The sequence below is a fragment of the Panthera leo genome, chromosome D4 (genome assembly GCF_018350215.1).
Source record: "Panthera leo isolate Ple1 chromosome D4, P.leo_Ple1_pat1.1, whole genome shotgun sequence".
NCBI classification, from domain to species: Eukaryota; Metazoa; Chordata; class Mammalia; order Carnivora; family Felidae; genus Panthera; species Panthera leo.
In genome coordinates, this window is record NC_056691.1 from 80,193,090 (window position 1) to 80,478,429 (window position 285,340).

The 285,340-nt window shown below is 47.0% G+C and overlaps 5 protein-coding genes and 1 long non-coding RNA gene across 23 annotated transcripts; 2 read left to right on the forward strand and 4 right to left on the reverse strand.

Annotated features, from left to right (window-relative positions):
• Positions 1-1,329: 1,329 nt before the first annotated feature.
• GSN (gelsolin) lies at positions 1,330-55,248 on the forward strand. 3 transcript variants are annotated; one of them, XM_042912238.1, is made up of 18 exons: positions 1,330-1,430; positions 12,064-12,158; positions 29,325-29,529; positions 30,243-30,397; positions 36,147-36,308; positions 37,824-37,973; positions 39,150-39,239; positions 41,889-42,021; positions 43,291-43,379; positions 43,567-43,782; positions 45,517-45,650; positions 48,531-48,621; positions 49,876-50,046; positions 50,668-50,842; positions 51,912-52,036; positions 52,247-52,324; positions 54,225-54,285; positions 54,872-55,248. In XM_042912238.1, exons 3-18 carry the CDS (start codon positions 29,334-29,336, stop codon positions 55,039-55,041), a joined length of 2,196 nt encoding a protein of 731 aa, XP_042768172.1. In that variant the 5' UTR covers positions 1,330-1,430; positions 12,064-12,158; positions 29,325-29,333; the 3' UTR covers positions 55,042-55,248. The 3 variants fall into 3 exon arrangements, with proteins under 3 accessions (XP_042768172.1, XP_042768171.1, XP_042768170.1); XM_042912237.1 differs by lacking the exons at positions 1,330-1,430; positions 12,064-12,158 and adding an exon at positions 16,040-16,148; XM_042912236.1 differs by lacking the exons at positions 1,330-1,430; positions 12,064-12,158 and adding an exon at positions 27,632-27,862.
• A 4,637-nt stretch (positions 55,249-59,885) lies between these two features.
• On the reverse strand, positions 59,886-90,790 carry STOM (stomatin). Its single transcript, XM_042912255.1, has 7 exons — positions 90,642-90,790; positions 77,558-77,661; positions 75,688-75,760; positions 74,551-74,633; positions 70,076-70,279; positions 68,953-69,087; positions 59,886-61,979 (listed from the first exon to the last, which is right to left on the reverse strand). Exons 1-7 carry the CDS (start codon positions 90,700-90,702, stop codon positions 61,785-61,787), a joined length of 855 nt encoding a protein of 284 aa, XP_042768189.1. The 5' UTR covers positions 90,703-90,790; the 3' UTR covers positions 59,886-61,784.
• A 356-nt stretch (positions 90,791-91,146) lies between these two features.
• On the forward strand, positions 91,147-171,949 carry LOC122204682. Of its 3 annotated transcripts, XR_006195737.1 has the most exons (10): positions 91,147-91,267; positions 93,674-93,767; positions 94,107-94,247; positions 95,133-95,217; positions 113,563-113,662; positions 115,856-115,974; positions 121,172-121,260; positions 169,751-169,873; positions 171,417-171,533; positions 171,860-171,949. It is a non-coding gene; the product is annotated as an uncharacterized LOC122204682 (long non-coding RNA). The 3 variants fall into 3 exon arrangements; XR_006195736.1 differs by having other exon boundaries at positions 93,661-93,767; positions 94,107-95,217; XR_006195735.1 differs by having other exon boundaries at positions 94,107-95,217.
• Positions 116,800-152,558, reverse strand: LOC122204680 (glycosyltransferase 6 domain-containing protein 1-like). 11 transcript variants are annotated; one of them, XM_042912247.1, is made up of 7 exons: positions 146,084-146,232; positions 144,971-145,050; positions 143,771-143,806; positions 140,260-140,304; positions 130,861-130,903; positions 130,127-130,264; positions 128,834-129,694 (listed from the first exon to the last, which is right to left on the reverse strand). In XM_042912247.1, exons 4-7 carry the CDS (start codon positions 140,297-140,299, stop codon positions 129,028-129,030), a joined length of 888 nt encoding a protein of 295 aa, XP_042768181.1. In that variant the 5' UTR covers positions 140,300-140,304; positions 143,771-143,806; positions 144,971-145,050; positions 146,084-146,232; the 3' UTR covers positions 128,834-129,027. The 11 variants fall into 11 exon arrangements, with proteins under 11 accessions (XP_042768186.1, XP_042768187.1, XP_042768188.1 ...); XM_042912248.1 differs by having other exon boundaries at positions 144,891-145,050; XM_042912252.1 differs by lacking the exons at positions 128,834-129,694; positions 130,861-130,903 and adding an exon at positions 116,800-116,989.
• LOC122204679 (N-acetyllactosaminide alpha-1,3-galactosyltransferase-like) lies at positions 156,633-171,927 on the reverse strand. The gene is made up of 6 exons (XM_042912243.1): positions 171,844-171,927; positions 171,049-171,134; positions 169,944-169,976; positions 167,261-167,314; positions 160,117-160,251; positions 156,633-157,641 (listed from the first exon to the last, which is right to left on the reverse strand). The coding sequence occupies exons 1-6, from the start codon at positions 171,862-171,864 to the stop codon at positions 156,948-156,950; spliced, it is 1,023 nt and encodes a 340-aa protein (XP_042768177.1). The 5' UTR covers positions 171,865-171,927; the 3' UTR covers positions 156,633-156,947.
• Positions 171,950-183,403: 11,454 nt separating the features above from the next.
• GGTA1 (glycoprotein alpha-galactosyltransferase 1 (inactive)) lies at positions 183,404-240,690 on the reverse strand. Of its 4 annotated transcripts, none has more exons than XM_042912242.1 (8): positions 240,608-240,690; positions 211,708-211,824; positions 205,154-205,242; positions 200,516-200,551; positions 197,977-198,042; positions 197,337-197,435; positions 190,661-190,798; positions 183,404-186,750 (listed from the first exon to the last, which is right to left on the reverse strand). In XM_042912242.1, the coding sequence occupies exons 3-8, from the start codon at positions 205,231-205,233 to the stop codon at positions 186,057-186,059; spliced, it is 1,113 nt and encodes a 370-aa protein (XP_042768176.1). In that variant the 5' UTR covers positions 205,234-205,242; positions 211,708-211,824; positions 240,608-240,690; the 3' UTR covers positions 183,404-186,056. The 4 variants fall into 4 exon arrangements, with proteins under 4 accessions (XP_042768176.1, XP_042768173.1, XP_042768175.1 ...); XM_042912239.1 differs by lacking the exon at positions 240,608-240,690 and adding an exon at positions 239,588-239,730; XM_042912241.1 differs by lacking the exon at positions 240,608-240,690 and adding an exon at positions 234,280-234,379.
• Positions 240,691-285,340: the final 44,650 nt, after the last annotated feature.

Genomic DNA, 285,340 nt, shown 5'->3' on the forward strand with positions numbered 1-285,340 from the left:
TGGCTTCCCTGGCTGCCACTCCATGGAAAAACCAGAAAAAAAAAAAAAACAAAAAACCAGGAAGTGAGTATGGTGTTCTTGCCTTCTCTGCTACTTAAACACCAGCTCTTCCTGCTCTGATCCCCAGAACCTGGCAGGTACTGACTTGGTACATTTTCCCTTGTGTCAGAGGGAGGTTTGACCCAGCCGAACATGGGGCCGCCCCCAGCCCCTAGGCTGGCAATGGACATCTTGAGTCGTCTGGTCCGGTTTCCTGGTGTGGGAGTCCTCCCACTTGGAGGCACAGGGCAACTCAGGCAAGAGGCCTGAGAACCCACGTTCGCAGCGGGCCTGTTGGAAGGGAAGGCCGCCCTGTGCCCTGTGCCATCACACACGTCTGTCTCTCAAATCCACGTGAGAAGCTGCTGAGGTGAAGAAAACATTAACATTTGTTCAAAAGTGACCTCGCACTCATCTTTTTGACAACGAGGATGTTCTCGATCACGGAAAAGAATGTCTGCCCTCACACTGATAAGAACGACCATTTGTGGAGAAGCCACAGTACCTGCCCTTGTGCTCAGTCTTTCTTTCCCTGTGTCTTCCTAACAGCCCCACGCGGAGGCAATCTTTATATCCATTTCACAAGGGACGAAGTGACACTTCAATAATGTTGCTGTCACTTGCCCAAAGTTACAGGCCTGCTGAGTGTCGGCAGTTCCAAACAAGGCCTTATGATTCCAAAGACCCTCAAGATTCTTTTTGAAGGTTCTGTTTGAAGGACAGGGATGCACTTGGCATTTCTTGTTCTTTCATTCTGAATGAAGTTGGGAAACGTTCTCCTTTCTTTCAGTGGGTCTAGCAGCTGCTTGCACACCTCCCTGCTTTTGCTGGTGGCCCATCTCAGGCTCTCCTGCAGGGGGCTTTGCCTCCTGAAGTCGGCACTCCCAGAAGCTGAAATCTGCCTGGTTGATCCCAGCTGAGCAAGGCGCGCCGCCCATCCCAGCCGAGCTCTTTGGCCCCAGCCCAGCCCAGGAGCTACTACTCTGGGTCTCTTCCCCCCGGCCCCCGACGACCCCCAACCTCCTGGAGATCTCCCCGCGGTGCCCCGAAACTCCGTTTATTCCCGGGAAGGCGGGGTGCGGTTGTCTTCCTCGCGCGGATGTAGCGAGGGGGTTTGGCAAAGTAGTGCAGACCGCCCGGGACGAATGCAAGTCTGCAGTCGGAGTCGCCGTCCGCCCAGCTGCCTGCGTGGGGGGGCCGGCGCTCCTCCCCCACTCCCACCCCCCACCCCCCCCCACCCCGCCCCGGCCCCGCCGCCCCGCCCAGAGGGCGGCTCCCGCCCGCGCCCTGCCCACCGCGTCCGAACTGGCGCACAGCCCCCGCTCCGCCGCCCGGAACCAGCTGAGCACAGCTGGACCCTGCAGCCGTCGTCGCCAGCGCCTCCGCAGCAGGTAAGGGAGGGGGGCGGCCACGGCCCCGGACGTCTTGGGGATCCCGGGCATCTGGGTCCTTCTCGCTCCCCTCTCGGTCGGAGCTCGTCCCGGCAGCGGGGCATCGCTGGAGAAGGGCTTCCTCCCTCACCCTGCTGGTCTTCCAGGGAACCAAGAAGGGTTGGATTAGGGGGGCTAGGGCCGGGGAGGAGGGGGGCCGGGCCTCCACCTACAGGCCCCGCTGTGCTGCAAGCACCTGAGCTAACCTTGACCCCGCCCCCGCGGGTGAGGGACCTGGGCTCGGGGTCACCCGGGCGCTCGGGCACTCCGTGTATCCGACCCGGGCTTGCAGGTGGCCGCGCGTCTGCGGTTTGGGCGGTGGCTCCGCCGGAGAGTGTGCTCGGCGGAACCTCGACTCCAAGGTAATAATGCCTTCGCCTGCTCTCCGCGGGCGACGAGGAGCTCTCCGCCTCCTTCCTCTTTTTGGGCCCAGGTCTGTTAGAAACTTCTTCCTTGTACTCGCCGTCTGAAATCTGCTTGCAGTTGTTAACCTGACGGTGCCTTGTCCTCCTCGGCCCTGCAATGTACGCTGGTTTCTCTGACTCACACGGAAAACTTCGTTCAGAGTTGAAGACAGTGATTGGAGTCTCCCTTTCTCCCTGGGTCCCCATCTCTTCTGGGGGCTGATCACCACCCAGAATCTGGTCACAGCAGTGTCCCCCTGGCCCAGTGCAGGCCGGCTGCTCTGGGCGGTTGTCAAGGGCAAGTTTTTGGAAGGCAGGGGGGAGACTTTGGGTGGGGAGGGGCCATTGGCTTCCTTTGTGGCCCTCTAAGTGCCTAGGCATACACTATCCCGCCTTTATACCTTCCACAGAGCAGAGAGGGCATCTTTAAAACAGCCAGAACTCCAAAGAGCCAAAGGCAGTCAAGGGCTGTTCTGGGGGTGACTCCGGCTTTGTGGAAGTGGGGCCCTGGGGAGGAGCGTGTGGTTTTGTTTGGCTCCTGGAGACTTTTCAAACACTTAATCCTGTAGGTCCTGTTCTCCCAGGACCACATTTCTGACCAGGGCACCGGGACCTCTTGCTGCACCCCTTTGCAGTGACCATAGCTTGCTGGAGTGTCGCCTCAACCCCATTCCGCAGCTGAGACAACCGCAGGGCCCAGAAAGTTTGTGATGGGCTCACAGTCACACGGTGACAAAAGGGCAGGGCTAGGACCCAGTTCCAGTTGGCCTTTAAGCTGAGTCCTTCTAGCTGGTGGAGCTTTTCACTCTTTCTTGAGTGTTCCATTCATTAAGACATCCTCTCCCCTCCCCATCCCCACACTTGGGGGTGCTGGTTGGTGTTTCTAGGGGATGTTAAGGGGAAGAGGCTTGGGCCTCTGAGAGAAGGAAGGGTGGGATGGTGGGACAGGCAGCATCCAGCTCCCTTGAAATTCCACTTTCCTTTCTGAGGCCTTGCTATTTATAAATGCCAGGAAAATTGTAAACAGCCGGGGAGCTTGGGTTGGCACCCGGGGGCAGTTACACAGCAGCAAAGAAGGTTTCCGTGTGAATCAGGGAAGGGAACTTTACTCCAGAATTTTCCATAGTTTTTTTTTTTATTACGAACTAACACGGAAAGCAGGCAGCTCCCGGGAGCTGGTGGCGGGGGGGGGGGGGGGGGGGGGGTTGGTTTGCCTCTCATGGCATTTCCTTCCTGCCCTCCTTCCTCAATTCAACACTTTTCTGGGCCTGTGTCCTATGCCTTGCCCTGTGAAGGCCCAAGACCCTCGAGGAGGACAAAGCTCTCTGTCCTCAAGATACTTCTCATCCATAGTGGTTGACACAATCACGTGATACCGAGAGTTATTTCAGTCCATAAAGGGGCGACTAAGAATGTTTGGGCGACCCAGGCCCCGGAAATCAGTAACAGGTTCCCAGGAGTTAAAGGAGTCGAGGGAAAAGACATTCTAAGAAACAGGAATAGCTTGTGCAAAGGTACTGAGGTTTCTTGAGCCATCCATGGCTAGACTAGCACTGAAGGAAGGGTGTAGCTGTGGGGGTTGAGACTGTAAATAAAGATTGTAAACTAAGGCTTTGGACTTTATCCTGAAGGCAATGAGGAGCTGAGAAAGGTTTTCGACCACAGCAATTGATAAAAACTCTCACTGATTTGGTCGTTGATGTAGGGGATGCACTGGAAGGGACAAACTGGAGGCAGGGGGAGCCTGAAGAGGCTGTTGCATGGTCCAGGTTAAAGACAGTGCAGGTCTGAACCAGAGCAGTGGCCACCATGACAGATCAGAGTTGCAGATTCTGGAAACCCAGCTGAAGGTCTTGGAACCCTCTCTAAATTTCATCTGAAAGCAGACGATAGGCTGATAGCTACCGGACGAGGCTGCTAAATTATTATTTTTTTGCAGTGTTGTTTCTCTTCTATTTTATTATTTTTAAAGCAGAAAAAAATAGCACTGAAGATTCAAACATAGAGAAGAGTATAGTGTAAGCTTCATCCCTCCAGCCCCCGTTCTTTCCCCAGAGGCAGCCACATGTGCACTTTGCCAAGCTATTATGAGCAAGAGCTGTTGACCGGATGCCTTTACACTTCTCAGCCATCCGGTGCGCGTAGGTCACTTCTCCCTACTCCTGTGTGTAGTTTGGGTCTTTCTTGAGAAGTTGCCAGGTAGGTCCCTGAGATGATGTCTGCATGATCTGTATTCCTTTGCTGAGGCACTGATCTCTGGTTTTCTTCAAGCAGACTTTACAGTCTGTAACTACAGCCTCTGAGTGTGTATATTTGCTTATTAGAAACCGAGAGAAGTCAGAAGCATTGACTTGGGAGTGGAGCTGCAGCCTTGTTTCTTTGGAGTGACCTGTGGCAACGCCTGGCTCTTTGGACCTCAGTTTCCTCATCTGTAAAATGGGGGGGGGGGGCGGAGGTGGCGTTGGTTGGCATGATAATAATAATACACATTTTAGTGTACCAGCCGCTGGAACATTAATTACTTCCTTGATTCCTCGCAACTGTTCCTCTTAGGTACTACTGTTTTCCCCTTTTACAGATGAGGTACCCGAGCCTAAAAAATGTGTCTCGAGTTTCGTTGTTAAAGATAATGGGCGCCAGGATTCTGGAGTTCTGACTACAGGGCTCTTAATCCCTGCACTCATTGTTATCCTGAAGTTTCCTTGTAGTCCTGACATTATGAGCACTGCTGGGGGCTTCACTGTGGCTGTGACAAGGGATCTGGGTCAGTGCACACAGCTTGGGGCTCTCAGCCCTGCAGCATAGAGGCCTGAAGAACCTCCCGGTACTGTTTGGAAATTCATCCTTTTCTGTACTATCAACAGGACTCCAGAGCATAGGTCAGTCTCCCTTCCGTTTCAGGGAATCAAGGCTCTGAGAGAACACAAGATCACTTGTCCTAGGTCACTCGGTGAGTTGGGGTCCCAGCCAGGGCCATCTCCCCTTTGGGAGAAGCGAGCAGGGAAAAGCAGATCCCAGGAATTATGCATTTTGGCGGGGAGGGAAAGGGAGAGACCAGCGTTTAGGCAGCTGGGGTATGTTAAACAAAAATACCTCCTCCCTTTCAACTCAGTGAGCTTGTGTCATATTTCAGCCTGATGTGGTTTGTGAATTTGTAGACCACAGGCAGGCTGGGTTCCTGCTGCTCTCTGGCTTCCCCTTCCCTGTCCCCTTCCCCCACTCATGCTCCCCTACCATAGGCCTGCTGTCCCCTGTCCTGCCCGGGACCACATCAGCAATTTGAGGGCAGGGCAGAGAAAACCAGCAGGCGTGGTGAGCGAGGCTGGGCAGCAGAAGGCCCGGACTTGGGTCCTGGTTTTGTCACTGGCAAAGTACTGAGTGACTTGTGCCCCCGTGTCCACCTTGTGCTAGAGGGGTGGGCAGGATAACATCAAGCTTTCCTGGCTCTGAGGGGCTCTGAGCCAGAAGGCTTTGTGCTCAGTGCACAAACGTGCACCTCCAAGTGAGTCCATAGCCTGTTATGTTTGACCTACTCCAGTGCTAGCTGGGGATCCAGCTGTTCATGAATTTGGTCTTCGCGGACTGAATTGGTTGCCCCATATTGCAGATAAGGAAGTTGAGGCCTAAGATTCATTTAAGTATCTTATTCCCTGTTCTACAAGCAATAAGAATCATGGCCACCGTATGGAGCATGCTTGCTGTGTTCACTGTCTTGTTTAATCTTTTAACAGCCCTATTGTGGAGGAGATACTGACTCCATTTCACAGATGAGGAAACCGAGGCTCAGCCTAGAGAGATGAAATGATTTACCTTCTTTTCTTTGAGCCTCACAATAGCCCTGGGGTTGTCATGATGGGCTCCACTTTGTAGATAAGGAAAGTGAAGTGTGGAGACGTGAGCTCCCAGGGGCCACGTGGCCATCTAGCCTCCTTCCCGGCCTCCCCATCCTCGTCCCTCCTGTCCTGCCTCAGAGAGACCCTCTGCACCTCTTTCACCCAATGCTTAGATTAAGGGATAACAGCATCCCAGATGCTGGCTCTTCCGCAGGGGGCTCCAGAAGTGGTTTCAGTCATAGATTGTCTCCGGGAACTTCGCTGAAGGGGCCACGCCAGTGGGGGTGGATTTATTTATTCTGCTAAATTCACTTAAGCAAATAGTGCTATTGCTTTCCCGCCTCTACAAGGATAACATCTGGGTCTGGCTTATTTACCAGGCATGGGAGAGACGGTATATGTGAGCCTTCCGGGTGGGGTCCGACCCTTACTGTAAGCGCTATGGCGAGGCTGGGCCCTCAATGGACACAGTAAACACTAGTTAACTTTTTGGGAGTGGCGAAGTGGGATGGGCGGGATACCCATAGGAAACGGGGTGTTTCTTCCAAGGACTTCCCCTCCCTTCTTTTTCTAATTATAATGAATACTTATGATAGGAAATTTAGAAAATAAAATAAAAAAAAAAAGAACTGTCCATAATTCTGCCAATGTGAGATAATCACTGCTAACGTTTGGGGGCATTTCCTTCCCGATATTTTCAGCACTTTTTTTTTTTTACCCCTACGTAATGGTGGTCATACCACATTTATAATTTTTCTATTCTGACTTCTTTTTTTTTTCTTCAGCATTGCGACAGACATATTTTCCCATGTTATTAAGGACTGTAAATTTAATTGGTAAAAGAGTTTGACAAGTAGTCTCTACCTAAGTAGAGAAACACGTGTTTATTTAAAATCTTTTATTCCAATAGTCTGGGGGATTGAAGAAATGAAATAATGTATTTGATTTGTAAAAAAAAAAAAAAAAAAAAAAAGTTTTAATTATTATTATTTTTTTCATGTTTATTTATTTATTTTGAGAGAGAGAGAGAGAGAGAGAGAGAGAGAGACAGTGCGTGTGTGCAAGCAGGGGAGGGGCAGAGAGAGAGGGAGAGAGAGAGAGAATCCCAAGCAGGGTCTGCACTGTCAGCCCAGAGTGGGGCTTGTTTTCACCAATGGTGACATCATGACCTGAGCCGAAATCAAGAGTCAGACCCTTAACCGACTGAGCCACCCATGCACCCCAGAGACAGAAATTGATTGTCGTAAAGCACACAGCCAAAATGAGTTCAGTTGTTTAACCCAATGCCTGGGAAGATTAAACAACCTGACCATGGCCAGACCCCTAGTTTTCCTTGGCAGTGTCTTCTTGGGAAAGTCATTTCCCTCTGTGACTGGTCTCCCCCCAGTGGGAAATGGAGAATGGCACCTTCTCCGGTTCTCCTGGTTCTACTTTTCTGCCAGTTGAAGGTTTGATTTCATGACCCAATGGCAGGTCTTGGTCTGTCGATTGTGCTTCCCAAATAGGGTGCTTTTTGAGCTCCCTGGTGCAGAGGGTAGGTCAGAGACTTAATCCTCTGACATGAAGAGAGATGTCTTTAAACCCTTTCTTTCGGGGCGCCTGGGTGGCTCAGTCGGTTAAGCGCCGACTTCAGCTCAGGTCATGGTCTCGCGGTCAGTGAGTTCGAGCCCCGCGTCGGGCTCTGTGCTGACAGCTCAGAGCCTGGAGCCTGTTTCGGATTCTGTGTCTCCCTCTCTCTGACCCTCCCCCATTCATGCTCTGTTTCTCTCTGTCTCAAAAATAAATAAACATTAAAAAAATAAATAAATAAACCCTTTCTTTCCTCAAGGAAAGGGTTGTATTAACAATAATGTATGTGGACACGAAAGATGTTCTAGCAGATCTCAAGCTTATTGTGAACACGAATCACCTGGGGATTTTGTGAAAATGCAGTTTCTGGTTGTTAGGTCTGGGGTGGGGCCTGAGGCTCTGCGTTTCTCCTAGGATCCCAGGTAGTGCAGAAGTTGCTACAGAGTTAACACTTTGCCGAGTAAGATTCTAAATCCCTTATTAAGAGCCCAGACTAGAGCCTAGATCTTTGAGATTCTTCCTACCCATAGTATTTGCCTCCCTCTTCTGTTCCCAACATGGAACCAGACGGTTTAGTCCACAGCTATGAGTTTCTAGAATCTGAACAGTCCTTGAAATATTTTGCTGCCTAATTGCAGAGCGAGGTAGGGGCCTTCTTTAGGAAAGAGCGACTCAGCAGGAAGCCATCTGAACCAGGAGAAACACAGCTGAAGGACCTAGCATTTGTCTTAAACATTTCCAGCAGAAGTTTTTATACTTAAGATTATAGACATTCTTCTCTTCGTGTCTGTAGGCTGCAAACCACAGCCTCTGGGAGGCCCCAGCCTGTTTTTGTATGTCTCTGAGCTAAGAATGGTTTTTACATTGTAAAAGTTTGTTAAAAAAAAAAAAAAAAAAGACACCCTGAAAACCCAAACAAAACAAAACAAAACTCAAACCTAAAACCAAACAAGGAAGAATATGCAACAGACAAGGTATGTGGCCTGCAAAGCGGAACATATTTACTAACATATTTACAGTAAAAATTTGCTAACCCCGATCTAGAGTAACCAAAGCTTTATGTTTTGTTTTTTTTTTTTTTCTTGTATGCATGAGGCCAAGCCTTAATGCTTGAAATTTAGCAAGACCAAGATGCCTGGAGGCAGCCTGACTTTGTGGGAACTGCACAGACATCTTGTGTGACCCTCAGCCCATGGTTTCACCTCTCTGAGCTTGTATCCTTCCTTCACAAAATAGGAACCATGATACCTGCCTGGCCGAGTATCATGGGGATGAGATATGAATGTATGTAAAGAGTCTGATACTTGGTAGCTGCTCGGAAAATAACTGTTGTCATTGGGGTGGCCATTTGAACCCTTCTGGGATTACTAGACAGATATCATGTTTCTCCCACCAAATCTGAAACAGTCCTCCCAATATGCCGGGAGCAGTCTTTTAGGAGAAAAACACCTCTGGCTTCAGCTCCCCCCTGCCCCCCCCCCCAAACCCCACCCCCAGGGCCGAAAGCTCCTCTTTAGCCACCTTAGACAAATGGGCTTCCTGGTGACTTACAATTTCACTAATAGTGAACTGTCTACACGAAGGTCAGCCTTTCCTGGGGTGGGCAGCTCTAACCTTCTGTGCCTTCTCCCTCTCTGAGATATAATCGAGCACAGGCGCCCCCAGGGCCCCAGGCTGGGATGGTGAGTGCTGGAAAGAAACATCTCTCTTTATGGCTCCCTCTGGAGCATGTGGGCGGTGGACTAGAGTCAGTGGTTTGTGGACCTTGTTTTTAAGTTGCTGCAGCCTTAAGGTCCAGAACGGAAAATAGGCTAACTTGGAGCTCGCTGGAGTTAATTCTAAACCCAGCCAAATTTGCAACCCTGGGGCTCCCAGTGTCCCCGGCCTGGGAAAGAGTGTAATGCTCTTTTTGCCCATAGATGGCAGCACCTGTACTCTCAGCATCTGTGAACGTGTGCATGTGCATGAGTATATGTCTACGCACGTGTGCACACGTGTGTATATGCACATAGCTTCTTCCTTCGGTGACTCTTGAGCTATGGTGGCCTCGGCCTTAGGCTAGGTACTCGGATCCATGGGAGCAGATCTTAGTCTAACGGGGAAGGCTGACTTGGAAAGGGACCGTAAGTAATGCAGTGTGACAAGGAAGAGTAGAGGCCTGTGGAGTTCCAAGGAGCTCACCCTCACGGGGGTGGGGAGGTTACAGCAGACTTCCTGGAGGAAAGCTGGGCTTGATCATGAGCGGAAGGAGAAGTGACGAACAGGGATGGAAGAGGGTTCTAGAACAGAGGAGACTCTGTGTGAAGATTACAAGAGGACTCGGGGCAGGGGCGCCTGGGTGGCGCAGTCGGTTAAGCGTCCGACTTCAGCCAGGTCACGATCTCGCGGTCCGTGAGTTCGAGCCCCGCGTCAGGCTCTGGGCTGATGGCTCGGAGCCTGGAGCCTGTTTCCGATTCTGTGTCTCCCTCTCTCTCTGCCCCTCCCCCGTTCATGCTCTGTCTCTCTCTGTCCCAAAAATAAATAAAAAAAAAAAAAAACAAACAACAACAAAAAAAAAACGTTGAAAAAAAAATTAAAAAAAAAAAAAAAAAAAAGAGGACTCGGGGCAGAGTGCGGCTTCGCCTGGCTGGAGCTTGGAGGGGTGTGGGTGGAAGACAGGAACTAAAGAGGCTGAAGCTCAGGGGACTGACAGCGACAGATCATGAAGGGCGTTGAAAAGTTCGCTGAGGATCTTGGACTTGATCTGGGTGGGGGGGGGGGGGCTCTAAGAGAACCATGGAAGAGTCTGAGCAGAGGAGTGGCGCGGTCTGGGCTTGCACCGTAGGGGAGAGAGGAGGTGTGGGGACCGGTCGGGAAGCAAGCACTGTAGTCACCCAGATGAGAGAGTGGTGGTGGCGCCTGGACCAGGATGTTGGCGGTGGGGGTGGGGACAAGACGATGCATCTGAGTAGAGCCGGCAGGACAGGGCCGGGCGAGGTGGTGCGGGAGGCATGAGTGCCAGAGCAGGGGAGGTTGAGGAGGGTGCTGCCCTGGGGTCTGGCCTGGCCCAGCATGTGGATGGCGGATGGTGGTGCTGTTGCTGACATGGGGAGCACCAGGGGGAGGAGCAAGTTACATTCAGGAACAAACGTAGCACCACCAGTGAGGGTGAGGGTGTGATCTGCAGGTGTGTAGAAGAAAAGGGGGAGCGGATTTCGAAGGCTTATCCTCACACAGAATGAACAGGAAGTGAGAGGCCAGTAGTCATTTGCAGGAACACAACCCAACCCAACTCTGCTTTGATCGATCCACGTGGAACTCTCTGAGGAAGGCCACAGAGGTGGCACTGTGGGGCCCAGAGAAGCACCCAGCCTCTTTTTCAGATGCCCTGCCTTGCTTATGTCTGCCACTCACAATGCAGAAATACACCAGGAATGCCTGGGCCGTTGACCGTCAGCTGAGAACAGGGCTCATTTGTGTCTTAATCCCTGGAGCCTGTAGGGCGCCCCACTGCATTTGGGATCTTGGACTCTGTCCTTGGCTTGGAGCAGCTGGTTTGGGCAGAGAAATTTTCCAGGGCAGGCGGGAGCCAGGTTGCTTAGCTGCCCCCCTGAATGTAGATGCCTGGGGCTCTGGGGCGTTGGGGAAGGGTGAAGATCCAGTTTGTCCCTGAAAGGCGGGGGCCCAAAGGGCTGGGCTGCACCATCCACTGTGGGGCCAATCTTGGCTGGTCCTTTGTTCAGTCTTCTAGCACATATACCCACTGCTTTTGCTGTTTGCCAGCTCATGTGCGGGGCTTCAAAGACCAAGCTGTCTGGCAGGGCTCACAGCCTGGTAGGAGAGAAAGACCTATTGCCAGATAATGATAATATGGTCTTACAATAGTGGACCACGTAAACAGCTTGGGTTCCCGAGTTGCACAAGTACAGAATGAGAAAAATATAATTTCTAAAAAAAGGCTTAGGGATTTAATTGTCAGTAAACCTATGTACCGTACAAAGCCCTTGACGTATTCTATCTCATTTAATCCTTATGCTAGCCTATGGAATAAGTTCTGACCTAATCCTTCTTTTTACAGAGAAGAAATCTGAGACTCAGGGTGAAGTAACCTGATCAAGTTACACAGTTAGTTAAATGAGGGGTCATTTTGTCTAACTCCAGAATCCTGAACCACAGCTCTGACATTGACCCTAAGCAGAATTCAGACATGCCCTGGGGTTTGCCTACATGCAGATGGCATTTTAGGTTGGATTAACAGAGGCATGATATCTGGAATGATGGTGGTGAGAGTTCCGCTTGCCCTGCCCTGGAGAGAGCTTGCCTGAATGTCAAATTCTGGGTCTTGTGCTGGCAGTAGGCACAAGGTTCATTTGGAGCTGACTGGGGAAGGTGAGGAGAGAGGGAACCAGACACCTCATCTCAGGAAAAGCTGGAGGAAAGGGGGTATACAACTTGTATAAGACCTGGGGGGCCCAAGATCACTGTCTTTGTCTCTAAGGAGCCATTGGGAAACAGGGTGACAGACCTCTTCTGGGTAATCCGAGCGGATAGAGCTCGGACCAGCAGGTCAAAGCCATAGGGAGAGAGACTTTAGCTCATCCTAACAACAGTTCTTTTAACCAGCCAAACTCTTCAACAGATGGTCTTACGGCCTTGGCAGGAAGTGAGTTCCCCGTTGCTTGAGCTGTGCAAGTAGGGGCTGTGTGATGGTGGGTGGGGGGTTCTGGGGATGAGTAGAAGTATCAGATGTGGATTTGACCAGATGACCTGGAGCACCTGACCTTGAGATTCTTGGCCCCTTGTTTACAGGTCGTGCTGATAACCCCCCTTGTACATCAGTGCTTCTGCCGTGGTCCCAGCACCTCTGTCGGGAGCAGCCGTCTTCCCCCTCACAGCCCTGCAAGGTAGGTACAACAGTGCACACACCCCTGAGTCCTCCTAAGCCCAGCTCTGGCTGCCCAGGGGAGTCTGGAGGGGACAGTGGAAGCAGCCGCTGCTCACCACAGTGGATTCAAAGGGAGTCCCCGAGGTTTCTCTGGTAAAGCTCGGAGCACATTTCTGCCCATTGCCTCATTTGCTCCTCACCGGCGAGGGCGGGATCCTGTGGGGAAGAGACAAGGAAGGGCTGGGCTGGGCGCCGGGGCGCCTGGGCCCTATCCCGGCTGTGCTACTTCTCACAGTGTGGCTGGAGGAAAGTCGCTTTCCCTCTCAGGGCCTCTGTCAGCTCTTCCGTAAGAGGGTGGATTCCCTGGAGGTACAGGAATTCTCCCCGGAGGCTTTGGAGAGGTGAGAACATGCGGGGGCTTGGCTGCCAAGCCTCCAGCTTGTTGACCGTAAGAGGCGGACTCAAGCTGTGTGAGTCACAGGGCAGGTGGATGAGTCATCCCCACCTGGGACAGCTGGCAGGGTGGGGCCCACCTGACTATCAGATTCACTGACCCCCCCCCCCCCCCCCCCCCCCCCCCCCCCCCCCCCCCCCGCCCCAGGAGGCTGCCATGCAGAGTTCTGGGCTGGAAGCAAGAGACCCACTTCATGACCCAGCTTGGGCCTCCGTTTCTCCCCCCATAAAATGGGTGTATTGGTCTCCCACCCACCCACCTAACAAGGTTGTCATGAGGACTGTAGAAGCTTATAGATGCTAACGAGCTTTGTGAACTGTGAAATGGGAAGGATCACGACTAGGGGGAAAGCCCAGCTTCCAATGCGGCAGCAAAGGCGAATTTCCAATAGCAACCGTCTGGAGAGCCTGGAAAACACCCCTCCAGCTCATGACATCACCCTTGGTGGCCAAAAGGAGAAGGGGCTGAATGACTCCAGGGTTTACTCATCTGCTGTGACCCAGCTGGCTTTGTGGGGTGGGGGTGGGGGGGGCAGGGACAGTTGTCACTGCTGTTCCTCTTTCCCAGAGCTTAGATACAGTTGCCTTTTGATGGTCTCCTGAATGCTTTGTCCACGAAGCCTGGGATTGCTTGAAGGCCCGCTAGGCCCAGAGATGGGACTTGGCTCACTTCAGCTGCACCTTAAGGGTTCTGCAGACGAAGGGCCAGCCCTGAGGCTGCCCAGAAAGGAGGCTGTCTTGGTTCTGATGCTTCCGCTTTTGAAACTGAGGCCTGACAGCTGCCAAAACTGAATTGCCCCAAGTGTTCTGTCACCAAAAAGAGTGTTAGGCCATGCCAGTGCCTTTGGCAACAGTGACAGAGGGACCTGTCTCCTGCTCTCCCCACTTCTGCAGACCGTGCAGGGCCAGACCGGCTCAGGCCCAGCTGCGTACCTGTTAACTAAGAGCTTTGCTACCCTGCCCCCTTCACTGCTGTCCCCTGGCAGTGTGCCCCCGCCTCATGCCCCCTCCGCTGAACTCTGGTTCAGCCAGGGTGGCCCCAGTGACCTCCTACTTGTCAAAATCCGGTGGCACTTCTTCAGGTCTCCCCGTACCACCTCTCTGGTTACCTTCTTCTGGAAGCACTCTCTCCTTGTTGCTCCTGGGAGGCTGCCCCGCTCAGTTTATCTCCCTACTTCTCTGATCTTCTTAGTCGGGGCCCAGTTTTCCTGCATCCAATGTTCACCCGGATTCTAACCACCTTCTGGTCTTGAGTTACGCATATAGGTTCATTTGTTCATTCACTCATTCATTCAACCGTGTGTGCGTCGACAGATGCTTGGCCCGGAACTGGTGTTGGAGAATCAGCAAAGAACAAGATTTTCCCATCCCTCATGGGCCGTACCGTCTTGGGTCTGATAATCAGCCGTTATACACGTAACAGACCCAGCCTTTCTTCAGCTGAGGAGGAAGTGACAGGGGTTATGAGAGCGCATGGAGTTGGTGGGCGTGGTGGCATTTTGTCGGGACACATGACTGAGGCCTCCCCGAGAAAGCCCAGACCTGGACAGGGGGCCGCAGGTGGCTGCGTGAGCAGGGGAGGGAGCCCCCAGGCAGAGGGAACAGTGTTTGCATGTGGAGTCGTTGAGGAACTGGAAGAAAGCCTGGCTGCAGAAGGAACTGGAGGCGAGGCAGCATCTGGGCATGCAGGCCCTCAAGGGCCAGAGTTTGGACTTTATCCTAAACCGCTGGGGCGCCACTGAAAGTTTTAAAGCAGGAGAGAGGACCTGCCCAGATTGCATGATTAGAAGGAGCCCTCGAAAGAGCTGGCTCCAGTTCCCACTCTGATGCGTCCTGAGGGTGTAATTCTTGTCTCTTCCACAGCGTGGTGTCCTGACCCTGTGCCTCAGTCAAGGCTTTGAGGCTTGTCAAAGCCTTGTGTCGGTCTGTCCTGGGAAATGTGCCCTTTTCAGCATTCTCTCTGCTCTTTGCAACTTTTCATTTACCCAGCCAACCCTTGCTGAGCTTCTGTGCTGCAGAGGGGAGGTGAATCGGACCCCACCCTGCACTTGGAGACCCAGATTTGCGGCGGCTGAGGCCCGGAGTGCACTGGGAGAAATGCCAGGGCCTCCAGGAGCCAGAGAGGGCTTCTCCTACTCTGTGCCAGGCACCGGGCTGAGGGGGCACTTGGACATTCTGGGCAAGGGAGTCGCGTGGGCAACGGCCACCTGGAGCCACTGTGCCTAGGGACTAGTGAGCCGTGTAGCTGAAGCAGGAATGTGGGGCTGAGGTGGGGAGTGGCCGGAGGTGCAGGGTCTCCGTCCTCTGGATGCCAGGGAGACGTGGGCAGGTTTTGAGCTGAGGAGTGATTTGAACATTGGGATTTGAGAGCAGGTGAGAGGAGGGGAGGAGGGCAGACGGGAGGGGCAATGTCGTAAACTGGTCGGAGACAATGAGTGTCACTGGGCAAAGCCTTGTCACTCCCACGGTAAAACGCTCTTCCCCTCTTTGTCCCCTGCCTTTGTTGGGTTATGTCCCTGTTGGTCGGCACTCCTGAGCCGCCGGCACCCATCTCACTGCAGCACCGAGTGTGGTTACATCCTGGGCTCCAGAGGTAACGGGTCTGAGCCTGAAAAATCACTCTGGCCCCGACTTGCTAGTCACATCTCTTAATCCCTCAGCCTCAGTTTACTTATCTGTGAGATGGGGAAAGGGGGTTGTTGAGGATTAACTGAGTGGGGAGTAAAGTTCGAAGCAAATGCCTGGTGCACGCTGATAACCTTGGTTATCTTTACTTCCCTGTGGTTTGATAACAGCCCCATCCATGTTGTAATCTGCCCCTTGGGGGTCCTGTGTGGCCACAAATCTGTAATCATCTCACCAGCATCTTTATCTTATGGCTGAGGAATTTGGGGCCCAGAGAGAGATAGTGACTCATCTAAGGTCACCCAGCCTTTCAGTGACAGGGCAAAGACCTGTTCATTTCTCCCTTTTGCAATTCTCATTTTTTTTTAATGCTGATAATTTAAAAAAAATTCCCAAGTCAACTGGAGAAGAGGCAACAATGGGATGGGCATTTGGGTGGGTAGGGGGTCTCCCAGATATTTCCAGGGAGTATCCTGACTAGAAGGGCCCTAAGAAAATCATCCAACCACCCTAGTTACGTTTGGAGAAATTGAGGCCCAGAGAGAGGTAGTGGCTTGCTCAGGGCCCCCAGAGTAGGGAGCAGAGAAGGGGTCACAAGGGCCACTGCCAGTAATCAGCAGGAGTTGGGTGGGCTCTTCTCCCTAACCCACTGCCTCTTGTTTAAGAAAGTGAATTAAAGCATGAAACAATGGTTTCCTGAGGAAGTTTTGGGTTTTAATGTGCCAATGTGTCAAGGACCATTTCCGGAACTGCGTGTGCCCATGTGATGCCTGTGGAGTTGGGCCTGGCACAGCTATTTCAGACTAAGCCACGGGGTCCTATTTATAGGCCTGCGCGATTAGGTCGATGTGGTCGGGAGAGGCTCGCCTACCCTCTGCCCGGCCCGGCGATGGCCGAGGAAGAGGCCTTTGGGGGAGACTCTGACCCATGGGTGAGTGGCAAGGGATCTGGGGTGGTCCCCGAAGCCTGCTCAGAGGAGGGGCTCCAGGTAGGCCTCAGGGGAAGTCCTACTCCTGACCCCCGTGTCAGCGGCCAGCCAGGCCCTCTGCAGAGATGACACCAGCTCTGATCCTGTTCTCCCTCCTGCCTGGGAGCAGGCCAGGACTCCTGGCACTCGGGCCCTTTCCCCAGCCATGCCCCTCGAATGTTTGCCTTGCTCTGTGTGGGTCACACCTCCCAGCCTTTGCCTTTGCTGTTCCCTCCTCCTGACTTGCCTGGTGGTTCCCAGCTCCCAAAGACAAACCTCCCTTCGTTCTTCAAGGCTCTGCACAAACGTTCCTCCTCCTTGTCTGGTTAGGCCCTGGGTGCTCCCTGCCTTGTGCTCCCACTGCCCAGAGCCATTTAAGTGACTACCCAATTTCCTGTGTGCTCCCCACGGGGCCGGGAGGTCCTGAAACAAGGCCTGACACAGAAAGGAGAGACACGTTTGTAGCTGAGAACCTACCATGGCCTTTCACCTTATTTTTGTTGAGATGTGAACTGCATGCCAACACATGCAGGAGGTATGCTTTACAGGGGTGTAGGAGTGAGAGCAAGACTTCAGAGTTAGATAGCCCTAGATCCAGACCCTGCCCTGTACTTCCTAACTATGTGACCTGGGATTGAACCCCTCTGAGCCTTAGTTTCCCTGCCTGTAAAATGGGCATGATGCTAGCCATGGGTTTTGGGGAAGCATTACGTAAGAAAAAGCTTACAAAAACTTATCATGTTGTGGGGTCCATAATAAGCTTCTACGTGCAGTAGTAGGTGCTATTTGCAGGTGGGGAAACTGAGGCTCAGAGCAGGGAAGTGCCTTCTGTAGGGTCCCACACAAATCAGTGGCCAGTAGGAGAGACCAAGTCTTTGTGGGGTCCTGGTCTCTACCTCCACCCTGTGTTCTTCTCCCCTCCCTCTCTTAGCCTCCTGGGCTTATTCTGTTCCGCAGATCAGGGGAGGCTTTGTTTGGGGATTGTTTTTCCTAAGAAGTTTCCTCTGTGGTGCCACAGGATGACTCAGACCCCTGAGTCACCAGGAGGCTGAGGGCCAGGGAGGAGGAGGGAAACAGAGAAAGGACAGGGAAGGGGGCCCCAATTTCAGCCCTGGCTTCCCCACTGCTTGATTGACTGGGTCTGACAAGTCCCCTCTCCCGCCTGTGAAAGAAGATGCTGGGCTTTGATGAGTGGCTCCCAGTCCAGGCTAAGTCTCAGAATCCCAGGTGCCTGGGCCCCACCCTGACCTACACACCCAGAGGCTGGGCGTGGGGCCTGGGAATCCACGGGTTCTGGAGCTCCCTAAGGGATTCTGCTGCACACCTGGGCTGCAGAGGTGTTTGGGAACCTCCCCGTTCAAGGCTGTTCCCGGCTGGGCCTCAGAGAGGTTGCTTAGCCTCTGTGACCATCTGTACTCACTTTTTTGCTGCACGTTTTGGCAGAATGGTGCATAGGAAGTGCATGAGCTTTAAAAAGAACAACAACAACAGCAGCAGCAGCTTTTTGGAAGTATAATTCCTGCAAGTTGTCAAAGTAATTTACGTACACATAACCCACCTGTTCTAATGAATTCAGTGAGTTGTAGTAAATTTACAGAGCTCTGTCACCGTCACCACAATGCAGTTGGACAGTATTTTCATCACCCCTGATCATCCCTAAGTGATGCCTGTCTCCACACCCACCCCACTAGCCCACCACTGATCTCCTTTCTGTCCCTTTGAGTGCCCAGACATGTGTGCCCCTCCAGGTTCACTCTTTCTAGCTGTGTGACCTCATGCAGATTACTGCCCCTCTCTGAGCCTTGGATTTCTCCTCCATAGGAGAGGGGATAATCCTATCCTTCTTGTAGCTTATTGTTTGAATTTTGCTAATGTGGTGGAATGTCTGATGCACGTGTGAGCCAGGCATGTGGGAGCCTGGCACGCAGTATACAGGGGACAGTACAGGTACCTGGGTGTGCTTATAACAATGTTCACAAACATTGTATTGACTCACTTTGTGCCACGTGCTGGGCTTAGCATTTTTAATGCATGATCTCTTTTCATGCCCGCCACAACTCTTCCTAGGTGAGCGTTCGTATCATTTTTATTTCATAGCCAAAGTTACTGAGGCACCGACTATGGAGGTAACTTCTCTCAGTCGAATAGGCAACAGTCAGAAGGGCTGGGAGTCTGGCCTCCTTAATCATTACCCTAGAGACGGGAATCGCGGAGTGGGGGACACCATTCACGGACTTAGCGCAAGGTTTGGGGCACACACTTTCAAGGGACAGGACCTGGTGTTTCGAAAGCTGGTATGTAGAGCAGAGGGCATCAGACAACTGTGTGACCTGGTGTATGGAGCATGATGTAAGTAAGTGACATGGGACACAGCGCATGGAACGCGCATCAGGGGGCGCACGCAGGACAAGGTATGAGGACCACAGGTCTGGTATGGGGCACAGAGAACACGGTGTACAGGGTGCTGGGACATAGGGCTTGGGACGTAGCAATGGAGCAGGCTCCTGGGTCACGGAGGGACCCTTTCCGTGTCAGTGCCTGGGGCTCCAGCACGAAGCAGCAGGGGCCAATTGTGTCTTCTCACAAAGGCCTGTCTGTTTTTTGCCTCCTCCTTCCTGTCTCTTTGGATGCCAGAGAGTGGGAGTGTCCGGGAGGAGTGGGGCCCAGGGTACCCCCTACCACCCTGTGAGCTCAGACAGGGGTCAAGGCTTGGGACCAAGTCCCTGGCTCAGAAAGAGCCTGCCGGGCCCCCGCTTCTTTCAGAGGCAGCTGTGAGCACCAACGTTGGCTGGGCCAGACCCCAGTGATTTTCCTCTAAGCCACCCTCCCTCCTGCTTCCCCCTCTGGCTGCCGCTGCTGGCTGCAAGCACGTCTGCATTCCCGGGACTTAGGAGAGAGCACGCACAGCTGCTGGGGCTGAGAAGCAGATAGCCACCAGCTGCTATGGGAGGGCAAGGAGAGGCTGCAGGTGCCTGGACGGCGGCTCCAGGCTAGCACTTCCTGAGCCCCCTGGCGCCTGGCGCTCACCGCCTTATCTTGTCTGGTCTGCACAGGAGCCCCAAAAGCCCGATGAGGAGCCCGAGGCTCCGAGAGGCAAGGTCACACCGAGGCAGAGGCAGAGCTGAGGCTAGACCCCAGCTCTTCTAGAGGCCGGAAATTGGCATCTAGAGGCACGTTTAGGTGGCCCAGAGAGTGTTGCTGGAGGAGTCAGTGGGTGACGAGGCTGAAAGAGCATGGAGGGCCTGAGATGCCACGCTTGGGGGTCCTGACTTCCAGTCCGCGCTGGGGGCCATGGAAGGGTCTTGAGTAAGCAGTGATGCAATCTCTATGGATAATGGCAGCGAGGAATCTGGTGCAGTGGTTCCCGAGGACAGATGGAGACCCTGACCTAGCACAGTCCTGGGATGTGAGGTTGGGAAGTAGGGTGTGGGGTTGTGAGGCACAGAGTGTGTAGGGTGGAGCACGTCAGCTCTGGCTTCAGCCCTCCTGTCGTGTCTTGGTGGGATGACTGTGGTTAGGCCACAGTGTCACCGAGGGTTCCCGGAGCCCCCGGAGGGACAGATGCCTGCAGGGTGATGCTGGTCACTGGGCAGGTGCCTGGATGCAGGTGAAGCCCGGAGAGAAGACAGCACCCATTCCGGAGCCCGACTGTGCCGGCCATCGGGTAGTATGTGCTGAATCTTGTTTCATTCTTCCAGCTGGTTGTGATTATTTTCTGGGCCGGAAAAGGAACAAAAGCATTCCACTATTATACCTCTGCTTATGTTTAAGAGGGGAAAGTATTTAAAAAAAAAAAAAAAACCCACAAAACTATTACAATTAAAAGGATTAGTAGCAATAAAAAATATCTTTGCATCTCTGGAAGTTCTATGGTAGGTAAAAGTTTGAGCTAAATTGCAAAGAATCTCTCATCATGCTATGGGCTTAGGAATTTTTCCATAACTGACTTTGACTAGGATCAGGTTTTGGCAAGCCTGTGAGATCATCTGACCACTCTGTACTCAAGGACATAGGCTCAGAGAGGTTGAGTCACTTGCTCAGGGTCACCAGATAATGAGTGATAGGACTGGGATCAGATGGTGACTCCAGAGCCCTTGTTCTTTCTGGTGAGCGCAGACCAGAAAAGAGGGCAGGGTGTCATGAGGAGAGATTCATGGCGGCTGGAAGGCAAGGTGGGCTCTTTAGGTGCTTGCTGGAGGCCCTCTCCTGAGATGCCTCCCCATCCCTGGCATCAGCAACCATTCTGGGTCTCTGGGCCTTGGCTGGGCCCCCCAGCCCTCTCCTGTTTTGCATGGAAGGACACAGAGGTAGAGGTCAAGGGTGGATATGCGGCCAGTGAGCTGTGTGTATACAGGGCCTGGACATAGGCCGGGAGTTTGTCTTTGGATGTTATGGTTATTGAACACCTGCTGCATGCCAAGCCTGGTGCCAGGGGCTCCTTCAATCCTCCCAGACACCCTACAGGGTAGGAATCATCACCCCATTTTATAGAGGAGGAAACTGAAGCACTGAAGAAAGGCCACGTTCCCAAGTGCCCTTGTGGTGGGGATCTGGGCTGTTCAGACTCACACTGGGCATTGCCCTGTGCTCTGTTCAATACGAGTTTGTACAGTCTTCACCCTGCTGGTCATTCTTCGTGTCCTGAGCTCATGAGGGCTTGGCCTCCGCTCACGGACTCTGTCATCTCTCCTCTGCCCCACACCTGCCGCATTTGTGTTTCTTGAGAGTTCTGCCTGCAGGATGTAGACTGATACCCAGGTGGATAGGCTCGTGCTTCTTGCCTGAGCCCAGCGCGCGGAAGTCTTGGCCGTGGCTGGCTGTGCGAGGCTCAGGCACAAAGAAGGGCTTCGTTTGGAGCCTGCAGCAGAAGGGACATGTCACTATCTTCTGATGTCCTGTTGTTATTGTTCCCAGCATGATTATTAGCCTAGGGAGCTTCTAAGGTTCCTGGTGGATCGTGGTGAAAGATCAACTTGACCCGCAGACTTGGCCAAATGCACAAACATTATTTGCCTTTGCCGTTTCTTTCAGAATCCTAGATCCCAGGGCCCGAAGGGTCCTTAGAGATGAGTTGGTTCATTTGTCACCTGAGTCCCCTTGGCTGGGTCACCACCGGGCGGCTCGTTACTTCTCCAGAAGAGGAGGAAAGAAAGTGGCGTTTTTGAACATGAGTTTTATGCTGGGCATGGTCTTAGAATCTTCCACATTTATGCTCGCATTCAGTCCCCTCCACTTGCCTTTGGGAAAGGTATTTTTACCCCAATTTTATATATAAGGAACTTCAGTCTCAGAGAGACACCTACCCATGCCACCAGCACACAATGACCAAAGCGTTTTTTAATAGCTGCCTACTGTATGCCCAACACTTCGCTCAGCCTCGAGTGTATCTTACCTTACTGAATTCTCACAGCAACCCTAGGAAGGAGGTATTATAATCCCCATTTTACAGATGAGGAAATTGAGGCCCAGAGAGCAGAAGCTACTCGCTCAAAGGCACACAGCTAGGAAGTGCTAGGTCAGGGATTCAAACCCAGATTTTCCTGGCAGGTGCTCTTTCCACAATCATGCACATGGTTTTTCTCCCTCTTGGGAAGCCCTTCCTCTGTGGAGCAGGGGGCTGCCTCCCATGGCTTCTGCTCATTCTGGCTCTGGTTTGGGGCTCACAGGCCCTGCCTCCCCAGAGGTTTGCAGATGGAGACCGTGTCTGTGTCTTCTACTGGGCCCCATGGCTACAATGCCTGCAGTCGGGCCCTCTTTGTGCTGCTGCACATTTGTGTCTGTGCCCGGGTCTCCCCTATTGGTGGGCTGTGGAGTGCCAAAGGGGCTGGGATACAGTTTTTGTCACTGTTTACAACCCCAGCCGCTGGCCTGCCAAGCCTCCCAGGGCCAGCTCCTCCCCTGGGGAAGGGGAGACAGACTGAGAAGTGGACCCTGGCAGGAAGGGTGCTGGGCCACGGCCGTGGCCAAATCTGGCTGCTTCCAGGGCATGGGGTCAGGAAGTGGTGCGGCCAGGCCCCCTCTAAATGTCCCGTCTTGGTTCTCAGCACTAGGTGGGGTTACCTCCGGAAGCTGGAAAAGGGCCAGTGGCTTCAGTCCCTGAGATCGTTGGTCTCTTGGAGGTGGCGTCAGCCAAGCCCTACTGGCCGTCTCCCCAACAGCTGTCCACACCCGTGGTAGACTGGGCCAAGGCAGAGGTTCAGTTGGTTCTTCCAGGGAGCTCTATCCTGTCACGGGCTCAGGCTTCAGCCCTGGACCTGGGAGTCGAGAGCTGGGTTCTAGGTCTGCCCTGCCAAGTACTTGCTGTGTGACTCTGAGAAGTGACAGTCTTGTCCTTGGAGTCATTGTCTACGAAGAGGATGGACTAATGAACATGGCTGCTCACGAGTCCTTCTCTGTGTAACTCACGCCAGCATTCTGGCTCCAGAGCTCCCAACCATTCTGAACCGGGCCTCCCTATCCCTATTTACAGACCCAAGGCTCAGAGGGAAAGTAACCTTTCCCAGGTCACACAGCTCAGCTCAAGAGGCTGTCGAACCTGTAAGCTTTCTCCTGCACCGCACCCCCACACTGCTCGCACATGATGTCTCCATGCTGAACAGAGGCCTCTGTGCAAAGAAACCAGGCAGTTCAGGGAGAAGGATGCTGACTTTGCGGGGGGCTCTTCCTGTGTGTCAGGCCTCTGGGCTTCCTCGATTCTCTGTGAGCCGGGTGTTATCCTCCCATTTTATAGATAAGGAAGCTGAGGCCCTAATCACAGGAGCTGAGTTTCCCAGGTTCTGAAACGCGTGTTCTTTCAAGGCCACAGGCTCCCCACACCTCACGGAGGCCCTGCTCAGTTTCACTGGGTTTTATAACTGGCCTCTCTGTTTACTGACTATTGTCCCAATTAGCAAAATCCTGGGCCAGAGGGGTGGGTGTTCCCAGGAGGACCCAGAGAACAGCAGTGAGCCAGAAAGCAAACAAGCTCCAAGTGAGGGCTTCCCAGGAGTGGCCGGCTGCCTGAGAAATCAAGCACAACAGTGTTTGGGGTGAAGAGAAAAGAACAGGGTGGCGTCTTCCAGGACCGGCCAAGGCCTTTTGTACACAGTGGCCGGGGGCGGAGGGCGAGGCCGCCTCCTCCAGTCTCTGGTAGCTGCCCTGGGAGGCCCAGAGAGACAGGAAGACCAGCTTGAGGTCACACAGGGAGCAGGGCCAAGCTAGTTGAGGGGGGTCTAGCGACAGGGGAGGGACATGGTTGTATAACTCCTTCCTGCGGAAGACACTGAAAAGCTGCCTACTGTGTGCGCGGCTCTGGGCAGGAACCAGGAACACCCAAGATCAAAGGTCAAAGGGACGTGTGAGTTCCAGAGGAGAGCAGGGACTAGGACATGTGCTCTCCGGACAAGTGGTGGCAGAGCCAGGCTACCTCCCGAGTCAGAGAAACCAGGCCCGACCCCAGTGTCTGTGGGTGGCAGAGTCCGTCTGCTCAGTGGCCACAGCCCGGGGGTCTTCCTAGGACATGCCTTTGTCCTGGGTACTCATACAGGTGTGCGGGGGGCCTAGCAGGTTTTCCTGCGACCCCCTGCCCCAGCCTGGGAGGTGTGTGGGGAAGGGGGTGAGGTTGACTGCCTCAGAGATTGCTGGCTGTCGGGGCTGGCCTGGCCTTGATTGGCTTAGCTACTGCGGGGGTCACTGCCGCTCCCTGCCTAGGCTGGATGACGCCTGGAGGGTTCTGCCTCGTTTCCCCAGACAGCCCTTGGGGATTAGAGCCAGCCCAACGTGTGTTTGAGTCTTAGCGGTGCCTCTCTCCAGCTGAGTGGCCCTGAGCAAGTGACTGAAACTCGCGGAGTCTGTTTCCCCATCTGTGACATGGGAACTTCAATGCCTGTTTTCTCTGGTTGCTGTAAGGAGACTCCATATTGGACCCCGCCTGCCTTTCCTCCCTCTCTTCTCCCAGAGATGTCTGGACCCAGAGGTGAGATGGCATGCTGCCATCGGTGATGGTGGTGCCTCCTTCTGCAGCTTAGGGGCCCTGGACCGTCTGAATGAGAGGGTCCTATGGAGGTGAGCTGGTCCAATGCCCCCATTTTACAGATGGGAACACTGAGGCTCACAGATGTGTAGGTTCGGGATATGGTTGCACAGACAGTTTCCGGGAATGCTGCCGCCAGGAAGGCATCTTAGAGCATGCTGCCCCAGTGCATAGGGCATATGGAGACTTGAGGCCCAGACAGGGACAGCGACTTATGCAAAGTCATCCAAGAAGTCAGTGGCAGAAGCAGGTCTAGCACTTGGGCCTCTTCATTTTTACCTAGGGGTCTTTCTTTTGCACTGAGATCCCCCACTGTCCTGAACTCATACATCGTCTTCCAGGCGGGGAGCAGTGTGAGACCATATTGCCCCATCACAGCCCACACACATCACTGCCCTGTAGCAAGAGTTTCCAGGCTGCCGGCTCCCCAGAGGCTGGGGCCAGGGTCTCTTCACCAGGTCTCCAGTGCTGAGGACCCAGGCTCCAGAGCTGTAGGGCCTTGGTAATCAGTAACCTGGGGGCCAGGGACCCTGGGCTGGTAGTCGGTGACCCCCCTGGGGCCAAGGCCAAGCCACAGCAGCCCTCTGTGAATCACCAACTGGCCAGGTCAGGGCCACTCTTCCAGAAGGGACCGCTCAGCTGGGCCAGCTGCCAACTCACTTTCACTCTGGGGGCTGGGATGATGAGATTTCTTCTCCCTACTCTTTTGTCTTTAATGAACTGTCCAATGAGTGGGCATTACTTTAAGTATATTTTTAGTGGTATTATTTCTTTTTTAAAAGAAACAAAAACTATCATGGATACATACCTGGAAATAGTTTTAAACCCTACAGCTAGTTTTATTTTCAGGTGAGTAGATTGAGGTGTAACTTCTATACGGTAACAATTTACCCATTGTGAGTGTTTAGGAGTCCGATTTTTAGTAGATTTTTCTGTTGTGTGATCATCACCATTATCTAGGGTTGGAATGTTTTCATCACCCTTAGGTGTCCTCCCAGGCTGACTGCAGTGACCCCAGCCTCAGGCAGGCACAGTAGGATTTGCAAGTGAAAGTCTCCCCCTTGGTCTGTCCCCTTTCAAGCACACTGCCTTGACAGTTTAGTGTTTACCCTCCTTGACTTTTGAAGGATGCATGCAAAAACCACCACCCTTATAAAAAAAGAGGCGAGGAGTCATACGATAGTCCTCGTACAATTTGCTTCTTTTTGTGCTTAGAGGTCTCTCTCTGCTTACTGTGTGCCTACTGTGTGCCAGGCACAATCAGAGCTAGCTCATTCTTTTTTCACAGCTGCAGAGTGGTCTATTGTATGGCGGCTCCATAATTTATTTAACCAGGACATTTGGGTCCTTTCCAGTTTTCTTCGAACAATGCTTCAGTGAACATCCTTGCACGTATATTTTGGTGTTTCTCTGTAAGGAATACTGAAGGAAGTGGGACTTCTGTGGCCTTGGGTCTTTCGAATTCACAGAGCTAAATTGCTATGCAGAGAGGTGAAACCGGTTTATGCTTACATCGAGAGCATCTGGGAACTGGGGGAGGTTTATAATCCTCCAAATCCCCAGGGAGAGGGAAGAGCCCTGAATTCAGCCTCTGCAGGCCAGGGCCTGGGCACACAGCCCTGAGCCCTCGGGCATCTCTCCGTGGCTCCCTGGGAGCCACACTGGGATAAGTTGCAGACTCTTGTGGGGCTCCAGGGCCCCTGTGACCCTTGCCAGCCTCTCATCTCCTCTTGTTCCCTGTGTCTCAGACTGGACCCCTACTTACTCACTGGATGTGGCCTGTGTTTGCTTGTCCTTTGCCCAGCCTGTCCCCTCCCCTAGAATGTCTTTTATTCTCAATCTGCCTCCTCCTTGCTCTTTGAGGCCTGGGGCACAAGTCCTTTTTTTTTCATGAAGTCTTCTAGCAATCCCTACAGTCTGAATTGCCTTCTCTCTGTGTGTTCCCTTAGCTCTTTATCTGACCTACAGACCCCCTTAAGTGGGAGGAAGTTGTGGGTGGTACAGGGTAAACTTTAGCCTGATTCAATAGAAACTGGGCTCCATTAGGAGCTGGGATAGGTGACCATAGCTTTGCGGAAATGGGGACAGGAGCTCCCGTTTACCTAGTTGCAGGCCAGGCCCTTTTCATACACACAGACTGATTTAATCCTCAGTAACTACTGTACCCATTTAGTAGATGAGGAGACTGAGGCATGAAGTACTTTACACACAGTAGAGGCGGGGATCAAACCCAGGTCTCCAGCTCCCCAGTTCTCTTCCTCTCGTTGCACTAGGCTATTAGGAGAGAGGAAGGGAAGAGAATCTGGAAACAGAGAAGTGGGTCCAGCAGAGTTGGGGGAGGGAAGAGAGAGGGGTTGGTGGAGGTGGGAAGCAGGCCTGCGTGAGTCAGAATAGTACTTGTCTGAACCCACTGACTGGGTGCCTCTAGCGGGACAGTGAAGGGGTGGGAAGGGAGCCTGGGAGTGGGGAAGAGACTTGAATCCTTGCCTTCCCTCCCCCCCCCCCCCCAGGGAGCCAATAGATAAGACCTTAAAGTGAAAAAAGAACCCTCTGGGCCCCCTCCCCAAAACCCAACAACGACAAGAACCAATAAGGGCTTGTTATTTAAGACGTGAAGGTGAGCCCTGCAAGCATCAGCCAGCCCAGAGGGGGTAGATAGAAGTGGTTGTTTCTGGGGGGCAGTGAGTGGGGTTGACGGGGAACAACTTTGTACAAATAGGTGACTGTAGGTTGTGATAAAAAGAAACACTTTTTAAAAGAAGGAAAGAAGGGCAGTCTCAAGTAGAGTAGCGTGTGCAATCTCAGGACTGGAGAGCTCTACCCAGCCCCCCGGGAGTCTTGCTTGCTCCCCGGTGCAGTGAAGGCAAGCCCCCTGCCCTCCTGCCCCCAGCTAGGCGCAGCTGCAGGCGGCCTAGGTGGGCCTCTCCCCCAGACTGCCTGGGTTCAAATCTGGGCTGTACTTTTTCCTAGTTGTGCACAAGTTGCTTGACCACCCTGCACTCGGTTTTCCCCTCTGTAAAGTGGGGCTGTTCATAGGACCTGCTCTGTAAAGGATGTTGTGAGGTGCTGGCCTTCATATGTGTGGAAAGCGTTCACAAAATAAAAGTTCCTGTCATCGTTTTACTGGAGATGTTAGGGGCAGAGAGGGGAGGGGGCTCGTGTGGGGCACACAGGAGGCCGAGCTGGGTTCCCCACCTTTGGTGCCTGCACGCACCCATGTAGTGTGCATTGCGTGGGCGCCTGCTGAATTCCCTGGGCCGGTTGCTTCGTTGCCGCCCGGGAGCAGGAGTGAAGGGGCAGCCACGCCCGGTTGGGTCGGTCCGGGTTGAATCCCTCATGTCTCCAACCGCCCGGCCAAATCCCCGCCCCTCCGGGGCCCCGCGCCCTCCCTGAGGGGCGGTCCCGGCTTGAGTGGGAAGGGCAGGCGGCTATAAAGGGTCGGTGACCGGGGGATCGCGGCTGCGGGCTGGGGTCTTCTGCCGCCGTCGCTGCCATGGCGCCGCACCACTCCGTACCTGCGCTGCTCTGCGCGCTGGTCCTGGCGCTGTGCGCGCTGTCGCCGCTGGCTCGCACGGCCACCGCGTCGCGGGGGGCGTCCCAGGCAAGGGCGTCCCAGGCAAGGGCGTCCCAGGCAAGGGCGTCCCAGGGGCGGGTGCCCGAGGCGCGGGTGAGTGCCCCGGGGGGCCCGGGGCTCCCGGAGTAACTCTCTATTGTAAGTTCTTGCAGATACAGCGCTAGGAAAAGGGGAGTAATTCAGGTCTAGAATGGAAAAACTGTTTTGTTGCTTTGTAAGTATCTCTTGCTGCTTCCGGGGCTCCGGTGGAAGGGGGTGGGAGCCTCAGGGGGCCTGGCTGTTTCCCTCCCTAGAGGCTAACCTCACCTTGGCCGGATTTCTTGTTCCCCTCCTGATTGCTCTTTTTCCTGGTCTAATTTCTCTTTCTGTCTGCCTGATTTCTCTCCCCTCTTCTGATTTCTGATTTCATTTCAGATACCTCTTTCTTGTCTGATTTCTCTCTCCCTGTCCAGGATTTCCCCCCCTCTTTCTTGTATGATCTCACTTCTGCCTGCTTATGCTCATTCCTATTATTTATTCTGCCTTCTCTGTTGTCTCTTCTGTCCTGTCTGGTTTCTCCTCCTCTCTCCTGTTTTCCCTTCGTGTTTCTCCACCCCTCTGCCTGAGTTCCCCCCATCTGGTTTCTCTTAGATCCGTCCTCCGGCCCGAGGTGACCTGTGCCTGCTGATTTCTGCGCTCCAGCTCCAGGCTAACCATCCTGCCTCTGCCCCATCTCTAGCCCCTGTGCATGTCTGATGTCCTTCCCCCGATCCTTGACCGCCTCCTCTCCAACAGGCTCCTGCAGACCCCGGCTGCGTCCTCTCCACCTTTTCCAAGAAATGGAATTTGGGGGTGGGACGTTGGGGGGGCAGGAGGGAGGAGGCAGACAGCGCAGGAGGCCACTTGGGCTCAGTCATCTAGGCCCTTCTTGGGAGGGTGATGGGGACATGGATGGGGTATGGGAAATCTTCCAAAGAGCAAAAGCAAAAGGCTGTGTGACCGTGGGCCGCTACCCTCCCCCATTGGGGCCTCAATTTCCCTATCTGCAGAATGGGGTTGCATAATGAGCTCCCTGAGGACCCTTCTAGTTCTAGGAGCCACTGAGGTGTTGGAAGGGAACCCACTGAACCCCTGGGGACCCCCAGATTTACCCTTGCCATGTGAGGGGGTCTCCCTTTCGTTCCAGAGCTTATGCTCTTGGGGCTTACAGCAGTTCCCTGTGCCGCTTCCTAGCTGGGGGTCCTTGGCAGAGTCACTTCACCTCTCCGTGTCTCAGCTGTCCCATCCAATTGGCACTAAGAAGGGAGGGGAGAAGAGAGGTAGAGCCCTCTGTCCCTGCATCACCTGTGAGCTGAGTAGGCGAGACAGACTCTGGTCAAGGACAGGGTTTGGAGCCTAAACTCCGCCCTGTTTGCTCGCTGGCTCGCAGAGATGGGGGTAGACTCGCCTCAGGGGTGGGGAGATTCAGAGGCTCAAGTGAGATGCTCTTGGGGCTGGAAACCACCCTCCCTCGTGCCCCGGGGTCTCTCCCCACCGAGGCTCCTGCCCCCGCTCAGGCCATGCCTGTCTCTTGCAGCCCAGCAGCATGGTGGTGGAGCACCCCGAGTTCCTCAAGGCAGGGAAGGAGCCCGGCCTGCAGATCTGGCGTGTGGAGAAGTTCGACCTGGTGCCCGTGCCCCCCAACCTTTATGGAGACTTCTTCACGGGCGACGCCTATGTCATCCTGAAGACGGTGCAGCTGAGGAATGGCAACTTGCAGTATGACCTCCACTACTGGCTGGGTGAGGCCACCCCTTCCCCGTAAAGCACAGACCTTGAGGCACAGTCCCCCAGGAGGACTTAGTGACTGCTGAGCATCAGCGTGTGCCTTCCCCTTGGCTAGACATTGCGGGTCTGGAAACTCTAGAGCCCGCCTGCCCCCGTTCAGACCCCAGCTCTGCCCTTTGGTGGGCCACTCAGTGCCTCTGGAAAGGGCACACCCTACCTCCCGGGAGTGTCTTGAGGGTTAGACAGGTTACCGTGGCACTCAGAGCTGGGCTGACCTGGGGCCCCCGGACCCCCTCCACACTTCCCTGGTCCAGCTCCAGCCACACCCCGGTTTGCCCTGCAGAGTCAGGAGCCTGGAGCCCCTGCTCTGCTCCAGGACTCGGTAAGTTCCCCCCCATCTCCGCACCTCACTTTGTTAATCTGTGAACTGAGCCACTGCTCCCAGGCCTGACTTCATGTCTAGAGGTCTGAGAGGGAGTGCAGGGGAATGAGTGAGAGGTGAGTGTAGGAGGATGTGTCAGAGCTGAGAGGGCTCTTGGAGACTCGTGGAGTCCGGCCTCCTGCCATCCCCTTATACAGATGGGTTAACTGAGGCCCAAAGAAGGTAGGGGCTTGCCCAGCTTCTACAGCCAGGCCTGGACAGTGCTGGAGGCTCAGGACTCCTCCTCCTTGGGAGGCTGGGTCCACTTTCGGGAAGCCAGGCTCATGCTGCTCTGACGCCCCCTAGGCAATGAGTGCAGCCAGGACGAGAGCGGGGCAGCCGCCATCTTCACCGTGCAGCTGGACGACTACCTGAATGGTCGAGCCGTGCAGCACCGTGAGGTCCAGGGCTTCGAGTCAGCCACTTTCCTGGGCTACTTCAAGTCTGGCCTCAAGTACAAGGTAGGTCTGGGTGCCAGGGATGGATGCACCAATGGCAGAGCTTGCTCAGGCCCATCCATCTTTCAGCCTTGCAGGTTGGGGTGGCAGACAGGTCAGAGCTCGGCTTTTGGAGTTGGCTAGCCCTGGGTTTGAATCCTGGGCCTTCCTAGCTGTGTGACCTTAGACAAATTACACTCCCTCTCTGAGCTTCTGATTTCTTATCTTAAAATGGAGAGAAGAAAATGTGTCACTTCACAGGATTGTCTTCCTAGCCCCAGCAGTGAGGGGTGGGCCATGGGTGGACATCCAGCCGCTTGCTTCCCCAGGGCAAGGCCCAGTCCTGCTCCTGCACCTCTCAGTTCGTAGGTCCTGCCAACAGAAGGCCCCATATTGGGTATCTGAAAGGGCAGCCTTGACTTCATTCCTCATTGTGTTCATTAGAATCCTCTTTGACCTTGAACTCTGAGGAGTCTGAACCCACACAGCCCTTACCCCCAATCCTTGGCCAGGTGGGGCTGAGCAAAACCAAGCTAGGAGCCCTGAGAGGCTCTGCCCTACTGTGCTGTGTGACAAGCAAGCCACTTGGCCTCTCCGAGCCTCCTTTCCTCTCTGGATGCATGAGAGCCAGTGGTACCTGCCCTTCAGGCCTGGAGACAGGATTTGGTGAAGGGTGGCTGGGAAATACCGTGCGCAGGGCTGGCACCTTGGAAGCGCTCAGGGAAAGGTATGGTTTTACAAAGCCGGGGTTGTCTTCGGTCAGGATAGGGAGGGGATCACGAGCTTTGGTAGCCAGACGGGCCTTAATGTCAGAGTGCAAAAATCTTATTTTAAGGTAGGGAGGGAAACTGAGGCACAGAGCGGTTAAGCAACTGGCCCAGGGTCAACCAGCAAGTCAGTCCTAGAGGCAGGACCAGAGCCAAGATCTTCTGACTCCCAGCATTCTTTCCACTACACCAACCTGCCTCTCGTGAGCCAGGGTCTGTCATAGGGGTGAAGCCCTGTCTGTGCTGTTGATGTGCTGTGTGACCTTCGAGAAGTCATTGCCCCTGTCAGGGCCTTAGGGTCCTCTGTGCCAACTGGGTGGTATTTGGGGGTCTGAGCAGGAGTCTGCTCAGGTGAGGCGCAGGGGACTGGACAATGGGAAAGCACGCTGCGACGGAGATAGCAAAGAGTAGGGTGGGTTCTGGGAACAGGGACTCAGGCCCGGGCTGGGTGGAGCTAGGCTGGATGCCCCGGTGCCTATCCAGCGCCCCCTGTTGGCCAGTTTCTCTGTACCCACAGCTCCTCCTACTTAGCTGACCTGCTCCCCCTTCTTCCTATAGCCCTTTAGGAGGCTTTGGTACCTTAAAAAAGAGGTGAGAAGCTTGGGACCCAGACCCCAGAGCTGGAGAAGAACCAGGCCTTTTTGTAGTTCTTGGAACAGGAAGTGGAAAGAGCACTTGACCAGGAGTCAGGGAGATTGAGGTTCAGGCCCCAAGGCTACCCCCTCTAACTGCTGTGAGGCTTTGGGCCGGTCGCGTGCCTCTGGGTGTATGCTCTCGCACATTTATCAAGCCCTTGTAACAGCAGTGCCTGCTTGTTGTTGCTGTTGTGTGGACACAGCAGCTTAACTTCTGGGCAAGGTTAGCAGCTTCCGCAGCTGGTAGGCGACAGAGCTGGGATTCAGTGTAAAGCGCCCAGCACAGAACTGGCTCACAGTGGACGTTCTGGACTCCCTGGTCCCTGATCTTAGTGCAGACGGGGCCTAGGAATCTGCACGTGTGGCAAGCATCCGCTACCCTCTGGTGCGTCTTCCAGGATGTTCTTGGACCATATTCTGCCGAATGCTCTGTAGGGTGAGTTCCTGGCCCGGCCCTGGATTTGGAACTTCAGTCCTGAAAGGCCCAGGCTCCTCCTGGTGGAAATGGGAGGTCCAAGGCCAGTCCTATTTGCTGCCTTCTGCAAGTCCTCCAGCTGCCCCCGCACTTGGCAGGCCCAAGCTTCCTGGCCTGGAGCCCTCATCAATTATAGATCCCTAAGGAGCAGACTTTGTTACGCAAGACTTGTTTCTGTGAAAGCCTGCTCCTCAGAACCAGTTCTGTCCTCGGGGTGTGAGAAGGGGCACGGAGGGGACAGGAGGGCCTAGAAAGGGCTGTCATATGTCATAGGCCCTGGCCCCTCTGGTTCTGCAACCCACCTACCCTGAAAAGTATTGCAATTTTCAGAATCTGGAGATCCCCCCTCCTCCTCCTCTGCCTCTCAGACAGAACCCTAGAGACCCCTCATGGCTGGGTGATTTGAAACCGTTTGTTCAAACAAAACCTGGGCTGGGCTGAGTCATAGAAGCCCCTGGCCCCACAGAATCAGTTGAGTCCTTCCTGGACTCCCTCCCATTTCTTAGATAAGTAACCTAGAGTTCAAGAGAGGGAGGGGACCAGCCCCAATCAGTACATTTTTCTTTGTCTTATAAACAGGTTGACATTAAAAAAAAATGTAAATCTGTATAGCTTTTTTTTTCTTCTTCTGACTATAAGAGTAATACAAGCTTATTGAAAAATGTCAAACATTATAGAAAAGCAGGTTTTAGAAAGTATAAGTCCCGTGTGATTTTACTTTTAGAGATATACACCAAATGATGGATAATACTTTGCACTCTATGTGTGAATGAATAACCGTGTAGATTCATGTATACATAGGGAACTCTGTCTATCTATCTATCATCTATATAGCATCACTTTAACTTGGAAAGTGACTTTTAGGACCATTTATCCTGTTGAATTTTGTTCAAATAATGTGATGCCAATCTCTGCCCCACCGAATGACTAGGCCATAGAAAGCAATAATCACTTCTAAAGAGTATAGTGAAAATTTCCATCCCCTGCAGTTGTAGACCCACTAATGCCTTCCAAGATCTTGCTTTGATCTTTTTGTTAACGTTTCCAAGTCTAATTTCCTAGGATGGTAAGGTTAGAGGAGTTAATTAATCAGGAGATTCGTGTCCACAATCATGAGACATCAAGCATTCTTTTCCTTTATAAATTCACAGAGAGTTTATTTATTGTTTTTAAAATGTTTATTTTTGAGAGAGAGAGAGGAAGAGAGAACGTGAATGGGGGAGGGGCAGAGAGAGAGGATCCCAAGTGGGCTCTCCACTGACAGCAGAGAGCCCGATGCAGGCCTCGAACTCACAAACCGTGAGATAATGACCTGAGCCAAAGTTGGATGCTTTAACTGACCGAGCCAGCCAGGTGCCCCCAAAGAGTTTATTGAAACCAAAATTTATGGCCTAAAACAGCCCTTTTCCTTTTTATTTTATTATTTTTTTAACATTTATTTATTTTTGGGAGAGAGAGAGAGAGAGAGAGAGAGAGAGTAGGGGAAGGGTAGAGAAACAGGGAGACAGAGAATCCCGAGCAGGCTCCATGCCACCAGTGCAGAACCTACTGTGGGGCTCGAACCCACAGACTGTGAGTTCATGACCTGAGCCAAAATCAGAGTCTGGACTCGCCACGCCACAGTCCTTTTCCTTTCTTAAAAAAAATGTTTCTGTAAGTAAAAGGCACACTTGAACAAGTGAAATAGTTTGGAAACATAAAAAAGAATTAAGGGCCTTTCTCTTCCTCCGCGTCCCCATTTTCTTGTCTCTGAGGAATCCGTGGTAAAGGTTGGTGTGTCCTTTTAACACTTTCTGGAGAAGTTGTTTAGATCCACTGTCTCTGTGCCTCCAGCCGTACCAAGTCCTTGGGTCAGGGCTGTCCACGGACACTCAGGCGTTCCTGGGCTGGCAGACGGGCGAGGCTGGGTCCCTGGAGGACGAACTTGGGAGTAAAACCAGCACTGCCACTCACTAGCTGAGACCCTGGGCGCAGAGTTGAACCTCTTTGTGCCTCAGTTTTCTTGTCTCACCTTCTTGAAGTGGGGTAACGAGAGCCCCTGCCTCAAGGGCTTATTGTGAGGATTGAATTGCATGTCTGTAAAGCAGGTGCCTCAGCCCCCCTGACATGGGCGGAGTGGCAGCCTCTGCGGTCATTACCGCGTGAATGCCAGGTTTGCATCTTTATCCTCAGCTGCCCTTCCTCACCTGCTCCCCAGCAAGAGGACCCTTGAAGCAGAGGAAGGAAAGGCTCTGTGAATCCCTCCCTGGTAGCCCTGTTCAGCCCAAGGGGATCCTCTTGAGAGGCCTCATGCTGGAACCAAGAAAGGACACCAGAGGGCGCTTCACTCACAACAACAAAACCCAGCTTGCTTCTTGAAGGCCTGTGCTCTGAGCAGTGGCTTGTTTCGGCCTCCGGTCCTGGGTGACCGTAGTTACCTTTGCTCTAAGAAAACCTGATTTGGGGTCAATAATGTTGGTATTTTAGACGTAGTCACACCTGGGTTTGAATCCCAGTTCTGACATTAACTAGCTGTGAGCTCTTGGGCAAGTCCCTTCACTTCTAGACTCTACTTTCCTCATCTGTAAGATGGGGTTGACTGACACCTTCCTCACGGAAGATGCAGGCAAGATGCCCAGCACAGGGGGCATGGCATTGTGATTTCAGACACACTTTTGATATTGCTTGCTGTGTGTAGTAGACACAGTAAGAGCCCAGTTGAAACTCGCTCGCTTTGTCCACCTGCCCTCATGGAGTCTGTGCAGCAAGTCAGACCTCAAAGTGTCAAATCAGACACCTCAAAGGGAGGTGGTGGAGAGGGGCCACATTTCTGGCCTTAGTGGGAGCCCTTCTCACTCCACCCCGTGACACGTGCAGCCAGGCTGGGAACAGGAGGCGGAGTTTCAAGCCTTAGCGTTGCCACACATGAGCTGACTGCCCTTGAGTCAGTCGCTTCACAGCTTTGGGCTTCAGTTTACCGCGAGTAAAATAGGAAGCCCTCTTCAGGACCTTCTGGACTCTGACTTGTCATCCTGGGGGTAGGGACTGCTCACGAGAAAGCCAGCGATTTTCCTTGGCATTTCCTGAGCCGAGGGCTGTTTTGACCGCTGTAGGGCAGCCTTCCTGAAGGCCCCTTCCCTGGGACTTGGTGACGACCGCAGAGGGTGGCAGAATAGGGACTTACATCCTCATTTCAGAAAGGAGAGGACTGAGGCTCAGAGAGGGATAGAGACTTACCCAGAGTCACCCAGCACTGTTGTGGCAGGGCAAGGACTTGACCCTGAGGTTGTACTTTACCCACAACTGTCTCTGAAGGCATAGCCGGGGGTTCCTTCTGTAGATGGAGGGAGAACTGGGTGTGGGTCGGGAGCCATCTTCCTGGAGAGCCTTGAAGGATGGGAAAGCTTGGGATTAGCATTTCTCAAAATGTTTTGCAGAACACTTGAGCTGTAGGCAGGATGTGGTAGAGAAGGCAGTTCTTGATTCCATAAGGTAGGAAACGCCATATAAAGCAAAAGGGAAACCTATTTATTTACCCTGGGACTTCTCAGAGCCTTTATTATGCTGATGTGCATTGTGTAAGGCAGTAAGAAGCATTCCCTGAACCCTTTCCTTGCAGAATAACCTGGAAGACCAAAGTTCCTTAGAACATCCCTTAGGAAATGCAGTTCCTCAGTGTTTTGAGAAAGGAGTGTCTGTAGCTTTTTGGTCCAGGCAAGTGACCCCCGGGGTCTTTGTTAGCAGAGTGAGTATGAGATTCAGAGGGGTGGCAGTAAGCAGAATCTGACCAGGGAATCTGCTGGAAGGCTACTGGTCGATAGGCCAGAATCTCCTTCATTTCACCCCTCTCCCCTGCCCCCATATCTGCTTCCCTGGACCCTTTGCCCTGGACTGACACTGTCTCCTTGACCCAACAGAAAGGAGGCGTGGCATCAGGATTCAAACACGTGGTGCCCAATGAGGTGGTGGTGCAGAGACTCTTCCAGGTCAAAGGGCGGCGTGTGGTCCGTGCCACCGAGGTGCCTGTGTCCTGGGAGAGCTTCAACAATGGCGACTGCTTCATCTTGGACCTGGGCAACGTGAGTCCTGCCCTGCCCTTTCCCAGGGGCCACTGAGATGCTTCTGGCCTGGCCAGGCCTGACTCTGGGGAGGTGGACGCACTGATGCGAACGCGGACAAAGACGTGGGAAGGGCAGTCCCCAGGGACATCAGCTCCTGCGTTCACATGTGTTCTGTGCGCGAGTCAGACACACCTGCAGGGACTCGAGTACGGATGTGCCCAGCACGCATAGACTCGCGTGTGTAGACCCAAGCCCACCACACACAGGCACACAGACCTCGTGCACAGCATCCTCTAGCTTCTATTGACATGCAGGTTCCCTGACGTCTTGCGTTCCCACGCCCATTTCACGTACCTCTTGACATATGGTCACTTACAAATGCAGGCACGTGCAAAAACTGTCGGCTCTTGCCCACCAGGCCTGGGCACGCCCCGTGATGAGTGCCTACACACATCGACTTGGGTGTGTGTCACACGTGTAGTTGTACACGCACACCTGCATATGGCCACGTGTGCGGGATGCACTTACCCCAGCCCGGTTTGCAGATGTGGGATGCTGTGTACACGTTCCTGACACCCGTGTGCAGTCAGACCTGCAAGTGGGCGTGGCCAGACATTCTACCCCAACCTCCTAGGTACACGTGCTGTAATGTCCATGCAAGTGTTGGGAGATACGTTTTGTGTAAGCTTTTTATTAGAGCCTAATAGGTACACAAAAGTGTGTGCGAGTCCTGAGTGCACAGCTCAGTGGGTGTCTCGAAGTGAATACACCGTGTAACCGACACCCAGATTAAGAAACAGAACATCATCAACCCATAGAAGGGCCCTCCTGTGCTCTTCCGGTCCCTTCAATCCCGTGGGTAGCCATCATCCTGAACTCTCTGGAATTACGTGGTTCCAGTAGTTTCTGAACTTTGCGTGCATGGAATCATTCTTTCTTGTGTCCGCTGCCTTTTGATCAACATTCCATTTCTGAGATCTGTCCATATGGCATTTGGTTATAGATGGTTCATTCTCCTTGCTGTGTAAGATTTCACTGGGCTGATGTGCCCCAATAACGCTTTTATTGTTTATGTTTCTGGTCGTTTCTGGTTTGAGGCTCCTGCAGGTTGTGCTCCCCAGAGTGTTCTCGCACAGGCCGTTCGGTGCACACGCAAATGCCCTTCTGTTGGGTGTACCTCTGGGAAAGGTACTGCGGGGTCACGGGATAGCAGTCTGCGGAGCTTTGGTAGCCAAAGCCAAAGGGTTTTCCAAGGCGGTTGTGCCGATTTCCGCTCCCACTGGCAGGCAGACGGGTTTATACACGTTGTAGGTGTCGTTGAACCTGTGAGAAAGCACATATTCCAAGCTGCACACTCACATATCCTGGTGCACACGGATCGCGCCCAGTGTGCCCGGCCGTGCTCCAGCGGCTGCATCGGGGCACGCAGAGAACGAGGTGAGCTTACACACGCCCCGCAGTCTCCTCCCTGTCATTGGGCCGGGCTTAAGTGAAGGCTGGGGCACTGCCTGACACAGGGTCCCCGTCTCACAGGACATCTACCAGTGGTGTGGCTCCAACAGCAACCGATTCGAGAGGCTGAAGGCCACGCAGGTGTCCAAGGGCATCCGGGACAACGAGCGGAGTGGCCGGGCCCGAGTGCATGTGTCGGAGGAGGGCGCTGAGCCCGAGGCGATGCTCCAGGTACCCGTGGCCACATCCCAGGGGTGCGGGGTGGGGCCGAGCATAGAGGCGGGATGCTCATTCTTTCCCCTCCATTGGTTAGGCAGTTGTGAGGTGAATTTGTTTTTCCACTGAGCTGGAACTCGTCGGGAGGTGAGGAAGAGCAACTTCCCTGACAAATCCCAGACTCCCCTGAGAGGTGGGGCTGGAATCCCAGGGCCTGGTGCATGCTGGGGTTGTGAGCCACACCCTCTCGCTGGGAGGGCCAGGTCTTTCCAGGGAGCTGAGGAGGAGGGTGGTGGCGGTGAGAACAATCCCCGTGCTGGAGCCTGATCAGAAAGAGACAACTGACCCAAGCCCCTCTCTCCTCTTCTGATCATTCCTAGTGATTTATGGTCCATTTAGGCAACTGCAGGATGGCTTTGCCAGCCATCGTGCTTTGAGGACGTGTCAATGGAGGCAGAGTTGACCAGGATGAGGAGGAGACCATGAGCTCTCTTCCATGCCTTTTGCTTCCTACTTGTCTGGGGGCATTTGAGTTCCAGTTTTTGGGAAGAGTAGAAGATGATTATCATGGGGAGGAGCCTGGATACCAGCTATGGCTTGGAAGGGGCTGTAGCTGGGGCTGCTGAGTCTGGTGGTGTAGCCCAGACGGAGGAGTAAAAATAGACTGAGAAGTCACAGGGATACAGGTTCAAATTCTGAATTAGCTACCTCATAGCTGTGCGTACAAGTTACCCCATCTCTCTGGACTTCAGCTCCCTCTTCTATAAAATGAGAGCGATAATCTGTGCCTCCTAGCATGGGTGTGGGGATGAAGTGGGATCATTTGAAGGCATGTGGTGGAAGGTGTTTGCCATTCTTAAAGAGCCGGGGAGGAAATGGTAGAATACATTTCTGAAGGACTGTCCTGAGGCGGAGAAGTGGGGTGTTCTCACGGAGCTCCTGCAGACAGGGCAACAGGGAGGGAAGGACTTGCCGGGCAGGTCTGGGTGAGATCCGCACACCAGAGACATAGGAAGAGATACAGGACGTCCTCAGAGGAGGCTCTACCCTAAGTGAAGGGTCCCTGTGGATGCCCGAGTGGTCCTTGCCGGCCGGGAGAGGGAGCTCTCTCAGGAACCCAAGCCCCTCGCTGCGGGAGGGGGCTGCCAGGAGCTCACGGCCACCCTTTATTCCGTGCCTCATCTCCTACAGGTGCTGGGCCCTAAGCCGACCCTGCCTGCAGGTACAGAGGACACAGCCAAGGAGGATGCAGCCAACCGCAGGCTGGCCAAGCTCTACAAGGTGAGTCTCAGCTGCTCTGTTCCCTGCGTGTGGGGTCAGGACGGGGAAGCAGCTCCTGGCCATGGGACCCTGAGCAAAGCGCCCTCCGTCAGGGGCTCGGCTTCCGCACGTCTCCGGTGGGTGCCCATCTATTCCCTTTGCCTTCCGGCACCAAGAATAAGAGAATTTGATCAACCGTGGACACACTTACGTCCTGCTCTTCTGTGGGGTCTTGGGCAACACATATCCCTTCTCTGGGTCTCAGTTTCCTCATCTGTCAGGTAGGGAGAAGGGCGGTAAGGTCAACTTTGCAGGATTTCTAGGGAGTCCACAGAGAAAACTGGGGGGAAAATGTTTTAGGAAAATACTTGGGAAAATACTATAGAAATGGCCGCACATGCGTGTGTAGTTATTTCATTTAGAATTTGTTTCTTGTGATTTTTTTTTTATATGTATGTATTTTTTATTTTAGAGAAAGAGAGAGAGTTCACATGAGTCGGGGAGAGGGGCAGAGGGAGAGAGAGAGAGAATCCTAAGCAGGCTGCATGCTCAGCACAGAGCTCGACGCAGGGCTCGATCCCACCACCCTGGGATCATGACCTGAACCCAAACCAAGAGTCGGACGCTCCACTGACTGAACCACCCAGGCCCCCCTGTATTTTGTGATTTTTAAAACTCAGGCTGATCTTGAGCTAAGGAACTCTGGCTTCAGGGCAAGAGCTCTGGGGGAAAGCCCAGCCTACACCATGATGCTCATGTGGTGCCCTCAGCTTATTTTGGTAAAAGAACAACAAAATGGGGTGCAGATTCCTATCACCTTCGAAGAATAACCACACTGAGTTTTACTCTGATTATAAAGTAATGTATGTTCATTGAAAAAAGTAGCAATACTCCAGAACATAAAAAGAAATGCAATTCCACTGGTTTAAGATAAGTACCATTTTTAAAATGTTTTAATTATAAAAGTAACAATACTCAAGTTTTTTTTTTTATTAAAATTTTTTTTAACGTTTATTTATTTTTGAGACAGAGAGAGACAGAGCATGAACAGGGGAGGGGCAGAGAGAGAGGGAGACACAGAATCTGAAACAGGCTCCAGGCTCTGAGCTGTCAGCACAGAGCCCGACGAGGGGCTCGAACTCACGGACCGTGAGATCGTGACCTGAGCCGAAGTCGGACACTTAACCGACCGAGCCACCCAGGCGCCCCTATAATACTCAAGTTTTAAAAAAATCAGCCTCTCCTGCACCCTTTTTAAGGTTACCATGGTTACACGGTGACCGTTTTAGTGAAAGAAAGTCCAGATTACATCTTTTTGTATCTAATTACACACTTTCCCATCTCTATTTGATATAAATGGATCCAAATTATTCACGCTTTCCTGTGACCTTCTTCTTCCCTCTCAGCATGGTCAGGAATATCTTTCTACAACCGAAATCTAGATGCCACTAGATGCCCTAGTGGCTCTGTTGTGTGCTATTTTATGAAGGTTAAGAATTTCAACAGACCCCCTAAGTGATGGATGTTAGGACGTGTCCACCTTTCCTGATTGCAGACGGTCCCTCTTTGTACACTTGTACTGAGAATGGCCTTAGAACAGATTCCCAGACGTGGATTATTGGGTCAAAGCCTGAAGACGAAGTCAGTGATTGAAAATACCAGTTCCAGAGTCAGATCGCCTGGCTTTGAATCCCGGGTCTGCCTTCTAGCTGTGTAGTCACTTAGCCTCCCTGTGTCCTGGTGTCCTTGTGAATAAAATGGGGATATTAGTAGAGGTTTCACAGGGCTGTTAGAAGGATTAAAGGAGTTCTAAAATGACATAATTTATTAAATTATACAAATTGTTCAGAGCAGTGCCTGGCGGGTAGGAAGCACTCAGTAAGGATAGAACATTTGTTCCTTAAGGTTCTGAATAGCATATTACTAAACAGCACTCTGGAAGGGCTCCCGAATTACCCTCACCACGAGTCCGAAAGTACCTGCTTGCCCAGAACTTTGTCAACACGGGGTATTGCCAGTTTTGTCTTTGAGTTTTGGCTAGTGTGGTACACTTTTATGAATTTAGTGAAAAATTTTTATTTTGAAATAAATTTAGGATGTACAGAAGAATTGCAAAGAAAGGATAGAGGGTTCCCACATTCCCTTTAACCAGCGTCTCCTTAACATCTTAACATAACCGGAGACGTTTGTCAAAACTAAGAAATTCACACTGGTTCGGTCCCGTTAACTAAACCATAGACTTTCTTCAGGTTTCCCCCATTTCTCATTCCCGATTCCAATCCGGGATACCGCATTTCATCCGCATCCACATCTTTTATTTCCTTTTGGGTTTGCTTGTTTTCTACTAATGAGATTGACTGTCTCCTCGGCCAGTTATACAATTCTTCTCCCATGCCACCTGCGCGCCTGCGTTTTACATCCCCCCCCCCTTCCCTTCCGTGTGCAGTTTCTATGTTACACGTGGGTGTAGGTTACAGATGTGGTTGTGGCAAAGCAGGATGTGCCTCAGATCTTGGGGACACAAGTCCAGGTGTTACTCTGGGGTGTCATGGGGGGGAGGGGGCAGTTGGGATGTAGACCGACCAGTGTGTCACTGGGGGGCGCCACCTGGGAAGGCCCAAGCGGTGGGAGTCGCTCACGTTCCGGACCTCCTGTCCCTGGTCCCCTCAGGTCTCCAATGGCGCGGGCACCATGTCGGTCTCCCTTGTGGCTGATGAGAACCCCTTCGCCCAGGGGGCTTTGAGGTCAGAGGACTGCTTCATCCTGGACCATGGCAGAGATGGGAAAATCTTTGTCTGGAAAGGTACGGAGGACAGGAAAAGGTTGCTAACCAACTCCCAGCCCCTTGGGTGGGAGGTCCCGTAGCCCTGGCAGGGCAGGGTCTGTGGTGCAGGCACCCTGGGGCATGGTAGGCTCCTGAATGGAAAATGCATCTTGTTCTGAAGCCCTGGCTTTGCGACTGACTTGCTCTGTGATCTTGGGCACTTCACTCACCCTCTCTGGGCCTCCGATTTCCCGTTTGGGCTAAAACCAGTGTTTCTCGCACATGTTATAAAACCAGTTCTCTCAGAGGTTAATTGGCATCATGTAAAAAAAAAAAAAAAGTACAGGTCTGTGGTCAGATAAGTTTATGGGCAACACTGGGTTAAATAATGTCACCAGGCTTGTTTACTGCAGGACTTTCAAGAGCCTTTAACCTGCTAATGTATGTTGGTTGGGGCTTTTCATGAAGGTGATCTGGCTTCTGTTTAGGAAACGCTGTGCTAGGGGACTGATGGTGAGAGGCTCTTGGAAAACATTGGCCCAGATGCTTCTGAGAGGACCCCTCGGCATCTTCCTCCAGTGTTCCGTTAGTCCAGAGGAAGAGGGCAGAAGGGGGAGGGAGGCAATAGGTACACAGAGAAGGGCAGAGAGGGAGAGAGAGACTGAGCACTCAGGGCTGTCGTCATCGTCATTATCATCTGGGCCCCTCAGCCTTGCCAATAAGAAGGCTGGGAACTGTGGGCTGGCATGTGCTGGCCAGGAGCCGTGCAGGCATGGGGAGGCTCTCCGGGTTGGGGCAGACTTCAGATGGTGGGGAGGGAGGGGGCCCCCGTGGTGGACACGTGGCCTAGGGGAGAGAAGGGGGCTCGAGGGTATGGGGCGTAGGCTACAGAGTTGAAGGGGCAGAGTCTGAGTCGTGGCTTTCCCACTTGCTGTGTGGCCTTGGTCAAGTCACCTGACCTCTCTAAGACCCCGGTTTCCTTATATATAAGTGGGGCATGATAATAATGACCTTTATCACAAACGGCCGTTGTGTGGATTAAACGAACGCAGCTGTGTACATTTCGGAGCACAAAATACACACTCAGTAAATGGACCAAAACGGTTGTTACCGTGACTGTTGTCAGCCAGGACCCCCAGCTGGAATCCCAGGAGTTCTAGGAGCGGTCATCTCTGGGGGTCTCTGGCCTTGGCTGCCCACAGCCCAAGAGGAATAGGGAGGGAGGTTCACCTGCTGCTTCCCCTGGACTATTGGACATTAGGGCACAGCACTCACCCTGGGCCCCTCACCCCCTCCATCTGCTGACAGGCAAGCAGGCCAACACGGAGGAGAGGAAGGCCGCCCTCAAAACGGCCTCCGACTTCATCTCCAAGATGGACTACCCCAGGCAGACCCAGGTGAGCTAGAGCCAGACAGCACAGTGAGGATGGGTCCATTTTGGGTGGGGAAGGGCCGGGGTGGGGTAGGTGTCCCACCCCAGTGTGCACTGGGTGTCTGAGTCTCCCCTGAGGACCTCTGTTGGGCGGCCCCTGTCCTCCGGGCACCTGAGCCCAGCCACAGCCTGCTCTTCCTTCCCCTCTCCAGGTGTCTGTCCTTCCCGAGGGTGGTGAGACCCCGCTGTTCAAGCAGTTCTTCAAGAACTGGCGGGACCCAGACCAGACGGACGGCCCAGGCTTGACCTACCTCTCCAGCCACATTGCCAACGTGGAGCGCGTGCCCTTCGATGCTGCCACCCTGCACACTTCCACTGCCATGGCGGCCCAGCACGGCATGGATGACGATGGCAGGGGCCAGAAACAGGTGACTGGGGGCGGGGTGTGGGGGAGGGCGTCCAGGCCCCTTCCGTGCTCCCTCCTGGGCACTTCTAGCTCACGCGTTACCTCCTGCTCTCCCGAGGACGTTTCTCTGTGAGGTTTGGACCCTGGTTTTGGTGGATGGGATTCTTTTGCCTTGGTTCATTTTCATAGCCAACATACCCTAAGCACCTGCCGTTTGCCCATGGTATGGTTTGACACGTACCACGTGTCTCGTACCTTACCCTGCCAGCGAGGAGTGCCTGGTCTAAGCACAGCCATAGCTAATTGTGGAAGATTGGAAGCCAGCACACAGATTATAGGAACAGAGGAAGGACAAGGGGGGCAGGGTGGTTGCAGAGAAGGGGACCCTTCGGTTGGGCCTCAGAGGATAAGTAGAAGTTTGCTGCCAGAGGGGAAGAATGGTGGGTATTCCAGGCAGGAAACTGCCCCCAAGAGCCCGGGGCTTGACTGCTTTCTCGAGGAGGGGCCTTGAATGCCAGGTCCAAGGCTGTGGACTTGATCCTGTAACCAGTGGGTGCTAGTGAGGGTTTTTTCTTTTTTTTGCTTCGAAAGCAGAAATGCGACAAGCTCAGTTCTGTGCTTTTGAAACTTGCTGTGAAAATAGATTCGAGGTGGGAAAAATGAAGGTTGAGACGCCATGAGGAGACTGTTGTAATAGTTTAGGTGAGAGAAGACAGCCTTGACCCCAGGAAGGTCACAGTGAAAAGATGGAGAGGTGGGGGCTGGAGTCCTGAGATGTTTATGAAGTAGAGTCTGCTGCAGGCAACTGTTGTTCTGCATGATAGAAACAGCAGAAGTGTTCATTTTCACTCATTATCGTTTTTGTCATTGGTATTATTATTACTTGTTCATTCATTCATTCCTCCAGTGAGGAAGGAAAGACACAGTGGACATGTTCAGGGTGGGCAGTATGGAAACAGCTCCAGCAGCCTGGCTGTGTGACCTCAGATGAGTCACTTAACCTCTTTGAGCCTGACTTTCCTTGCCTGTAAAATGGGACTTAATCCCACTCCTTCGCCTAGAATTTTCAAGGTCAGGAGGTTCTTCTTGGTCTTGGAGGGCTCAGTGTCTCTGCAACACCACCAGGTGGCGCTGCAGGGCCTCATGCCGGCTTGGAAAAACTGTCACTGGAGCTCTGCTAAGAGATCATTCAGAGGTCACCCAGGGATGGCCCTGCTTCTGGAGTGATCTGTAAAATCCAGATGACTCAATAATCGTACAGTGAACGGTATTATTAGCAATGACAACGATAACAGTTCTGATAATAAGAGTGGCTGCCGTCTGCACGGCCATCACCCTGTGCCGGGCACTGTGCAAGATTTTCATGAATAAACTCACCTGATCCTTGCGACACCTCCAGGCAGGCACTCGCAGTGTTAAGCTCACTAAAAGCACATTCTGAATACCACCATGCAGCTACCGGTCCCTGTGCTGATGGCTCTGGTTGGTCGGGGGGTGGGGGGGGGGGGAGAGAGAACTGCAGGGTCAGGTGGCGGTATGGTATAGGGATCCAGGGCAAGAGACCTGGGGGTTTGAATCCTAGCGGGTCAGGGATTGGGGCAAATTATTTAACTTTCAGTCTGAGCCCAAGTGGATCCACGTATAAAAAGCTCATCCCGTAGTGTAACCGTGACCTGTCACACCACGGTTTCCCCACTGGCCTGAGTTGGGGGGTGGGGATGCCACACCGTGTCTGAGCCCAGCCTTGCCTTGGCAGATCTGGAGAATTGAAGGCTCCAACAAAGTGCCTGTGGACCCCGCCACGTACGGGCAGTTCTACGGTGGGGACAGCTACATCATTCTGTACAACTACCGTCATGGTGGCCGGCAGGGACAGATCATCTACAACTGGTGAGGCTGTGGGCCATTGCTATGGGCAGAGTGTGGGGGTCACTGACTGGGCCCTGGACACAGCGTGGGGCTGAGAGGGCTGAGGGAAGCCTGAGCCTGTGTGGGCCACGCTGTTAGGAGAGGCTCTCTGTAGGGCAACACCACTTGTCTTATTTCTTGAAACAGCTTTTAAACTATTGTTCCAGAAATACTACATGTTCATTGTAGGAAATGCAGTGAATATGGAGAAAATCTCTCCCACAATTCCACATTAAGTACTGTAATGTATTTTCTAATTAAAAATTATTTTAATTCCTTTAAAATGGGTAACACATTCACATAATTCAAAATCAAGACAGAATAACGAGGTATCTATTGAGAAATCTTGTTCCCACCCCCCTTCACCCCATTCTCCAACCTCTGCCCCTCCATGAGTAACTGTTTCCATTAGTTTCTTATATATTCTTCCAGTAATTGTTCATGCAAATATGACTGTATTCTTAGTTTCCTCCCTTCCTCACTCAAAGGATAGCATACTGTGTATATGGTCCTGCAGTTTGCTTTTTTTGTTTAATACTTCCTGGGGATCAATCTATGTCGGCACATAGAATGCTTCCTTGCCTTTTTTTTTTCTACAGCTGCATAATATTCCACTGTGTGGCTACACTGTAGCCTGTTTAACAAATTCCCTGCTAATGCACACTTGGATTGCTTCCGGTCTTTTGCTATTCCCAGTATTGCTGTGATTAGTGACCTTAAACAAACATCATTTTAAATGTGTAGGGAGGGGCGCCTGGGTGGCTCAGTCAGTTGGGCGTCCGACCTCAGCTCAGGTCATGATCTCACGGCTTGTGAGTTCAAGCCCTGCATCGGGCTCTGTGGTGATGGCTCAGAGCCTGGAGCCTGCTTCGGATTCTGTGACTCGCTTTCTCGGCCCCTCCCCCATCTGTGCATGCCCTCTCTCTCTCTGTCTCTGTCTTTGTCTTTCTCTTTCTCTCTCAAAAATAAACATTAAAAAAACAAATAAATATGTAGAGAAATGTCTGTAGGGTAGGCTCCCAGAAGTGGGATTGCTGGATCAAAGAGTAAATGTGCTCGTCATTGTGATACGTGGTGCCCATTTTCCCTAGATGGGCTTTGTAGCATTTTGTGTTCCTAACAGCAACGAGCAAGACAGCCTCACTGATGGACTGTGTTCTCAAACTTTTGGGTGTTTATCTCCCTTATCGTTTACAAAATGGTATCTCAGTAGATTTAAAACAAATTTTTTTAAGTTTTTTAAAAAAAATGTTTATTTTTGGGAGAGAGAGCGTGAGCAGTGCAGGGACAGAAAGAGAGGGGGACAGAGGATCCGAAGCGGGCTCTGTGCTGACAGCAGTGAGCCTGATGTGGGGCTCAAACCCACGAACCATGAGATAGTGACGTGAGCCAAAGCTGGACACTCAACCGACTGAGCCACCCAGCTGCCCCATCAGTATATTTTTAACTTGTATTTCTCTTACTGTACGGTCTCAAAACTTCTTGGTGATTGTTGGATTTCTTCCTCTTTAAGCTTTTTGTTTTGAAATAATTTTGGGTTTCCCAAAATGTTGCAAATATGGTACAGACAGTTCCATGAACCTATTACACATGTCCCTCGATTACTTAGCCATAGCACAATGATCCAAACTAGGAAATTAACATTGGTACATTTCTATTTACCAATCTGTAGACCTTATTTTGATTTCACCAGTTGCCCCACCAACGTCCGTTTTCTGGTCTAGGATCTAACTCAGGATCCCACCTGGCACTTAGCCATCGTGACTTGTTCGTGGCATTTAATCACCATGTCTCAATCTGTGACAGCTCCTCAGTCTTCACTTCTCTTTCATAACCTTAACTGCTTTGGGAGAGTGCCGGTCAGTTATTTTGCAGAATGCCTCTCAATTCGACAACTTCAGACTTTTAAAAGCAGCTTAAAGGAGGGGCGCCTGGGTGGCTCAGTCGAGTAAGTGGTCTGACTCTTGATTTCGGCTCAGGTCATGATCTCAGGGTCGTGAGATTGAGCCCCGAGTTGGGCTCTGGGCGTGGAGTCTGTTTAAGATTCTCTCTCTCTTTCTCTCCCTGCATCTCTCCTCCTCAATCACATGTGCACTCTCTCTCTAAAAACAAAACAAAACAAGGCAGCTTAAAGAAAAATTTTTTTTTGACTAGGTAACACATACACATGGTACAAAATTCAGAAGGCATTTTTTGAAAATGATGGCTGCGTCACACATTGATTTATCATATTTTGCTTGCTTATACAGATAACACATGTCAGTTGCAGGAAATTGGGACAGTATAGGAAGAGATGGGTCAGAAAACCAAAGCCGCCTTCCCTAATCTCCCTTCGGGACAGTATAGGAAGAGATGGGTCAGAAAACCAAAGCCGCCTTCCCTAATCTCCCTTCTCAGGGCAATCACCACGGGCCTTTTGGAGGACATCTGCACAGACCTCTCTGTGCAGATTCACATGAGGCTAAGTACCGATGTCTTTTCCTGCAAATGGGCTCGTGTTGCACTCTGACCTGCCTCTCCCCCCATGAGAATTGTCCCGGCCGCCTTTCTACATCTTGGCCTCTCAGAGCACCTTCTCTTGTGGCTGCCCAGCCCGGGATGAACCAGCCGGTCCCCGTGGGGCACATTTAGGATAAGAAAGACCATTGCCTTTGCTCAGGTCTCAGAAGAAGGCAAAGTGCTGAGCTGGGGGGCGTGGCACGTTGGTTTGGTTCCTGGCACTGGTTGCTCGTGAGAAAATCCCTTTCCCTCTCAGTTCCATTACCTGTAATGTGGAGATTTGTGGGTTTCTCAGGCCCAGGGCAAAGGAGACACTCTGGGTTCTGTGCAAACCTCGGTGCCGAGCATCACTTCCTCTTCCAGGCAGGGCGCCCAGTCCACGCAGGATGAGGTCGCTGCGTCTGCCATCCTGACCGCCCAGCTGGATGAGGAGCTAGGAGGGACCCCTGTCCAGGTGAGGCCAGCCCAGTGTCCCACTGGGCCACACCCTGCATCTTGTCCATCTGGTCACTCCTCTCTCTGACTGTCCATCCTCCCATCCCGCAAACATTTACGTGGGGCTCCCCGTGTGCCCGACAGCGTCCGCAGCCGTGAACACGCAGGTCCCGCCCCTCTGCTGATGCAGTTTATGGTCTTGGGGGGAGAAAGATGCTCGGCAGACATTCAGGCAAATGCGACATGGAGACGGTAGCGGTCGAGACAGTGTGGCAGCACAGTCGGAGGGGGGATGTAGAGCCGGCCTTGAATCCTGTCTCACCTCTGGGCGACCATGGACAGGTTGCTCAGCCTCTCTATGCCTGTGTATTCTCTGAGTATCCTCTCTCTGCCACAGGATTGCCGTGTGTACGAGGAGTTCGTGTTAGTAAAGCATTTAGAGCCATGCCTGGCCCATAATAGCCCCCTTACACGTATATGTTAAGTGTAAGAACGTAGAGATCCCAGGCAGGATCTAACTGGATTAGACAAGGACCGCCTTCGGAAGATACTTTTCTGTTGGGACCTGACGGGCGAGAAAGATTTGGGCAGGCACATTTCAGGCAGAGGGAAGGATATATGCAAAGGCCCTGAGGTGGGAGGGAGCATTGAGTGTTAGAACAAAGGACGGAGTGCCATGATAGAAATCTGGAGAGGTGCTCGGAGGGGCCAGACCACCGGAAGCCATAGTGAGGAATTTGACCTTAACCCTGGAAACAAAGGGATATGGCTACATAATAAATGTGATATGAAGGGATTTATGGGTTTAAAAGGTTGCTCTGGCTATGCAAGAGGGGTCTCTCCGTATCTAGAAGGCTCTATTCTCATCACTCTGCCGTCTTTCCTGCCCTGGACTGACGTCACCATTCTGGAAGAATGTCCACGAACAACCCATGTGCTTCCATTTAAGGGAACATTTGCAAACATGGGTTCTCTTGGTTCTTGGACTAGAGTCAGGGTCAGCAAGGCAGGTCCTCATGGGAGGGGAGAGCAGCTGAGGCAGTGCCCGGGGGACCTGCGGCCATGGGGCCGTCTCCAGCTTTCCTGGAGCTCCCGTTTCTCTGCCCAGACCCTGTGTGCTGCAGGGCCATGCTTCATCCCACAGCAGACACCAGCGTGATGGCCTTGTCTGGGGCAGGGGCCCAGGCCAGGGTGGCTGGGGTAGGGGTTGAACACAGAAGCACTGTCGCCCCCACCCTCCTTTCTTGACTTTGCTCTCGTATCTCGCTGCCAGAGCCGCGTGGTCCAAGGCAAGGAGACCGCCCACCTCATGAGCCTGTTTGGCGGAAAGCCCATGATCATCTACAAGGGCGGCACCTCCCGTGAGGGTGGGCAGACGGCCCCTGCCAGTACCCGCCTCTTCCAGGTCCGGGCCAGCAGCTCTGGAGCCACAAGAGCCGTTGAGGTAATGCCCTGGCCCTGGACCTCCGGAAGGTTTCGCCTACTTGAAACCCCCCGGACTCGATGGGCAGATCTCCGGGCACAGGACTGGGTGGGGTGGGGGCAGGAGTTAAGAGGCATCTTATTGCACCTTCCCTGCCCTGGGAAGCAGAATTGTATGTCTCAGACTTCCTCTTGTTTCAAGGATGCCCGGAGCCCCTTGCATACCTGCCATAATGGGAAGCTCACTACCTAACAGTCCATTCTTCACCATCTGGACACTTCCTGATTGTATTCCAGATGGCTCCTATCCCTTTTATGATGGAAGGTGCAGACCTGAAGGTGCAGGATGGTCTGAACAGCCTAGAGGAGAATGGGGCTATCTCACCTCCTTTGTGCGGGGCACTCAACTTCTGTTAATGTGGCCCAGAATTCTGGAATTACCTTGACGAGCCACAGTGCATTAGTGAATCATGGGAGTGAATCAACTAAGCCCCTCCTTGTCCAATGCGCCCTCAGTTGTGATGGGTATATTCTTCCAAGGGTCCACCTAAGAGCTGGTCCTGCTGCAGGGTCTCCTGGGAAGTAAGGAGGGGACTGAGGACTTTTTGTCTGGTTTCTGATTAATCGGACTCTGCCTTCCCAGATAATTCCTAAAGCTGGTGCACTGAACTCCAATGATGCCTTTGTCCTGAAAACCCCCTCGGCCGCCTACCTGTGGGTGGGGGCAGGAGCCAGCGACGCAGAGAAGACAGGAGCCCAGGAGCTGCTCAGGGTACTTCGGGCCCAACCTGTGCAGGTGGCAGAAGGCAGCGAGCCAGGTAGGAGCTGGGGGCATCGGGGCCTGTTGCTTGCTGAGGACTGTGGCTGTTAGATCTCCCTCCCTTCTTTCTGCTTTTGGGGGGGGGGGGGGCTCCTTACTCCTGCCTTTCTCCATACCTGTCCCCTTTTGTGTGTTCAACAAAAGCAGGTTGGCTTAAAGTGAGGGCTATGGTCAGTGAGAGGGAGGCCCTCCAGGAGTTAAGGGAAAGCAGAGCTCAGTCTGGGCTGGGACATTCGGGGAAGGCTGCTGGAGGAGGTGGTCACTTGCGAGGAGGCCTTGAAAAACAGGCAGAGTAACAGCCTCATGGGGGCAGAGTCTCTCCTAACCTTTAGAATTTCTGTGGACAGAAATGCCAAAGCCTGCTCTGTTTTTCAGAATACAGGTAGGAACATCTTTATGCCAGCCCTCACTCAGTCTTTCTGCTATGCCTTTGAGTCTATGCCTTCCCGCCTGATGCTTAGTAGAAATGGGGAAGAGTAGCTGTGCTTTCCAAGATGATGGACATATTCATACCCGCCATGTCCAATTTGGTGGCCACTAGTCACATGTGGCTAATGAGCACTTGAAATACGAATGCTGGGAATTAATGAGACCGAGGAACTGAATGCTTAATTGTTTTGCATTTTAGTGAACTTAAATAGCCACATGTGGACAAAGCAGGTGTCGTGGAAAGAATAGGGGGATTAGAGTCAGATAAGATTTGTATCCTGCCTTTACTCCTTGTTAGCTCTGTGATGTTGGGTGAGTTGCTTAACCTCTCTGAGCCGCAGTTACTTGTTTGTGGAGTGGGAATAATTATCCCCATCCTGCAGTGCTGTCGTCATTCCTGGCTGTGTGTCGTGCCAAGTGTGCCCTCTCTGGGCCCCTGTTTCATCACCTTGAAATTCCCTCAGGCCCCTTCCCTGTTGCCCCCCCCCCCACCCCCCGTCCCCACTGGGATTTGAAGGCAGAGGGTGGATTGAGAGCAGTCAGCCGTGCTAGGGCAGGGTTTACCGTGGGGTCTGATGAGGAGGGCTGGCGGGAGGCGGTATCTGTTGGCAACTGGCGCGGCCTCCCCCCCCTCACAGACAGCTTCTGGGAGGCGCTGGGCGGGAAGGCCGCCTACCGCACGTCCCCGCGACTGAAGGACAAGAAGATGGACGCCCACCCTCCTCGCCTCTTTGCCTGCTCCAACAAGATCGGCCGTTTTGTGGTGAGCCCCGGCGGAGGTCTCTGCCTCTGCTTACCCACTGGGAGGCGGGCTTGCAAGGCGTGTGGCGTCAGCAGCAGGGAAGGGAGAAGCCCTTGACGCAGGGCAGGGAGGAAGGATCCCCTGCCGGCTGGAGCACAGTGAGCCCGCCCAGGGGAAGGAAGACCTCTGGATCACCGGTGTGCTTTCGTTAACCCTTCTGTTCCTTCCCAGATCGAAGAGGTTCCTGGCGAGCTTATGCAGGAAGACCTGGCCACAGATGACGTCATGCTCCTGGACACCTGGGACCAGGTGGGTGGAGGACAGAAGGCGTAGGCTGTTTGGGATGAGGGAGGTGCTAGACTGCAGCTCTTAGATCAGCTGCCAGAAGGGCTTAAAAGAGCCAGATGTTGCTGGAAAGGTCCCTGAGGTGTTGCGAGGCACTTTCCCTTTCTGGGCCTCCATTTCCCCATCTGCAAAATGGGAGTGATGGGACCTACCTTGCCTAATTCTACGAGGTGAGGTGTAGATAAGATCACCTTGCACACTGTGAAGCACCATATAGATGCAAATCGGATGGCCAGCGTTCTCTCCCGGGCCTTAGGGCAGTGTGAACTCCTCCCTTAAATCTATTGGTAGAGAAACTTGAACTTAGCATATCATATGCGGGCATAAACGGTCTACAGAGGGTCACCTGGGCGTTTCGAAGGGCATCTCCTTCTGTTTTAGAGGGCTCTGAGCTCTCTCTGCTTCACCTCCTGGGGAAGGCTGTTGTGTAGGACTGGTAGCAATGGTGGTGCCATTCCTTCAGTCGACCAGTATTAACTGAGCACCTGCTTTGTGCCAGACACTGCTCTAGATGCTAGGAACAGAGCAGTAAATAAAGTAGACATTCCCCTGCCCTCACAGGGCTTCACATTCTCTCGGGGGATGGCAGTCGATAACCCTTCCTGTCAGAGTTATCAAAATTACAGATGGCAGCCACAAAGACATAAGGCTCCCCTCTGTCTCTTCTTCTTGGGATGCCCAGTTGGAAGATCAGTACCAGAATGTTTGCAGCTTGAGCCGTCCAGCTGCTGTCGTCGATTGCTCCTCTGGCCACCTAATCTATTCGTTCATCCATTTCTTCATTCACTCAGCCCACATTTACTACACACCAGTGTCTTCCAGGAAAAATGCTGGAATCCTACGATGAGCAAAGTAGACACAGTACCTGCCGTGAAGGGGCTTCTAGTTTAGCAGGGAACACGTTTGTAAATAAGTAAGAGAAAGACTGGTATTTTATTATCTGGTATCATCTTATCAATGACAGGGGCTCTTTAAAATATTAAAAAAAAATTTTTTTTAACAGTTACTCATTTTCAAGAGAGGGACAGAGTGCAAGCAGGGGAGGGGCAGAGAGAGAGGGAGACATAGAATCGGAAGCAGCCTCCAGGCCCTGAGCTGTCAGCACAGAGCCTGATGTGGGACTCAAACCCATGAACCATGAGATCGTGACCTGAGCTGAAGTCGACGCTTAACCGGCTGAGCCACCCGGCGCCCCTTTAAGATATCTTAGATACACCTAAAAATTGTCGTATTACACAACTTGTATTAAGGCTCACAACGGTGGTAGTGGTGGTAACTTGTTTTTATTCCAAGCTTTAGACCCGTGCGGCCCAGAGCACACTCAGTGCCTGTTTGGTATGAGCATATGTTTGGCTGCTCATTGGTTGAGCAAACAAATGCCAGAGAGGGATAATTCATGAACTTCTAGAGAAGGATCTCAAACTCATTGGTTGAGCAATGTTAGCGAGTGAGGGGGCTGGGGTGGGGGGACACGGCGTGGCGGGTCCTGAGGCAAACTGGAAATGCCGGTCTAAATCGGCGGTGGGGGCGGGGGTGCTGCCACTCAGCCTCATCCACATGAGCGTGAAGGCCCGTGGTCGCCAGATCCTCCAAGTTTTCAAGAGAACGCAGGATTCTAGATTTTAACGTAAGCTGGTAACTAAACTTGGCTACACGGGCATTATAGACCAAGCTGTGGTGGTGGGTGGGTCAAGAAAGCGTGTATGAAGGTCACCAGTTTGCAAGCTCTGTTCCAAGTCCTTCCAGTCCTGGTCTGTGGGCCGTGTCCGGTCCCGGCTGGGGCCCAGGAGCCTCCCCATTCTTCTCCAGCGGTGCGTGTGGGCAGCGCCCTCATGTACACTTTTCGTTTCACGCCTCACTCCAGGTCTTTGTCTGGGTTGGAAAGGATTCTCAAGAAGAGGAAAAGACAGAAGCCCTGAGCTCTGGTGAGGACCACGTGTGCCTGTGGGGCTCTTTCCTGCGGTGCAGTGGCAACAGCTTCCCGCATGGGTCTGGGAGTTCGTGACAGCGGGGTGGCACTTCCTCATCCGTGGTCAGCCCCTCGGGAGCCCTGCCTGGGGCACTGGAAGAGCAGATCAGCTCCTACAGAAAGCTTCAGGTCATGCCAGGGAAAGGCTACGTTAAGTTTGCCCAAGGACCAAACTTGTCAGGGTTTGGATGTCGGAAAGCAGATCTCTGGTAGCTGACCAGATCTGACTTGGGACGCAGAACCCTCAAGCTGGTTTGTTAATATCTTCCAATAGGGGAGAGCAAGAGAGCAAAGTGATACAAACTTTGTGAAGCAGGGAGTTAAACCATGACCCCGGGCCCTTCCTGCGTTCCTGGGCAGGGTGGTCGGGGAGCCATGTGCGGTCATTGCTAAGGGATGCTAGCGTCTAGTGCAGGGACTGGCCATCAGAGACACTAGGACCAAAAGCCATCGTAGGCAGCTTCTGCCCTGAATCACCTCTCTCTGGTGAAGGATGCACGAAGCATTCCTGGGGTTTTCTTTTCCTGCATGTGTGTCTGCAGCTAAGCGGTATATTGAGACGGACCCAGCTAATCGCGACAGGAGGACCCCCATCACCGTCGTGAAGCAAGGCTTTGAACCTCCCTCCTTCGTGGGCTGGTTCCTCGGCTGGGATGACAGCTACTGGTCTGTGGATCCCTTGGACAGGGCCATGGCTGAGCTGGCTGCCTGAGGACAGGCAGGCCCCACCCCTGTCACTGGTCAGTGCCTTTTTATAACAGTCCATCCTTCAGAGACCTTACAGAGAGCAGGGCCACTCTGGTGTGTGTTTTTTTACAGTAGCCAAAAACAGCCATGCAGAAATTCAGGGTCCTTGCACAATTGTCTCAAGTATCTGTCCTTTTGGAAATTGAATCCAATAAAACCTTTTTGAAGTGTGTTAGCCTGTCGTGGCTCAATATGTCTCGGTAATTATTCTGGGAATTCCCAGGGAGGGGCCTGGCATGTGCCTGTGAGCCGGTGGCTAAGCTTCCTTCACTCTCTGTGAATCCTGGACCACCGAGAAGCAGGTGCCAGGATGAGGTGGGATGCACCCAGGTGGCCCCAGGGGAACTGCCTGTGTGAAAGGAAATCGGGAGGGAACCGGGGAACTGAGGGAGCTGCTGGACTGAGGTGCACGTCTGACCCCAAGTGAAGGAGAAGAGGGAGAAGGTTGGGCGGAAGCCGTCCCAGATGGCCGTGCCGTCCAGGAAAGTTTGGCAAAGCTTTCAGGGAATGCTTGAACCAAAGTAAAAAAAATAAAAAATGAAAATAAAAAAACTCTTTCTTAATGGTATGTGGTATGGTCCCAGTTTTCTTATTTTGTTATTTTTTAAATTATATGTATATATTTTAATTTACATCCAAGTTAGTATATAGTGCAACAATGATTTCAGGCATAGATTCCTTAGTGCCCCTTACCCACTTAGCCCATCCCCCCCTCCCACAACCCCTCCAGTAACCCTCGGTTTGTTCTCCATATTTATGAGTCACGTAATATATATGTCTCCCTCCCTGTTTTTGTATTATTTTTGTTTCCCTTCCCTTATGTTCATCTGTTCTGTGTCTTAAAGTCCTCATAGGAGCGAAGTCATATGATATTTGTCTTTCTTTGACTCATTCCGCTGAGCATAATACCCTCCAGTTCCATCCACGTAGTTGCAAATGGCAAGGTTTCATTCTTTTTGATTGCTGAGTAATACTCCATTGTATATATGCCACATCCTCTTTATTCATCCATCGATGGACATTTGGGCTCTTTCCATACTTTGGCTATTGTTGATAGTGCTGCTATAAACATGGGGGTGCATGTGTCCCTTTGAAAGAGCACACCAGTATCCCTTGGATAAATGCCTAGTAGTGCAATTGCTGGGTCGTAGGGTAGTTCTATTTTTAATTTTTTGAGGAACCTCCATAGTGTTTTCCAGAGTGGCTGCACCAGTTTGCATTCCCACCAACAATGCAAAAGAGATCCCCTTTCTCCGCATCCTCGCCAGCATCTGTTGTTGCCTGAGTTGTTAATGTTAGCCATTCTGACAGATGTGAGGTGGTATCTCATTGTGGTTTTGATGTGTATTTCCCTGATGATGAGTGATGTGAAGCATTTTTTCACGTGTCAGTTGGCCATCTGGATGTCTTCTTTGGAGAAGTGTCTATTCATGTCTTTTGCCCATTTCTTCACTGGATTATTTGGTTTTTGGGTGTTGAGTTTGATAGTTCTTTATAGATTTTGGATACTAATCCTTTATCTGATACGTCATCTGCAGATATCTTCTCCCATTCTGTCGGTTGCCTTTTAGTTTTGCCGATTGTTTCTTTTGCTGTGCGGAAGCTTTTTATCTTGACGAGGTCCTAATAGTTCATTTTTGCTTTGGTTTCCCTTGCCTCCAGAGACGTGTTGAGTAAGAAGTTGCTGTGGCCAAGGTCACAGAGGTTTTTGCCTGCTTTCTCCTTGAGGATTTTGATGGCTTCCTGTCTTACATTGAGGTCTTTCATCCATTTTGAGTTTATTTTGGGGTATGGTGTAAGAAAGTGGTCCAGGTTCATTCTTCTGCATGTTGCTGTTGAGTTTTCCCAGCACCACTTGCTGAAGAGACTGTCTTTATTCCATTGGATATTCTTTCCTGCTTTGTCAAAGATTAGCTGGCCATCCATTTGTGGGTCCATTTCTGGGTTCGCTATTCTGTTCCATTGATCTGAGTGTCTGTGTTTGTGCGAGTACCATACTGTCTTAATGATTACAGCTTTGTAACACAGCTTGAAGTCTGGGATTGTGATGCCTCCAGCTTTGGTTTTCTTTTTCAAGATTTCTTTGGCTATTCGGGGTCTTTTCTGGTTCCATACAAATTTTAGGATTGTTTGTTCTAGCTCTGTGAAGAATGCTGGTGTTACTTTGATAGGGATTGCGTTGAATACGTAGATTGCTTTGGGTAGTATCGACATTTTAACAATATTTGTTCTTCCTCTCCAGGAGCATGGAATCTTTTTCCATTTCTTTGTGTCTTCTTCAATTTCTTTCATAAACTTTCTATAGTTTTCAGTGTATGGGTTTTTCACCTCTTTGGTTAGATTTATTCCTAGGTATTTTCTGGTTTTTGGTGTATTTTTTATCATGGTAAACGATGCATAATAATCATTTTGACTATTTCTAAGCGGCATGCAGTGTCATTACATACATTTACAGTGTTGTGGAGTCAGCACCATTTATTCATTTTGAGAGAGAGAGAGTGCCAGCAGGGGAGGGGCAGAGAGACAAAGAGGGAGAGAACCCCAAGCAGGCTCAGCGCTGTCAGCGCAGAGCCCAGTGGGAGCTCGAACTCATGAACCGTGAGATCATGACCTGAGCCGAAAGCAAGAGACGGACGCCTAACCGACTGAGCCACCCGGGGCCCCTTTGCTCCTTGTAACCTTTATTTGACTTTCTGTCTCTATGGATTTGCCTTTTCTCATACAGTATTTGTCCTCTGTGTCGGGCTTATTTCACTTAGCATAATGTTTTCTCAAGACTCATACATTTTATAGCAAATATCAAAATTTCCTTTTTGTGGCCGAATAATACTCCATCGTGCGTATACACATTTTGCTTAACCATTCATCCAGCGGCGGGCACTCAGGTCATTTCCACCTTTTGGCTATTGTGAACCAGGCTGCTGTGAACACTGGGGCGCAAACAGCTCTTTGATTCAAAGAGTTTTTGAGCCACAGTCCAATCAGCCAGTGAAGGCACTGTGTGCCTCCCAGGAGCAGGTACAGCGTGTCTTGTCTCCCCACTGCATTCAGTTGTCGGGAGGTGTGGCTTTGGTGCACCTGTGGGGACCAGCACTCAAACCCAGCAGCTGGGGCCCCTAGTCATTTATAGTCCCCTGCAGTAGAAGTCTGGGCAAGGCACGTCCTCACAGCTGCCATACCCTGTAACTAATCTGCCCACACCTCCCTGGCTTCCCCTGTATTCCGTTGAGTCATTCTGCTGCCCCGAACTCTTTGCAGAAATCTGCTCCTGCAGTTACCGTCACGAGAGGTGCCCCTGAATGTTCCCAAAGTTGTGGGAGAGGAACTTCCTCTGTGCCCCGCTTTGTGCCCCCGGCACCCTGAATCTCTGTTCATACTCAGGGCGTCACAAAGTCCCTCTTAGCCTTTCCCGCGAACTTCTCCTAAACCTTTTCTCCATGGATGTACCAACCGGAGCAAGGAACTGCTGCGGGACAGACCCCCTTTCCTCCCCTCTCGTCTTCTGGTCTTTTCTCATGTTGCCCCTGCTTTTGTTCTGCACCACCTCCCCCAACCCGATCTCCAACCGTAAGAGACTCCCGTGCATAGGACTGTAGAACAGAAGCCAGTGTGAAGGTGTAGATGCTGGGAAGGGTGTGCATGTCTGTTTACACTGCTATTTCCAAAGCTGCTGATCACTCGGATTGCCCAGGGAGCTTTTTATGCCCCAGGGGCCCTACGTCTAGAGATTGTGATTCATTGCAGAGGTGATGAGGGGAGAGGAGAAGGAATTTTCCAGGTGAGACATGGGGGCCGGAGGGGCAGGGAGTCATCTCAGAGTGTGCAGCAAGTACAGAGGGGGTCGTGGGGGAGCAGGTGGGGAGTGCTAGGCCTCACATCGTGAGAGGTAGGCCGGGCCCACCTCAACTGCCACGCTGAGAGATTTGGACGGGATCTTGTAACTCCCACCTCACTTACCCCAAAGGGTTACTTGCAGTCAAAGCAATCACTTTGACAGATGCAAAGTCCTGGGACAAAAGCAGCATTTACAGCCTAGAGCTTCCAAGGGCCTTCCCTCAAGGCAGACGGAGTCCTGTCTGGACAAGCCAGCTCCCCTCCTGCAAACCTGTGGGAGGTCAAATTGCAGGGGACCTACCCCTGAATTCTTCATTTCTTCTACTGGCACGCAAGGTGGTTTATTAGCCAATTTCAGTTCATTGGTGGCTGTGGCCTCATAACTCTACAGTGCTCCGAAAAAGTTAGTTGCCCGGGGCAAGAGTTGCTCGGACTTCATATTTTTCTCTCAAAGTTCAACCACGTAGTTTCTCCTAACAACTTTTTCCCCCCCCAAAACATGACCTTGGATTTTGTCGTCTACCATATAGAAGTCATCGTGAGGCGCCATGACAGGCGACGAAAAGGCCGGCCTGGGCTTGGATCCTGTGTCTGACTTTGGGCTGGTCAATAGGTACCTGTTGTGTGCCTTGGGCCAGGCAGCCTGCAAGGCATTGGAGCTGTAACAGACCACGGGGTGACAGAAGTGAGTTCCTGTCCTGCTTGGATTCGGGCAAAGGGTGATTAAACTAGCAAAGGATTCAGGGTGTCCATGGATCTCGAACTCCCCAGGGAAAATATATGGGCAGGTGCTCCAGAAGGGGCCCAGGCGGCAGTTGGGCAACTTTAACCTCTCCGCATTTTTTGGCCCACATAAAGCACACCGAGAAGCCAATGCAGCCAGCCCGGGACCGGAGGATCACATGTGCCATTTCTGAAAAATGAAATCCACAGACACTAAATCCAGGCAGAAACAGACCCTCACCCAAAGAAAACGAGTAAAAGTGCACACTTTATTATGTACAGCATTGGAAAGGGAGGCCACGTGGAGAACACTCTTGCACCAGCGCTCATCCTGGACCCCTTTCATGCTTCCTCCCTCTCAAGCAATCTAATCCCAACCTATTGGGCTATGAATCCACAAGGCAGAGAGGCGAAGACTGGTATCTGGACATAGGGACACTCAAAGGAGCAGAAAGCACTGTTACTCTAAGCCTGAGAAGAGGTTTTCAGCCAGGATATGGGGCTGTTTCCTGGTCCTCACTGGTCGAGGGTGAGTCACCACACGAAAGAGAGAAAATCATTAGTTAAAAAATTATAAATAGAAACGTAACTTGAGTTCCAAGTCAAAATGCTCCATATACATTTATTAAACGCAGCTGAGAACATGGATGCACGGTTCAAGGTTTTCTAAAATAAGCTTGGAAATGGGCGATCGGGGAGGGGACATTCATAGTCTGGGACAGACAGAGGGATGCAGCTAAGGACCAATATGAAGGGTGGCTCTGGGTAAGGAAGCTGCCATTCCCAAGACCTCTCTAGGTGAACTCAGAGCCACGAGGAGAAAGTGGTTTAAGTGTCACCAGCCAGGTTGTCGGACCAACAGGAAGAATGCCAGGTTGCTCAGATTCACGGGCATTTGCAAAATTCACAGGCGTTTGCAAAAGGCTTCCTACCATTGTGGAACAAGGAACTGGGTAGGAGGGGCCGCCCACTTCCTCTCTGGGCACTGACCACACGTGATAGAAAAGGAGGACTCGGCAAACTAAAAAAAAAACCAAAAAAACCCTCCATCTATATATCTTAAGTCTGACAGTGTCTTCCCAAGCTCATTGGTTATTATGTGCCCAATATATTGTGAATTCCTCATAATATTTAATGAATGGGCCTGGTAACCAAGATATTTCACAGTGTACGATAGTTAATAGCATGCAGACAATAAAAGAGAATTGCTTTACCTATTTTTTAAAAAAAGGATTAGTCCTTAAGCCATTCAAATGGGTATACAAAGAATTGTGTATAGAACTTAGAGAACATTTTATTTAAAAATCAGAACTATTTAGAACCTGATATATGAAAATAGGCAAAAGTGAGGAAAAAGCACTTTTGTGACAAGTATTTAGCTGGTTTGAAAGACCACAGAGGAATCACTGAGTCATAAAGAGGCTAAAAGAAGTTTAAAAGAAAGGGAGAACTATTCTTATTATTCTTAAAGGATCTTTGTGATAGTAGATTTAGAAGTCTTTCAAGGGTTAAGATCATCTTTTTCACTGACCTTGACCATTTCCTCCAGTGTTGACAGGTATAGGCACGAAAATGCCAACTCTCAAGTGAGGATTATTTTGAAACGTGGTCTGGGCTTAGAAAGTAAACGGATGTTAGGAACATTTCCTTAAGATTCCCCGGAGGTAAGGCACATATGGCCCAGAGAAGCTGGTTGTAGCCTAAGGTCACTGCTTTCTGCAAAGCATTTGTCCAGCCAGGGTGCCGAGTGGTGGTTATAACCTGTTTTCTTGCCTTTGGTCTGGCTGCAGAACGACCCAGGGAAAGTCAAAAGAAGGGGGATTTAGCCTATTACCTAATGATCTAAACATATGAACTTTAAATATTTTAAAAGAGTTAAGAAATGATCAAAATGATCTTACAGATCACCAATCGCCAACCCCCTCCCCACACCCCTTCTCTTTCTCAGTATTTACAAGCTAACAATCCTCATCTGTATCTGTTGCTAGGATCACTACACATTCTAAGCACCTCGCAGTCAACGTACGGAAAAGGAAAGGAAGGAGGAATAGTCAAGGTCCCGCCCTACTCTCTCCTTACAGGTTAAAGGCTGATTTGGTCCCCACTCTACCCTGGAAGGGAAGGGCGCGTCTCTGCGTTGGCCTCTGTGGCTCACTTCTTTGCCCCCACGATGCCTTGCAACATGTCTATGGGCAGGGGGAAGACGATCGTGGAGTTTTTCTCAGCAGCAATGGTGGTCAGTGTCTGGAGGTACCGCAGCTGAAGGGCCGCGGGAGACTCAGTGATGACCATGGAGGCTTCTTTCAGAGCCCTGGATGCGTTCATTTCTCCCTCGGCTGCAATGACCTAAGGAACAGGAGGAGGGAATGGTCAGACTGGAGAAAATACAGGTGTCAAGGGGCAGTCTTCAAACCAGGGTGTGCACACAAAGCCTTCTCCAGGAATGCGCCAGAATAGTTTTAAGGAAATCCATTTCCGGTTACCCCATTTCCCTATGTCCTTTTTCCTATGTCTGATTTGCCTGACTATGTGCCTGAGATCGAGACATCGTCTTTTACTGTGGCTTTTCTTGCATGCTTCAGGGGACCGAACAGAGGGGCAACTCAAAATAGGGGTTGAGAAAGTGACTAGTGAATGGACACAAATCCTTTTGCAAGTCACATGAATTTCCAGTTATTTATTTAGATAGAGAGAGAGACAGAGAGAGAGAGAGACAGAGACAGAGAGAGAGAATCTTCAGCAGGCTCTACACCCAGCCCAGTGCCCAACACGGGGCTTGATCTCAACACTGTGAGCTCATGACCTGAGCCAAAATCAAGAATCAGACGCTCAACCGACTGAGCCACCCAGGCGTTCAATTTCCAGTTGTTTGATTTTAAAGAAAGGACAGAGGACCTTATGGAACTGAAAGCTGATGACCATTAAACATATTTTTAAATGAAAGATCACTGTACGATTTGTAGCACGTAATTCAGACACAGTATGAAGGACTGCATGGCATGACTTTAAACACAACTTTGATCTCCACCTACTTATTTATGTAAACAAAAGTTCTCAGTCCTTAGAGGTACAACAATGAAAAGTTAACACTAGAACTGATGGTTAATCTTGTCTCATTCTGGCAATACGTGAGGGCCAGCTGCAAACACAGGAATTCTTTATCTTGTTAAGATAAGCATTTCTTCTTTCTTTCTTTCTTTCTTTCTTTCTTTCTTTCTTTCTTTCTTTCTTTCTTTCTTCTTTCTTTCTATCTTCTTTCTTTCTTTCTTTCTTTCTTTCTTTCTTTCTTTCTTTCTTTCTTTCTTTCTTTCTTTCTTTCTTTCTTTCCAGCTTACCATAAATAAATAAATAGATAAATAAATAAAAGATAAGCATTTCTAGTTAAAGAAAAAAATTATTTGGGAGAAATTCTGCAACATTTAAATGCCTTATTTGTAGTCACAGGAAATGTTTAAAATATTAATTTTAACTTCAGTACTAGGGATGCCTGGGTGGCTCAGTCAGTTAAGCGTCCGACTCTTGATTTCGGCTCAGGTCATGATCTCACGGTTGGTGGGCTTGAGCCCCATCAAGGGCTTTGTGATGACGGCAAGGGGCCTGCTGGGGATTCTCTCTCTCCCTCTCTACCCCTCCCCTGAACGTGCTCACTCTCTCTCTCTCTCAAAATAAATAAACTTAAAAAAAAAAAAACCCACTTCAATGCTAAATGTGTTGCGGTAGGAGTAATAAAGTAATTCATGACAAAATATATTGTATTAGGAAAAGACTCCATGAGGAGGCAGAGTGGAAATACAAGTTCAAGGAGAAAAGAAAAGGGACAATGAAACATGCCTATTGAAAGAGCTTATTTACGTATTTTAAACAGATGATGGAATCATTATGTTGTTTGAATTTCACTGGATACACTGAAATGAGTGATGTGAAGTTTTAATTAATTAATTTTTTTAAAGTTTATTTATTTTTTTAGTAATCTCTGTACCCAACCTGGGGCTCAAACTCATGACCCCAAGATCAGGAGTTGTGTGTTCCTCCAACCGAGCCAGCCAGGTGCCCCAGTCGGTTAAGCATCTGACTCTGGATTTCGGCTCAGGTCACGATCTCACAATTCGTGAGTTTGAGCCCCACGTTGGGCTCCTTGCTGACAGCGCAGAGCCTGCTTGGGATTCTCTCTCTCTCTCTCTCTCTCTCTCTCTCTCTCTCTCCCCCCCCTCTCTCTCTGCCCCTCCCCTGCTCACTCTCTCTCTCTCAAAAATAAACACTTAAAATAAAATGTCAATATTTAAAACATGTCAGATTATACGCTTAGCCAAGTATATAAATTCAAATGAAAATTTTCACATGTCTACTTAAAATGTGTGATGGGACATATAGTTTGTCTAAATTCCTCTTGAGGTTACATGGGCATAAAAGTGTGAACATCACTGGGGTCGGGGAGAAAAGCAGGGGCTTTAGAGTGGGACAGGCTTGTACTCAAATTCCAAACCTAACCCTCACCAGCTGAGTGTCCTCAGAGAGGTTATTTAACATTCTGAGCTCTGGTTTCTTACTCTTAAAACGGGATAGTATCTGTCTTTTAGGGCCATTGTGAGGAAGACAGAAAGGTACATTAAGTGTGAAATGTATAAACGGAGGCTATCGTATAGGAAAGGCATGTGGGAAGTTAAGACCTGGTTTTTGAATCCAGCTATGCCTTAATGTATAAAGGATTCAGAAGCCAATCAAGGCGGTGAGTCACTCTTACTCCATAATCCTAGAAGAGGGCGTGAAGATACCATGCTCACTAAGCTTAACGGCGCAGTTCCAACTGGGTTGTTTTCACAGGGATCTCAAAATATTCATGGTTCAGAATACTCCCATGAATATCCGAGTTGAACACGATAGTCTCCCGACCAGTGGAGTTTCATTCACTTCTAGAGTAAATGCTGGGAGCCGCCTAGGGGTCGAGCCCTGTGCAGTAGCTAGGGAAGAGAGTGGACCCCCTTGCCTCCTTTGGCTCCCGGTCAAGCAGGGGAGATAGACATGGGAACGGATCACTTCATTCCAGTGTGAGAAATGTAGACGGACAGGTACAAGGCACAGGGCCAGCACTCAGCAAAGCAGGCTTTGCAGAACACGAGCTGATGAGATTATGGAAGTTGAATAGGACAGGATGAAAGCTTTGTCGTTTGGCCACAGATGAAGAAGAATACTTCAGGCAGCACACACATCAAGGTACCAAGGTTTTAAAAAGCTGGTGTATTCCAGAAAAGTCTAAGTGGCCGAATGCAGTGTGAGGCAGAGGAGAGGCTGGGGTGTTTCGTCTGCAGTCTGGAGGCAGAGGGAAGCTGCTGAACAGTTTTGAGCAAGGAACCTCATCAGATCCAGTGGGAGAAAACACACAGACAGACGTCAGAGGATGGATGAGAAGAGGAGACACTGAGAGCTGCTAACAGGACGGCCTCAGAGTGACTGGTGCGACTGGCTGGTAATGGGGATGTGGGGTTGGAGGGGGAAACGGGCCGGGGGCGGTGCTTTTCAGGAGAGTCAGCAGTTTGGAGGCTGGCTGGGTATGGGGAGGAAGAGGAACAGAGGCTGAGCCGTGGGTTTCTAGGTTTCGGTTGCCTGGGGGGTGCCATTAGGTGAGACGGGTGATACAGGATATGGTGTCACTGAGAGAAGGCACTCAGTTTAGAGGATAAAAACTTTAGTTTGTCAAGATACCCAGAATGTCCTACCTAGGTCTGTGAGAGGGGGCACTCCAGGTGCCCTCAAAAAGATGCACGTAACCGTGTGCTCCAAGGCAAACCCTGTACGTACGGAATGCAAAACAAGCTCCTGCCCGAGAACGGCAGGCTCTGGCTTTTTCCACGTCATCTCAGAGGTCCAATTAGGCACTTTGTTTTTGGTCTGGCGATGGACCGGCTGCAGAGATATCTAATCTCCCACTACTGTCAATATACGAGCTCTTGGCCGAGAAGCCAGACCCACCAGACGAGGCACACGGGCTGTTAACAGGAAAGCTGGTCTGAGGACGCTGCCCAAGATGTGAAGGCAGTAACCACCGGCTCGGTCTGAACACAGGCCACGTAGATGCCATGAATCGGCCCTCAGAAGGCAAAGCAAGATGCCTGTGGCGGTGTGGGGCTTCTGCCAATGCCCGGCAACCCCATGTTGATCCCCACTTCCATGTTTACAGACCGTCCCTTGACAACCAGCCATTTTCAGGTCTGTGAGGTTGGTACTGTTGTCTCCTTCTGTAGCCCAGGCGGGCTGGCCTGCGAAGGGCAGAGAAAGGGGATCTGCATCCCTCTACTCCACCTTCTCAATGAATAGAGGATGAGACCCAGGAATGTGCACCCGAAAGCACGTGGCAGGCATTTTTCTGAGAGTTCTGAGCGAGGAAATCAGGATGGACGCAAGTGTAAAAGGTATCACATTTCAAGTCATTAAGAGCTGGTCTAAAACATTGAAAAGGAGGTCCGACTAACACACGGTCAAGCTTGTGGGAGAATCTTTTGTGCTCCTTTCTCTCAAGCCATGTTTGCCAGCACTTTCATGTTCATTCTCTTCGGGGCATGGTGTTCCTTCATGTGAACAAAGCACACTTTATGCATTCAACCACAAGGGACCTGTGGGCAGTTTCCAGGTTGAGGTAATACAAAGTGCTGCTGTGAACATTCTAGTACACGCCTTGTGTGTTTTGGTAAACACACAAGTGCATTTCTGTTGGATACACACTGCCAGACAGTTTTCCAAAATGGTGGTACCAAATCTGTGGTCTCACTAACAAAACAGGAGTATGAGTTCTTCCCTCGTCCACACTTGGCTCTTTTCTTTTTAGCCATCCTGGTAGATGTCTAGTGTGGCGTCTGCTTGTGATTTGAATTTGCATTTCCCTGATGGCTATGTAACGGAAATTCCTTGAGAGGAATTTCTCTCTGAAGGCTCTTAATCGATAGGCTCTCTTACCCTTTTCTTTCACAATTTATTTGTTGAAGAAATGGACTCCCTACTTTCCACGAGAACCTGACTGTACCATTTTGAATATATAAGCCTTATGGTTGTTGCAGGGTTACTGTGTTTTACAGAAAGGATAGACTCCTTGTGATTCGATGTGTTCACCCTAATCTTAAAGACAGATACTGCCCAGGTCCACGAGACTGTTCCAGACGATCCCTACAGTCTCATCCAGGTGGAGCACAGTCATTCAGAATTCTAACCGGCTTCCTTCATCTCTTCCCATTGTTATAAGGACTTCTCTTTCCTAACTGGTGAAAGCACTTGCCCAAGGGGCTTAGTCCGTCATGGAAAGTCCAGAGGAGCCAGAGGGGCATTCTGATTTCCACTGCCACTAATCGACTGTGTGACCTTGAGGAAAATCACATGAATTTTCTGGGCTCAATCTTTTCATCTGACTAGTGGGATGGCAAATAAGTTTCATTTTTAGGGCCAAGGCCAAGCAGTTGAGGACTGTTACCTGAAGGGCAACAGAAGGGTTCTGAGGTCAAGCCTAAGCTCAGCGGAAAACAGTGCTGTGCTTGCTTCCCGGCAGGGGAACAGGAAGGCTTGCTTCCCGGCAGCCTCTGGACCAGGTTATCTGTCAGCTTCAGAAGATAATCTCTAAGGACCCTTCAGGCCCTGACATTCTAAGTAGTCTCTTCAGTATGGCTTGGAATGGGGCTGTTGGTTAATGACGTAATCTAGATAAAAGCGATTCCTGTTTTTCAAAATACCAGTTCGATTATAGTAGGGCGTATTTAATGTTACCAGAAATACCACTGAGTCTTCTCAATGTGATGGCAGTACTGGAGGTTCCACAGAATTACCAGGTTGCCCTCATGAGCATCAATTATCACATTAGGAAAAGCTAACAATTCTGGTTAGTAGAAAATTCTGGGTATAGTGTCAAAGGAGCTGCTGTTGTATTTGATGCTGGCTAAGAAATTATAGTCCCCAATGTGTGGCTTAAAGGGCATCCTACTAGAAGGGCAGGGCTCTGTGCTTAGTCAATTATCACCAGCTACTACTATTTTCTTTCTTAAAAAAAAAATTTTTTTTAATGTTTATTTATTTTTGAGGCGGGGGGAGGGGCAGAGAGAGAGGGAGCCACAGAATCCAAAGCAGACTCCAGGCTCTGAGCTTTCAGCACGGGGCCCCACGTGGGGCTCAAACTCATGAACTGTAAGATCGTGACCTGAGCTGAAGTTGGGACAGTTAACCAACTGAGCCCCCCAGGTGCCCTTATTACTATTTCCTAACAACAAATTACTATTTCCCTTTGGTCTTGACCACACTGCAGTCCCTGGCTCCATTTCTGATGGGACTTGACTCTACTTCCCATCCTTGGGTTTGGCGAGATATCCCTGTGTCCTTATGAATTAGCTCCAGAGACCCTCTTTCCTAGGTTAGATTAATAGATATTTCCTCAACACTTCTCCTATGGGGCACGCACCCATGTGGGCTCAAGAAGCAGGCAGGGATGGTGATGACAAGAAGGAGGGGGAAAAGCAGACATGAGAGGAGTGAAAAAAAGAAGAGGACAGAGAGGAAGAGGGAACAGTAAGAAGGAAGAAGGTCCTGAGAAAAGACAGAATGAAAGAGAAGACAAAAATAGGCAAGGATTAGCTCAGGCCACGATCTCACGGTTCGTGAGTTCAAGCCCTGCGTTGGGTTCCACGCTGCTTGGGATTCTCTCTCTCTCCCTCTCTCTCTACCCCTATCCCGCATGCACTGTCACTCTCTCTCTCAAAATAAATAAACTTCAAAAACGAAGACAGGGAAGGAACAAATGGTAGGCACATGGACCGGACTGTCCACTTGCTCTAAGCCAGAACTGTTCCTTTGTCCTTAGTGGGGGACTCGGAGCATGAAGTATGAGACATGGCAGGGCGGGGGGGGGGGGGGGGGGGCGGGACACGCAGTCACAGAAGAATGACATGGCTCTGTACACACTGATGGGCTCACAGGATGATGTTAAGTGAAAGGATCAAGGAACAGAACGATACGTGGGTGTGACCATGCTTACGCAAAATAAGCCGGCAATCTAACACCCTAGTCAAATAAAACCCGGGTGTATATGCTAAGCTGTCATGAGCGGTGGCCCCTTGGGGGGGGCTTGTGGCTTGAAGTGATAGGGAGGCTTTCAACTTGGCTAAACCCGTTAAGATTATTTCCATTTTTATAACAACCATGCTTTCCTTAAAAAGAAAACTCCACAGGCAAAGCAAACTGAAAGAAAAAAAGAGAAAGAAAGAAAAGAAAAGAGAAAAACAAAGGAAAAGAAAAAAAGAGAAAAGAAAAGAGAAGAGAAGAAAAGGAAAGAAAAGGAAAGGGCGGTTACCTTGGCTCGGGCCTCCCGAGATGCCTCCGCCTCTGCAGCCATCGCCCTCTGGAGCTGCACAGGCAGCTTCACGTCCTTAATTTCCACGCGCTCCACCTTTATTCCCCAGTCGTCCGTGGCGTCATCCAGGGTACACTGTCAGGAAGAGAGAAGGCAAGCCAGGAATGCTCAGCCCAGCCCAGAGGCCTACGGTAGAGCACTGGGGTCTAGAGCAGACACGGCGCTGGGGGAGAGCCGGGAGAGAGCTTACTTCTCCTGCGCTGGATGGAAGGCTGAGCCAGGGGCTGGGTCCCAGGGAGCTGATCCTGATTCTATGCCTAAGAAGCTCATGCAGAGGTTGGCGAACTTTTCCTACCAGGGCCAGACAGTGATCGTTTACTTTCAGTGTCTGTTGCAACTGTGAACTGTGCCGATGTAGGTCAAAAACAGTTGTGGACAATACCTAAGCCAATGGGAGTGGCTGTATCCCAATAAAACTTTACTGATAGAAACAGGTGGCCAGCTGGCTCCTGATCTAATAGGACTCCACGTAAGCCACATTACTTCCTCCTGCTTCAACTTGGTCCCTTTACCATGGGTGGAATGAAATCCTACTTCCTGTCTCATATGGTGGCTGTGGACATCAGGTAAGGTCACAGATTTTACACACCATGACACTGATACAAGTGACAAGATCTCAGGTTAGAGTGCTTTATCTTTGTTGAGCAAGTCAGGTTTAATTTGTAATCTATTACCCAAGTAAGACTGGAAAGCACAGGAGTTCCAAGGGAAGTCATGGGACCCACACACGAGAATTTAACAATACCCGCACTGTCTTGCAGAACGGCCTCTGGATTATTATGCTCAAGACAAAGGTTAAAGACTAATTCTCGGGAAACAAAACAAAACTACACTGAAGGGAATAAAAAAAAACGATGCATGCATCTGAGCTATTAACCCATGAGCTTTCTGTGTGAAAAATATTCCCTTCCACCAAATCAAGTTTGAGAAAACCTTTCTACGAAGGGAGGAAGGCAGGCCAGTGATCCCCCAGTTGGAATGAGTAAAAAGCTGTCAAACAACCAATGACCCTTTGCTTCATCTTTTGATTTCTGGTGGGTATCAGCCCCGGCACACGCCTCACCTGCATGTTGTGTGCAATTTCTTCCCTGTCAGACAGGATCTGAGAGAGGTTCTTGGTGCCCAGAACGTTCCTCAGAGTCGTTTGTGCCAAAAGACGGGTTGCGGAGTCGGCGTTGGTGATATTTGCCACGGCCAGAGTTGCGTTCTGAACACGGTAATAGACCACGCCATCCACACTAATGGTCACGGAATCCTTAGTGAGGATCTGTAACAGAAAGGGAGCGGTTGCACACCGGCCGACCAACTCCTTCTTTAAGATGACTGCAAGGAATGTTGTTCTATGGAACATCTTGAACACTGGCCGATTTTCTTTAGTAAGCCCTATCGACTCAATGTCTGTGTTCCCTCATCATTCAGACGCGGAGGCCCCAGCCCCAACATGATGGCATTAGGAGGCGGGGCCTTCGGGACGCCCATCAGGTCACGAGGGTTGAACCCTCACGGCCATCTAGGATCTAGGAAGTGGACACTCCTCAGCCCCCGAGTCCAGCCTCCAGGACTGTGAGTAAGAAATCCTGCTGCTCCTGAGCCACCAATCTGTGGGGTTTGGTTGGAGCAGCCCGGATAGACTAAGACAACAGAGCGTCAGGAAGTGGAGTGTGTATTTAGAATTTTAATAAAATACATTCACTTATTCCTTAATTCCATTAATTCATTCAGTTAGTCAACAAATACTGAGATACCGCTCAGCAGCAGGCACTGTTCCTTCAAAGCGGACGGGGAATGAAGGGAGACTTTATGGGACAAAGGAAGGACACTTGTAGGTGGCCGGGGTGGTGTGTGAGCTGTGTCTTCAAGGAAGAAATAACATTTTTTTTTTAAATTTTTAAATTAGAAAAATTTTTTTATTTTATAAAATTGTTTTAATGTTTATTTATTTTTGAGAGAGAGACAGAATGTGAGCAGGCGAGGGGCAGAGAGAGAGGGAGACGCAGAATCTGAAGCGGGCTCCAGGGTCCGAGCTGTCGGCACAGAGCCCGATGTGGGGCTCGAACTCACGAACCGTGAGATCATGACCTGAGCCGAAGTTGGATGCTTAACCGACTGAGCCACCGAGGCACCCTTTACATTTTTTATTTCAGAGAGAGAGAGAGAGAGAGAGAGAGAGAGAGAGAGAGTGTATGAGCAGGGGAGAGGAGTGGAGAGCAGGGGGAGGGAGAGAGAAAGGGGGGGGAAGAGAGAGAGAGAGAGAGAGAGAGAGAGAGAGAGAGAGAGAATCCCAAGCAGGCCCCACACTCAGTGCCGATGCAGGGCTCGATCTCACGACCCTGGAATCGAGCCAAAATCATGAGACGGACGCTCAACTAACTGAGCCACCCAGGCAACCTGAAATAACAATTTTCTGAGGGTGGCATGAGAGCATCCAAGGCAGAGACAATAATGCATGAAACGGCACAGAGCCATGGCACAGCCTAGTTTGCTGAGCTATATATATATAAGTAGCACAGCATTGCTAGAACAAAAAGTGAATGGGGGACGTTGTTACAGGGGGAGATCAGGGTACAGACTCACTTTGTAGCACGCTCCATGAAGATGCTTACAAGCACAGAATTTGCCAATGCTCCTTCCTACCACCTTCAGGGCAGCACCTTAGTTTGGTGTAGGCGTCCTCTGACTGCTGGCCCTTTGGCCTCACTCCGTCCCACGCCCCCCTGCACACCCTACACAGGACAAGGTGTGCGTCCCACATGCGCCACGTTGCATGTCCCAGGGCCTTCGTGCAGGTGTCCCCTCTGCTTGGATGTCCTCTCCCCTCTCTCTCTCCCGCATGCCATGAGACTGGCACATTGTTACTCATCACTCAAGACACAGCTCAAGTGTCTTCTCCTCTGTGAACCTTGCCAGACGGGGCAGACTTAAACACTTTCCCCTTTGCGCTTTGCAAAGCGCTTTGCAAATACTGCCCCTTTGCAGCGGCCAGTATTGCTGACCTACATCACGGCTTCTCTGCTGGACTAGGCGTTTCTTAAGAGTAGTCTGTCTTTGTATCGCAAGCACTGGCAGAGGGATGGATCCACGGCAGGGGGTGAATAAATGCGAGATGACCTGAAACGTGATCCTGGGAATTTAGTGATTGGTGCCGGGGCTCTACCCCGCTTTGCTTTGTGACCCTAGTGAGGCTCTTAAACTGCTTGACCTAGAGATTCCTCATTTGTGAGATGGGGCTAATTACACTGCCCAATTCTGTGCAAGTTTCTTTGAAGAGCTGGTAAGATGTTTGTGAATGAAGCTCTTTGGAAAGTGTAAAGGGGGGAGTCTGCGTACCTCTGTCTGTTAAGCTCCCGATTCGATTCTGGCTCAGGTCATGATCTCAAGGTTCAGGAGTCCGGGCCCCGCCTCGGTCTCTGGGCTGACAGCTCTGGAGTCTGCTTGGAATTCTCTCTCTCTCTCCCCCCCGCCCCCACCCCTCTCTCTCTCTGCCCCTCCCCTGCTCTCTCTCTCTATCAAAAATAAATACATAAACTTACAAAAAAAAAGTGCAAAGAGCTATGTAAACGGCAAGTGATAACAACTAACGGTATTATATAGCTGTTTAGTCCCTGCTAGGCAGGAAAGCGGTAATCCTTTTTCTGATAATCTAAAAATACTTCTAATAGTATATTACCATCTTGCATGAAAATTAATCAGTTCCCATGATGTGATGGGAAAATGTGTATCATTTCTAAACCATTTCTTGCCCTCGTGACTCTGCCACAGCCAGAGCTTTCTAAAGCTGCCGCCTCTCTTCCTACTGTTTATTGTAGGCAGAGTATTTATCTTCCTTCACATGAAGTTCACAGGGGATCGGAAAAAGGACTGCTCGCCAAGTTCCAATCTGCTCTGCATTCAGCAGCTCGCAAGAGAGAAGACAGCAGCTGGAAGGCAGAGGCTTACAGCAAGCCGGCCAGCTGCCCGTGATGTTTACAGAGGAAAATGCCAGGACTCCCAGCTACCCTGAAAGGGGCTCCTTCTGAGAGCCGATCCTCCCTGAGACATGGGAATCCGTGCAGAGAATACAGCACAGCTCCCAGCCTTGTTCTGGTGGGTAAAAGCGATTCCTGGTGTTCCTACGTACGTGTGGATTACAAAGTCTGACCTCACCCACTACTTGGATCAGTACCAGCAAGGAGGTTCCTGGGCTGGTCTCTGGATTTGGGAAAAAGAGAAAGCAATGAGGCCGGGCTCCACCGCCCTGCTGAGTAGCTGGCCTTTGGCCAGGAGACACTTGACATATTCTTCTATCCCTCCCTTCATCCTACTTTCAGGCTTTCTGTCTGCAAAGGTTAGGATGCCTCCCTGGACATGTGGACCAGGCTGGCTATCACTAGGTCACGGGCCAGGATGGAGCTAATGTGGATTGCATTTAGCATGCAGCGGTGGGAGAAGCATGAGGCGAGGACCCCAAAAAGCTAGATATTGGTCTGGCTCTGCCACTGTGGCCTGGAGGGATCCCTTTGCCCCACGGCAGCTACAAGCTTTCCAGGGATTCTGCTGTGAGTTTCAACAGTGATATTACTTGCGAAACAGTTTGAAATAGCATGAAGTAGTTACTATTCTAAAACATTATAGGCTTTATCTAAAATGCCGAATGAGCAGTTCCTAATTTCGGGGCTTCTAACCAATTAATCTAGAGTATAATCAAGAACCATAAGAAGAAAAAGGTTAGAGAGGGAGGGAGCCAAACCATAAGAGACTCTTAAAAACTGAGAACTGAGGGTTGATGGGGGGTGGGAGGGAGGGGTGGGTGGGTGATAGGTATTGAGGAGGGCACCTGTTGGGATGAGCACTGGGTGATGTATGGAAACCAATTTGACAATAAATTTCATAAAAAAAAAAAAAACCTTAAGAAGAATATTATACCAAGCTGGATTTTCTTTTTTTTTTTAAATGTCTTATTTTTGAGAGACAGAGTGTATGCGAGTAGGGGAGGGGAAGAGAGAGAGAGGGAGACACGGAATCCGAAGCAGGCTCCAGGCTCTGAGCTGTCAGCACAGAGCCCGACATGGGGCTCGAACCCGTGACCTGTGAGATCATGACCTGAGCCGAAGTCAGTTGCTTACCCGACTGAGCCACTCAGGTGCCCCCTAAGCTGGATTTTCTATCAGAAGCCAGCAGCAGAGAAATGTGGTAGTAAAAGTGATGACAAGTATGAAAAGCTAACATTACACTTGAGTTAACATTGTGTTACACTTCGTAGTAAGAAGCAGTTACATAGCACTTACTAACTTAGCCCCTGTTCTAAGCACTCTACACATAACATCTCACGTAGTCCCCACGAGAACGTTATAAAGTAGGTCCTACTGTCACAACCTCTGTTTCACAGCTGAGGAAACTAAGGCACAGAGAAGTTGAGGAACTTGCTCAAAGTCACACAGCTGGAAAACGGTGACGGCCGACAGGCTCTCCACCTGTGCTCTCGCCGCTCTCCTCTGCCTCTCTCATTGCTAAGTACTTTCACATGTGACATCTGTTACTCATGGCAAAAGACAACCTTACCTCCTGAGGGGGGATGTCAAATGAAATCGTTCTCATGTCCACTTTGATGAAGCTGTCCGTGCACGGCAGAATAAAAAATAAACCTGCAACAAAGAAACACAGAATGTTACGGAGAGACGCCAGTGCCGAATCCGTTCACCGTCAGAGAATCCACTTAGGCAACTGAAAGAAGCCAGTTCGTCTCAGTGCCTGAGCCAGACGCCAGGAATGCTATCCTCTTGCTTACTTCCCCCACCAAACTGTTGCCAATGAGGCCCGTGATTTCATTTCCTTACTCCGCTGTCACTGGCCGTCTTATTTTCACTTAGACCAATGCAATCCTTCCCCAAGTCTTTCTGTATCTTTCGGTTTCTCTCCTATGGCCCGTTTTCTCAGCCACGAGCACAAGTCTTTCCTGAACTGCAAAGCCCTGAACCCGTCACACGAGGTCCAGCCCAACCTGCCCAGGCCCCTCTGCAGCCCTTCTCCTGTCCTCGTGCTCTATGCTCTTGCTGGGCTGTTCCCTGCAGTTCCCTGGGTCTAACGTGCTCCCTTCTACATCGCTCCGCGCCTGTTGCCGTTTCTGCGGGGAACACCTCCCCTCTGGCTAACACCTCTCCAGGCCTCAAGACTCAGCCGAGATGTCACCTTCAGCCCAGATGGTCTCCTCCTACTAATTCGGGTCAGTGACTTGTCTCTGGGTTTCCACAGCTATCTGCAATTACTTGATCCTAATACTTATCACACGGGGTTGTAACTGTTTTCCTTTTTGGTGTCCATTAGACAGCAAGATCCTTGAGGGCACAAACCATATTTTAGTCTCCCTTGAATTCCCAGAGCCTGGAATGCAGTAGGGGCTTAAGTGAAGTTTGCCAAAAGCGATGACTGAAAGCCTTTAGCGTAATAGGAATTCTCATGCTCAGACTTCCATGGCTGCCGCTATTCTTGGCCTAAAATAATGTTATCAGCTTGGATGGGAAGGGGAGGGGAGCTAAGGGAAGGAAAGGGTGATTGTGGCAAGACTGGCTCGTGCCACTGCTATTGTTACACATGCACTCTTTTCTAAGCCAACAGAGAAAGGGCCCTTGGAAGGGAATTCACATCAACAGGAGGAAGAATTCCAGTCTCCAGACAACCACCCAGAACCCTTATACTGACCAGGTCCTTTGGCTCCTCCTTGTAAAATGCGACCCAATCTAAAGATGATGGCTCTTTCATATTCTTTTATGATCTAGGTTAAAAACACAAATAATAATAATTTAACATGAGGAGTGCAAATATTTATATCCACTATTTATTTTATACACAGCTTCTTTTTTTTTAAGTTTGTTTATTTTGAGAGAGAACGAGCACAAGTAGGAGAGGGGTAGAGACAGGGAGAGAGAAAATCCTAAGCAGGCTCTGCACCAACAACTTGGAGCCTGATGCGGGGCTTGAATTCACGAACTGTGAGATCACGACCTGAGCTAAAACCAGCAGGTGGATGCTTATCTGACAGATCTACCTAGGTGCCCCAACATAAACAGCTTCTCAAATATGTATTTCTGCCCTAAACAGATTCGATGCCTCTATTTTGTTTTTTTCTCTAAAATCCAGATAGTATCAGGGTGCCTGGATGGCTCAGTTGGAAGGGCATGGGACCCTTAATCTTGAGGTCATGAGTTTGAGCCCCACGTCGGGTGTAGAGGTTACTTAAATACATAAAACTTAAATAAATAAATACATAAATACATAAATGGACTTCCTGGGTGGCTCAGTTGGTTAAACATCTGACTCTCGATTTTGGCTCAGGTCATGATCTCACGGTGCATGGGTTTGAGCCCCATGTCGGGCTCTGTGCTGGGATACTCTCTCTCTCCCTCTCTCTCAAAAATAAATACACATTAAAAAAAACAATTAAAAATAAATAAATAAAATCCAAACAGTATCTATAAATCACATGTCCAATATTTTATTACCCCCACCAAGCATGATATGTATTTACTATTTTTTTAAGTTATTATAAAAGTAATACATATTCATGGTATAAAATTTGGGAAGTATAGAATAGTATACAGGAGCAAATCCATAACTTCACTCCTCAGCTGTTAACATCATCATTCAGTTACTCATGCATTGTGAATACAGAAAAAAAAAGAAAAGAAAGAAAGAAAAAAACTAAATTCCCCATAGTTTGTCTCCTGATATCTTAAATCGTAACAATAAACTTATCTGAAAATTATAGAGCATATTTTATCTCTTTAGGAATATGTAAATGATAGTCATTTGTCACAGTATTAATAACTTCATGGAAAAAATAACCAGCATTTAGGGGGCATTTACCATGTGCCAGGCATTGGGATACACATGTTTAGATACATTATTTTAATCCTCACATTGGCCCTAGGAAGTGGGTGTTGTTACTTCCTCCCATTTCACAGGAAGGAAACATGGCAAAGGTCACATGGTGAACAATGGAGCCAGCAACCAAACCTCGGCCTCCTGAATCTGGACAGGAGCGTCCCACATCCCGAACTTCGATGGTGAGCCTTACTTTTGTTTTGGCGGTGGGAGAGCTTGAACATACCCACGTGTTTTGAGGAGGTTTTTTTGAGAGAGAGAGAGTGAGCTGGAAAGGGGCAGAGAGAGAGGAGGACAGAGAACCTGAAGAGGGCTCTGTGCTGACAGGATGACAGCAGCAAAGACCGATGTGGGGGTCGAACTCCCGGACCTTGAGATCATGACCTGAGCTGAAGCTGGACGCTCAACCGACTGAGCCACCCAGGCACCCCAATGGTGATCCTTACTATAGGTATTTCTTACCTGTAAGAAAGACCGCCTGAAAAGAAGTTCTAAAGTTCCATCACAATAGACTAGAGTGAATCTTCTAAAGGAGCCATGAAGGAAAAAGAACTACAGGCCAGCAGGTGTCTGTCTCTTTTACACACACACACACACACATACACACACACACACACACACACACACAAAGGGGGTTTATGTAGTTAGGGCTTGACCCCTTTCCAGACGCAAGTGAAATATTCTTTACCTTTATGCACATCCATACCGATATTGGGAAGGTTATAACTGTGAACAAGAACGAGACAGCCACCAAAATCCAGCCACAAGGTCCAAGGCCCGTATTAGGGCTATCTGTGAAAACAAAAAATATGCAACTCTTATCATGGTGATTAGCACACTCTGACCATCTTCAGCCTCTGTTCACTGAACACACTTATGCTTGGAGTCTGGAGCTGGTTTACATGGATTTTCCCATGCAATCCTTACAACAACGCTGAAGTGCAGGGTGCTACTTTTTTCTTTTTTTTAAGTTTATTTATTTTGAGAGAGAGAGAGAATCAGAGCCCACGAGTTGGGGAGGGGCAGAGAGAGAGGGAGAGAGAAAATCCTAAGTAGGCTCCGTGCTGCCAGTGCAGAGCCTGATGTGGGGCTCGAACTCACGAACCACACGATCTTGACCTGAGCCCAGATCCAGAGTTAGATGCTTACCTGATTACCTGACTGAGCCACCCACATGCCCCGGTGCTACTTTTTCTAATCTCCTTAACATGACAAAGGCTGTCTATGTTATTTTCTATCCTGCAGATATTTATTAGGCACCTAATATTTATTAGGGTTCGTGCTTTGCACTGAAGGGGTAAAAGGGAGTAAGACCCAATCCCGGCTATCAGGCAAGTTCAGCGGGCAGGACAGACAAACAGATCGTTAGAACACTGGGTGGTGAGTGCAGACATAGAGCACTCTGTTCAGAACATTTTGAAAACACGGAATAGGGGTAACTCACACCGGTGGGACAGAGTGGGGCTCGGATGGGTGGACAGTTTTCCTCCCACTTTTCTAATTGTTTCCTTTCCTGTAACACGAAATAGCTTTTCGTCTTGTTATAAAGGTAATACACGCCCTGCTGCAAGAAATTCAGAAAAGTATGGAAAAGAAGGGGAAACGTACTCAATCCACACATGGTGAGTATGTTTCCAAACCTTTCTCTTGTACACCTGCATTTTATGAGTAAATAAAATGTGTAACCTATTTTTCTCCCTTCTATTATTCTCACCTCCTTTTTCAGCCTTTGTTGCTATGCACCTGTGCTTTTTCTAAATTTTTTTTTAGCAGCTATACTTGCACAAAGTTTAAAAAGTCCAAAAGTTCTAGAAGACTACTACAAAAAGAGAGCGGTCCCCTGCTTACCTCTTTCAGCGTTTCTTTCCTCAAAGGCAGCTGCTCTGTTGGCGGAGTATTTTGGTATACACTCCATGTTTCTAAATAACATGCTGATTTTGTTCCTTGTGGCTCTCTTCGTTTTGAGCATTCCTTATTGACTTTCCACTGTGGAAGGGGATTTAGCTTTTCCTCCGCCCATAAATATACCCATCCTTCTAATTACATCGTACTTTTTGTGTGGTCATTATAGCATTTTATATTTCATGTATACGTCAATGCGATTCAAAGCTAAGCCACGCAGGGACGTCTAATTCATTTTTCTGTACCACACAACTTTTTGGTTTTTTTCACTGTCTTGCTTTTTCCCTTTGCTTAGGTTTTCTTTTTTTTTTTTTTAAGTTTATTTTATTTATTTATTTTGAGAGGGAGAGAGCAGGAGAGGGGCAGAGAGAGAGAAAGAATCCCAAGCAGGCTCTGCATTGTCAGCACGGAGCCCGATGCGGGGCTCGAACTCACGAACCATGAGATCAGGACCAGAGCTGAAATCAAGTCGGACACTTACCCGACGGAGACACCCAGGCCACCCCTCACCTTTGCTTAGTTTTTAATGTACTCACTGATTCAGCCTCAAACCGCTCATCAATGATCTCAATCTCCTCTCTCAAGGTCAGGTACTCTACCAGTTTCATCCTCCAAGAGAGTCTTTCTTGGAGCCATGTCTGGACTTGCTCTCTTGGGTGTTGTGAACAGCTGTCCCAGTGACTGGCTTTCACTACCATCCTGGGAAACCCCTTTCACTTCCTGGCTTGTGTTTTTCCACTTTCTGTATCCAGAGTCTTCCTCATTTTTAGTTTGTTTTTCCTCTTTGTGGAGGGCAGAGGGACTTTGAAGGCCAAGGGATACTATCACTTTTCTTATCAACCACTGAAAGCGTCTGTTCTATTTCTAGGAGCTGTTTTAATAATGAGAGGGAGACTGGCAACAGGGCAAGAGGCAGACCAGGGACCTGTTACGGCTCAGAAGGGCAAAGATGACAGTGAGACGGGCCTTTGAACAAATGGTGGGCCAAGAAATAAGCAGAGTTCAGGCTGAGACCTTAGGAGAGAAGAGACACAAGACGGCATCCAGGTCAAGTGCTCTGAAACACAGAATGAAAGACCAGGAATAGACATTATATATTCTTTGTAGTTTTCTGATTCTGTGTCACAGTGGGAGATAAACAAACGTCCTATGCATACTTGAATAAAAGTGCTCTAAGTTAATCTCCTGGAAGTTTCTAAGTTAAAATTTGTGGGGTCGTAGACATATTCACTGAGAGGATACGCCAAGCAAGGCCACAATGCTGCCTGTGCAGAAGGCTTCATCAGGCATTATCACAACTGTCAATAATCAGAGTGGCCATTTTTAGGTGGTTTGTTATAGGCACCATATTCAATTACTTTAGATGTGTATCTCATTGTACTCTTTCCAAGCCCTGTGAAGTTATATATTTTTAATGTTTTATTTATTGTTTTTGAGAGAGACAGACACAGGGTGCAAGTGGGGGAGGGGCGGAGAGAGGGGGAGACACAGAATCTGAAGCTGGCTCCAGGCTCTGAGCTGTCAGCACAGAGCCCGACACGGGGTTCAAACCCACAAACTGCGAGATCATGACCTGAGCCGGTCAGTTGTGCAACCGACTAAGCCAGCCAGGTGCCCCTAAGATATTGTTTAATGTATGTTTGTTTGTTTGTTTATTTTGAGAGAGAGAGAGAGAGAGAGCTCAAGCAGGGGAGGGACAGAGTGAGAGACAGAGTCCCAAGCAGGCTCTGAGCTGTCAGCACAGAGCCCAACGTGGGTCTGGAACTCACCAACCACAAGATCATGACCTGAGCTGGAATCAAGAGTTGGACGCTCAACCGATTGAACCACCCAGGCGCCCCTGAAGTTAAGTATTTTTAATTTCATTTTACAAAGGAGGTAACTGAAACAACAAAGCTTTCCCAAGGTCACATGAGGGAGGAAGATCTGGGATTCAAACATAGGACATCTTGCTCCAGAGCTCCTGTTCTAAGTCCATTCACTCCTTTGGTCCTTTGACTCTGAATTAAAAAAAAAAAAAAAAAAATCAAAAAGAATTCTGGGGTGCCTGGGTGGCTCAGTTGGTTAAGCGGCCGGCTTCGGCTCAGGTCATGATCTCACAGTTTGTGAGTTCGAGCCCCGCATCGGGCTGTGCTGACAGCTCAGAGCCTGGAACCTGCTTCGGATTCTGTGTCTCCCTCTCTCTGACCCTCCCCACTTGCACTCTGTGTCTCTCTGTCTCAGAAATAAACATTAAAAAAAATTTTTTTAAATAATAAAAAAAACTCTCATCAAAGACATTTTTGTGTCTGGAGCACTTTCTCAAGAGAGTATGCAAACTTGGAAAGCATGGTAGGAGTTCTGAGAATGAAATCTGATGTCCCTACAGAGGAAGGCCTCTTAATTCCAGCTGTGCCTATTTATAGTGAAATGGTCTCAAGGTTCTCTGCCAGGCTCAGGTCTAGGTTTCCAAAGTGAAATGGATTGCAAATAAGGAACACACTGGCCAAATACTTCTCTGACAGCATCTGGTGCTTTCTAAAATACTGCCCCAAACCTCCTATCTCCAGGCAAAGTACAAACCTCTGCATCCTGAATATATAAGACTAGAAACTTTTGGAAGGATGGGATGTTTATTCTTATTCTCGCCCAGTCTTTTTGTATGGACGTGTGTGCATGCACTCTGTTTCTGTCGTGACATTATTCTTGAAATCCTCAAATGAATATACGAGATTACAGACCAAGAGCAGTAAGAAATGAAGTGCGTAGCTGGAAAACTGGACTTGGACTTTCACATTTCAAAGGCTCAGCTAGAAGCAATTCACGTAGGGGCACCTGGGTGGCTCCGTTGGCTAAGTGCCTGACTCTTGATCCCAGCTCCCGTCATGATCTCACTGTTCGTGAGTTCGAGCCCCGTGTGGGGCTCTAAGCTGGCAGTGCAGGAGCCTGCTTGGGATTCTCTCTCTCCCTCTCTGCCCCTCCCCTGCTCACTCTCACTCAAAATAAATAAACTTTAAAAAACCAATAAAAAATAATCTCTTTATACGCTGGGGAAATGGCACCATTTCAGATTATTCTGGTGCCTCTAGAACTATCTCATTCTCAACCCTTGAAATTCTTCCTTATCTGGTTATAGCTCATAAAGGTACATAGTCACATTCCTCAGAGAGGTGAGGCTTATCCTTCACCAAGGTACTAATGAGTTCTTAGTCATCTACCATTCACGGGCCAAAGAGGAATAGAAATTCTCAGTTACTCCCCCAAATTTCATGAAATTCATTTCCTTCAAGTCCCTCATTCATTAGCTTGAAGACTGAATACCTCCCAGCTGTAGGAGGTAAAAGATAAATGATGAGCAGTCAGTATTCCTGAGATATTTTGGTTGATATACTTGTTGGTACTTGGCTGGGTGGGAATATTCGTAAAGATTGGTGACCCCATGACACTCGGTTGTAAATACTACTTGGCCATAGTTTTTATCTTTTCTTTTACTACAAAACTCTTCTGAAAACTGCATTAAAGTAATTTTTGTAATCTTTATTTATTTTTGAGAGGGGGGAGGGGCAAAGAGAAAGGGGGACTGAGGATCCGAAGCAGGCTCCGTGCCAACCGCAGCGAGCCCGATGTGGGGCTCGAACCCACAACCCACATGAACCCAACGGTGAGATCACGACCTGAGCTGAAGTTGGATGCTCAACTGACTGAGCCACCCAGGTGCCCCAAAATAAAATTTTAACTAATCAAAGCAAGGTTTTGAAAATGGATATAAGTTTATACATCAACACTGTTTAACTGAATATTCAAATGGGGCTTATCTCCAGGGGACTAACATGAATTTTTAAAAACATCATTTTTTTTTCTCTTATTTTAAAAGAAAAATTATCTATACCTTCATTTTCTCTAGATGGCGATTATTTTCTACCTTGCTATTTGTCTTTTAAACCTTTCCTATCTGCTTTTTTAAAAAAATAAAATAAAATAAAATAAAATAAAATAAAATAATGGTATACATAATTATTTTAAACCTGCTTTCCCCCCAATTGTGAGTATCTTTTCATGTCAGTACATATTCTTTATTATTAAAGGTTGAATAATATTCCATTGTTCCATCTAATGAACAATTAGGTTCCAATTTTCTCAAATAGAAACTTGCTGCAATGCATATATGCTTAGCAAAACTTCCACGCATCTTCCCTGTGTAAACGAATTTTGTTGAAAAGATAAAATCACACAATTCTTAAATTTTTCTCATTCTGGAGGTATATTTTATAATTAATAATAATAACCATTTGTTGAATGTTTATCACATGTCGGCCACAAGCAGGTTCCTCACATACCTTCTTTCTAACATTTACAAAAATTTCTAAAGTAGGTATGAAATACTCCTCCTGGACTCCCAAAGAAATAAAAGCAAAAGACTTTCTGGGAAGAGACAGAAGGAAACAAACAAAATCACGAAACAAACAAACAAAAGTTGCACAGTAATTTTTGTTGGGTTGGCTCCCAAAAAAGCAGTAAAATAAGCTTTTCAAGAGCATGACGCAGGCATAATTTCAGAGCACTCCATGTTGTTAATGATACTGTATCCACTGATTCACTTTAAGATCTACTGAACTTGGCATTGCTGGAGATCGTGTGGATTAATAATAAATTCCATTTATCTTTGATATTTTATTCTAAAGTTCAAAAGATTAGATGTCCTCTTCAGGGAAAGGCCAGAAAAGTCTTCCACAATATCTGAAAATCTAACTCAGGGTCATTTGTATCATTATACACAAAAAAGAAAAGAACCAGCCCAAGGATTGTTGCAATGCCTGAAAAGCAGCATTTCAAGGACAATCTTTTCCTTCCCCTTTCCCGGAATGAAAGAGAAACACTTCACTTCGTGTTGTCAAATGCCAAGAACAGTGCAGTTTGGGTGGGGAGAGATAAGAGGGCTAGGCGGTTGGCCTCAAAAACACACACTAACAGCATGGTCTTAACAGCACTTTTTTAAGGGGCAACAGTTGGTGGAAGTGAAAGGTCTGGGCAATTTTTCATTTTTCTTAAAAGCATAAATATTCAGGATATAAGTGTTCTTTTTGGCCACCACTAACCCCCACCAGAGATTCTACATCAGGATTTGCCACACTTTTCTGTAAAGGACCAGAAACGTTAGGCTTTGTAGGCCATAAGGTCTGTTGCAATTACTGTGCACCCCAGAAGCAGTCACAGGCAACATGCCCATGGGTGGGCAGGCTGTGCTCAAGTGAAACTCATGGATATGGAAATCTGAATCTCATATAATTTTCATGGATAACAAAATATTCTCCTTTTTTTTTTAAAAAAAAGTTTATTTATTTTAAGAGAGAGAGAGCGTGTGCACGCATGCAGGGGAGCGGCAGAGAGAGGGAGAGACAGAATCCCCGAGCAGGCTCCGTACTGTTAATGCAGGCTTGATCTCTAGAACTGTGAGATCATGACCTGAGCCGAGAGCAAGAATCAGATGCTCAACTGACTGCACCACTAGGGTGCCCCAATATTCTTTTTTGAAAAGACCACCTATAAATTTTTTTTTTAATGTTCATTTATTTTTGAGAGAGACAGAGACAGAATGCGAGTGGGTTGGGGCAGAGAGAGGGGGAGGCACAGAATCCGAAGCAGGCTCCAGGCTCTGAGCTGTCAGCACAGAGCCTGACGCGGGGCTTGAACTCACAAGCTGTGAGATCATGACCTGAGCTGAAGTCGGACGCTCAACCGACTGACGCTCAACCGACTGAGCCACCCAGGCACCCCTGAAAAAACCACTTAAAAATATAAAAACTATTCTTAGCTTGTGGGCTATGGCCCACAGGCAATAGCCAGGCAATCAGCCTGGCAATCAAAAACAGGCAATCAGCCAGATCTGGTCCACAGGCTATATGGCCCATCCCTGGTCCAAGTCCTACAGCTATGTATTTGAGGAGAACATCATGAGTTAAATAATCTATTTGATCTTTCAGGTTTTCAAGTAAGGCTACAGTTTTCATTCAGATCCTGTTTCTCTCTCCTTTGTTTTGAAACAAGGGCTTTAAAAGACGTGATGAAGTAAAAATTCAAGGTAGGCCAAATAGGCCAAAGGGCAGGGAAATATGCAAATGTCAATATAAGACATATTTCATTAATGATGACATATACCAATTAATCAAAATTTTACTACGACTGAGTTTTTCAAATGCCTGGAATTTACAAAGAAAGACAAAGAAGGGAAGGAAACCACAGAAGAAAAGGACAAGAAGAGAAATGGAGGAAAATAAAGTGAAGAAAAAACAAAAATGAAGGCAGGACTCTACAGAGAGAAACATTACACCAGGTGGGGTGGGAGAGGGGCAGAGCTTAGCACATAATAGGGGCTCAATAAATTCATGTTAAAGAAACAATGGTATTTAGTTGGAGGCTTTCAAAGCAAAGGAGTGCACACACTGTAACCCGCCTTTCAAATGATTATTTTAATTACAGTTCTTCGAATGCCCTAATCCTGAAGCCTCTAGGGAAGAAATTATTCTCTGGGCCGGAGTGGCTACAGGCCAGATGATATCAAGTTAAGAGCCATGACTGGAGATCCTACTTTTTCTTCCTTATTATAAACCATCCATGGCTACAAATACTGGATGAAAAGAACCGACACGGGGGCGCCTGTGTGGCTCAGTCAGTTAAGTGTCCTACTCTTCGCTTCGGTTCAGGTCATGATTTCACGGTCTGTGGGATGGAGCCCTGCTTTGGGCTGCATGCATACAGAGCAGAGCCTTCTTGGGATCCTCTCTTCCTGTCTCTCTCAAAATAAATAAATAAACATAAAAAAAGAAAAACAAAACAAAAAAGAACCAATACTGGTGAACCATTATGGGATCTGAATCACAAATCTTAAACTGTATTTACCATGAGATATTAGAAAAAGGGAATGGACAATTCCTTTTAAGAAAGATTTCCAGTACAAGTTGAAATAAAGGGAGTCTTTTGCTTCGCTCAAAAAAGAGTAAGGAACTTAAATATGTGTAAATATTTTATTTCCCAAGCATCTTGGGGATTTTCTGTAGCTTTCCTTCATTTGACTATTTCCAGCCATAAAGCAGGAGGAAAAAGAGGTTGAGTGTCATGAATAATTTTAAATTTGAACCTTCTGAGTCTTAAATAGGGCCCCCCCTCTCCTAATTGCCTATTACACTTCACCCTCTCTAAAAAGGTGAGAGCGCCTGGCTGGCTCAGTAGGGTAGAGCGTGTGACTCTTGATCCCAGGGTCATGAGTCCAAGCTCCACATTGGATGTGGCGCCTATTTAAAAAAAAAAAAAAAAAATCACATTTATAATTATTCTTTTCAAGGTCCATCTTCTTCACAGATTTTGGTCTTCTTAAAACAGTAGAGCATGATGGCTTCAAAGCTGGCTTTGCCAGTTATTAGCTGTGTGATTTTGTGAAAGTATCTGACTTCTCTGCACTTCAGTCTACTTGCTTAAAAATAGAGCTAATAAGAGTACCTCCTCAGAGGGTTATCGTGAAGAGTAAATGAGCTAATACAATAGACATCTAGAGCATAACAGGTACTCAAAAAACATTTGTCAAGTAAATAATTGCTGAATGCGCTAAGGGATTCCGCTGTTTCTTCGGGGGAAAGGAAAGCCTTTACATGAGACAAACTTGATCTACATGTCAGCAGACAAGACCCAAGAATACAGTGCAGACCATCCTCTGTCCCAAAGCAGTTGTCAGAATGAATACGTGTGACCTGAATATGGCCCACAGCTGGCAAGATAAAAACAGCCATTTCCAGAAAAACTGGAGAGAAAAACAATTTCATAATGGTATTAAGTTAATTACATTTAGACTAGTCCTGAGATCCATTAAGAGAACAAAATGCTCCTACTTCTGCTGTTGTTTTGTTTTTCCCAGCTCCTTTTCTTGGACATCTTAAAAGCATCTAGAATTAAGTTTTTCCCATAAAAGTCTTTGGAGGGCAACATCATTTTAACTACAGAGTGAGAAACCAGGGGCTCCTGGCTCGCTCAGTCAGCAGAACATTGAAACTCTTGATCTTGGGGTCATGAATTCAAGCTCCACACTGGGCATAGAGCTTACGTTAAAAACAAAATGGGGAACGGTTGCATAAGGAAACTAAATCATAAGGTTCCCCATTCTCAACTGAGGTCAAAAAGCTAAGCAGCGGCTAAGAGTTCAGGATTTGGGTGTCAGATTCCAATTCTACCACTCACTTTTCTCACCAGAAAAAGGAGGGAAAAGAACACTCATCCCATATAAAAACAAACATAAAGAGCTTGACACTCAGGCAGTACTCACTAAATAGCAGCTGTTACTTTTATCACAACTTTAAGATCACACTGATACAGCTTACAGGAATAAACTTTTTAGTAAGTGAATTGCCTTCTGGGACCTGCACACCCCAAAGAAAATACCAAGGCTAACAATCTGCCTGGGGACTCTGTCTCTGGAGGAGAAACAGACCACATTTGGGCAGGTAAATCAGAGCTCTAAGCTTTCTTGGACCATCTTTCATAAACACTCTTTGCCCATAAATTTTAGTTTCCTGCATAATGACCAGGTTTTCTGAACAGTCACTGTTAAATTTTCTCATTTGATTCTTGAAACCTTGGGCGACAGTTACTGTGGTAAGATTATGCCCAAGACAGAGATGAGGAATTGACTCCGGAGGCTGAGATTTGCCCAAGGTGACCCAGGTAGTAAGGGATGGTATTGAGAGCTCAGTTCCGATCCTTGAATTCTGAATTCCACTCCCATTTCACTACACTATGCCATCGTACCATAAGTGCATTCACAACTGGGCAAGGTTGGTATAATTTTTATTGTGTGATATTTTGCAACAGATACTTTACCGCTCACATCTTCAAAGGCTAATCTACGGAAATGGCAGGCCAAATGCTTGGGGTTTAAGTTTCTTTACTAGCCCCGGAAGACAGACAACGATTCAGAAAGAATGGGGGAAGAAGAATTGACACATACTTCCTTTTTGCTATTGACTAGAGTTTCTACCTTTTCTCTTTCCACACTTCACAATCTACTATCACGGCAACCCAATATACATACATGTATATACACACACACGCCGGCTTTAGTAGACTTGGTCACTGGTTTGAGTTAATTTATGACCATTGATGGTTTAACTCGGCTTAATTATTAAAGAAGTTACAAAGTTCTCCCCAATCTGATCAGCTGTAACAACTGAAATAAACAAATAAGTCCCTTGATTCTGCTTATTTTCAGGCATTCTCCCAAAGGGATATGTTCTGTTGACATGTCTCTTAATTATAATAATACATTTCTTTGTGATCCACCTGCATTATTCCATTACAAAGTGAATGCACTGGCTTTAAGAAAAAGTAATTTTGCCCTGGGTTTGGTCATATTTACATTCCTAAGACTAATTGTCAGCAAAATCATAACAGGATAGAGTTTGGGCTTTTATATTCCACTGTTTCCTTCAGAAGCAGCCTTCTGGGGATGTCTTATTCAAGAGGTCTGTATTGAAGCTAGGTTCTTCTGGGCTTTCTTTGTTCTCCCTCACCTTTAGTGAAGTACTGGTGTTTGACAAGGTCCTCTGTTCAGGTACACATTTAAAATTTTTTTAATGTTTATTTTTGGAGAGAGAGAGAGCAAGTGGAGGAGGGGCAGAGAGAGAGGGAGACGCAGAATGCAAAGCAGGCTCCAGGCTCTGAGCTGTCAGCACAGAGTCCGACGTGTGGCTTGAACTCACAGCCATGAGATCATGACCTTAGCTGAAGTGGGACACTTAACCCGACTGAGCCACCCAGGTGCTCCTGTTTGGGTACACATTTTGGAGGTAGCTCTAGGATAGGGAAAATGGTTTGGAGAAATCGCAGAGCCCAGGTTTGAAACCTAGCTCTGAATCACACACATGTGTGATTTTCCTACTCTGAGCCCCGGTTTTCTTGCTGTAAAATGGTGGATAATGTCTTCCTTGTGGAGCCGTTAAGAGGATTGCAATTAGATAATGTTTGTAAAGCACTTAGGCTGTGTTTGACACATGGCAAGCACTCAATCAAATCTATTTAATAAATTCTAGTAATGGCTTTTGTACCTGTGTTTACACACACACACACAGACACACGCACATATATATTTATATTTACATATATATATATATATTAAAAAGGCAACCTAGACTATGCAAAATTTTTTTGGTATGTATAATTTTCTGAGGAGTTTTCGTTAGATTCCGAAAAACATGTCTTAAAAAAAAAAAAAAAGTTAATCATAGAACCAAGAAAAAGAAATTAGAAATGGAAACTAGTCTGTGACGATGAAAAACAACTAAAAAAGGGGGATATGAAGTATAAATAAAAATCACGTGTATTCCCAAAGAACCTCTATAAACAGATATCTCGCTGCAGTTTCACCAAACTGCTAAAGCTGTGCTCACAGTCCTTCTGTCTCCCACCAGAAGGTCAGGGCACAGAGGAAGGGATCCCACCCACCTTCCTATCTAGGAAAAGACAACCAGCTATGAAAGAGGTGGACAGCAGGTTGTAGAGTCAAACTCAGATTTAAAATACGGCTCCATTACTTATCAACTATGTGACTCTGAAGTAACAACCTCTTTGAGTATCAGTTTCTTCAAATACAGCCTTCCTGTTACACTACTGATTTGGGAAGATAATTCTCCGAGGTGCTTAGCAGAGGAAAGTGAGGGATAATTCTGTTGATGCTCCTGGGAAGGATCACTGGGCAGAGGAAATGGGACTTAAATTAGATGGGTGGACAAGGCTGGCTTTACAAATAATCAGAATAAGTTAAGTCCATTACAGGGTTCTCTGTGGGGTGCTGGAAAAGCCCACCCAGCCCCCTAAACTGTCTTTCACCATGTCATCCTGCCTGAAATTCCATCCTTAGAAATAATTCCTTCGGATTGCTATGAGCCAGCTCCAGGGAGGGAACCAGCACCCCTGGAGGTTTGTCACCTCTGTTGGAACCCCCACCCCCAAGGAGTTAGCCAATAAAGGTTCAAGGTGACACCCCTCTCAAGAGTATTAGTTCCTTCACAGGGGAACAAGATTGAGCCACTCAAGACAGGGAAGGCCCCAGTAGGGTGGGGGTACTTATGAGTTCCTTGTGAGAAACAAAAGCCGCAAAGGCAAGGCCCCCAGGACAACTGGAGTAAAGAGGGGGCAAGATAGGGCAGAAAGTGAAGCTAGAAAGAGAGGGGAAGAATGTCAAAAAGAGACTTTCTTTTCTTCACAAATATAGCAAATATATGTGAGGGGTTAGGGGAAAATCTCACAGGTGGGTCTTGCTTCTTGATATGAAATTGGCCAGGGGTGGGGCTGGGGGAGCAGGAGTTCCTTCCAGCTCCGGAGAAGGGGGGCTCACTCATGGGGTTAGCCGAAGGCTAGCTGGAGGAGATGACCTCCGAGGGGTGGGAAGGAAAGGGGAGTCGGGAGACAGGAGACGCGGGATCCTGAGTGTGGGGTGCAGATTTGCGCCCCGGCTTCACCACTCGCTGGCCCCGAGTCACTTAAGCATTTCCTTGCCCGCATGCGTGCCACGAGATAATGAACGCAAAGCGCTGGCACAGGGCCAGGCATCTGGCAACCGCTGGAGCACTCGAGCCTCTGCTATGGCTTTGGTATTGGAAACGTGCCCTGCAGTGGGTGCATCCTCTGTGTGCCAGGCACGCCGCTGTGCACTCTGCACCCTAACATCCCTAAACCTGACCCCCAGCCCGCGAAGCAGGGTTCGCTATTCTCAGCGTCACCGAAGCTTAAAGCAACGGTCGCACGGCTTAAAGCGGCGGAGACGAGCCTGGGGCTCCCAGGCTGGGTCTCGTTCGCGAGGGAAAGGTTGGGGTGGCGGCGGGGGGCGGCGGAGACGGCGCGGGGCTCACCCCTGAAGGAGTCGGGGAGCCTCCGGGCTTCGGCATCCCCTGTGTGCCGCTTCTCAGACATGCTGCCGGAGCCGCAGACGCCGCTGTCCCGTGCTGGTCGCCGAAGCTGGAGCCGCAGCCGCGAAGAATGCCCGGCGGAGACCCGAGGACAAGACCCAGGCTGCAGTCCCGCCCCCGCGGGACTGGCCAATCCAAGCTCAGTACGGAAGAGGCCACGCCCCTGCGCCCCGCCCGTCTTCCCTCCCCTCCCGCACAGCGGCTGAGTGGGTGCCTCCCACGCGGTCCGTGGACTGAGGGGCGTGGTGTGAGGGGCGCGCCGGCTGCGGGCTGGGGTCCGGGCCCAGGGGCGGCACCGGAAGGGAGGGGAGGGCGGCGCAGAGCGCGGGGCGGTGGCTGGAGATATTGGGGAGGGGGCTGAGTTGGGGGGAGCCTGAGGAAAAGGAGCCAACGGGGGGAGAGCAGCCCTCTGGGCAGACGAGTTAGAGGAAAATGGCGCCCTCCCTGGCCGGGTGGGGTCCGCGTGGAGGCGAGGAGGCGGAGGGGCCCGGGTGTGGCGGAGAGGACGAGGTGCGAGGGGGAGGAACCGACGCGACGCCCTGGAGCCGGAGGGAGTGAATCTCAGGGAGGTGCGTTTATTCCACAGGCTGTGGAACACGTGGCCCGCGCCCCGCGGCGGGCTCGTGGCGGTGGGGTAGGGTGGGCGAGGGGCAGACGCGGTGCCCGCGCTCTTGGAGCTTATAGGCCGGCGGCGGGACGGGCCGCAAACATGTAAACTAACCAGCTCTTGACACGAGCGAAGAATGCGGCGAAGGGACCGAGGTACTCGGAGAATAGCAGAGGGCGTCTGCTTGGTTAGGGAGCGCAGGGAAGGCCTCTCCGTAAAGAGGGGACATTGAGGTGTGACCTGAATTTGAGACGGGGGGGGGGGGGGGGGGGGGGGGAGGGGGGCGTCAGGCAGGGTTAGAGGTCAGAAAGGAAACCCCAGGCACAGCAGCTGCAGGGGTGTTCCCAACCTTAAGTTTTGTGTTGGGTGGCGGCTGAAACCTTCCACTCGAAAACCTGGCTGTGTTTCTCCGTGACTTGTCCCGATGCCAGACGGTCAAAGAACGTGGATGTACACAAGAATGTGCACTTTTAAAAACCATTTTATTTTGAAATAAACATATCACAAGTTGCAGGGAGTGTACGGAGAGGTTGTGTGTACTCTCTCTATCCACTTTCCCCCAATGGTTACACCTTACTTACCTGGTAGGTATCAGAGTATGGAAATTGACAGTGGCACAAGGTGTGTGTGTGTGTGTGTGTGTGTGTGTGTGTGTGTGTGTGTGTAGTTCTGTGCCCTTCTATCCCGTGCTTAGATTGGTGTAACCACCACTGCAACCAAGTTCCAGAGCTATGCCATCACCACCGAGATGTCCCTTGTGAGGAGTACATTTTTCTTCTTTTTAGTCTGCTCAGTATTGGGTTGCTTCATACCCAACGCTTGTGGTATTTGGTTAATATGAAATGGTAGACTTTCGGATCTTAGCTCTGGAGGCTTGTGGCTGTCAGGATGGAAGGTGAAGCAGGCAGGGTTCTAACAGGTTGTTAAGACAGGGGCTGATCCTCTTTGCCAGTATGTGATCAAAGCCTGATGCAGAGCTGTAAAGTTGACTTCCCGTCACGTATGGGCAAAGAACTCTATTTTCCTGGGTGTGGAGCACAGCTTGTGCAGTCGTTTGGTTTATAAGGCTCCTGGTGAAGATAAGGAGGGGAGTACAGTAATTAATGATCCGTCCTCTCTAAATCATCCTTGAGAAAATCCACAGCTTCATTTTTTCCATTCTGCAATGAATAAGCCCCAGAGGCATGTACTTCCTGTTTATGATGTGGTTCCCAGGAAAAAGGAGCAAAGGCACCAGTAGCTGACAAAACGCTTCAGTAAAGAAGGGCTTGATTACAAATTGCATATCATGAAAAACCAGCTTTCATTTTGCTGGAAAAGAAAATGTTTCCAAATGATTTGGATGTTTGTACTCCTACTCGCTCTCTTTGCTCAAGTCTCAAAGCAATCCCAGCAGCATGACTCCTGGAGAATTAGAGACTTCTCCCTTTGGGACAAAGACTTTGATAAACACTTGTTGGCTAGGGTTTCAGATTGCATCAGTTCAGGGAACTCATTCCAGGCCCCAGACCAAGAACAAGCTTTGACTTGATTTCTAAATTACTTTCAGGATGATATTTCCAGATCTTGATTTTAAAATGCCAAATTTTGCTTGCCCGTGAAACTGGTGTATTCTGGTTTTCTCACGTGTATTCCTGTAAAAATGTATTAATTAAATATACTTTAAAAATAAATATCATCCTCTTCCTTTGGGAGACTTTAATGCTAAATTTTCTTCCAGGAATGATTAGAAGTTAGAATGGTTTTTGAGAACTTTATGTTGTAAAACTGGCTTATAAGAACTTATATAAAATTAAAAATAATTGGAAGAGAGAATTATTTACAATCTTATCACCTCTAACAGAACTATTATAATTTTGGTGAATTTTTTGCTCTAGCAGTTGCTTAAAGGATATTTGCATGTAAGTTAAAATCATGTTTCCATGATTCTTTTATGTTTTATTTTGCTCTTATTTCCCTAGCATATTTAGGGAACCAAATTAAGTATTGATTGATGGTGATAGTGATGATATTAAGACATGGATTTGGTTTAAAGAAATACATGCACCATGAAGCCATGTAATTGAATAAGTCAGAAGGAAATTTAGTCTGTCTTTTTCCTGTGTCCACTCAAGAAATGCTTTAATAACAACAGGAGAATCATTGTTTATTTTTTTCCTTTAAATTGTGAATCTAGGCCGTTCTCAATGCCGTTAGTGACATCAGCCAGCCAAATACTTTTGAGGGAACATCAATACCAACAAGTTACATCTGTTTGTGGCATTTTCCTCAGGATGGGACGAACAAGTTTGATCTGTTTGTCTATGTGGATTAATTCACATTTATTGTATTACAGCAGCATTTTAATCTTATTAGCTCTTCTCTTTAGGAAATTACTCCTGGAATTGAATCATACCAAGAATTTCACCAGAGGATTTTATACATTTGGGCTGTGGCAGCAGACCAATTAAACCACAGAGCTGGTAAGAGCAGCGAGAGTCCAGGTTCTCAGGTCTTAGGAGTATAAAAAGCATTACTGAAACATTGATGGTATTTAATAGAGCATCTATAGGAAGGCTTTTATTACTCTGCTTTATTTATTAAGAAGCTCCTTTAGCAAATATTTGTTGAGCACCTATTATGTGCCAGGCATCGCTCTAGGTACTTGGGATACACTAATGAACAAAAAAAGATGAAAAATCCTATCCTCCTGGAGCTTACATTCTAGTATTCCTTTCTAATTTTGTTAGTTTGCTAGGGCTTACACAACAAGGTACCACAGGCTGGATGGCTTAAATAACAGAAGTTTATTTTTCTTACAGGTCTAGAGGTGAGAAGTCCAAGATCAAGAGTGAGCAGAGTTGGTTTCTTCTAAGGAGCCTGAGGGAAGAATCTGTTCCAGGTCTCTCTCCTTGACTTTTAGGTGGCCGTCTCCTCCTGTGTCTTCACACTGTCTCTTCTCTGTATGTGTCTATGACCACATTTACTCTTCTTACAAGGATGCCAGCCATCTGGATTAGGGCCCACCCTAATGATCTCATTTTGCCTTAAGTACCTCTTTCAAGACCTTGTCTTCAAATACAGTCACATTCTGAGGTTCTGGGGGTTAGGATTTCAACATATGAATTTTAGGGGGATAGCCCATAATATCCCATATGACTATGGTGATCCAAATTTTTGTCTTTCTCATATCCACATCTCTGAGATATTCAAAACCGTTTATGTTTCCCTGCAAAATGTGTCCAGGTGACCTGTAATTAGGAGCAATTATTTTTCTGGACATGATATATTTTTAGTAAATATTATAAGGAAAGTTCTTCGTTCAGAAGGATGTCTCTACTTGAAATGTTGTTCCATCTAGCCCGTAGTCTACTATTTTGGCAAAGATATAAATAGAATAAAGAGGGACTATGTTGAAGAAGGGGTTTGACAGGTTATTGTTTGGAGGTTACTAGGATTCATGGTAAAAAAAATTTTTTTCAAACACTGTATATGAGGGAAAAGAGAGGCCTATATAATGACATTATTTTTGGTAATTCAAGGAATACTATTACCATCATTTACCATCCCCACTAGTTACTAATTATTATTATCCTGTGAGGAAACAGAGGGTTTACTCACTTGCCCAAGGTCTCACAGATTGTAGCTGGTGTCTGCCCCAAGTCTATATAACTCCAGAGTTGAAACTCTTAACCGTTCAGAATAATAAAAAGAAACAAAAAGACTAAAATGTTCCTTATACATACACTTCTGAGGAGGCGATATATCTAAGTATACATAAATGAGTACTCCGGTTTGCCTTCAGTCTTAATATATACTTATATCTTGAAATGATACTTTTTTTTCAGTGTTTGTATCATTGTTGATTTCCTGTGTCAAATGCATCTGTCTGTCTTAGATATTGAAGTTATAAAGGATAAAACCCACGACCAGGTCAGTATTTTATAGTTTATTTCATTGTATATCTTGAATTACATTGAAAATTTAAAATAACTGTTTAAAAGTTTGGCTTTTTTCTTATAATTTTATTTATTATTATTATTTTTAAAATGATTTGTTGTCAAGTTGGCGAACGTAGAGTGTACTGTCAAGTGGGGGTAGGTTCCTGTGATTCATCGCTTACATACGACACACAGTGCTCATCCCAACTAGTGCCCTCTTCAATGTCCATCACCCATTTCCCCCTCCCCCCCATCAACCTTCAGTTTGTTCTCTGTATTTAAGAGTCTCATGGTTTGCCTCCCTCTCTGAAACTGTTTTTTTCCCCTTCCCTTCCCCCATGGTCTTCTCTTAAGTTTCTCAAGTTCCACATATGAGTGAAAACATTATATCTGTCTTTCTCTGACTGACTTAATACCCTCCAGTTCTATCCACATTGTTGTAAATGGCAGGATTTTATTCTTTCTCATTGTCAGGTAGTATTCCATTGTATACATAAACCACATGTTCTTTATCCATTCATCAGGATACTTTCATTCATGGACTTTTGGGCCCTTTCCATAATTTGGCTATTGTTGAAAGCGCTGCTATAAACATTGAGGTACATGTGCCCCTATGAATCAGCACTCCTGTGTCCTTTGGGTAAATTCCTAGTAGTGCTATTGCTGGGTCATAGGGCAGTTCTATTTTTCATTTTTTGAGGAACGCCTACACTGTTTTCCAGAGCGACTGCACCAGTTTGCATTCCCACCAACAGTGCAAGAGGGTTCCCATTTCTCCACATCCGCACCAGCGTCTGTTGTTTCATGAGTTGTCATTTTTGGCCACTCTGATCAGTGTGAGGTGGTATCTCAGTGTGGTTTTGATTTGTATTTCCCTGATGATGAGTGACGTTGAGCATCTTTTCATGTGTCTGTTGGCCATCTGGATGTCTTTTTGAAAAAGTGTCTATTCATGTCTTTTGCCCATTTCTTCACTGGATTATTTGTTTTTTGGGTGTTGGGTTTGGTTCTTTATAGATTATGGATTCTAACACTTTATCCGATATGTCATTTGCAAATATCTTTTCCCATTCTGTCAGTTGCGTTTTAGTTTTGCTGATTGTTTCCTTCACTGTGCAGAAGCTTTTTATCTTGATGAGGTCCCAGTAGTTCATTTTTGCTTTTATTTCCCTTGCCTTCAGAGACGTGTCGAGCAAGAAATTGCTGCGGCTGAGGTCAAAGAGGTTGTTGCCTGTTTTCTCCGATAGGGTTTTGATGGTGTCCTGTCTCACACTTAGGTCTTCCACCCATTTTGAGTTTATTTTTGTGTATGCTGTAAGAAAGTGGTCCAGTTTCATTCTCCTGCATGTTGCTGTCCAGTTCTCCCAGCACCATTTGCTAAAGAAACTTTTTTCCATTGGATGCTCTTTCCTGCTTTATCAAAGATCAGTTGGCCATTCATTTGTGAGTCCACTTCTGGGTTCTCTATTCTATTCCATTGGTCTATGTCTCTGGTTTTATGCCAGTACCATGCTGTCTTGATGATTACAGCTTTGTAGTAGAGGCTAAAGTCCAGGATTGTGATTTCTCTCACTTTGGTTTTCTTTTTCAACATTACTTTGGCTATTCAGGGTCTTTCGTGGTTTCATACAAATTTTAGGATTGTTTGTTCTAGCTTTGAGAAGAATGCCGGTGCAGTTGTGATTGTTATTGTATTGAATGTGTAGATTGCTTTGGGTAGTATTGTTAAAATGTCAATATTTTAACAATATTTGTTCTTCCAATCCATGAGCATGGAATGTTTTTCTGTTTCTTTGTGTCTTCTTCAGTTTCTTTTATAAGTTTTCTATAGTTTTCAGCATACAGATCTTTTACATCTTTGGTTAAGTTTATTCCTAGGTATTTTATGGTTCTTGGTGCAATTGTGAATGGGACTGATTTCTTGATTTCTCTTTCTGTTGCTTCATTATTGTGTATAGAAATGCAACCGATTTCTGTAAATTGATTTTGTATCCTGCGACTTTGCTGAATTCATGTATCAGTTCTAGCCTCTTTTTGGTGGAGTCTTTTGGGTTTTCCATGTAGAGTATCATGCCATCTGTGAAAAGTGAAAGTTTGACTTCTTCTTTGCCAATTTGGATGCCTTTTATTTCATTTTGTTGTCTGATTGCTGAGGGTAGGACTTCCAACGCTATGTTAAACAACAGTGGTGAGAGTGGACATCACTGTCATGTTCCTGATCTCAGGGGGAAAGCTCTCAGTTTTTCCCCATTGAGGATGATATTAGCTGTGGACTTTTCATATATGGCTTTTATGATATTAAGGTATGTTCCTTCTATCCCAACTGTCTTGAGGGTTTTTATTAAGAAGGGATGCTGTATTTTGTCAACTTCTTTTTCTGCATCTATTGACAGGATCATATGGTTCTTATCCTTTCTTCTGTTAATATGATGTATCACATTGATTTGTGAATATTGAACCAGCTTTGCAGCCCAGGAATGAATCCCACTTGATCATGGTGAATAATTGTGTTAATATACTGTTGAATTTGATTTGCTAGTATCTTGTTGAGAATTTTTGCATCCATGTTCATCAGGGATATTGGCGTGTAATTTGCCTTTTTTTGTGGGGTCTCTGTCTGGTTTGGGAATCAAGGTAATGCTGGCTTCATAGAATGAGTCCAGAAGTTTTCCTCCCGTTTCTATTTTTTGGAGCAGCTTGAGAAAGATAGGTGTTAACTCTGCTTTAAACATCTGGTAGAATTCCCCTGGGAAGCCACCTGGACCAGGACTCTTATTTGTTGGGAGATTTTTGATAACTGTTTCAGTTTCTTTGCTGGTTATGGGTCTGTTCAGATTTTCCATTTCTTCCCGTTTGAGTGTTGGTAATGTGTGTGTGTGTGTCTAGGAAGATGTCCATTTCTTCCAGATTGTCTAGTTTGTTGGCATATAATTTTTCATAGTATTCTCTGATAATTGCTTGTATTTCTGTGGTGTTGGTTGTGATATATTCTCTTTCATTCATGATTTTATCTGTTTGGGTCCTCTCTGTTTTCTTTTTGAGAAGTCTGGCTAGAAGTTTATCAATTTTGTTTATTTTTTCAAAAACCCAGGCCTTAGGTTCATTGATCTGTTCTACTGGGTTTTTTTTTGGGGGGGGGGGGATTCTATATTGTTTATTTCTGCTCTAATCTTTATCATTTCTCTTCTGCTGCCCTTGGGGTTTCTTTGCTGTTCTGCTTCTAGTTTCTTTAGGTGTGCTGTTAGATTTCGTATCTGGGACTATTCTTGTTTCTTGAGATAGGCCAAGGGGGCACCTGGGTGGCTCAGTCAGTTGCGCATCTGACTTCAGCTCAGGTCATGACCTCACAGTTTGTGAGTTCGAGCCCCAGAGCCTGCTTGGGTCTTCTGTCTCCCTCACTCTCTGCCCCTCCCCTGTGAGTGCTCTCTCTATGTCTCTCTCAAAAATAAAAAAACATTTCTTGAGATAGGCCTGGATTGCAATGTATTTTCCTCTTAGGACTGCCTTTGCTGCATTCCAAGGGTTTGGACTGTCATGTTTTCATTTTCATTTGCTTCTATATATTTTTTAATTTCTTCTTTAATTGCCTGGTTGACCCATTCATTCTTTAGTAGGATATTCTTTAACCTCCATGCATTTGGAGGTTTTCCAAACTTTTTCTTGTGGTTGATTTCAAGTTTCATAGCATTGTGATCTGAAAATATGCTTGGTATGATCTCTTTTGTATTTATTGAAGGCTGTTTTGTGACCCAGTATGTGATCTGCCTTGGAGAATGTTCCATTTGCACTTAAGAAGAATGTTTATCCCGCTGCTTTTGGATGAAAAGTTCTGAATATACCTGTCCAGTCCACCTGGGCCAATGTGTCATTCAGGGCCATTGCTTCTTTATAGATTTTCTGTGTAGATAATCTGTCCATTGTTGTAAGTGGAGTTTTAAAGTCACCTGCAATTACCATATTCTTATCAATAAGATTGTTTATGTTTGTGATTAATTGATTTATATATTTGGGTGCTTCCAAATTGGGGCATAAACATTTATAACTTAGTTCTTCCTGATGGATAGACCCTGTAATTATTATATAATGCCCTTCTTCATCTCTTGTTAGAGCCTTTAGTTTACAGTCTAGTTTGTCTGATACAAGTATGGCTACTCCAGCTTTCTTTTGATATCCAGTAGCATGATAGATAGTTCTCCATCCCCTCACTTTCACTCTGAAGGTGTCCTCAGGTCTAAAATGGGTCTCTTGTAGACAGTATATAGATGGATCTTGTTTTTTTAATCCATTCTGATACCCTGTGTCTTTTGATTGGAGTATTTAGTCCATTTCCGTTCAGCATTATTATTGAAAGATATGGATTTAGTGTCATTGTGTTATCTGTAGCCTTCATATTTGTGGTGATGTCTCTGGTTTTTTGTAGTTTTGCAACATTCCACTCACAGAGTGCCTCTTAGGATCTCTTGCAGGGCTGTTTTAGCTCCTTCAGTTTTTGTTTGTCTTCTATTCTGAAAGATAGGCTTGCTGGATAAAGGATTCTTGGCTGCATATTTTTCCTATTCATCACATTGAATATTTCCTGCCACTCCTTTCTGGCCTGCCAAGTTTCAGTGGACAGGTCTGCTACTACCCTTATGTGTCTACCCTTGTAGGTTAAGGTCCACTTGTCTCTAGCTCCTTTCAGAATTCTCTCTGTATCTTTGTATTTTGCCAGTTTCACTATGATATGCCATGGAGAAGACCTATTCCTGTTACGTCTGAAGGGAGTTCTCTGTCCCTCCTGGATTTGGATGTGTGCTTCCTTCCCCAGATTAGGGAAGTTCTCAACTATACTTTGTTCAAGTAAACTTTCTGCCCCTTTCTCTCTTCTTCTTCTGGAACTCCTATCATACAGATATTATTCCATTTCATTGAGTCACTTAGTTCTCTAATTCTCCCCTCATGGTCTAGTATTTTTTTATCTCTCTCTTTCTTGGCTTCATCATTTTCCATAATTTTATCTTCTATTTCACTTATTCTTTCCTCTGCCTCTTCCATCCTTGTGGTCACTGCATCTAGTTTATTTTGCACCTCATTTACAACATTTCTTAATTCATTGTGACTATTTTTTAGTTCCTTGATCTCTGCAGCAATAGATTCTCTGCTGTCATCTATGCTTTTTTCAAGCTCAGCGATTAAACTTATGACTATTGTAAGTCATAAGACTTGGATCAGATATTATCTGTTTGATCTTGATCAAGATATATATGATCAGATATATCTGTTTTCAGCATTTCTTTAGCTGTCATTTCTTTGTGTAATTTCTTTTGAGGAGAATTCTTCCATTTTGTCATTTTGGCTAGTAATCTGTCCCTTATGTGTTTTAATAATTGTGTCTTGCACCTGTGAGCACTACTATATTAAAATTTTTTTTTTAACGTTTATTTATTTTTGAGACAGAGAGAGACAGAGCATGAACAGGGGAGGGGCAGAGAGAGAGGGAGACACAGAATCTGAAACAGGCTCCAGGCTCTGAGCTGTCAGCACAGAGCCCGATGCGGGGCTCGAACTCACGGACCATGAGATCATGACCTGAGCCGAAGTCGGACGCTTAACCGACTGAGCCACCCAGGCGCCCCTAGCACTACTATATTAAAAAGGGGTCATACAGAGCCCAGAGCCTGGCCCTCCAGGAAGTGTTTTTGGAGTGTGTTACATGCTCTCTGTTGTTGTGACTCTGGTTGCTCTATCCCTACTCATATTGATGTTTTGGACCCTGCACCAGGTGTGCTTTGATTTGTTCATTGAAGTAACTTTGGAAAAAAAATTAAAAAAAGAGGGTGGTGGTGGTAGAAGAAGCCTTATCTCATACAAAGAGAGAAATGACAGGGGTGGGGAAAAGGAAAAGAAAAGAAAATTGAAAGGCAGAGAAACTATATGGCTTAATCCAGAGAGAGAAGAAAATAAAGAAGAAGGAGATACAGAAGAGGTATAAAAAGAATAGATTAAATATGTCTGCTTAAACAAACCAACAGCCAGAACAACCAGACTATAGAAGGGAAGAAATAAGAGGAAGAAAAAGAAGAAAAAAATACACACACACACACACACACACACACACACACTACGAATTGACCAAGAATTAATTACATCAGAAAATGCAAAACCGCTGGCTGCACTGGTCTGAAGGAGGGGCTGTCTGGCTCATTCAGTGTCAGTCTTGCTCCCTCAGATACACAGTTACCAGGCACGAGGGGTGTGGTTTGGTGTGGATGGGTCCTGCCTCCATGGTAGCCCCTTGTCCCTTCCTTGAAGCCCCACCTTGTTGGTGATGGGGAGAAAAATGACAACACCCCAGTCTCTCCTCCCCAGACCAGGGACCCAACCCACTCTGTTCAGGCCATCTTCACTGTGCTGCTGGGTGCTAGCGGACCGTTTTTTTCCACTCCACCACACCTCCCAGGCGCTCAGCTGGGATTCAAACCCCGATGTCTTAAAGGATCCTGATCCTATGCTGCAGTTCTGGGGTAGAGCCACTCCACTCAGCCAGCTGACAAAGGGTCTCTGGCTGGCACGCAAGCAGGGTCTTTTGTCCTTGGAGCAGCTCTTTGCCATCTTCCCATAGCACTCACGGGAGGGGATTGCTTTCTCTGACTGTGGACTGCACCTCTGAGCTAGGTACCGAGCCCGGGGCTGGCCCTCTCCCTCTCCAGGCACAGGAACAGGGCAGCCTGCCAGTCCGGAGAAAGCCCCGCAGTTAGAAATTGGATCTTTCTCTGTTTTTATCTGTTCCCCCGTCTGTGGTTTTTTCCTTGTCCAAATACAACCCTACACTTCCACAGCCTCTCTTTCTCTTCCTTTTGTCTCTCCACAGAAGGGGCTCCCTCTCCTCCATTCCTATGCTGCCCATTTTATCTTTCCTAGTGCAGCCACACACCTATGGTCTGCTAAGTTGTCCCTGTGGACCCCTGGAGACATCTGTGTCACTCTGCATCCCAGACACTTGGAATTCCAAGTCCTCTGGTCTCAACACTGCTGTGTTTGAGGGACAAGGGATCTTTGGGTCCCCCTACTTCTCTGCCATATTGATTGGATCTGTTCTCATAATTTTAAAGAATAATTTTGTTTTTCATTTGTATATGATGAATAGGGCAGGTAAATTGCCTGGAGACATCAGGCAAGGCTTCTGTGGAAAGCCGAGTTTAGTGGGGTAAATACAAGTTAGAAAAGGATACTTCAAGAATGCAGAAAAGCCCTGTACATGCATGGATATATGACAGAGCTTGATATTTTGGGGGAAAATGCAAGTAGTAAGGTACACAGGAAGTTGAGCAATGAGAGATGACCATGGACTAAATGGTACATGCCAAACTTAGAAGACAAACATGAAGCCTCTGGAAGATCTTAACAAGCGGGGTGGAATGAACCCTTCCTACCAAAGGTCATGTAATAGACCATCTGAATAGGCCTATAATTATTAAAGAAATGGAATCGATAATGAATAGTCTAAAACGGAAAGCACAGGCCCAGATGGGTTCACTGGTGAATTCTCCCAAACATTTAAGAAACAAATTACACCAATTCTCTACAATCTCTTCCAGAAGATAGAAGCAAAGGGAATACTTTCTAACTTATTCTATGAGGCTAGTATTATTCTAACACCAAAATCAGACAAAGACATTATTAAAAAAAACTACAGAACAATATCTCTCATGAACATAAAGTCTTCAAGTGTAAAGGTCTTCCACAAAATATTAGCAAATCAACCCCCAGAAGGTATAAAAAAATTATATACTGTTTCATGTAAAATGGTTCAACATTTGGAAGTCAGTTAATGTGATCCATCATGTCAACAGACTTAAGAAAAATCACATGGTTATATCAATAGATGCGGAAAGATTATTTGACAAAACCCAATACTCATTCCTCATAAAAAGTCTTAGTAAACTAGGAATTGAAGAGAACTTCCTCAACTTAGTAAAGAACATGTACAAAAACTTACAGTGAACGGCATGCTTAATGGTGGGAAATTTGAAGCATTCCTGCTAAGATCAGGAACAAGGCAAGGATGACTTCCTCACCACTCCTTTTCAGCATCGTACTGGCAGTCCCAGATAATGGAATAAGACAAGCAGAGGAAGTAAAAGTATCCAGATTGGGAAGAGAGAAAATAAAACTCTGTTTGCAGAAGACATTATTGTCTACGTAGAAAATCTATACTTGCACGCCTATGTTATTGCATAAGGAAGCAAAAGAAAAGGGGAAGTTACATAAATAAATAAAAGACCCAGAGCAAATAGTTTCACATTAAATATGGTATTATCTTGTTGTAGTTTTATCAGCTAATATATGAACATAAGGTTATTGAAATATATCAATCCCAGTATATCATTTGTGACTAGCTGAGCATAAAATATTTTTCACTACCTGTGAAGTCTTCTTTTTCCTTGGACCCTCAGACATAATGGCCTTGAAGCTGCTGAATGCAATTATTAAATCATTGGGAATTTTATGGGTGGTATTTGTTAGTACACTGTATCTTTATTTTTAAAAACCTATTTTAAGAAGTCAGCAATGGTCATTTCAATATTGGCCGTTAAGTAATGCAAGGATAGTAATGTAGAAGTTGATTATTGTATCTGTGTTACCTATCTTTGTTCAGTACTGAATTCACGTAGGTCATGACAAATATTTTTTTTTCCATGTTGACTAGTGTTCGTTTATAGAAGAGGCCAAGGAGTGGCATATTTGCTACTAAAAAATAATAGCTATCATATTTTAAATACCTGCTATATGCCAGGAATCATGTTAATTGCTTTACCCAATTATCTCCTTTAATCCTTATGAAAACACTGCCTAGTAGCTCTCAACCCATTCTAAACGGAGGAAACTGAGATTCAAAGAAGTCAAGTAACTTGGTCAAAGTCACATGGGGGAGCAGTATGAGTAGTGGTTAAGAGCACAGGCTTTGTGGCTCTATTGCCTGCATTAGATTTCTTACTCTACCATTTCCTAGCTCTGTGATCTTGCGCAACTTACTTAACTTCTTTAAATTTCATGTTTCTCATCTGTAGAATGGAAATAAAATCATCCATGTGGTAGTCTCAGCTCAGTGTCTGGTATATAGTAAGTACTTCAGAAGTGTTAGCAGTTATTAAGGGAATTGTATGTTACACAGGCATGCATTGATTTTATTATTAGAACAAAAAAGTGACACCACAGGTTTAAACTTAGGTCTCTCTGACCCTAAAGCTCCCTCATTTCCCTCAATTTAACACCATTTCTGTAAATGTTTAGAGATGGAACTCATTCTCTTTCAGTTGCTTAGATTCTGTGAAAAAAAAAAAAAAAAAAAAGATTTGCCAGTTTATAAGTCAGGATGGAGTAGATTATGTTGCATTAATAAACAAGTTTCATATATTTAAAAAAATATCTTCACATTTTATTTATTTATTCCTTCATTCTTTTTTACATAAATTCTATGCCCAACATGGGGCTTCAACTCATGACCCTAAGATCATTAGTCACATGCTCTACCAACTGAGCCAGCCAGGTGCCCTGAACAACTTTCATATTTTAATGATTTATCGTAAAAATTATTTCTTATTCCCATTTCATGTCCTACCTGAGATGACAGGGGCTTTTTGTCATAGTCCCCTAAGGATCTTGGCAGACGGAGGCTCCGTCTTGACGTGTCTCCACCATCACCAAGCCAGGGAAAAGGTTATGTAGCGATTTGTGCCCTGTCTCTTGAAGACGTCTGCTTGGAAGTGACACATGCCACTGCTGCTTCTGTTTCATTGGCCAAGCCAGTATCATGGCCGGAACTAACTTTAAATGGACAGGGGAAAGTATAGTTTTCTGGGTTCAGGGAAGAGGAGAACTAGACATCAGTGAGCAGCATTAATGACTACTATACCAATAATTTGAACTTTTTAGCTTCCTGATTTGATACTGATCTTTTCCATTTCTAAACCTGCCCCCATCTCTTCTTCTGTGTGTAAATTCTTCGGTAAAAGCCTAAATATAGTTTCCAAAAAATGCCTCTCTTAGAGAGGCCCCACCCAAGGACTAGTGAATTGAAATATCGAAGAGTCAAACTCTGGATGCGTGTCTTTTGAGAAACCTTCCCAGATGGTTCTGGTTTGCTCCCTGTTGTGACTATGCAGTTGTAAACTCATATTCATTTTCAGGGGTTACTCTTAAAACAGATGGGAGGTGAAAACAGCTCTGAGACAGAGTTGAAAGGAGTGGAAAGAAGAAGGCATCAGGACAAAAATTATAAGTCAATCCCGCAAGGTTCTCAGCTCAGGCTTAACTGTGTTCACCGCAGAAGTCCGTGTATCTTGGGCAAGCCTAGATGACTCCAGCGTTTCATGTACGTAAGGGAATACCAATCCTCATTGAAAAAGACCTACCTCATAATAAATCAAGGGAGACTTTACTCCTGCCCCAACTTTTTATTGAAAAAAGTTCAATCATATGGAAGGTTGAATGCATTGACCCACTACTTAATTCAACCAGCACTAGCATTTTGCTATATTTGTTTTATTTGCTAATTTTTTGATATCCACTGGTAATTGTTGCCTGAATCAATTATTTTATTGAGGGGCAGGGTTTGCCAAACAGTGATTTTCTGATTTTGTTATTCCGTGTATGTTTATTATCTAGCATTCTTCAATAAAGAAGAGCTTTCCTTTATCAACTGGAGATGAATTAAGTTTTTCCTAAAAAGGCAGAGTAAATGCTTGCTTCTTTAAAATAAGGAAGATTTTTCAGGAGCCTATATTTGATTTAAGAACACTCAGCCAGCACTGTAGTAGACAGATGATTTGAGTATAGCAGAAGCGTATGCATATAGTTCTACGCCCAACTGTCAGACTCAGAATGGTAAACCATGGTGAGCTGCAGCGAAAACTGGTGTAGAAATGATAGTGGCTGTATCACTGAAAACAGAAGTCGGCAGCATTAGTGGCAAGGCTTTGGAAGTGTCAAAGGACAGGACCCACGGCACAGACGGCGGTGGTTCTGTGAGCACCGGTCCCAGTTGGTGAGTCCCAGTGGCTGTAGTGCCATCAGTGTGCTTGGCAGCACGCCACTGTTTTGTTCATTAGCAACGGCAGGGAAGGTCACCAGCAGAGGAGCAAAATAGTGCCAACCAGAGGGTAACCAAGAGGATTTTTCTGTAGAGCATCCATGAAGCAGAGAGACTGGAGCTCTTAACGCGCGTGAAGAGGCAGAATCTGTGGCAGAGACGGGTCGGGCTGTGTGATCGGAGAAGAAGCGCTGCGTCTTACCAAGAAGAGATCACACTGAAGAAAGGATCCTTTTCAGGCAAAGGAAACTCAAAGGAGAATGTGACGTCGGGAGTTGGAAAGTGATATACGGTGATGGCAAGTGGCTCAGGTTGAAAGAAATTCGAAGATACTAGTTGACTCGGTGAGGGAGCCAGGGGAGCTACAATGGTTGAGGAGTCAGTTCTGTGATCACAAATAGGATGCATCTCTCCATTTCTTCAAGTCTTCTTCTACACACTGCCTTGTGGTTTTTTATGGTAGACCCTCAGATTCAAGTAAAGATAAATCCACATTTTGTTCCTGATAGAATTTACATCCCCTGAAAAGTTAAAATGGTCTAAATACGAAGTTTAATTTTAATCTGTACTGAACGTAGGAGTTGTGGTTACTACAAGTTAGCCAAACCATATAGAGCAATTAAGGAAATAATGATTGCTTTTTTTCCCTTTCCCTTTTAGCTTTTTTATTTATTTATTTATTTATTTATTTATTTTTATTTTTTAATATATGAAATTTACTGTCAAATTGGTTTCCATACAACACCCAGTGCTCATCCCAAAAGGTGCCCTCCTCAATACCCATCACCCACCCTGCCCTCCCTCCCACCCTGCCCTCCCTCCCACCCCCCATCAACCCTCAGTTTGTTCTCAGTTTTTAACAGTCTCTTATGCTTTGGCTCTCTCCCACTCTAACCTCTTTTTTTTTTTTTTTTCCTTCCCCTCCCCCATGGGTTTCTGTTATGTTTCTCAGGATCCACATAAGAGTGAGACCATATGGTATCTGTCTTTCTCTGTATGGCTTATTTCACTTAGCATCACACTCTCCAGTTCCATCCATGTTGCTACAAAAGGCCATATTTCATTTTTTCTCATTGCCACGTAGTATTCCATTGTGTATATAAACCACAATTTCTTTATCCATTCATCAGTTGATGGACATTTAGGCTCTTTCCATAATTTGGCTATTGTTGAGAGTGCCGCTATAAACATTGGGGTACAGGTGCCCCTATGCATCAGTACTCCTGTATCCCTTGGATAAATTCCTAGCAGTGCTATTGCTGGGTCATAGGGTAGGTCTATTTTTAATTTTCTGAGGAACCTCCACACTGCTTTCCAGAGCGGCTGCACCAATTTGCATTCCCACCAACAGTGCAAGAGGGTTCCTGTTTCTCCACGCTTTTTTTTTTTTTAAATATAAGAACAAAGTAACTATTTTTGTTACTGCACATTTCCTCTAAACATTGGTTTCTTGATGGAGAAAAGGAGACTTTTTCTACCGGAAGAGAAGCAGTTGAGAATTATTTCTGTGTTTAGTTCTGTTTTTACTATTTATTAACCAAATGTGCATACACCACAAGGAAAATAAAAAGGCAAGCCATGCACTGAATCATGGCAAACAATCTGCATTGTAATTTGCATGTCATAAAATTAAGGGGTAATTTTACACAAATTTCCTCAAAAAGCAATGCATTTAAATTATTCTTAGAATTCAACAAAGTGATTATAATGCAGTGTAGTTGAACTTTTACCTTTTTTAATTGTAAAAGCTACCATATTTTTATAGAGTGGCAATACAATAAGTAATAAAAGTGTTCGGTCGTGTCAGTGATTTTCTTCCCCCTTGAGTGAGGCTAATCCATTTCATGTTCCATAGGCACTCACTGAACCATTCCTAGCTCTATTAAAAGGTAATTTATTCAAGTGTTGAAATCATCACAAGATTTTTCTGAGCATTCTAGACCTTCCAAAGTGACAGAAAGTTCGTTGTTGCCTCAGCAGTATCAGTCAGAGCATTGGGTGTGCACGGTTTTGTGACCACAAGGAAAGGGAGCAGTGTGGTAGTTGTATTCAGCAGAGTTCCTGTTTGAAAGACGCCTTCTCTCTGAGTCCTTCCTGTAAACCTTAATTTAGAAACAGATGAACCATAGCACTAACTGGAGAGCAGGGGGTGAGGTGTGGAAACAAGAGAAAAGGATGTTTTATTCTAAGTTTTGAAGCAACCCTAGGCAGTTCGCAAAGTGGGCCATTTTGTCCTTGACATCCTGTCCCTGCTCTTCCCCGCTTTTCCTCTACTTCATAGTGCAGTGGTGCTAACTTACCCTAATCATCACATTGCCCCAATCCAGCCAAGCATGTTTTCTGCCTCCAAAGCTCTCTTTGCACCAGAATTACCTACATTCCTCTCCCGGAGAGTCTCTGATATTCGAAAAATTCATTGAATTGAAATTTCATTGAATTGATTTGCCCTGACAAGTCTATGGATTATTAATAGCCAACCTCCTAACATTTTCAGATATAATTATTATTTTTGTGAAAAATACCCACTCACACCTAATTAGTTTAAATTTGAAGATATTTCTTTTATTATAATGATGTATAAAGTTATATAAGCAGTTTCCAAAAAGGGCGTTTTTGGGGAGGGGAGGGGTGAACGCAGTTTATCTCCTGGAAGACCGGTTCTACATGTGTTAGCAACCTAAGCTGTTCCAGCTTTTCCACAGCCTTACATTCCTATGCATATAAGCCTGTGTGTTTTCAAGCTCTCAGTTATTTCACCCTTGATGATGGTAGTGGGGATGTTTGTTTTACTGTAGGAGTTGTTTGAGTTCTTTCCTATACCTTGGTTACAAGTTTACTAAGTGCCTTTGTTACTAGGTTTCTGTCTTTTTTAAAAGTAATCTCTACATTCAGCGTGGGGCTCGAACCTACAAACCTGAGATCAAGATAGGTTTCTGTCCTGAATGACTCAGTCAAGGAAAAACAGATGAAGAAAAACATGTAATAAGCACTATAATGAAGTGTCTTAGAGGCATTGAAATTTGGCTTTATTAATTTGCTCAGTAAATATTAACTAGATGCCTACTATGTGTCAAGAATAGCCTAAGTCCTGGGGATACAGTGAAAACAGACATGGTTCCTCCATGGAGCTTACTGTCTAATGGTTCCAGACAGTGGACTGCAAGTAACATGTCTTCAGGGAAATAGTAATTACATAGAGATCAGGCAAGAGGCAGAGACTTCCTTTCATATTTCATGATGGTAAAGTGGCATTTCATACTATGAAATGACAAAATAGCTAATCAAGTTATCTTGTGTGGTATTGGACTGTGTACTCACTGAGGAGGAAGTTCTGGGGAACCAGATGACTTTTGCCATAGAGCAATTTAAAAGGGGAGAGGAGTGATTGAACCATGAACTTTAATGACGTGGGATGATATAAAGCAAGCAGGTGACGTACTCAGCTGGCAAAAATATTGCCTTAGTGGAATGACTGTCAGAACTTTATGAGATAGTGTTGAAAAAAATCTCGTACGGTCATAGGGTTTTCAGAGGTATCTGAAAACCAAATTCAGAGATTGATTCCATGGTTTAGTAAATTATGTCAGTACATGAATTCACATACTTTGCCAAGTATTTTATATGAATGTTGGGTTAAACCCGCTTGGGGAAGAGAGGGGTCTTGACAAATGGAATAGTGATATATGACAGAAACCAAGGCTTAGAGAACCCCCAAACTCCTAGGTTTATCTAAAACAGTTCTCAATTGTGGCACATCCATAGTTGAGTGTTACATCCACAAAAATTATAGGAGGATGCTCACTTATGCCATGAAAATATGGAGAATATTTGCAGGGATGGATTTGAGGGTTCTTGACCAAGAAAATGGAAATGGAATTTTTAGATGAAGCCAAATTAATCAATAAGATCACACTTGTCACTGTGGTTGCCTGGGTAGCCAGCTATAGTTCTAACAGTGTACTGAGCTGGTTAATCCCCACAACACTGAAAAGCTGGGAATAATTTGGGCCAAAAGAAGGGATAAAAAATTTTAAGGGATAGCAGTGTGGGTTTAGATCTGTCGTGCAATCTGTCCCTGGACCCCTCAGAGGTGCCCTAATGTATTCGAGAAGACTCTCAGTTTAATTTTGCCACAAGGAATGGATTAGTGAAGGAAGTATCAGAATCTTTAAAAAGCACTTGACTGGCTGCCCTTTCTAGGCTGAGAATGCTGATGGATAGGGCCACATAATCTCAGTAGGGGTGGCAGAGTCCTATGACACAGAGGAACAAGTAGAGGGCATGGTCATCACATAGCAAGGTAAATGCGAGGATCAAATCTCAGGGGAATCTTACCATAGTGAGTTTATGAAAGCTTATTTTTGATTGTAGGAGCTATGTGTGACTATTTTATATTGCTAAAAATTAAAACAAAATAAAGAGAATTTTAAAAATAAGAATCCATAAGATATGAATAAGAAAATAGATAAAAAGCAAAGCCTCCCTAGATGCCTCCCTCTAGTGCCTCTCACTTTCATGAAATGCTCAGCAGAAATTCTCCACTGCAGAAGAGGTTCTTGATACTAAGACGTTCAAGATGGCTCACTCTGTAAATGCAGGTTCTCTTTTGTCTCCAGCCAGCCCGGTGCTCGCTGAAGGGACTTGTCAACACAGTGGCCATGGTGTCGGTGCTAGAGGCTCTGCATGGGCTTCAACAACTTGGACTTTCTGTCTCCAAGGCTGCCCTGGTCCATGCAATGGCTGAGGGCTCAGGTGGCCAGAAACAGCGACCAGTTCGGACTTCTGTACTTAGCATTACACCTCCAGGCACCTCGCCAGTTCTCTGTTGGCAAATATGTTACGGTGGATCTCTTCCAGCGTGGGGAGTGGAGAGCAGTAATTTTAGATCTTATGTAATGACTTCCTTTATGATAGCTGAGGGTCATCTCTCATCCTGCCATCCTCTCTGCTTCCCTTCTGTATCCTTTCAACATAACTTCTGATTGAGTCAGTATTCAGTATTTACACGACACCTATGCAAATATTATGCAGAGTCAAGCATCATAATATATTATGATCATAGTTCTTATTTTGTGCTTTTCCTGAGGTTAAAAATTGCTCATTTAAATTTTTTTTCTTGTGTTTCTTTGTGCCAGTTACTGATTTAAATTGCCTTTCAGTATAATTTTATGTGTCCCAGGGTAAATACTAATGGAGACCTACAGACCACATGTCTAAATGTTCAAAAGCTGTAAATCAAACTACTAAATAAAATCTCTTTTCTTCTCTAGACTTGACATATATACCTTTACAACAAAACAAAATTATCTCAAGCTGTGGTTTTTGAGATAATGATGCCTGTGAATTATTAGACAACTGAATTTTAATTTTTATTGCACATGTCTGTGTTAGTGATGTTTGGATAAGTAGTAAAGGCTTGCCAAATGAATAAATCATTATGTTCTTTTCTATAAATTTTGTTTTTCTTAATTTCTGCAAAATGTTACCCTGAAACTTCACATAAAATTTGATTTATTGACAATAATGCTATATTAGACCTTTCTTGAGTTATGGTAGACCTTACTAATTTTTCTTTTAAAACATTCAAGATAATCTATTAAAACTAAAAGATAAGATTCTGATTATAATCAACAAATATATAAATTTTAAATACAATGTTTTTTAAAGCTGGAATTTTCAATTTAATATTTTGACATTTTAATTAAATCATATTAAACATTTTATAAAAGTAAAACTAATTCTTGGGGCGCCTGGCTGGCTCAGTCAGAAGAGCATGCAACTGTTCATCTCAGGGTCATGACTTTGAGCCCGACGTGGGGTATATAGATCACTAAAATGAAAAAAAAAAGTAAAACTAATTACAATTCTAGAATTAGTATCCATCAGTATAAAGTATGAATACTTGCTTCCCACATATTACTTCTAGACATATGCACAGATTTAAGAATAATATGAATTATGTAGTATTATTTAAAATTACAAAATGTTTCTCAGCTGTGTAACAGTGTTGAATAGTATGCTAATTAGCATTCTATTAGAACGCTATTAGAATTCTATTAGAATTCTCCAAATGGAATCCAAAATGAGATTTAAAAAAAAAAGGATATTCCACCCTCTGAGACTTTAATATTCAAGTATCTGTTTCATTCATGCTCTCAGAGAGGAAGGATTTGTCATACTAGATAATTCGTATTTTCTTTTACCAAAGTGCTTCTGCTGTGCAAACTCTCTCTGTAGCAAAGTGTGTCTCTGACAGCAGAAGCACAGCCCACACACCTACATTGCATTCAGGGACAGTCATCTTTTATTTTGAGCAGAAAGGAAGATAAGAGCAAGAGAAGTGGAGAAGCATCTCCCTGAGCCTAAATGGAGTTAGTGTCACAAAATGAAATATCTAAGGTTATAGATTGCACTGTGCCAGCACTGAGTGCTGGGTGTTGAGTGATAACGGTACCCATGTATTCCTTCATCAGTGTTTGCTCCCTCTCTCTCTCCCTCTCTCTTTGATATGTAGGGCCTCCACCCTGTAGGGCTCCGATGCCTGGTTCTAAGGCATATTGGGTCTTAGCATTAAGTATGCACATACTTAGGGGCACCTGGGTGGCTCAGTCGGTTGAGTGACCGACTTCGGCTCAGGTCGTGATCTCATGGTTTGTGAGTTCGAGCCCTGCGTCAGGGTCTGTGCTGACAGCTCGGAACCTGGAGCCTGCTTCAGATTCTGTGTCTCTCTCTCTCTCATTCTCTCTCTCTCTCTCTCTCTCTCTCTCTCTGCCCCTCCCCCACTCATGCTCTGTCTCTCTCTGTCTCAGAAATAAACATTAAAAAATTTTTTTTTAATCTTTAAAATAAATAAATAAAATTAAAAATTAAAAAAAATCTTTAAAAAGTATGCACATACTTAGGTCATACTCCTGTTTTCTAGTAGGATACTTCTTCCCACAGCTGTTCTGTCCTTCTCCATTCACCAGTTCTAGTCTTCTGTGGGAGTAGTTACCAGTGCAGGAAGGGAATGCGAGCTCTATCTCATTTCCTGATTTTTGTATTTTAAAATCTTTTTATTTGGAAATAATTTTAGATTTACAAAAAAGTTGCAAAGACAGTATGGAGTTCCTGTATATTGTTCCCAGGGCTTCTCATGTTAACGTCTCTTATGATCAAGCTGCACTTACCAAAACAGAAATTAACGTGAGGATAATAGTGTTAACTAAACCACAGACTTTATTTGGATTTCACCCGTTTTTCCATGATGCCCTTTTTCTGTTTCAGGATATCAGATTGCATTCAGTCATCGTGTTCCATTCGTCTCCATGCTGTGACCATTGTTTGATCTTTCCTGACCATAACAGTTTCAAAGAGTGCTGGTCAGGTATTTTGTGGGCTGTCCCTCAGTTTGGGTTTGCCTGCTGGTTGGGTTTGCTGTGGCTACATCGGGAATACGGATTTGGGGGAAGACTACCACACAGGCAAACTGCCCTTTTCACTGCATCATATTAGGGGTACATGGCATCAATATGACTTAGGATTGGTGATGTTAACCTTAAGCGTTTGGCTGGGGTAGTATCTCAGGTTCCTCTACTTACTGTTTCTCTTTCCATGCACTGTTCTTTAGAAGAGAGTCACTAAATCCAGTTCACACTCGAGGTCGGGGCGGGGGGGGGTGTATTTTAAAACTGCATTCTATCAACCCTTATCTAATATCCCTTTTTACCTCCCACTTCCAAAAGTCCACTCTGTTCCTGAGCAAAGCTTTGGAAGATTCTGTGATGCATTTCAGTTCAGTTCTTGGCTTTCTGCACTATATCCCAAGTCACTTGTCTGCATCCCGGCTTCCAAAATTTTGTTGCTATTGTCTCCTCTCCTCTTTGTATTTACGGTTTTATGGGCTTTAAAAAAAAATCCCTTTACGGTAGTTTTAGTGAGCTTTCAGAGGAAGTGAAATTGAATTAGTATGTTCAATCTTCCATCTTTATCTGGAAGCCTTGGGGGAAACATTTTTTAATCATCAAAATTGACATTTAATCTGTTTGGATTTGCCATTTCTATTTGTTATAATTCTACCATTAATATAATCCATGAAATCACTGAATGCTTTTTTTGGTATCATTGTTGCATTTCATGAAACACTGTGATCCGTCACGAAACTCAGTTCGAGGCACCTGGGTGGCTCAGTTGGTTAAGGGTCCAACTTCTGCTCAGGTCATGATCTCACGGTTTGTGGGTTTGAACCCCGCATCAGATTCCGTGTCTCCCTGTCTCTCTGCCCCTCCTCTGTTCGCATTCTGTCTCTCTGTCTCTCTCAAAAATAAATAAACATTAAAAAAAGAAGAAGAAGAAGAAAGAAACTCAGTTCACAGCTAGAGAAGTAAGGCTTCTAATGTTGGTTGGCATGATTGGCCCTGATTATCAAAGGTAAATTAGGGTTACTGCTGTAAAGCCAGGCTTATGCAGAGTATGGAATGCTTCTTTTAACATGCCCAGTTATTAAATCTAACAAAAAACAAGACAGACTTGGATACCTCAGGAATCTAAGTTTGAGTTATTCAACTTGGCAAAGAACCTTAACTGGCTTATGCTAGCCAAGGGCAACCAAAACTTGAATGGGTAGAGGAAGGGAGTTAAAATACCCACAATGGCTTCTTTAACAGTAGCAGAAATGAGGACTGGAGTCCTTTGCTGTCTTTCTTTTCCTCTCCCTGGTCTTTCAGCTTTATGTTTCTAGAACAGTGTTAGGTTTACAGCACAATTGAGAGGAAGGTACAGAGATTTCCCACATATTCCCTACCCCCACACATGCATAGCCTCCCCCAATCACTAGAATGGTACATTTTTATTTTAATTAATTAATCAATCAATCAATCAATCAATTAATTACCAAGGATGCACCCATACTGACATACCATAATCACCCAAAGTCCGTAGTTTGCCTCAGGGTTCACTTTTGGTGTTGTACATTTCATGGGTTTGGACAAATGTGTAATGACATATGTCTATCATTATAATATCGTAGAAAGTATTTTCACTGCCCTAAAAATCCTCTGTGCTCTGCCTGTTTATCCCTCCTCCAATCCCTTGACAACCACTGATCTTTTTATTGTCTCCATAGTTTTGCCTTTTTCGGAATGTCATCGAGTCGAAATCATACAGTATGTAGTCTTTGTTCATCTTTTACTTTCCTACAACTTTAAACGAAGTATTTTGATATTGGTTTTGTTTGTCATTTAGCGACTAGGTTGCACTTGTTTCTTTTTTTGTGCATTTTTATAGTTTCTGTTACTTTTTCTATGGGTAATGTGACTCTATGGCTCAAAAGCCAAACAACACAGAGTGTATACTAAGAATCCTCCCTCCTACCTCTGTCTACCTTGTTCTCCTTCACCCCTACCCACTGTAGGTAACCACTTGTATTACTTCTGTGTGTGTGTTTCTCTATGCGAGTACAAACTTATATTCTTACTCTTTCTCTTCTTACACAAAAGATAACACACGACTTCTGTTCCGTGCTCTCTTCACTGAGTAATTTGTGTTCGTTCATAGGGGTTTTCCTTGTTCTTTTTCACAGCTCTGTAGACGTCCCAGTATTTATTGAACCAGTTCCCTTACAGAAAGTGATGTGTTTGTTTCTCAATTTTGGCTTCGCAAACAATCCTGCAGTGAATCACCTCTTACAAACCTCATTTTGTAAGTGTGTAGATATATTTTTATATAAATTCCCAGAAGGGGGAAAGTTTCAGAATGTTGATGGCATTATAATGGATGGGATTATACGTGACAATGTATAGCATCATAATGTATGGGAGTGGGATTAGCGGTCATCCGTTTTAATAGTCAGGGACAACCAGGAAAATAGTAACCATGTTTTAGTATTTACAACAGAGAAAATATAATACAAGGAAATGGCTACCCTATAGAACTGAGCACCTAACTGAGAAAATGAAGCAACTCAAAGGTTAGTAACAGTGGAAGAACCACTGCTTGTATCCCGAAGAGACAAAAGTGAGAAAGCTGTGTTACTCAAAGACCTGTCTAGTGAGTACTGGGGCCCCTAAGGAGTTACAGTCCCTGCCAGAGAAGTGCCTGAGATAGAAGAGAGAGGGAGAGGGGCGCCTGGCTGGCCCAGTCAGTTGAGCGTCCAACTCTTGATCTTGGCTCAGGTCATGATCTGGCAGTTCGTGGGTTCGAGCCCCGCATTGGGCTCTCTACTGACAGTGTGGAGCCTGCTTGGAATTCTCTGTCTCTGTCTCTGTCTCTCTCTCTCAGCCTTGCCGTCTCAAAATAAATAAACTTAAAAGGAGAGAAAGGGAGAAAGGGAGACTGGCTTAGCCCTTCTTGCCCTTTTCCTCTAGTCCTTCAGAAACCAGCTGATAGTGAGCCTGGGCACCACATTTGAGAGAAGTCAGCACCCCCGTCATACGTTGCAGAGCACCAGAAGGACAGACATGAATTTGAGAGCAAATGGACTCAGCATCTATATAGCCCACCCTTTTTACTACTTAGCATTTAAGTTCACTCTTCTACTCCTGTTTAATACTTTCCTCCTACTGCCTGTCATACAAAGACACTCTCTCCTTCTTCCCGAAGAAGAAGAGAGGCTCAGAATCCCATTAGTCCTCGTATCCTTCTCAAGTTCAGGATCTACTGGTGATCCTCATTCCTCTCCAGAGAGTCCAGAGGTGAGTTTTTGTGGCCTGGTGACCTATGAACAAAATTGTAAATTAAGTTCCACCCATACTCCATACAAAACTGTAAAGGGGAGGGGAAAAACATACAAATCATTGTTTAATATGTACGTGACAAAAACATGCCTTAATGGTATAGTCTTTGTTGCTGTAAAAAGTCCTAGCTGGTCATAGGTCATAGTCAATATTTATCATTTCCCTTTTCTACCACTTATTTCATATTTCCTTTGTTTTTAGCTAGCACTGCAGGTGGTTAGGGTTCTTTACTTAGCAGGGTGACTGTATTGGTCAGGATACATTCAGGACAACAGAAAACACACCTTGGCATTTCAACAGAATTTAATATAGGAAATTTGTTAAGCAGTTTTGGAGAACTGAAAAGGCAAAGAAGGAGATACTGAGCTTAACCCAGAGAGAGGAACTCCAGGATGAAGCTGTGCTCTAGGCTTGGGGAGACAACAGGAAGCCCCAAGGAGAGGCCATCAGGCTGCTGGGCAGGGGCCATGGCCTAACTGTCACTGATGTCTTTGATTAGGCATGCTGAGGCTGGTTCTAGAAGTGCCTCCCCAAAAGTTGAGTGTTATCATCACTAACCACTTGTCAGGAAAGGAGTGCTTTCCTTTTCCCGCCTCCTGCCTTGCAGAATTGAACAGCCAGTCGACTGACAACATAGACACAGAGTTCTCATAATCCCACCCCTGGCATTGCAAAGCAGAACGTAAAAGTAGGTTTGGACTGAGAGGGAATGGTTTAATGACTGGGACAGCTCATGATGTTGCCTACTCCATAGCCATTTACAACTTCCTACATATATTTCAACTTCTGAGGCAGCAATAACAAATTCCAGCCATTTCTTTGGCAAGATCCAACTATCCTTTGTAGAAATAGGCCCTCTCACCTTTTCTCCAAAAAGGAAGGGTCCAAAATGTCATTACATTAATCTCTGGATGATGTGAATTACTCAAGTTCAGTGGGAATCCCTCTTGAATATTCTGTAACCTAAAAATGAAATTGTAAAGCTAACCACTGCCATTAATTCTTAAAATTACAATGGGAAAGGAGAAGGGAAAAAAAACTAGTTAATATATACCAAAATACATAAACATACACATACGTACACACACATTAAGCAAAGAAGAAAAGAATGACCAGATATTAGTCCTTTTCTCTATCTGGTCATGAGCCTGTAGTTAATGTTTATAACTTCCTTCCTCAAGCCCTAATTCATTTCATCTTCCCTTTGCTCTGAGACAGCGCCTATGCTGGGTGATGTGAACCAAAGCTTCATTTCTGAAGGCTCTGAATCTTCAGTGGTCCTGTCTCTTCTTGATCACTGTAGTTTTCCACTAACTTTTACAGTGAGCACGTTGAGGGGAAAATGAATATAGGTGACACAAAGGAGACAGAATAGACAGACTAGGTGATGACCCTGTGTGAAACAGGAAGAGAGAATAAAAATCTACATGTGTGCTAAAAATTTTGCACTCATGTGACAGTTCTGATCTGAGTTTGAAGGGAGAGCAGACAGATCTGTCGTCTGTAAAGTTACCAACTGTCCTAGTTTACCCCGGATGGAGGGATTTCCTGGAACCGGAGACTTCCTATGCTAAAACTGGGAAAGTCCCTGGCAACCTGGACAAGTCGGTCACCCTGGCCTGGTATGAACTGGCAGGGCAGATTAGTGACAGCAGCTTCTTGGCAGGAACACTGAGTCGCGTCACCTTGTGGGATAACCAGTCCTTAGGGAGTGAGCAGTCAAGAAGCCTTAAACTTGGCCGGGTAAGAGGCCATTAGTAGTTCAGGGAAACAGTGATTCTTACTAATCCCCTGGTAGCTGTCATTCAAACCATCCCTAACCCATAGACCCCATGGGTCCAATGTGGGCTCTAGGGGGAGAGAGGAGGTGGGAGTAAAATCTGTGAAATCTAGCTGAGTGTAACCTAGAGGAGACAGATTCTTTCTCTCCACAGACCACCCTACAGCTCTGGAAACCTGAGGGCTTTAGTGAGTGGTGACTTCAGTTGAAGATAGGTTGGGGATTGGAAGGGATGGCGGGGAGGAACTGGGTAACGTATTGACATGTTCTGTACTAGCACATATGGAAGAACTGAAATGCAGAATAACATTTATGCAGGTGGGGCATACATCAGTGAAATTTGAATTATTACAGCAAACAACATCAACAGCCTGGGAAGTGGGGAGGCCAGAGGAAACACTGGCTTTTCTGGAAAGGATGCGTTGATTAGGGTTACTTTCCTTGTAATATTTCGCCATCTAGTGTTAGTTTTAATGTATTTCTTTTGTCCTAGTTCTAACTAATGAAAAGAAAGCAGGTGAACTAAGAATCTGAGAACAGTTTCCAAAGTCATCACTCATTTGTTTGTTTTTTCATTTAACAAATACTGATTGAATACTCTCTATATGCAAATTACTTTTCAAGGGATTGAAATTAAAGCTGTGACAAAAGCCCTGGATTTATGGAAGCTTCATTCTTGTGAGAATAAAGACAATGAATAAGTAAAATTGTATCATATGCTGTATAGCTATAAACATGAAGGAGAAAAAAATAAATAAAGGAAGAATTAAGTTAAAAGTTTTGTGGGCATAGGTCTATAATTTTAAATCAGGTGGTCAGGGAGGCCTCTGAGTAAAAAACAGATAGTGAGATAGCATTTCAGGCAGAGGAAATAGTCAGTGCAAAAGCCCTGAGGTGGAAACATGCCTGGCGAGTTCAAGGAACAGCGAGAAGGAACACACAGAGATAGAGGGGGAGAGTATTAGGAGATAAGAGCCTTTAAGGATCACAGTAAGTACTATCACATTTATTTTGAGATTGGAAATCATAACAGAGTTTCGAGCAGGGACATGGTCTCATGTACCATTTAATAGGATCCCCCTGGCTGCTGTGTTAAGAACAGATTGGAAGGAGGCAGGGGCAGAAGCAGGGAGGGCAGTAAGATGCTATTTTAATAATCCAGGTGAGAGATTACAGCTTGAGCCAGAGGGCTGACACTGAAGGAGTGGAGTGGGTGTGAGGTTGTTGATGCCTATGTTGCTTTGCCCTACCTCAAGACTCTAGGACTTATTCAGGAAAATAAGGAAAAGGAAGGAAGGGGATACTTGTAGTCCTAGAATTGGTTTTTAATTCACCTGGAATTGGTTTCTGTGTTTGGAGAGAAAGAGCACAGTTTCCTTTTTTTCCAGAGGAATATTCTGTTTTCCCAGCACCATTTACTGAAAAGATCATTTTTTTTTTTCAAATAACCATGCCTGTCATGTATGAAGTGTTCATTTATGTGTGAGTCATTGCATATCTTAGTTGTGTTCCACTGATTTGTCAATTTCTTTAACAATATTAGGATGTCTTTATTATTATTTTTTTTACTTTATAATCAGTCTTAATATTTGATACAGCAGGACCTCTCAGCTTATTTTTTTTTAACTTTTTTAAATGTTTATTTATTTCTGAGGCAGAGAGAGACAGAGCGTGAGCGGGGAAGGGGCAGACAGAGAGGGAAACACAGAATCTGAAGCAGCCTCCAGGCTCCGAGCTGTCAGCACAGAGCCCGACGTGGGGCTCGAACTCACAGACCGCGGGATCATGACCTGAGCTGAAGCCGGACGCTCAACTGACTGAGCCACCCAGGTGCCCCAACAGCTTATTTTTTTTTTAAGTGTTCTGGATATTCTTGGTCCTTAAAGTTTCCATAAAGTTTTAAGTGGGCTTGTCAAATTCTAAAAACAACAACAATAACAACACCACCACCTCAAAACCAAAAGCAACAAACTAAACCTGTTGGGAATTTTAATTAGTATTGATTTGAATTGGCAAATGGTTTTTGAGTGAATTGACATTTTTAGCCCTATCAAGTCTTCCAGTTCACCATTTATTTTAGTCTATTTAGTGTCTTTCAATAGATACAGAAGTGTTGGATATCTTTTGATAGGTTTATTTCTAAATACTTGATTTTTTATGCTCTTGTAAAAAAGACATCTTTTAACAATTTATCGTTGGTATTTGGAAATGCAGTTGATGGTGGTATAGTAATTCTTCATCTAGAAATTTTACTAAATGCTCTTATTAATTCTACTGGCTCATCTTTTGGAGGGAGGTTTCTATGTACATAATATAGCATCTGTAGATAATTATACCTTTTATTTGTTTTCCTTGACCTTCATGTACTGGCTGGAATCTCTAGCACAACACAGCACAAAAGTAGTGATATCAGGAAACCTTTAATTGCTCTTTTCAGAGGAAAAGCTTCCAACATTCAACATTGAGCAAATGGTAAGTTTACTTTGGTTTTTAATAGATATTCTTGATTGGATTAAGGAAATTCCAATTTTTTTTTGGAAAGTTTTAAATAAAGTCATGAATGAGTGTTGACTTTTATCAAAAGCTTTTTAAAAATTTACATCTATGTAGAAATGCTATGATTTTTTTCCCCCTGCTTTTATTTTTTAATGTGGTAGATCTCACTGTTTCATTTCCTAGTGCTAAACTGACCTTATATTCCTGAGATAAATCTACCTTGGTCATGATGGATTATCTTTTAATATATTTCTCAATTTGGGTTCCTAGAATTTTCTTTAACACTTTTTGCATTTATGTCTGTGAAGGAGATTGGCCTGTAACTTTCGTTGTCTCTGTCAACTCAAGGAAGTCCGATAGCACTGTCAGGTTTTGGTATCAGAGTTTGCCAGCTTCCTAAAACAACTTGATCAATCTCTTTTTGCCATTCCAGAGTTTGTGTAATTATGGCATTATTTCTTCTTTGAATTTGCTGGAGCACACATCAGAGCTTGGAGTTATTTTTAATATTAATTAATTTGTCTTAACTTTATTAAGATATAGTTCACAAATCAGAGAGTTTACCCATTTCAAGCATACAACTCAATGGCTTTTTGGTATAGTTACAAATATGTGGAACCATCACTACAGACACCTCTAGAACATTTTCATCACCACAAAGGGAGGCCATGTACCATTTAGCTGTCAGCCCTTCGGCCTCTGTAAAACCCCAGCCCTAAGCTACCACTGACCTATCTTCTGTCTTATATGTGTGCCTATTCTGGACATCTCATGTAAATGGAATCGTATGATAGGCAGTCTTTTGTAACTGGCTTCTTTCACTTACCATAACATTTTCAAGTTCATCCACTCTAGAGCAGGTATCCGTCCTTCATTCTGGTAATGGCTGAAAAATATTCTGTGTGTATGTGTGTGTGTGTGTGTGTGTGTGTGTGTGTGTGGGCGCGCGCGCGTGTGCATAAACCACATTCCGTTTATTGTTCATCCACTGATGGACATTTGGGTTGTTTTCACTTTTTGGCTATTCTGAATAGCGCTGCTATGAACATTCATGTACAAGTTTTTGTGTGAACACCTGTTTTCAGTTCTTTTGGATATATACCCAGGAGTGGAGTTTCTGGGCCATATGGTAATTCTATATGTAACTTTTTGAGGAATTGCTACAATGTTTTCCATAGCAGCTGCACAATTTTACATTCTCAGAGCAATGTACAAGGGTCCTGACTTCTCCACACTCTTTTTGACAATCATTCTATTCCATCTTTTAAAATTACAGCCATCCTAGTGGGTGTGAACTTATATTTCAGTGTTTGGAATTTCATTTCTTCAATGACAAATGATATTAAGCATGTTTTCATGTGCTTGTTGGCCACTTGTATATACAGTTTTAGAAAAATACCCATTCCATTTTTAAATTGGGTTGTTTGTCCTTTTTTTTTTTTTGAGCTGTAAGAATTGTTTAAAAAAATTTTTTTTAATGTTTATTTTTGAGAGAGAAAGAGAGAGAGATAGAACATGAGTGGGGGAGGGGTAGAGAGAGCAAGTGAGACAGAGAATCCTAAGCAGGTTTCAAGCTCTGAGCTGTCAGCACAGAGCCTGATGTGGGACTTGAACTCACAAACCTTGAGATCATGACCTGAGCTGAAGTTGGTCGCCCAACTGACTAAGCCACCCAGGTGCCCCAAACCATAAGAATTCTTTATACAGGTAAGTCTAGATACTAGACTTCACAGATAAATGATCTGCAAATATTTTTTTCCCATTCTGTGGTTGTCCTTTCACTTTCTTGATCATGTCCTTTGATGTACAAGTTTTGTACTTTGGTGAAGTTCAATTTATTTTTTCTTTTGCTTGTGTTTTTCATGTCGTACATAGAAAACCATTGCCAAATCCAAGGCCATAATTTGTCCCTATGTTTTCTTCTAAGAATTTTGTAGTTTTAGTTCTTACGTTTATTTATTTTTTTTTAGTTTATTTATTTATTTTGAGAGAGCGAGCACAAGCAGGGGAGGGGCAGAGAGAGAGGGAGAGAGAAAATCCCAAGCAGGCTCCACACTGTCAGCACAAATCCTGATGTGGGGCTCAAACCCACGAATCATGAAATCATGACCTAAGCCGAAACCAAGAGTCAGATGCTTAACCGACTGAGCTACCCAGGTGCCCCTAGCTCTTACATTTAGATTTTTGATCCATTTTGAGTTAATTTTTGTTAATGGTATGAGGTAAGGGCCCATTTTTCTAATGTTACATATTTTTTAAAATTTTAATTCCAGTATCATGAACATACTGTGTTATATAGGTTTCAAGTGTGCAATATGGTGATTCAACAATTCTGTACACGACTCAATGTACATATAAGTGTACTCTTAATACCTTTCACGTTCCTCCCAGGGCCCAGTTATTTTTGAGGAACAACTCGTTTCCCTTCTCTACTCAATTTCTTTAAGATATTTTATTTTTCTGTTTCTTCTTGTGTCCTTTGTAATTTTATATTTTTCTTTAACAATTTACATTTCTTCCATATATTCAAATTTATTAGAAATGTTTGTTTCATGGTATCCTTTTATTATATTTGAAATATCTGTATTGGTAATAATGTCTCTCTTCTTATTTATGACACTGGATATTTGTGTTTTCTCTTTTTTTTCTTGTCTAACTTTGTGAGTGTCACTTTTATTACTCTTTTTAAATAGAAATTGCTACCTCAGTTAAGAAATAGAACGTTAAAAAAAAAAAGAAATAGAACGTTGACAATCTTTCTTCTAAGGTACTGGTTGTGTTTTAGATTTTATCATAGATAGTGACTTTACATATATATGTATAAATATACGTATATACATATGTATACATATGTATGTATTTATACATATATATGTATTCGTTCTTTTTTGAAATATATTCATTTTGTATAGTCTTTGGTAGGGACAATAGATTTCATAACTTAAAAGCTTTAAAGGCTACAGCAAAGATTAACATGAAGCTCTAAAGCTTTGTTTAACGTATTGAGTGAAAATTTTTGAACTACAGGAGACAGAGGTCACTCAGAGTTTTTCAATAAAGTCATTTTTTAAATTATATTTCACACATAAAAATGTAAAGACTGTTATAATGAACACCCTAGTACTGATAACCAAGCTTAGGAAATAAAACGTTTCACATACCGATGAAATATACTGTGTGTCCCTTTCTGATTGCATTTCCTTTCTATCACCAAATCACCAATTTGGTGATTGTCTTTGCAAATCATGTTTTTATATTTTTGCCTATATGTATATATCCCTAAGCAGTATGTACTGTTACTTTGCATTCTGTAAAGTGATATATAAATGATAGTACACGGTATGTGTTCTCCCACGGATAGTTTTTGCTAAATATTATTCATTTAATAAACATTTTTGCTGAAGTTTTCTGTTTTTTTTTAATTTCTTTTGAGATAATTTGGAATTGCTTGTTGAAGCTTTTTTTGTTAAAGTGATCTCCGTGCCTAACGTAGGGCTCATACTCCCAACCCTGAGATCTCGAGTCGTGTGCTCCACCAACTGAACCAGCCAGGCACCCGTTGAAGCATTTTTTATGATGGCTGCTCTAAAATCCTTGTCCGATAATTCCAGCATCTGATTTACCTCTATATTGGCATCAGTTGATTACCTTTTCTCGTTTGGGTTGTGGCTTTCCTGTCCTTGGTATGAATTTGTTTTTTTTTTTGTATCCTGGAAATTTTGAATATTAAGTTTTGAAATCCTGGATCCTCTTTAAGTCTTTTATTTCAGCAGGCAGTCACCCTGTTTATGTTTAGTGCACAGTCCCTGGCTTTCTTTTCTGGGCTGTGGTTCCAATGATAACATAGAATTCAGAGCCTATATAGTGCTGTTCTGCCCCCCCCCACACACACCCTTTTTAAGTTTATTTACTTATTTTGAAAGAGACAGAGACAGTATGAGTGGAGCAGGAGCAGAGAGGGAGAGGGAGAGGGAGGGAGAGAGAGAATCCCAAGCAGGCTCCACACTGCCAGCATAGAACCTGATGCAGGGCTCAAACTCATGAAATCGTGAGATCATGACCTGAGCTGAAACCAAAAGTCAGACGCTTAAATGACTGAGCCCCCCGGGCGCCCCAGCTCTGGCCCATTTCATTCACCTGGCACCATCAGGGCTCCTGCTTGATCGTGCAGGTGCCGTCTGTAGGGTGGAGGGTACTTCCCCAGGCAGGTCCTGCTAAGGGGAGTGTGGGAGATACTAGGCTAAGGGGCTGTGGGTGCTTCCCTGAGCCTGCTCTCCGAGCCACCCAATGCCTGCCTCATCGCTGCTGTATTGTCTGAGGGAGTGGAAGGTGCTTTCCTGGGCTCCCCAGTGCCTCCGGGTGGTGGGTGGAGGATGCTGGGCATGTGGGACAGGGTGTTGTTTTCCAGGACCTTCTCTCTAGGTCATCTGGTGCTGATAAGCTTCTTATTCTATCTCTGTCAGTGCCCCTGAGGGAGAGAAGCATGCACCTGGGCCTCCTTCTGCCTCTGGTGGTAGTGGTGGGGGTCATCTTTCACTGGGTGGAGGCCAGGAGATGCCGGAATGGGTCTCCCTCTACTGCTCTGTGGAGGGCCGGGAGACACTGGGCCTCTCGGTGCTTCTGGGAGGAATTCTCTGCCTGCTCTTTGCGGGTGCCGCTGGTGTAGATAGAGTAGGCCGGCCAGATATGGCGTGGAGATGGGGTTCGCCAGTAAGTCTCTGATGAGCTGCCTCTTTCCTGGGCCTTCAGCCAGAAAAAAGCTGGCTTTTCCTACAGCTTTTTTCTGTCTATGCTTTTGGTGGTTCTGAGCTGTGTGCCTTTCCAGTGCCCACTCTGAGGTACATGGGAGAGGAAAGAAATCTCAGGGAATGGGGCATTGCTTCTCAAGTCCGAAGGTCCCTAGCCAATCTGCTATCTTCCCTCTACCTCTCAGATCCTCTTATGGTTGTCTGTAATTATTTCCAGGAGTTTTTAGTTGTATTTGGAGGTGAATAACAGGGAAAAGTGGGTCTATGTCTCTTGTCTAGGACCAAAAGTCTCAAAGAAAGAAGCCCATTTTATTTTATAGTTCTTTCCTCAATCCCCCTCTCCTCTCACATTTTACTACAAACAGCAAGATGAAAGCTTAGAAATCTCTTTATATCACCAAGCTCATGGGTACACATTCTGTTTTCCATGTAACTGGTGTAGGCAGTGTTGTCACAAAGATCCCCCTTCCTCCAGTTTCCAGAAATATGTTCCTCACTTCCTTTTGAGCTGCCCCTGGCAGTGTCCTCCAAGTCCAGATTTCTATCAACCATCTGTTCAAAGCAATTCAGGCTTTCTCTGTCATGCTCTAAAAAATCCTTCCGGCTTCCACCCACTGCCCAATTCCAAAACCACTCCAATTGTAGGTATTTTTTATGTCACCACCCCACTTTCAAAATCTGTATGAGTTAGCTATTTATCCATAACAAATCAAAACAACGTAACAAACTTAAAACAGCACATGTTCATTATCTCTCAATGTCTGTGGTCCAGGAATCTGGGCATGACTTAGCTGGAGCTTCTACTTGTGGCTCTCTCACAAGGCTGCAATCAAGGTGTTGGCCGGAGATAAGGTCTCATCTGAAGACTCAACTAGGGAAAGATCTTTCAAGCTCATGTACGTGGTTGTTGGCAGCATGTAGTTCCTTGGGGGTTGTTGGACTGACTGTTCTGGCTATTGCCTCACTTCCTTTCTGGCTATTGTCTGAGGACGGCCCTCAGTTCCTTGTTGTGAGGATTCTCCAACATTTCAACTTGCTTAGTCAAAGGCAGTAATAAATAGAGTCAGCTAGTAAGACAGAGGTGACAATCTTATGTAACCTAATCATGAAAGTGACAGTCCATTACCTTTGTCATATTCTGTTGGTTAGAAGCAAGTCACTATATTCAGCTCATACTGAAGGTAGGGGTGGTAGGGGGTGGACAGGAACACCAGGGTAGGTGGGTTATTGGGGACCATCGTAACATCTGCCTGCCATAGTTGTTACCAATATTACTTACAGGGGCACCTGGATGGCTCAGTCGGTTAAGTGTCCAACTGCAGCTCAGGTCACGACCTCATGGTTTGTGAGTTTGGAACCCCACATCGGCCTCTGTGCTATTAGATCATCTGTCTCTCTCTCTCTCTCTCTGCCCCTCCCTACTCATGCACGTGCACTTTCTCACTCTCAAAAATAAACATTTAAAAATTACTTTAAAAATATTCCTTTATAATTTTAGTGTTCTTTAAAATGTTTTTTAATGTTTATTTATTTTGAGAGAGAGAAAGACAGCATGAGTGGGGAAGTGACAGAGAGAGGGAGACCCAGAATCTGAAACAGGCTCCAGGCTCTGAGCTGTCAGCACAGAACCTGATGTGGGGCTCGAACTTAGGAACCGCAAGATCATGACCTGAGTGGAAGTTGGACACTTAACCACTGATCCACCCAGGTGCACCAATTTTAGTGTTTTAATAGCCAATAATCTTTATCTTTTATGGAACACTTACTAAACCTTAGTTTTTAGCCAACAAAAAAGGATCAAAATAATAACTTGTTGTGACTTTAGAACCTCCAGTTATTATAACTATGCTATAATGCTTCACTCATTTGTGGAAACATGTTGATGTGACTGCATAGTAAAGGTTCTTCTGAGGTAGTTGCTTCCTTTCTTGAACCACTACGGCAGTTTGGCCATGTCTTCCTTACGTTTTAGCACTTCTAAATTTCCAAAAGAGATATTTATAGTTTTATCTCCCCTGCTGGACCGTAGGCTGCTTGAGGTAAATTTTATAAAATGTATAGTCTCTCTCTATATATCTTAGCATTTTTTCTATCCCCAACTGCACCTAAAAGAATATATTTACCATGGAGTTAAGTTGATAGCTGTTTACAAAAGAGTCCCTGGGGCTCCCGGGTGGCCCAGTTAGTTGAGTGTCTAACTCCTGATTTCGGCTCAGGTCATGATCCCAGGGTCGTGGGATCAAGCACCTCATCAGACTCTGCTGAGCATGGAGCCTGCTTGGGATTCTCTCTCTCTTTCCTTCTGCCCCTCTCCCCCACTTGCGCGCGCTCTCTCTCTCAAATATAAATAAATAAATAAATAAATAAATAAATAAATAAATAAATAAATAAATAAATAAATTCCTGTAGCATTAAAAACCATGCACCCAACATCACTGCAACCATAAAAGTAAGATATGTATTTGGTAGAATGTCTCTAGTTCACCTAAGTTCAATCAGATACTAGACAGATTAAATGCTAATTGAGAATACTTACAAGCACTGTATCTCCCAACACTGAAAAACAGAGTTTTTAATGAGTGAGTTGATGAATATTTTTTCCCTTTACATATATCCCTTTGACATTGTGTGTGTGCGTGCGTGTGTGTGTGTGTGTGTGTGTACACGTGTATCTATCTATCCATCCATCCATCTTTATTTTCTGAACCAGGAGAGTCTGGTGTGTTTCTTCATTTTGTGCCTCCAAAAGTATGTCCACATTATTTATAATATGTAGCTAATAACACCACTGTGCATTAATATTAAATTAACATCCATTTATTCTTACTCCAATTTAGGTAGATTTAGATGGTTTAAAACTGCAAGGAGAAAAACAATTTATTTTGGAAGATTGCACATTTTTGTAAGTTTCCAAAAACACAGAGACGTTTAATGTTTCGTAATTGAGGAATTATTGTGATTCACTTATTAATCCATAAACCTAATGATACAACCATCAAATGCTCTTTGAATGCCATGCTATCTTCACATGTTTAATTTGTGGGGGAGTTCTAAAATTTGGATCCCAATTGTATTCTGGTGATAACAACTTAGTGGGTTTATTGATAAACAAATATTTGTTTAAATAATGTTCATATATGCTCTTGAGTCCATTTCTGTTGTCACTGGTAACTCCTTTTTGATATTCTTTAATGAAGGCTAAAACCTCATGGGGTGTGCCACCAAAAACTGCACTCTGGTAATAGAAATCTCCCTCTCCAAAAGGGATGAAAGCTGCTGATTTAGGTCTTCTCTCATAGGGGAAATTTTCAGCATGTCTAAAATACCACCATGCATGGAGTTGAGCTACAGACTTGCCCAGGGTTTCCACCCCAAAGTCATTCTTGAAGATCTGGTTTACAGTCATACTGAAGAGAAAGTCGACTTCATGTTGGATATGTTCTATGATGTACATATCCAAGTTTTTCATGTATATGTAATTGAAGTCTTTCCACACATGTTGTTTGAGTACAGTACATAGTTTAAATGTTCGAAGGGGCCCTAACTCTATGGGAGGTAGTTTGGAGAAGTCATCCATCAAGATGTAAAAGATAACATTGTAGCCAATCATGAAGTGCTTATTAGCAGACTGGAGGAACTGTTCCAGGTACTGATCCACAAACCTGTGAAACACGGAAGACTAAACATTCACTTTGCTAAAACTCATCAGGAGAAGACATGTCACTTAAACATGCAGGAGAACGTTGTTGCTAAAGAACTACCAGTAGGTAGGTGGGTAGAAATTGCATTTAGAGCTTAACTGTGTTGGTTAGTGAAAGAGGGTGTAGTGAGCTTGGGGAGCGGGGGCAGAGAAAAGCCATAAAATTTATTGAGAAGAAAGGAAAAGTGAGCTAAATGGATATTAATAGAAAGATTCCAAGTCGTGTTAAGAAATCAGCCATGGCTGGAGAAAATAACCACTACAAATAATTATGCAGACCAGCCAGAAATCATGATTAGGGTTAATTATGAGTGGCTGTTTGGATGTAGAGAGTTCATGGGTGCTTATCCATATGTTTCCAAAATAAAAAAGGATGAATGTTAGTAGCACCTACTTTCCAGTAGCAAATACAGCCAAGCCTATGGTAATGTTCAGCCTTTTGTAATACTTTTCCAGGACTTGTCTGTTGTAAGTTCCTTCCCAGATGATCGGCGCAAACCAATCAGTTGTCGTTTTCACATCAGGACGTTTTCTGTTGAACAAACAAGAAAAACGATTAAGAGAGTACCACTTATTATGACAGCAAATGTTGTTCTCCAAGTGATAGTAGCCAATCATTATAAAGTACTTAACTATGTGCCAGGCATGGTGACTAAGTGCTTTACACTATTTATTTAATCCTTGCAATGTCCTATAATATAAATTCCATCATTATCACTATTTTTCATATGAAGAAACTTGGGCGCAGATTGGTTGAGTAAATTACTTCGTGTCACACAGCTAATAAATGGCAGAATCAGGATTCATAATCAGCCAGTTGGCTTTCCAAATCTGTGCTTTGGTCATTATACCAAACTGCCTTTTGAGGGGCGCATGGCTGGCTCAGTCAGTAGAGCATGGAGTTGTAGGTTTGAGCCCCATGTTGGGTGTAGAGATCACAAAAAAACCTTGCCTTTTGAGCCCAGAGATTTTTTTCCTTGAGCTCTGACTATAGCTTAAACCGACAGCTCATTGTCTGAACATTTCTCTGATTATTGCCTAAAACAGAAAACACTACTGTCTGCTTATGTCTTCCTTTCTTTTTACCCCTTTCTCATCTTTCTCTTCCTTTTTCTTTTCCTAGAGTACCTTCTTTCTATCCTTCCTAATGCTGTAGGCCCATCAGTGCAACCTGGAAGAAAATAAGATTAGTCTAAAAAGGGAGATGATATTACATTTGCTTCTAATAATAACAAAATAACAGCAGAAGCAGAATTAGGAATAATAAACAACCCCCCAAAAAACAAAATAAAGAAACAAAAGTAATAATAAACAGTTTGGTTGGAGGGAGGACATTAAACTATTTAAGCAAATTAAGGCCAGGGTGCCTGGGTGGCTCAGTAGGTTAAGCTTTCGACTTCAGCTCAGGTCATGATCTCATGGTTTGTGGGTTCGAGACCCACATCAGGCTCTGTGCTGACAGCTCAGAGCCTGGAGCCTGCTTCACATTCTGTATCTCGCTCTCCCTCTGCCCCTCCCCTGCTCATGCTCTCTCTCTCTCTCAGAAATAAATAAACGTTAAAGTTGTTTTTTTTTTTAATTTTTAATAAAAATAAAAATAAAGCAACTTAAGGCCTTCATTTTGGAAGGAATTGAACACAAAGTGTGAAGCCATTTTGCTTTTGGTAATGACAGGTTTTAATTACAAATCTAGACCCAGACAAGGGTAGAATTTGGCAACCCTTAATACTACATTAATAATAATAACAAAATTCTTGAAAAGTACCCCCTTTTACTATTTTAAGGATTTTTCAAACTTACACATTTATTTGTTTTTTTTCATATATTTACTTTTAAACCCTTCTTATACTTAGAATTTATGGCCATACACTTGTATTTGACTCAAAAGTCTCAGATTCCACTTTAATATTGGACAGATGTACCCTTATCACAGTGATGATGCTTATAAATTAGGCACATCACAGAGGCTAATCAGTATCTATTTGAGAATGTGAAAGGGTCTGAAGATTAAAGATTTGCTATTAGAATTAAAGAAAAAGTCTCTGAAAGCAGAAGGCAGTTAAAAACTTGTGTTTAGAAATTATTTGATAAAACAGAAGAGGAAGGAGTAGAAGAGCTTTAGAGTCATTAGGTTTCTCTTACAGGTACAAAACTCTTTACCTGGAAGGTTAATGCTGCCCAGGGGGCATTCTTTGCAAAGGACATGCTCAGCAATCAGGGGGATAAGATAATCTGCCCTCTGGGTGTCAGTCAGACCCCTTGCCGGGTCTCCCTTGTGACTGACTTAGTGTCTCTGTATAAAGTGGCCCCAGCTACTTGGAGTCCAATGGGGATTATGCACGGCCTCAGTAACATGGACATCCCATTGCTAAGACCAAGCTAGAGCCAGTGCTGAGCACCCAGCTTGCCAACAGCAGGGGCCAATTGGAGCCCACAGGGTGACACCATTTCCCATGGGAACCAGCCAGCCAAATGACGGCTGGTTGATTATATTAGACCCCATAAAGAAAGGGGCAACACTTTTCCCTCAGGGGAACGTTTTATGTTCTGGGTAGGGATTTGCTGTTCATGCCTACAAATCTGCCAGCTTTGTTGACTTGCAGAATCTCTTATTAGATGCCTTCGTATCACACATAACTTTGCCTCCATCTAAGCTACCCGTTTCATGGTGAGAGTAGTGTGGCAGTTGGCCACTTCCACAAAGTTCTCTGGTCTGTGTGCCTCCCTGTGTTGAGGCACCTGGCCTGCTAGAAAGTGGACTAGCCAGGGAAATCTCATTTTCAGTGTTAGTTCCGAGATAACTCCCTGAAAAGGCCGAGGTACTTTTCTGTAGTAGTTCGCCATTCCCGCTTTGACTCAATGAGCAGTGTGAGATACTGTACCTTCCAAAGCTAGAATCACAGTGCACAAAACAAGGTGGATGTGAGGATGTCCCTGCTCACGATTACATCCAATAATTCACTTATAGAATGTTTGCTTGCTGTTGTTGTGACTTTGGGTCCAGTGTGTTTAGAGTTCTCAGTTCCCAAGGGAGGAGTCTTTGCTCTAGGGAGAAAGTCATGGTTCTGTGAAACTGATGGCAGAGCACTTGTGGTTCCCCATGCTGCTGAGCTAACAGGCAGAAAATGGCATTACTGTACTGGTTGGCATGACTGATCTTCATCACCGAGAAGATAGGAAGATGAGGTTATTCAAGGATGGCAAGCAGGGCTTCATATGGAATGCAAAGGACTCTCTGGGAGTTCCCCCAGCTACCTCATTTCCAGTAATAATGGTCAGTGGGAAATTGGGGCAACTCAATAAGGTCAGACCACTGAGGGAACCAGACTCTCCAGGGATGGAGGTTTGAGTAACCCTATCGAATAGAAACTCTGACCATCAAAGGGATTAGCAGAGGATAAAGAAACCATGGGATGGTGATTATTAACTGCCTCCTTTTATTGCCAGCCTCCTGAACAGCTACAGAGGTAGGACTGTAGTCGTGATCTGCTATGTTAATTATTTTCTCCCCTTTGCCACCTTACATGAAGAATACTAGAGATGGAAGATGTTACAATCTAGGTTTCAAGTGGGAATATAGCTAGATTTCCATCACCTCGATGATACCCGCTAGCTGATGTGACTTTGTTTCTCGTGTTTGGGGAACATGAGCTTCTCCATCTAAGTCAAAAAGGTGGATTGTGTTAGTTATTCTCCATTTACAATTCCCCTGTCCATCCTTAGCCTTCTCTACCTGGCCTGCCTTGGGAGCAGACTGATCACCCAATGTTCCCTGCCCTGTGGCTTGCAGTGGGTTCTGCTAATGGGAGGTACCCACGTAAGATCAGAGGGCAGGAAAACAAGTTGTCTCTTTTCCTCTTTTCTCTCCCAGCTTTGTTGAGATCTTGCCAGTGGCTGTGTCCATATGCAGCTACAGCTTCTGTTGGGCAGCTCTTTCATGGTTCCAGAAATCTCTGGTCTCCAGGAGCACCATCCCTTCCTTTGTCCCTTTAGGCCAAGGGTGATAAGAGCTTCTTACTGTTGAAGCCTCTGGATGCTTCCATGTCCTTTGTTGGGTCTCTTAACCTTGTTCCAATCTCTGCCAACCATTCCTTCACTAAAGTTACTTCATCTTAGTTGAGTTGTTTCTCTCATACCCTGATAGATTCAGTATCTGAGGAGCTTAGAAAATACCTCACCATGCCCAAGCAGAGGGTGTTCAACAGGATACAAAATGACCTGCTCATAAGTATATTGCTTAGGAAGGTACACAGATAGTATGCTCAAGTGTCATAGTACTGTAGACTATCATAGGTGTGACTTACAAAGAAGTATACTAACGAAGGAGGGAAATCATATATATGGGCTAAGATATCCACATTCGTAATAAAAAGAGAATAGGTGCTACACTGAATTAGAAGTGATTTCAATGCCAGAAGGTGTTCCTAAGATTTGCTGAGATGGGATTCATGACAGTAATATGGGAGGTTATAATTTGTTCGAAAAATAGATCTGGAGAGAGAGGGTGGGGACTCTTCCTGTAAATCAAGGCTATATTGACCTATATACAGTTTTAAGGAACTGCGCATGAGTCTAAAAAGTGTAAGAAGCTAAAGTGATATAGCAGAGATAAATATACCATAAGCAGACAGAACCATGAGAGTACTAGAGCATTTCCAGGGTGTATGTTTCCCACATCTACCCCTGCACCACGTCATGTGGCTTTCCACTTTCCTCTTCGTAGCTGCTGGCCTGCCATATTTGCAGCCTCATCCGTGCTCTTTTCTTTTTCCCTCCATATTCATATCCAATTGTATAGATAACATGTGTACAATATGCACACATACATAAGTACACACACAGATGCAGGCTTTAAAAATCTTGTTTATTTTGGAGCGCCTGGGTGGCTCAGTAGGTTGAGCGTCCAATTCGCGATTTTGGCTCGGGTCATAATCTCACGGTTGGTGAGATCGAGCCCAGAGTCAGGCTCTGGGCTAACAGCATGGAGCCTGCTTGGGGTTCTCTCTTTCCCTCTCTCTGCTCCTCCCTCGCTCATGCACGCATTCTCTCTTTCCCTCTCTCAAAAATAAGTAAATGAATTTTTTTTAATCTTGTTTATTATGATGAGATAACGCATACTTTCCTGCAGCTTGTCTTTCTACTCATCACGACCTTGTGGAAATCCTTCCAGGTTATCTGGACTAGTTCTTATTCACTCTTTGTAATGGCTGCATAATATTCCAAGGTGTGGACAGTTTGTTTAGCCATTTTCTTATGACTAGGTATACATTTTATTCCTGGAATTTCTGTCATTATAAAAACTGATGCAACAAACCTTAATCTTATGTCCTTAGGTATTGTTGCTATTATCTTTAAAAAATTTTTTTAATGTTTATTTATTCTTGAGAGAGAGAGAGAGAGAGAGAGAGACAGAGCATGGGAAGGGGAGGTACAGAGAGGGAGACACAGAATCAGAAGCGGGCTGCAGGTTCTGAGCTGTCAGCACAGAGCCCAATGTGGGGCTTGAACCCACGAACCGTGGGATCATGACCTGAGCTGAAGTTGGATGCTCGACCGACTGAGCCACCCACGCTCCCCTTGTTGCTGTTATTTTTAATGGCTAGTCCCAGGAATAGGATTGCTGTGTATGTATGTTCATTTAAAAAAATTTTTTTTAAAGAGAGAGTGCAAGCACATGCGTGCACACGTGTGAGCAGGGGAGGGGCAGAAAGAAAGGGAGAGAGAGAGAATCCCAAGCAGGCTCCACAGTGACAGTGCAGAGCCTGATGTGGGGCTCTAACTCACAAACTGCAAGATCATGACCTGAGCCGAAATCAAGAGTCAGACACTTAACTGACTGAGCCACCCAGGAACCTCCATGTGTTCATCTTTCATAGTTTTTACCCAATTATTTTTTAAAAGGCTGAAATACTTCACCTTCCCACCAGCATTTTCCCTATACTATTAGATTATGGCTTTAAAAAGATTCCAGTACCTCATTACTACATTATTTACATTTCTCTAATTTCTAGTGAACTTGAGTATCTTTTCTTATACACGCTGGCTCCCTCTAATGTGAGTTTCATGTTTTTCTATTGAATTGTTGATTTGTTTTTAAACCAAATAAAAGTTTAAAATTTGTATATAGTGAAATACATCTTTTTAAATAGGTGGTAGGTTTTCAGCATGGATTAAGAGGATTTCCTTCTTACCTAGACTTTCCATGTTGTCTTATTGATTTTCTTTTTTTTCGTAATCTTTTTTTAACGTTTATTTATTTTTGAGACAGAGAGAGACAGAGCATGAATGGGGGAGGGTCAGAGAGAGAGGGAGACACAGAATCTGAAACAGGCTCCAGGCTCTGAGCAGTCAGCACAGAGCCCGACGCGGGGCTCGAACTCACGGACCACGAGATCATGACCTGAGCCGAAGTCGGACGCTTAACCGACTGAGCCACTCAGGCGCCCCTGTCTTATTGATTTTCTAGCAAGATTTTTTTTATTGCTTTATTTTTTACACTTAAATCTGTAGTCTATCAGGAATTTATCTTTATGCCATAGGATTAATGCCCCATTTTGCCCCCACTTAGATCACCAATAGTGTCAGTATAATTTATGAACTAATCTGTCCTTTTCTCACTGATTTTTAAGATGCCATTTTTGTTATATATCAACTTTGATACATACCGTGACCTAATTCTGGATTTACTACTCCTTTGATCTATTCCATGTTGATTTGATCACAATGATGTCAAAATATGTTTGACTATTTGAGGCAAAACCCTCTCTTTTAAAAATTTTATTTTTGAGACAGAGAGAGAGAGCATGAGAGACAGAGCATGAGCAGGGTGGGGCAGAGGGGGAAAGAGAATCTTAAGCAGACTCCACCCCCAGTGTGGAGCCCAGTGTGGGGCTCGATCTCATGATCATGAGATCGTGACCTTGGCTGAAATCAAGAGTCGGACATTTAGCCAACTGAGCCACTCAGGTGCCCCTAGGCAAAATCCTTTTAACTTTCTTATTTTTTGACACTTTCTTGGCTATTCTGAGACATTTATTCCCACATATTTACTTTAAGCTTATAGTTTTTTGTACTTAATAAGAACCAAAAATGAGCTTCTTCCCTCATATCTCCATAATGCAGAGGTCATTTCATTTTAAACTAAAAGCCAATATGATGCTTAATAATAAAGTGCAATGCCTTCTACCACTACTTTTACATTGTTATGGAGGTGCTATCACTTCAATTAGACAGAAGATCTCATGTATTTATCTATTCTACAAATATCGAACCCCTACTATATCTAGGCTTTTTTTTTTTTTTCTAGGCACACTCTTGTGGGAAAGGCAGATAGTAAATGAATAAGCAAGCAAATATACAGTATGTCAGATGTTGGGGAGAGCAACTGAGAACAATAAATCTGGGTAAGGGAGAAAGGGAGTAGCTAGAGAAGACCTCACTGATAAAACAGCGTTTGAAGGGAGTGGGAGAATGAGCCATTTGGCTGCTTGGAGGGTAAGCAGTCCGTGCAGAGAGCACAGAAGGTGCAAAGTCCTGAGGTGAGAGCTTGCTTGGTGTTTCTGAGGAACAACAAGGAGCCAGTATGATTGGAGGAGTGGGTGAGGGACACAATGGTTGAAGATGAGGTCAGAGAAAGAATCGGGCAGCTATTTTATCTACGTATTTTTTTCTCCTATCGTAAACACATTCTTTGGAAAGGCCTCTTACAAGAGTGTTACCTCTTTTTAAAAAAAATTTTTTTTTTAATGTTTGTTTTTATTTTTGAGACAGAGAGAGACAGAGCATGAATGGGGGAGGGTCAGAGAGAGAGGGAGACACAGAATCTGAAGCAGGCTCCAGGCTCTGAGCTGTCAGCCCAGAGCCCAATGCAGGGCTCGAACTCACAGAACGTGAGATCATGACCTGAGCCGAAGTCGGACGCCCAACCGACTGAGCCACCCAGGCGCCCCAAGAGTGTTACCTCTTAAGGCTCAAAATAACGAAAACCTAGACGCAGTCCAAGTGCCCACTGATAAGGCAGGGGATGAGCAAACCGTGGTATATTTCTACAGTTAACTGTAACGCCGCCATCAAAATGAATGACAGTCATATGCAATTTGGATGAATCTTAGCAATCTAATATTAAGGGTCAAAATGAGTCCCTGGAGATTACACGTGGTATTAGATCTTCTTTAAAAAATTACAAACAGCTATAATTTTAAAATATACTTGTTCCAGAATACAAATGGAAGATATACACTTATATTAAAACAAGAGAAAGCAAGGGGATGATGAAGCAGGATTCGGGATGGAGGTTGTTTCAAGGCTAGAGGGTGAGGAGACAGAATGGGGGTCCTAGGAAAGACAGAGGTGGATAGCTGGATGTTGAAGTTATTGAATGTTGAGGTTTTGTTTCATTAAAAATAAGCAAGAGAGGCACCTGGGTGGCTCAGTCAGTTAAGCATCTGACTCTTGGTCTCGGCTCAGGTCATGATCTCATGGTTCCTGAGTTTGAGCCCCGAGGCGGGCTCTGTGCTGACAGTGCGGAGCCTGCTTGTTTTTCTCTCTCTCCCTCTCTCTCTCTGCCCCTCCCCTGCTTGCTCTGTTTTTCTCAAAACAAATAAACTTAAAAGAAAACAGAAATAAGTGAGAAAGCACACAAATAAATAATGACTGGATTTTGAAAAACCTAATGATGAGAGTGAGTCATGTAGCAAAGATTATTATTTAAATTTTTTATTAAAAATTTTTTAAAAAAAATCATTATTAAAAAAATGTTTATTTTTGAGACAGAGAGAGACAGAGCACAAGCCAGGGAGGGACAGAGAGAGAGGGAGACACAGAATCTGAAACAGACTCCAGGCTCTGAGCTGTCAGCACAGAGTCTCATGCGGGGCTCAAACCCATGAACCTGTGAGATCATGACCTGAGCTGAAGTCGGATGCCCAACCAACTGAGCCACCCAGGCACCCCACAAAGATTGTTATTAATCTAATTGTGTGCACTTAAGGTTATTTAAAAAATATAAATATGAAAAAGGAATTCACAGAAGATGAAATATAAATAACACATATAAAAGATGATCAAATTGAACAATAATTATGGAAGTGCAAATTGAATTGAGATATTTTAACTAATACTTTTGCCAATAAAAAATGTTTGCTACAACTAAAATAAAATGGAAATTTATAAAACAAATAAAATTAACATTCACCCACTATAGATTAGAAAATAAATGGTATAATTATTAAAAGGCAATTTAGCAACCTGAGTAAAAATTTAAAATGTCTGCATCTCATTTTTTAAAATTTTTAAATCTTTTTTTTAAAGCTTATTTATTTATTTTGAGAGATAGAGAGGGGAGGGGAGGTGGGAGAGAGTGGGGCAGAGAAAGAGGGAGAGAGAGAATCCCAAGCAGGTTCCACACTATCTGTGCAGAGCCTACTAGGGGGCTTGAATCACAAACTGTGAAATCACGACCTGAGCAGAAATCAACAGTTGGATGCTTACCCAACTAAGCCACCCAAGTGCTCCTAAAATGTCTATATCTCTTAATCTAATGATGCTACAATAGGAATTTATCATATGGATAAGTTCACACAAGAGTGTACAAAAATATATGTACAAAGATATTCATCAAAACGTTATTTACGATAGCCTTCAAACTGCAAATGGTTCAAAACCAATAGGGAACTGACTAAATAAATTATGGTATGTAGCCATAAAATAGAATACTAGATAGCCATTATAAAGAATAAGATTCTCTGGGGCACCTGGGTAGCTTAGTTGGTTAGGTTAAGCATTCAATTCCTGATTTTGGCTCAGGTCATGATTCCAGGGTTGTGGGATTGAGCCCTGTGTCAAGCTCTGTGTTGGATTCTACACTGGGTGTGGAGCTTGCTTAAGATTCTCTCTTTCCCTGGAGCGCCTGGGTGGCTCAGTCAGCTGAGCGTCTGCTTCGGCTCAGGTCACGATCTCGCGGTTCGTGAGTTTGAGCCCCACGTCGGGCTCTGTGCTGACAGCTCAGAGCCTGGAGCCGGCTTCGGATTCTGTGTCTCCGTCTCTGCCCCTCCCCTGCTCACGCTCTGTCTCTCCCTCTCTCTCAAAAATAAATAAACATAAAAAATTTAAAAAAAAAATAAAGATTCTCTCTTTCCCTCTCCCTCTGCCCCTCCCCCACCTCAAAAAAGAAAAAAGAAAAAAAAAAAAAAAAGAATGAGATTTTCCCCCAAGTATTAATGCCAAAATCAAGAGGAGTCATTAATGGCATTTTTGGGCTGTTACTAAAAAGATTTTTTTTCTTTCTCCTAATAAAACCAGGAACATTAAACTAGATAACAGTTTTCTCATTATGACCCTCAACTGCCTGATTCTAGATAAATAGACACTAGGTTTATATATAAAAGACTTTAAACTAAAAACTGCCAAGGCCTGGAAAGCTCCCAGGATAGGTACAATTTGATGATGGAAAAAAATCCTCCCCCATTTAAATTGAGTTGTTGTTGTTGTTATCATTAGTGTGTGTTTGTGTAGAATATTCTTTCTTACTTGGGATTAAACCAGTCTGAGAGCCGAAGTTCTTTTTCATTTTCCCTGGGTACAAAGAGAAAGTCAAGTTAAGAGTAATCCATTTACTCAGCAAATAATTATTGTGTCCCTGTAACACGGCAGGCACTGTTTGATGCTGGTTGTAGGACTGTGAACATTTAGATCAGTTCCTGCCCTCTAAAAGCCAATAGACTAGCTGAAAAGACAACATTAAATAGATGATTATAGTGCAGAGTGGTAACTGCTAATAGGAAAACACAGATCTCCATGGGAGCATATAGATGGGGCATCCAACCTAAATGTGGGGTTAAGGGAAGCTACTTGGAGATGAAATATGTAAACTGGGTCTGGAAGGATAAGGGTTATTTCAGGAAAGAGATGTGGGGTGAAGAGGTCATAGCCAAAGGTGGGAAGGCAGGGAACAGTATGGTTCTTGAGTGGGGGATATATTTTAAAAATTAACGAAGCAGGAAAAATAATGTGTATTCAGACAAAAATACAGATTTATGTAATTCATTTATCAAGTATTAGTAGCTTACTATGTGATAGACACTTTATTACATGTCAAAATAAAGGGGTTGGAGTAGGGGGTCTAGATGTTTGTCTTTGATTTTCGTTTAAAAATAGGACCCACCTAAGTTTTTGTTTGCTTTTAAGTTAACTATTAACAAGGTTATAAGGGGGCTTCTCTTTCATAAGATGGGGATATTTTGTAAAATAAGAATAACTTTAAGTGATTTGTACTTCCAGAAAGATGGGCTAGGTACTCATTTTCCCTATCCTACCACTAAGTATAGCTAAAAACCCAGGACATTATATGTGAAGTAAACAAAAGAGTGAAAGGCAAAGAGAAGAAGGCAGATCAGGTAGGTGCACTGGGACTCAAGGACCGACATGGCAGTGGGTTCCCTGGGTTTTCTGCCACATGTATCTCAGATTAGGTGCGACTCAGAAATGCCAATGGGTACGGACAAAAAAAGAGCCCTGAGAAAAAGCTGCTCTTAATAACCAAAGGGCCAGGAATAGGGCAACCTAGCAAGGCAAAGAATCTGTAGACACTACTCACTGTTCTCCAACCCAATACCACAGGAAAATCCGTGGCTCTATTTCCATCCCTCCAGCAAAGGCCAAGTAGGGAGCCTAGACGTGTACTCTCACCAGGCCATAATGGGGATTCCGTCCCTTTCTCACTGGTGTGGAGTTAGAGGGGATTAGTGGGTATTAAAACAGTCACCACTACCCAATCCCCCTGTGGTTGTGTCAATGGAGAGCACATGGGGATCCCAAACTCCCATCCCTGCTCATTAGTAACAAGGAGCCCTTCCCCACTGGGTTTCAAGGGAGGCAGAGTCAAGAACCTAAAATTTCATCCCTCAACCGACAGTAATGCAGGGGTGCCACCCTATTTCCCAGCTAGCACCGTGTTAGAGGATGCCTATGAAAACACAAGATTTAAATAAGATCCAGTCTCATAATACCCCCAAATTGTCCAAGAAAAGATCTCAACTTGAATGAGAAAGGATAATCTACAGATGCCATGATAACACAGATACTAGAATTGTCAAACAAGGATATCTGACAAAGGCAGGGTTCAATGAGCAATTACAAACACTTGAAATGTATGAAAAAATAGGAAGTCACAGTAAAGAAATAGTCTTATTAAAGATATGGAAGATATAAAGAAGAACCAAATGGAAATTTTAGAACTTAAAAATATAACACTGAAATAAAAACTCAATAAATAGTCTTCACAGCAGAATGGAGAGGATGGAGAAAGAATCAGTGAACTTGCAGACTGAATAACAGAAATCGCTCAATCTGAATAACAGAAAAAATTGAAAAAAAAAAAAAAAAAAGAACAAGCCTCGGGGACACGTGGAACAAAAACAAAAGATCTAACATTCATGTAACTGGAACCCCAGAAGGAAAGCAAGAGAATGGGGCTGAAAAACAATTAAAAATATGGCTGAACATGCCCCCAAATTTGGCAAAAGACGTAAACATACAGATTCAAGAAGCTGAATGAACCCCAAACAGGATAAACCTAAAATAAAAGAATCCATGCTGGAGTGCCCGAATGGCTCAGTCAGTGAAGTATCTGACTCTTGACCTCAGGTCAGGTCTTGATCTCAGGGTCATGAGTTTAAGCCCCATGTTGGACTCCATGCTGGGTGTGAAGCGTACTTCAAAAAGAATCCATGCTAAGGCACATGATCGCCAATTTTCTGAAAGCTGAAGGTGAAAAGAATCTTGAAAAGAAGCAGAAAGAAATGATTCACCTAGAGGGGAAAAATAATTTGAATGAAATGGATGTTTTTAATTAGAAACTATGGACCCAAAATGAAGTGGAAAAATATTTTTCAGGTGCTGGAAGAAAAGAATTGTCACCCAAAATGTCCCCCAGTAGGTGAAGGGTTAAGCAAACTTTGGTACGTCCCTTTACGGAATACTACACAGCAATAAAAAAGGAGTGATTTATTGAGATACACTACAAGGTGGTTGGATCTCAAGAGCATTATCCTGAGTGAAAAAAGCTCATCTCAATAGATCATACACTGTATGATTCCATTTATAAAACATTCTCAAAATGACAAAATTGTAAAGATAAAAATAGATTAATGGTACTAGTGATTAGAAGGGTTGAGGAGAGGAGGTTGGGGTGCGTATAAATGGTAGCTCAGAGGAGATCTTTGTGGTGATAGAATCATTTTGTATCTTGATTACCTTGGTGATCTACAAATCTACACATGTGATAAAATGTTATACAATTATATCCGTACATTGTCCCAGCATCAATTTCCTATTTTGATATTGCATGACAGTTACGTAAGATGTAACTCTGGGGGAAATTGAGTGAAAGGTACATGTGACCTCTTTGTACTATCTTTGCAACTTCCTATGAATCTGTAATTATTTCAAAATCAAGTATTAAAAAATGACTTTGAAAGTGCATCCCATCTTGACATTTCGGAGGTGTTTTTAACCAAAGATATTTTAATATAGGATTGCTCAAGACTCATACTCTTTCAAAATCCAAATTTTCCATGCCTGCACTAAACATGTATAGTGACAAAAGGAGAACTTTTAAGAACAGGTTTTTTCTTTTTTTTTTTGAGGTTTGGTTTTAATAATTTTTTGGGTCCTACACAATGGTCGATGGTAGAAAACGTGGTGGACCACAGATGGCTGTCAATCTAAAGAAAAATACCCTGGACAGAGGTCCTTCAAATATAGCAAATGTCTAAAATTTATCTGGTGTAAGCAGGTAAGTGTGTTGAAGGAGCAAAATTTGGAGATGTGCACATATGCATGTCCATACAAACTCACATACATGTATATATGCACATGCACCGATTATTTCTGAACTGATACCCGAGAAATTTGTCAGTGGTTGTCTCTGGAGAATTCAGTTTTATGTGCCTTCCGATTGCCATTACCATTAGAACGCACTCGACTCCAGCCAGTTTGCCCTCAATACAGTTTGTAGAATATTTATAGAACAGATTCTTACCAGCAGAGATCTATCTTCTCTAGGTGGTTCTTTATTCTTCACATAAATAAAAAGAGACATTTTAGTGTTAAACTTGAACAAACGCCTATTGCAATTGGAATAACAAAAAATCTAGAATTCAGTTCCATTCATTTACTCATTTGTTAGCCAAGTGATTACTAAACACCTACTACATGCCAGGCATAATGCTACAGTTCTGGAATGCATAGCATCTGGTTCTGATGGGACATTCCAGTTCTGGAATCCGGGCCTGCAATGAGCTTCTGGTCTATTATCTCCTTTTTGACTAAGATAGACCTTTCTATTAAGGCATAACACCCTAGGAGGACAAATAACATGTAGAACATGATACCAAAACAATACGGTCAATTTTTAAAGACATTAGCTCCCACAATATAGTTGATTTTCAAATAGCATTTGGTAACATTGCATTGCTTATTTAAAAAGACCATAAAGATGAGGGAGGCATGGAGGAGGTAAGAATTTGAATTTTTCTATAAGAGAACTTTAGCAGGTTAACAGATTTGTTCTCCAGTACAGTTATATTTTGATAGCAGTTTTCTTTGAGTCGTGTTCCTATTGTCATAGCTTAAGATGTATCTAAAATAGTCCCCCAACACTCTCTATTCTCTTATCTTGCTTTATTTCTTTCTTCGTAGCCTTATTATATAAAATACAAAGCTCCTGGGGTGCCTCGGTGGCTCAGTCAGTTGAGAGTCTGACTTCGGTTCAGGTCATGATCTCGTGGTTCATGGGTTCCGCCCCACGTTGGGCTCTGGGCTGACAGCTCGGAGCCTGGAGCCTGCTTCAGATTCTGTCTCCCTCTCTCTCTCTGTCTCTCCCCCACTCATGCTCTGTCTCTCTATCTCAAAAATAAACATTAAAACCAATACAAAGCTCCTAACATTGTATTATAGATTTCTTTGCTTATCGTCCAACTTCTCGACCAGGAATGTAAAGCTGCCTAAGTTCCCAGCACCTAGGACAGGACCTGGCACCAAAAAGGTACTCAATAAATATTTGTTGAATGTTGAAAAATGAAAGTATTAATATATTTATAATTTAATCAGTTCCTCAAAGAGGAGATACTCTCTGATTAATTTAGGGAGTGTTTATTAACCTTTTTTGGACAAAACTCAGCATTTTAGGTCAACTCTGCCAATCATTAAAGATGATGATTCAACAATCTTATATATTTACCGGGAGCGATGCTTAATCAACATCAGCAATAAAGCAAATGAAGTTAATAACAGCATTTTCCACTTAGAATTCATTCTCTCCTAGAAAAAAAAAAGAGAAGAAAAGGAGTTTTTTGGAAAGTAAGAAGCAACTTCCTTGCCATCTTCTAATAACTAATTAATTATAAAATTAATTTATGGAAATTTGGCTGAGTCTAGAATGCTTGGCCTAAGGAAGAAGGCAGATTTAGGGAAACCTAAGTTTTGTGTGAAGTGCTTGCAAAGATCTCTTTTAGTATGCCAACTGATACTTTTTAGATTAGGTACAGTGTGATGTGCCTTTTGTATTTCTTTATCACCCTGAATAAGGAAATTCAATAAAACTCTCATTCTATTTCATTTGTGCTTCTGTGAAAAGAAAATGAGGTCCTTATGAAGATGTTTTTATGTATTGGAATACATTCTACCTCCAAAGTTGATTTTTATATAGTTTTTCCTCACAAAGATATTGAGACTAATAATTTACTCAAAGACTATAGGTCAAGTATACTAAAAATATATACGAGCTCTCTGAAAGGTATATTCTTGTAAACAGTGATTAAAAATCTAAATTAGGGGCGCCTGGGTGGCTCAGTCGGTTGGGCGGCCGACTTCGGCTCAGGTCACGATCTCGTGAACTCGCGGTCTGTGAGTTCGAGCCCCGCGTCGGGCTCTGGGCTGATGGCTCAGAGCCTGGAGCCTGCTTCCAATTCTGTGTCTCCCTCTCTCTCTGCCCCTCCCCCGTTCATGCTCTGTCTCTCTCTGTCTCAAAAATGAATAAAACGTTAAAAAAAAAATTTAAAAAAAAAATCTAAATTAAAGGCATTAAGCACTAACATGGAATATTTGGCTCTAGCCAATGCACTGAGCTTATGTTAAAGGTGTTAAATAGGATTTCTGTTTACCCATGGGGCACCTGGCTGGTTCAGTTGGTGGAGCATGTGACTCTTGACCTTGGGGTCGTGACTTTGAGCCCCATATTGAAGTGTCATCTATTTTGCACAATATACTTTCAAGGCCAAGGTTTGGGGATGACCCCTACGTATGATTTTACCAGATCACCCAACCTTTCATAGTTTCTTCCTAAGAGCCTTACCATTAGTTTTCGTGATGTTAGAAGTCCTAGGATGTTTCCCAATCATCATATTTTTGGGTCTTCATAAAAAAAAATCAGATATTGTAAAATACTCTCCTGGTGTTTGAATCTTTTGCTGATGGTGATGTCACCAGACTCTTTTGATGATGAAAGCGTCCAAAAGTCACAATGATACTGTCATAATGATTCATGTGGTTGCAAGTTTGCATTGCTACCAGATGGTAGAACTTTGTCCCATTTGAAAAAGGATTGTAAAAGATGGCTTGCTTTTAGTTTCTTTTGTTGTACTTCCTTACCCACCTTTTTTCCCTTTTTCCTTTCTTTCTTTCTTTCTTTCTTTCTTTCTTTCTTTCTTTCTTTCTTTCTTTCTTAAATTTAGTTTCTTTATTTTGGGAGAGAGAGGGAGAGGCAGAGAGAGGGGGGAGAGAGAGAGAATCCCAAGCAGCTCCGTACTAACATGGAGCCCAATGTGGGACTCAATCTCACCAACTGTGAGATCAAAACCTGAGCCAAAATCAAGAGGCATTTAACCAACTGAGCCACCTAGACACCCCTTAAAGATTTTATTTTTAAATAATCTCTACACCCAGTGTGGGGCTCCAACTTACAACCCTGAGATCAAGAGTTGCATGCTTGGGGTGCCTGGGTGGCTCAGTTGGTTAAGCGTCCAACTTTGGGTCAGGTCATGATCTTGCAGCTGTCAGGCTCTGTGCCGACAACTTGGAGCCTGGAGCCTGCTTCGGATTCTGTGTCTCCCTCTCTTTCTTCCCCTCCCCCACTTGCACATGTGCTCTCTTTCTCTCTCAAAAACTAAATAAACATTTTTAAAAAATTATGAAAAAAAAAAGTTGCATGCTCTACCGACTGAGGCAGCCAGGCACCCTTTCCTTACATTTCTTGATGACTGATTTTTACTTGCAGAAATATATTTTGAATTGTGTGCTGTGTGTATATATGTGTAAATGAATGACCAAAAAAAAGTACACCATCTTTTTCTTCATCCTCTTTTAGCCATTGTCCAATTAGGTAAAGTTAATCCCTTCTTACCCTTTTTTAGAATGTTTTAAGAGTACTTAGTTTTCTGATTATAGAAATAGCACATTTTCATGTTATAAAATTGGTTAAGTGCTTAAAAGCATAAAGAAGAAAATGATAATCAAATATAATCACCCTCTCCTGAGATTATCACTCTTGTTTTAAGATGGCATACCTTTAGTATATACTTCTTTTTTTTTTTTTAACTTTAGCGTCTATTTTTGAGAGAAAGAGACAGAACATGAGTAGGAGAGGCGCAGAGAGAGAGGGAGACACAGAATCGGAAGCAGGCTCCAGGCTCTGAGCTGTCAGCACAGAGCCTGATGCGGGGCTCGAACTCACGAACCGTGAGATCAGACCTGAACTGAAGTCAGATGCTTAACCGACTGAGCCACCCAGGCACCCCTAGTATACACTTCTTTTAAAATAGATTTTCTAATTGAACAAGACACACACACACACACACACAGCAAAAAAATTCAAACAGAGGAGAAGTTATATAATGCGTATCTTCTCCCTCAGCACTGACTCCATTATCTCATCCCCAAGGACAGCCACTCTTCAGTTTTATATTCCATAACTATTATGCACCTATAAGGGCATATGTATTTTTTAATGTGTATAGGTTTCCTTTTCACACAAATGGCAGCATCCTAAAATAATTCTTCAGCACTTTGAATATCTCACTTATCAGTATATTTTGAAGGTCATTCCATTACATTTCATACATCTTATTCTTTTGCTAGTGAAATGTGGTTTATTATAGGACTTTATCATTTATGTAACCAGTTCTCTATTGCTGGACATTTTGGTTGTTTATTGTCTTTGCCATTATAAGAAATGCCACAGTGGAAATAGTTGAACATGATCTGTGAACACTTATTGAACTATATTGCAGGATAAATTTCTAGAAACAGACTTGCTGGGTCAAAGGTTATACCCATTTAACAAATGAGTAAATGTTGCCCAATTGTTTTCCACAGGGGTCGTTCCAATTTAACTCATGCCACCAGTGGGTAAAAAGGACCCATTTTCATACATCCTTATCAATATAAAGTGTGTTGTTAAAGTTTTTGGTATTTGAAAATTTGAGGGTGTGAATTGTATCTTAGCGCAGCCTTAATTTGTGTTTGTTTTATTATGGCTGATGTTGAGAATCTTCTTGCACGTTTAAGAGCCATTGTAATTCCTTCTCTGTAAACTGACCATAGCTTTTGTTCATTTTCTGTTAGGTCTCTATCTTTTTGCATTTTTTAATAAGCTTTCTATTTTGGCATAATTTTAGATCTGAAGATACAGTAATTAATACCATATGGTTTAAGATAGACATACAGATCATTGGGACAAACTCAGGAGTCTAGAAATAGATCTACACATATATGGATGATTGATTTTTGACAAATAAGAAAAGGTAATTCAGTAGTGAATGGATAGTCTTTAAAAAAAATGGGTCTAGGACAATTGGATATCCATATGCCAAAAAAAAAAAAAAAAAAAAACCCCAAACAAACAAAAGAAAAAACAAAACAAAACAAACTTTGATCAGTACTTTGCACCAGGTATAAAAATTAACCCCAAATGGATGACTGACCTAAATGTAAAATCTAAAAGAATAAAATGTATAGTAGAAAACAGGAGCAGAAACAGTTAAGACAATGAAAAGGAAACTTCAGATTGCAAGAAATACATTAAAAAATGGCAAAGTATTTGAGCAGACATTTTGCAAAACAAAACGCATTCGGAAGGCAAATAAGTATATGAAAAAATCCTATTAGTCTTCAGGCAAATGGAAATTAAAACCACAATAATATACCACCACATACCTATTAGAATGGCTAAAATTAAGAAAACTGGCCATACCAAGCATTATGACAATTGGAGAATTGGAGCTCTCATCCATGGTTGGTGGGAATGTAAAATGGCACAACCACTTTGGAAAAGAGTTTGGCAGTTTCTTAACAGTTCAAGCACACACTTACTGGACAATCCAGCAATTCCACTCCTAGATATTTACCCAAGAGAAATAGAAGCACATGTCCAGAAAAAGAGCTGTTCATGACTGCTCTTGGTAGCTTTCTTGGTAGTAGCCAAAAGGTAGAGACAACAAGTGTTCGTCAACAAGGGAATGGATAAGCAAATGTGGCATGTCCTTACAATGGAATAGTACTCAGCACTGATATGTGCAACAACTTAAATGGACCTTTGTATAATGATACTGTGAAAGAAGCCAGGCCAAAAAGGGGCACATACTGTATAAATCTGTTTATATAAAATTCGTAAATATGCAAATCATTGAAACGATACAGGGCACATTTTTGTTTGGGCTGCCCAGAAACCTGAACACCCGTCATTTACAGGGAATCTTAAATTCAAGAAGCAACAGCATCCTTCTGCCAAGTGTGAAAGCTGAAATAGGCAGAAATTTCCTCTTCCTGCCCTTTACAACTAAACCATGGGCACATGACCTAAACTACCTGGCATGCTAATCAGATTCTCTTACCTGGGATTTTGAACCTTAGGGGGGTTCAATTTGAAATTATTTGTAATAGAATCAAGGACTAATGTTCTGGAAGATGTTTTCAAGGGTATGGAGATCAGCAGGGAGATAATGAGTGATGGGATCAGGATTGGTATCCAAACAGATTACCCCTGTGGCAGGATCTTGTCTGTGTATTCCCTCCCTTTGCCCCTTTATATTAGCAGCTATTGGCTAAGGACTGGGCGCTGTTTCTGTGGTAAACGTTGTTGCTGGTCAACACTATCTGGTTCTCCCTTCCTTTGCAGAGAAGACTCTATCTTCTAGCCCAGGGCATGGGATAAGTCCAGGCTGAGGCACTGAAAAGCCCCTGCATGACTCTCTAGTGTCTTCCCTTGACATTGTGACTAGGAATGTCACAGATAGTGAACCCTCCATCGTTCTGGGTCCCCAAGTGACAATATGGAGGAGACTTCCTGGTTCCCACCCTCACTGGAAATGTAGGGTGAGTGAGAAACTTGTTTTTGTGTTAAGACTACTAAGATTTGAGGGTTCAATTTTCGTACCCAACATGCCATTTCATAAATTCTTTCTCTGTTTAGATGAATTAGAATCAGGTTTTAGTACCAAAGAGAGGGTTGGTTTGTAGGCAACTACACTCAGGGAAATAGGGGGAATCTAGAATTTGTTTTCAGGCCTTGTTTGGGTCTAAAGTCAATTAAAAAAATAAAAACACCACGTTAGTATTCAGAGATAGGTTTCTGGCAGCCTGTGTAATATAGCAGTAAACAGGACATTGTCCCTGGGCTCTCATTGAATGAGGTGCTCATCAAAGGCAAAGGCTTTGGGGCAATGATAGTTTTTGCCATAAATATATATGATAATGATGCTTTATAACACTTATGCACCAGACACTGAACTATGCACATACATTAACTTATTTAATGAAATAAATTAAATGTTAACTTGCTCAACAAGCAGGTGAAATGGCTGTATTTAATGGCACTAGTGAGCTTAAAGAAAAAGTGTAAAGCCAAAGTTAAAGTCTACTTTGTGACTGCACCTGCCACCAGATAGCTGTGCCCTTCGTGGTTGCAGTGGGTTCCAGCCCCCACTGATGACCCTGGCTTCTGCCCTTTGGTCCCACCACCTTCCTGTGCCCTTCTGGCTCTTGGGATGGCTGCAGCTTCTCAGTTTCCTTACTATCCCATCTAGCTCCTTAGCAATTCTATCACTTGTGTAACCAGTTCTCAAAATCCCCCATTTGAAATACCCAGATTTTCCTGATTGGACCCTGACTGACAATAATAGTTCCCAAGACTAGAAGTGCTCTGATATCAATTAATTTTTGCTGTATAACAACCCACCCAAACCTTAATAGCTTAAAGCAATGATGCTTTATTTTTGCTCATGAGTCTAGGGTCCTTTGCTGCCGTTCTGGGCCAGGCTTAGCTGATCTCATCTCAGAGTACTCATGTAGCTACAGTACTCTGGTCAGTTGGTTGAGAGCTTGCTGTTCTATATTCACATGTCTGGCTGTTGGAGAACATCTACTGGGGCTATATAAAATGGGCATGGATACAGAGAGAGGATAATAATATTCACTTTTGCTTTAAGCTATATTACAAAGCTGTAGTCATGAAGACAGTATGGTTTTGACACAAAAAACAGACACACAGATCAATGGAACAGAATAGAAAGCCCAGAAATGGACCCACAACTATATATACGGTCAATTAATCTTTGACAAAGGAGGAATGAATATACAATGGGAAAAAGACAGTCTCTTCAACAAATGGTGCTGGGAAAATTGGACAGCAACATGCAAAAGAATGAAACTGGACCACTTCCTTACACCATACACAAAAATAAATTCAAAATGGATGAAAAACCTAAATGTGAGATAGGAAACCATCAAATACTGACATTGAAATGGACTCTCAGATTTCAATGAGAATTGTGGGGTTTACATTACTGGGGAACCTCTAGACCCGGTGAGCAGAAACTTGACTTCAGTTGCCATGGTAACAGGTTATGGTGTCTCATGTTCCCACACTTAAGCCAGTTTACAGACCTGGAGTCCCTCGACTGAAGAGGAGTCTATGTCACCCCAAGGGAGGACCTGTGGTCGTATAGTAGGATGACTGTGTCCTTGGAGGAAAATGCAGAATGGACATTAGGTCTGAGTTGACAATAATTTCTAGAGGCAAGAAGTAGCATGGTGATCTACTTAACAGAGTGAGTAGAAAATCCATTTCCACTCACTTTAGTGGTAAATCCACTAAAATGGTAAATCAAAAGTTATATAACCCCGGGGCATCTGGATGGCTCAGGCTCGGACCTGAAGCGTCCGACTCCGGTTCAGGTCATGATCTCGCGGTGTGTGTTTGAGCCCCGCTTCGGGCTCTGCGCTGACAGCTCAGAGCCTGGAGCCTGCTTCAGATTCTGTGTCTCCCTTTCTCAAAAATAAACGCCCCTTCTCATGCTCTGTCTCTCTCTCTCTCTCTCAAAAATAAACAGACATTTAAGAAAGAAGTTATATAACACCTCCCTGTGGAGATTGTAAAGATTAGTGTTATCATTAAAAACTCAAACACTGCAGGCTGTTGATTCCTATCACATCCTTGTTTAATATCTAATAATATTAGATTAAGACGAATGGAATTGGATTGAGCTGAAGTTCTGAAGCTATTGAAACGGGTACACTTACCTGAGATTGTTTGCTACCTTTGCTTGTTTGACCGGTATAAGAGACAGATTCATTGGTTGAATGCCTGGGAATCACTGTAAAGTTACTCAAGTGGTGACTTCAATCACAGTAACTTCTCCTGGTGTCGTATGTTTGCTAGAGCAAATGAACACAGTTCCTGTTGTGTGGTCTACAGGTGACAGATGCTTTTCCTTATATCAGTTAGTGTGGATTATCAAAAGCAGTTTGCTTTTACCTGGCAGAGACATCAGTAAACCTCCAAGTTATGTGAACTCTCCTGTGTTGTCATAATATTATCCACAGCATCCTCGACCATGTGGACATCTCACAGGATACCATTATTAACATCATGCTGAGCATTTTGAGCAGAAAGGAGCAAGACTCTCAGATGTCATGCTAATACAAATGTGTGCCAGGAGGTGGAAGAGAAACCCCATAAAAATTCAGGGGCCTGACACACATCAGTGACGTTTCTGAGGAGCATGTAGGGTTGTTGGTTCTAGGCAAATTACTGCACCTTGAACTACATATCACCAAATCAGAGGCCTAAATATGCTCAGTGGGACTTTTTGGATATTAAAAGCAAGGTGTATTGTACTTGAGTGCCACTCAGACCTGTGTGTTGAGAAACCAATACCCTGCCAATTTTGAGTGAGACCCAGGGTGAGAGAAGGCCCTATGTCAGGCATTGTCTGCCAAGAAAGGTTCTGTGACCCTGAACAGTTCATGTGGCAAATATAGATACTGGATAGGGCATTTTCCACAGCCAGGTAGAGAATACTAGGCACATGGGATTCTAAATTTACCTGAACTATGACCTCTCCTACCCATTGTGAACTTAATGCTTTCTGATCCAACAAAAAGCTTGGGTGTATGCAGCTGTAACCCATTACAGTGGAAGTCATTTCTGTGACATTGGACTCAGGCAGATTGAAAACTCAGTGACAAGAAAGTCTGAAGTTCTTTATGGGCTTCTGAAATAGGTACAGAGTGTAAGGATGTGAGTGTCCCATGAAAATACTCACCAAAGAGCAATCTTGGTAGATGAGACTCTCAATAATCAAGTAGAGAAAAATCTGTTCCGTGATGTCAGCCAGCCTCTTTCTGCAGCCATCACAGTGCTTTCTTGATGGCCCATGTACAAAGTGGCCTTGGTGGCAGAGACAGAGGCTATCCAGTGGCTCAGTAAGATAGACTTCCTCTCATCAGTGACGATCTGGCTTTCTCTGCTGCTAAACGTGCAACCACCCGGCGGCAGAGGCCTCCCTGAGTACATCATATGACACCTTTCTTCTGAGGGACTGTCTGGCCCCTGGCAGCATATTGGTAACCTTGGAGCTTTTCCACAAGGGAAGGAGAAGAAATTTGTCCCCAAACATATTCTGGGTACAGATATACCTTCCTTTCCCATAGTGCTTCTTCCAGCACTACCACATGTGGACTTACAGAATGTTTTCTTCATTACCTCTGCCAAAGAGAGAGAGTTTATTGGCAACTAAGTGCAACAGTGGGCTTCTGTCCATGGAATTCACTGGTCTTACCTTATAACTCATGACCCAGAAGCAGCTAACTTTGTGAAGCAGCCTACTGAAGCCTCAGTCACAGTATCAGCTCTAAGACAACACCTGGTGAGGTTGGGATGCCATTCTAAAGGAATGTTCTAAAGGAATTAAATAGTAGTCACTAGGTCATATCGTCTTCCTCAAAGCCACAATGCATGGGTCCTGGAACCAAGAAGTAGAGATGTGAGGCTTTGTTTTACAATTACATCAGATAATCTGCTGGAACCATTTAAAAAAAAAATTTTTTTTTAACGTTTATTTATTTTTGAGACAGAGAGAGACAGAGCATGAACGGGGGAGGGTCACAGAGAGAGGGAGACACAGAATCTGAAACAGGCTCCAGGCTCTGAGCTGTCAGCACAGAGCCCGACGCGGGGCTCGAACCCACGGACCATGAGATCATGACCTGAGCCCAAGTCGGACACTTAACCGACTGAGCCACCCAGGTGCCCCTGCTGGAACCATTTTTACTTTCTTCTCTGCAACCTTGGGCTCGATGAGTTTGAAGGTTCTCGTGTACAAGGAAACAAAATGATGGTCCTGTTGAATGGGCATCTGAGACTCCCCCCCGGCCATTTTGCATTCTCATTGTGCTGGATTAGCAGCCAGAGAAAGGGTCTCTGTACTGGATCAGGGAACTGATTATCAAGATGAAAGTCGGTTGCTATGCCACAATGGTGGCATGAGGGCTGTATCTAGAGTTCAAGGTGTTCCCTGGGAGCCTCTTAAACTACTTTATCCAACAGTCCTTGTTAAGGGAAAGCTGTGGCAATCTGATAAAGACCCACTAAAGACTCAGATTCTAAAGATTATAAGACTCAGATTATAAAGGAGAAGCTTTATATCATCTTCCTAGTAAGGAACCCTATTCATCTGAGCTTCCAGCAGAAAGTAAAGAATGTGGAATGGGTGGTGAAAGAAAGGAGTGATCAATATGAACTTGACCTTGGAACCAGCTACAGAAATGAGGACCACAGAAGGCATGTATATTTTTCTTACATTTATATTATAAGCATAAGTATACATTATCATATATATGTACCTTTTTATGTGTTAACCAATTATTTTCCCCTTTTCCTTCTCTTACAATTTTTTTTTTCTAAATGAGTAGTATTAGTTATTCTTTACAATTTGGATCAGAGCTCACCAAACAATGAAGAGCCACATAGAGTCCTGAGGGAGAGGACCTCATATCATCCTGGATTCTTGGACATAATGAGGGAAACTATGTCAGGCATTACTTCGGATTTCACCCTTCTGGGTGTGATTATTTACACAAAAGCTGGTTGCGTTTTGCATGGTAGAAACATGCAGTCATTTTATGGGAGTTAGGAGGAAGAGGATGAGTGCTTTGTGGCAACATGGGTGGACTGTGGTAGCCATTTGTCTGTTTACTCTCAGATTTCGATCTCATTTTCCCCACACTCTGCTCGGTGTGGCAGGGACCTCCATTTCCTAGACTCCACTGCATCCGACTACTGGATGGCACTGGCCAGTGGAAACAAAGGCAGACAGGACAGGAGAAGGAGAAAAGTCTGTACATTTCTCTCTTGTCTCTGTCTCTGTCTCCTTTGGGTGACATCCTTAGCAGTGACTAGACTCCTCTCTTTGTTGTCCCCACCCATGCCAGGCAGCTCATGCTAGGTTCTGGCTCTTTGTGGACATTCTACAATTTTCCCTTCAGCCTTAGGAGTGCTATTGCCTTCATTAAAATAAAAATTAGGGGCGCCTGGGTGGCTCTGTTGGTTGTGTCTCACTTCAGCTCAGGTCATGATCTCACAGTTTGTGGATTTGAGCCCTGCGTCGGGCTCTGTGCTGACAGCTCAGAGCCTGGAGCCTGCTTCGGATTCTGTTTCCCTCTCTCTCTGCCCCTTCCCCACTCTCTCTCTTTCTCTCTCTCTCTCCAAAATAAACATTAAAAAAATTTTTTTTTTAATTATGGGTTGCTTCACTTTGTCTTGTGTGCACTTCAGCTCTGTTATGAGCTCTTGTATGTCCAGTTCCCTGTGTTAAATCTCCACTGTTAAATACTGAGGATAGCATTATCTGTTTTCCTAACTGGGCCCCGACTAGTGGTAAAATCCTTGTGTGTGCCTGTATGTGTGCATGTGTGTGATATGAATCAATTTGTGTAAAATACAAGTGTCACTGTGTGTGTGGGTATTCATGTGGTGGGTATATAAATGCATATAAAAGGAATAGTGAGGGATAGGTTTTCAAAGGGAGAGTAAAGGAGGGGCTTTCAATTTTCTCTGTATCTATTCCATTTTCTTTTAGTTTTTATAACAATCAATCTCATAGTTTTAAAACGCCTAGTTCTTTTTGCGTGACTCAGTTTCCTAAGTAATGATCCGTCCATCTGATGGCAGCTTTAACATCTTTAATGTTTTGCATAGACAGGATATTACTATAGTTGCAGTGACTTCTTATCCACACCTCCAGACAATCCCCTTTCTTTTTTATTTTTATTTTGTTAATTTTTTAGATTTAATCTTATTTGAGAGAGAGATGGGGGAAGAGGCAGAGGGAGAGAGAGAGAGAGAGAGAGAAAGAGGTAAAGAGAGACACACACACACACACACACACAGAATCTTAAGCAGGCTCCATGCTCAGCACAGAGCTTGACGGGAGCCTTGATCCAACAACCCTGGAATCCTGACCTGAGCCAAAATCAAGAGTTGGACCGGCTGAGCCACCCAGGCACCCTGACAACCCCCTTTCTTAAGCAGTACGAGAAACGTGTATCTACATGGATCAATAGAAATATTTCAGGTTTCATTTTCTTGTGACAGATTCTATTTTGTTCAACGTAATCCAACAAATAATATCTCCTCAATATTCACACAGGATATGAAATCATTGTATCTCCATCTGACATCAGTACATTCATTCTGCAATTGCTGTATCCCATCTTATACAATTCACAATGAATATGAGAAGTATGAGTATTCCATATTGGTGGTCTTGCCATTTTGCTAGTGATTTTTTTTTAGTGCTAAAATTTATCAAGTGCTAATTTCCTAAGGAATAAGACAAAAATGATGCTCTTATTTTCAGAAATCTGAAGGAAGTGCTATAAAACTACAATTTCACCCTAAGATGTTTATAATCCTTTTTAGCCCAAGAGAGTTTGATATTACGAATATTAATGATATCCGTTCTAGTAAAATCCCAGCAATATTCCGGTGATAAGAGCTTAGCAGGTTTGTGGAGAAAGAAATACTTATTTAAGTGGCTTTCATCATGCCATACTGCTTCAATGCTGTTTTTCTTGTCATTCATGATTCCTTTCAAGCACTCCCTGGCAATATTGAGAACTTGGGTAGGAGTGCCACCAAATACAGCAGCATGGTAATAAAAATCTCCCATGCCAGTAGGTATATATGCTTCTGATAACTCACTTCTTTCATATGGCACCTTTATCAGATCTGCCTTGTACCAGTAAGCATGTAACTGAGCCACTGACTCCCCCAGAGTCTCCACTCCATATTTCCTTACGAAGACTTGATCTACATCCATGCAGAAGAGAAAGTCGACTTCACGCTGGATATGATCTACAACATGTTCACTAATAGTCTTCATGCGCATCATGCTGACATCTTGCCATCTCTTCTCTCGCTTGATTTCAAACACTTTGATTGTACGGAGGGGACTCAGCTGTATCCAAGGCATCCTGGAGAAGTCATCTATCAGGACATAAATTATGACTTTATGGCCAACCATAAAAAACATATCTGCAGATAGTATAAATTTCCTCAAATAGTGGTCGATATATCTGTGAAGTAAACAAGAAATGATTAAGTTCTTTGTCTTCTATTGCAGTGAAATGCATACTACTTAAGTTACACTGGTCGTAGTTTGTCCAGAAATACTAGTAGGCAAACTAAATATTAGATACGCTTCTTGAGTTATATTTAAGTAGCGTAAAAGAAAGTGAAATTATCTGCCTTTCCTCTCCCTGATGGGGTTCTGTGGATCATGAGAAAAGAGGACTTCCTTACGAGGGGGAATGAAACATGGTGAGATCAGTAAATGGCACAGAGCCCTGTCGCAAGATGAGAGCCAGAGTCTTTAGGGTTGTCTGGGAGGAAGGAGCTTGTGTTGGGGATTGTAGGCAAGAAGGTCTTGGGTCCTTGCACGAGCAGCGATTGATGTCGGTGGCTTGCTTTATGAGGAGGAATTTATGAGGAGTCAATAATGCAGACATACATGCCTCAGTTTCAGATAATGTTTATATAATCATTAAAAATAAGTTCTGGATATTGATCTAAGTTTTAAGAAACATAGTAGATGGAGTCGGGAGAAAACTTTCTAGTTTGGAGTATCTGAAGTTACGGTAATTTAATAATTAAGGCAAGATAAATTATGACAAATACCTCTTAAAATATTCTACTGAGTTGGAAGCTAGCAACCCAAATACAAAGAGATACCATTTATCCGCATTTTTTTTATGGTTAATGCTTTTGTACTGTGTTCCAGAAATCCTTGCCTCCTCAAGGTAGTGAAAGTATTCTTCTATATTTTCTTTTAGTTGCTTTATAGTTTTCACTTTCACATTTAAGTCAGTTATCCATTTGAATTAATTTCTGTGTATGGTATAATACAGGGCTCTTTGGTATTGGTCTTTGCCTTCGATAGTAAATCCTATTGGCCAAGAATGCCTGGGACTCACCTAGGCCCCTGCTACTTGTGGTGAGACCCCCACAGACATTTCCCTTACCAGCCAATGTTGTGGCTGGACCAGCCCACACTTACAAGATACTCCTCAGCAGCAACCATCAGAGAACTTTGAAAAAACAGAGTTCGTTCCTCACAAGTCCTGGAGGGTACAAGGTAGGCCCAGGGCCACAGAACGAGGTCTTAGGTAAAGGGAGAGAAGGGGGCGATCCTTGGGGATTCTGCCTTTATTTGGCTGGGGGATGGGGTGCCAAGGCTTTCACAGCTTCACTCTTTATTGCAGAAATTGAAACGTAAGAGCAGGAATGAAAGCGCAGGAAGGAAAGTGCGGGGTCACTCAGGTGGTCAGTTACATAGGTTACCCAGGCCTTTCTAAAAGGGGAATTTCACAGGAGGGCCGACCTGCCTCTTTACCCAGTTGTTTAGTTAGTGACCAACCATGGTATAGCCCGCAGTATGTTTATTCGAGTTGGATGTCTTTGAAATGAGTGCCTCAGTAATCAAAAGTGTAATGTCAGGCATTCACAAGAAAAAAAAAGGTTATCATCAGGCACTTTCACTACTATGGTGAACTTATTTTTTTAAATTTTTTGAAAACTTTCTATTTTGGAATGATATTAGATTTATGTAACAGGTGTAACTGTATTATACAGAGTTCCCATATACACTCTATGCATCTTCCCCTAATGTTAGTATCTTATATAATCATAGTACATTTGTCAAAACTAAGAAATTATCAGTGGTTAAATACTATAACTTAACCACAGATTTTGGTTTTTTTCACCTGTTTTGCCCCTCATGGGCTTCTAGTTTGCAAGATCCAATCCAGAATACACATTGCATTTAGTCATTATGTCTTGTTAGGCTCCTCCAATCTGTCTCCATTTCTCTCCTTGTTGTTTATAACCCTGACCATTTTGAAGAGTACTGATCAGGTATTTTGTAGAAAGGCCCTCAATTTGGGTTTTTCTGATATTTTCTTAGGTAGAGATAATTTCAATACAGTCACATTTGTCAACCTCTTCCTTGATGATTAGTATCTTCTGTATCTTGATGAAGAAATCCTTTTATGTCTTGATTTCATTCAGATACACTGCGGTTTGCCCTTTAACTTTTGGTCTTTAAACTACTTGGGAAGTATGTGTGTATATGTTTGTATATGGAATGCTGTAGAAAGGTGCAATTGTGATTTTCCATGCCGACATCAACTTTCTCCAGCATCATTTATGAAAGTCTTTCCCTACAGATCCACAATGTCATAGCCATGGTCTTTCACATTTGCATGGGTGTTTCTGTTTTATCATATTGGCTTATTTGCTCATCCCTGGATGATTGTGAATTTTATTGATTTTTTTTTTCAAAGAACCAGCTTTTTGATTCTTCGATTTTACTCTATGGATTTTCTGTTTTCAGTTTCATGGATTTCTGTTCTCATCTTTACTATTTCCTTACTTCTGTTTACTTTGGCTTTATTCCGTTCCACTTTTTCTAGATTTTTGAGGTGGGATTATTGATAATCTCCTATTTTCTATAGTAAAAAGCTTGAATGTAAAGGACATTTGGCATTACCTACCTTCCTACGGCAAACACAGTCAGCCCCACGGTAATTTTATGTTTGGCATAATACTGTTCCAAAACTTCTTCATTGAAAGTGCCATGCCACACAACTGGAGCTGACCAGTTGGTGGTGGTCAGGTTCATGGATTGACTGTAAGAAAGACATAAGAATTGTGAACAAGATACCTTTTAATAAAACTGTGGTAGGTGTTACTAATATATAGAGCCTGTGTCTGGTTGCAGCATTTCCTTACTCCTAATCCAAAGCCTTGATGGTTATGACAACCCGGAGAAACAGCTTGTCAGAAACGGCCAGATCATTACAAAAGTACGTGTACAGGTTAGTTACACTGTGATTCCAAGATCTTTGAGGACACAGTTAAAACGTCACCCTAAGTATAAAGTAACAATAACTCTTATATTTGGACAAAATCTCCTGGTCTTAGGCTTTTTGACATTAATTACTTTCAGAGACCATATTTTGAAAAATGACCTTCCTAGGTTCATAATCTAAAATGCTGCCAGTGCTAATATTACTGCATACTGTCAGAATCAACTTTGTCAGAACTCTAGAAGGTAGCCAAAAGTTTAGAGCAATCAAGCAAAAGTTAAATCAAGAAAAGGACGACTCAACACAATAGAAGGAAAGGTTTGTGGTATTTTAACTTAGCCTTTGCACCAACTCACTCCCAGTATGGCATTGGTGTTGAAAACAGCAAAGCATGTTCTCAGTTTGAGTATCTGCTTTGGGATGGAGAAGAGTGGATCTAATTCCAAAGGAAATGTGTTTGTCCATTTTGACCCTAGAAGTCCCCAAAGGACTGGACTCCTAGTGCTTCCTTTTGTTTCACTCAACTCAGAACTCTCTCAAAATGGAAAAGTGACTAAGTAGAGGGCAATTCTTGAAAACATTTTAAAAAGAAACAAGCCCCTGCCATCTGAGGCAAGAAATTACAGTTGGAATAAACACTAGATATGCTGAAATCCTGGGAGGAGAAAATTGGGAGAGAGTTCTTTGAAAAGTAAAGGCTTTAACAAGACCCCTTGTATAACGAGGAATTAAGAAATCCATACACGTGTTCAGGATTACATGCTCAGAAAAGATCCCTGAAGATCCTAAGATTTCACCTCTGGCTGATATTTAGGCTCAGTGTAAGCAGGAAGTGAAGACTAATGCAGAGTTGTAAACAACTGGGCTGTGTTGAAGGAGGGCCCAAACACAGAGCCAATCTTCAAAGACTGTAGGAGGGTTATTTTTTTCCCTCTTTCTTTTCCTTTCCCTTCTCTTCCCTTCCATTTCCTCCTTTCCTTTCCTTTCCTTTCCTTTCCTTTCCTTTCCTTTCCTTTCCTTTCCTTTCCTTTTTCTCCTTCCCCTCCTCCTCTTCCTCCTCCCCCTTGGAATTCTCCTCCTCCTCTGCCGCCGTCATCTTCTTCTTCTTCTTCTTCTTCTTCTTCTTCTTCTTCATCATCTCCTCATCCTCCTCTTACTCCTCCAATTATCCTCCAACCACCACCACAACCACCACCACTATGGCTCTAGGTATTTAAGGATATCTTTAACAAACCAGTAGCTGACCATAAGCTAAAGGAACAGAGACCTCTCAGACCAAACAAGACAAAGAATACAGTCTTTAAAAATAGTCTGGAAAAGTCACCAAACAGACAAATAACTACAATCCACAGCAAGCAAGAACAACAAACTCTGAGGAGGCAAAAGAATCTGAATTCCAAAGTAACGACATTATAATATACAAAATGCCTGTTTTCAACTAAAAATTATGAGGCATACAAGGAAACAAGAATGTGTGGTCCATTGATGAGAGGAAAGAATTAACAAAAACTGTCCCTGGGGAAGCTATACATTGGGCTTACTATAACAAGACTTTAAATCAACTATTTTAAATATGCTGAAAGAGCCAAAGAAAACCATGGAAAAAGAACTAAAGGAAATCAGGAGAACGAAGGCTTAACAAGCAGAGAATGTGAATAAAGAGATAGAACTATAAAAAGGAACCAAATAGAAGTTCTGAAGCTGAGAAGTATAATAGCTGAAATAAAAAAAACTTGCCATAGGATTTCAACAGCAGACCTGAGCAGACATACATAGAACATTTTAATCAACAACAGAATACATATTCTTCTCAAATACACATGGGACATTTTCCAGGATAGATCATATGTTAGTCCATAAAACAAATCTCAATAAACTTAAAATGGTTGGAAACATACAAACTATCTTTTCCATTGACAGTGGAATGAAATTAACAACAGAAAGAAACCTGTAAAGTTCATAAATAAATGGAAATTAAACAAAACACTCTGAAACAACCAATGGGTCAAAGAAAAAAATCACAAAGGGAATTAGAAAATACATTGAGATGAATAAAAATGAAAATACAACATACTAAAACTTATGGGATGCAGTGAAAAGCAGTACTTAGAAGGAAGTGTATAGCTGTAAACATCTGTATTAAACAAGAAGAAAGATACCATATTGATAACCTAACCTTCCACCTTAAGGGCCTAGAAAAAAATAGCAAACTAAACCCAAAGCAAGAAGAAGGAAGAAATAATAAGGACTGGAGCAGAGACAGTGGACATGGAGGAAAAGAAAAACATGACAGAATTAATGAAGCCAATAATTGGTTCTTTGAGAATATCGATAAAATTGACCAATTTTTAACTAGACTGACTGAAACCAAAAATCCAGAAATGACTCCAATTATTAAAATCAGGAGTGGAAATGGAGACACTACTACAGACCTTACAGATAGAAAAAGCATTATAAGAGAATACTATGAGCAATTGTACATGAACTTATTAGATAAATAGACGAAATGGACAAATTCCTAGAAACACACGAACTACCAAAACTAGTTGAAGAAGAAATAGAAAAATTTAATAGACCTGGAACAAGGCAACAGAATTAATAAAAATAATTGGATTGGTAATCAAAAATCTCCCAACAAAGAAAAGCCCAGGACCAGATGGCTTCATTGGTGAATTCTACCAAACATTTAACAGATTAACACCAATCGTTCTCAAAGTCTTCCAAAGAAATTGAAGAAGAGAGAGCATTTTCTAACTCATTCTTATGTGGCCAGAATTACTGATACAAAAGCCAGGAAAAAACACCTCAGGAAAACTGTAGACTAATATCCATTATGAATAAAAATGCAAAAATCCTCAACAAAATATTTGTAAACTGAACCCAACAGTATATTAAAATCTGAAGTGAGATTTATTCCAGGAATGCAGGCTGGTTCAACCTATAAATACCAAAAACAAACAAAACAAAACAAAAAACAAACAAATACCAATCTATGTAAAACACCATATTAATAAAATGGACAAAAAAACCCACATGATCATCTTAAGTGATGTAGAAAAGGCATTTGACAAAATTCCCACAATCCTGGATGATAAAAATACCCAACAAACTAGGAACAGAAGGGAAATTCCTCTACATGATAAAGGGCATCTTATGTAAAACTCACAGTTGACATCATACTTATTTTTGAGAGACTGAAAACTTTTCCCCTAAAATCAGGAACAAGACAAGGCTGTCTGTTTTATCCACTTCCTTTCAACATTGTACTGGAGGTTTAGGGAAGTTGGGCAAGAAAAGGAAATAAAAGGCATCCAAATTGGAAAGAAAGAAGTAAAACTATCTCTACTAATAGAGAAGATTCTAAGCAGTCTTCCAAAAAAATCTATTAGAACCAGTAATTGTTGCAGGATACAAGATCAACATGCAAAAATCATTTATATTTCCATACACTAGAAACGAACCATCTGAAAATAAAATTAAGAAAACATTTTCATTTATAACAGGAACAAAAAGAATAAAATATTTAGGAATACACACAACCAAAGGAGGTGCAAGACTGATACAATGAAAACTATAAGACATTGTTGAAAAAGATTAAAGAAGGCCTAAATAAATGGAAAGACATCCATGTTTATGGATTGGAGACTTCATATTGTTAAGATGGTAATACGCCCCAAAGTGAGCTACAGATTCAATGTCATTCCTACATGTACTGCATTGAATAGTAACCCTCCCCCCAATTCAAATCCACTTGGAACTTCAGAATGTTACCTTATTTAGAAATAGTGTCTTTGCAGATGTAATTAATTATGATGACATCATTCTGAATTAGGTTGGGCTTGTGAATCCAATGACAGGTGTTCTTTTAAGATGAAAGGGCACATAGAGGAGAGATACAGATAAGGCCATGTAGAGACTGAGGCAGAGACTGGAGCTATGCTTTCACAAGCCAAAGAATGCCTGGGGCCACCAGAGTCTTCAAGAGATAGGAAGAATTCTTCTTTTGGGCTTTAGAGGGAACGTGGCCCTGCTAACACCTTGATTTTGGATTTCTGGATTCCAGAGTTGTGAAGAAATTAATTTATGTTGTTTGAAGTCATGTAGTTTGTTGTGATTTGTTATAGCAACCCTGGGAAGGTAATACACTATCACTTTTCTAACTGCTAATTTAATTTAATTTAATTTAATTTTAATTTAATTTAATTAATTATTTTTGCTGAAATGAACAAACTGAGCCTAAAATTCATAAGGAATTGTAAGGAACCTCAAATAGCCAAAACAATCTTGAAAAAGAAGAACAAAATTGGAGGACTCACACTTCCCGATTTCAAAGCTTACTGCAAAGATACAATAATCAAACCAGTGTGTTATTGACATAAGGATAGACATATATAGGTCAATGGAATAGAACTGAGTCTGTAAAAAGCCCATACAACTATGATTAGTTAATTTTAAATAAAGGGTGCCAAGACCATTCAATGGGAGAAAATAGTCTTTTTAACAAATTGTGCTGAGACCACTGGATATCTACATTTAAAAAAAATGAAGTTGCACTTATCTCCCACCATGGATAAATGTTAATGCAAAATGGATCAAAGACTTAAATGTAAGAACAAAAGTTATAAAACTCTTAGAAGAAAACTACAGTAAATTTTCATGATCTTAGATTTGGTAATCATTTCTTAGATGTGACACCAAAAGCATGGGCATCAAAAGAAAAAAAATTAGATAAATTACACTTCCGCAGAAAACAAAATTTTGTGCATCCAAGGACACTAACAAGAAAGCAGAAAGGAGACCCACAGATAGAAACTGGTATTTTACAAAAGTAAATATCCAAGTGGCCAATATTCATGGGAAAAGGTGTTCAACCTTGATGGTCATCAAGGAAAAGAATGAAAACAGAATAAGAATTGTTGTACAGTTGGAAGAAAAAGATTCTATTGGGGTGTCTGGGTGAGTCAGTCAGTTAAGTGTCCAACTCTTGGTTTCAGCTCAGGTCATGATCTCTTGGTTTCATGGGTTTGAGCCTCGCATCTGGCTCCGTGCTGACAGTGTGGAGCCTGCTTGGGATTCTCTGTCTCCCTCTCCCTCTCTGTCCCTCCCCGACTCATGCTGTCTCTGTCTCTGTCAAAATAAATAAATATATTTTTAAAAAAAGATTCTATTAACTATTTCAGAACCTGTTATGGACTGAACACTGTCTCCCCCAAATTCATATGTTGAAACCCTAATCCCCATTGTGGCTATTTAGAGACAGGGCCTTCAGGGAGGTAATTCAGGTTAAATGAGGTCATAAGGGTGGGGCCCAAATTCAATAGGACTGGTGTCCTTAAAAGAAGAGACACCATGGATGCTTGTGGATGATGGCACACAGAAAAAAAGTCCCGGTGAGGACAAGAAAGCCCAACAGAGAGGCCTCAGGGGAAACCGAACTTCCCACACCTTGACCATCCACTTCTAGCCTCCAGAAGTGGGAAGAAATAAATTTATATTGTTTAAGCCAAAAAAGAAAATGCAGTGAAAACTGAATTTTATTGGTAGTCAATTTGGAATCTGTGTAAATGATTATATGGTTTTCTCCTTTGTTCAATTGTTGTGATGAATCATCACGCTGACTTACAAGGATATGCCTTACTTGTCTTGTGAGTGGGATCCTGTGCCAGTTATTAAGCTAACATCTTTCATAACTAAACCCACCGCACTATGCTGGGCTTTCTTATATTGAGCCAGGACTCCACAAACCACATCTCTTCTTTGCCAGCAGGCACCCTGTTAGGCTCTGCTAATAGAGGGCACTGGAGGAAAATTACAAGCCTGGGGGAAGAAGGAACTTGCTCTTTCCTGTTTCCAGGGGGCTCCTTATCTGCCTCCTCCTCCTGCCAAGTCTCCACCACCGAGATATAGTTCCATCTGGATCCAGATTTCAGCTTTTCCAACACTGTCGAACCCAGCCTCATTGTGCCCCTCCGTAGAGGTCTGGCTCCTTGTCCCAAGAGGCCTTCCTGGAGCCTGGTAGTACCAGCACCAGTTGAGTGGGTCTTAAACTCACTGAGTTTAAGCTCTCCAAGTTTCTAGGGTTTAACAATTTTGGCCTCTTCCTTCTGTTTCTTCAGCCCTTTTCCTGGGGAAAATAGTTACTTCCTGTGGTTGTTCCCCCCATGACACCTTAGAATTCTCTTTTCAGACTTTCCAGTCACTTATACTAGTTAACAACTAACTAGGTAACTTTATACTAGTTAACAGTTCTTTGTATGAAATGCTTTTTTAAAATAACCGGTGTGCTTTATGTGTCCTTGTTAGATCTGACAAAAGTTGTAATATCATAGGAGGATGGTTCATGGACCATTATCCAATCATGATCTTAGCTGGACATCTCCTTTCAAAGTTTTAATTCAGACAAGTCCTGAAGCCTTGCACCACCAAGGAGAAAGACACGTGGGTACAGTAAGGAGAGGGAGGCAGAGAGGCTGGAGGAAAGCTGCTGTATTAAAGTGTGAAGTGCACAGACGACCCATCTATCTGACTTGGACTTTGGTTCCCTCGTTGGCGAAATGAGGAGAATCAAGCAAATGATCAAACGTGGACCCTTCACATTTTGACCTGCCATAATGTTAGGGCCATTGGGTTTCTGTCATCTATACTCTCATTTATGAAGGATGTGGGCCTTAATGTCCACTGGGACACTGGTTATTTTTTGTAATGTAATCAAAGATCAATCTCCCGCCCAACAGTTGGAAGGCCAGTTGTAAGTATTATTGACACAGTGTTAGTTTCTACTGGGCAATCTATGTATTAATCTCACATATGTTTGACTTGGAGTTCTTACCTGGGAGAAAACCAGTCTGAAAGCTTTAATTCCTTTGATGGACTGTTCATAGACCTATCAGAAGAAATAATGCAAAGAATCACACTATATCTAGTTGAGCTTGAGATAATCGAATGTCTACCAAATCAAGGGTTATATTATGATATGATGTAAAATGCGAGATAAGCATGAAGCAGTAAGAAAAAGCAGTGATGAACTTTGATGGTAGTGGCATGGAAAATCATGATTTCTAACCTTGACTGAGGCTCTGTGCTGCTCAGAAATCTTTATGTGTTTCTACAGTGCTCATTCTCCTTCTTCTCACTGATAAATAGCAGTCATCACATGAAACCTCCTTCAATTTTCAGCCACCTCGCCTCCAAATTCATCTAGAGTACTGATTTTTCCCCCCTCTATTGCAATGGAAATAGATCCCTACTATCTGTCTAAGGTTAGCCTTAAATATCCTGTCTGCTTAGAAGCCCTGATTTGAGAGTCATTCTCAGAAAGGTTTTTCCTAGGCTTTCTATTTGATCGATTGACATGCTTGCAAGCATTTTCCTGTGGCTTCAAATTTGTATGTGCAACTAGACTTCTCTCGGGAATTTAAGGCTCAGACATCCAACTGCATTCTGAAGTCTGCTGCTTGAAGTTCGCACAGATACCACGAGAAGAAGATGCTTAATGTGAAAGTCATCATGTCTCCCCCACAGTAGGAACCCTTCAAATGTTGCTTTATCTCACTGGCTCCACTTGGATTAGCAAGGCAGAAGTGTGAGAATCATTCTACACTCAGAGCATTCCCTAAGTCCCAGCCCCACATCCATCTTTAAACCCTGCTGGTTTTATCTCCAAAACATCTCTCAAATCCATTCCCTATCTTCATTCTCTGCCACCGCATGACTCCAAGTCACCACCATCTCTTATTCGGGCCATTGCAGTAGCCTTCTAATTGGTCTCATCGTCTGTGCACTTTAATCAAGACTTTGCAGTATGAAAAATGTTAAAGGTGTGCAAACTGAAAGAGAATAGTATAATGACCCTCCATATTCCGATCCCCCCAAATTAACACTGTGATACCCTCTCTGCCTGTCCTTGTCCTGGCCCTTTGCAACCCATTCTCCATATGTCCACTCTGCTTCCTCTATCATGTTCCTGAAGCTCCAGTTGCTCCCATGTTATTATTCTGTTTAACAGTGTTCAGTGGCTTCCCATTGGCCTAAGGATCATGTTCACACTCCTTATATGGTCATAACATTCTGCATAATCTGACCCTTCACCTTGTTCTAGCCACATCTCCTACGGGGCCCCACAATTAGAATGTTCCAGACTCACTGGCCTTTTTAAGTTTCCTTAAACACTCCACGCTTCAACCAGCTAATTCTCACACAGCCTTTAGGTCTTATTTTAAATATCCTCACCTAAAGGAAGTATTCCCTAGCCAGCTAGAGGAGGTTAGATTCCCTTCATTAATAGCTAATACTTATGGAATACTTTCCTGAGTATTATCTAATTGAATCCACCCCTATGAGATAGGTACTGCTATTATTATCATCCTCAATTTACTAGACAAGGAAACTGAGGCACGTGGACCTATTATTCTCTTGTCCATAGTCACACAGCAGGTGGAAAGACCAGAAGTTGGGCCGGGGTCCTTACTTCCTCCTTGCTATACACTCTAATGGCACCCCGGCTAACACATCTTTGGAGAGTTGATCCTGGGCTGAGTTAACGAGGGGCAGCTGTGGAGCTGAGTCGTACGTCACAAGTCCGTCTTTGTGCCTGTGTACACAGATAGGAGCACTGCGGCGTCCAGGGTGTGACTGAGACGTGGCCTTCTACGCAGGCACCCGCCTTATCGACAGCAAGGCCTTTGGTTACTGAGTATCGGTGTGTTAAGGCTTTAGAATCATGATGCGAAGAAGACCCAATATTAATGATGGAATGATTGTCAGATTGTGTTGCATTGTGTACATTTTATCAGAAAACACTTTAATTCATTTTTTTCCCCAGCCTCTGCTGCAGCAGACCTTCCTTACAAGTTCCCACCTTTGTCTACAGGTTTTCCTGCTGTTTTCAGGTGGTTGACTGTGAGCCACGGCTCCGTCTGGGGGAAACATACTCTCCCATGAAAACCATCTTACTACATTATTTTCATGCACAAGCAGCTCACCTGCATGTAGAGTCATGGTCTTAGCGGGAGTGTTGGACCGCATAGAACCAACTGAGACAAGGCCCTTGGACACAACAAGCATCAGAAAGGAAGCTTCTTGCACTTCATTAGGAATTTGGGTCTTACACAATCTTGGGGGAAGTTTTCCTCTCCGCGTACATTCTGATAGTGTGATTTTGTAGGGCGCTTGTGGTTAATACAACCTCCCAAGAGTCTTTTGGCTGAAACTTTTCTCCTGTGTGATTTCCCAGAGCTTTAAAAGACCCAAGATTCCTGGAAGCTGGGTTCTGTTTCCTGTAACACGTTTCTTCTAACCTGTTCTAACTCCTCCATTACAGATGGCACCCCGCTAGTCTGCTCTACTTTGACTCCTAGTACCCTGACCCTAAAGGAGCATCTCCAACATACGTCAGTAAAATTGCTTTGGTTTACTGTTGCCTGGAGGACCCAAGGACTTGCAGGTACTCCACTGCCCCCAACGGGTTTGGTCCTCAAAGAAGAGGTCATAGCATATTTGTAAATAGGACTTACCAGCACCGATATATCTTCTGTAGTTTCTTTGTGCTTAGGATAAACAAAAAACATTACATTACTTTTAAACTTACATAAGATGTTTCCATATTTAAGACGACTAGAGTTATACTCCAGCAGTCCATTCATTTTATTCCCTAACATTACCAAATATTCAACGAACACATAATATGGACAAAATATTTGTGTCCCCCTCAAATTTGAAGGTTGACATCCTAACCCCCAACATGATGGCATTAGGAAGTGGGGCCTTTGGGACATGATTGGGTTATGAGGTTGGAGCCCTCATGAGTGGGATACCAGAGAACTCCCTTGTCCCTTCAACCATGTGAGGACACAGCAAGAAGGTAGCTGTCTATGAACCAGGACACCAAGTCTGCCAGCGCCTTGATCTTGGACCCCTCAGCCTCCAGAACTGTGAGAAATAAATTTCTGGTGTTCATAAGCCATCCTGTCCATGGTATTCTGTTATAGCAGCTCGAACGGACTAAGACATGTACCATGTGCCAAGGACATTATTGGTTGCAGACATACAGTAATGAGCATGATAAAAAAATCACCACAGTGAAGGACTTCACACACTAGATCTTAAAACAGAAAACCTAATTCTTTGAGTTACAAACGAAAGAAAAACTTAATACTTGAAACGATGGAACTTGCTGATGGCCAATGAAATCTTTCTACTTGTGTACATATGTGGACTGCAAATACCATACCTAGTCCCAGAAGCCACCAATATTAGGGATGTCTCTTTAAAAAGATGCCGCCTATTTAAAAATGGCACTTTCTCCAACACTTACTAACTGCCTTAATTACATGGTTACTGTGTTGGTAGCTTAACATTCCTTGTTCTCACACAAACGGGCCTACAAAAATTGTGGTCAGCCCTGATCCCATTAGAAACTAAGAACTTTTATGCCGAGGGTTATGTTTATGCTGATATATTTGAATGCCATTTGGATATTTTGGGGTATATTGGATTGGTATATATATGGGGGTATATTTGGATGCTGATTTTATTCAGAGGGTGAACCTATCACCTTTCTGACATACTAGATCTTTATCAAACCCCAGAATAAAATATACATTACTTTTTAAAAATTACCTGACATGATACTGTCTGTACAAAGCCCATAAAAACAATAAAAGTAATAACAGTTGACTTGTTTTTCTTCTGTATTTCATCCTTTCCTAAGAGGAAAAAAAAACAGATAAAAATAGATTAAATATAGTACAATGAATACAGAGTAAGCTATGTTGAATTGTGACTCTCCATGACTTTAACTAGCTGATTTAATACATATTGGCTAGGAATTAAGGCACCTCTGGTCCTTGGATGTCTCTCTATATGAAAATAGAGTTAAGCCTGCGGAGACACTTTTTATGGGAGCCAGCTGCCCGAAGCCAGGACATTAGCTTGTCTAAGCTGGCCTTGATGCAAGAGATTTGATAACCTTCATTTGTCTTTTCTAGAGTACACAAGGCTTTTCCAGCAGAAAAGAAAAATACAAATGCCACTTCCCAGACTAACTCACAGAGCGTGGTGTCAGAGAAAAGAGAAAATTGAGAAAATACTTGGACTTCAAAGAGGTATGTAGTTATGAAGGAACTATTTTTAGTGAAATACTATTATGAAGTTCATCATCCCAAGACAGATGATAGGGCTGATAACAGCATAAAATAGATGCTCCTTCTCAAAAGTATTTGAATATAAAATTGATTCCAAGCATGGGCTAGGGGCTAAACTATAAAGTTTAGATTATTTGTACATTGACTTGATATTTTAGCCATCCGGTTTGTGAAGCTCCTTTGTGATATTTCGTCTATGCAATATGAAATTGTGTGCAGAGAAGGAGTTGAATGTGTCTCGATTTGGTTGAAATGAAGGACAAACTCTTACCTTTTGTTTCCCTAAGATCATATAGGACTTTTACACGGTTTCTTCCTTGGAGACTCAAGACTTATGGCATGGTGGTTTGGGAAGACATGGAAAATCTCAAGTGGGCAGACAGTTTTCAAGCAAGACCTTCTGAGACCTTTGAAAAATCATGAATCGGATACCCTGGTAGTGGTTCTTCGGCACTCCCCAGTTGGCCTGCTTATTATTTCAGTCTTCTGGGAATGATGATGTCATCACATTCTCTTTTGATGATGAAAGAATTAGATACTTACAATCATAACAATTCATAAGCCAGTAGCTTCTCTTTGACATGACCAAGGGACTAGATTTTTCTCCCATTTAGGAAACAAACAAACATAGGATCATTGAAGTTCTTTTCTTTACTTGAGGTTTTTTAAGCCTTCTACTACATTTTCAACTGAAGTACGATTTACATAAAGTAAAACACATGCAATTTAAGCGTACAGTTTATTGTGTTTTTTTACACATGTACATGTATATGTAAAAACTATTAATTAAGACACAGAACGTCTCCATGACCCCAGTATTTTTTTCCTGTGCCCCTTTGAGTCAGTACCGTCTCCCTGCCCAGGAAATCAGTGTTCTGATTTCTATGACTACAGCTGAGTTATTCCTGCTATGGAAGGTCACATAAACAGTGTTGTATGACGGGTACTCTGCATTTGGTTTTTTTTCACTCATGGTTTTGCACCTCATGTATGTTGTGTGTATCTTATACATACCAAAAAGTTAATTCAAAACAAATTATAGATCTAACCGTACAAGCTAAAGCCACAAGCTTTTAGAGAAAAACATAGGAGGATATCTTTCTAACTTGGGGATAGATAAAGGTCTCTTAGGAGGTGACAGAAGACAATAACTAAAAAAATGATAAGTTATTACCTCATTATAATTAGAAGACTTTTGCTTATCAAAAGACACCATTAAGAAATTAATAATGATCCATTACTACTCACAAATGGTTTATAGTAAACTAAATGATACATACCAATACATGATTCATTCAGGAAATAAAATCCGTATTAATGTTAGAAGGTTTGTTTGTTTGTTTGTTTATTGTTTTTTTATTTAGAGAGGGAGAGAGAGTGTGAGCAGGGGAAGGGCAGAGAGGGGGGTAGGGGAGAGAGAATCCTAAGCTGTGCTGACGACACAGAGCCTAACGAGGGGCTTAAACCCATGAACCATGAGATCATGACCTGTACCAAAATCAAGAGTCAGCAGCTCAACAGACTGAGCCACCCAGGTGCCCCTAATGTTAGAAGTTTTCTGTTGATCTCCATTAATCCTAGAAAAAAAGGAGGGTGGTGAAGGATGATAACAAAGTTAAATTAATACAGAATTAGAATGTTTTGACTCATAGGAAAGTAAATTATACAGTCCAATGCCCCCAGAGATGACAGTCATGAATTCTAGAAGGGAAAATAAAATAAAAATTAAATAAAACTATTTGAAGGCAAAAGAGATGGACCGAAACCAGGCTGCTCCTTGAAAGGAGGGAAATGTGTTGGGTAAAGTTTACATTTATACAACTTCATTTTGAGGTTATCTCCCAATTTACACAGAAGTGGGTAGCTAGAACTCAGAGAAAGACTTGAGTCAGGATGAAACTGGTAGATGTAAAGGAGGCTGAAAAGTAATAAAGAAAATCCCAGAAAGAGGAACACAGAATGGAGTACCCCAAAATCTGCATAGAAACTGACTTAAATCCTGGATGACAACTAAACTGTCCATGAAGAGGGAAAACTACAGTTTCCCCAGGAAATAGCAACATTGGAAATTGAGCAATTTCCACTTACGCCCCCTGCAGAATAAATGGAGTTTGGAATTTGAGTCCAGCCCAGGTAGCTATCTGTTCACACAAAAATTAACACTCTTCAGAGGAAAATGAGAGAATCCCGAGTCTCTACGTGTCATCTATAATGTCAGGCATACATTTTGGAAAAGTTGACAGACATGCAAAGAAACAGAAACACGTGACCCATAGTGAAGAGAAAGAGATCCCAATATAACTCAGGTGTTAGAAATGGTAAACACAGACCTTAAAGCAACAATTATAAAAATTTTTGAGGATTTATTGGAAAACTTGGCTAAAACAAATGAACATACAGGAATTTCTCAGCAAAGAAATGGAAGCTATTTAAAAACAGACATTCTAGGGACACTTGGGTGGCTCAGTCAGTTAAATGTCTGACTCTTGATTTCGGCTCAGGTCATGATCTCATGGTTCGTGGGATCAAGCCCCATGTCGGGCTCCCTGCTGTCAGCGCAGAACCCGCATGGAATCCTGTGTTCCCCCTCTCTCTCTGCCCCTCCCCTGCTCACGCTCCCTCTCTCAAAAATTAATCAACATTTTTTTTTAAACGTTTATTTATTTTTGAGACAGAGAGAGACAGAGCATGAACGGGGGAGGGTCAGAGAGAGAGAGGGAGACACAGAATCTGGAAACAGGCTCCAGGCTCTGAGCTGTCAGCACAGAGCCCAACGCGGGGCTTGAACTCACCAACTGCGAGATCATGACCTGAGCCAAAGTCGGAGGCTTAACCGACTGAGCCACCCAGGCGCCCCAAAAAATTAATCAACATTTTAAAGAAATCTAAGAAAAATGGACATTCTAGAACTTTAAAAGTACTATATTTGAAATGAGGATGTCAGGGGATGGGTTTACAAATGGATTGTATACAGTAGAAGAAAAGGTCAGTGAAATGAAAGACAGATCAATGTTAACCATCTTCTGTGAAAAAGAGAGGAAATGAAAATCCATTTACATTTACTCTGCAATCAGAAGCCACCTTAGCCATCCATATGCAGAAATTTCCACACTCTCTCATTATGATAGTCTCTCCAGGATGAGGGCCTTCTGGAGGAGGGAAAAAGAAGGGGAAACAGTGTCTGGTGGTTCAGCAAATAGGATGGCGAGGCATGAGCCGGCATAAGAATGTTCAAAACCTGTTTTAAAGCCCATCCACTTTCAGGAGGTGTTTGAGATGGCTTACTATTAAGAAGGTATAAGCAGGGATACAACACAAGCATTTTTTTTTAAGGCAACAGAAAAAGAAACATTTATTTAGTCACTTAGGTAGGTGTTTTCACATGACCTTGGGCGTCCTTGCCACTTCATCAGAATGAAGGTTTAACCTTCATGTAAGTACTGTAAGGAGGGACTTACTTCTATCATTGAGCTATTTGTTTTCTATATGCCTTGTACCTTTTTTTTGTTCCTTATTTTCTGCATTACTGTCTTCTTTCATGTTTAATTTTTTTTTTTGTGGTGAAGTATTTAAATTCTTTTTGCATTTCCTTTTGTGTGTGTTCTGTGGCTATTTTCTTCATGGTTATTATGGGGATTACATTTCAATTCCTGAAGTTATAACACTCAAGTTAGAATTTCTACCACCTTAACTTCAATAACATACCGAAACTGTTCCTTCACACCCCTGTCCCCACCTCTCTTGATTGTTGATGTCACAAAATTACATCTTTATACATGGTGTATCCAAAAACCATAAACAAATAACTCTTTGAAATCCATTAGCCTCTTAAATTATGTAGCAAACAAAATTTGGAGTTACAAACCAAAGTTATAATAATACTAGCCTTTAGACTAGTAATTTTTAAGACTCTATTAGTCTCTAAAGTAACATAGGAAACAGAAACTAGAGTTGTACACTGTCGTTACAATACTGGCTTTTATAATTGCCCATGTATTTTATTTTGTTTATTTTTTTATTTTTTTAAGTTTATCTATTATTTATTTTGAGAAAGAGAGAGAGAGAGAGAGAGAGAGAGAGAGAGAGAGAGAGAGAGAGAAAGGGGGGGAAGGAGAGGGGGAAGAGAGAGAGGGCGAGAGAGAGAATCCCAAGTAGGCTCCACACTGTCAGTGCAGAGGTGATGTAGGACTCAAACCCACAAAGCATGAGATCATGACCTGAGCTGAAGTCAGATGCTTAACTTACTGAGCCACCCAGGCAACCCTATTTTTTATTTTTTTAATGTATATATTTTTAATGTTTATTTTTGAGAGAGAAGAGGGAGCACTAGCAGGGGAGGGGCAGAGAGAGAGGGGGGACAGAGGAACTGAAGAGGGCTCTGCACCAACAGTGGAGAGCCTGATGCAGGGCTCAAACTCACAAACTGAGAGATCATGACCTGAGCCGGAGTCAGATGCAACCAGCTGAGCCAACCAGGTGCCCTGCCCATGTGTTTACTTTGATGCATATCTTTACTTTTCATATAGCTTTGAGTTACTATCTTATGTCCTTTCATTTCACCCTGCAAGACTCTCTTCTGACTTTCAGTTTCTAATGAGAAATCTGCCAGTAATCTTATTAAGGATCCCTTGTATGTGATGAGTCATTTCTCTCTAGCTGTTTTCAAGTTTCTCTTTGTCTTTATCTTAATTTTTCAAAAGTTTGGTTATAATGTGTCTCAGTGTAGGGTCTTTTTCGGTTCGTCTTACTTGGAGTTGATTGAGCTTCGTGGATGTTTATATTCATCTCTTTCATCAAACTTGGGATGTTTTCATGCATTATTTCTTGACATATTCTCTCTTTCTCTTCTTCTGGGATGCCCCCAATGCATATGTTGCTCTGCTCAATGATGTCCCATGTTTCTTAGGCTCTGTTCACTTTTCTTCAATCTTTTTACTTTTCATTCCTCAAACTCGATATTTATTGTCCTGTCTTCAAGCTCACTGATTCTTCCTTTTGCCTGCTTAAATCTGCCTTTAAATCCCTCTAGTGAATATTTCATTTTAGTTATTGTCATTTTCAGCTCTAGGATTTCTTTTTGGTTGCTCTTTAGGCTTTCTGTCTCTTTATTTTATTACTTCCATTTTGTTCATACATCATTTTCTTGACTTCTCCCACATCTTCTTTTCATTCTCTGAGTATCTTTGACAGTTGTCTTTGTCTAGTATATTGGCCATCAGGCCTTTTTCAGGAACAATTTCTGTTTATTTTTTTCCTTTGAATGAGCCATACTTTTCTGTTTCCTTGTATGCTTTGTGATTTTTTTCTTGAAAACTGGACATTTAAATCCAATACTGTGAAACCTCTGGAAGTTAGATTTTCCTCTTTCCCCAGGGTTAGCTGTTTTTTGTTATTGTTTTCATTTATTGTTTTTGCTTTTTTTTTTTCTTTTTAATTATAGGCTGTCTCTGTGCCAAGGATCAGGATAAGTTGTAAATTTAACATCTTCTAGGTCTTTTCTGAGTATTTCCTTGGGTATGCATGGTCACTTACTAATTTTCCTGTATATGTAGTCTTTATCGAGTCTCCTAGTCTTTAGTATCTGGCTCCCCAAAGAGGAAAAGGGAAAAATGAGAAGAGCGAAAAGGAGTGCTGGCCCTTTAAATCCCCTGGCTGTCACTTCAGCTGAAGGGGGAGGGGCCGGCAACAATGCGGAAGGGGCAACAATAGATGCCCGCCTCTTTGTCTGCACCTCTGTGATCCTAAGCAGCAATTAGTGATCAGAGCCCATTCTGGCTCCCATAAGCTGCCAGGAACATGTGCACAACTGCCTGCCACATGGCTGGGGGTGGAGAATAGGTGGCCGCTACTGTGCTAAGAGCTGAAATTGACCAAAATTAATCTTAATCTACCATCCAAGCCCTCCCTTGGAAGTTGCAAGCTTTCAATAGACTCCAGAGTTCCAAAATGGTTACGTCAGACACATTCTGCCAGTGCAATTATTGTCTAGGTAGGGAGACAGATCCCTGGTGTTTCCTATTCCATCACGTTCCCTGAATCATCTTTACCTGGGAAGTTTTTAAAAGTCCTAACACCCATCCAATTGAATCAGAATTTTGGGGGCTGGAACCAGGCATCAATATTAGTTCTCCAGGTAATTCCAGGATGCAGCCAGGTTTGAGAACCAGGGCTTTATACTCCCTACAGCCACGAGAGTGGCATAACTCCTATGGGCTATTTTGGATTTTGGAATCAGGTGCCCTGCGCATGAGGATATCCAGCTGCCTCGCATTTGCCTGATAATATAAAAGCAGTAACCTTCAGTGAGATCCGGGACAAGAGAAAGTTCTCCAGCTGGTCCAGCTTGCGGGCCAGTTGCCCTGCTACTGAACTCTTAGGGCCAATCCTATCTTATATAGTTCAAAGAATCTGTAGAATGGGATGATGGATGAAGACTGTGAAGCCTTGATGGAAAACTTAGAGCAGAGGCCCATTGAATTCCAAGGTGAGGAAATGCCTCTGGAGCACATAAGCATCGTGTCCTTCTTTTAAACGGTGTTGCTATAATTTTTCCTTTTTCCTTCATTGTGATTCACCACTGACTCTAGTGTATGTGGGTGTGAGCTATGTTTACCCCTTATTTTACAGATTGCTGATAGTCCGATGGGTTCTCTAAGGAACCAAAGGGGGGAAATAGTTATGACCTGGGGTCCGTAGACTCTGAGAAGCCCGGCCTTCCGATGTTATCTGTGGATTCTGTGGTCTGGTATTAGGAGAGGGGACTGTGCTCAGGTGGTACATAACATTTTTGGATCACGGTAGCAGGGAATGTTTTAGATATTTTAGATACCTATTTTAGAAGTGATTGACAGCTAGACAGCTGTAAGTGGAATGTGGGAGACACTCGGAGAGGCATCTCCCCAGCTCACAACAATATGTCCTTCGAACTGCCCTGCAGTGTGATCCACAGCCGCTGGGAGCAGGGTCGATGCTGTGCTGTTTGGGTTTTCTTTTCCAGGAATTTAAAGGTTGGATTTTTTTTTTTTAATGTTTTATTTATTTTATTTATTTATTTTTTTTTTAATTTTTTTTTTTTAACGTTTATTTATTTTTGGGACAGAGAGAGAGCATGAACGGGGGAGGGGCAGAGAGAGAGGGAGACACAGAATCGGAAGCAGGCTCCAGGCTCTGAGCCATCAGCCCAGAGCCCGACGCGGGGCTGGAACTCACAAACCGCGAGATCGTGACCTGAGCTGAAGTCAGATGCTTAACCAACTGAGCCACCCAGGCGCCCCAATGTTTTATTTATTTTTGAGAGAGAAAGCACCAGTGGGGGGAGGGGCACCAGTGGGGGGAGGGGGGGGGAACAGAGGATCCAAAGCAGGCTCTGCACTGACAGCAGTGAGCCCCATGCAGGGATCGAACCCACGAACCTCGTGATCATGACCCAAGCTGCAGTCGGACGCTCAACCGACTGAGCCACCCAGGTGCCCCAGGAATTTAAAGTTTTGAAGGAAGAAACCCTGAGTCTGGAAATAGTGGGGGGCCAAGCTATGCTGACAGACCCCTAGGGAAAGTTCACAAGTTTTAGCTGTTGAAGCTCTTCGAACTTCCCTGGCTCTTGCTCATGGCCCGGTTATAGTGATGGGCCGGGAAATTTTTATACAACCAACTCCTAAAAAAGAAAAATGGAAGAGGAATCAAAGGAAACAAGAAGCCTGCAATGTTTGTTGACCCCCATGGTGTAAACACGCCCACTGGGGCCCATATCAAGCTCCCACGGTGAGGTCACCACACAGGGAGTTGGGGGGCAAGGAGGTATGCTACAGTGGTCAACTCTTTCTTGTATTCAGTGGAACTTTCCCTACCAAAAAATAACCTCCCCCAAATCTCCCTTTCAGATTTAGACAGCTCAAGGGGGATGTCTGTTCCTTGCAATAAAAATATTTTTCCCTAAAATACCTAGCTAGCATAACCACGTTTCATTCTGAACAGTTAGTCAATTCACTCAAAGTATCTTCTGATTTTGGCTGGTTTTTCACAGGCACATTCTTTAGATGTTTTTAGCTATTTTCATTTATTCATATCTTTTTCTACAATTGTGCAGTCTTCACCATATCTAGAGAGGAATGTGGTTTGTTTGTTTGTTTTTTTTTTTTGAAAGTTTATTTATTTATTTTGAGAGAGAACGTGAGCAGAGAAGGGACAGAGAAAGAGGGAGAAAGAGAATCCCAAACAGGCTCCACGGAGCCCACTGCAGGGCTAGATGTGGGACTCCATACGGGGCTTGATCCCATAACCCTGGGATCATGACCTGAGCCAAGATTTGGATTTGGAAGCTCAACTGACTGAGCCAGCCGGGCGCCCTAGAATATTTTTAATGGCTGCAGTGGCTTAGGCTAAGTGTTAACTTTGGAAATTCTTGCCCTCCAGTGTCCAGGATACAGAACTACTTCTGTCTTAGCTGTGGAATGTTACAGGAGTAAGAAGAGGTGAGTTCGAGGCTCTTGACACTCATCAGGGACTATTCCTAGGGTATAGGCCATTAGGTATTGTGCATATTGACTCCCCGGTGTTTCTTAGTTAATGAAGTCCAAAGGAAATTTTACACCATGGTTTCTCAACCTTGTCACTATTGACATTTGGAGCCAGATAATTATTGGGTGTGTGTGCAGGGGGCGGGGGGCTGTCCTGTGCATTGTAGGAGGTTTAGCAACATCCCTGGCCTCTACCCACTAAATATGAATAGCATCCCCAGCCCCCAAGTTAACCAACGATATCTTCGACATTGCCAAACATCCCTGGGGTCAGGGCAGGGGGGATGGTGGTCCTGTAAAATGATCCTGGTTGTCTGGCTGAGAGGTGCCTGAGTGACTCAGTAGGTTAACCATCTGACTTTGGCTCAGGTCATGATCTCGCTGTTCGTGAGTTCAGGCCCCATGTTGGGCTCTGTGTTGATAGCTCAAAGCCTGGAGCCTGCTTCCGATTCTGTGTCTAGCTTCTCTCTCTGCCCCTCCCCTGCTTGTACTCTGTCTCTCCAAAATAAATAGACATTAAAAAATAAAATAAAATAAAACAAAATAAAATAAAATCATCTTGGTTGAGAACCACTGCTCCACACTGATGAACCCAATTTGACCCAGCAGCACTGAACTTAAGCAGCACTGAACCTAGCAGGTTATGGCCCCAGGTTAGAGCCCGAAGCACAGGTCCCCATAATGTGTACGACATATAGGATAGAAAGTTCCAGGTGCCAGATGTGAAAGCATCTGCTTTGTGGTAGGACATAGAGTCCACAATCAAAATTTAAAATGTTTAAATTAAAAACAATCATTTCTTATTAGGCATGACGGGAGTGGGTGTGATGATTCATTCACTCATTCATTCATTCATTCATTTAGTAGCTATGCATTAAGCAGTGTCTCTGAGGTAGGTGATGTAATAAGGGCTGGAACTGATGCAAAGGCAAACTATGGACCTGCTTTAAGCAGCTAACAATTCTAGAAGGGTTCAACGGGGATATCTTCAGTTATAAGAGAAAGCCCATTTCCATCTGACTTAATAATGGGACTCACACATTTGAAAAGCCCACAAGCAGTGCAGGCTTCAGGTAAGGCTGGAGCCAGGGACTCAGGTTGTCGTCAAGGACTGCATTTCCTTCAGCGTCCCTGTTTCTCGTGTCCTATTGTCCGTTTCATCCTAACTCTGACCTCCCTGTGGTCAAGCTCCCAATACAACATGTGTCCTCATTTCCCAAGAGAACCTGAGATTCGCTTTCATTGGACCAATTTTTAGGTCACCTGCCCACCACTGAATCAACCATTGCCACCAAGGGCATGGGAAGTGCTGATCGGCTTAGTCTGGATCCTTTGCTCCATAGAAATCATGGAGACTCCATAAAGGAGCCCAGGCATTGCTGGGAGGGGAGAAAGAGAGCCACAAATGCTACACATATGTGGAGTCCTCATCCAGCCAAAGCGCTCACATGTTCTTTACCACATTCCACGCAGGCTCTGTCAGGTGATTTCGTCCAGTACCAAGGCCCCGGCACCATTTGTGTGGGTCTCCGCGAAGGTCTCCTGGTAGTCCTCTGTGCTTCACATCTGCTGCTCTTCCCCCTGGAACCCATTCCGTCTCCACTCCTCAGTCACCCCCTTCTCTTCTCTCAAAGCTCAGTTCAGAGTCAGCCCCTCTGACGCAGTCTCCTCCTCCCTTTCTCCATGCTTCCCTGGGCCCTGTATTGCTCATGTATCATTTGTCTGCTTCTCCAGCTTGGCTCTATGATGGCTTTAGACCTACATTCTAAGAGTTTTTGGTCTACTAAATTCTCTCTTGAATGCCTCATAAAGGAATTGAGAGCTTTTGGTGGTGATTCCTTTGGTGTCCTCCAGTTTCAAAAACAAGATGGTTAAAATGTGTGTGTGTGTGTGTGCATACGTTTGCATGCACATATGTGAAAGAGAGAGTGGGGGAAGCAGATGGGAGCTGTGGAAAGAGCAAAGGCTTTAGACAGTCCTGGGTTTGAATCCTAGTCTGTGCCCTTACAGATCTGAAGCTTTGACGGCTGGATCCTCACTTAACTCTGCTTTCTCTCCTTAAAAAGTATGCATCGCATGTTACGCATTCACTTTCTATGAGGCTTCACCCCTGTTGGTTTGCTATTGTGCCTATGTTCATTTATGCATATTCATTTATGTAAGGTACATTTAACAAATAGTGCATTTAATAAATACGTGTTAACTGTAAGTGTTGCCATAACTATGATTCCCTTATCAATAAATCACATGGTGATTTTGGCTGGAAGACATCGAAGATGGTGTCATTCCAAGGATAAGAGGCCCTTCAGGGCTTGAAGAAACCTGTCCCCTTCCAGCTGCATGGGACCCCCAGGTTAGAGAAGGAGTGGAAGGAGGAGGCATGGCTGTCCCTTCCACATGCCCCCTCTGCCCAATCATGCCGTCCAAGGCACTGCCTTGGCATAACAGCGCAGTGTGTGTCCACAGGGATTGCATCAGCCCTGCATGCACAAAGTAAAGATAAGAATTATCACAGGGGCGCCTGGGTGGCTCAGTTGGTTAAGCATCCAACTTGATTTCAGCTCAGGCCTGATCTCACAGTTCGTAAGTTTGAGCCCTGCTTTGGGCTCTGCGCTGCCTGTATGGAGTCTATTGGGAATTCTCTCTCTCCTTCTCTCTCTGCCCCTTCCCTGCTAGTTCTCTCTCTCTCTCTCTCTCAAAATAAAATTTAAAAAGAAAAATGTTTTATTTTTTAAAGAGAATGATCACAGTCTTTTATTTATTTATTTTTTATATGATCCATTTTAAATAATTTAATGCATTTGGGGAGGTTTCATGCAGAAAAAGTGGGAAATAGTACAACAGCCTTGGGGACACACTTAGTTTTTATTTAAAAAATTTTTTTAATGTTTATTTATTTTTTAGAGAGAGAGAGAGAGAGAGAGAGAGCAAGTGGGGAAGGGGCAGAGAGAGAGGGAGACACGGAATCCGAAGCAGGCTCCAGGCTCTGAGCTGCCAGCACAGAGCCTGACGCGGGGCTCGAACCCACGAGCCACCAGATCATGACCTGAGCAGAAGTTGGATGCTTAACCGACTGAGCCACCCAGGTGCCCCTTACACACCTAATTTTTAAAATATTCTTATGGAAAAACGCCCCTTTATAAGATACTTCTATCAAGTTGCATCTTCCGGGACGTCTGAGTGGCTCAGTCGGTTAGGCTGCTATTGATTTTGGCTCAGGTCATGGTCTCATGGTTCGTAGGTTTGAGCCCCGAGTCGGGGTCTGGTGCTGACAGCGTGAAGCCTGCTTGGGATTCTCTCTCTCCCCTTCTCTCTCTGTTCCTCCCCCACTTGTGCTCTCTCTCTCAAAATAAATAAACTAAAAAACAAATAAAGTTGCATTTTCCTTGATATGAAACACATGCAGCCCTTCGTATGTGTATGTTAACACATTTATCCTTGCCAGCTTCTCTGGTTTGAGCTTCAGCTCAGTCATTTGCTAGCTGGGTGGCTAACCTTGCTGAATATCACTCTGCTTATCTATAAAATGAAAATAATTCTCTCCAATGAGGGAATGATGTCCTGTTGTATATCCAGTGTGCCACACTACATCAGTCTGGTCGGTTTTCATCTTTCCATTTATTACAAATACACCCGCCCTGACTTTGCTGGAGATCCAGCCTTTTTCCAGAGCCTCCTTGGCCACATATATTCCCCAGAGGTCAGGACTAATAATCCCCAGATGTAGTTATGACATTGTTTTCTCCCTCTGTGCTGGCGCCCCACCCTGGGGTTGAGGGGCAAGCCTTTTTCTTTCTGGTTCCTCCACTGGCAGTTAATTATTTCAATGCACCACTTTGGAAAACTCTCCATGAGCACTTATTGTTTTGAAAGCTTGGGACTCTCAACCATGTTCTATCTTTGTAATAATGAACACATTTTTAAGAGGACATCAGGACTTTTTGGAGTCTGAGAATTTAAAATGTTACAACTGACGATCCTGACCATCTTTGGGAGAAAATGCACAATCCATGACCAGACCAGGATCTATTGAGAAAATAATTTATTCAATTGTGAATTGTGAATTTTATTTTTTTTTTAATGTTTAAGAATAACTATCAATGAGATCTGGAGTTTGTTTGGGGATTTAAATTTAAATGAGTAAAAAAAATATCCAGATTCCCTCAAAAGTAAACATCGACCCTCTTCCCTAATCTTTTAAGAGAGATCATTTCTTTGGTTTAGGATTTAAATGCTTAACTGTCTCTACTCCAGAATGGATGGATCCCAGGAAAGGTCAGTTCTGGAGAGGCAGCGTCCTGACAAGCGGTCTCCGTTTTCTTTTACAAAGCCCATTTCTTCAGAATTTTTGTTGTTGTTGTCGTTGTTGGTTTTGCTTCATTTTGCTGGGTTGTGAGATTTTCTGGCACGGATTGAAGAGTAGGAGGCACAGTGACATGGTAGAAAAAAATGTAGGTTTCACTGTATCAAAGAAGCCCATTGTGCTGAACACCAAGTGCGGTGGCTCTTCAAATAAATCACTTAAAAGTGGAAACAAATGACCAAAACTGGAACACGAGCAAACTATAAATACACCTGCATATGTAAATGCTGCCTCCTAACTCCTGTACATCGAATTGCTCAACTTGAAGTAACGCGTAGGATTCCATAGCTTCTCTTAGAGAAGGGAATTGTATGTTAAGCTGTTCATTCATGAGGACTGGGTCTCTCACCGCCATCCCCTCTGCTTTCGATATAAAATCAATTAGCCATTTTATTAAACGTATCTGGTTGTCACACTTCAGTAGTGCTGACAGGGCAGGGGAAAACGAAAAGTTACTTGACCCGAGGGCTTTCCAAACTCCTTGATGTCGGCCCTCCAGGTTGGGGCGTGACGGGCTGTGGGGACCCTGAGGGTTAGAGCAGGTGGCAGCAGGGCATGTTGATGACTTATCGTCATGAAGCCCGGGTTTGGGAAACGTAACTCCTTGCAAGCCTCTTCAGTCCACTGCGGGCCGTTGCCTTCTCTGACACCGTCCACTTCTCCGGCCAAGGAACTGAAGACCGGAGTCTGGCGGAGTGAATGCGCCTTGGGCAAAACAAGAAACATCCTCCACTCGAGTCCCCGCAGTGCTGGTCGTCGCGGGTCTGAGGAAGCCAGAGACTACCCACCCTGCCCCCCACTCAGCGCCCGGATCCATGCTGTGTTTAAGGACCAGCCCCGTGCCCTGGGCCCCTCCGAGGTGGCCCACAGATATCAGCCTCCTCTTTTTCCACTCTCTTTGCTTTTCCATGGCAAACCCAACTCTGAGTCTGTTTTCACTCCATGCTGAGCAACCACTGGCTCATTCAGATTCCCCGTGACTCCAAACACGCGCCACCATGATCTCCCTTGGGAATCTCCACCAGGAAGATTCTGCACGGGAGCCAAACAACATTTTCCCGATGGGAAAAGAACATGGGTGGCAAATGGCCTGAAGCAGTCTGCCAGTGAAACCATGTGAGGATTGCCAAGGTGGACCGTGTCCTTACTCAGGGTTCTTCTGTCGCCAAGCAACTCGATGATGCTTGGGACTCAGCAGAGACACTGAAGTCAAGGGGATGACCCCCTCCCCCCACAATCGTATCTTACTGCCAAACACTTCCCTTAACACCCTTTTCTCCAGTACATTATCTGGCACATGTAGAGTGTTTCTGGCTTTTTCTTTGCCTGTGTCAATTTTTTGGTGAGCGTTTGGTCCAGTTGAGTATTTGGTTGGTCCAGTGAGTATTTCCCCCAAACCCAGAAGAGATCAGAAATCACTGGGAATTTACATCTGATTCCTGTAGGTTTCATCCTCCCATAATGCAAGGTTCAAAGTTACCAGGAAGAAGAGAAGTTGGCGTTTTGTTAGTATTGTTTAAAAGTTAAAATTAAGTGTTACTTTTCTGAGGAAGTAGCCAGAATACTACTCTCTCAAATTCAGAAACCTACCGGCACAATTTAAAATCAGACATTATTTCTAACCAAATTATACTCTTTCGTCTGCCAAGATATCTTGACAATCTTAATATCTGAAGGCAAGCCTATATGATAATCCCAACAATATTCTGGGGATAAAATTTTAGTGGGTTTGTTGAGAAGGAAATACTTATTTAGGTGGCTTTCATCATGCCACTCGGCTTCTATGTCATTTTTCTTGTCCTGGAGAATTCCCTTGAAGCACTCCTGGGTGATGTTTAGGACCTGAGTGGGCGTTCCTCCAAAAATGGCAGCGTGGTAATAAAAATCTCCCTCGCCGAACGGAATGTATGCTGCGGATTCCTTCCGCCTCTCATAGGTAAACTCGTCAGGATCTGCCTTGTACCACCAGGCCTGTAGCTGAGCCACCGACTGGCCCAGGGTCTCCACTCCAAAGCTATCTTGGAAGACCTGGTCCACGTCCATGCAGAAGAGGAAGTCCACCTCATGCTGGATGTGGGCCACAATGTGCTCCCCAATGATCTTCATGCGCATCATGCTGACGTCCTGCCACCTCTTCTCAGGCTTGATCTCAAACACTTTGAAGGAACGCAGAGGACCCAGCTCTATCAAGGGCATCTTGGAGACATCGTCCACCATGATGTAAAATATGACTTTGTGGCCAACCATGAAGTACCTATTAGCAGATATTAAGAACTCCTCCAAGTAATGCTCAATGTATCTGAAACAAAGGAGAAGGGGACAAATTTAACCACTGGGATTTGTGCAGGAGGCTGCGTGCTATTCTAATCATCTTTTTGTTTTGTTTTGTTTTGTTTTGCAGCTTAGGGGAGGCATGGTTTCCCCTATCCCAGACATGTGTTTTCCACATCTGATAGTGTAACATTCCTGGCTGCCTTCCACCATTCATTCGCTCCACTTTGGGGAAGAGGAGTGACTTACCTGCTGATTTTGGAAGAGTGACAGGGCCTCTGCAGCCCTGCCCCCACCACTCTGCCTCTTGGAAATGGCCACCAGCCAGGTGGGGGGGGTCTGTGCTCCGAACAGCTCGGGGCCCTTAAAGTGAGCCCTAGTGAGACAGGCCCTACTCCACATCTGGAAGCCTGGGTACCTAATCTTTCAGATCGTGTGATTCAGTAGCAGGAGACCTAGGGTCTGCAAACAGAAGCCACTTTCTCCACTACCAGCTTTAACTGTGATAAAGGTGATGTTCACTACCATCTACCTTATTTAGCCTTTTGTCTTGTTTATCAGTTGGGCCAGACTGAGGGCAGGCAAAGTGGGTGCTAGTTATTTTTTCCCCCAGCTTTACTGAGATAGAATTGACATAGAACGACGTGGGAGTGTCGGGCGTCCAAAGTGTTGATCTGACATGCTCATATATTACGCAACGATTACCACTATAGCCTTAGCTGATACCTCCGTTGTGTCACATAACTACCGTCTCTTTTTTGTGGTGAGAACATTGGAGGTCTATTCTCTCAACAACTTTCAAGTGTATAATATGGTTTTATTAGCTATAATCACCAGGATATACACTAGATCCCTCGAACTTACTCATCTTATAACTGGAAATTTGTGTATCCTCTGCCCAACAGCAGGGGCCACTACTTCTCCCTCAAACTATACCCAATGTTGCTCCTGCCCTACCAGATGCAAGAGTGACATCTGGGTCCTTTGGGGATGTATTAAGCCTAACCATCACCATTCTTATATCCTCCTCTGGGACCCAGAGAATGGGTTATGGGACGGGGATATCCCTCTATATTACATATTCACCCCGTGAGCCTCCCACTGCTCACCCCGAACGCCAATCCACTGTTAAGACACCACCATCGTAAGACTCATCCAAACACCAGAGCAAACAACCCCTGATTTAAGCTTGGTTTAACTATCTTTTCCTTGTTTTTCACAATACATTTTATTTCTCGGAGCATTTTTAGGTTCACAGCAAAACTGAGCTGAAAGCACAGAAAGTTCCCATGTACCTTCCCTGCCCCCCCTCCATGGCTTCCCCCCCACTATCAATATCTAGCATCAGGGTGATACGTGCCTTGCAATCCATGAGCCTACGCTGACATGTCCTTATCACCTCCTGGTTTACACTAAGATCCACTCTTGGTGTTGTACATTCTATGGATTTGGACAAATGTACAGTGACATGTATCCGTCACTGTGTATCGTATTATATGGAGTATTTTCACTGCCCTAAAAATCCCGTGTGCTGCCTGTTCATCCACCCCCGGCAACTACTGATCTTTCACTGTCTCCAGAGTGTTGCCTTTTCCAGAATGTCACAGAGTTGGAACCATACAGTATACAGCTCCTTTAGATTGGTTTCTGTCACCAAGTAACACGCATTTAAGGTTCCTTCGTATCTTTGCCTGGTTTGATAGCTTATTTCTTTTTAGCACTGATAATATTCTAGATGTTACAGTTTATTTATCCACTCACCTACCGAAGGACGTCTTGGTGGCCTGCAAGTTTTGGCCATTAGGAATAAAGCTGCCGTAAACATCTGTGTGTAGGGTTGTTTTGTAGACATAAGTTTCCAACTCCTTTGGCTGAACACCAAGGAGGGCCCTTGCTGGATTGCGTGGTACCATTAATGTTTAGTTTTGTAAGAATCTGCCAAACCGTCTTCCAAATGGTTGCACCGTTTTACGTTCCTACCAGTAATGAATGAGCGTCTCTGTCGCTCCACACCCTTGCCAGCATTTGGTATTGTCAGTGTTTTGGATTTGGGCCATTCTAATGGGTGGGTGGCGATTTTTAGCTATGTATGTATTCATTCAAGACACATCGTGTTGGTGTCTCCCGCGACCCAGGCTACGCAGTAGTAGTCAGACAGCTTAACGCGACTCATGCAGACCCCAGACTCAGGCCCAGCTCAGTGAATGTGGACTGACTTTAATTTGCTGATCATGCCAGCAGCCAATCAAGATGTCTTGTGAGCCATTATAACCGGCACTCTGTTTTGCTTTTTGGTTGCTGCCTGGATTTCCTTTCTTTACTACCAAAATAAAGTGTGCTTTTAATGCCGCCCTCTAGAAGCCCGAGAGTTTACGGTACTGATTCATTTAAATGGAAAGAAGAGATCTGAGCAGTACAAACAGGGAGTTTAACACGGCTCTGTGGCCGGTTGCCAGGAAATTCTTGGGCACTCTGGAACTTTAAGAAAAATCTATTGTGTTCTGAAGCTTGGGAGACAATCCAGGGGCAAGGGAGGGAGCCCCTGGAGGTTTAACATTGTTTAGGGATTAAAACACTGCTGTTGGCTTCCTGCATTGTTATTTGAAAACAAACCAAACATCACACCTCCTAAAAGTCCAGATCCACTCTTGTGAGGATTTATTGCTGCTGAGCACCTCTCATGCCTCACAGCCGAGAGCATAGGGCTTTCCCCAGGATACGGGATTTACAAATAGGGCTTTCTCCGGGATATGCGATTTACGGCTTGGTTCTGCAGAGTTGCAAACTGGACGGTGAAGCCATTGTGGAGTGTTCTGTGCTTTTTGGGAACACCCGCATCGAATCCCTCTACAACATTCGTGCTGCGGGCTTAGGGGAGCTGAGTATCGCCTCCTGACTCAGAACGGTACAGATTCTCCCGAGGAAAATGTCAAAACGCCAGAGTCAGCTGTCTCTATTGGAGATGCCGCCCAGGTGACTAACCAGGTCACCGTACCTGATTAGTATTGCAACAGCAGTGGCTTCTGGCCTCTGGGTTGGAGGTCTCAGGAGCTTCACGGAGCTCTCCTTCAGGCCCTACCGTGGGCAGAGCCCAAGCTCAGATCAGCCGAGGCCTTTGACACTCTTTGTACAGGCCGAGGGATCAACTTCCCGTGTGGTTTTCAGGAGAGGAACCGGAGGAAAGGCTCACAGCAGGAATTGGGGAAGGGGCAAATCGAACTCTTGCTTTTGTTTGGGGGAAAAAAACCCACAGAAACTCTCCAAGAGAGCAAAATGGGTTACATTTTAAAACTAATATTACGGCTACTAATTTCGAGTAAGAATGATTGCAGCTTTGGAAGGGGGGTTCTAAACGAGGAAATGGCATCTGAATCACGAACCTCCCCAACCTCTAGAAGAGGAAGTTCTGGCTGGCTGAATCTCTGGGAGCCAAGGAAGGCCCGAGGAACCCAAGGAAGAGCGGTCAGCCATGATCCAACGTGGAGAACCACCCCTCTTGGGTCAGTCTGGATCCAGAGCTTGCTGTAAATCCTCCAGTCCTCGGTCCTGGTCTTGAGAGTGTAGGGCAAAGAGTGACACGTGTTTGGGCCCACAGCTGCCATTTTTGGAACCTCCAGAGAAAGCCATGGAGGTCAGGAAGGAGGTTGTTGTGCGTGGACTGCGGACTCTAGGCTCGGTGGGTGTAGCAGACATTTTTACCCACAACCCGAGACCCTCACTTTGAGGTGGGAAGGAGTCGACTCACCTACTATTGTTTTGCTCTGTCAGCCTTTTGGGGGCCTCAGCAGAAACAAGACTAAAACGGTCCTGTTCTAACATTCTCCTATCTAATAATTCAGACAAGGCAGGAAGCGCTCCATAAGCCCAGGGGGCGCCTCACAAACATCTGGACAATGAAACAAGAAAAGACGGAGGTCGACTTTATTAGGGACACTTACCTTCCGACAGCAAAGACCGTTAAACCCACGGTAATTTTCTGTCTGGCGTAATAATTTTCTAAGATGGCTTTGTTGTAAGTGCCTTCCCACACGACCGGCGCCTTCCATTCGGTCACCGTCACAACATCGGGACGTTTCCTGGTGACAAAACATAGGGCCCCATGAGGCAGGACAGCTTTCCTAAGGTGGGGCAGAGGCTATCCAAGGAAAAACTGGGGTCAGCTATGATATGCTGAGATTGTCCCTGGATCTGGACTGAGCCCCAGGCAGTTGGCCGGGTGGTGGGACATTTGCAGGGGCAGCATCTTCTGAGTGAGGGACAGGAGGCTCTCAGGTGCCTTTGAGGGCTGTCTTGGGGCCCTTATGGGGGGATCTTACCGGTATCTCTCATTCCCTCTGTCCTCTTTTGCTGCTTTCCTAGCCCTCTTCTTCCTTCTGGATCCCTTCTGCTATTTCCCGGCCCCTTTCTAAACTGCCTGTGGCATCTGTGGGTGGCATTTATCCCTGTGGGTGCCACCTGCACATAAGGAGGTCCTAATTCTTGACTCGGGAGAACGGCAGAGTGACACTGGGGCCAAAAGAGAGCAATCTAGTCTACTCTGCCTTTTGCCGGAAAGGGATTTCTGGGTAAAAACTTGGTGATAGGCCAGAAAGGGCCCCAGATTGAAGGGGATTCCGGTGTTATCATTCGTTTTACAAACAAGGAGTCAGAGTCACCCCGAATAGAAGGGATTCAACAGAGGGCCCCCAAGGCCAAGGCCAGAACATGGGGCTCTAGCACAGACCCTCTGCTCAGACCACATTGCCTCTTTGGTAGGAGAGCGGGGTGGGGGTGGGGGGGAAGGAGAGGCATGTTTTCTGCACTCAGAATGCTTGCAAGGGACTTGGCAAAGCCAATAAAAAAAACACAGGAAGCAACACAAGAGCATCAGCAAACTGACCGACTGCAGAGGGTAGACACGCGGAAAGGCTGAGTAGCCGCTGGGGCTCAGCGGGAGGGGGTGACACAGACTCAGCTCTGACCCCCATTTGCTCAGGAAGTGGCTGCATTTCCCCTGCTGGGAGGCAGAGACTGCAACACAGTCATGAGACTCAATCCCCAGTGTGAACGGCCCCGTCCTGCCCGTCCCCGGTAGGCATTTGCTTATACTTCATCCACGGAGGGGAGATGGCCAGTGACTGGGGCAAAGTCCTGCTGGTCCCTGCTGGGTCCCTGCTGGCAGCATGCATGTGGCCCTGGCGAGGCTGTTGGGGAGATGTCAGCAAATCGATGGAGCGATGAGAACTCCCCCCACCCCGCCCGCCCCAGTCCTGCACATCAGTGGGGGGAGGGTTTGCACAAAACTGCTCCTATCGCCTCAGCAAAGCTGGGGTTTCCACAGTGAGGTTGGGCAAGGCTGGGTCGACCCCCATCTGGCCCCAGCCCCGGCCCCAGAGTGGAAAAGAGCCCCGGGAAACTCATCCTCCTGTCCATCTGTCACCAAGCTCTTCGCTCTAATTCTTGAGATGATAATCCCTCCCTTCTGGAGCCCGTGCCCCGCTTCCGGCCTCCTCCGTCCTCCTGCACAGCTGAATCGCCCCCAGAGGTGGGAGGGGGACGCTCCGAGGCTGCTGTCCCGGCCCTCCCCCATCTGTCTGCAGTCTCAGCTCGGCCCTCGCACCCTGCGTGTGCCGGCTGCACAGAGAAGAGTTGTTCTTGGTTTCCTTCAATCGTGAAATGAAAGCACCTTCACCTACACTTTCTCGTTTAGTGCTTGCAGCGGTCCTGCCACATATGTCCGTTGTGCAGGTAAGAAAACCAAGGCTGGTCCAAGGTCACACAGCTGGCTGCCGCTGATGGTAACTAAGATCCGCTGAGCACTTCCTGTGAGATCAGGCACCGTCGTGCTAAGGGCGTCACCCTCCAGAGGTGCTATGCTGATCCCCATTTTATCCACGAGTGGCACAGAGAGGTTAATTAACTTGTCCAAAGTCACACAGCTAGTAAGGGGCAAAGCCGGTTTTGGAACCCAGGTGGTCCCACTCTGGAGTCCATGCTCTGAGCTATCACCCTACATTGCGGCTTCTATGGACACTTACTCCCTGTGCTGACGAAGCTGGGGGCAAAACCACGTATGTCATGTTTTAACTTTAAGCTAAGGTTTCACTGAACTTAGCGACTCTGGCATTCTTACCAGTGTGCAGTGAGAAAGAGCGAGCTTCTGTTTTGTTATGTTTTTAGTCATATAACACCCCCCCGCCACCGCTTTGTTGAATGGCAGGATTTCAAACCACAAAACACCACACACACACATACACACACACACGCATGACTTATACATCTATAACCAACGTTTCTGAACTTAAATTCTCCCCTGTATCACTGCCTCATTCATTGTCGTCCTTAGTTTTAGCCCGTTGAGGATACTTGAGTAGTTCTGACCCAGCCCGCTAGCTAAGTCTTACAGCTATGTATGAGCTGGACACATTGTAAGCGGGTAATACTATTAAAAAACAAGAAACAAAAAACAGGGTGCCGGGGTGTCTCAGTCGGTTAAGCAACTGACTTTGGCTCAGGTCATGATGTCACGGTTTGTGGGTTCGAACCCCACATCAGGCTCTGTGCTGACAGCTCAGGGCCTGGAGCCTGCTTCGGATTCTGTGTCTCCCTCTCTCTCTGCCCCTCCCCTGCTTTTCTCACTCTGTCTCTCTCTCTCTCAAAAATAAATAAACATTAAAAAAAAATTTTTTTAATAAAAAAAAGGAAAGGGAGAGAAGGAAAGCAGCAGCTGACCAGATGTACTTATTTAATATTCATGGTGCACGGGGGCTCAGTACCAGACTTTCACTCTCTCATTTAACCCTCACATTCATCTTATAAAGTGGATGCTATCCTCACCCGCGTTTTACAAATAAAGGAAGCAGGGGGAGGCGAACAGAAGGGAGCTGCACCTTCAGCCATTTGATTTATAGAAGGGCCAGACCAGGGCACTCAAGGCCTCACCACACGGCTACTAAGTCGCTGTCGTGCACACCAGACTGGCTGCGGAGCATGACGGGAGAAAGGAGGCCCCGTCCGACCCCTGGAGAATCTCACAGTCCCAACCGGTGGCCAGCCTGCTATGCAACAGCCCCACTGCTCAGTCCACATCCCCTAGAAAGACTGAGTCAGAAAAGCAGTACCCACTTTGGTTTGCTTGGCCGGGAAGATTCCTTCCAGGGGGGGGAAAAAAAGGTAGTGATATTAAAAATTAATGTTTACTTCAAAATTAAAATGTTCTATTTCCTAGCTGTTAATTATTAAGTCTCACTGGCAGTCCCCACATGTCATTGACCCTAAGGAGCCAGATGACAGCCTGAAAACGCAGGCAGGGGGGGCAGGGGAGGAGCGAGGCTGAGCACCAGATCAGCTGGGATGAGCCTCTGTCTCAAGGAGTCTCAGTCAGCAACATCACCCACTGCCTCCCGCAAACGACGTGACACAGGGCAGGCCACCCACGTGTGAGAGCTAGTCCTTGCTACCATCAAGTGCCAGAAGCGTCCAAAGTCACAAAGATGGGGCTCTAGAAAGAAGGAAAGGTGCCAGGACAGACTCCGAGCTGCCCAAACGCCTTTCTTCCACGCACGACACCCACCGGGTCAGCCTGTGTGACTCCACTATAGGGCAAAAGCTTCCACGGAATAAAACGGCCTCTATCACCAAAACACACACCTACCGAGGTCACTGCTAGCTTTTGAATCTTACGTACTTATTAACGGGTACAGGATGGGCCCCAAGCGTCGGGTAGAGAAAGCGTTAAAATTCTATCAACGTGAACCAGGTCAAAAAAGATGTGTTCAGCGTGTTCTTTACTGAACTCTCGATAGGCATCGGCATGCCAGGGGATGAGCCGGCAAAGAGCCGATGGAAGGAGGGTGGGGCTGTGGAATGCAGAGAAGGAGCCGATGTGGGAAGGATTTTGGAGGAAGGATTAACAGAACACATTAATCAATTAGACTGTGGGGTGGGTGGAGGAAAAGGACGAACCAGAGAGGTATTCCGGACTCTGGCTTGAGGTGGGAAATGAGGACGAGGGTGGGGTAGAAGGCGGAAACCCACTTGGGTCACGGGAGACGTGTACAGAGATGTCAGGCGGGCAGTTAGATACAAGTCAGGGCTCAGGAAATCTTCGGGCCGAAGATCGGAATGTGGAGAGTCACACGCCCCGGTGTCTACGGCCATGGAAATGGATGAGAGCACAGTGGAAGATGGTGTATAAAGAAAAGAGACGAGAGTACTGGATGTCGTCTCCAGAAACTCTACTATATGACGAGGGAGAGGCCCTTATGGAGGAGACCAAGAAGGGAGAATAGAGAAGGAGGAGGGAAAGTCAGAGGATGTGTTGTCACAGAAGCTAAGAGAGCTTGATGTGGAAATGTGTGCACGATACATGGTAATGTATTGTAGGTCGTCTACATGAGAGGATACATTTATATGGATATATTTATTTGTTCATTCAATTGTGTATCTAATCGTTCACTCATCTAAGAAATATACTTTGGTGCCCTGGGAAGGCTTAAATTTGGAGCCTCTTCAAACCAATAGTCTTTAAGTATCTGCTCACCATTTGTGTGGAGGAAAAGCTGAGCCATGCACGGGGGAGAGTGGGGAGCGACAGCTGGTGGCCACGATCGGGCTCTCTCTCCTCTTTGTCTCAGCCCTCACCCCACCTCCCAAGTCCCGCTCCCGGAGCACAAATGCCACGGTTAAAGTGTACCAGCCTCCTGAGAAAGGAGCTTGGCGACTACCTCTTACTCATCTAGCCCACCTTTTGGTGGAGGCCTCCCTGTCCCCCTGCCCCAAACACACACACATTAAGGGGCTCATCAAAGCGACAATGCCTCCATGTTCTTGTGTTTCCAGCAATGGTTTAGCATCTCACGGACGGCCACCCTGGTGCCTAGCTCATTGAATGACACATGGGCAGGGGGTGGTGGGGGGAGGGCAAAATTCCCATCCTTCCACACTAGTGTGACCCCCCTCCCCCCAAACAAAAAGAGAGCTTTCCAGAACATACTCAGTCTTTCCAGAGCTCACTCCCCTCTTACCGGAATAGTTGCTATTCTCTCCCTGTCCTCCTCCTCTATAGCTCCTCCTGCCCCCTTTCGGACTCCTCTTCCTTCACTGGCCCCTTAAGTGCTGACATCAGGATGTGGTTCTAGTCCCCTGCCTGGGTGACCCCCTCACTCTGATGGCTCTTCACCCCACATCTCTACCACACATCTTCCAAGGAGCTCAAGGGCACCGCTATAGACTGACCATCTGTGCCCGCCCTCCAGAATTCCTACGTTGAAACCCAATCCCAGGTGTGATGGTATTTGGAGGTGGGGCCTTTGGGAGGTGCTTCGTTCATGGGGGTGGAGCCCTCACTAATGGGATTAGTGCCCTTATGAAAGGGGTCTCAGAGAGCTCCCCGCCCCTTCCGCTGTGTGAGGACAGAGAAGATGGCTGTCTGTGACCCAGGAAGTGGGCTCTCACCAGTCACCAGAGCTGCTGGTGCTTTGATCTTGGACTTCCCAGCCTCCAGAACTCTGAGAAATACACTTCTGTTGTTTACAAGCCATCCAGTCTGTGGCGTTTTGTTATAACAGCCCGAACAGACTAAGACAGGCACTCTGTGAATTTCTGTCCCAACGCCCCACAAGTACCTGAACCCACATACATCCCCCGTAGAGCTCATCCCCTACTCCGACTCCTAGACCTGGCTGCCTTTCTCTGGTCCCTATCCTGGTCAATGGCACCACCCCCCACAAGTCTCTCAGGCTTCACGGTCATCTGATGATCCTGGACAGCTCCCGCCTCCGTACTCCCCAGACGCATTCTTCTAAGTCCGATCAACCACGCCTCCTTCCCGGTTTTGGCAAATACTACTTACACATCTCCTGCCCCTACAAGACCAGGAACTTCTTGAACATAACCATATGGATTGATTCCTCCTATCTCCTGTGCCTCACACGACATCTAGTACAGTATTTTTGACCACGACTCCCAGTGAAAAATGCATTTTACATCACAACAAAATGCATACACATACACATATATACAGAAACAGTAATTCAACCAAACAGTGTTTATCCTTCCACTTCATGTGATGCCCTCTGATTTTCTACTTGGTTTCAATTTTTTTTTTTAAAAGCCCATTTTGTCCCATGAAGCTAGTTTCCTGAACATATTAATGGATAGTGACTGGTAGTTTGAAAAATGCCAGCTGGCAGATCATAGGTGTTTGATAAACATTTGTCGTATGATCGCCTAATGATGCATGCACGGCCCCATGAGAGTTTTCATCATCATTGCCATGTTTTCAGATGAGTTAGCTGAATCTCAGAGAGGATTTTCCTGCTCCGACCCTACATGCTGTCGTTTTCCACAACACCTCGTGGTCAGTGAGACCCCTTCCAGCCTCAGGATTTTGTGATTCAGCTGCCGCCTTTCGACAACTGCTGTCATAATCACTGTGCCTCTGCTCAAGCATCTGAGTCAAAACATCCAGACTCTGGGATTCTCATCTAATCTATGGTGAACGTCTGACAGATGCTAAGACTCTGTATCCCCAATCAGGAGTGTTCTCAATGGCATTGTTGCCTACACAGTCCCCGCCACCCCCGACGGGGGCTAATGGATTTATTGCACGTGGCGAGACGCTTCTTTTCTTACTGTGGATTAAACCAGTCTGACAGCTGAAGTTCTTCGCTGTTTTCCTTTCTTTGTTCATCTCCCTTGTCTACGTCTTCCTCTTCTGGGTAACTGTGGGTCCTACGTACAAAGGGAAAGCAAGCAGAGTGAGACAGAGGCGGATCTATGGCGTCGGGACAGCCCGCGAATGGCTCGTGAAAACGCGCTCCAAGGAGAACATGTGCAGTGAAAAAATGTCTGGAGAAAGCTTCATGATACGAAACGTTTATTCGTAAACACACACTGTTGGTGAACAGGCTCAGGTCTCCCCTTTTCTATTTTTCTTCCGAGTCAGCGCAGTTAGCAATTTAGTGACCTAGAACCTTCAGGTTATTTCAGGGGGCAAGGGAACTTGCTGGAACAGTCCTCCTTTGATCGTCTTTCCCGCAGCCGAAACTTCAGCCCAAGCCCCACTCACCCCCGAATTAAATGGACAAACGTGACCATAACCCCCAAGCTTCAATATACTCGTCCCAACCAGGGAATAGATTCCTTGTATGACTTCAACAGGCCAAAAAGACGAGTGACCGTGAAGGTCATGACCACGAGACCATTTTGTTTTGACTCTATAAGCATCAGGTGGGTGGACAAACACAGAGGGTCACCCCATCCATCACCTTACCTATTGTTAAACCAGCTTGGAAACCACCAGCCCTTCTGAGTGCTGCTATCACCCACCTCTGGGTTTCTAAGAAATGAAAGAGATGACAAACATTTTTAGAAGATGAGGCAGTCCCAGACTGGGTGGAGGCAGGGTGGGGGTGGGGTGGGGTTTCCAAACTCTTCATGGCAGAAAATTACTTAAATTTCCTTCCTTCTTTCTTTCTCTTTCTTTCTTTCTTTCTTTCTTTCTTTCTTTCTTTTTCTTTTTTCTTTCTTTCTTTTGTTCTTTCTTTTTCTTTCTTTCTCCCTCTCTCTTTCTTCTTTTCTCTCTTTTGTTTGTTTGTTGGTTGGTTTCTCTCTCTCTCTCTCTTTCTTTCAGTTCAGAAAACAGAACTTCAGTTCATAAAACAGAAGTGAAGCTATTCTCTACCGGGTGATGAATGGAAGTGTTGAATCACTATATTGTACACCTGAAACAAATATAACGCTGTCTGTTAACTAACTGGAATTAAACACTAAAAAAAAAAGAAGAAAAGAAGTCAAGCTGCTCTAGCTGAATGAGGGAAAGGTACCCCAATACCGCCTGGACCTCTCCTCCGTGGTGCAGCCCCTGGTGCTCAGCTCATCCAGGGAGCCCCGGCAGGGAGAGAGGAGGCAAGAGGAAATAACAAGTCGGGGAACACTGATCCATAAGCCTGGGACATGGGTCTGCCACTAACTAGTGGTGTAATTGTGACGGACATTTTCCCTCACTGAATCTTGGTTTTTTTCCTCTGAAAAGTCAGATATGTGATCATAATAAGGAAGGTGACAATCACAGTGATAATAAACCGAACATGGAGGTGGCTTTGAAACATAAACGAAATAGCATACATCAAAGAGCTTTATCAAAGTTGAAAATTGCTGTAAAAAGTTGTGATCTTAATTAAAAAAAAAAAAAAAAAAAGACCAGTGTATATTTCCAAGAATGCTCTCTTTTGCTAAACTAGAATTCAAGTTGCTACAAAGGTCAGCAGTGACAGCCTCAGGAAATCTGAGGGTCTCTGAAGCAGAAACTCAGGAAACTGTAATCAGAAGCCACCCTCACCACCCACATGTGGAAATTTCCAGACTCTCTCATTGTGAGAGTCTCTCCAGGGAGGGGACTTTCTGGAGAAGGGGAAAGAGGGGGAAGGCAGGGGTGCAGTGGCCTGTGGTTGGACAAATAAGACAGAGAGCCACGAACAGGCTTAATAATATTAAGAAACATGTCTTAGGGGCACCTGGGTGGCTCAGTCAGTTAAGCTCAGGTCATAGTCTCGCGGTTCGTGAGTTCGAGGCCTGTGACAGGCTCTGTGCTGACAGCTCGGAGCCTGGAGCCTGCTTCGGACCCTGTGTCTCCCTCTCTCTCTGCCCCTCCCCACCCCAAAATAAATAAACATTAAAAAAAAAAAAAAAGAAACCTGTTTTAAAGCTCATCTACTTTCAGGAGGTGTCTCAGATGGTTGACTATTAAAAAGGAGTGGTCACCATATGCAGGGAGACAACAGAAGACTTAATAAATAAAAGGGAACAGAAAGGGAAATATTTAATTACTCGTGTAGGTATTTTCATATGAGCCTGGTCACCCCCAACTACTCGGGAGAGTAAAGGTTTCATCTTTATGTTCATTTTATAGCTGAGAATTGGGCCAAGTGGGGTTGGGCAAATTGTTAAGATCCCATAGAATGTAAGCGCAAAAGCCAGGAATTAACACCAGGGAATAAATTATATCAGAAATGAAGGCTGACGAAAGTATAAGCAGTTAAGCACAAGACTTTGCTCTGAGCTTCCTAGCAGCCAAGCCAAAGATCGAGAAATGAAGGCTTGGGCTCTGAGTGGCTCAGTCGTTAGGCATCTGACTTCGACTCAGGTCATGATCTCACGGTTTGTGAGTTCGAGTCCCGCATCGGGTATGCTCGAGCCCCGCTTCAGGTGAGCCCAACTTCTCCTTCAATCTCTCTCTCTTTCTCTCCCTCTCTTCTCCCTGCCCTTCCTGGGATTCTCTCTCTGCCCCTCACATCATACTGTGGGATTCTCTTCCTGCCCCTCACTTATACTCTCTCTCTCTCTCTCTCTCTCTCTCTCCCCCCCCAAAAAAAAAGAAGGCTTACATAGTTCTCACTGCCTTTGGCAATAATAATAATAATAATAAATACTAGTTCATCAGGAGACCTTAACTTCTTTCCTGGTCCTTTGTCTCAAAGGAATTTCTTGCAAGGGTCTTTATAGAACACATACTGGGCAGCATAATGAAAAATATCTATCCTGATTCTTTTCATCAGCAAGGCAGAATGTTCTCCAAATGACACCACTTAAACCCATGATGAGAATCAAGGGCAAAATACAAGTCACAGTTCTTGTATAAAGGCCTGCCTAGGGAATGGGAGGCATGTGGTTCAGATCCCTGGGAAACCACCCTTCCCCTCTGCCCTTGACCGGAGCTCCCCTACTTGCCGCGGTGCTAAAAACGGGCTGTAGGGGGTGCCAGGGTGGACACGGGAGACATCCCATACATCTCTAGAATTCAAAGCACTTACTTTGAGTGATATATCCACAAGAAAGAGCCTTCGGGGCTGAAAGCAAATGAGAAATAAAAACATATCATGTTACTTTTAATTCCGAGAAAAGCTATTTTGCAATCATTACCATTGATGCCCCGGGCTGAGCTGAGAGCCTGGGTTTTGTCTACTCCTAGGTTTCTACTTGTCTTTGAGGTACAGCCAAAGGTATCGAGGGACTGGGTATTTTCAGTGGCAGTCCCTTCAGGGTTGTTCAGAGCAAGGGGTGGGAAAGAGGTTACTGGAGTATCTCAAATCTTCATAAAAAAAATAAGAAAAAGGTGACACCTCTCCATTGGCTAGAGGTGGCTTCACTGAGGGAGGGGTTCCATCTCTGAAGCTAGTGGAGGCAGTGAGTTCGTCTGCAGGGACCTACAAGGCTGGGCCAGGGAATACATGACTCCTCCGTTGAGCCATCTCCACTCATTCAGCAGATACTTGCTGAGCATAATTACGTGCCGAGTACTGGGCACACAGCACTGGCTAAGACAGACACAAGACCTATGTCCATGCGTCCTTGTGCTACACTCAAGCTAGCAGGGAAGGCAGACCCTATTCAGGCAATCACACGGCTACACGACCTCAAACTCCAAGCTATTGAAAAAAAAAAAAAGCATATGTACTCCAAGCAGTTAACAGGAAGACCTGGAAGGCTTCCTGGAGGAGGTGGGAATGTTTGAGCTGAGATCTGAAGGATAAATGGAGTCCAGGTGAAGGGGATGTGGGAAGAGTGTTCCAGACAAGAGTGAAAAGATACACAAAGACGGTGAGGAAAAAAGGAGGCATTTAAATGTGCAAGAAAGTGGCAGAGAAGTCACCGGAAGCCAGACCTTGCTGGGGCCTACTGGGGACTCTGCCCTGGAAGGGTTTTGAGCAGGGGAGGGACAGGGTCTTGCAGGCAACTGAAGAAGGTCACCGGAGATGAGATGGCAGGGGTGAGGAGTGAATGTGGGTGACCCGTTCGGAGGTGATGGCTGTCGCCCAGGCACAAAGCAAGGCGGTCAACCAGATGGAGAGAAGGACTTGAGAGGCATTTTGGGAGGTAGAGTGGCAGGACTTGTCATATGGCATCACTCCACTGCTCTGTGCAGGGAAGCTGTGCCCCAGAGCTAAGCCTTGTGCCCCCTTCTCCTCCCTGTGAATAAATGGGGGTACAGCCTGGTAGGAAGAGTTCTACACTTGAGCTCAGGCACCTGCCATGGCTCAATTCCTGCCTGGCCCCAGTTTTCTCGACCCTGAAGAAAAAAAAGTGGCTCACAGTTGTTTCACACTCTGTAGTCTCTTATCCCCTCCTCCTGCCTTCTCCTCATGGCGGGGCGGGGGGGGGGGGGGGTCCTGCATCTCCTTGTAGGAATAAAATGCATGCTTTGTCACCACCTATGGTTTCTCCTCTGAGCCCAAGACTCAAGGACCACGCTCGAAAATTTCTTGTTCCTATACTGATTCTGACAATATCCATCAGAGCTAACCCTTAGCCGGGTACCCTTCTAAGCAACTGACATAGATCAGCTCATCGAAACCTCACGATCCAATCTTATCATCCTACAGAGGCGGAAGCTGATGCACAGAAGCATTAAGCGATTTGCCCAAGGTCCTACTGCTGGTGAGGAGTAGAGCCAGTATTTGAACCTGGGGGATCAGACTCCAGGTCCTACAAGAAGTGGAAGGGGGAGGAGAACGGAGAGGAAGAGGGGGAGGGTCTGCTGCCACCCATTGCTCAGATGGCCATCCTGGCACTCAGGGCACTAGCTTCTAGATTCAGCTTTGCGACCTTGTCACGTCTCTTTACTAACCTGTCCTTCGTCCCCTCCTCTCCCAGAATCCTTCCACATCTCAGTGGTCACAGCAATAACATATTCATCCTTCAGGGCTCACATGCCATCTCTTCTATGCCTTTCTTGATACGATCCTAGCCTGGCACATAGTAGGTGCTCAAGAAACAGTTGTACATAAGTGCAAACAGTAGATCCCCCTCCAAAGCCAAACATAATCTTAGTCTCCTTAACTCTGACACTTCCTTTTCTCTACCCTGACAGTCTTCCTCTTCTACTGCTGGTTATTTATATGCCTATCTTCTTGCTCCGTCTAGATCATAACCCCCTGAGGGTAGGACTTGCACTTGTATCCCTAATCGGTTGATGGGCTCCATTTAGTTATTTTGAAATCCTTTTTAGCTCGGTGCTGTCCACCTGTCTAAGGCTAGTGCCCTCAGCTCACCTCAGGCCATCACATGGCCAATTCACAAGGTGCCACAGGATCTGCTGCCTTTTATGCCTCTTGCAGACATTCAGTAGATTCCTCACGTTGAAAAATGCGTGCCCGGAGTCTGGGTGCCAAACCATGGCCCCAGAGAGCGGCCAGAACCTGCTCCAGCTACCATGTGGAGAGTGCCCAGCACTGCAAAATCACCCTCGTTATGGGAGGTCAGTGCCAACATGCACACTGGGGCCTTTGGCTCCCATCTTTTAATTTTGTGAACCACCCAAAATATGGAAGTACGACTCTGGCTGAGATTCCAAACACCAAGCTTAAACAATCAAGCATTCAGAGCTTGTAGGTTATCAGCACAAGGATCTCAATCAACTCAGGGCAGGGACTCCAAAGACTGTTTGTTCTTCAGTTGGATTCTTCCAACCACTAGAGCTCTTCCTTCTACTTGTCAAAACCCCCTGTCTTGTTCTGCCCTCTGGAGCAGAGGAAGAGGAGGAAGAGGAGGAGGAGGAGGAGGAGAAAAAGAAGGAGGAGGAGGAGGAGAAGAAGAAAGAGGAGGAGAAGAAGAAAGAGGAGGAGAAGAAGAAAGAGGAGGAGAAGAAGGATGAGGAGAAGGAGGAGGAGGAGGAGGAGGGAGAGGAGGAGAAGGAGGAAAAGAAGGAGGAGGGAGAGGAGGAGGAGGAGGGAGAGGAGGAGGAGGAGGGAGAGGAGGAGAAGGAGGAAAAGAAGGAGGAGGGAGAGGAGGAGGAGGAGGGAGAGGAGGAGGAGGAGGGAGAGGAGGAGGAGGAGGGAGAGGAGGAGGAGGAGGAAAAGAAGGAGGAGGGAGAGGAGGAGGAGAAGGAGGGGCAGGGAGAGGAAGAGGAGGAGGAGAAGGAGGGGCAGGGAGAGGAAGAGGAGGAGGAGAAGGAGGGGCAGGGAGAGGAAGAGGAGGAGGAGAAGGAGGGGCAGGGAGAGGAAGAGGAGGAGGAGAAGGAGGAGGGAGAGGATGACAGTCAGCATTCACTAAGTGCTTATTAACTCCCAGGCATTGCCCTAAATGTTTTATATACAATAACTTACTGAATCCTCCCAATGAGGTACCTACGAAGCAGGTACTATTATTATCCCCTCATTTTTAAAGAGAGGGAAACTGAGGAACAGAGTTGCTGAGTAACTTGCCCAAGGCCACAGAGGAGGTGAATGGTGTCACAGAACCAGTTCCAGGCAGCCCAGCTCCAGACTCCAGACAAGACATTTCCTCTGCCCTCAAGTACCCAAGGGATCCCAGGGTCCCTGCACCTGACTCTGAATTACCTTGCCTCAGGACTGAGTACGTCCAGTTTCCTCAATTCAAAAGACAGACGTGGTTTGTAGGCTCCTTGAACCTGACCACACCCTAGCTTGTCTCGATTTTGTTAAAATGAGTTGTTCGGAATGAAACAGAATAAGGCTCCAGAAGGGGTTAGATCTACTCTGCACTCCCGGGAGTAACAGCTCCCACGCTCTGGAGTCTTCCTTCTGCCGATGTACTTAAAGGTACAGATCCCTTTTTTAGTAGCCAAGATGGTCCTGCAGGCTTAAGCTTTAAGAGCAGAAGGAATGTAACTGTCAATCCAGGCTGTCACCTTTAACTTCGGGGCTACTGAAGGACTTCATCATGAAAATATTAGTGGTGTCAGGACAGCTCCCCCGCCCAGAGTTGTGTTGTGGGCTTCTTGGATAAAGCGCCTCCTAAGTCAAAGGGATCATGCATTTTTGTAGCTGTTTGCACAGACTGCTTTCTGTCAGGAGCCTCTCCAGCCGGAATCTCTGAGACACTGGATTTTCCAAAAGCACAGAAGCACGCATATTTGGGGGGGAGTCCACTGATGCATTTGAAAACTCAGAAGTGTTTCATTCATTTTGCTTTCCAGAGTTACAACAAAACAAAACCAAACCAAACAAGACACCCAAGCCTGTTAGCCAGGCACAAATGAATCACCAGCCACTCAGAGTGTATCGTATAGTGAAAGTCAACAACTTAAGTTATGCCTTTCAAACTCTGAAAATATCTTAGAATTGCAAGACGTGGGGTGGATTTCTCATGGCATTCCTGTCTGAAATTTCTGAAGGTAATTTCCACAGCTCGTCGTACCAATAATGAAAGTTACATTTGGGCTTAGGATGGCCTCGCTGTTTCTGCATATAACCCACCCAGAACGGCAAAGGTACAAAAGCCAAGACATTAGGAATGTGACAGGAAGGAAGGGGATTAATTAGCCAGAAGGTACTTGTCGATCTAATGATTTTAAATATAGTCCAGGGCTCAGGGATACAGGAAGGGTGGAATCTCTTCTTCATTGTTAATCTCAGTTTTAATTTCAACCTGGTCACGTGGCTGACACGAGGAGACTCGAGTCCAAGGTGGGTGTCACACTCCACAATTACCTGTTGATATATTCCCAAAACACAACAATTACAGTCGAGACAACCAGCATTGACAGAATCACTTTTCCTTTGACATTCATTATTTTCTCCTGGGGAGACAAAAAAAAAGGAGAAAGGAAAAAGCAGATTAAATAAACACAAAGTGAGGTATGGTTTTCTAAGAAAGGCTGTCACCTTCAGAGAGGAAAAGCTCATAAATATTTAGCTAGCGTGAAGGAGTGCCATTAGCTAGCTCAATGGCAAAGTAGTAATTCAATGAGTTGGCAGGGCCGCCCGGGTGGGAAGGGGGCTAAGGTCACTCTGGCGCTGAGAGGGAAGGTATTGCAACTGATCCCGGTCCGCCATGGATGTGGGTGGGCGAGGGTGTAGCTAGAAACCGTTCCCATGGACCCTCGCTGCCTCCTGACCCAGATTATGGGAAACCATCCTTTCCCTGGCTCTGCTGCCGTTGACATACTGACCACAGGCCCAATCCTTGGAGGGGAAGACAGCCCTGGTCCCTTAAAGTCTCCCATTCTCAGCCCCATCCAGCTTTTCCCCACCACACCCATGATCAATCAATCAATCAATCAAGCGGCGCACAGTAGGTACTTAAATATGTCTTGATTGCTGCATGAAGTCATGGTTGGAGAGGGGCTGGGTGCCAGGTGGGGAACGACAGGTTGCAAAGTACTTTAATTTGGGCGGTGAGGGAAGACCTTGCTGGGGAGGTGACTAAAGCTTCCCAAGGGATGAAGACAGAAGGCAAAAGGACGAGAAGTGCAAGGCAAGTCCCACACTGGGGAGCAAACAGATCTAGATCGGGACTGTGCCCACCCGTCATAATGATGAGATGTCTTCACTCCCAGAGAAGGGTGGATTTGGGTGCCAGCCCTCATACACACAGAGCTGGGGGACCTTGAACATGGGGCAGGTCCTCGGGTCCTCCTCCACAGCTCCAGAAAGCTCCGAGGACCAAAGGCCTTTTTATAATTTAATTGGCACCAAGATCCTAACTGATATGAGGCTATTTATAATCCTTATCCCACTTAGTGATGCTGTTTACATGTTTCTTTGCAGAAATATTGATGGATTTCATTACGTCGTGCAGCATAATACACAATTATGGGCGTTACATAATACACGATATATTATCTGCGCCCCCCCAAAATTCTGAATTCCAACATACCTGGCCCCAGAGTTTCAGAAAAGGGATTGTGGATCGCTAACTGAATTGGTTCCTTCGTCTCTAAAACGGGGACGGAAGTGGTGATGACTGCAAGAGGTAACGTCCACAAAATGCTTCACATTGTGCCTCACACTATATACATGCGCCCCAAAATGCTAGTTCTGGTTACCGGTGTCCATAAAATGGGCTGTTGGGAGGCTCCAATGGGACAGCACGGTGCCTGGTACTCGGTAAGAGCTCAAAACGTATATGAGGAAAAGGAGTAAGAACGTGTTAAACAACGAGGTGCAAATAAATGCAGATCGGGGACTGTAACGGTTTATCCATCTGTTCGGTGCCACAGCCTGATTAAGAGCTCCTGGGAAGCGGGAGGCACCCGGAGTTTCTCCGATCAAGCCCAGGGCCCTGTTACAGTCCTGCTACAATACCCTGTGTGTGCGGAGGAGGTGACAACGTTGCATCCCGAGCTTTATCAATGCCACCTGCTGAGGATCCAACACCAACTGCTTCCCGGTGGAAGAAACACTGAACACTAAACCGAGAAACACCCTGACTCCCGGCGTGGAGAACACCGACACGCTGGGCAGCGCCCAAATCAGACACACCTCCCAACCCCCTCTCCCAGTATGCACATAACTTTTTAATTCCAGAAACTAGCATCAGAGGCAGCTCTCGAAGCCCGTATCTTTCTGGAGATCGCTTGAACCTGCTTATGTTTTGCTGGAGACTTACGCCTGGAGGCCAGGTGGGTGAGCCAATACCGGATCTTTTTTTGTTGTTGTTTGTTAACTTTCTTTATTCTGAGAGAGACAGAGAGAGCGAGCAGGGGAGGGGCAGAGAGAGAGAAAGAGGGAGCATCCCAAGCTGGCTCCACACTGTCGCTGTCAGCACAGAGCCTGATGCAGGGCTCGAACTCATGAACCTGTGAGATCATGACCTGAGCCGAAACCAAGAGTCGGATGCTCAACCGACTGAGTCACCCAGGCGCCACCCCCGCCCCCCCAATACTGCGTGTTTTAGCAAGCCACTAGAAATGGGTGTATCCATGCTTCCTGGGATCTGGAATCCAAGTCCCCAGGGAAGGAAGGGTTGGCAGGGTGGCCAACAGAGCTTTTAAAACATTTTAATTTCTCTCTCTGGACACAAATGAGGCATTTGGCAGTCAGCACGGTCTAAAAGTCCTTCTCTTATGTTTCTGTCTCAGAATTTTCAAAACTGTATAATTCTGAAAATTGGTGGTTGGCTATCTGACCCACCAAGCAGGAAATGTGGGATGGCTTCTACATTCCTTCGTGTAAGGGGTAGAGCACCGAACTGGGACCTGCTGAAAACTGACACTGAGTCTCACACGGGAGAGTGTAGGTCTAGGTCACCTGACTGCCTCCTTTCCCAAGATTTATCCAGTTCTGCCAGAATCCTCCCCCCCCCCCCCGCCACCTCCCCAGGCCTTCTTGTCACACATGTGATTTTTCCCTAAGTCTGTCCTACCCCAGGCACGGGCTGCCCCAGGGCCAACCCTAGACAGCGACCCTCACAACAGCTCCCACATGAAGTGTGACCCATAAATTAATTCTTCCGTACCCACCCCATCCTGTGCCCCCCACCCCAACAACAACCACACACACACGCACCCTTCAGAGAATCTCAGAATTACACCCCAACTGGGCTAAGTCAAGGTATTCCTTCCAAACTGAATTCCTCTCTGAAAGGAATTCTGGTGAACCATGTTTTCTCCATCTCGTGTCAGGGGAAAAGGTAGACGTCTCAGCTGAATAACAGAGCACTCAGAAGCTCTGGAAAAGCCATTATTTCGGGAGAACGGGAACTGGGCAGGGAGAAAGTGGTGCTGGAGGAAAGCAAACCTTCCCACAGGTTAACAAATCCTCCTCTCTGCCTCCGATTCCTCCCCCGGCCCAGGGAACCCAAGCCCTCCTCCCTGCGAAGCTGCTTCTGCGAGCCTAGTAGCTTCTGGAATACTACACTGAAGTCAAGAGACTCAAAAGGATCCAGGTCAGGTAGTGACAAGTGTTGCACAAGAACACAACTCAGGTAAGGGGACAGGGGAGGGGCACAGGCACCAACTGGGTGTTCATGAACTTGGACGGAACTCGAGTTCTCCACACCCCCCTCGGGGACGCTCAGACCTGGGAGGAAACTAGACCAGCACTGAGACTCTGGAGTCAGCGGTCCTGGATGTCTGCCTTGGGTGAGTAGTCTGAGCCCCTAATTACATATACAAAATGGAGCTTGAAACACCCTCCTCTGTGGTTCTAGAAAGTACTGAAGGAGATCGTGTATACGAAGCACGTGGTGCCTGGTGGTCAGCAAATGCTCCACACCTGGCAGCCATTAGGACGCTGATGCTTTCTAATGGGAGAGTTTCTAAAATGCGTGGCTCTAGAGCAGAGCCGTGCTGTACCTGAGGGAGTCTGGGTCCCCCAGAAGAGTCAAGGGTGAGCCCACCCCCCACCGCGAACTGTGACTGTCCTCAGCGCTCCCTCCCCACTGCCTGCAGCCTGGGACCCGGCTGTTCATCGCGTCTGCCCCCCCTGCCTGGTGCTCGAGGCATGCGGGCAGGCGAGGAAGGGGAGGTTCGTAGGTGTAGGACCTACGGGTCAGCCCCAGCCCCTCCACAAAGCCGGCTTTGTAACCCAGGATCACGAGTTTCTCTGGCCTCCATCTCCCCATCTGTGAAACCAGTTCTGTGGACTTAACTTCCCACGATGGGCTTTCCGTCGATGGACCCGGGACGTGCAAGAGAAATCAAGCAGAGAGCTGGAAGCATCGGTTTACGAAGGCGGTTCACTGAGACCCACCGGGAGCTCCTGGTGCCGTGGCCCATGTGGATTCCTTGACTCGATGACAGCATGGCGGGAGCACCAACCCGCATGCGTTGAGCACCGAGGCTGACTTACTCAGAAGCTGATGAAGCCTGGGCGTCCTGCCCCCTTGCGAGCCTGGGCCTGACCTTCTGTTGCGGGTGGGGGGTGGGTCAGGAAGGCCTCCTAGAGGCAAAGAGTGCTGCTGCTGTCTGAGGGGATCATTCCAGCCTTGGGGCCTGTCCTGGGGCTGCGGGTGGGGCCGGGGGACTGAACCCACTACCTGCCCGCCCACCTGGGTCCCAGTAACAACCTGCCCCAGAGGCGCCATGTTGGGCACCCAGGAGCGCCCCCCTTGGGTCCCAAGAGGAAGGGCTCGAACCCCATGCCGCTCTGTGCCCAGCTGAGGGGCCACCTCGCGCCCTACCCCTGCCCCATCTAGGATCAAAGAGCTGGGTTCTATGGGTGAGAAACAGCCGAAAGATTTACAGATGCGGCACCACCAACACTAAGTTGTGAAGCTAGAAGAGACATTTCTAAAGTCTCAGTGATAAGAAGGAAGGTCGATTCACCAGGCCAGAGGCCAGACGGATTCGTCCCCCTTTGGTCTCTATTGAAAATGATACTGCAGAATCATCCTAACACAAAGAGGCCATCCAAGACTATGCAGCCAAACTATGACAGGTGCATTAGACAGCTAAGCACTACTAATGATTTTTATAGTGTTTTCATGTCATTTTATTATGATGTCGTTTTCCTGGGTCTTTTCCTGTTTGAAGTATTTGTCAGTTTTTGTTATTTGCTGTGGTATCTCTTCTCATATCCTAGTATTCACTTCCATGCCTAATACTGTGGGTGCAACTCTGCCTTCTGTTTCTTGAAGACGGCTCTGAAAATGGAATAAACTTCAGGCCCTTGGACGCTCCCCAGAGGAACTAGGCCAGGCCCCGGGCCAAATGTTTTCCCAGTAGTCTCTCCGCTAAGCCCCACGGTTACCCTGTGAAGTTACTCTAGTGTCATCCCCGTTTTAAAGATAGGAAAACAGAGGGGCGCCTGGGTGGCTCAGTCGGTTACATGTCCGACTTCAGCTCAGGTCATGATCTCGCGGTCCGTGGGTTCAAGCCCCATGTCAGGCTCTGTTGCTGACAGCGCGGAGCCTGGAGCCTGCTTCGGATTCTGTGTCTCCCTCTCTCTGTGCCCCTCCCCTGCTCACACTCTGTCTGTCTCTCTCGAAAATAAAGAAACATTAAAAACAAATTTTAAAAAAAGATAGGGAAATAGAGGCTCAGAAAGGTTAAGTAACATGCCCAATGTCACACAGCATAACTCGGTGGAGATGGGATTCCAGTCCCGGGAGCTGGGCTTCAGTGCCCACCCTTGTGAACACTCTTTTCTCAATAAGCATGAAGGCTCACCCGTGGACTAACCACCTGGGCCTCTCTGGCACATCCTCTCATTTTGCCTTTCTTGATTATCACGTGAGAGTTGCTTGGGTCACAACTGACCCCAAGCTGGCCACTCACAGGCTAGACTCGCTGAGGGACTAGCTTCCCCGGACCAGCTTGAGCCTCGGCAGGCGCCTGCTGTGTGTCGGCTGGGGCCTTCCTCGCCCCCCCGCCCCCCTTGTTCATCCCTCATCACGGCCAGAGTCCAGAGTCGTGGCTTTTGGTGGCGGAGACTGAGGTTTAACACAGACTGAGGTTACTGCGTTCACCCAGAAGAACTGGGGGGAGGGGCGGTGCTGACTTTGAAAAGCAGACCCTTGGCCTCGCAGGCCCAGCTCTTGGAAGGGGGTGGTGCTGGGGGGTTCTGGAGGGGAGTGCCACTTTCTCTGCACCCCCTGCTAAAATGGTGGGCATCACAGGGAAGAGCTCCCCATTGGAAGAAACATGGTGCAATTTGTGGGAAAAAAAAATATATATGTAGAAAGCTGCTTCCAGCGATGTTTTCCATTATGAGGGTCAGAGTAAACACAGACGGAGGAAACAAAGAGTCAGGTCTCAGACTAAATACACAGCTAATTGTCGCTCCAGCCATCACAAACGGAACAACCTGTTCTCTGAAGTCCATCTTGTGGTGCCTTTTCTTGAATCCCCTCCAGGAAATCTGAAGCCTGTATCCAGCCAGCTTTTCCTTACTGCCTGGCTCCGGAGTTACTGTGCAAGGGTTTTTTTCCAAGAGAAATAAGGTAAACGAAGTGTCTGCACTGCCCTGAGGGGGCTCTGCCTCAACATCAGCCCAGAGCCCTCCTGCCTCCGCATTGTCACTCTGAATCCTGTAGAGAAAACCCCAGGCCGTGGCCACACCAGCCAGCCACAGCCCCGTGAGGTCCTGCCGGCGGGGGGGAGCAAAATAAAGCAGAACTTACAGTGAAACCTCTGAGCCAGCATCCCACCAGCTCCTGCTTCTAGACGGGGGAGAGAAGGGCTTTATCTTCTTCCAGAACTACTGAGGGCACCAGCAAGAGGGGCAGGGGAGAGCGAGGTTCCTCCCTGCCAGACCCTGCTCGCAACTCCCCCATGGACCCCGACAAGGCAGAAGTAAATCATTCCAGCATCTCGACATACCTCATCGTCTGCTTCTCTCCCCGCAGAGTAAAAGGCAGAACAACAAAGTTCTATTGAGCTTCGCTCTGCAGAAGGAGGCAGGGCCGGGAGGAAGGGGAAGGTGCTGTGTTCCAACTCCTGTCAAAAGAATAAACAGCTGTTTCAGGAAGGGGGTGGGGGGAGACAGATCCCGCAGCAGCCAGGGGCTTTGTTCCTTGCTGGCCCCGGGAAGTGGGCTGTTTATCAGGCCTGTTGACTCCGAGGTACATGCCAAGGCAGAGACGTCTCTCTCTGGGCCCACGAACGGCCCGGCCTCCCTCCCCGAGCGAAACTACAGGCCCAAACTAGGCCTGGCGTTGGAGGAGGCAAGGCCACCACCCTTCAGAGGGACACACAGGCCGCCCACGTCACCCACTCCTTGGCAGAAATGGGAACTGTTCTGAATCCAAACAACCCCAAGTAACTACTATAAGGAACAGCCAATGAGAGGTCTAAAAAAAAAAAAAAAAAAAAAAAAAAAATGCAGGGGTGGGGTGGGTGAAGGAGAGAGTCCTCAAGACTCTAGTCGAAATGCCACCTGAATGTTCTTCAAGGTTGAGCCTCTCCTCCACATCTTTTGAACCTCGGAAGTTGTTTTGTTTGAACACTATTTTTATAGAATGTTATGAGATCTCCCGCATCGAAAACCGAGCTATAAGAACTTTAAAAGGTCACGGAGGCCCAACCCTGCGCTTTGGCTGAATAATGCTTAACCCTTCCCACACCCACCTCCTGCTCCTAAAATAGAATTTTCCGGCTGGAAAGGACCTTAGAACAGTGGATTTCTCAAACGTCAAAACAGCTAAAACTTTTATTAAAAAAAAAAAAGAAAAAGAAAAAAACCCACAGGAAGTCATTCTCAGAACCCCACCGTGCAAGATGGAGCGTACAAACTGCCTTGGCCTAAGCGGGGAAAGGAAGTGCAAAGAGCCCCCCGCCCCAACCCCAGCCCTCCCGAGGGGCCCCACACCCCTCACCTCCCGCGAGGATAGTCTGGCAACCCCAGACTTAGGAGAGGGGGCCAAAGTCCAGGAGCCCCACCAAGCGATGCCTCATCTAGCCACTTGCAGCTTGCTGTTCTTAACAAAATCTCACAGCCCCTCCTCCGGGGGCCTGAGTTGTTTGACCACAGCGTTCAGCACCTGAAGTTCCAACAACATGCTTAAATCTAGTAAAGCTGAACAAAAGTGCACCTGGCAACCCATCACTGCACTGTCGGTCTGGACACCACGGCAAATGCGCATAAGCCCACCAAGAGACCCAGACCGGAACGTTCACGGCAGAGCAAAAACTGGAAACAACCCCAAAGACGATCATCAGAGCAGATCGGTAAGGTCCTAGAGCGGGATTCCAGGCACAGCAATAAGAATGAGCCAGCTGTAGCTGTTAGCAGCCACGGGATGGATCTCACACCCGTCACGTGCAGAGAAAGAAGTCTTGGATGAGTCCATTTATGTAAAGCTCGAGAACAGGCAAATCCGTCTGTGATGCTGAGATTCGGAAGGGGCCCAGAGAAGCTCCTGTGGGGCCGGCCATGCTGCTGCTTAAGTCGGGTAGTGGATACACAGGGGTGTCCACTTGGTGAAAATTCACCACAAATGCGCCTTTTCTGTGTGAATGCTAAGAACAGAAACCAACAGAAAACTTTCTGCTGAAAACTGCCTTATCTGCCTTATTCTGTCTTCCCCTGACCCTGGCTTGAGGGCCACAGGCCCTACTTTTTCCTTCTTTTGGGTTCCCCGCCACAAATACCAAGCATCACCGAGCACCTCCCTACGGGTCCAGGGAGGATTTGCTGCATTACACGATCTAGAAATCTGGGGCGATTGTCAGTGCGAAAGGGAAAGATAGCAGAGCCTAGACGCTAAGATAAGCCGGTCCTTTTCACAAGCAAACACCTCCCACAGGTCAGAAGGGGCTCCCACTTCACGATTTGCAAAATCAGCCTCTCTCGGTGATCCTCGGGGTCACCCACAAAGCGGTCGGGGAGCAGAAGGAGGCTCTGGGAGTCTCAGTGATTTGCTCAAGGTCCACAGCGGGCGAGTCCGAGGAGCTGTGCTTTCTCCCCTAAGCTGCCTCCAGGGGGGAACACTCAGCAGGCTGGTGGAGTTAGAGTCTCCAGCCTGGTTAACCACAGCTCGACACAGTGTGCAAACCTAGAAGGCAGAACGTTTAACTTCTAAAGATCCAACATGGTTTTCCTCCTTCCCTGACACAGTCATGCTCAGACCCTCAAAACAAAGGGGCACACACTTGCGGTCATTCCTTAATCGAGAGGCAGAGAACCTAGCAAATGAGCCTCGGACGCGCTAATCAGAGGAGGTCAGAGGCTGCATGGGGCTGCATGGGTAAGGGCTCACCACCGGGCCGGCTGGGCTGGCTAATCTCATCATCCGATGGTCGCTAGGGCTCCTTCCAGTCCCGGCAGCCCATGAATCTATCGGTTAGCGGCCAGCATTCAGTACCTGTCCACTGGCCACACCTCAAGGCAGGATGGCAGGGCCTCAGAGTTGTGGCCAAGGTGGCTGTAAGCTCAGGTGTGGGAATCCCTGGCTTTGCATCCAAGACCACTTCCGGTTGGGAAAAACAATGAAGGTCAAGATCCTGACCTTGAGGATGAGGTATTCTTGACAAAGAACAAAAAGGCTGCGGGTTGTCAGCGTTTGATTCATCCCAAATTTGTCACAAAAGACATTCTTGCTTGTAAGCGACAGAGCCAATTGGCTGGTTTCTCCCTCCGTGTCAAGGATAATCATCCTCCCTCACCTCGTGGGGTGGGTGAGGGGCTGTAGAGAGTGGTGGCTTTGAGTCCTGGCTTTGAGTCCTAGCTCCGCCCCCTATGCTGTGCAATCCTGGGCGACTGGCTTAACTTCTCTGTGCCTCCATTTCTATATCTGTAGCCAGGCACCATGAAATGAACCACAGGCGAGGGAATGAAACAGTAAGTGTAAGGACCTCTCTCCAGCAGCCTGCCCGGGAAGGGATGGAGAGAGGGTGCCAGCTGGTGGGGCCGGCTGAGGATGGAAAACCTTCCTGGGACAGAGCTGAGGAGAGAGAGGGTTTGAAGATTCAGAAAGGGGGCAGGACAAGTGTGGAAGAGCATCCCTGTGGGAGGATCGAGGGGTGCCCCTAGGACAGGCAGAGGTGCTTCCGTTTGTGCAAAAGCAAAGGAGACAGGATGCGTGGGCTGGGGATAAGTTTGGGGGACACGGGCAGTTGGGAAACTGACAAGCTCCAATCCGGAGTGGCTAAGGGTGGAGGACGGAGTGGGTGGGTGGGGAGAAAGGAGCTGGACGGCCACACAGAGTCTTATCACCAGGAGTCGGAGCCTCACCACACCAAGGAATCTGAGGGTTCTGGGGAACCCTTGAATGACATTAGGCAAGAGAGTTACTGATTTGCTCTGCAGAGTTACTTGGGCTGCAGGGCGAGGGTGGGTGGGAGAAGGAAAATCTCCAGCCAGGGAGACCCACGGGGAGGCTGCTGGCCCATGTCCTGGTGAGATCGGAGACCTAGACAGTGGAAGTTGCTGGAAGATAAGAAAGCACCAGCTGTCTGAGATAAATGAAGGAAAGGGCACCTTGAGGGCTTGGATTACATGAAGTAAATTCTCCCTCAACTTCTCTTAAGTGTCAGCCTTGTCGGTGAGCAACTCCCGGATTTAAAATGACCTTCTTCTCATAGGTTCCTTATTTATCTTTTAAATATCGTTCTTCTCCTCCCAGAATGTCAAGTCCATGCGCAGATACTTCCGTATGTTTTGGCCCAAAGTGAAAGTGCCTATGACATCAGCCCATGTTCAACGCGGCCCTGTAGGCTACGACGCATGCCTGGTCCACGCGCTGGGCACCTTTGTGTTCAATAAATGTTAACTATTCCAAAAATGGAAGGCAGTGATGAGAGCAATAATCGCAGTGAGCAGTAGGGTGAAGAGAGCGAGGCAGACGTGGGTGTCGTTCATGCCCCTCCAGGCGTGGACCCTGCGGTGGGCAGTGCGGGCCCAGGATGAGTGTCTGCACGAGGAATCTGGTGTTCCGGGTGCTGGCTGACGTTGCAAAGCTCTGCAAGTTCTGGGTAAATGGCGGAGTGAAACGATGTTCCTACTAAAGAATGGTGTGTAAGGTTGGGAGTGGGGGGAACTGGTGAACCCCGTTCTAGACGCATTGGGTTCGAAGAACCCGCTGGAACCAGCTCAGCGGCGAGGCTGGGAGGAGTCTGATTTGGGAGTTGTCAGTACGCAGGCAAGAGCGGGCAGGTCCGCTGGGTGCTGAGGCAGGGGAAGCACAGAGGACAAAGGGGGCGTCCCTAACAGGCACTGCCCTGAAGCCAGGGTGGGGGGGGGGGCACCGCAAGGAGGTAGGGGGTGGAGCCAGGAACAAAAGGAATCATGGGGGCGCCTGGGTGGCTCAGTCGGTTGAGCGTCTGACTCTTGATTTCAGCTCAGGTCATGATCTCATGAGTTCGTGACTTCGAGCCCCGCGTCAGGCTCAGCACTGACGGTGCAGAGTCTGCTTGGGATTCTCTCTCTCCCTCTTTCTCTCTGCCCCTCTCCCTCCCTCTCTCTCTAAGTAAATAAATAAACTTAAAAAAAAAAAAAAAAAAAGGAATCACGAAAGCCAGACAAGACTCAGTACAGCCAAGAGAGCAGCGTGAGGGCTGCGAGCTGAGTCTGGGGAGCCCGTCTGGATTCTCAGCTTGGCGCCACGCTCCCATCTGACCGCCTCTGAGCCCCCACCTAGGGAGGAGATGGCCACAAACACGTGCGTGGGCAAAGCTGCTGCTCTCCAAGGCTTCCAGGGAGTGCCAGGCAGGGAGGTTCCGTTCCCGGCTCCGCCTCCGACTCCAGGCAGCTCTCCTGGAGTGTACACGGTTGTTTCCCACTCCAGCTCCCGCCTCCCCCCGCCCTCCGCCTCCTGGCAGATGAAAAGCTTGGGCTAGTGTCTCTTACTCTGCATTGCACCCCAGCTCTGGGGGGTCTCGGCACCCCTCAAGGCCTGCCACGGACCCTGGCTGCAGGCCTCTGCACAGGGGTGGCTGGTGCTTTCAGACAGAAGGGGACACAGAAGGGGAGGCCCCAGCCTGTGGGTGGAGGAGGGGCCCTCTGGGTAGGAGGCCAGAGCCAACAGGTGTGCCTAATCCAAGGCTTTATCTGGCTGCGATCAGAGCATCAGAACCTCTGAGAGGCAAGTTCCACTCGGTCTTCTCCTCCCTCGGCCACCACGGGAGGCCCTGGAACCAGCAAGGAAGCATTTCACAGGCAGAGAAGGGAATGTTTGCAGGCCTGTCTCTGCCTGGGTCCTGTTCTCGCTCCCAGGGCAGAGCCTGTCTCTCAGGGGGCCGGCTTGAGTCCCAGCCCCGCTGTGTCCAGCTAGCCCAGCCTACCTCCCAAAGGTGGCCACCCATTTACGGCATCCACGCCAGGCAGCCTCTGCTTGGAGGCTTCTAGTGGCGGGAACTCTGCCCCATCTCTACGCTTCCCTGATTCGAAGGCACATCTTTTCAGTGTGGAACTGATCCCTGCTTCCCAGAACGTTATCACAGCAATAAAGGCCACCATTCATTTACATACACCATTTCACTGGACCCTTTCTGTGGTCAGCGACGATCCTCTCCATCTCGGCCAGGGAGCCGAGGCTCCGAGGTTGAGGAACCCGGACAAGATCACGCAGCCAATAAGCTCTGCCTGTCCGTGCAGCCGTGTCTTCCCCCCCTGAACCTGACAGGTCCTCAGAGACAGAGCTGCCGACCCTTTCCTCCGCACACCCCATCTCCCCTGGCCATGCCACCAGCATTTATTCCATCAATAGACATTTGGGGGCACTTCTTTGGTACCAGGCACCGCGTTGGGACGGGGACACACGCCGCACAGAATGAATGAGACCCACTGCCTCCACTTTTCAAGTCCGAGTCTGCTGAGAGGGACATGTGTGTCCACAAATGCCCAGATGCCATCTGTAGGCGTCAGCTACTGCCATCAGACTACCCAGGCTGGCCCTCACACACGTCCACCGGCCGAAGTCAGGGCTCCTGACCACACCAGGGTCCCTCTCCTGTTGCTTTATTCTGTTTTTACCGTCCTCCTATTTCCACTACCTGTGCTTTGCCTTTCTGCAGCCTTTGCCTTTGCCTGGTGTGGGCAAGAAAGGCCCTGCAAAATCAGGGTGACTATTCACACTGCTTTCCCTAGGATGGTTCTGGTTTATATCCGTCGGGGAGAAGTTAACAGGTCGATGTTTTAGTGTCCCCTCGCACTTTCAAAAGTGTGCCAGTCTGGAGGATAAATCATAGGGTCACTATGATGTAACGCCTGTTCAATAGAATAAAGAGAGTTCAATGACGTCCTCTTCAAGATCCTTTCCAGCTAGGATCCGGGGCTTGTGTTTACCACCTGCTGGTCTCTTAGGATCCCCCTCTCCGGCGCCCAGAGTCTTTCCTGCAGCTGCTCAGAGGTGGTACAAGCCGAGTCCTTCCAGGGGCCCTTCTGCTCCACCCCTGCCCTCAACCTGTCCTGCTCAGTGCCTTGGCTGGGATCACCTTGACTGCTCCCTCCTTCCTCTGTGCAGGCCAGGAGGTATTCAGAGGCTAAGAATTTACTGGAAAATCCTGAGGTTGTTTTGCCTTATTCCACCCCCCGCCCCCGCCCCAACATTAGGTTTTCTTAGGTCTCTTGTAATAAATTGGCTTGAAACTTCCAAGAATGAATCTCAAAAGGTGCGGTTCCAGGAACTCTAGCCATAAGCTAAAAAATGAAACAAAACAACTTTTAGTTGAGGTGGCTTTTTCTTCTCCTGTTCTTGGAATGAGACAGGTCTGGACTCAAATCCCAGCCCTGTTGACTTTTTTTTGCTATTTTGGCCCTGGATAAATCACTTACACTCTATGAGCCTCAGCTTCCTCATCTGTAAAACAGGGACGATTCCTTGCTCCTTGGGTTGTTGAAAGGATGAGCAACGATGTGTGTAAAGCTCCTGGTTCCTTGCAGGTACTTAGGAAGAGGGAGCTCGTGTTATCATCACTGATGTCTAAGACACAAGGTCTGTCTCAGCCTCGTCATAGTGGTAGGAGGCAGCGTGGCACAGAGGTGAAAGCCTGCATTTGAGTGAGACAGGCCCGGCATTGACTAAATGGGTGACCTTGTGCAAATCATGCGAGCCTTCTGAGACTTGGTCTCTCTCCTCTGTAAAATGAGAGTAACATTGCCTTTCTCTTCGACCACGGTGAACGGGATGGCGCGCATAAAGCGCCAGGCATAGGGCCTGACGTTGGAATAGGTGCCCAGTAAATGGCAGCTACTCCACTCCTAATAATGATTATTCCAGAAACCTCCCCCTCACAGGCTCTGGCATCACCTGCTCTGTGTCCCCAAAGAGTATACCATGTTCCCGTGTCCTAAAAACCACCAGCCCTTCCTTTGCGTGGGGCATTTTCAAAATCTTCCCACCTGCTGGAGCCTCCCCAGCCCACGAAGCAGGGTAAGCGCTGCTCTTTTCCACCGGCAGAGGAGGAGGCAGGTGACTTGGCCAAGGTGACTGTCCTGGAAGCTGGTTTTGGGTGGAGCCAAGGCCTTCTCCAACCTCCTTCTTCCCCGTAGGAAGTCTGAAAGTCACTGATTCAGTCAAAGTGGAGGGAATTGTGTATCCGCTTGCTTATTCGTTCATTAAATAAGCATTTATTTCGTGCCAATATTGGCACCTACCGCGTGCCAGGCACTGTTCGGCCCACTAGGTCTACAAGGATTAGCCAATATGGCCTCTCCGTCATGGAGCGCCAGTGCAAGGCTGAGCCCAGAAACCAAGCGTCATGCCACGAAAGGCATTCTGCAACTGAGGGGAATGTCCTGAGACAGAAAAGACACAGGAGCCCCCCAACATTCAGTCACTCCCTTACTCTGAGCTGCATGGATTTCCAGCGGAATCAGAAAAAAACAATCTCACAGGCCACCTTTCCCATGTGGCTGCAGGAACATCCTTACTGACCAGGGTCACTCTACTCTCAAGCATGCCCCCCAAGTCTTCTGGGCTGCTTCATTTTTCTCTTTTCTTTTTAACATGTATTTATTTTTGAGAGACAGAGGGAGACAGAGTGCAATCCGGGGACGGGCAGAGAGAGAGCAAGACACAGAATCCCCAGCAGGCTCCAGGCTCGGATCCGTCAGCACAGAGCCCGACGTGGGGCTCGGACCCACAAACCGTGAGATCATGACCTGAGCTGAAGTCCGATGCTTAACCGGCTGAGCCACCCAGCCACCCCGAGCTGCTTTATTTTCTAGATGAGAAAACTGAGGCTCCAAGGGTGATAAATGACTGATCCAGGGCCACCTGGCAATGAAGTAAGGCGACCAAAGCTGGTACCCAGGTGTCTGGCATCTCTCCAGGATGAGATGCCTTGTAACCACAGCACAGGAAATCGAAGGGCTGAGGGAGGGGCTGGAGGCTGCACTCAACCGTCTTCTTCCCAAGTTTCCTTATCTGTGGCCAAGAAAACCCCAGAAGCCTCTGCCAGGAATGGCCACATCACTGTCCTTCCCTTTCCCCGGCTCCACTGTTCTTGAACGATTCGGGGAGGCCATGGTGGGCTTGCTGATGTGAGCACAGAGACGGTGCTGGGAAGAGGTGAGCACCGGATGGCCTGAAGCTAGCGAGGCATCCGATTTAGAAAAAACATCCTCACTGAAGCATAAACGTAAAAAGAGCTCAGAAATGGAGCAAAACCACCTGACTACGAGCTCCACTTAAGAAGCATCGCATGGGTCTGTTACGACAAATGTGGCATCAATTCCCCAATCCGACCCTGTTGCCTTTGCCTTCCCCACGAATTTAAGGCCCAGAGCCCTCAGGGAAGCATCACCCGCCCTCTTTGTGGCCACAGCTTCTTCTCTGAGCTTCTGCTTTTGTTCCCCGCGAGATGTTGTCAGTTTTGCAGCCGGCTGAGAAGTGGCTTTGGGGTTTTTGCTCTGGGTGTGGTTTCCTTGCACTCACAAGGCTCTGTCTGCACGACCCAGGCTGCTAACCTCAGGCACAGAAGGGAATATCCCACTGAGGTAGTCATTAATGCTGTTCCACCAAATATGTCCAGCTTTCCCCCTTCACCGTAGGATTTCATTTCCTGGGGCCCTTGGGGTCAGAGACTAGTGACTAGTCTGACCAGTATAATAAGAGTGGGCTATTCAATTGCCAAGACCTCCTAGGGCTCTTTTTTCTCTGTGCTCCAGAGTACATACAAGAAGGTGTTCCATCAGGGGCGTCTGGGTGGCTCAGTTGGTTAAGCATTGACTCCTGATGTGGACTCAGGTCACAGTCCCAGGGTTCATAGGATCGAGCCCCATGGCAGGCTCTGCGTTGACAATGCAAGGCCTGCTAGGGACTCTCTCTCTCCCTCTCTCTCTGCCCCCTCCCCTGCTCATGCTTTCTTTCTCTCCCTCAAAATAAATAAATAAACTTAAAAAAAAAAAAAAAAAAAAAAAGAAGGTGTTCCATCAGGCTGGGTCTGTGAGTGAAGGGCACAGCCATCAGCTGGCCCAGGATGCTCATATCCATGAGAGTAGGAAATCAACCTTTATGGGTTTGGGCCTTAGGATCTAGGGGCTGTTTGTTACTGCAGTATAACCTGCTCCATCCTGACTGATACACTGCCCATCTCACACAGAGCAGGAGCTTCTCTAGGTCTACCTTCTTCTCTGGGAAACCTTCACTGTCCTCATCAGTGAGGGCCATGCATGAACAAAGGCAAGTAAAATGGAGGCAAGAACATTTCTCTAATGTCCTGGGGAGATTTTCTCCTTAAGACCCGAAGACAGGTGAGCATTCAGCTACATTTGAAAAGAATGAGAAGGAAGTTGAGAGTGCTGTTCTCTAAGGCCTTCCTTTCCTATGAAGAAGCTGATCACTTGATAAGAGCAAGTGGGGCTGTAGCCTGAGAGCCCTCCGGGTTAGCAGCAGGTGCCGTGGACACTGGGAGGGGACACTGGCTGGGAGGTAAGGGCACAGGGTGCCAAGCAGCACTGTAAGCCTGCTGGGGTTGGCACTGAGCCAGCCACCCGGTCCCATTCACCAGCCCGGGGACAGTGGCAGAGATGGAAACTTGCCTGATTCGTTGCAGTCAGGGATTGAACCGGCCGGGGCGGGTGGGCCAGAAAGACGAGCAGGGGGATGTGGTCCATGCAGTAAAGGACATGTGACTTAACCAATCCATCATTGGAGGAGAGGAGGTGGAACTCACAACATCCTGTACAGTAGATTCTCCTGTTACATTTTACAGAGAAGGACAACTGAGGCCCAGAGAGACGGTACCGCTTGCCCAGCTCCGACAGCTAAAGGTCAGAGCCAGAACCAACCGAAGCCTGGCCGGCCCCAAAGCTTGGCCGCTACCTGGTACTCTTTTAGCCAGAAGCCACGTCACTCCCTTTTGGGCTCCTCTTAGCCCTTCATCGGGCTTTTCGTCTACACCTTAACGTCTCCTTTTAATTACTAGTTCACACAGACCTACTCTCCCAATCCAGACTGTGAGCTCCTGAAGGGCAGGAATCTGTATTTTATATAATAGTTCATAACAGCAGTAGTAGCAACCACAAACACTACTCTTTGTGCTGAACGCACACAACGTGCCAAGCTGTGTTCTGAGCACGGGACACCCACCACTCAATTCCCACGGCCCTCTGTGAAGACAGGCGCCAAAATCATCCCCATCTTGCAGATGAGAAAAGATCTCCGTTGGGCTGGGCTGAAATTCAACGCCGACTATTAATATTTTCATAACTAGAGTTCAACTCGACTCATTTCTTCTATAATCTCATTTATTTTATTTTATTTCTTATATTTTCAAACATTCTCAGAAGGAGTCTATGGACTTCTCCGGATGCCAAAGGCGCCCATGGCAAAGGTGGCTGCCAGGATTCCAGAGGCAGGCTTCTGTCCCCAGCGATCCCGCAGAACCCGGAGCTCCTGGCTGGGTAAGGGACCCTACGACATCTTCACCCAAGGTTAGGGAGAGAATAATCGATACTTTAGCCCATCCGCACATCATAAATACCTAACTAGCATAAATACTCTGATGTCAGCAGCATGAGCCCCTGGATAACGTTCATCGTAATAAACAAGTCACTTGTTCCCCCCGCCCAAAAAAAACACCGTAGTTTTTAGTGTCCAGTGTGCTCATTAGAAAAGCATCAGCTGTGGATCACAAATGGGGATCATAGGAGGGTTTGTAGCAGCTGCCTCTGGATATAATGCTGGCTGACCTTAGGCCCAGACTATGCCTCCTTGAGGGTTGACTAGCTGGCCTTCCCCCGTTAGACTTGTTTTCTTAGCATCTGGGCACTGGCTCAGTCTAAATAGCACTAACGTGATATCCCATCCTCTATATGCTTACGGTTTATAAAGTAAATTGCAGGCGTCCAAACAGGCACACTGAATCACAAGCCAGGCAGAACTTGCTAGATTTCAGAAAATCCGGGCTATTATCGGACTCGGGGATAAGGCAGCCGGAGCCAACGCTCCCTGCCCAGACCAGACAGCTGTCCTCTTTGCCAGCTGGCCCGTGCCGAGTGCTGAGCCTCAGGACACATGGTGCCAGTCCAGACACTGCTCTGATGGGCTACATGACCTTCCATAAGTTGCTAGCTGATTTTTTTATCCTCCAAATACGGGGTGTGTATCAGATCCAATTCCAGTCAATAATCACAAAGCACCCAGTGTGTGCCCGGAACTGTGGGGGATGCAGAGACCATACAAGCTTACATACTGGTCGGGGAGCCGGTGCTGGAAGCAATGAACTATTTGTTACCTGCGACAAAAAGAAGTCAGTGCGAGTAAGGATGGAAGTGATGTGTTCTGTTCTAGGGCCATAGGGGAAGGAGTAAGCCGTCTGCATGGGGCTGGGCAGCCAGGCTTCAAAGAGGAAGGGGCTCCGTTTGAACTGGGCCTCAAAGGGTGAGTGGGTGGGGAACAGCATTCAGGGTTGAAGGACAAGCAAGCGACAATGCAGGGGGCTGGAATGTGAGCACCCCACATTGCCCAGTGTGGACTGCGGAGCAAGGAATCCAGTCCTGGTGTCTCCCTACATCTACTGCCTTGGAGTCCAGAAGACTCCCCGGAACCTTATTTTTACAAGCTTCTTAAGTGATTCCAACATGCAGGCAGTAGGTGCTACATGTTGAGAAAAAAAAAAAAAAAATGAATGAGTACAAGAATGAACTTGACCTCAGGTAAGTCCCTTCCAGTCCCGAGATGTCATCCCTTCTTTAAAATAAAGGCGCCGGGTCAGCCTGGTGGTTTTTCAAATTTTCTTCTGGAGAACCCGTGAATCTCCCAAAGTGCCTCAGACACCACAGAGGGGGAGATGGGGTGCCGAGAGAGCAGAACTCTGAGCCCCCATCCACACTTCTTTAGTTCATCTTCCCTTTTATCTGTTTGCTATTATATGCTGTGCTTCTATGCACCATTTTGTTTGTAGTAAAGTTTCCTTGGCTACAAAGAACTTTTTTTTTTTTTAATTTATTATTTTTGAGAGACAGAGTCAGAGCGTGAGCAGGGGAGGGGTAGGGAGAGAGGGAGATAAATCCGAAGCAGGCTCCAGGCTCCGCACTGTCAGCACAGAGCCCGACGCGGGGCTCGAACTCATGAACTGCGAGATCATGACCCAAGCCAAAGTTGGACGCTTAACCAACTGAGCCACCCAGGCACTGTGGCTACAAAGAACTTTAAAAAAAAATTTTTTTTTTATGCTTATTTATTTTTTGATAGAACACAAGCGGGGTAGGAAAAGAGAGAGAGGGAGGCACAGAATCTGAAGCAGGCTCCAGGCTCTGAGCTGTCAGCACAGAGCCTGACGTGTGGATCGAACCCACAGACCGTGAGATCGTGACCTGAGCCAAAGTCGGATACTTAACCAACTGAGCCACCCAGGCACTCTGGCTACCTGGAGTAGAAAAAACTTTTAAAACCACTGAATTGGCTGATCATCCAAGAATCCCCGAAGAGAAATTTTTAAATTCCTTAAAGGCAGTTAACCTACCTTTGTTGAATATTTCTCAAACAGGTGTGGACACAGCATGGAGCCTGCTTACCAGGCTCTTTATTTGACCATCACGATTTAAAATCTTCTGGTGTGGTCCAGAAATCAATGAGTGGAGGGGGGAAATGTGGATAGCAATGCAATAGAATATTACACAAACTTAAAAAAATGTTTTTGAAGAATAGGTAATAAAATGGAACGTTAAATGAGAAAGCCAGATACCAAACTGCACAAAGGCTATGATCTCAGCTCTGGATCTAATACATCAGAATTACTGGACAAGTATGGTGGTTCCTCAAAAAATTAAACATGGAATTCTCTATACCCAAAAGAATTGAGGACGGAGACTCCTCAAATTGAGATTTGTACACCAATGTCTAGGCAGCATTATTCACAATAGCCAAAAAGGTAGAAACAACTCAGAAGTCCACTGACGAATGCGTGGATAAACAAAATATGGTGTATACATACAACGGAGTATTATTTAGCCTTGAAAAGGAACGAGATTCTGACACCCGCTTCAACGGCGATAAACCTTGAAAACGTGCCAAGTGAAATAAGCCAGACACAAAAGGACGAACACTGGATGATGTTACTTAGATGAGGTGTGTAGTCAAATTCCTGGAGGTGGAAAGTAGAGTGGGGGATACCACGGCCTGGGGTGTGGAGGGAATGAGCAGTTTATTGCTTCCGGGGGACAGAGCGTCTGTTTTGGATGATGGAAATGTTCCAGAGGTGGACAGTACGGATGGTTGCACAATAATGCAAGTGTATTTAATGCTACTGAATGGTACACTCAAAAAATGTTATAATGGTAAATTTTATGTCATGTATATTTCACCACAATAAAAAAAAAATACCAGCCAGAACTAGATTGGCATGGTGACAATGGTGAATTGTGTGCGACGAGATTGTGGCAGACTGATCACTTTATTCTTTCCACTTCTCTGCATTTTCAAATGTTCTACAACGAGAATAAATTACTCCCGAAACCGGACACACAGCTACTTAATTAAACAATTCTGGTGGTTCTCTGACACTTCCCAAAAATGCCTTGTTGTCCTTTACGTAAATGGGAGCAATACTTTATGTACTTAATACAAGGAGCCAAGTTCAAGGATGCCAACTCAAGTATACACCAAGCTGCTCAGTCAAAATAAATGACAGGCAGACTGCCTCCCCTTTTTAAGACTAGTTGTCCTCATCTATATTTAAATAAGTTTCAAATAAAAACGGAACCCAAATAAATCTTCTAATGAGCTTCCCAAGAAGCTGTCTGGCTTGGAGATACTCAAATGCAAACTGAAGAGAGAAAGAAAGCTGCAGAAAAGTGGGAGACAGCCAACGTTTTCCCCAGGACAGTAAGGCACTGCAGCTGGGGAAGTGACTTCGTCAGTGAATTTCTATCCCGTCTGCTTCTGGAAGATGTCCTTGGGTAGAAAGGATTCAGAATCCAGAAGAGGCCCTTTGTGTTCACTGCAAATCCACCCCCTCCATCATCTCCCCCCCCCCCCCCCCACATAAATGTTGACCAAATATTCCAAGGATATTAATGGTTGGAAAGGCAGCCAATGTGTCTACCTGCCAGGGTGCCCTCCGCCCTAGACCGCCTGGGTCCACTTTTCCTGGCTCTTGGGCCCTCTGCCTGCCCACAGAGTGCTTCCTCACTGGCCATGTGACCTCAGGCAGTGTCTTTACCCAACCAATGGGAAGAAAGGCACCCACCTTGTAGGGCTATGGTAGGGGTTAAACGATGTCGCCTGTGTAAAGTGTCACTGAGGTGTTGGGTGCATGGTAGGTGCTCACAAGCTTCTTCCTTTGCACCCTAGTTCACTGTTCAAGATTCACGCGTGTCTCGGTGGGATGTTGAAGAGTAGTGCCAAAGGTAGCTAATGCCGAGTGGCAGGTTTTAGAATCACGGTAAAACAGTAGGGAGAAGAGAGGCTCTTTCAGACCTGGGGTTCAAGGATGGCCCTGGAAGGCAGGCGAAGGGAGCCCAGCAGCCCCATGGAGCCCAGCTCTAGCTCCCACATTGGCCAGCATAAAGCTCTTTCGTGGGAGTCTGGGTGAAATCCTCAGAGAAGGAAGACGGGCTCCATTTCACGGATGAAGAAACAGAAGCTCAAAGAGGCTGTCTGTCTTTTTCAAAGGCACACAGTTGGGGAATAACCAGATACAGGGTTTTCTCAAACTCCCTTGGCGTGAAATGGCAGAGGGGGGGCTGATAATTCCAGCTCTGCCACAAAGTCCTTTGTTTAGTTAGGTGTTAGTCTCTTGCCTCTCTCCTTAAAAGAAAAAAAAAATTTTTTTAAAGAAAAGGTGAGGAGGGGACAGGAAGAAAAATTCTTTGAGGCACTACACTAGGTTCACTTCCAATCTCTGGGCTTTGGCGTTCTCATGTACAAAATAAGGCACTTCCTGCCTCAAGACATTGCCACCGGCTCACCCCTCCGCCTGAGACACCTTTCCCGGCCCCCTCACACCCATGCACCCTCCTTCCGGTCCTTAAGCTTCAATGACAATGTCACCCCCCAAGGGAAGGCTTCCCCGTTCTATTCTTACGCTCCTTTGTAGCACCCTACGTCCTTCCGTTGGGGCACTGACCCCTATTTGGACACCTAGGTGTGATTCTTTGATTGACACACATCTCTCCATGAGACGGAGATTAATTAGCTGGCAGAGAGGCGGCAGTCAATGGCATTTGTTGTATGTTGACTCAAAAAGCGAGTTCTCCTCAGGGCTCTGTTCTTCAGAAAGTGCCCTCCCATCCCCACCCCCTCCTCAGGCTCTCATCTGCAAAACATAGGGAGGTGGATGGGGCACCTCTTAGATTTCTGCCAGCTCACACATTCTATGATTTTATCACCTCAACAGACAAACGAACAAAGGACAAACCAAACCCAAACCTACAACCATTGTGATTCCAGCTCTCTGGACAAGTTCGTAGAACAGGTTCTTACACTCTCGGGCCTCAGTGTCCCTAGCTACAGAACGAAGCATTCAGGTACAGCCTTCTAGGCTCTTCTCATCACTGACAATGGTAATTCCAGTAACAAGGCTCCCCCCTCCCCTTGCCTTTCACCAAGAGCTGTACCTCATTCCGGGCACACAAACAGGAAACGTGACATCCAGGAGCTGATGAGCGGCTTGTTTCTCTGAAGCCTGGGCGGGTGACTGGGGGAACGACGAGTTTCTGAACCTTCTACCGAAGCTGAGAGTCCGTGCCAAAGACATTTCTCCAACAGTGTAGGCGGAGGGCACTGCTGGTGTCTACCTGGGCCCCCTACATCACCCCCACCCTGGTGCATTCGCAGGGGCCGTGCAACCCAGAATGAGCAGATTAACAGTCTTGAGGGCGTCCCTGTGACCGTTCCTCTGAAGGCACTGAATCCCGGGACGGAGTAGAAGGTGGAGGGCAGGACACCTAGGCTCTGGCTCACGCCCCTCTCTGGGCCTGGGTTTCCCCATCTGTCGAGTAAGGGGACTGAATTCGGGACTGTGCCACGTCCCTGCCCACTCTGTTTTTTCTTCCGGGAGGCGGTGTGGTGCCATGATGAAGGCCATCGCCCCCTGCCCGTATCTGAGAATCAAATCTCTCCTTCACCGGGTGGCCCTGGGAAATTTCTTAATCTTTCTGTGCCTCAGTTTCCTCATTTGTAAAACTGGGGTTTCTCGATGAGGAACAGGCAGGGCTCCTGTAGAGCTCCTAGACAGCATCTGACGTGAATAAGTGGCCAGTAAGTGTGAGCTGTTTTTTTTATCATCACCCTGGCTTCTGGATCACTTCCCTTTCTCGCCCTGCCCATACACGGACCAGGCCGGCCGTGAGGACCACGGCGGCAGCCCCGTCCCTCAGAGGAAGCAGATCCCAGAACCCGGCCCAGCCTCAGTGTCCTCCCCAGCACAGGCAGGACACAAAATACCTGCTTCTGCCAGCCGCTGTGGGAACGAAAAGGAGCCTTGACCTACGTCCCCCAGGGCTGTGGCTCTCAAAGCGTGGCCCGCAGAAGGATGCCGTTTTTTCCTCCGTGAGGAGGCAGACAAGTTGAGAGTATGTTCAATTGGCTGTATTTTAACAAAATATCATCCGTGGAGGATTAGTCACAAAGAAGGATGGTTCTTCCACATCAAGGCATCAGGCATGGTGCAGGAGACACAGGGTCATTGCTCTGTCTCCTGCAGCTGCCCAACTTGGCTCCAGTGGGCTCTGTGTCCAAGGTGGAGTTCTGGGCTCCTATCTTTCTAGAACGACTCACCCAGGCAGACTGCCCGTCTTGACCCGAGAGCATTTCACCCAGTGGCAAATGCAATGGGTCTCGAAATATCTGTTGCCACTGAATAGGCAGCGACTGGCTCTCAGCAGAGCCCAGAGGGCTGGGCAGGGACCAGTCATGGCTGCTCAAGGAGAGTCACTGGCACTCAGTGTTTTAAAAAGCTGTCCACAGAGGAAAAGAATAAAACCGACGGTCCTCAAAACCCAGGCACTAGCTCCTACCCTTGAAGATGCTCAGTTGCGAACCTCTGTTTGGCAGCCATGTTCGGAAGGGATGTCTTTCTCAGGGATCGAGCCTTTTTATAGCTGAAGGGAACCTTAGGGGCCTCCGCCCAAATCCTTTTCTTTCACAGATGAAGGAAAAGGTTCACGAAAAGATGACTCTTATAGCAGAGGCAGGATTTGAACCCTTGAAGGCTCCTTGACTTACTTCCATTTGTTCAACGGACCCATGGTTACTGAAGGCCTGCTACATCGATGCACTCAGGACTCGACAGCGAACCAAAGAGGTAAGTACTCTATTCCCACAGAGCTCACCTTCCAGTTGGTAAGCAGATAAAATTAATAGTTGTAATTAACAAATAATTAAGGATATATAGTTTCAGTGGAAATATAACATATATTACATAGAATATATTAATACATTACTCATTAAATATTATTGTTTGGTAATAGTATCAAAATTAATTAATATATTAATATAATATAAACTCGGCGGTGGAAAGGGTTATAAAGCAAATAAAAGATGTCGACGTGTTGGAGACTGACTCGGGGGTGAGGGAGCTGCTGTCTGGGGATCCTCCTTGCGCCAGCCTCTCTCTGGGGTCCCCAGGGACCTCCCAAGCCAGTAGCGTGCTGTAGTTGGCTCACGTTGGCTTGCAGGGGCCAACCGTTCAATTTTTAGGAATTTGGCAAGTGAGCCGTTAAATACAGCCGTCATTAAAAATTCAATTGTATAAGCTTATAATTAAATGAGTCCTATTAAGAACGAAAGTATCCATCAAAACCCATCGCTTCCTAATTGTTTCATTACATGGTATGCTCCTGAGGTTATGTGCACCAATTGTGTTGAGACATAGCGGGAAATGCGATAGAAAAGTAGGCTCCCTCAAGTGGCGGCTTGAACGTGGTCATGGTGTAAACATTTACACTTAAGAGACTGGCAAACACCACACAGCAGGGCTTTCAATTCTCCGGGAGCTAGTCACACTGTCTAGATCTAATCCGGGCCTTCTGTGTTCGTGGGAGTCTGTGTTCTTCCGGCCAGAGGGTGTGTGGTGTAGCCCCAACTCCCCTGGGGTTGTGGGGGCGGGGGGTGCGGGGAGCTTCCAGTCACATGGCCTGAACATTCTCTTCCCTTTTTAAGGTTTCCACGGTGAGGAAGCAAGACTGGGATCTGTAAACGGATCTGTCTGCTTCTGCAAAACCGCGGCTCTGGTCAACAATATTCATCAAGGGTCTCTAAGATGGTGATTCATTCGTTCATTTGTTTATTTGGTTTTGATACAATTAAGTCCCGTGGTAAGTGTCCCGAGGAGGTAAAAATTTTTATTGATTGTTTGTTTGCTTGTTTGTTTTTAAGTGTTTATTTATTTTGAGAGGAAGAGCACGAGTGGGAGCAAGGAAGGGGCAGAGAGAGAGAGAGAGAGAGTGAATCCCCAGCAGGCTCCGCTCTGTCAGCGGAGAACCCGAGACGGGGCTCGATCTCACAAGCCGTAAGGCCCCGACCTGAGCCAAAATCAAGGGTTGGATGCTTACCCGACTGAGCCACCCAGCTGCCCCAGAAGGTAAAAATTTAAAGGAACTCCTGCAGAGAATCTGTAGAAGTGTGTGTCTTACTTCTGGATTTTCATGTCAGGTTTCCTTCCTTTAAATACATAACTGTTCTGATAACAGCTGAGTGAAGATACTAGACTTCCACTGATAATAATCATAAGGGTAGCTGCCATTTAATAGCATCACGTCACGAGACACATTTGTCTCTGAAATCCACACCAACCCATCTTACACCTGGGAACGTTGAGGTCCGGAGGTTCAATAACTTGACCAAGGCCAGGCTGCCCTTCCAAGAGTTCCCCAGAAGCCTTCTCCTGCCCGCAGTTACAGCTGTGTGGCCCTCCTTAGACCTGCAGGATTCTATGGCCCTAAGGGGGCCCCAACTCTCATGGCTTTGGCGAATTCTGCAGCTTCTCAGCTTAGCATCAGGAATCCCCTCCTGCCACCGGAGCAGAACAGGCCAGACACTTTCCCGTTTGTCCATATGCACCTGGAATGCACGTGAGTCACCTAGGCCTGACCAGTTAGTGGTGTTACATCCTAAAGAAATGGCACGAAGGTTCGGACGCCCATGAAATGTTACAGCGGCCTCAGGGGCAGCGAGAGCTAGAATTAGCTGCTATGCGGGGCGCCTGGGTGGCTCAGTCGGTCGGGCGTCCGACTTTGGCTCAGGTCATGATCTCGCGGTCTGTGAGTTCGAGCCCCGTGTCGGACTCTGCTGACAGAGCCTGGAGCCTGCTTCAGATTCTGTGTCTCCCTCTCTCTCTGCCCCTCCCTCGCTCGTGCTCTGTCTCTCTGTCTCACAGAAATGAATAAACACTTTAAGAAATTAGAATTAATTGCCATACAAGACTCTGTGTTATCTACGGCCCAACTTCTACTGATTCTTGCCAGCTTGGTTTTCTAGCCTTCCCAGGGATACTATGAGCAATAAAAGAAATCCTTCCAATGCGTGCCTTTTCTGCCACAGCGAGCTAGAATCTCCATCTCTTGCTTGCAACCCTGATCTCTGACCAGTACACGGTCCATGTGCTACTCAATACATCAGCCCCAAACATTTACTGAGCACTTGCACGCCAAGGAACGAATTCCCAAGCTCTCAATTAAATTTGCACATAAGAACATTAATTTTCCCTTCCTTTGCACAGCTCTGGCTAACATCTGAAAACAGAATTTGCTATGCAAAATACCACCGTGTAGACCACGAAAGAGTTAGTCAACCGAGCAAACGAAGACCAGTCCTTGCATTCAGGGAGCCATGCCCCCCTTCCAGGAACCCCTGTCACTGATTCTGAGCAGTTTCTTTGCCTTCCCCACAGATGCCAGGCAAGTCGTTCTCAGGGACAGCCTGCCGGCCACTTGAGGACTCGTGGTTCCCTGAGAAGGGAGGGGGGGCAGCAGTGCTTTTGCACACAGATGCTACCAACCCCAACAACGTCATCCCTCTGGGCACCTGGCCCGTTGTCCCGGGCTTGCTTCCTCCTCTGTGCTCCTCTGGCCACCAAGGCTGTCTGGGCTCTGGAACAGCCAGAGGGATATCAGGATGATTGGTTCTCACAGCTTCTTCCCTCTGCCTGAAACCCTCTTCCCTCTTTACCCCCTAACTCCCACAGGGCTCAACGTACAGGGCGCTTCCTCAAGGAAGTCCGAGCTGACTACCTCCCCCGACAGGTTCAGGCCCCGTGACACCCACCCTGCTCTTCTTCATGGCTCTCGCTGTGCGGTTGTTTTTTTTTTTTTTTTTTTTTTTTACGACTATCTCCCAAGAGAATCCCAGCGTCCCCGTGGGCGGGGACTGTGTCTCTGTTCACTGCTACCTTCAGGTATCTAGCATAGCACACGGCAGCTGCCCAACGTATTCTGGGTGTGTCAGTAAATGAGTGAGTGAATTTCTGGTGGCTCAGTGAATGCTGAATGAATAGCTAATTTCAAAGCATGAGTCTCTGGAACAGGTGCATCTCCCAGAACCACGTCCCCGGTGTCCCATCTGGCAAATGGGAGCCACAACTTCGGGCTCCCTCCGGGCACAACAGCTCCTCCTCCCCTTTGGCTTTTAGTTCGAGTGTTCATTTCCTGGGGGTTTGGACTTGCTGTTTTAACAGCAGGAGTTGCTCAGAGAGAAGTTTGCTAGATCACGGCCTCGGGGCCATTTTGCTGACAGGGAAACTGAGGCCCCAGCGGCTCCGACCGCTGGGAGCACCAGTACAGGATGGGGCTGGGCCAGCTCACTTTCAGCCCAGACTCTTTTCAGTGTCCTGCCCGTCAGTGGACATTTAAAGCAAGGGTCCTGAAGACAAGAGCAGGGATGGAATTAAGAACTTTCCTTAAGAACTAATCACAAGACCTGGCCTCCCTCTCCTAGCCTCTTCCAGAAGCTGCCTTTCACCCTCTGGTTGATTTCTGTCTGAGCAGCACCAGGCAGGAGCCCTGTCCTGGGCGAGACATGGATCTGGGGCCCAGCATCCCTGAGCCTTCGGAACCACCTTTGCTCTCCCTGCCTGCCCCCTGCCAGGGTCTCCAGGCCATACTATATTTGGAGTCCGGACCTGGCTTCCGTGCCCTCGTTCTGCCATTCATTCTTGAGAGACTTTGGCCAAAACATTAGAAGTCCATCCTTCGGTTTCCCCCCACATAACGCAGGGGAATTATTTCTAATTTTCTGACCCTCACAGTGCTTTTGTGATGCTCAAACAAGATGGAAACACGACCTCACTCTTCAAACTGCCGACTCGCGTAGACAACCCCAATTATAATAATTCCATACTTATTTTTCTGTTTCCCCGGGGTTTTGCTGTCAACCCATAGCCAGCTGACCTCCTTCCAGGGCTCATTCTCCCCACCCAGCCTCTCAGTGCCATTCAACCCTCTTGCCAACATCCTCCCGGGAACCCCGCTCTGCCCCCGGCTTCCCAGACATGCTCTGCCTGGGCCCTCCTCCTCCCTCTCAGATCACTCACTCCCCTGAGTTGGGACCTGCCTCAAGGGGCAGCACCACACTCTCTCCTGCCATTGCCATCTGCCAAGCACACGTGGCTTCAGAGAGGAGCCACAGGAAGCACATGCCCACCACCCAGCTCCCTCGGGGAATGCCTGCGCGGGCTTTCCCCGGCGCCCAGAAACGTGAGCGCACGGCGTGGGGTCTCCATCCCACCACCAGCCATCACCACCTCTCCCTCACGGAAACTCTATGTGGCAATAAAAATGAGCACAGTGGCTGCTGGCGCCCGCGTCCTGGCAGCTCCCTCCCCCCCCCTCCCCCCGGCTGGGTCTGATTGCATGCAGCCGACCTCTGCGGCCTCCACGCTGGGTTTGGACAAGCCGAGCGGAGAGTAGCTCTCTGGCTGGAGACTTAAACGACATTTTTTTACTTCCTCTTTTTCGAACGGAAAGGCCTTTTCGAAGTTATTCTGGGTTGAGTATACTAAATGATGACCCCTTTGCTTTTAGTACACGGACCGGACTCTCTATCAGTGTGACTTCCCAAACTAACCCACCTGGCCTCCCTCTCCGAGGGGCGCGACGAAGCTCCTGTGAGCCGACCGTTCAGCCCAGGCAGAGAGGTGAGGGGTCTTGCTTCGGGCCTGACAGCTACTAAGGGTGCACACTCAGCAGGGGGCCTCCGGAGGCCACACTTAACCACCGGAGCAGGTCAGTTAAGAGGGCGGTGGTCGTGTGCAGCGTGCCCTCTGGCTCCTGTGGCTCACAGAGAAAGGAAGAAAGGACCACACGTGAGGGAATGTTAAGTCCAGGATGCCCAGGGTGGCGGGGGAGGGGGAGCGGGGGGCGGGGGAGGGCCGAATTTCCGGGAGGCAGGATGAAGAAACTGCCTTTTCACCAAGAGGATGATGATTGAGCTGGGTCTTGAAGGATGAGTAGGAGTCTGCAGGTGGATTTGGGGAGGAAGGGAGGAAGGGGTTCCAGGCAGAGGGGGCAGCATGGGAAAAAGCCCAGGGGCATAAAGCCAGGAGAGGGTGTCAGGGACTGTAGGAGATCCCTGAAGCTGGAGCAGAAAGTCGAAGGGATAGGGTGATGGGAAGAAAGCTGTTCAGAGAGCGGCTCGTGCGGGATCTTGGATGTCACGTAAAGGAACATGTAACTTACTCTGAGGGCAGAGTGGAGCCTGGGAGCGATCCAAAACCCAGTCAGTGTGGTGTCTGGGAAGGCTTAGGCTGCGGGGACAAGATGTACTGGAGGTCACAGCAGCCCAGCCTCTCCGGGCTGGAGAGGGGTGCAGGTGCACCTCAACTAAGCAGGAGCAGAGGGACGGAAGTAAAAGGACAACAAAGAGGTAGGACTGCCTAGATCATAGATTTGGGGGCGGGGCGGGGGGGAGACTCCCAGACAGAGGGATCGTGTGTGCAGAAATACAGCGATTTGAAAGCACACCACCATGCTTGAAGAGAGAGCCACGGTACCAAGGAGTAGGCCGGCCGTGCGGGGGGGATTAGTTCAGAGAGAAAAGAATAAATGGAGACTCGTATCGGGGAGTCCTTAACAAATATATGTGGTCATTTGGATTACTGTTCCCGAGCATCATTCTCTGCCAGACAGCAAAGGCAGAGGGCTGTCAAGGGCTGCCTTGACGTTGGTTGCTGAAGGGTGGGGTGGCTCTGGCAATTTCTGAAAATAAGACACCGGTGCAGCGAGCTCCATCAATTGACTCTCCCTTACGAGAATGATTTCTCGGTAGCATGTGATACTGTTCGATAGCATTTTACCCACATTAGGACTTCTTTTAAAATTGAGGCCGGTCCTCTCAAGCCCTGCCGCTGCTCCATCAACCAAGCTGATGTGATATGCTTAATCTTTTGTTGTCATTTCAACCATCTTCACGGCCTCTTCACCAGTAGATGCTATCTCGAGGAACCGCTTTCTTTGCTCATCCATAAGAAGCAGCTTCTCATCTGCCAAGGTTCTCTCATGAGATTGCAGCAATGCAAATACAGTAATAGTGAAAGCGTTTGTTGAAATCATGAAGAAATTGCAAGAATGACCAAAAGGTGCCGTGAGCAAATGCTGTTGCCATAAATGGCGCACCTAGACTTTCTGGACCCAGGGTTGCCACAAACCTTCAATTTGTAAAAAAAATAAATAAATTAAATAAATAAATAAATAAATAAATAAATGCAATGTCTGCAAAGCACAATAAAACAAAACATGCCTGTATATACATCTGTCCCATTGCCTCTGGGCATGGACATATTACTGGCTTTGACCAGCAGCATGTGGGTAGAAGTGACAGTGTGCCAGTTTAGAGTAAAGGCTTTAAGAGGCATTACATCATTTCCTTCTTCCTCCAACTCTAACCATGAACATGACATATACCAGATAGAAGCAGCTCTTTCAGCCTATGTCCTGCAATGAGAAGACACATGGGCAGATCTTCTGGCTGGCTGGCACCTGCAGCACAGCCACAAAACCATGTATCACAATGGCTCTCCAGCCGTCATGTAAGGTGAACAATAAACTTCTGTGGTCAGACGTTAAGATTGGGGGTTTTTGTTATGCAGCATAGCTGCAGCAAAAGCTAGCTGATACACCCTCCATGAGACATACTATAGCATGTCTCATATAGTGATACTCTATGATAGTATCATGTGATGCACACTATATGAGACACAAAGGGAGCAGATGGTAAAGAACTTTCCACGTCATGATTAAGAGTTGTGCACATGGAAGGTCAACAGAGAATTCTGTAGTCGATACACATTGGAACCTTCATTCACTCACACCCAGTCACAGAGGTGGAGACATCCATCCTTCTGCTCCTCTAGAATTTTGCCCTATTGGCCATCTCTTACCTCTCTTAGACTGAGTCCTTCCCCTGGCCTGTATCTCCCTTGTCTTTTCCGTCCTAAAATCCTTCCCTTCACCTTCACCTTCCTACAACTGTAGCTCAATCTCCCTCTGGCCTTTTCACACAAATTTCTTGAAAGTATTGCCTGTACTCACCATCTCCACTTCTTTCCCTCTCATATCTCAGCAATCTAACTTGTCTGTCCTCCATCCCACCAAAATTACTCCCAGCAGATTTCAGTAATCTCCTAACTGCCCAGTGCATCTTCCTGCCCTTATCTTCCCAGGCTGCTCCACACCATTTAGCGTGGAACCAAATACATTATCTCTGCCCTTGACCCAAATGTTCCTCGTTATGTATTCTCTCAGCTAGTGGTGCCATCATTCATCCAGTGACCCATGACAGAAAGCCAATACGAGATAATGAGTTGTGTCCGGCCTTGCCAAGTTTGTAGCATCTTTGAGACATCCAAGAAGAGATGCCCAGTGGGCAGTGAAACATGTGAATCGGGGACCCGAAACAGAGATGTGAACTGGAGATAAAGATGACTGCTCTGGAGGTAGCATTTAAAGTCATTGGCATGGGGGCACCTGGGTGGCTGAGTCAGTTAAGTGTCTGGCTCTTGCTTTCCAGGTCAGATCATGATCTCACAGTTCATGAGTTCGAGCCCCCATTGCACTCTGTGCTGACAGCACGGACCCTGCTTGGGATTCTTTCTCTCTCCCTCTCTCTTGCCCCTCCCCCCCCTTCTCAAAATAAATAAATAGACTTTAAAAACAATTAAAAAAAAAAAAAGCCATAAGCGTGGACAAACTTGCTTAGTTTATAGAGTAAAAGTACCAGGTCTTAAATTGCAGGTGATACACAGAGAGCTCTCCTAAGCCCAGAATTTCCTATTCCTAATGTCACAATTCCAACAATTCCATTAGGTTCCTTCCCTCCGGAGGCATGGCTTCTGGTGGCCTCCACACCACCATCTTATTTTATATTCTGCCCCCTGTTCATGCTGTCTTCTCCAACAGCCCTTAAAATTGCATCATAAAAATAGAAGGTATAAGATACCATCACCCTGCCACTAAAATGGCTAAAATCAAAACGACTAAAATAAAAGCAACACCAAATATCATCAAGCATGTGGAATAATTGCAAGAGCCTTACGTTGCTGTGGGAAGGTAAAATGGTATACCCTATGACCCACGAATTTCAGTCCTACATGAAGACCAATGTCCACAAAAGAATTCTACAAGAAATAAGAGCTCAAACTGGAAATAACCCAACGCGTTCCTCAGTAAGGGAATAAATAAGCAAACCGTGGTATACCCATACAACAGAATAAACTACTACTCAAGCAATAAAAAGGAACAGACTACTCATATATGCAGCAATACAGGTGAATTTGGAAACCACTACGTCAAGTGAAATAAACCAGAGATATACAGTATGATTCTATTTACACGAAGTACAAGAGCAGGCAAAATTAATCAATGGTAATAAAATCAGGAAATGGTTGTCTGGGAGGGACAGAAGGAAAATTAGTTGGAAATGGAAACTTTCCAGGATGTTGCAAATATTTACCTGTCACTTTGGGTGGTGGTTGCATAGGTGTGAACAATTGTCAAAACATGTTTGAACTGAAGATTTGTGGATACTATTGTATCTAGATGATACTTTAATTAAAAATTAGAAAAATAATTTGTAAGGATCTACCAAAAAACACTAAAATAAAAAGAACGTACAGGGCAGAAAACACAGTCATTTCAAATACAATTATATTTATAGTGTGAATGTCCCTATATGAATGCCCAGTCTCCGGCTTAATGCTGTCCCCTTTCAGCTATTCTCGCTCACTCTTGCTCCCATCTTAATGATGTCTGTCCATTAGCTGTTTTCTAACCATTAGGAGAGATGATGTAATATAAAGAGCACAAGCCTTAGAGTCAGACAGGGCTGCATTCAAATCCCAGCCTTGAGTTAGAAGCTGAGCATCCGTGGGTGAGTTACTTGGCCTCTCTGAACTTCATTTCCTTTACTATAAAATGAGGTAACAAGATCCCCCACCCTGTTGTGTTGGGCTATGATAAGGGCAGTGTGCTGACTAGCTCCTGGGGAACCTAATTCTTTTTGATCTTAGCCTATGAACAAACTGTTAGTTCTACTCACATCTAAAGGTCCCACAAAAGTCCGAAAACATCTCAGAGGATGTGATTCATGGCTTCTTCTCCCAGAAGGGTAAGAAGGTGAACCAGAGGCCTTGGAGTTAGGATCCAGGTGAGCTGGTGCTAACAGCTGGAGAAATGGCTGCTCGGAGCCACCATGGCCAAGGGAAAGGTGCTCGTGGCCCATGACTCAGGAGACAGGCTTCCTGGCAAGGCTTGGCCACCAGAGAATCTTACACAAACCACTTTGCATACCTCTTGACTCAGTTTCTCCAAAGCAGACTGGATCTGAGGAATCTGATAACAAAAACAGCCCCTGGGGTTTCCCAATATACATAGGAGAGATAAAGGCAGAAGGGAGCTTGTTCCTTCTGAAAGAAGGAAGGAGGGGTCAGAGCCCTGCCCTGTAGGCCCCCCTCCCCCACTACGGTGGCTCCAGAGCCAGGATCTCAAGACTCCCAGGAGCACAGTCTGCAATCTCCTGGACCAAGGTAAACCCCAGGGGCATTCCCAGCTCTGCTTTATTAAGTCATTGAATACCTGCCACTTCCAACAACAATTGAGATCTGCACCTGCCCCCCCTCCCCTGCCATCTGGTAGGAGAGACACGGTACACCCAGCAATAACTCAGAACCAGGGAGAAAGTGCTTGCTTAGTGCAGCCAAAGAGGCACAGAAGTGCAACAGAATAACCATGTCCCCACCGCAGGTCACACACGCTGGCATTTTCTTACTCAGAGCAGCACCCCCATTTCATAGTTGCAGAAACAGGCTTCCCGGGGATAGCGTCTCCCAGCTAAGAAGCAGTGAGGCCTGGGGTCCCCAGCATCTCCTGCCTCCTGAGACATACCTATTTCCAGGTAAATGAAGAAGGCAAACGAGGCCTGCGCCAGATCCAGAAGGAGTGCAAACGGCGAGCAAAGCCACAGAAGCAGCCGCCTGGTCCCGGTTCCTTCCGGGGGCGGGATGGGAGAGGTGCAGGGGCGGCGGGGGAGGGGATGGTGGCGGGGAGGAGGAGAGGCGCTGACACCCTCCTCGCCTTCCTCCTCCTCCCCGGCCCGGCCAGCGGGCAGATTGGGAAATCTCAAGTCGCTCTGCTTTCTCTCCTCCAGCGCTAACAATTTTTTCCACTTTACTGTTTTTTGGATGCCTTTCAAGAGTTTGTGCAATCATTCTGTTTAGCTGTTTTTCTGCCATTTTCAACGGCGGGGTGGTGTCCCTTTCGAGCAGGAACGGGGCTGTTTGTAAAGTTGAAGGGACCCTGTCTCCTCCCTTCACCCCAGTGCAGCAGGCCCTTTTGCTGCCAAAGTTACAAATGTTTGAAACTTTCGCTGTGCCGAGTTTGGCTGGGTCCGCGCTCTCGGACCACTCCTCCTCCGTGCCCCAGCTTTCAGGGACTCCGGCGCCCCCTCTCGTCACCCTCTCAGGCTCCCCCTTCTCAGGGGCATCCTCTTCCCAAGTAGTCCAGGGCGAGAGCCCTCCCTCTGTCCTGCCCCCCGGGCGAGGACAGACCCCTCACTCCTTTCGAGATTCCCCCAGGGGCGGGGGTCCCACCGCGCACCCCCCGGGGCTCCTCTCTCCCGCCCGCACCCCGTCGGCCCCGTGGGGAGACCTCGGCCCGCCGCCCCTCCGGCGAGTCTGCAGGCTGGGCACAGGCAGCGACAGGGACAGGATGGGGACAGGGACCGGGGCAGAGAGAGAGAGAGAGCGACAAGAACAAAAGCGGGGACACAGGCAGGGCAGAAACAGGGCAGGGCCGGAGCGGTGGCCCCGCTCCTCTTCCCCGCCGCCCCCCAAGCCACGCCCGCAGCCCCCGGGCCGGGCCCAGCTCCCACCTCCCGGGGCTCGGGCGGCGCCCCGCGGGACCCACCTGATCCGCAGAGCCTGGGCGCACTCGGGGCCGGACCGCGCCTCGGCCCCCGGCCCGGCGGCGCCCTCGGCGGCCCGCACGGTGGCCGCGCCGCCTCTGCCCGAGCCCCGCGGGGCGCGCCGGGGCGGGGTGTGCAGCCTGCGCTCCGGGCCGGGCCGGCCGCGGGGCGCTGCTCCCGGGCGGCGGGCGGCGGGCAGGGGCGCGCGGGAGCCGGCGAGCGCTCGACAGACAGCGGCGGCGCTCCCCGCTCTGCGCCGCCCGCGGCTGTGTGTGCAGAGCCGGGCCCGCCCCGGACACTGGCGGCCGGGAGGCCGGCCGCGCGAGTGCGTGAGTGCGGGTGCGTGTGTCTGCCGGCGGGGAGGCGGAGGGGGTGTCTGTTTCATTTTCACTCAGGCAGAAAAAAGCCTGCAACCAGCAAAAAAAGAAAAGAAAATCCCTGGTGAGGGCTGCTGGGCCTCTTTGCCTTCTCGGGCTGCACGTGGTGGGGGTGGGGGTGGGGTGGGGTGGGGTGGGGGGACCCGGAGCTTTGGAGGGTGGGGTGGGGTCTGTCACCCAGTGGTGCAGGGAGGGGCCTCGGGGCCCTGGCGCGCCGCCAGACACTGGGGAGGCGGAGAGCCTGGGAGGTCTGATCCACCATTTGTTTCCTGGGGAAGGAAGAGTGCAGATGGAGACAGCGACAGGCGGGCGGGCCGGAGCCTGAGCCGCCCTGCCCGGGTCCCCCCAAGTCCAAAGCTCCGGAAGTGGGGGCTGGTCACCGGGCACCCAGCGCGGTGTTCGCAGACTTGAGCCCGAGTTTCCCTACACACCCCCCGGGCTTCTCCACTGGAATTATTTAAAAGAGAACCCCCCAAAATGTACTTGAGAGTTCTGCGCCCAGCATGACGGCGATTCACTTCTGGTGAGTTGATGTAGGCACATCCGGCGGCCCTTGCCCTGCGCTGATAACGGACAACAGGCATCTTACTCCCACACTCGGGCTCACGGCCGGGTATTTTGCCGGTGGAAACTCAAAACTTCCTTTTTCCAGGGTCATTTGTCATTGAACGTCAACTTGAGAGACTGAGAAATTAGCTTCTGAAGTATTTTAATGCATTGGAACTATACTTTGACAAAAGCGGCACAAAACATGAGTGTGATGTATAATTTTTTAATTGTTTCATTCCGATGAGAAAGGAACAGAGGGCTGACTGAATACTTGAAGCATGCACAGAGGCCACGAAGTGGGCCAGGTGACGCCTTGGAGCTTGGGAGAATGAAGTTTCCCGATGGGTCCAGTGGAGTAAAGCGGTGGGAGAATTGAATCATCAGCCCCACACAGCAGCTCAGGAATGAGGAGCCCCATGGCAATGACCACAATGGGTCCTTTGCTAGAGTATAAACGGGGCCATTATTGTCTTTGGTGAACTTGTAGTCACTCATCAGTAGTGTAGTCAGTATCACCGTAAACATACAATGAGCGATGTTATACTCAGGGCATTATTTCCCATTTTTCATTATTGCATTTGAGAATGCATTGTTTAAATTGCTCGCCCATCAAACTGGATTATAAACGAGTTTTGTGCGTGTGTGTGTGTTTTAAGAGAACGATGACACTAACTCTGACAGTGGCCCAAGTGGTGGCTCACCGTGATCCAAATCAAAAGACGAGGACACCGGAAACATAAAACATGTGAAAACATTACTCTGCTACTGTTAACACCTGGTGTCCGATCTCTGATTTCAGCAACGCATCTTCAGCCCTATTCATTTAATTTGGATGTTCTTGCTTTCGTGGTTGTGTTTCTGTTTTCTTAGAAGATTTGTGTGGGCTTTATGGTTGGTTTATAGAGCTGTGAGCATGAGGAGTTCGTCCTTAATTTTAGGTTTATACATATTTCAGTAACAATAAGATAAATATAACTTAATTCCACACTGTGGGTCTGGAAGTTTTCTTGTTTTGCTTTGAGAGGATCCACGTGGTGCTCAAAATTTAACTTCAGTCTTGCTGACGGAACATCTGAGCCGGAAAACACCTTAAAGACCATACTCACTTTGTCTGGGGGTCAGGAGTTCTAGGTTTAAGGATTAGTCATTCTTCCCTTCTGAGATTCATTTGCCTTATATGCAAAATGAGATAAGATGACTAGTTCACGGGGAAGGTAAAGTCAAAAGTAGATAGTTGTTGGTGACGGGGCTGTGGAGCCTGCTGCCACATCACAAGAGTGTGAGGCTGAATGTTCATGGAGAGGAAGGGTGGGTCAGGGAGGCACCAGCTCCGATCACTTGCCGGGCTTGGCTCCAAGTGCTTTACCTGTACCTGAGCCCACATAATTTTCAGCACACCCTGATCACGTCCCCATTTTCCAGGGAAGAAAGCAGAGGCACAGACAAGTGATGTGACTGTTCACCATCTCTCCACATATGGCCAGAGCGCTCCGGGGCCCGAAGACCCTCTTCTCTTTACCTCCTTCTTTCTTGTAACAAATATTTATCAGAACCCTACTACGTGTCAGCCCCTCCTCTTCAAGTGGAAGGACACCAAGCAAACAAGGCTGGGGGAGTCAACGGCCCAGACAATGACATGCCCAGTTAATGATTTCCGGGCAAACGATCCGGGCTCTGAGGGGGAAATGCAGATATAGAGGACCTTGAGACTGGGGGGAGGAGGAGTTTGCTAGGTGAAGGGTTCGGGGAGAGGGACCCAAACAGTCACGCGCAAAAGTCCTGAGGTGGGAAGAAAAGGACCCATGTGTGTGCTGGGAAGCTTCATCATTGTAAATGGCGATTTATTCTCTTCAAACCAACCTCTCGATCCACAACAAAGCTCGACAGAGTTTTCGTGGAACTTGACAAGCTGCTCCCCAGGCCAAGGGCCGGGTTTAAACCGAGACGGTTTTGACAAAGCAGGGAGGGAGGAGTTGAACACTTGCTCGACCAGATATCACGATGTACCGTGAGGCTCTGACAACGGACGCTGGTATGGGGGTGGATTATCGGACCGATGGAACGAAATAAGTAGCCTAGCAAGAGACCCCCCTGTGCGGAAACGCGGTGTCTGACAGGTGGAACTACAGATCAATGGCGGGGGATGGGGACCCAAACTGTTCAGAAAGTGTTGCCAGACCCCAAAGAATTGAAAACAGGTATGCAGACAAAAATGTGTACGGGGATGTTCCCAGCATTACCATTTATAATCGTGAAGAAGTGGAAACAGCCCGAGTGTCCATCGACGGATGAATGGACAGGCAAAATGTGATACATCCTCGCAGTGGAATATTATTCGGCATCAAAAGGAGGGAGATCCTGGTTCGTGTCGCCACCTGGACGAACCTGGTGAAATGCGAAGTGAAAAAAGCCAGACGCCAAAGGCCGCGTGTTGTACGATGCGAATGGTGTGAAATCCCCCAAACAGGCACATTTATCCAGCCGGAAAGCAGATAAGGGGCTGCCATGGGCTGCTGTTGGGGGAAGCGGGAGGGACTGTTGAATGGGCTCACGGTTTCCTTTCGGGCTGATGAACAACACTGTGGAACTACATGTGCCAGTGGAGGCAAAACACGGTGAATGTCCTACGTGCTACTGAGCAGTGCACTTACGCTCAACCTAACCATTTTAGATGTGGATTTTATGTTATAAAATTAGATTCCTAACACACACATGCACACCCCGTAACAGACGGGCCAACCCAAAGAGAATCTTCAAAACCTTTAGAGGAAAACATCGTTATTTTACTTCAATCATTATTACCTCAAAAAAAAGGTAAGGGTTTGGGGAACCTGGGTGGTTCAGTCGGTTGAGCGTCCAACTCTTGATTTGGGCTCAGGTCATGATCCCAGGGTGGTGGGATCGAGTCCCGCATTGGGCTCCACGCTCAGCGTGGAGCCTGCTTGAGGTTCTCTCTCTCTCTCTCTCTCTCTCTCTCTCTCTCTCTCTCCCTCTCTCTCTCCCTGCCCTTCTCCCCTACTCACACACTCTCTCTCTCTCTCAAATTCAAAAAGAAAAAAAAAAGTTAAGGGTTTTTTAAACACACGTGCACAGCACTGACTGTCAAGAAAAATATGGATAAATTCAACTACATTAAAATGCAAATCATACAGGAAAGATACTGCAACACATTAATGGACAAACCAGAGATTGGGAGATGTTTACAATCTAGATAACTGACAGAGGACTGGTATCCAGAATATCCAAGGAAGTCCTGCAAATAAACAGGAAAAGACAAATATTCTTCTGTCTTCACACCTGACTCACGTCCTGCGTGAAATGTCAGTGGGTCAGGGTCCTTGTACGTCCCCTTCACGGCACTTAGCCTAAGCGTATGGAATAATCTACTGTAGCAGCATGCCCCATTAAGTCAATGGCCATATCTATCCTGCCACACGGCATACCCAGCACATGCCTGGCACACGAGAGACTTGTGGGGAAAATGTATTGACTGAATGGAGAAAGGTGTGCATAGATGGATGAAGAAAGCGTCATAAGGTTCTAGACACTGAGCTAGCCTTCACCCTCTCATCTACCCCTGTCTTAACAAGGTCCCTCCTTCCTCAGATTCTCAGGTCCAAAACCCGGAAGTGAGTTGACCCCGGCAGGCAGAGTTTGGAATGTGAATCAGAAAACTCTGGGCAGAGAAAATTGCCTTGAGGCCTTGGGGGGAGGGGGTAAGAGAAATGTCGACAAGGGTGGGTTTGGGGGGAGGACCGAGGTCCCCAGAGTTTGATGAGCCCTTCCCACAAGGGCATAGGCTCAGAGGACAGGACAAGTGAGGTCCCCACGCAGGAGGGCACTGGGCCATCAGCCCTCTGGGGCTCGGAGGTCAAGCTGGAGTCATATCAGGGAGGCTTGAAGTGGAAGGCCAGGATTCAGTTCCTCCTTCCCAGAGAAGGAAGCCTTTGGAGGATCCTTCCAGAGAAGGTATGATGGAGGTTGTGTTTGAGGGATTACTCCCACCCCCGGTATCACGGTCACCTCTGAAAAACAAAGTTACAAGGGAAGGAAATAGAGAAGGAAGGGAAGAAGGAAAAGAGGGAGAAAGTGAGAGCCAGGAAGGAATGAAAGGAGGAAGGCAAGGGAGGGAAGGAAGGGAGGAAGGAAGAACTTTCTGACTTGAGGCTAGCATCGGATAATTTCTTTCTTCCAGCTTGATGATAAATAAGCTGGAAGGAATTGACAAGCCCAGGAGACTTGGCTCCTTAGAGGCCCATCAACCTCTCCGTCCTTATTGAACCAAGGAGATGCTGTTAAAAATCATCATTTCTGCAGAGGGATATATCCTATCTTTTCTCTGGGTTTTGTATTTGGAAGTCATTTGTTTTCCAATGATATTAAATTCTGCCTCTGACACTTATATATATATTTAATTTTAAGAGGCAGAAACAGGGAGAAAGCCAAGTATTTCAGTGCTCTCACATAAATAAAATAAAAACACAACTAAAAATAAGCTGAAAATACTGGGTCTTTAAGAGTCTGAATGCTGTCTTCGGGGCTTTAGAAATCAAACTAGTACAACAAGCCTGGAATAGTCTGGGCTCAGATTCTGTTCCTACAATTCCACAAGCTGTGTGACCTTGAGGGGAAAAAAAATCACTCAGCCTCTCTGAGCCTCAGCTATCTTAAATGGGATACTTACCTCTATCTCTCAGGGATTTTGTAAAGGCAAAAGATGAGATAAGGTATGTTCTTGCAAAAGGGGCCTTAAGTACAACAGGGCACCCAGTCAATGGGTGCTGTTATCATGGAGTATATTGAAGAGATTCTTTGGATTCTTCAGTCACTAACCCCTGCAGGAACGGGGCCACCCTACCCCTCCTCCTGTTCCCTCTGCTCCTGGCTACCTCGTCCTCAGTCCTCACCCTGCAGATCTCAGCCCCGGGCACAACCTGGCTTTCTGGCCCCACATCTCCCCCCACTCTCCCCGGCTCCCGGGCTCCAGGCACACTCTCCATCCCTCGAACAGGTCAAGCACAATCCCAACCTGGGCCTTTCTTTGTACCTCCCGTTGCAGAGAACCGGGGAGGGGGGGGGGGGGGGGGGGGTTCCTGGGATGCTCTCGCACCCCTGCCAAAGTCATTTCTCTACTTATTATAAGCATGTACTTCTTAGATGTTTTTTGAACTTAAAAACAAGCAAGAAACCTTCTTAGACTAAGAAGGTGTATTGAAATCTGCGGGTCCTTGATCTATGAGGCTGTCAAGAAAACATGTGCAGACAGCCGGTTCTGTTTTTCTGCACTGGAAGCCCATTGGGAAGTCCCCGCTTAGAAGCTCTGTGCCTGGGTTTGCATGTCCTTGTTAAGCGGCATCGTCCCCCTCCACGTCTTCACCTTCTGTCTTACCACCTGCGGTGCCCTAGGCTCACATACCTGGCTCCCTGGAGGCGTCCCACAGGAGAGCCCTGTGCCACCCCAGTCCTGGAGGCGGAAGTCACTGGGTGGAGGAAGCCAGAGCTGCCAGCGGTAGTCCCGGTAAAGAGAGAAAGTCCTGAATTCTAACAAAGTCGGGCCCCATCTTGGTTCGATCGTGACTAGCTGGGGTTTCAGGCAAGATGCTGCCTTTTCCAGAAACTCAGTCTCCCCCCTCACAGGATCCCCTGAGCTGAGGTGTGTGAGGCACTTGGCCGTACAAAGTGATAGCTTTGATGGTTATCAGGACACCGAGGAATGAGCCTCAAAGCGGTAGAATGTCAGGAATTGGAAGAGGCAATTGGGAAGACACTGCGGCGGGGGGGCGGGGTGGATGGGCGTTCTTGGGCCATCTCAAATTGTAACTCTGGGCAACAACCAACCGGTGGTACCCAGGAATCCAGTCCGGTGTCTCTCTTTGCACAGAAGGTGGGGGGACAACTTCCATTTTGGCTGCTCAACGTGGCAGCTGGTCTCTCCCCCCACCCCCCACCCCCCCCCCCCCCGTGCATGGCACCTGCTGGGGTCCTGGACAAAAGCAAACGGCTGCCTTGAGCACAGATCGTTTCTAAAGGACGTCGCTGTTTTTGTCCATCTTAGAGCTGACCCTGACTTTTTTCTCTCTGTAAGGTGGCACAGTTCATTCCAAACGCTTACTGTGCACCTACTCTATGCCACCCCCTACGCCTGGGATACAAGTTCACACGCCTGTGTGCAATGGGTGGGCAATCTGCATGTTGAGGGCACTTGACCTCTTTCTGAAGCCTTGGGTTCTGTCTCCTTTCCGGGACAGTGGGGCTACCAGCATGCCTGAGCCCCTGCTGGGTGCTCATCTTTGTGCCATAAGCTGGGCAAGTAGCATTTCATGTACATTCTCTGACTGTCTCCCTCCATCTTGGAGAGCCCTAGCTGGATGGCGCGTGAGCTTTGGAGCTCTCCCTAGAAGAGATCATGCTGCCATCTTTGCTGTCTGAGCTGAGCAAGTCCCTTCCTTGGGGCTCAGATGTTCCATATCTGTACAGTGACCCAGAAAGTGGAAGGATCTCCCCAGGTCCTCCCTGCGCCAGCTTCCTGCCCAGGGGGGTGTCTGTGAGTCTGTGCAATGTCTTCTCTGAGTTTGCCAGGCACCATTACTAGTTATGTGATCTTAAGCCAGTGAGGTATCACCTCTGAATGCCTCGGATACCTCATGTGCAAAATGAGAGTAATTGTTTAGTAAAGAGTTTAGAACAGAGCTTGGCACGATATGTGAGCTGCTACCCTCATCATTAACCCCATGACTGTCACCATTATTACCAACATCACCACCACCATCATCATTATCATCATTAGCCATTAGGCTATCGATCAGCGTGGCTGGGCTGGGGAAAACTGCCCAGCACAGGAGAGACAGACACCTGGATACAAGCCCTTGCTCGAGCAAGTTTTTGCCTCTTCCCTTGCCTCAATCTTTTCTTCCTAAGGTGAGGGGCTTGGGCCTGATAGTTGGGGCGAGGGATGCACCCTGCGGCCAAAGACTAGATCCTTTTCTTGTCCCTCAAGATTGCCAACCAAATTCTTCCAATCTGGGGTTCCAGGAAAGACTTCATCGGGTCTGCAGAGTCTGGCCCTGCCTTCTAATGGCCCGTCGGGTTGATCTGAACAAAAGAAAACAGGTTGGAGCAACACAGGGGAAGACAGAAACCCAGGCGCAGGAGATTTGCAGGTGCAATTTTGTACAAATGTAACCGCATCGTGGCCACCCCTTCCCTGAGAAAGATAGGAGGCCAACAGGAGATGTGGGGGAGGGGGAGAGGTAAAAGGGGAGGGGACAGCGGGAAAAGGATGTGGGAAGGGTTGCAGGGAGAGGTGGCCAAGACAAGATCTCTCTGGAAACAATGCCCCTCTGCCATATTCACCTCCCAAGGAATCAGACTGGGTGTGTGGTCAATTATATCTCGGTAAAACTGGAAGAAAAAAACTGGGCGTGTGCCGGGAGAGCAGTTGTATGTGTTTTTGACGTGTGGGAGTGTGTGTGATCGTGAGTGTGTGAGCGTGTGTGACGTGTGTGAGTGTGAGTGATCGTTTCAAGGGTGCATGTGCGGCTCAGTCGGTTAAGCGTCCGACTCTTGATTTCCGCTCAGGTCATGATCTCACGGGTTCGTGCGGCTTCATGACTGAGCGTGAGGGAGTAGGTGTTTGCGTGCATCTGAGAGCCTGTCTGCAAGGGTGGTGTGTGTGTGTGAGTGTGTGTGTGCACACGAGTGTGCTGTGAGAGTGTGCGCCTGGGCACCTGCGGGTGAGCCTGCCAGTCCTGGGTTTCTTGCCCTTTCCCTAAGTCAGGAAGTGCCTGTGGTTTACACGATCGGTCAGTTCCCCTTTCACACCTGCGGGAGCCAGAAGGGCCCCCTGAAAGCCTCTCACCCACTCAGTTATTTCTGCTTCCTTTGTGGGAAGCAGAAAGGACCAATTTGCAAGAGTTCAACTGAAGCTGCTCCCCAGGCCCCAGCACTGAGGGTCTGGAGGAAACACCGCAGCTCTGGCCCCAGAGAGGGAGCCCCTGTTGTACCCCTCTCCCGTGTCGCTCTCAGATCCCCTGCTGGACGACAGGGTGAGGCCCTTCCCCGGGCCCGTGAGCCTCAGCGCCAGTGGGAATGAGCAGGACGGGAGATCTGGAGGCAGACAACCTGGGTTCAAGTCCTGATTGCACCCTCGGGTGAAGTGGGAGGCTTTGGACAAGAAGCTGAAATTCTCTGAGATTTCACTGCCTCACTGACAAAATGGGGTGCCTGATAACAAGGGTGATCCCTGCTGATTTCAGCGGGTCTGAACCAAGACGGTGAACACGAGCAGCGGATCCTACCGAGGCACCCATCTCCGGCCTCTGGGAATCCTGGCTTCTCAGGTCCCAGCTGCCATCTTCTTGACCTCAGCCAAACAGATGTCGTTTGCCCGGGAGGCTGAGTCCCTCCTCCAGAGCACCCAGCAGCCCATGACTACTGACTCCAATGGGCTATAGAAAGTTCGCCCTCTTGCCTCAAGGTGGAAGCCGCTCCATGATACGGTCCACACTCTAGAGCTCCCGTGGGATCAGGTTAAGCTGATCACCAGCCAAGACCACAGCCTTCCCTAGCTTTCTTTCCTGGCTTCCACCCTGCAGCCTTTAACCCCTGAGCCCCAGAACAGGCCCCCAACAAGCTGCTTTCACAAGAAGCCCCTCCAACGCTCTGCAGGGCTGAGAAGCCCTGTAGAAAGCACTTTTACCAGACTCATTTCATACACATGAAAGCTCCACGAGCTGAGGTATGAGTTAGCTATTATCGTCCCATTTGAAGGTAGGAAGGTGGAGGTTAGTGGAGGAAAAAAAATGAAATAATAAAGAACAAAATGTTCAGAGTTGAGTAGTCAGCTCGGGCCTCTCAGACAACAGCCAACTGGCTGCTTTATCCCGTTTTCCCTCTCTCGTCTTGGGATCAAAGGGAACGTGAAAGCTCGTCTGAGACACTTCTCCCATGTGCGACTCCCCCCGAGACAGATGTTCTTTTCAGGCAAATGTCCAGTTGCATTTGAATGCTCCTCACTGATGGAGGGCTCACTCCCTCCAAAGAAGTGCCTTCGGCTTTTGAATGGTGCAACTGTCCATTTGCCGTTGGGCAGATATTTTTAAGGACCTACAGTGTGCCGGGCACGATGCTCAGCACTGAGGATGCAGGGGTGAGCAAAAGCCAGCACAGCAGCACGTGCTTGCCCTCAGGGAGCTTACAGACTGTTGGGAGAGAGAACCGAGCACAAACGACCACAGAAGTAGGAACTGCAACCAGGAAAGGCGGTGTGAGACCCGGTACAGGGTGTCCGGGAGGGGCTCTGCGTGGGGGAAGTCTAGACTCCTGTAGGGAGGCGGGGGGAGGCTTTCTTGAGGGCATGATCACTACGCTGGCTCCTGGAAGATGAGTAAAAGGTAACCAGGGGCTGGGAGAGGGAAGGGTGTTCGAGAGGGAGGGAACAGCATGTGCAAAGCCCTGAGGTGGGCCGGGAGAGAAGGGCACACGGGTGGCGCTGAATGCAAACTGACGAGGCAGGTCAGACGCAGGCAAGGGGAGAGCAGGCTGGGAAGCGGCTGAGAGGCAGGGTGGGGCTCAAACTCATTGTTTCCCCAAGAGCAGTAGAGGCTGGCAGTTTTAGGCAGGGGCCTCCCCGTCTGGGTCTTCAGGGTCTTGCTTTCCAATTCTTCTCCTGACAAAATGACTCCTCTCCAAATGATTGCGACATCGCTCTCCCACGGGGTTCCTCTGCGTGCTTCAGCAGGCCCCCTACGTGCCCTTGAGTGACTCAGGATGCAGGCATTTCAGGACCTCAAGGAGACACACGTAGAAACATCTGTTGTCCCCACGAGTTGCACCCATGACCAGGGTCTCGTCCACGGCCTGCAGGCGACCAGGGTGGCACAGGACTGTGGGAACAGAAAGGAGAGTTTCTGGGAGTCAGGAGAACCCACCTCAGAAGCCTGGGGGCTCTCTCCTGGGGGCAGCCAGCCTGCCTCCCCACTCCCTGCCTTCCTTATGCAAACACATACCCACACTTCAGCCCTGGCTTTTAAATCACCTGCCATGAATTGGGCCACCCGCCCTGGCCCTGCTCTGGGGTATCCGGCTTCTCTGAGCAGGAGGAGGGGGACAGGGTCGTGGAGGCTGCAGGGGAAGGAGGTCCTTTGGAAGCAAATGGGTGTGTGGAGCACTGACCAGGAGCACCCCCAGCCTTGCTTTCTCTTGGTCCCCACTTTCTGCCTCCCCTCTGCCCCGCTGTAAAATGCAGACGCCTGAGCCACAGAGAGAGTTATTCCACCCACATCTGCAGGGGGGGTCCATCACAACAAGGCGTGGAAGCAGAATACTCGCCCCCCAAAACATCCACATCTGAATTGTCCCCCCTCCCCAAACCTGAGTATGTTATGTTAGAACCAGGGCCATGGGTGGAATTAAGGTTTCTAGTCAGCTGACCTCAAAAATAAAATGGGGCGCCTGGGTGGCTCAGGCAGTTAAGCATCTGACTTCGGCTCCGGTCATGATCTCACGGTCCGTGGGTTTGAGCCCCGCGTTGGGCTCTGTGCTGACAGGTCGGAGCCTGGAGCCTGGTTTGGATTCTGTGTCTCCCTCTCTCTGCTCCTCCCCCACTCACGCTTTGTCTCTCTCTCTGTTTATTAAAAACATAAATAAATAAATAATAAAATGTGAAAACCTGGACCATCAGGGTGAGCCCAAGAGTCTTTACCAGTGAAAGACGGAGGCAGAAGGATCCAGGAAGGAGCAGTGGTTGGAGGGGTGTGATGCCAGGACTCAGCCATTCCCCGTCGGCTTTGAGGACCAAGGCACCACAAGCAGCCTCTGGAACCGGAAAAGGCCAGGAAACGGATGCTCCTCTCGAGCCTCCAGAGAGGAACACAGCCCTGCCGACGCCTTGATTTTAGGCCAGTGAGACTGCGTCAGACTTCTGACCTCGGAACGGTGGGATCATAAAAGCACGTGTTTTAAGCCGCTCAGTGTCGGGTAGTTGTCACAGCCGCGAGTAGAAAACTAACACACAGGGTCCTGGCAATTCTGGTGCATGGTCTGGGAAGTGCCAGGCTGGGCTGTAGGACTAGGACTCTCCAGCCCGGGCAGAGGCAGAGGGTGCTGTAGGCACAGGGGACCTTCCTACGTAAACCACATGGCCTGCTTTGAGACAGGACAAGCCGGAGTCCGGTCTTGTGTAACCCGGACAAGCTGCTTCCTTCCCGGAGCTTGGATTCCCCACGTGAGAGTGGACCCCCCCCTCCCTCTTTCTGTCCTCCTCTTTCCGCCCTGAATTGCAGGAGACAGGTGGGGCTGTCCTGATGGCTGCTCGTCCGCAAACATGTCTAAGCACCGACTACATGCTCCCCTCCGGCTGGAGCTGTCGCGCAGGCACATTTCCAATTATTCCTCAAACACCCTAAAGCGCTTCCGTGAACCAGACCAGACGCAGCACAACTATCATGTGAATGCACTGCCAGGAGGACTCAGAGTGGTCAAGTTCAAAGAGCTGGAGAGGAGAATAGGGGTAATCGGGCGCAACGGGAGGGGAAATGGGGAGTGATTACTTAATGGGTACAGAGTTTGGTTTGGGGGGATACAAATGTTCTGGAGATGGATGGTGGAGATAGTCGCACATGTACTAATGTCACCGAATACCCAAAATGTTACAGCGGTAAATTTTCTGTTACATTTTACCGCAGTAAACATTTTTAAAAAGTTTAGTGTTTATTTATTTTTGAGAGAGACAGAGACAGTGCGAGCGGAGGAAGGGCAGAGGGAGAAGGAGACACAGAATCCGAAGCAGGCTCCAGGCTCCGAGCTGTCAGCACAGAGCCCGACACGGGGCTCGAACCCACACACTGCAGTATCATGACCTGAGCAGAAGTCAGACACTTGGCCGACTGAGCCACCCAGGCGCCCCTCCACAGCCAACATTTTTTGAAACTCTCTAAAGTGGAGATGATTGGCCCCATTTTACAGATGAGGAAACTGAGGCTCGAAGAGATTAATTGACTTGCCCAGCATGGCGGTGGTTAAAGAAAAGCCGAGTTGGGATTTGAACCCAGGTCTGACTCTAAATCCAGAGCCCTATTCTCCCAGTATCATCTCTCCATTCTTTCCAAAGGCCCTTCGGGAGCATCTGCTCAGGGGGAGACCCTGCACTTTCTCCACAGAGAAGCGGAGGAAGGGATAGAGGAAATGAGGAACAGGCACTCAGCTCTGAGCTCGTGTTTGGGCCCAAAGCGGGAGGCTGAGGCCTGGCTGTCTCACTCTCAGCCCCACAACTTGACTGCTTCTCTGAGCTTCCCTTGGCAATCCTCACTTACCATGGCAACGGTAGAAGCAGCCAGCCCTGGAGACCAGCGAGCCAGAAGCTCCTTTCCAGGGAGGCGAAGCTGTAGACACTGTTCCATGGTTTGCAGCAACGGCCCTGAGAGAGCGCTCAGCGTCCCCGGGGAATCCTGTCCCCCGACGGAGGTAGCAGGAGGGGGCTCAAATGGCCACCCAGAGTTACAGCAAACCCGCAGAGGTTTCCAGCATCGGCACCCTCGAGGACTCAACTCTCAGCTGGGCTGTCACCCTCCATCCAAGGGAGATGTCCCAGAGTCAGAGGATGGCAGGAGACCCTGTCGGATGGACACGTGCTGCCCTGCTCCAGAAGAGCCTAGAAAATTGACGGACAGGGGGTTGGGGACCAGACCTACTGACTGCAAGCAAAGCAGAAGACCTAGGAGCCAGGGAGCACCAGGGCTGGTGAGGGAAGGGGGTCGCCACTGGATGAGTTCTCTCCTGTTGCTTGACGAGTTATACCAACACTTAGTGGCTTAAAATAACAAACGGTAATTATCTCCCCGTTTCTGGGGGCAGAAAGCTGGGCACGGCTCAGGTGGGGTGCCTCGGGCTCAGATGTCCCCTGAGGCTGGCACCAAGCTGCAATTTCCACTGCAGCCTCCCTTGGGGAGGACCCGGTTTGAAGCTCACTCAGGTGCTTGTTGGCAAGATTCATTTGCTCCGGAGCTGTGGACCGAGGGTCTTAGCTCCTCCCTGCTTGTTGCTGGGGGGGGTGGGGGGGGGCGCTTCCCGAGCTCCTGGGCCTCAAGGGCCCCTCCACAGAGCAGCTCGCCACAAGGCAACTGGTTTCCCCCAGAGTAAGAGGTGAGAGACCGAGAGAGAGCCCTTCAGATGAAAGGCACAGTTGTTTCGGAATCGAATGCACGCCACAACAGGGGCCTTGCACACCTGCAGGGAGACCCTCCATTTGTCGACACTGGTCCACACTCTCCCCGTGCACAGTGACCCCAGGCACGTGGGTCGGTGTGGGCTGTCCTCACGAGGCAAGCCCAGGACCACCGGGCAGAGAATTCTGGGCTTCCAGGGCGTGGGTCCAGGAAGAGGACAATGCAAGATATGAAGATATGTCCCTGTGGACCCAGGACTCCTCAGTGCACTGAGAGGGCACGGCTGGACTGAAGGGTAATCTGTGGTCTAAGAGCAGCACCACAGGGGTCTCCCACCTTCTCGAAGACCCTGACAGCAGTTCATCCACATCACATTCTTCCTGCCTACTGCCACGACTTCCAAATTCCACACTGCATCCATATTTTCACTTTCCACAGCATTCCCAGCCAGCCTGGCTGCCGCTGTCCCCAAGCCCTGTCCTCCCCACCCCCCACCCCGGGGCCACTGTTGCTCAGCTTCCTATATTTGTACAAGTGACAGAATGGCATTCAAACACCCATGTGACACTAGATTGATGAAAAAGACTGACAGAAGTGGAGCTTCTGGAACAAGCTGGCCATATGAGCTTTACTTCTGTGTTACCGTCGATGTGGGTGCCCAAAAGGAAAGGATGCTGGATAGAAAACAATGATACAACCGTGAAATTCCCCAAAAGAAAATTTATAAATAGATACATATAAATCTGCATATGTCCTTCGGGTTTTTTGAATTTGTATTGCATAGTTTATACAGACAAAAATAAATGTCACGTTATGAAGTCACGAGACAAACACCTGCATTTCAGCCACCTGTGCCGGACCCCAGGAGTGACCAATGCTGTCAGAGCCACCGGGATCCTCCCGCAGCCTGCCCCTGACCTCCCTGCAGCTGTAACCACCACCTAAAACCGTGTTTCCGATTCTCTCATTTTTCAAGAATAGTTTGACCACAGATCTATCTGCCCCTAAACAATGTATTCTCTGGTTGTGCTTGATGTTGAAGCTTTCATACACATAGTATGGTGGCTTACACCTTCTGTGATTTGTCTCTTTCCCTCGGTACTATGTTTCTTTAAAAAAAATTTTTTTAAAAATCTTTATTCACTTTTGAGAGACAGAGAGAGACACAGCATGGGCGGGGAGAGGGAGCCAAAGTTGGAGGCTCAACGGGCTGAGCCACCCACGTACCACCCCCCCCCCCCGCCCCATACTATGTTTCTAAGGTTCATCCGCCTCCTTGTTTCCAGATGTGATTCCTTCATATCCACTACCCATTATGGGAACAGAAACTGGAGACATAAATTGTGATCTATTCTGGATTTTTTTTTTTCCTTCTTGAAATGTGATTGCTAAATCCTCTCTTGGGAAGGGCTGTGAGTATGTTCTTCCTTCCTTGTTTGGTGTTAAACTTACTTTGATCCCGGCAGATTTTTTTTTTTTTTTTTTAATTTTTATTTTAGTGGTTCGTGAGACTCAGAGCCTGGAGTCCACGAATCTTCAGCAACCTTGTCGTTTATCCTATAGGGCCAGGTTCTCACTATTTCCTGAAGGGCTCTGGCTCTAGAAAGTTCTTTCTTGGGTTGAAGGAGAATCCGCCTCCCTGTGGCTTTCTCCCACTGGTCCTGAATTCCACCCCCTGCCCCCAACTGCCCTGAGGCTGTACGATGTCTCCACCTTCTGCACCTTGACAGCCATACAGAGGAGAGTAATCTTTCTCTCCCGCCCCCAGCATTGCACTCCCCCCCTACCCCTACCCCTCCCCAGGCTCCACCAAATCTTACACCCTATCCTCACACAAGACAGAATTTCCAGTTCTCTACCCATCTGATTGCTATCCTGTATCAGCTCCAATCTTATTTTGATGTGATCCAATGTGCTCAGGTCTTGCCAGCTATGGAAATGGATAACGTCCCGCTGATAGTTAACCTTCAATGCTGAGAGCTGGAAACCTCCCACCTGCTCACACAGGAATCCCATCCCCGAGGAGTGTGATAGAATCACTCTTGAGTCAGCCCTGGCGTCCACTTCCCGCCACAGCCACGGTCAATGCTCTCGCAGTTAGAAAGCGAGGGATGCTGGTGGCGTCATGGCTGCTGACCGAGCAGGAGACATCGCCTGCCACAGGCGTCCCTCTGCCTCTCTGAGAGGCTCTGCCATCAAGATTCAGCCGGTAGCACCGCCACTTACACTCGCAGACCTCACAGCGCTGCCACGGCTTGTCATGTGACCGCAGAAGAGAAGGCTCCCTTCTCTCTGGGGCCAGGCGCTGTCTGGGAGCCCCGCGGCAAGGCCGTATTAGAGTTTGGTGAGGCAGGTCCTGTGGTTCCCACGAGGACCACCAGGATGAAGGCGGGTTCTGACAGCCGCCACTCAGGCCCTGCGTCCCCCTTCCCGGCCTTGTGGCTGAGTGCGCCGTTCCACACCGAATCCCTTGCCCTCTGGAAGAAACCCTTGAGCACCTGACCCACTGGTCCCTCCCTCCTCCTCCACCCTACTCTGCCACCGTGCAACTGATGGTGGCTGAGCCTTGATTGTGGCCACGGGTCTCCTCCCAGGTACCTCCTCAGCCCTCGTGTAAATCCATGGGTGTAAATAGCACAAGGCTGGATGGGGCACAGGTACAAAGGTGTCAGAATCTCAACTCTGAACAGCTAGGACACCTGGGACACAGGGATGATGGTGTCCCTGTCCTATCCCCTGCTAATAACTGGATGAGCCCACACTTTTGGGTAAATGAAGACAAGAGGAGAAAAGACAGTTTTTGAAACTTCCGTTTGTTTAGTATAAGCCCCTAAGAGTTTTCCATCTCCTTCTGATGAAGAGAGATTAGCACTGACTTGAAAATAGTCAATCCAAGGGGCGCCTGGGTGGCTCAGTCGGTTAAGTGTCAGACTCTTGATGTCAGCTCAGGTCGTGATCTCACAGTTTGTGAGTTCGAGCCCCGCATCGGGCTCTGTGCTGATGGTGCAGAGCCTGCTTGGGATTCTCTCCCTCTCTCTCTGCCTCTCCTCCACTCTCTCTGTCTATCTCAAAATAAATAAACTTAAAAAAAAAATCGTCAATCCAAAAAGTGAGGGCTATATACTCAGCCCCGAGTGCGGAAAGTATAGAAGAAACGTGGTTTAAGAAAGTCATATTCCATCTGAGGAAATGCAGTGTTTTGCCAGCTCTCTTTCTGTGGTTCTTACAGTCTCTGCCTTGGAGTCCCTTCTTTACGTGAGAGACTTAACCCATATGTGCCTATGAACCTCTGGAAGGCAGGATCCGTGTTTGACTCTCTGTATCTCTCCCAGGACCCAGCCTGGGGCTAGGCTCATAATAAACACATAATCATAGGAATCCAGAGCGTTGGGGAAGGAAAAACCATCTGGGACCTGGCCGTGTCTACTCCCTGCTCAGAAACCTTCCACGGCTCCTTGTTAATGCCAGGATGAATTGTAAGCCCTTGGCTGGACATTCATGACTTTCAGCTCCTGGGGTCCCAGCCCACCTCTCTATCCTCATGTTTCATCACACACCCCCACGTTCCCAGTTCTCCAGTCCCCAGTCACACACGAGGAGTCAGGGCATCCGCTGGGGTTCTTTGGAGAAACAGAACCACTAGGAGTGGTAGAGAATGGGGATGTATGATAGGGAGTCGACCTTATGCAATTACAGGAGCATAGCAGCCGCGTGAACCGCTCATGCACAGCTGTGGCCTCCCCATCCGGTGCCAGGTCTGAGGCCAGCAGGGCAGGCAATGGAGAAGGAAAGTGGCCAGGAGCTGGGGAGAGCCAGGCCACGCTGGAGCCCATGAGAACAAACTGGAACCCGCACCGGTTTCTCATTGTGCCCACGTCTCCAGCTTCCATCCTGGGACTGACCTGCGGGGAGAAGCTGGAGACTCTGTCGGTGAAATTGGCCCAAGAGATAAGGAAACTGAAGGAGAAGATCCAGCGAGAGCTGGAGCAGGTGCAGGCTGTTGTCACATCCCCCCCTCCCCCTGCCAGACACAGACACAGACACGAAGAGCCAGCAGATCTATCCCAACATGGATGGGCTACAAGTACCTCCACTGATGGTCTAAGCGGAAGCACGACACGGCCGCGTTCACTTCTACTTTCCAAACCTCATGCAGATTTTTCTCATGGCCAAGCCCAACCCAGAGGAAATTCCAGAAGACGTAGTTCCAACTCAGCTGAATTTGACCAGCCACATACTTCCCCAGTCTGTTTCCTTTGCCTAGAATGTGCTTCCTCATTCTCCTCCTGAATAACTCCTACTCATCTGCCAGGGCTCCATACAAATGGCTGTCCATCCCTCAAGTGTCCCTTATCATCCCCGAGCGCCCGCATTCAGCCCCTCCTTGCGCGGCTGGCACCTGTCAGAACCAACCTCCATTGGACCGTTAACCCATCACGTTTCAGAGAGCTGTCCTCGCACGTGAGCCTGGATCTGTGTCATCTCCGTGACCCAAGGGACGAGATAACACTAAGCGTACCTCAGTCAATCTTCACACCAATTCTCTGAGGCAAAATGTTTTTATTGTCTCCACGTTACAGCCGCGGAAACAGACTCCAGAAGGAGCGGTCACCTGCTCAGTGCTGCACAGACCACAAGAGGCAGAGGCAGGGCCCAACTATCTGACTCCAGAGCCAAAATTCTTAATCACCGAGCAACCGTTAAGGTAGAAAATCCTAAAAGTATGGTGAGAGCGGGGTGACCAACTGGCCCGGTTTGCGTGGAACCAAAGTGCGTTCCTGGAGTGCCGGGCTTTCCGCTGAGAACCGGGGTCATCCCGGCCAAATGAGGATGAGCTGGTCACTCCAGGAGAAAGTGGTCCGGCTGTTCAAAGGTGAGAGAGGGAACACCCTGGGGAGGGGCCACCCTGAAGCACTGACCTTGTGTCACCCCAAGAGCAGAACAAGAGGAGAGTTTTGGGATTGGCTTTGTCATCCAAACTCTTCCTTTCTCGGAAACTCAGCCCTCTTGGTTGTCTGGAAAGCAATTTTGGGCCATTGTAGTTTGATGTTTGCTAGTTGTGTGTAGACTGTGGTTGGGGGAGATGTGGGGAAGGGGTAGCAGGAAATATGTCTCCCTTCCCGCAAAATCCACCAGGAATCTGTGGACAGGGAGTCAAAACAGATGCACGGAGTCTGCAGGGGCTGGGGGGCTCAGGACTGGGATGGGGGGGGGGGGGCGGTGGTGGGAATCCTCCCTGGATCCTGCCCTCCAGCGATGGCTAAAAGAGCACCAGCAGGCTAGGTGAAGATCAAAGTCCAGCCTCCTAGCCATCAGCATTGGAAGGAATTGTTCCATCCAACCCATTGGTTCAGCCCTGGGAAAGGATTTATCCAAGGTCACAGAGTCATCAGGAGCAGAGCTGGAACTAAGCCCCTGGTTTCCAGGCTTCTGCTCCCAAGTGGGGAGACCACTTGGGCAGGGGACAGTGGCCTGGCACACTGCCAACTTGAGGCAGTTAGCTTCTCTGTCCCTCTTGCTCCTTTTCTTCATCTGCAAAATAAGGAGAGAACTTCCAGGTCAAAGAAGAAGAAAGTCACAGCCCTGGAACCCTGCAGAGCTCCTGAGAACGTCAACGCCCTTCTCCAGCCGCACCCAGGGCTGCAGCCTAGGGTTCTCGAACCAAGATTCTGTGAATTACCGGCTGTGCAATTCAGCAAGTTTTTCCTTCTCTTTAGTGCCGGTTTTCTCCCGCAGAAAGTGGGGGAGCCATGCCTACTCCCAGAGTTACTAAGAACACGAACAAAGAAAGTAGTTCTAACAGCTGGCGCCTCTCATCTTAACAGCTGGGGACTGACTTTGTTCGACCTAAACACCTTGATCAGCTTCTTGGCTTATCAACACCGGCTGGGTGTGGCACAGTGGGACCTCTCCAGTGTGGCACACTGCCAGGCTCTGTGGGGGGCAGGGAGCTCTTGAAAGGGAGAATAAGCAATGGGGCGGGAGGTGTGGAAAACAGAATGGAGTTTCTTCGGAAATTAAAAATAGGACACCTGGGTGGCTCAGTCGGTTAAGCATCTGACTCTTGGTTTCAGCTCTGGTCACCATCTCATGGTTCATGGGTTTGAGGCCCTCATCCGGCCCTGTGCTGACAGCACGGAGCCTACTTGGGATTCTCTGTCTCCCTCTCTCTCTCTCTCTGCCGCTCCCCTGCCCATACGCACATGCACCCTCACACGTTCTCTCTCTCAAAAAAAATAAACATTAAAAAAATTAAAGATAGAAGTACCATATGACCCGGTAATTCCATTCCTGGGTATTTACCCAAAGAACACAAAAACACTGGGGCCCCTGGGTGGCTCAGTCGGTTAAGCTTCCAACTTCAGCTCAGGTCATGATCTCGTGATTCATGAGTTCGAGTCTGACTTTGGGCTCTCTGCTGTCAGCACAGAGCCTGCTTTGTGTCCTCTGTCTCCCTCTCTCTCTGCCCCTTCCCCTGCTCACTCTCTCTCTCTCTCTCTCTCGAGAATAAATAAATAAACTTTAAAAAAAAGAATACATAACCACTAATTCGAAAAGATACATGCATCCCTATGTTTATTGCAGCATTATTTACAGTAGCCAAGATATGGAAGTAACCCAAGTATCCATCAATAGATGAATGGATAAAGAAGATGTGAGATAGATATAGATATAGATACAGATACTGATATAAGGGAATACTACTCAGCCATAAAAAGAATGAAATCTTGCCATTTGTACAACATGGATGGACCTAGAGGGTATAATGCAAATTGAAATAATTTAGTCGGAGAAAAACAAATATCGTATGACTCCACTCATATGTGGAATTTAAGAAACAAAACAAGTGACACAAAGGAAAAAAGAGACAAACGGAGAAACAGACTCTCACCTATAGAGAACAAACTGAGGGTTAGCAGAGGGGAGGTGGGTGGGTGGATGGGTGACACAGGCAATGGGGATTAAGGGCACACTTACCGTGATGAGCGCTGCGTCGTGTAAAGAATTGAATCCCTATATTGTGCACCTGAATCTGATATAACACTGTGCGTTAATCACACTAGACTTAAAAGTAAACTTTTTAAAAAAGGAAAAGAAAGAGATGGGGTGAGATAAAGGAAAGGAAGGGGCAGGCAGAAGAGCCAGTATGATGGAAAGAGCCAGCACCAGGGATGGGGCACCAGCTAGACCTCCAGGCAGCCGTGGGGCACTAAAAGAGAGCACTGCCTGCCCCTCTTCCCCAGAAGCTATAACACTGCCCCATCCCTTCTGCGTCCTCAAATCATCAGGAACGTCTGCCAGTCCCACAGTGCTTATCCAAACTCTGTGTGTGTGTGCGCGTGTGTGTAAATCGAAGAGAGCTAAATTTCCCGTCCAAGTCAAGGCAATGAGAAACAGAGACCACACATAAGGGAGACAAAGCCAAGGGTTTGAGAAAGTTTGGTTTGACAGAGATCACCAGCTATCGGTGCGAAGCCGCCCCCCGCTTCCTGGGCTCACAGCTCTGCGGTCTTCCCCAGCCTCCCTTGCTGTTAGGTGTGGCCAAACTATGGAGCTGGGGCCAGGGGCTTGTGTATGGAAGCGATTAGTGCCACTTCCAGGCCTGGCCCAGAAAACCTCCCGCTCCAGCCCCTCCCTGCCTCTCCTTCCTGCCTTCGGAAGGGCCGTGGGGGCCGTGTGTTGACAATGGCAGATCTGCCGTAGGCCTGGGCCCCACCCCCGCTCCAACCAACCTGGGACCTCCTAGATCTTATCAGGAGAGAAAAACAAACTTCTATTGTGTTAGGTCATTGCATTCTGGGTCTAATTATTAAAGAAATTTATAGCTGACCCAAAGCGATAAACTTGCAGAAGGCTCTAGAATTCCAGGGACTATGAAATCAGGGTGGAGGGTGCCGGACGCGTTTCAGCAGCTCTCTGGGACGGGCAATGCCAACGGGTAGGTGGGTTCCATATCTCAAGTGGTTTGTGTGCACTCCACAAGTGACAGCCGTTCTGATCATGATGATGTTCATCGGAAGAGCTGTCTATCCCTAAAATAGATCCATAAACCCCACCTCTCAGGCACGTTGGGGGGCTGCTTTGGGCTAGTGGATAGTGTCACTGGCATGAGAAAACGGTCCAGAGGGAGCTTAACTTGAGTTCTGTTTTCTGGAAGCCAGGGGAAGAAATCTCCTTCACCGAGTTGGGGGAAGCTAGTGTGTGTGGCGGGAGCACAGATTGTTTGGCTCCGGAACGAATGAAAGTAGTTCTCACCCTCTGGGAGGCCTGAGCAGCCTCCCCATCAGGGACGGTAGACCAGCCTGTGCATTTCTAAGTTCTTGGCCTCCCTGAGAAGTCGCGAAGCCCCACGAAAGAGAAAGGGGCAGAGCATGCCTTTAATGTTTCTAGACTGCTGGATGGCACCCTAGAAACGGATAGCACCCTGCCTCTGAGAAGGCCCCTGAAGGTCCCCTCGCTGCCCCTCCCGCTGCCCCCCAGGCCTTGTGTGGTGTGGATGCTGAGGCTCTGAGGAGCACTGGCGGCTGAACTCGGCCCAGTGGGGAGGGAGTTGCACCCTGTCTTTGGGAGGGTCAGGGCGGCCTGGGCCGGAAACTGGGCGACACGAGCCAGATACAGCAGACAGACGTCGAGGACCAGCACCCAAGCAGCACCATGTGGCAGTGACCACGGCTTCACCGGCAGCGGGAGCAAGACACCCAGCTGCATCCGGGAGTCCCCTCCCCACGAGTGTGATCCAGACTTCCGTTCAGAGGGGGCGCAACTGAGCTTGAAGAACAGAGATGGGGTACGGATTTGCGGTCAGAGGTGGAAGAGTCCCTACGTGTCACCAGAACTTAGCAGAAGAGAGGGCCACTTGTCTCTGGTGACAGCTGGGGGACCAGGGGCAGGCTGGGTCCACCGGCCCAAGCCGAGCAACCTTTCCTCTGCCCAGTGCTGCTCCAAGCTGAGGCTCTCAGCACCTCCTGGCATCTCAGGAACCTCGGGGACTGTCTGACTGTCCGCGAGCAAAGCAGCCCAGGTGAGTAGGAGCCCAGGGCAGGCCTGGGCCCCCCGGAAGAGCATCCTGGGCCCCGAACACTGAGCAGGCGGTGGGAGCGGGGGGAGGGGAGGCAGAGCAACAGTGGAAGGAAATGAGCTTCCCTGTTCGGTGAAGGCTCATTATTAAGGGAAAGTCCTGGGATGGGGGAGAGAGGTGTGTGCGCGACTAACATCGCCAAGATGACCCAGGGCCCAAACATCCACCAGGCGCACTCTCCTTGCAGACAAGCTCGTTCCCGTCCAGTGCGAAATGACGAGCAGCAGCATGCAAAGATGCTGGGAGAGACAACCCGAGTGCTGTACAAAGAAGCTCGGAATGGAAAATCGGCACCTCCCGTGGTTCCCGGCCTCCCGGAAGGCACAGCCAGCGTTCCCGGGGAACTTGGCTCCCAGGCCGCATAGGTCTTCTGTTGGAAGAACACAGGCCCTGGAGTCGGGCCAGCCAGGAGCTGAGGCCCAGCTCTTTCACTTACTAGCACGGCTTGGGCAAAGTGCGTCACCTCTCTGAGTCTCAGTTTCCACATCTACACAATGGGGATTATGATACTGACCCAGTAGGGCCGTTGGCAGAAATCAGCAGAAATAGAATAGGAGAGCAAACTGTCACGGTCGTGCTCACTGTGACTTAAAAAGTAAGCCTTTGCTCCGTGACAGGCCCTTTCCCCGAATTATCTCATTCAGTCCTCTCTGTGACACCTCTTGACAAATGAGAACACCAGAGCCCAGAGAGACCGAGTGATTTTCCCCAGCATCCCTCAGCTTTAAAGTGGCCACACCTGGGGGCACCTGGGTGGCTCAGTGGGTTAAGCGTCCGACTTCGGCTCAGGTTCTGATCTCACTGTTCGTGGGTTCGAGCCCCGCGTCGGGCTCTGTGCTGACAGCTCAGAGCCCGGAGCCTGCTTCTGCTTCTGTGTCTCCCACTCTCTCTGCCCCTCCCCTGCTCACACTTTGTCTCTCTCTGTGTCTCAAAAATAAATAAGTGTAAAAAAAGTTTTTTAATTAATAAATAAATAAATAAATAAATAAATAAATAAAGTGGCCGTGCCTGGCCTGAAACCCGGGTAGTCTGACCCCAGCATCCAGACCCTGGGTGGTCTGTTCCCATACTTCGAATATAAAGCTGGTTGTCACTGGTGCTCAGAGTGAGGCTGAAACCTACAGCAGGAGTGTGAAGAAAAGGAGGTGACATTCCTAGAAAGGTTTCTGGAGGGGGCAGAATGGGAGCCGAAATTTTCTAAGGAAAAGTGGGGTATGAGCAGGAGGAAAGGGGTGGGGAGGGGGGAGGCGCTGCCAGGCCGCCCCCACAGTTGGAGCAAAGGCAGGAGAGTAGAGACACGAGGCAGACAGAGGGGGACAGGTAGACCATGTGGCTGCAGCTGAGGCCTCCAGGCAGAGAACCTGGTGGGGGCGTCACAACTGGAGCCTTTTCTTTACAGAAAGGAGCAGTCGTTTTTCTCTGGGACAAATCCATCAGACTACCAGCCTCACGAGGGCAAGGACTAGGTCTGTGGTCTCCCCTGCTGCAGCGTCGGTGCCAGGCCTGGTGCCTGGACCATGGTAGGCACCAGAGAAACATTTGCCGAATGAACCGCAAGGGGGAAGGTATGTATTCTCATCCGTCTCTTGTGTTGGCAGAATTGCACCTGGGTTGCCATACAATCCCCTCCCCGCAAAGGAGGTGGACTCTAATGGGGAGGGGGAGGGGGAGGGGGTTGGGGGCGGGACACGGATGCAACTCACCCCCACTGATTAGACTCCAGGGGACAGAAATCAGGGCCCTCTCCTCTCCCCTCCACCTGTTCACCAGGATATTGCCGGGAGTCAATTTCAAGTCTTGCAAGCGGAGACCCTGACTGCCCCTTGTTTAGACCATTTTTCCAAGGATGTTTGTATATCGAACAGCCTTGGAAGATGGACTTTCCTCTGAATCAAAAGGCAGGCATGCTTACTGCCCTTTATAAAAACTTCAGTTTCTCTCCGTTCAGGGATCATCTCTTGTATTACCACCCACTGCCTGTGAGGCATCCAGATGGACCCTATTAATCGCCTATTAAAATATAGGACACCCGGTTACACTTGGATGTCAGGAGAACAATGAATACTTTTTAGATATAAGTATGTCCCATGCACTATTTGAGACATACACAAAAAAGCATTGGTTGCTTCTCTGAAATTCAACTTTCACTGGGTGCCCTACGTGTTTGTTCTCTAAGCTGGGCGACCCTACCCGCCATGGGACTCAGGGGGAAAAGGAATTGGTACGAATATCCTGATGCGGGTCCCGCGAATAATGGAAGTCCTTTGTCTCTGACCCTAGAGTCCCGTGTTTCCTGCCAGCATCCAAATTAGTTAACAAGTAGGACAAAATGTCATACCCCTTCCCAGCTCTTGATAGGTATCCCCAGGCTGAGCTTGGAATCTGGCATAGAGTTAGCCACCCAAAATATCTGTGGGATGAATGGTTGTCAATCCTGTAGGAATTGCTACCAACTACACAGAATTCCTCAGGGATTGAGAATGGGTTCCTGGTGGCTGGCGCCTCGCTTTACATTTCACTAACTCGTTGTTACCATGGTTACTGTAACTACATAGGGCTTCTCGGCTCCCAGAGAGCATTTTCTTGCATTATCTTCTTCCATTTCCCAATGACTCGCTGAAATATGCATTATTATTCTTACTTTGGGAACTGGAAAACTGCAGTTCGGGGTCAAGAAGTCTATTGCACAAGTTCACACAGTTAGCAGCACAGCTGGGATCAGCTCACCAGAGAGCATGAAGACCTACTATGTGCCTGGCCCTGGGCTAAGCTCATTACCTACTTCATCTCGTCTACATCTTGTAACTTCCTTATGATGAGGGCTTAGTTAACCCAAAAAGGGGTCTTATAACTCATCCGGATTCACAGCATGGGGAAGTGGCAGATTCAAAGGGGAAAGCTACTTCTGTGTAATGCTAAAGCCTGAGCAAAAATACAGGAGGTTGCCGGGGATGGAGAAAGAGATGAGAGGTGCCAAGTACCATTCCAGGGCTCAGCAACCACACATCTTAGGGCTTCAACAAATACCACAGTTCATTCCAGGGCCCACAGGCTGGTGGCCTGAGCTGCACCGGGATCCCCACAGTCTCAGGGATGGAACAGTGATTTAAGCTGGGAGGGACAGGATGGGGACCAAGCTGTTGTCTATACATCCTTGGGGAAAGTTGGCTCTGGGGGCAGGGAGGTGGGGGAGGGGGACACACTCTTTTGTGCCAGTTTCCCAAAGGGTGTTTCCTGAGACATTACTTTCAACAAAAGGGAAAAAGGAAATTCTATAGTGAAAGAAATTTGAAACACGGCCACAGCTCATTTCTGCCTCTTAGATTTACGGAGCCTTCAGTATATTAAAGGCTCTGACAAGTCCTGGAGCAGAAGAACCTGCTACATTTTACTTAACCTGGAATTTCCTGAAAATATCTGATTGGGACTTTCGTTCTCATTTTTAAAAATAATTTATTGGGGGGCACCTTGGTGGCTCAGCCGGTTAAGCATTCGACCCTTGATTTTGGCTTAGATCATGATCTCTCGGTTGGTGAGTTCAAGGCCCACGTCGGGCTCTGTGCTGACAGAGCTGAGCCTGCTTGGGATTTTCTCTCTCCCTCTCTCTCTCTGCCCCTCCCGCACTCTCTATCTCAAAATAAATTTTAAAGAATCCAACTTTAAAATGTACATTTTTTTAAAAAGGACATTTTGGGAAATGTTGGAATTTCAAGAATTCGGAAGCATAAGGTTGCTTAAAACTCACCCTTTGCCTTATTTTCAGCAGAACGAAGCCTTAATTTTTGGCTCGGGAAATGGAAAGAGGCAACATCAGTATCACTCAGTTGCACAATTTCAGGGGACTCTACTAGCATGGAATCCAGGGAAGGAGCATATCTGGTATTTCACAAATTCTAAGAACAGTGCCTCTTGGAATTGTGTGAGGTAACAGCCCTGGGCAGCATTTCTCATAAAAAAAGGCGTCCTTGGGGCACCTGGGTGGCTTGGTCGGTTAAGTGTCCGACTTCGGCTCAGGTCATGATCTCACGGTCCGTGAGTTCGAGCCCCGCATCGGGCTCTGTGCTGACAGCTCAGAGCCTGGAGCCTGTTTCAGATTCTGTGTCTCCCTCTCTCTCTGCCCCTCCCCTGTTCATGCTCTGTCTCTCTCTGTCTCAAAAATAAATAAACGTTTAAAAAAAAAAAAAAGGCGTCCTTTTTAAAAAATGTTTATTTATATATTTTTGAGAGAGAGAGAGAGAGAGAGTGAGAGAATGAGGATCCCAGGCAGGTTCTGAGCTGTCAATACAAAGCCTGACGCAGGGCTGGATCCCACACACCATGAGACCATGACCTGAGCCAAAATCAAGAGTTGGACACTTAACTGACTGAGCCACCCAGGTGCCCCCAAAAGAGGTGTTCTTAGGGACACCTGGGTGGCTCAGTTGGTTGGGCGTCCGACTTCAGCTCAGGTCATGATCTCGTGGTTTGTGAGTTCGAGCCCCACATCGGGCTCTGTGCTGACAGCTCAGAGCCTGGAGTCTGCTTCAGATTCTGTCTCTCCCTCTCTCTCTCTCTGTCCCTCCCCGACTCACGCTGTGTCTGCCTCTCTCTCTCTAAAATAAAGAAACATTAAAAAAAAAAAAAAAAAAGAGGTGTTCTTATAGAGCATCCTTATCTCTGGGGCCTTTGGTATGGTTCCCATAATGCTGTGCAGGGGACATTTTCTGATTGCAGGGGAATCAGAGCAAAAGCAGCTGAGGCCAAACTCCACCCATGTCATGTAAAACAGGACGAGCATGATCTTGCCTCTCCAACCAGAATCAGCCACACGAAGCGAAAGAAGTGGCATTGACTGACTTTGACCTGCAGGGGCCAGGCAGCTCCTATGCCATTGCCTACTCTCCTGGTAGCCCTCCCAGGCTCTGAAGTCCCCACTGCCAGAGTCACCCTTTTGGCCCGTGGATGGTTTCCAGGCTGCAAGCCTCCCAGGAAGATGTAATTACCCCTCAAAAGAAAAACCCTCTGGGTCACACTGTCCCTGAAAACCCAAGGGCAACATTCAGGTATGGCCCAAAGAATTAATACATGGGATGTTAGCAGATGGTGCAAGAAAAAAACGGTTCCATGCTTGCCTAAGTTTGGGCAACTCAGCATCCCCCAGATGCTCTGTGGAAAGTCACGGAGCACATGACAGTGCTGAAGTCCTGAGGGAGAGAGGCTTTGACCGATTTGAACATAAAACAGCTATGGGATATACTGGACATTGGAGATGTGGTCAACAATCCATTCACAACCAGGCTCACAGGAGCAGACCAGGGGAGCAGGGAGAAAGTTCTGCCAAGTGCATAGCCATGTGGAGACTCAGATGTTACACAGCCCCGAGTTCCAATCTTGCTTCACAGTTTAGGACCTCGCAGCCTTGGGCAACAACCAGGCTTCCCAGACTAGTTCATCCGTAAAGTAAGAAAGATAAAGGTTCCCACGGCAGGTGGTTTTGTAAGGACAATGAGCTAATGCGCATGGCAAGTGACTGGTGAGTGGTTGTGGCCATTATTGTTGTTGCTGTGTTTGCTTATTGTTGTTTGTGGACATGGAAGGGAGACGTAGGTAGCAAGAAGGGGAAGGAATCCTGGACGGTGACGAGGGAGAAGGTCAAACACACATATAGCTCGCTGCCTTTGTTATGTGTCTTCCAGCATCCGGGCTGGAAGAGCCTTCTCTTGTTCATGAAGTTAAGACAACTCAAGTGACTCCCCGCCCCCATCACACCCCGAGTTAGTCTCAAGCCAAGAATTCATTCATCCCTCGGCTATTTACTGAGCACCTACTCTATGTGTGGAAGCAATTTGCATAATCCAAGAAACAAATACAGCCCACGCCAGAAATCTCATGCTTGGAATTTCCCTTAAAGAAACTTTTGCCAAATGTTTTTAAGATGATAAATGTATTTTTTTTTTTTTTTTTTTTTTTTTTTTTTTTTAGGGAGCATAAGAAAATACACATGCATCTATTCATTGGAGCAAAAGAAACACAGTAAGGCTAAACGAGCCCTAATGGGATTGGTTATCTGCAGGGCGGAGGTGAAGATAGGGTGGAAAGAAGGGGAAAGGAAAACAGTTTGGGAGAGATAAGGGCGAGTGTCATTTCTCTGTGTCTATTTTGTATAGTTCTGCCTCTTAGGGCCACGGTAATGTTCCACAACTCCCCAAACTGACTAAATAAAAGCAACCAGGATGGAGGGGGTCCCCCAAATGCAGTGCCAACAGATGAACCTAACAGTATGACACATGAATAATGCCACCACACTGGAAGCCATGTGGACGAAAAGTATGAACTTCAGCCACTTTGGAAACCGGTGATTCTGACCGGATATAGACACACTGTCTGTGAGACGAAACACAGAGAACGGTGCACCAAGATTGTATTCATGTTAGTAAATCTATTTTTTCACAGCAGTGTGGGTTAGCCATTCTGAAACTGCTTTATGCATATACTGGGATTGAGCGAGTGAGGCAATGTGTCGTGGGGCCAGGCTTCACGCTAATGGAGGAAAGAGACAGAAACAAGTAGAGAAGAAAGGCTGAAATGAATTTTGTGGTGTTGGATTGGAATCAGAGGCATCAATGTGTGTGTGCATGTGTGTGTGTATAAATATACATTTGCATCCTATTAAAGTATCTCTCCACAAGACACTTACTAATCACAAATGATAAATAGTAATTTTATGGGGGAGAAACACGACAGATGCCTCCTGACTCAAGTGAGCAAAACTGACATCACCAGTAATAGGGACATGATGAACTTTCTGATATGAGGCACTGAGAAGGACCCAGCATCGCTCCCGTGGTAGTCTTGCCAAAAAAACCCCCACAATTTAATCATGACGGAACATCAAATAAATACACATGGAGGTACATTCTACAAAATCACTGGCTAAAACTCTGCAAAGGTGTCAAGGTCATGAAAGACAAAGACTGAGGTATTGTCATAGATGGGAGGAGACCAAGGAGGCAGGACAACTGAATGCCACGTGGGATCTTGGGTTGGATCCTACTAGAGAAAGGACATTGATGGGAAAACTGTGGGTTGTACTGCGTGTGTGATGTTAATTTCCTAAGTTGGGTAATTGGACTATGACCCTGTAAGATTAGGGGAAGCTCCGTGAAGACCGGACTATTTTTTGGCAACTTTTCTGTAAGTCTACACTTATTGCAAAAGAAACCGTTTTTAACGTTTATTTATTTTTGAGACAGAGAGAGACAGAGCATGAACAGGGGAGGGGCAGAGAGAGAGGGAGACACAGAATCAGAAGCAGGCTCCAGGCTCTGAGCCATCAGCCCAGAGCCTGACGCGGGGCTCGAACTCATGGACCGTGAGATTGTGACCTGAGCTGAAGTCGGACGCTTAACCGACTGAGCCACCCAGGCGCCCCAAAAAAACCGTTTTTAAAGAGATCAAGAAGAATGTTCTCTGCAGCGTTATTTGCAGCAGTGAAAAACTGTAAACAAGAGAGGTCATCATTAAGCAATATTTATTGATGTGCATAAAGCCTTTCCTCCCTTCCCCATCCCCGGAAAGAATCATGATGAAACTAACAATGGAACAGAGATCGTCGAAGAGAGAGAGCTTGGTTTTCATTCTGCCCCTGTCCACACTGTTTGCATTTTCTAAGCTGATTTTTTAAATATGATTTCAACATTGATTGCCTGAAGACAGGATTATAGGCCATTTTAATTTTCTTCTTTACATTTCTTTGTATATATGTTATTTGTATAATATACAAGTATATATATTCTTTGTATATATATGTATATACATTACTTCTCTAGTTTACAAATTTTTTTTAATGCTTATTTATTTTTGAGAGAAAGAGAGACAAGAGCGTGACTGCTAGAGGGGCAGAGAGGCGGGTGGGGGGGAACACAGAATCCGAAGCAGGCTCCAGGCTCTGAGCTGTCAGCACAGAGCCTGACACGGGGCTTGAATTCACCAACTGCGAGATCATGACCTGAGCTGAAGTTAGATGCTTAACTGACTGAGCTACCCAGATGCCCTTACTTCTCTAGTTTTAATTGAGCATTTATTATGCTTCCATTGTCCATCTTCTCTTAGCCTATCAGTTATGCTTTAAAAAATAATTTCTTTGGCGGCTACCCTAGAGATTGCAACATACATTCACAATTAATCTAAATCGGCTTTCCAATAACACAGGGCGGTGAAGTTACCCTACAACACTGGAATTCGGAGAGCCCCCTCCCTGTCTCGCCCATATACCCGAGGAGACAACACTCCTCTGCTTTAATCATCCCAGGGCCAGATGCCAGGCAATTAAAGGCCATCCCTTCAGCCTGAAGCCCCCTCCCCCAATTATTCGAACCAGTCAATCATAAGCTGCTCACTCCGCCCGTGGAACCCCCCGATGAAGGCCATGGACGGAGCACTGCCCTCACTTGCCTTCTCCCACCTGACCATGCTGGTGTCCCTCCCAAGGGGCCCTGCGAGCCATGTGCTCTGTGTCTCCTGTCTCTAGCATCTGAGAGTGTAATGAACTTTGCTCTTTTGACTTCTCCTGTGTCTCCTCTTGCAGCCACACCTGGCTGACCCCATAAAAGATGACACAACACCTTCTCTGACCTTCTGTCTTTATACAGATTCAAGTTTCACTTGCATCATTAACCTTCTCTCTGAAGAACTTGCCGTACCGTTTCTTGCAAAGCAGGTATACTGGCGACAAATTCCCCGTTTTGTCAGTCTGAGAAAACCTTTATTTCTCTTTCCCTTCTAAAGGATAGTTTCCCTGTGGACAGAACTCTAGTTGGGGGGTGGGTGTCTGCTTTCTTTCAACATTGTAACTATTTCACTCCGACCTCTTCTCTCTTGTGTGGTTTCTGACAAGAAGTCCACTGTAATTGGGTATAATTCTCATCGTTGTTGCTCCGTAGGTAAGTAAGGTGGTTTTCATTTCTGGGCTCTGGCCGCTTTCTAAGATTTTCTCTTGTCTCTAGGTTTCTGCTGTCATGTTTTTGTTTTTGTTTGTTCGTTGTTGTTGTTGGGGGTTTTGTTGTTGTTGTTGTTTTTCGTTTTTGTTTTGCTTTTTTGGCATTTATCTGATCAATGTTCTCCCAGCTTCCCGGATCTGTGGTTTAGGGCATGTCATTAACTGGGAAAATTCTCAGCCATTGCTACTTCCAAATTTTCTTCTGCTGCTTCCCCTCTTTCCCCTCTTTCCAGTGTTCCCGGGACACATGTGTTATACCTTTTTAATTGTCCCACAGTGTTTGACAATCTGTTCCTGGTCTTTTTCCATTCTCTTTACTCTTTGCATTTCGGTTTGGGATGGTGCCACTGACCTGTCTTTGAGCTCACTGACTCCTTCCGTGGCTGTGTCTCGTCCGCTAATGAGACCGTCAAAGGCAGTCTTCATTTTTGGTTACAGTGTTTTTGATTTCTAGCATTTTCTTTTGATTTTTCCTTAGAGTTTCTATCTATCTCTGTGCTATTGCCCATCTGTTCTTACTTGCTGGACACTTTTGCCATTAGGGCCCTGAACATATTATTCACAGTTATTTCACATTCTTTATCTGATAATTCTAAAATCTGTATCATATCTGAGTGTTCTTCTGATGCCTGATTTGTCTCTTCACACTTTTTTTTTTTTTTTTTGTCTTTAGGATGCCTTGTAACTTTTGGTTGAAAGCCGACTCTGATGTATCTGGTACTAGAAACTGAGCTAATCAGGCTTTTAGGGTGAGGTTCAATGTCAAGCTGGCTAGGAGCAGGGTTGTCTTTGATGTTTGTTGTAGCTATAGGGGCCAGAGGCTTTGGGGTTTTTTTTTTTTCCAGGTCCTTGCTCTTTTCTCTCCAGTTGTCTTTGGTTTTCCTTACGACGTCTTTCTTTCTCTTTTCTTTTTTTTTTTTTTTTTAATTTTTTTTTAACATTTATTTATTTTTGAGACAGAAAGAGACAGAGCATGAATGGGGAAGGGTCAGAGAGAGGGAGACACAGAATCTGAAACAGGCTCCAGGCTCTGAGTGGTCAGCACAGAGCCTGACGCGGGGCTTGAACTCACGGACCGCGAGATCATGACCTGAGCTGAAGTCGGACGCTTAGCCGACTGAGCCATCCAGGCGCCCCACTCTCTTTTCTTTTTAAAAGATTTTATTTTTAAGTAATCTCTACGCCCAGTGTGGGGCTCCAACCCCAAACCCCGAGATCAAAAGTCACATGCTCTACTGACTGAATCAGCCAGGTGTCCCCCTTAAGAGAGAAGTCTTTCTTAAATAGTGTCTTTATCTTATAGCTTCCTAGCCTGTGGTCTACTGTGACTATACCCGTTGATGGGTTGGGAAGGTGTTGGGGAGGGGAAGCATTCTATAATCTTACATGATTGAATCTCATTTGCTTTTTTTTTTTTTAAGTTTTTTTTTTTTTAAGTTTATTTATTTTTGAGACAGAGAGAGACAGAGCATGAATGGGGGAGGGGCAGAGAAAGAGGGAGACACAGAATCGGAAGCAGGCTCCAGGCTCTGAGCCATCAGCCCAGAGCCTGACGCGGGGCTCGAACTCACGGACCGCGAGATCGTGACCTGAGCCGAAGTCGGACACTCAACCGACTGAGCCACCCAGGCGCCCCAAATCTCATTTGCTTTTTGTTTTGCTTTGTTTTGTTTTAGCGGGCCTGAGTCCCTGCTGAGGAACTGTGACCTTCAGAAACATTTCTTAGCTGCCCCTACCCTTCCCATGTGCGACCGGAAGGCTGGAAGAGGCTGGAGTTGTCCAATTGCCCTTTGCCCACATCAGATAAGACTCTGGTAAAGCAGTTTTCCTTGGGGGCAGGCCTTTGTTACAGACAGCCGTTTGGATGGATTTCAAAATGGTTACTCTTCTGTTGCGCTCTGCTAGAGACATGGGGGGATTTCTCTCCATTCTTCACTGTGAGCCCCTGGTCAAGTCCTGGAGCTAAAATGCACAAACACGTGAGGACTTGAAGACCGGGGCCCTAGTCACCTGGGTGGTGCTGTCAGTTGAGCATCTGGCTCTTGATCTCGGACCAGGTCATGATCTCACGGTTCGTGGGTTCAAGCCCCGCATCAGGGCTCTGTGCTGACAGTGCGGAGCCTGCTTGGGATTCTGTCTCTCCCCCGCCCCTCTCTCTCTGTCTCTCTCTGTCTCTCTCTCTCTGCCTCTCTCTCTCTCTCTCTCAAAATAAATAAATAAACTTTAAAATATATTAAAAAAAAAAAAAAAAAAGACTGGGCCCCTAGGAGTTTTTAACTCTCCACTTGGTCTACACTGAGCATCCAGCCAGCAACAGTTACCCAGAAGTGTTCCTGCCAGTTACGGCTCCAGTGTCCGCAGTGGTTTCTGCTCCCCTGAGAAGCTAATCTGCGTGTGATTCTCTGCACCCCTTGTCTCTCCAGTGTTTAGGGTTTGCCCTGTGACCTCAGCTCTCTGATGGATCTGAGATTTGCAGTTTGTTCCGGCTTTTTCTTAATGCGAGGAGGGGAAGGGATGACTTCTGGGCTGTTGGCGTGTTGGAACTGGAACGGAAGTCTGTGTGTGTGTGCAGATATATACGTGATTGTCTTAAACATTTAGTAACTGTCATCCTAGACACTTCCGGTTATTGTTATTAGCAAGCTGACAGACTCCTGCCCTTGAGGCACTTGCAATTTGGAGAGTGAGGCAGGGAGACGCTGTCATTAATTTGGGAAAATTCTCGGCCATTGTTGCTTCCAAAATGTCTTCTGCTCCTTCCTGTTTCTTCTCCTTCGGTATTCCCATGACACATATGTATGTTGCACCTTTCAATTGTCCCGTTGTTTTTCATATGTTGTTCCTTTTTAAAAATTTTTGCGTTCTTTTTGTCTCTGCATCTCAGTTTGGGACGTAAATACGGGCATCGGGAAGTAAACCATCTAAATGGTGACGAGGGCTGAGAAGCGCCCCAGGAAGGTCTACGAGGGAACCTGACCTACGCAGGTGGAGGCTGGGCCAGCAAAGCCTCTCCTGCTGCAGTGCCTGTCCAGCTGGGGTCTGAAGGGTGTTTGGGCAGGGGAGAGGCAGGAGGGGACGGCCTTGAGGAGGGGGCAGGCCCACTGCCTTGTCCTCCATCCTTAGCTCTCCCCCACCCCCTCTCACTCTCGCCTTCAGCTAGCTTTGTCTTGTTCTACGGCTTTCACCTGGACCGTTGATTTGGGGGAAGTTTTCCCAGCGGAGCTGCGGTCCAGAGCCCGTGCTGGGCGTGGAGGGCGGGGTCTGATAACGCTCCTCCCCTCTTCTCTGAATAAAGCTGCACCGGGGAGGGCAGGTGACTGATTCTGGGAGAAGAAGCCTACCCCGGGTCCGGCTCCCACCAGCCTTGAGAAAGGCAAGAGGTCAGAGCTAGCATCCTGTTTGTTGTTCTATGTCCTTGTACGTGTCAGGCTCTCTTCCTTGACAGCCTATCCTGTGAGATAAGCATTATTGGCCCCATTTTACAGACGAGAAAACTGAGACTCAAGGGGGTCCTCATTTGCCCGGTCTCCAGGCCGCTAGAAAGATGCGGGGCTGGGATTCAAACCCAAGTGTCCTGACTTCAGGTCTAAGTTCCCTCCCCTCCACCTCCCACGAGGGCCCAAGGCATAACCAGTGTGAGAGAGTCAGGCTGTGGCCTCGGCTGCCAGCATCTGTCCCCAGATATATAGGCAGATGCTGTGGGGGATTTAACAGCAGGCCTCTTGGAAATTTGGCTTGGAGCCTCCATTGTCTCAGCATTTTGTAATCTGGCCTGGGCAGGGGGCTAGGGGTGGAGGCCACTTTTCGTGGGAACTGAGGCGAGCAGAGAGTGTGAACCATCAGGCTAGGACCCAGGCCAAGATAGCAAGAAGAAAGCTGAGGCTTGGCCAAGGCTCTGGGCCCTTGGGAGCATCCAGCTGGTTGGGGCCGTGTGGGCCGGGCCAGATGTGGGCCCAGGAAGGCTGCTGGCCAGTCCTTGCCTGCAGGGGAGAGAGACAAAGAGCAAACTGAATGACAATCCAGGGGGCAAACACATCCCTGGCATCCAGGGAAACACCGGAGCCTCTGGGCACAGGTAAAGGGAGTCTGTTGATAAGAACAGGTGTAACCCATTTGGGGAAGTTCACTTTCAAGCAGTTCAGTGTCTCCTGAGTGTCACATGTGAAACACAGCATAGCAGGAAGTGAATTTTATATATATATAAAATTGCTTATCTGAAAATTCAATTTAACTGAACATTCTGTATTTTTATTGGCTAAATCTGGCATCTCTAGCCTTGGAGGGATGGGTGCATTTGGACTTAATTCCTAGGTAGTGGGGAGCCATCAGAGGCTCTTCAGGAGGGGGTGATGTGATGAGCTTCGCCTTCTAAGGAGACTGGCAGCGTGTGGCCTGAAGGGGACCAGACTGAAGGCAAGGACGCCTGCCAAGAGAGAAGCTGTGGGGATGAAGAGGGGATAGGCAGATGGGGATTTATCACAGAGGTCAAGTCAAGGGGCCTTGGTGATCAACCGAGTGTGGAAATTGAGAAAATGGGGCAGTCAAGGTTGACATCCACATGTCAGGGCAACTAGACAGATGGTGGTGACCTTTCCTGCGCTGGGACCGTAGAAGGAGGGGCGCTTTTGGGAGGAGCTTTGAATGCGGGGAGCCCGAGTGGCCTGAGGGTCCTTCTAGAAGAGGTGTCCAGGAGGCCGCTGGAGTTAGGGGTCTGGAATTCAGGTAGGGGGCCGGGGCTGGAGGTTGGCATAGACCAGCTTTTGGCGTGAGACCACTGAGGCTATAGGAAGGGCGGAACACGATCAGGGAGCCTGTCCAAGGTGGGAAGAGAGGGAGACGGAGGCTGGAACCCTGGGAAATATAACAGGTCAGAGAACATGGAAAGAAGAGAAGCTGGCAACTTAGACCCAGAGGCCAAGGCCAGGGGTTGGAGAAACACAGGATGGGTCTTTAGGACACTGTGTGGCCCTCGACGTGTGACGTGCTTACCGACACGTCCAGTGTTTGGCTGCCAGTGACCTGACGAACAATGTTTCAGTGGAATGGTGCTGGGAGAAGCCAGTGAGGAAGGTTCAGGAGAGAGTGGGAAGCAGAGGTAACTCTCCCGAACTTGGACGTGGTGGATTGGCCGCAGCCATGGGTGTCCTGTCCCCGCTCAGCCCCCCGCCAAACCCACGATGAAGGAATAAAGCAGCTCTAACCCACCTGCGATGGCAAAGAAGCCGGGACAGGAGGCACCAGCAGAAAAAAAGATTTGGACAACACGTTGGGAGATGGCAGGCTAACCGAGAAGCGGCGAGGGCATTTGGGACTACAGTCTAAAGTGCCCGCGTGACGGAGCCAGTTTGTCCTGAAGAATCCGAGAGGCCCAGGTCCTGGAGGGACCAGCTGTGGTTGGAAGTCCGGACACAGAGCAGCTGTTCCCAGGTTTCATAGATGGCTGTAGCCACGGGCGCAAGAGCGTCTGTTCTTCCTGGGAGGATTTGAACCACAAAGACTCATAAGTACCAGGCACAGCAGAGAATAAGACTGAGCCCAGGGATTAAGGGGCATCCGTCCTGAACAATGAGACTTCTAGTGCTCTCCTCCTGCCGGCTCCCAGAACGCCAATCACCAGGAGTGTAGTCACCATGCCTTACCCTAAGTGAGAGATGCGAAGACTGGTCTCTGAAGTGACTAAGTCCCCAAACGATGGACATCTATTCATGACAGTGTCTGGAAGCCAGGATGCCTGTAGGAGGAGGCCGATGGAAGGTCCGGGCGACAGGGCTTGGGGTCTGAGCACAGGCAGCTGCAGCAGCAAGAGTGGGGGGAGCCTGGGGATATTTAGGAGGCAAAGTTTGCAAGGGGTTGAGAGGGTGGGATGACTGAGAGAGAGAGAGAGAGAGAGAGAGGGACATGTGAGGACAGAGGGACCATTTTCCAGCACAGAAAGCATCTTCACAGGCAGGATCCTCAGGGGAACAGCCCAAAAAAGAATTCTTCAGTGACGAGGGGTTTGTTCCCAGCCTGGGGGCAGAGGTGAGAGCAGAGGATGGAACTAAGGTGCCATGAGGGCCCCAAGGAGAACTGAACTTGGCTGAGAACCCTAGCTCCTGGAGGCTGGCTGAGAGAGGGTGTCCTTCATCTTGGGGAGCCAGCAGGGGGTGGAGGGGTGGTCAGAGCCAGGAGCTGTTGGGGAGACGAGGTGGAGACATGGCCACAGAGAGTGAGGACAATGATGCCCTCCCAGGGTCATCTCGGAGGACAACTGTGCCTGAATCAGGAAGCCTCTTCTGCTGTAAATGATACAGAACCCAGACTGGCTTAAACGAAAACCGGCTCACGTCATGTGTACGTCTGGCTTCAGCATAAGTGGATTCAGGACTCAAACAATATCCCCAGAGTTGTGGCCTCTATCTGCTTTACCGGAGTCGGCCCCATTCTCCAGCTCCCTGAGGTGACCCCCAGCAGCCCCCACGACCTCAACACCAAGTCCAGCTGGAGGGACAGTGCTCTTTCCCCTTGTCTCAAACCAGCGTCCTGGGATAGAGCCCTGTTGGTCCTGATTGTCCTGACCTAGGTCACGGGTCCATCTCTCAGCTGATCATCGTGGCCGGAATCATGGACGGCACTGATGGGTTTAGCCCAGATCATGTGCTTCACCCCCGAGATGGGAAATGGGGTTTGCTACTATGAAACCCATCAGCTGGGGCACAAAGTCCCCCAAAGGCAAATCAGGGAACTGTCGTCCCAAGAAGACAGGATGCTAAGTGGCAGAAGCAGCTGATGTGTCTATCTGTTACTGGGTCATCTTTCTGGGAACCCCCGGTCCTAGGCACTCAATGCACGTTTGTGATGAATGGCTGAATGAATGGAGAGACAGACAGACAGACAGACGGATGGATGAAGGCAGCTTTCTAGCTTCCAGAAAGAAGAAATTATTTGCCTGTCTGTATCTCCCTCTCTATTTATCCTTACACTAGCCTCGCACAAAATCATCTTGGTCTTGTGCGTATCCCTAGTACCCAGCACAGGGCCTGGTATAGAGTGAGGGCTCGGAGCACATTTGAGCAAACAAATAAACTCATCCACAGACAGAGCTCCCAGGCTGACCACTTGTCCTCTGAGCCTCAGTTTCCCCATCTGCAGCCAGTGGGTGCTGCCCTGGGCGTCGGGCGGCCACAGCAACACGCACAATGGCTCCGTGAACACGAACGCTGACTGTGGACGTCTCTAGTCCCAGCAGAAGCAGCCTCTCACGTCGGTCACCAACTCTGCACACGAGGATCCAGGCCTGGCGTGGAAGCGGTTAATTGCCCTCCTAAACTACAGGAAGGCTTCAGCTGCACCCCACCCCCTCTCCTGCTTGCCAGATCCAGAATCTAATTTTGTAAAGGCTGGCGGACTAATCCATTTAGCAGAAGTCATGGGGAAGGGAAGTGAAGGGTTAGCGTTGGCCCCCGGAGATCAGGGTCTGGAATACGTTCAACTCCTGGCTGGAAAACTACTGGGAGATGGGTCCAGCCCTACAGAAAGAAGGGCGTTGTCATGGCCAGAGCGTAACCGAGATAGAGGAGGCAGAGCTTCCTCAGAGGTGGTGAGCCTTCCACCACTGGAAGCATGCAAGCAGACCTAAGGCACACACTTAAGAGGGGACATTTAGTAAGGATTAGAATGCGTGCTTGCTTTTCTTCCTGGATTCTTGGGATTCCAATCCAGGCCACAGTGACAGGGCATCTTCTGGGTACTGGCCACTGTCCAAGGGGCCATATATACACGCTGGCTCCCTTCGTTCTCCCAACAACACAGGGAGTGATCTACAGTCTCATTTTTCTGTGTTGTTGTTTTTTTTTTTTTAAGTTTATTTATTTATTAAGCAGACTCCACACGGTCAGTGCAGAGCCTAATGTGGGGCTCGAACCCACAAACCGTGAGATCACAACCCGAGCCGAAATCAAGAGTTGGACATTTAACCGACTGAACCCCCCAGACGCCCCACAGCCCCATTTCTCCGAGTTGCCTAGGGTCACTCCTTGAAAAGCGGCCACAGTGATAGGCAGCATTGACCAGACCGGTGGCCTAGGTGCCAGGCCGAGCCCCTTACTTACACTAATTCACCGAATCATCACAACTATTGCTCTCTCCATTTTACAGGTGAGGAAACTGAGGCGTGGAGAGATTAAGTCATTTGCCCCAGGCCAGAAAGTCAGTTAGCAGCAACATCTGGATGCCAGCTCTGGTCTGGGCTCCGACTGACGCCAAAGTCCCGGTTGTAAACTCGAGTTTTCAAATTCTGTCTGTTGTTCTTTCCTTCCCCTGAGGCTCATTGCTGGGGACGCGCAGGCTGCTGGCACAGTGCCCTTCCCGCTGGCTTCCTCTTCTGGGAGAAGAACCAGAAGGACAAGGGGAAGTGGGGCAGGCTACAGCTATTCTTAGCATCTCTCTCCACCCCCTGAGTTTCACCATGGAAGGAGGGGTCTGTCCCGCAGAGAGAGGGGCTCCCAATCCCAAGGGACAAATACAGGGTGGCAGCACGGTCCTGGGTTGGTCCTTTAAGGAGCAAAGCTACCCATTCATCCAGGAGGGTCTGAACATGTGCTGAGCACCTACTGCGTTCCAGGCACTGAGCACATTCCCATCTATTCTTTCATTCTCCCCCGACATTGACTTGAAATACTTCCCTGACATAATTAGCCTGGGAGGCCCGAAGATTACCCCAGCCTGCTGGGGTGCTGGGGTGCTGATGCTGCTGCTTCTCAGCTCTCTTCTTCCCCAGCCCCTTCCCTCTACAGTCCCCAAGGCTTCCACTGTCAACCCTATACCTGAGGTTGCCAGGCCCTGACCCTGGTATGAAGTTTGGGAGCACCCTGGTGCCACCTTCTGGCTAGTGCCGGAAGAACAAGGAGCCAGGCCCAGGAATCCAGCAGCCCTAAAGCAGGTAGGCCGTCTGCTGGTTGATTTCCTCTCCGCCTTGTTGCAGAAAAGATCTGGGGCAACTTCCAAGGATGCATAAGGCACCATCAGAGCAGAAAATAAGGGTGTGGGAAAAGAAGAAAGAAACACAAGGATGGGAACACGGGGGAGGCAGGAGTGAAGTTAAAATACAGACCATAAGGATCTACTGTTCTGGAAATAAGACACAGGCTCAGAAAATTTGGAAGGTGGCTTTTGTCATCTCCTGACGGCACAGAGAAATGCAGGAAGCATCCACCAGCCACGGCTGAGTGATAACTCCTCTTTGTTCCCATCCCATTAGTTTACAGGTTCCTTACACCTGGGTACAGTGCATGATTTTGTGCACACACACACACACACACACCCTTCCAGAAATCCTGTTGGGTTGCACAGGGGAGAGAGACCCTTATAATGTAGATTTGAGAAGTGATTCAAGGTATACATTTTGAAAACAAGGAGAGTTACGGTACACAAAATGAGGTATTCACATGAAAAAGATCCAGGTATGCACTTGAAAAGACAGTATTCTTGACCAAATAACAAAGGCAGAATAGTCTTCAGGGAATAAGCATTAAAGATATTTTCTGTTAGTTGAGTTTCTAACTTTTGGGATACATGGTAGGAAGCGCTTTTGCTACGAGAGGGCTGGGTTCCCCCATACTATACTCATGGAGGGCCACACCTTGGCTCTGAGCTTCCTAGCAGGTGGCACAAAAGGAAATCCCAGCCACTTAGAAAACCCCAAAGTCTATGAATGAAGACAAACCAATCGCTCAGGAGAAGCATGACTTTGGTACTGAATGGGAATGAGTCGCTCTCTGGCTGAGTGAGGGGTCCCAGGGGAAGAAGACAGAGTGAAGTTGAGTGATGTTCTGTGTGACAGCTTCCCCACGAACCACCTCATGAAACGTCGTGCTCCATCCAGTCTGGGCTTTAATTGTGGCTCTGCACTTATTAGCTGAGGGACATGGGACACTTCGCTTCATCTGTCTGGATCTCAGTGTCCTCCCCTGTGACCAAGGGCCAGTGGCAGGGCCAGCCTCCCAGGTTGTGCTGCCAGAGCTTCGTGAGATAAGGCGCTAAGAATACTCAGCACAAGCAGGTGTGGAAAACAGTCTGGTAGTTCCTCAAAAAGGTAAACAGAATTTCCACATGACTCAGCAATTCCACTCGTAGGGGGGCACCCCAAAGAATCGCAAAGTTCACGGTAGCATTATTCACAATAATCGGAAATAACCCAAGGGTCCCCCAGCAGATGAACGTATAGACAAAATGTGCTGTATCTATACAAGGGGGTACTGTTCAGCCTTCATTAAAATGGAATAAAATTTTGACGTGTGACAACCTGGGTGAACCTTGGAGTCATCACGTCAAGTGAAATAAGCCCGACACAAAAGGACAAATAGTGTATGATTCCACGTCTATGAGGTCCCTAGAATCGGCAAACTGATTGAGACAGAGAGTAGAATAGAGTTTATCAGGGGTGGAGGGGGAGAGAGAAATGGAGACTTACATTGCGTGAGAAGAGTTTCTGTTTGAGATGATGAAAAATTCTGGAAGTGCATCGTGGTGATGATTGCACAACGTTGTGAATATACTTAATGCCCCTGAATTGTACACTTGCAAATGGTTAAAATGGTAAATTTAAAACAAGTTTTAAGTGAAAAAAATGTTATCTTATAAAAAAAAAAAAAAAGAACACTTAGCACAGAGCCTGGCACATAATATACCCTCATAACCTCTGTCTCCATTTCTTAGAGTTGAACCCGGAGCCAAGCCTCCTTGGCCGCTCTGGCCAGCTACCACTAGGGGGAGCACGAGCTCCTTGCAAACACCTCAAGAGGCCAAAAGGGAAGGGTCTAGAATCTGAGGCCCACCCAGCCAGAAAGGTGATGTTTTCAAGATGGACGGGCTGAAGTGGGGGGTGGGGGGGACAGGAGCCTGACACCTGGGACAAGGCCACCTAGCTTGAAGTCCCATTGCCGCCACTGCCTTGCAAGCCCCCTCCCCTCTGTAGGTCTCAGTTTCTCTCAGTTACATCGGTAACCTCCCATTTTCCTAGTCCATAAAATTGGAGGTGGGATTCACAAGAGCACACCTATCAACTTTTAACGTGTGTGTGAGTCATCTGGGAATCTTTAAAAGGCAGATTCTGAATCACTGGATCTGGGGTGGGGCCCGGGAAGCTGCATTTCTAACAAGCTTGAGGGTGTGCCCAGGCTGCTGGCTCTTGAATTTATCTCTAAGACCTGTCAACTCTGATGAAAGTTCTTCTTTTTTTTTTCTTAAGATTTTATTTTTAAGTAATCTCTACACCCAGCGTGGGGCTTGAACTCACAACCCCAAGACCCAGAGTTGCAAGCTCTTCTTCCAGCTGAGCCAGCCAGCAACCCTGACTGTTCATTTGAGTTGAGCAGGTAAGATTTGCCAGTGTTCCAAGCCCTTCTGCGGGAGTGGCTGTTTATGTGTTCATTCACTCCTTCCTTCCTTCCTTCCTTCCTTCCTTCTTTCCTTCCTTCTTTTTTTCCTTCCTTCCTTCCTTCCTTCCTTCCTTCCTTCCTTCCTTCCTTCAGCAAACACTTTCTGGGCCCAGTCCTGCACTTGAGGAACTCATGGATGGACACAAAAACCACAGATTACAGCCCCATGTGACCAGTGCTGGGGGAGAAAAAAACCCAGGGTGGGGGTTGTGGGAACACCAGAAGGGCTCCTGGCCAGACATGGGTGGGGGCGGGCAGTGAAGGGGCAAGAGAACTCCAGGCAAAGGGGATGGTGGGGAAGGGAAAGGGTGTTCCAGACAGAAGAAGTGGCATGTGCAAAGGCCCGGAGAAGAGAAAGCCAGGCTTACTGAGGTAACGTGTGCAGTGAGGGGCCGCACACAGACACACAAAGCAAACACACAAACACGCCAGCCAGTGCACACACCGTAAGGTGCAGATGTGTGTAAAAGGCAGCAACCTAAAAAAGATGAGAATTATTTTTTTTTAAGTAAGGTCTACACTCAACACGGGGCCTGGACCCCAAGATCAAGAGTTGACAGTCCGCCAGGCACCCTGAGATAAGAATTCTTATTCAGGGAACCTTCATGAGCTCCAAGTGGAGTGGGTTGTTGTGGGATGGTTTCCATGGCAACTCTCTGCTTTCCTCCCTAAAGACTCTGCAAGGATGCTTCCAAGGGCTCTTTTAACTCCATGGCCAAGGCTCCCTCAGCTGGAGAGGGAGAGGGAGTCTGTTCCGCCCCCCAGCCCCCACCCTGGCTCTGGGTCTTTAGGCCCTGGAGAACGTGACCCCAATGAGTGTCTGCTCACACACAGGGCCCACTCTTACCCCACCCTTTTCTGCTCCAGCCCCTGCCTGTTGCCCTTCACAACAGCTTTGGAAAGCAGTTCCGGTTACCCCTTTAAGGGCGGCTGAAGCTGAGAGAGAGGCAGGCATTTACTGAGGTTTGAATTCTTTCCACCTGGGTGGGGGTGGAGAGGGAGGGTGCAGCCTACCAAGGTCAAGGTCTTGGACACCCCTTGCCTGGCCTCCACCCCAAGGCATTTGCTCATCCTTCCCATCCACTCATACCTACTGAGCATCCGCTCCGTGCTTGGCCCCCTGCCAGACCCCAGGGATGCAGACCCAGGCCCACGAGCTCACAATTTAGTGGG

What these genes read in the sequence shown, in the direction of transcription:
- LOC122204680 (XM_042912244.1), bottom strand. An exon ending in TCAGACTGGTTTAATCCCAA is followed by an intron (nt 130,265 to 140,259) that starts GTAAGAAAGAAT and finishes TTTGTTCAACAG; the next exon opens with AAAACGTCCTGATGTGAAAA. An exon ending in GCTGTATTTGCTACTGGAAA is followed by an intron (nt 129,695 to 130,126) that starts GTAGGTGCTACT and finishes CGTGTTTCACAG; the next exon opens with GTTTGTGGATCAGTACCTGG.
- STOM (XM_042912255.1), bottom strand. Translation starts at nt 90,702, where the DNA reads ATGTCTGAGAAGCGGCACACAGGGGATGCCGAAGCCCGGAGGCTCCCC. An exon ending in GCTCCCCGACTCCTTCAGGG is followed by an intron (nt 77,662 to 90,641) that starts GTGAGCCCCGCG and finishes TTGTTTTCACAG; the next exon opens with ATAGCCCTAATACGGGCCTT. An exon ending in AGGAGGAGCCAAAGGACCTG is followed by an intron (nt 74,634 to 75,687) that starts GTCAGTATAAGG and finishes TCTTTGTTGCAG; the next exon opens with GTTTATTTTTTATTCTGCCG.
- LOC122204679 (XM_042912243.1), bottom strand. Translation starts at nt 171,864, where the DNA reads ATGATCTTAGGGAAACAAAAG. An exon ending in TGATCTTAGGGAAACAAAAG is followed by an intron (nt 171,135 to 171,843) that starts GTAAGAGTTTGT and finishes TTTTCCTCTTAG; the next exon opens with GAAAGGATGAAATACAGAAG. An exon ending in TACAGACAGTATCATGTCAG is followed by an intron (nt 169,977 to 171,048) that starts GTAATTTTTAAA and finishes GTTTATCCTAAG; the next exon opens with CACAAAGAAACTACAGAAGA.
- GGTA1 (XM_042912242.1), bottom strand. Translation starts at nt 205,233, where the DNA reads ATGAATGTCAAAGGAAAAGTGATTCTGTCAATGCTGGTTGTCTCGACT. An exon ending in CCAAGCTGGTTTAACAATAG is followed by an intron (nt 197,436 to 197,976) that starts GTAAGGTGATGG and finishes CTTTGTACGTAG; the next exon opens with GACCCACAGTTACCCAGAAG. An exon ending in ACGGTCTTTGCTGTCGGAAG is followed by an intron (nt 186,751 to 190,660) that starts GTAAGTGTCCCT and finishes CCTTTGTTTCAG; the next exon opens with ATACATTGAGCATTACTTGG.
- GSN (XM_042912236.1), top strand. Translation starts at nt 27,689, where the DNA reads ATGGCGCCGCACCACTCCGTACCTGCGCTGCTCTGCGCGCTGGTCCTG. An exon ending in GGCTGGCCAAGCTCTACAAG is followed by an intron (nt 39,240 to 41,888) that starts GTGAGTCTCAGC and finishes TGGTCCCCTCAG; the next exon opens with GTCTCCAATGGCGCGGGCAC. An exon ending in TAGGAGGGACCCCTGTCCAG is followed by an intron (nt 48,622 to 49,875) that starts GTGAGGCCAGCC and finishes TCTCGCTGCCAG; the next exon opens with AGCCGCGTGGTCCAAGGCAA.